General features: G+C 40.2%; 1 protein-coding gene across 4 annotated transcripts; it reads left to right on the top strand.

Moving 5' to 3' along the window:
- The first annotated feature begins 110,436 nt into the window (after positions 1 to 110,436).
- Positions 110,437 to 281,485, top strand: LOC126480754 (C-1-tetrahydrofolate synthase, cytoplasmic). 4 transcript variants are annotated; one of them, XM_050104037.1, is made up of 20 exons: positions 110,437 to 110,574; positions 162,217 to 162,284; positions 169,353 to 169,551; positions 180,699 to 180,835; positions 184,208 to 184,300; positions 199,961 to 200,102; positions 212,350 to 212,461; positions 212,595 to 212,820; positions 212,925 to 213,098; positions 213,188 to 213,324; positions 222,374 to 222,588; positions 224,708 to 224,825; positions 224,983 to 225,200; positions 225,562 to 225,772; positions 225,852 to 226,000; positions 229,223 to 229,326; positions 242,673 to 242,831; positions 257,098 to 257,224; positions 279,251 to 279,403; positions 280,753 to 281,485. In XM_050104037.1, the coding sequence occupies exons 2-20, from the start codon at positions 162,226 to 162,228 to the stop codon at positions 280,840 to 280,842; spliced, it is 2,823 nt and encodes a 940-aa protein (XP_049959994.1). In that variant the 5' UTR covers positions 110,437 to 110,574; positions 162,217 to 162,225; the 3' UTR covers positions 280,843 to 281,485. The 4 variants fall into 4 exon arrangements, with proteins under 4 accessions (XP_049959994.1, XP_049959997.1, XP_049959995.1 ...); XM_050104040.1 differs by lacking the exon at positions 110,437 to 110,574 and adding an exon at positions 143,491 to 143,678; XM_050104038.1 differs by lacking the exon at positions 110,437 to 110,574 and adding an exon at positions 143,798 to 143,941.
- The last annotated feature ends 6,873 nt before the right edge of the window (positions 281,486 to 288,358 follow it).

The raw sequence follows: 288,358 nt of genomic DNA, 5'->3' as shown, positions 1-288,358 counted from the left end.
TTTTATTCAAAGACTTACTATTATTGAGCCCTTCATTAGAATGAGCTTTAGGTTATTTTATTATTTACTTTTAATGTATAGGTCTATTGCTACAGTTGCTCTTTGACAGTTCTCATATGAATATTCTGTTAACCTTGGACAAAAACAAAAATAAAATAATGACAGCTATGATGCAGAGGGCCATCTATTTAATTTCCCCTGTTCTCAGTTAATGATGTTTTGGTTGGCTTATACACATTTGCTTGCTCCAGTCGTATTTCAGGTATTCGTCAATTTGAACTGCAAGCTCTACTGTTGGATTGTTATTCCACTCAAGAATCAAATCGGCCTTGGAAATGTATTCCTTATTACTTCGAGGAAGATCGGAATTTTGCAGAATTGTAGAATATTTCTGGCAACCCTGTGATAACCGAATTACTTCCTGGAGTGCCACAGAATTATCCTGCTAAATTCACTCGATATTTCTTCGTATTTCAGTTAAATATTCTGAACGATTTTGACTTATGGTGCGTCATCTAACTATCGAACGCGTCCTGCTAGTCCAGGAAAGCCACTGCTTGCAGAACCTACAACTAACTTCATGTTTTCATTGAAAATTATCTGTCACAGCCATCAGTAGAATAACGAGGGAGCAGTGAACGCTGCGCTTGCTTACTAGGTCTGTGGAAAAGTCATCATGGTGTAAAGTCAAAGCTTTGTTGATTCTAGCACCCAATTGTATGGGAAACAGGCATTTTATCTCTTATGTGACAGAGATATAGCCATTTAGCTACCTGAATGTGGCGAATAATTCATGTCAAAACGATCCTACATGAATTGAGAAAACTACTTTCTGAGGAGATTTATTCGATAGCACTCACCCCATACACAAGACAAATGTTTGAACGTTCTCCACTCCTTCACCTATGTATTAAATCTAAGAGAACGAAATGTCACAAATGTGAAGCTTTTTTCCTTTAAACTTTCTGTTTTCTAACCTGTATCCAAAGTTTAGGATGTCATTGTGTGAACAATAATACAACGTCAGACATAGAATCATGGACAAATACACTTAGAGCACCAGTGTACCAGTACTCAAAACCAAATCGCCATGGATTTAAGCACCAACTCCCTTCTATGAAGTAAATTTTGCCTGCAGTGGTAGATTACATACTTAGTATGCACACGCCATATGCTGTGTTGGCACTGTTTACAACAATGTTGTAATTGCATAGAGTACATTTGTTTTGCACCTTCCAACGCGATCGAGCACCTGTTCATAATGCACAGCCTGTGGCGGAGTGGTTACACGACAATAACATCCCTTTAATGGATTGGCCTGCACAGAGTCCTGACCTGAATGCTATAGAACACCTTTGGGATGTTTTGGAACGCCGACGTCGTGCCAGGCCTCACCGACCGACATCGATACCTCTCCTCAGTGCGGCACTCCGTGAAGAATGGGCTGCCATTCCCCAAGAAACATTCCAGCACCTGATTGAACGAATGCCTGCGAGAGTGGAAGCTGTCACAAGGCTAAGGGTGAGCCAACACCATATTGAATTCCAGCATTACCGATGGAGGGTGCCACGAAATTGTAAGTCATTTTCAGCCAGTTGTCCGGGTACCTTTGATCACATAATGTAGGACTTTACTGTGACAGTGCCAAATAAACAAGGGGCGTAAGCCCCCTCCATGAGAAACACGACCACACCATAACACCACCGCCTCCGAATTTTACTGTTGGCACTACACACGCTGGCAGTTGACGTTCACTGAGCATTCACCATAACCACACCCTGCCATCGGATCGCCACATTTTGTACGTGGTTCCTCACTCCACACAGCTTTTTTCCACTGTTCAGTCGTCCAATGTTTGCGCTTCTTACACCAAGCGAGGATTGTGAGCAACCGCTCGACCATGAAATCCAAATTTTCTCACCTACTACCTAACTGTCGTAGTACTCGCAGTCGATTCTGATGCAGTTTGGAATTCCTGTGTGATGGTCTGGATAGATGTGTGCATGTTACACTATACAACCCTCTTCAACTGTTGGAGGTCTCTGTCAGTCAACAGTTGAGGTCGGCTTGTACGCTTTTGTGGTGTACGTGACTCTTCACGTTTCCAATTCACTATCACATCAGCTTCAGTGGACCTAGGGATATTTAGGAGTGTGGAAACCTCGCGTAAAGATGTATGACACAAGGGGCACACAATCACCTGATCACGTTCGAAGTCCGTGAGTTGCGCAGAGCGCCCCATACTGCTGTCTCACGATGTCTTATGACTACTGAGGTCGCTGATGTGGAGTACCTGGCAGTTAGGAGGCAGTACATATCGTCCGCTCTCTTCTGCTGGCAGCTTCTCACCCGACTAGATGCTCTCCTCTCGTGCTCTCTTGGGCAGCAGCCCATTCAGTTTCAGCGGCTTCTCTAGGGCTGCCTTTTTTACTGCATTAAATTACCATGCTCGTATAAAACGTTTAACTTCTTCACCTCAACGGGTGCCCACTGCTTTCCCTTCCTCGCCAATCCTGACACTTGAACAACGACATAATCTTTTACTAAAATATCATCCATAAAATACTTGAAAATGGCCTAAGGCCGAAATTTTACTATCGTACAGGAAATAAAGAGAATGACAGCTGAAAGCTTCAAGAAATCATTCAAAAAATTCATCACAGCTGCGGACCCTATCGTATTGAAAATTATTGATATTAATATTTCATTTTGCCTGAAGACATCTTGTTTACTTGCAACCTGTAGCATACTTTAGAATTACATACATGAACACCAGCTTGCGAGTATTCTTTTCAGCATCGCTAAAATTGTCCTTACAGGGAGGGCATACAGAGTCAGTTTTTCTGCTGTAAGATTGTACATCCCTCATCGCATCCTTCAGTGAAACACCTTGACGTAAAGTATGAAATATATGTATATTTAATACTCTGTGCATTATCTTCAATATCCAAACGTTCTGGAGGACAGCATATCATACTAGATGAGCATTCTTAATGAGCCATGTCTTTCAAGTGGTTTTGTAGGATCAGTCATTATAATTAGCTTCACAGATAGCACTTTAGGTGTTGTAATACAACGGTCGATTCAGTATATGGTTACCAAAATACTGTATTTATTTGTTATTATCTTTTTTTCCTGAGGCAAACGGTACTTAAAAATGGTTTCATATGATGTTAGTGCATGCTTATTAAAGCCTGGGAAGGGCCACATGATACTTTAAGTTAGCGGAAAAGCCTTCCCTGCATCAAATACATATGGCAGCATGTGCAGAACTGCATTATGGGAAATTTTTCTTCGATGACTCCTACACAGTTTGAGAAATCACAATGTATTCGAAAATCATGGGTAATATGTAAACAAACATTGGTTGTTGGTTCATGAAGACTCCAGTGAGTTACCAGATTTGCTTTTGGGGACATCATCTAAGAAAACTTCACAGACTTCAGATAGGAGGAAACCCTACACGCTGATTTACTTAAGTAATCCAAGAAAGGATCAACTCAATTATCACAGTCTCTGATGGGAAGGCTTGACCGATATACAGGGTGAGTCAAAAAGAATACCACAACTTTAGGAATTTAAAACTCTACAACGACAAAAGGCAGAGCTAAGCACTATCTGTCGGCGAATTAAGGGAGCTATAAAGTTTCATTTAGTTGTACATTTGTTCGCTTGAGGCGCTGTTGACTAGGCGTCAGCGTCAGTTGATGCTAAGATGGTGACCGCTCAACAGAAAGCTTTTTGTGTTATTGAGTATGGCAGAAGTGAATCGACGACAGTTGTTCAGCGTGCATTTCGAACGAAGTATGGTGTTAAACCTCCTGATAGGTGGTGTATTAAACGTTGGTATAAACAGTTTACAGAGAATGGGTGTTTGTGCAAAGGGAAAAGTTCTGGACGGCCGAGAACAAGTGATGAAAATGTAGCACGCATCCAGCAAGCATTTGTTCGCAGCCCAGGAAAATCGAATCACAGAGCTAGCAGAAAGCTGCAAATTCCACAATCAACTGTATGAAGAGTCCTACGAAAAAGGTTAGTTATGAAACCTTATCGTCTGAAATTGGTTCAAGCACTGTCTGCAGCTGATAAGATTAAAAGAATCGATTTCTGTGATTTTATCCTTGCTCAAATGGAAACAGATGAATCTTTCGTTTCAAAGATTGTGTTTAGTGATGAAGCAACTTTCCACACTAACGGGAAAGTCAACCGTCACAATGTCTGTAGATGGGGCACCGAGAATCCACGGAAACAACTCAGTATGAACGTGACTCGCCTAAGGTGAACGTTTTCTGTGCCATTTCAGCCAATAAAGTTTTTGGTCCCTTTTTCTTCGAAGGTGCTACTGTAACTGGACTACAGTATCTGGAGATGTTAGAGAATTGGCTGTTCCCTCAGCTCGAACAAGAAGCACAACAATTTATATTTCAGCAGGATGGAGCGCCACACGTCAACTACCCGAGGCGATGGATCGGCCGCCAGGCAGCCCGTGACAGAGCACTTCATCACTGGCCGCCAAGAAGCCCTGATCTTACCCCCTGCAAGTTTTTCTTATGGGGGTATGTTAAGGATATGGTGTTTCGGCCACCTCTCCCAGCCACCATTGATGATTTGAAACGAGAAATAACAGCAGCTATCCAAACTGTTACGCCTGATATGCTACAGAGAGTGTGGAACGAGTTGGAGTATCGGGTTGATATTGCTCGAGTGTCTGGAGGGGGCCATATTGAACATCTCTGAACTTGTTTTTGAGTGAAAAAAAACCTTTTTAAATACTCTTTGTAATGATGTATAACAGAAGGTTATATTATGTTTCTTTCATTAAATATACATTTTTAAAGTTGTGGTATTCTTTTTGAATCACCCTGTACTTTACGTCATCTATACCACTTTCTATGAAATCGCGAATGCACTGAGAAACTTGTATGAAGGTTCAAATACGCGAAGAGAGTTTACACATGGCGTCTCTATGCTGGGGATAAACTTGTGTCAGAAAAGTTGTGTTGTGGATAGCGGTGCAAATGCTAGACATTGCACATGGACTATTCTGTTGAAAAATCTGTGTTGTGGAGACAAGATGTAATTTCAAATCAAGTACGGTGGAAGGAAAAGCAGGAAGTGAACAATCAAGCAATAGTGACTCAAACTGATAGCTTTTGGGTAGCAACAGCGAATTAAAATTGTGTGCGTCATTGAGAAAAAAGGGTGTCGTGAAACTGAATAAGTTCATAATTGTAAAAAGTTAATCCACACTCATGAATTATGAACATTTCGAGAGTGGAACATAATGAACTGGCATCAATAAGACATTGTGAGAAAGAAGAAACAAGACAACGGCAACAGCAGCAGCAGCAGGCGTGACGAGGCCAGCCAGATACAGGGTGTTACAAAAAGGTACGGCCAAACTTTCAGGAAACATTCCTCACACACAAAGAAAGAAAATATGTTATGTGGACATGTGTTCGGAAACGCTTACTTTCCATGTTAGAGCTCATTTTATTACTTCTCTTCAAATCACATTAGTCATGGAATGGAAACACACAGCAACAGAACGTACCAGCGTGACTTCAAACACTTTGTTACAGGAAATGCTCAAAATGTCCTCCGTTAGCGAGGATACATGCATCCACCCTCCGTCGCATGGAATCCCTGATGCACTGATGCAGCCCTGGAGAATGGCGTATTGTATCACAGCTGTCCACAATACGAGCACGAAGAGTCTCTACATTTGGTACCGGGGTTGCGTAGACAAGAGCTTTCAAATGCCCCCATAAATGAAAGTCAAGAGGGTTGAGGTCAGGCGAGCGTGGAGGCCATGGAATTGGTCCATCTCTACCAATCCATCGGTCACCGAATCTGTTGTTGAGAAGCGTACGAACACTTGGACTGAAATGTGCAGGAGCCCCATCGTGCATGAACCACATGTTGTGTCGTACTTGTAAAGGCACATGTTCTAGCAGCACAGGTAGAGTATCCCGTATGAAACCATGATAACGTGCTCCATTGAGCGTAGGTGGAAGAACGAAACTAAAATGAGCTCTAACATGGAAATTAAGCCTTTCCGGACACATGTCCACATAACATATTTTCTTTATTTGTGTGTGAGGAATGTTTCCTGAAAGTTTGGCCGTACCTTTTTGTAACACCCTGTATCTGGGGGAGACATCAAAGCGCGCGAAAAGCAGCAGAGAGGGGGTGTGGTGAAGGCACACACGCAGAAGTCCAGAGTTCGACACCTGGGCGCAGTGTCGAAAAATTCTTGACGCAGATACATTGTGTAGGGAACACAGAAACTTACCTAAAGTAAGTCGAATTTCACATTGATAACAAGAGGGTGAATAGAATAAGTTTGTAATGTAAGGGGTATGATACTTAGAAATGGTAGAATAAATAAAAAATCAGAATGACTACCTCAGTAAAATGCGCAGAGTTGAATTTGAATCAACAAAATGTAGATTCTGATGGAAGTATTAGTGACTTAAAACTCTATTGCAGAGTCTAGAGAAAATATGGAAAAGAGAATACTTGACTCAAAGGTAAAAGAGGAGCAGATAAAGGTGCAAGTGGCTGTGAGCCTAGAAGGCCAATATTCAGGAGATAATTAGTGAGAACATAGCCAAAGGAAATTAAAATGTGAATAATACAGGAAATATTGCTGAAGCAAATAGTCAGATTGCTAGTAAAGAGGAAGGAACTAATAAAAAGGAAATGGGGAACATATTTCAAGGGATATCCCTGCAAGATTTTACGATATTTTTGAGAGAAATGAATGAGACAATTAAAAAACCTATTAGGGACCAATCTGCTAAAATAAAATAAATGACTTAGGCAACTAATAAATCTATTAAGGAAACTAATAGTAAATTAGATGCAACCAACAACACAACAGAAAAATTCGTTACAGAAACTAATAAAAGTGATGGAATAAAGAAAACAATTAAGAAAATTAACAAAGAGACAAATGATAGATTAGATTCATATATTAAAGGTACTACCAAAAATTTTAAAAACTAGGTGAAAAATAGAGAAAACTTGGAGAAAAGGAGGAAGTAACCAATGAATTATCACGTAGAATAACTGCTGATGAGGTGGCAATAGTGTAACACAATAAATATATTAAGGGCCTCACTGACATAGTCAGAACATCGGATAGTGATTTTGGTAAAAAGACTGAATTACAGGATGCGGCAATCTTTGAGTTAAATAATAAAACAGGTGAAAATAAACATACATTGTCTAACAGAATGGATTCAATTCAAAAATTTTTAACAAATAATACGAAAGAGATATTTGATAAAGTAGCTACTATTCAGCAGGAGGTCAGTGATTTTACTGACAGAGTAGATAAGAAAGTAGATTTAAAAATAAAAAAAAATGATTACTGTGAGTAAAAATAATGGAAATTTTGGCAACAAAGCTCATTATTTAAAGGTATGTACTTTCCATAATTTCACTTCAAAGGGGAAATTACATTCCAAAGCTTTTGTAAAATAGTTTAACGGAGTATTACTAGAGTACTGGGATTACAGGAGAACGATAGGTTATATCACCAGTAGAATGGAAGAGGATGCTCTATCTTATGGGAATCAGAGCACTAGCCAACCACTGTGGCCGAGCGGTTCTAGGCGCTTCAGTCTGGAACCACGAGGCTGCTACGTTCGCAGGTCGAATCCTGCCTCGTGCATGGATGTGTGTGATGTCCTTGGGTTAGTTAGGTTTACGTAGTTCAAAGTCTAGGGGACTGATGATCTCAGGTGTTAAGTCCCATAGTGCTTACAGCCATTTTTTTGTATAAGAGCACGAGACTTCATGGAGGTAACTTTGCGTGACACTATCAGAGAACAGGCCTATACTGATGTTTTAAGCACCTTCTTGCTTCCCACTGTTGAAGAGCAATTCGGGAATGGCGACTGCATCTTTCAACACAATTGAGCACCTGTTTATAATGCACGGCCTGTTGCGGAATGGTTGTACGACAATAAAATCCCTGTAATGGACTAGCCTGCACAGATTCCTTACCTGAATCTCATAGAACATCTTTGTGATGTTTTGGAACGCCGACGTCGTGCCAGGCCTCACCGACCAACATCGATACCTCTCCTCAGTGCATCACTCCGTGAAGAGTGGGCTGCAATTCCCCAAGAAACCTTCCAGCACCTGATTGAACGAATGCCTGCGAGAGTGGAAGCTGGCATCAAGGCTAAGAGTGGGCCAACACCATACTGAATTCCAGCTTTACAGATGGAGGGCGGCACGAAATTGTAAGTCATTTTCAGCCAGGCGTCCGTATACCTTTGATCACATAGTGTATGTAATGCATCACTAACTCAAGGCATTTTCCCAGACAGGTTAAAATATGCCATTGTCAAGCCTCTCTACAAAAATGGGGACATCACTGATGACAATAATTACTGGCCTGTATCCTTGCTTACAGCATTCCCAAAAATCGTCGAGAAAGTAATGTACTCAAGAGTGGTTAGCCATCTCAACAATAATGGGATACTTAGTAAGTCATAGTTTGGATTTCATAAATGCTGTTCCTCTGAGACAGCAATATACAATTTCACTGCCAACATAATACAGTGTTTAAATTGTAAACTTTCACCAATAGGAACTGCATAATATATGCACGCACAATATACGTATGCATTTTGTGCCATTTAAGGGAATGGGATAGGTAATAGAAAACATTAAGCTTAAAAAGAAAACGAACCTTATTTCATATGGGCATTTCTTATGCACCTGACTTGTTCGATATCGTAACGGTTACTGTGAGATTGATCAACGGAACACGCCACTAACTAACTAAACATCTCATTTCGCTCGCTCGCCCAGTGAAAGATCTGCTTAATGTAACCTTCCACATCGTATTACCTCCAGCGGTTTTTCCAGGTACATGGCCTGCAAGATCACATGAACTGAATCTATGTGACTTTTGGCGCTGGGGATGTCTAAAAGAAAGCGTTAATCAGGGACACGTTCGGCCTCTACCTGACCTGAAGGCCAGTATGCAGAAACACATTGCCCAGATTGCAATAGAACTGCTGTGAGCTACTTTACTCACGTCATTTTACAGACGTCTCCAGTGCTTATATTGAACAACTTGTGGAAGCAGTGATTAATAGTAATATCAACGTTATCCCTTCCTCACTTGTCTGATCTTTTCTTCCCATGTCTCGTTCCTAATCCATTACATCTGGAAACATTTCTCCACGTCTTTCTTGCATTCACAACGCCAGATTTGCGTTTGGTGGCCGAAATTGGAACAATTTTTTTCTAGCGTAGATCGGTTCCGCATTAACGCATTAGGGTATCTACCAACTTTTCCTGCTTTATGGTAATTACAGGCCACATTGGACCTCTGCGGGTAGCTGCACTTTAATTATAACCGCACGGTAGATAAGAGCGTCAGTGGCGTTAGCAAAAAGCTGAAATCGTTAAATCTGAACAAAGCTCCAGGACCTGATAGTGCCCTGCCAGATTCTATAAAGAATTTGCAACTGAGATAGCTCCCATTTTAACCATAATATAATGTAGATATTTTGGCCTAAAAATTGTGTACGGAGATTGGAAAAAAGTACGGATTAAATCCGGGTACAAGAAGAATAACATAAGTGATCCACAAAACTACCGTCCAGCTTACTGACGTCCATCTGTTGTAGAATTCTGAGCTCAAATAAAATGAGACATCTCAAACAGAGTATCTCTTCTATGTCAAGCAGCACGAATTACGAAAACATCGATCATGTGAAACCCAACTCGCACTTTTCTCGCATGACATCCTGAACGGTTTGGATCGTGACAGTCGGATAGGTCCAATATTTCTCGATTTCCGAAAAGCATTTGACTTAGTTTCACACCTGTGCTCATTATTGAAAACATGATTGTATTGGGTATCAAGTGAAATTTGTACCTGAATTAAGGCTTTCTTGGTACGGAAGACGAAGCATGTTATCTTGGCTGGAGAATCATGGACGGATGGAGAAGTAACTTAGAGTGTTCTCCAGAAAAGTGTGTTGGGAGCATTGTTGTTCATGTTGAATATTAATGATTTTGCAGCCAACTTTTCGCTGAAGTGGCGTTCTAAATAATGAAGTACTGTATTAAAAAAAAAAAAAACTGGGCATTTATTCAGTCAGACATTGATAAAATTTCTTAGTTGTGCAATTATTGTCTACTTGCTTTAAATGTTGAAAAACGTAAAATTATACACTTCAAAAAATATATCAGTGAGTCACAACTGGAATTAGTCGCCAAATCACAAATACGAGGATGTAACAATTTTTAAGCGCATGAAATGGAATCATCACTAGTATCAGTCGTAGGTATGGCATCTGGCAATCTTTTTTGGTATGTAGAATGCTGGGGAAGTGCATATCAGTCTAAAATGGAGACCGCTCACAAAATACTTGTGCATCCCAGATTAGAATATCGCTCAAGTTTGTAGACCCATACCAGATAGCACTAACAGGAGATGCTGAACGTGTACAAAAAAGGAGCAGTTCGAACGGGCACAGGTTTGTTTGACTCATGGGAGAGCTTTATGAAAATGTTTAAAACCGTGTATCAGCAAGACTTCTGCAGATAGATGCAAATTATCCTGCGAAACCCTAGCTACAAGTTCTCCAGAACCGGTATTAAGTGAAGAATCTAAACATTTCTTCGTCCCCCTAGGCATCGTTCCCTTAGGCAGAGTGTGGATCGTGAAGCAAAACTGGACAGATTGCAGCACTCACAGTAGCATTTACATATTCGTTCTTCCCTCGATTTATGTGTTACTGAAGCGGGAAGAAACCCTAATGTAAAGGTTTCGATTTTAATAACCTCTACCAGTCACAAACTGGTAGCGGTAATTTAAAAAAAAAAAAGAACTTTACATATTTCTTGAGACAGTCAAGGTTGAAAAATAGTCAGAATGGCTTTAAGAAACTCTAATATGTGTTATCACAGTACGTACCCTCTGACGTGCACTTCACAATGGTTTGTGGGGCATGTATGTATACCCGGGCCGCTGAAACATTGCACTTGACGTTTGCGTATGAAGTTGGCAGCGTTAACAGAGTAACAAGTGAAGAACGATAGGCGCTAGGCGTTCAGCGTGGGGCGCCAGCCAATCACAGCGCAGTGAGCACTGCTGTTACTCACGTGCTGTGACGTCAAAGTTCCCGCGTTGCCGGCTTTGTTTAGTGAATGTGTATACAACGTGAATTGTATGTTATTTACCGCGTGTTTTCGTTGTACTGTGTGCTATATCGTTGTGACTTTTGTTACGTTGTGAGTGTACATACTTAAAAAATGCCACCGAAAAGACTTCGTTCACCTAGTGACAATCCTTTGCGTCGAGGGGTGCCGCTAAACAGCCAGGCACTGGAGTTACTACGCAGAACTCATGAGTTTTACGAGCAGGAGAAAAACTACTTAAGCATTCATGGACAGCCATCAATTCCTGCCGACAAAGTGGTGGAACGTACGTCGACAACTCTTGATATTAGAGCAAAAACCGTAGTAAGTAAGGGAGTATTACTACAAAACTTGGAAGATACTGAAGTGAGCCGTAATGATTCCGAGCTGTCTGGATCAAATAACACATTTTTATCAACCCCAGGAAAGAAGAAAAAGCGGCCTAGTCCTATCACAGATTCAGATTCTTTCCAGACATGCAATTCGTAGGCATGTTTATGCTTACTACAGCAGAAAAGAGTATCCGACTGTAGCTAAGTTATTAATCTCTTTAAAAGAAAGTGAACTCTTCAGGGGTGGTAAAACATCACTAAAAATTGTGCTAAAAACATGGGTTTCCGTTACAAAACGCTAGACGGACGCAAAGTACTGTTAGAGAGGGCACATATTGTTACCGCTCATAGCATTTTCTTGCACAAAATTGTGGGCAGAGACATTCATTCCATAATTTGGCTAGACGAAACGTGGGTTAATGTTGGGGAAGCTATCAGTAAATGTTGGACGGATAACACACCCATCAGTAGCGGCCATCAGCCGACGGGAAGAGGAGCATTTGTGGTCCATGCAGGCTACTCCAGTGGTTTTGTCCCTGACGCACTTTTAGTTTTTAGATCAAAAAAGACTGGTGATTACCATGAAGATATGGATCACACACGATTTGTTGAGTGGTTCAGGAACCTTTTAAAACAATTTCCTGTCCCTACAACAATTGTAATGGACAAAGCTCCATATCATTCGGTGATACAGAACAAAGCCCCAACCACAAATGATCGGAAAGAAGTTATGGTGCAGTGGTTACAGGCTCGAAATATTGCAGCGGATATGAGTATGACAAAGGTTCTGTTATATTCTCTTGTTAAAGAAAATAAGCCTACGGCACCTACATATGTGGTAGACGAAATTGCCAAGGAGCAGGGTCATACTGTAATAAGGCTGCCACCATATCACTGCCATTTCAACCCTATTGAGTTAATATGGAGTGATGTAAAAATGTATGTAAGGAACAACAAGTCCTTTACAATAACAGAGGTGGAAAAGCTGTTGCGTGAAGCTCTTGTGACTGTGGATGCAGCCTCATGGAGAAAAAAGTAGAGCACTTCGAGATGCTTATACGAGCAGCACAGACAGTAGAAGGCATTATCAGTGGCCATGAACAATTAATGATTTGTCTTGCTGATGACGATGATGAAGACGGTTTTGGCGATGAATCGGACAACAGTGACGATGGCGAGCTGGATGGAATTGCGCCATTATCGCTGTAAATTGGTGAGTGAAAATTACTAATATTGGTTATTTATTGCAATCTCGGTTATTATTTATTTTGTAAACTACGTACATTATTGATTTTAAAGTACCAGTCGTCAGATGCTTGTTTTTTGTATTTCTTTGCTCCGTTATCGAAAGGGTGCGCATTGTTATGCTTTTACACGCATTATTATACGGTTGTTTACTTCCTGTCATTGTAGTACAACTAAAAACGAGTTTTTATATACACTGTAATTGCTCAAATGGCTCTGAGCACTATGGGACTTAACATCTATGGTCATCAGTCCCCTAGAACTTAGAACTACTTAAACCTAACTAACCTAAGGACTTCACACACATCCATGCCCGAGGCAGGATTCGAACCTGCGACCGTAGCAGTCGCGCAGCTCCGGACTGAGCGCCTAGAACCGCTAGACCACCGCGGCCGGTTCTGTAATTGCTCAATCGCTTGCATTTACGAGACGGGACGAAACGCTGTATCGTCTGCTGTGTGTATAGAGGCTGCTGTTGCAACATCGCTATTACAGTGTAGCCAACCTAACTAGACAAAAAGCGAACTGTCAAGTGCAATGTTTCACCGGCGGGGGTATAGATGTAGTTGAAGAACGTTTTCCTTCTGACGCTGCTTCTCAACACAACAATGAGGTCCAGCAACTGTCGCAGTATGAGAAGCAACCATTAGTGCAAGCGCACATATGACACACTAGTTTACAATAACATCTAAATCCTCCAAATATAATCTTGACAGGAAATGCTCCGTTGATATACGATTCAGTGTGAGGAGGATGTCATATTGTACGGCATACACGTTGTAAGCAATTTGTTTCACAGGGAACATAGAAGTTAGCATAGTTTTAAATATAAGGATGTCGGTTCGTGCTACAGGGCGCAGTCAAATGAAAACGATACAGACAGAAAGAAAAGTGAGTCACCTATTTATTTTTTCAAAAGTCATCGCTATAACAGTTGACATACTCATTCCAGAGTGAGACAATACGGTCAGTCCTTCAAGGAAAAATATCTGTGGTTGCCTCTGGAACCATGGTTGTACCCAGACGTGCACCTATTCGTTCAAAGTAAATCGACGGCCACGGATATCTCTCTTAAGGGCTCCAAATATATGGAAATCGCATGAGGAGATATCGGGACTGTATGAAGGATGTGTAACAGCTTTTCGGGGAAACTTCTGCAGTGTAATCGAAACAACCTTGGCAACATATGCGCCCGCCCGATCTCTCCCCATGCTATTGTAATAGGGGGAGATTTCAACTTGTCAGCTATGGAATGGGAGAGTCATGCAACTGAAACTGGTTCCAGAGACTGGGGTTCGTGTGACATTGTTCTGAATAGCTTGTCTGAAAATTACTTTGAGCAGCCAGTTAAAGACCCACTGCGTACGGCAACGTTTTGGAACTATTAGTAACCATTAGATCTGAACTTCCTGAATCAATTAACGTAGAGGAGGAAATCAGTGATCACAACGGTGTGACAGCATCAATGACTATGGGTGTTAGAAGGAATAACTTATTAAGCATGGCAGGAAAATACACTCCTGGAAATTGAAATAAGAGCACCGTGAATTCATTGTCCCAGGAAGGGGAAACTTTATTGACACATTCCTGGGGTCAGATACATCACATGATCACACTGACAGAACCACAGGCACATAGACACAGGCAACAGAGCATGCACAATGTCGGCACTAGTACAGTGTATATCCACCTTTCGCAGCAATGCAGGCTGCTATTCTCCCATGGAGACGATCGTAGAGATGCTGGATGTAGTCCTGTGGAACGGCTTGCCATGCCATTTCCACCTGGCGCCTCAGTTGGACCAGCGTTCATGCTGGACGTGCAGACTGCGTGAGACGACGCTTCATCCAGTCTCAAACATGCTCAATGGGGGACAGATCTGGAGATCTTGCTGGCCAGGGTAGTTGACTTACACCTTCTAGAGCACGTTGGGTGGCACGGGATACATGCGGACGTGTATTGTCCTGTTGGAACAGCAAGTTCCCTTGCCGGTCTAGGAATGGTAGAACGATGGGTTCGATGACGGTTTGGATGTACCGTGCACTATTCAGTGTCCCCTCGACGATTACCAGTGGTGTACGGCCAGTGTAGGAGATCGCTCCTCACACCACGATGCCGGGTGTTGGCCCTGTGTGCCTCGGTCGTATGCAGTCCTGATTGTGGCGCTCACCTGCACGGCGCCAAACACGCATACGACCATCATTGGCACCAAGGCAGAAGCGACTCTCATCGCTGAAGACGACACGTCTCCATTCGTCCCTCCATTCACGCCTGTCGCGACACCACTGGAGGCGGGCTGCACGATGTTGGGGCGTGAGCGGAAGACAGCCTAACGGTGAGCGGGACCGTAGCCCAGCTTCATGGAGACGGTTGCGAATGGTCCTCGCCGATACCCCAGGAGCAACAGTGTCCCTAATTTGCTGGGAAGTGGCGGTGCGGTCCCCTACGGCACTGCGTAGGATCCTACGGTCTTGGCGTGCATCCGTGCGTCGCTGCGGTCCGGTCCCAGGTCGACGGGCACGTGCACCTTCCGCCGACCACTGGCGACAACATCGATGTACTGTGGAGACCTCACGCCCCATGTGTTGAGCAATTCGGCGGTACATCCACCCGGCCTCCCGCATGCCCACTATACGCCCTCGCTCAAAGTCCGTCAACTGCACATACGGTTCACGTCCACGCTGTCGCGGCATGCTACCAGTGTTAAAGTCTGCGATGGAGCTCCGTATGCCACGGCAAACTGGCTGACACTGACGGCGGCGGTGCACAAATGCTGCGCAGCTAGCGCCATTCGACGGCCAACACCGCGGTTCATGGTGTGTCCGCTGTGCCGTGCGTGTGATCATTGCTTGTACAGCTCTCTCGCAGTGTCCGGAGCAAGTATGGTGGGTCTGACACACCGGTGTCAATGTGTTCTTTTTTCCATTTCCAGGAGTGTAGTTTTGCTTAACGGTAGTTATGGGAAAGAACTTTCAGAATATCTGAGTAGTCAGTGTCTGATATTCATTTCTGAGAATGACTATGTGAAGTGAGAATGGATAGGCGCTACAGTCTGGAACCGCGCGACCGCTACGGTCGCAGGTTCGAATCCTTCCTCGGGCATGGATGTGTGTGATGTCCTTATGTTAGTTAGGTTTAAGTAGTTCTAAGTTCTAGGGGACTGTTGACCTCAGAAGTTAAGTCCTATAGTGCTGTGAGCCATTTGAACCATTTTGAAAATTGAAAAATATTGTGCCATATGCCGTCGACCAGGAAGTCGGTAATGAGGTGAGAGAAAGATCATTGTGGTCAAATATCAATGCTATGAAGTTCATAAGGAAGCAAAGAGAGCTACGTCATAGACTTAAAATAAATCTAAGCCTATAATGGAAAGGATGAGTTGTCCTTGAGGCTGTGCAGTGAACACATGAAAAAATTGCTCCTTATCTAGCAGCAGTTTATCGCAGGTCGCCGGAAAACGAAGCGCATCAAGCAATTGGTAAAAAGCTCATGTCATTTCCGTTTTCAAGAAGGGCTGTCGGATATATGTACGTAATTATAGCACGATACGAATGACGTCAATTTGTTTAGAATTATGAAACATATTCTGTTCTCATGCACTATTTCCTTTTTTGGAGAACAAAAAATACCTCTGTATAAATCAACATGGATTCTGTAAACAGAAGAGATCTTTCGAAACACAGATCGCTGTGTCTGCAAGTGAAATACGGAGCGCCTTAGATAAAGGGGCCCGGAATGTGTCATGTTCTTGACTTCTGGGACGCATTCCATTCCGTCCTTTACTGTCGTTTAGTGAACGAAATACAAGCTTACGTAGCGTTGAACCAGATTTGTGACTGGATTCAGGACTATCTGAGAGACAGAACACAGTACATTAATCTTAATGGGATGGAATCGACGGGTGTAAAGATAATTTCTGAAGTACCTGACGGAATGTTATAGGGCTGTTACTGTCTACAATACATATAAATAGTCTAATGAATAACAACCAAAGCTCCATGACGCTGTTCGAGCAGATTCTGTTGTTTATACAAATACCACAACAGCATTAAGACCATAGCGAATACCAGAAAGACCTGCAGGAAGTCGACGATTGATACTAACATAGGCGAAGAGATCCACTACTGTTCCAGTAGCTGTTAGTATAAATATCTATGGAGGGAGCGTTCAGATCCGCAGAACGAGAATTTTGTCCACAACAACGGCTGCGGCTTAAGTCACATGATTTTGAGACTGCGCATTTTAGCCCGTATGACGTTTAGCGTATTCTGTGTAGTATCGCTTCGCTGCTACAGACAAATCACCTTCAGAAGGACAGCGAAACATTATATAGGCGATCTACAGATAAGTTAACAATTTGATACCAGGACCTGAAATTGGCTCAAAGATGTGTAGAGCAATACTATTGTGCTTCTTTGCCACAGTATCATAGCTCAGATTCCAATTTATTTACGTTTTTTCGATAACGGGATAAGGAGTGACAACCAACAAATTTTATTTAAGTTTTCTATTCCACTTATTCATATTTTCGAATCTTTCTTTTGCTTGTGCCGTGTCCGCAGCTCGTGGTTGTGCGGTAGCATTCTCACTTCCCGCGCCCGGGTTCCCGGGTTCGATTCCCGGCGGGGTCAGGGATTTTCTCTGCCTCGTGATGACTGGGTGTTGTGTGACGTCCTTAGGTTAGTTAGGTTCTAGAGGACTGATGACAATAGCTGTTAAGTCCCATAGTGCTCAGAGCCATTTGAACCATTTTTTGCTTGTGCCATTTTTCCTGCAGATACGCAGGGTCGGCATGGTTAATTGGATGTGGCAATGTTAGTTGAAGGGGTGGCCGGATGCCCTTCCTGCCACCATCCTGTACCCTCATGGAAGGAATTAGTGTACCCCAACTGTTTGCGACTAGTGTAATCCATGGAATAGTGTGAAAGTGTTCAGATGTCTTTGAGCCGTGTAACTAAGGTGGGACGTGGGGACCAGCCCGATATTCACAGAGGGGGATGTGGAAAACCGCCTAAAAATCACATCTAGGCTGGTCGCACACCGGGCCTCGTCGTTAATCTGCCGGACGGATTCGATCCGGGGCTTGCGCGCCTACCCGAGTCCAGGAAGCAGCGCGTTAGCCTGCTCGGCTAACCTGGTGGGTCATTCATATTGTCGAATCTGTATTGTAATTAATGACTTTACACTGACACTTTCTATGGAAAATATCTAATACAGAAATACTTAGATACACAGAAGAGTTTGAGACCTTGCATAAAATGGAGGATATTAATCAGACTTTTGTATAGATTTTAGCTGCATGTGAACATGGCACCGATATGTATAGAGTGAATGGCCGTTTACTCAAACGAACTTGCAAATTTATCTAGCACTTGTCTCGTAAACACATGGCTATAACGTTATCTCTACATGACAAGACTTTATAATACTGTGTCTCGATATTTTTCAACATAAAAAGAGCCTCATATCACTGAGACATTTACAATTATACATTTGCTGTACGTACCTATGAAATATAACTGAGCCTCTTTTCACATACATCCATAGCATCAACGATACTGCACCATAACGGTTACTAACACGAACGTGCAGAAACGTATATAAAACAAGGCGAATTTGTGTAACGTTTAAGTTACGCTATTACCGCAAGTTGTAGACAAGCAGCGTCGTCCTAGAATCACTGATTATCACGGTTTGATGTTAAGAACATGCGCAGTAGGCTATGCTCACACCATTAAAACATACTCTGTGGTGAAACCTTCAAACACCTTAGAGTAATCTTCCAGAGTGACAAAGTTGAATCAACACACAAATCTGTGGGAAAAGCAGGTGCCACGATACGCTTCATTAGAAGAGTCTTACGGATACGTAATGTAGCTGCAAAAGAAGTGCTTTGCAAAAAAAAACTGTAAAACCGATTCTTTAGTACTGCTTATGAGCCTGGGACTCCCACCAGGCTGAGTTATTAGAAAAGACAGAGAAAATCAAGCGAAGAGCGGCACGTTTCTTCACGGGACTGTTTTTCCAAGCGTTACAGAGACATTAAATTAACGCTAGTGGCAAACGTTACAGGAGAGGCTAGCGCATCACAGGTAAATTTACCACGGAAGAAGTAACTTACATACCAGTTGTAACAGCGATTCCTCAGTATTGCTCATCAGTTTGGGACCCTTACTACGCTGGATTATTAGAAGAGAGAGAAAATCCTATTGTTACGATTCCCCTTGGCACTACAGCAGAGATACTGTTGTGCCTAACGCTAACACTGAACTTAAAGAGTAGCACCCACATCGTCTTTTTAGATGAATGCCTTTCCAACGTACAGCATGGTGATGGGCATGTCCATGTGTGGAGGCTTCGAAGGGAAGGAACGTTATCAAATTGCATTTATCATCGTCAAATGTACTCTACATCTGGAGTGATGGTACGGAGTACTATTTTGGATACAGAAGCGATCAACTCTGGTTCCAGTAGGTATAACACTGAACAACAGGTCGGCCGCTGTGTCCTGTTTCGAGGTATCCGTGATGTTACCTTTCTACTAGGAAATACGAGAGCGCATGGTACCCACTGTGTCCTAATCTACATCGACAGAAGGTTAGAAGAGTTGAAGCAGCATGGAATGACTTACACATATCCGACACCCAAACTCAGTTGAATCGATACCCTGTCCTGCACACCCTTAAATCCCCTACAAATTAAATCATTTTCCTACCACGTATACTATATAGACACAGCTGTAAAATTTGCTGTTTTGTATCCTTAATGATGTTGCAGTTTTAATCGCCAGCTGTACAGTTTGTTTTCGGTCTCGATCTCTTCAGTGATAGATTGCTTCCACCACAGTTGAAGAGGTCATTCTTCCCTTTATTGCTAGATTTGGTCCGCCCTGGGAATTTTGTTCACCCGGTACCCGCCACACTGAAAGGTGGCTACACTGAGCCACTGCGCCAGAGATTGCGCCAAAGAGTATTATTAAGCCGCCTCCACAGTGCTTGTTGAGAGCTCGTGGTAGGCAGTGCGTGGGCAGAGCTCGTAGAAGACAGTTCGTGTTGAGATGTGCTAGTGGGCAAGGCTTGTCGAGATGTTGTAGTAAGGAGTGTTTGTTCCATGTTTTATCCAGTTATTTGATGGGAGAGATAGCAGATGTTATTGTAATGATCAGAGTGCATTTCGTCAATATATATGAAGGTAAAAACCACAATGTTCTTTTATTATTTGTGTGTCTGAAATAATGCGTCATTACAGGTTCAGTCAACAAAGCATCTGGCTTGTGTTCTTGTATTAGAGTGAATTCTGGTTTTCTTGCGTAATTATAGTTTTTCTAATTTTCTTTTATCACGTCAGTATAATTGGTATTTAAAAATTCTTGTCTTGTTGGAGAAGAACCGTGCCAGATGTGTACGTTGAGTCACACTCCCACATACAGAACAGTTACTCTTGTGCTTATTGGTTTTGTAGGTTTTATAGTTGCTGGGGACTTAATTAATTAACTGTGTTTACGAAAATTTTCTTTCATTGTTTGTTGCAGTCAGATTGCGTAATAATTCTAGTCAGGGCCAACCGTTTACGAGAATAGCGTAATCGGACAGACAGCTACTAAAAACTAAAAAATATTTGCATCATATTTAATTAAGCCCCCATGCAACACCTAGCGAGCTTTTCCTTATCTGCCACCTGACGAGGCGCCCAATGGGAGACTAGCACACTTTATTTGATACATATACCAAACACAAACGTTTGCTGGTATAGACACGAATACAGAGGTAGAAACAAATAGAGAAACATTCATATATACAGGTGTACATGTAGGCACAAATACAGAGGCAGGGACAAATGCAGAGACGTATATATATACAGGTGCATATGCAGTGCAAATACAGAGGCACATACAAAAACAGAAACATGCATACATATAGGCGTGGTTACTTGTGCAGATGCAGATACAAATAGAGAAAAGCATACACAAGTGCACATACATACACAAATACAGACACAGACACAAATACAAAATGTTCAATGTCCTAAGGGACCAAACTGCTGAGGTCATCGGTCCCAAGACTTACACACTACTTTAACTTACGCTAAGAACAACACACACGCCCATGCCCGAGGAAGGACTCGAACCTCTGGCGGCAGGGCGATACAAATACAGAGACAAATAATACACAGTTGCAGATACGTAAACAAATACAGGTACGAATACATACATACATACACATGTGCAGATGCTTACACAAATACAATTGCAAATACGAATAGAGAAATACATGTAAATTTCTAGTTACATACACAAATACAGTGGCAGATAAAAGTACAGAAACACATACATGTCGAGATCAATACACAAATACTGATGGTAGTTTAAGTACAAAAACACAGATAAAGATATTAACATAAATACAGACGCAGATACAAATACAGAAACACATCCACAGCTGTAGATACTTAGTCAACTGTAGACATATACAGAAACACAAAGACAGGTGCAACTACTTTCGTAAATAGAAATGCAGTTCGAATACAGAAATCTATATACTGATGCAGATACATTCACAAGTACAGACACAGCTACAAATACAGGAAGACATATGCCGAAACACACACAGATACAGATGCAGATAGAAATTCAAAAACACATATACAGGTGCGCATAATTACACAAATGTAGACTGAGATACGAATACAGAAACACAAGTACACACACAAAGACAGATACACATACGAGGTGCATTCAAGTTCTAAGGCCTCCGATTTTTTTAAATTAACTACTCACCCGAAATCGATGATACTGGCGTTACTTCTCGACGTAATCGCCCTGCAGACGTACACATTTTTCACAATGCTGACGCCATGATTCCCCCCAGCGGCGAAGGCTTCTTTAGGAGTCTGTTTTGACCACTGGAAAATCGCTGAGGCAATAGCAGCACGGATGGTGAATGTGCGGCCACGGAGAGTGTCTTTCATTGTTAGAAAAAGCTAAAAGTCACTAGGAGCCAGGTCAGGTGAGTAGGGAGCATGAGGAATCACTTCAAAGTTGTTATCACGAAGAAACTGTTGCATAACGTTAGCTCGATGTGCGGGTGCATTGTCTTGGTGAAACAGCACACGTGCAGCCCTTCCCGGACGTTTTTGTTGCAGTGCAGGAAGGAATTTGTTCTTCAAAATATTTTCGTAGGATGCACATGTTACCGTAGTGCCCTTTGGAACGCAATGGGTAAGGATTACGCCCTCGCTGTCCCAGAACATGGACACCATCATTTTTTCAGCACTGGCGGTTACCCGAAATTTTTTTGGTGGCGGTGAATCTGTGTGCTTCCATTGAGCTGACTGGCGCTTTGTTTCTGGATTGAAAAATAGCATCCACATCTCATCCATTGTCACAACCGACGAAAAGAAAGTCCCACTCATGCTGTCGTTGCACGTCAACATTGCTTCGCAACATGCCACACGGGCAGCCATGTGGTCTTCCGTCAGCATTCGTGGCACCCACCTGGATGACACTTTTCGCATTTTCAGGTCGTCATGCAGGATTGTGTGCACAGAACCCACAGAAATACCAACTCTGGAGGCGATCTGTTCAACAGTCATTCGGCGATCCCCAAATACAATTCTCTCCATTTTCTCAATCATGTCGTCAGACCGGCTTGTGCGAGCCCGAGGTTGTTTCGGTTTGTTGTCACACGATGTTCTGTCTTCAATAAACTCTCGCACCCATGAACGCACTTTCGACACATCCATAATTCCATCACCACATGTCTCCTTCAGCTGTTGATGAATTTCAATTGGTTTCACACCACGCAAATTCAGAAAACGAATGATTGCACGCTGTTCAAGTAAGGAAAACGTCGCCATTTTAAGTATTTAAAACAGTTCTCATTCTCGCCGCTGGCGGTAAAATTCCATCTGCCGTACGGTGCTGCCATCTCTGGGACGTATTGACAATGAACGCGGACTCATTTTAAAACAATGCGCATGTTTCTATCTCTTTCCAGTCTGGAGAAAAAAAAATCGGAGGCCTTAGAGCTCGAATGCACCTCGTACATGTACAGTTATACACGAGCACATACTCACACAAGTATATACACAGACAGAAATACAGAAACACATTAATGCAGGTCCATATACAGTATGTGATCAAAAGTGTCCGGACACACCCGAAAACATACATGGTATTAGCATCTGTGACGTTTTGTTAGGCGGCGATGTCGTTGGATTCAGCACGAACTGATCTTGTCTTCTACCAGATCCTCACTTCTCATAACTGTGTCCCTCCGGAACTGTTGCCTGGAACACTGCAAAATGGCTCTGAGCACTGTGGGACTTAACTTCTGAGGTCATCAGTCCCCTAGAACTTAGAACTACTTAAACCTACCTAACCTAAGGACATCACACACATCCATGCCCGAGGCAGGATTCGAACCTGCGTCCGTAGCGGTCGCGCGGTTCCAGACTGTAGCGCCTAGAACCGCTCGGCCACCTAGGCCGGCGGAACACTGCAGACACCGATGATATAGCAGAGCATTTGTAGACGCTATATAACGCTAAGTGTGATTTCCATGGAAATGCCATCTGACGTCAGCAGTTCGATTATTGAATATCTTGTCATTGTGTACATTTTCGTACACAGCCAAGCATGAAAAGAAGCAAGAGGCAATGCGTGTCCACGCTTTACTTTCATCAAATATTCAGAGAACTCTAAGACTTTATTCTTCCTTTGCATTGCCCTAGTGTCCGTAGATCCTTTACAGTTGTTAAAAATACTTTAGCGGTTTACCTGTAATAACTGTAAAGTAATTAGTTTCCCCTATAGCCACGTAAAAGGATGTACTATCGGTTTTAGAAGATTCGTGCTCAATCTACATAAAACTGTTGAAATCATAAAATTTATTAAGTGCTGTGAAATTAACGATCTTACACCAAAGTACATACATGAAAAGATAAAAAATAATTCGAAGGCACTTAAAGTAGGCAGACAATCGGCTAAGAATTTTTTTACTAAGACACGAAACTAAAGTATTATATTAAAAGTATAATAAACCAGTAATTTATATGAAATACATCATCAGATAATACCAGATCCAAACGCCGCTTCTGTGATTGCTACAAACATGGAAAACGTTGAATGCTTCACGTACTAGGCAATATATAAAATACGACTAAACCACAACAAGGAAACTGCATAGTTAAAATACACCAAACAATATTGGTAATATTGATAATTGCAAGCAGGGATTTAAAATATCTTTAGACTTGATGTTCAATTTGCCAGATCGATTTCTTTTATTTATTGAACTCCCTCCTCCCCCGCCCCCCTCAAGAAAATACGCTACACCTTGGTTTTCAGATACATTTAGACCACGCACATCCCTATGTCTGCCGTTCTGAGATTTTAAACCGACATCTACACGGTGTTTCACAATGTTTTGACGATTTCAAATTTTAATAACGCACAAAATTGTCACGAAACTAAATTGAGCACTTTATGCAAGATAGAACATTTATTCAAGTTTACTTATGAAATACTACATCGGATAAATGACAACCATTTGCGGCTGCACAATACTCGAGGCGTTTCACACAGTTTTTGAACACATTTTTCGTTACTGCTCGAGGATTTTCTGTGAATTTCTTTGTCAATTCGATCTTTCAACTGTTGCAAGCTTTTCGGATTGTTATTGTACATTCTCGCCTTGGGATAACCCCATAGGTAAAAGTCTGGCACGGTTAAATCAGCGAGCGGGGCAGCCATTCGACACAGGCGCGTCTGGAAATTATGCGGTTACGAAACGCTTTACGGAGAACTTGCAAGGTCTTGCTGGATGTGTGGAATGTCGCGTCTTCTTGTTGGAATTAAGTGTGTATGCCGGACGACGAGGGCTTGCCTGTACACTGCTAAGCACACGTTCGGACGATTTTTCGAGGTCCGGTTGACTTTCGATTCGATGCACTGCCAGTTGCACGGGAGTTTCTTACCACTTCAATATTGTTCCACAAGTAGCAATTGGATATCGCGACTGAATCTGAAATACTTACGAAAGGCACGTTGCACACGCACGACAGATTTGCCGCACCGAAAATATGCACCATCGAGAACACACCATGTTGCTTCGACCAGTACGACATGATTACTGGCTTGTATATGGGAAGGAAATTGACAATTTGCACTACTAATAGATGGCGCCACCGTTGCTGTAACTTGCATATAGCGAGCGTTATTCAAATCTGAAATCGTCAAAAAATTGCGAAACACCCAGTAACAATTAAGTCACGTAATGGCTGGAATTAAGCCGAATTCAAGCCATTGTTTGCTGTGTGAAGTGAAACTGACAGTCATACTTATTCACATTTACAACTAAAATCAAGCATGGCTTTTTAATTACTGAACGACCTACTATAGTAGCATTATGCACGAATGTAAAATTAGAGAGATTCGAGCGCGTACGGAGGCTTTCAGACAGTCGTTCTTCCCGCGAACCATACGCAACTGGAACAGAAAAGGGAGGTAATGACCGTGGCATGTAAAGCGCCCTCCGCCACACACCGTTGGGTGGCTTGCGGAGTATAAATGTAGATTTAGATGTAGATGTATGTATCGTCCTTGAAGAAATGATCCTGCGTAATTGATTCTGTGTTGGTCTTTCACGAAAATGCAATAGTGTGTGCAGCCATGCACATTGTTATTTCTTTTTACGTATGTCTCCGTGTTCGAAAGTAGTTCTTCAGCCAAGGCTTCAATAGAGAGAAATGAACGGCGTTGCTCTTTTCAAAGAGAAAGATATCGTTGTTCACTTGAAAGTAGCGTATGAAAGTGATGACTCATTTTTGAGACTGCTCGCTGCCACCGCTGCACCAACTGACGATCCTCCACAACATTCTTCCTGCATTTCGCTAGAGTCTTCTGGTGCTGAAGCATTTGTATACGCAATAGCATCGTCCACGAACACCCCCACGAAGGTTCCAACGTTCCAGTTACATAGTACTTCATTCCTTTGTGGTTATGCGGAATTTATGCTGTTTCTGTCCAGTTTGATGTACACGATATTCTTTCAGATCCATTTTCGTTGTAAAGACTACAAAATGTATCACTCCGCCATAACAGCAGGAGCGCTGAGTCAAGTATGACAACTGATAGAAATCCGGAAATTCGGAAAACTCAGTCACGTGGTACTGTTTCCTAAAGGACAATATGTAGAACGAAACTACTGCAATAACTACGAAAATTGTTAGTATTAATCCACTAGTTATTGCTAGGAATATTAGCTTAAAAATTAGTTATGGGGCAATGGATGGCAAGAAATATAACAACATTGACAGTTTTTGTATACATACAGTAAACGTCTCATAATTTAAAATAGAAAGATATGAATAACGTATTGAAAGCAGTAAAAACAGTCCATTGAGGATGAATAAACACAAAACTTTTATAAAAACAAGACAGATATCCTTAATAGGCGCTCAGTACAACAAGAAGCGCAAATTCGGAACGTAATCCCGTAGAGGAGGAGATTAGTGTTTATCCTCCCGTCGACAACGAGGTCATTAGAGACAGAGCACAAGCTCGGATTAGGGAAGGATGGGGAAGGAAATCGGCCGTGCCCTTTCAAAGGAAACTTCCTGGCATTTGTCTGAGGAGACTTAGGGGAATCACGGAAAACCTAAATCAGAATGGCCGGAGACGGGTTTGAACTGTCTTCCTCCCGAATGCGAGTCCACTGCGCCACCTTGCTCGTTACATAATCCCGTGGGAGTGTGCCATTTCCCCAGTTATTTGTAATGTTTGGTAGAGGACGCACTTAACGAAATCAGAGAGCAGTTAAAGGCCCATGTAATAATATACGGTTATAGAACAGATGTGCTGAGATTTACGGATGGGATAGCTGTTTCACGTGAAAGCAAAAAGATAAAGATTATGAGAAAAGAATATAACATGGTTTCTGACAAACGGTAAGCCATACCAGACTCCCTCTATGTGACAATCTACTACCAAGAGTTACTGCTTACTTATTTGCTTGTTTAAGAAGCACGGTCACCAGGTATGGAGGAAGCAAAGTCGAAATAAGGGGCAGAATTGCCAGACGAAAAGATGCCATCAAGAAACAAAAGAAGATAGTAACCTCAGAAGATAAGAACCTGCAAATAAGGAAAAGGTTTTTGGAAGCATATGATTGTAGCGTGGCATTGTACGCCTGTGAGACTTGGGCTGTGGGGACCGAAGAAGAAAAACACTGAATTCTTCTGAAATGCGATATTACAGCAGCAACCCGAAAATCAGATGGACTGACAGGATCACAATTGATGATGACTTTTAAAGAGTGGGAGAGAAAAGAAGTTTATGGAACACTACTGTACAAAGAAGAGTTCGGACTAGTGGTCATCTGTTGAGAAATGAGGACTCCTGTTGACATTAAAAAGAGGATGTGTCAATGGAAAAGAAGCTATAAAATTATAAAAGACTAGCTTATCGCCCGCTGTTTCACTTGTGTAGATGTAAGTTCTCTACAGATTTTTTTGATTTTCTTTAATCGAATTCTTATGTTGTCCACAAACTGCAATATCTTCTAAACTTTTCAGGCTAATTAAGACCATAGGAGTATGGTTTCTCCGACTGTGCTTATGACCAAAACCGGATTCTGGTAGCCGGAGTCCATGGTTATTGTTAATCATGCCTTTTGCGTTCTTGCGGTGATGTTTCCGTACAAACTTTCGTCCCCTAATGCATATTTCTTTATATCTAACAGAGAAGTGAAATAACAGTTTTCATAGATTTAGTTTCAAAATTCTTTTAACACAGCGAAATATTTTCTTAAAAATTATCATCCCCTATTTCACACCATTAGGGCTTTAATCCCCAAAAAAAGTGAAACACGAATTTCTTTATTTCTAACAGATGAACCGAATACCAATATTCATCGATTTAGGTTTGAAAATGCTTTGGCAGTGAAACAGATCCATGAATTATTTAACCTCATATTTCACCCACTTAGGGATTGAATATCCAAAAACAGGTAAATTCGAATAATTTTTTATTTCTGACAGAGAGGTCAAATACCAATTTTCATAGATTTAGCCTAAAATGCTTGCATAATGAAATATTTTCATAAAAACTTCCATCCGCTATTTCACCCAATAGGTGTTGAATTTTCAAAAATAGTGAAACACATACTTTTACTTGCAATCGACAAGTCAAATAACAATTTTCATAGATGTAGTTTTCAAAATACTTTAGTAGTTCTTTAATAATGATTTTACTCAAAAAACTTTCATCCACTGTTTCACCCCCAATGGGTAAAATTTCCAAAAATACTGAAACACATATTTCTTTTATTTCTGACCGACAAATCAAATAGCAATTTTCGTACTTCTCGCTTAAAAATAACGTTAATATCAACGCATTTTCTAAAACTTTTCATCCCCTACTTCAGTCCGTAAGGGCTTGAATTTTCCAGAAAGCCGAAATTTATACACTCCTGGAAATGGAAAAAAGAACACATTGACACCGGTGTGTCAGACCCACCATACTTGCTCCGGACACTGCGAGAGGGCTGTACAAGCAATGATCACACGCACGGCACAGCGGACACACCAGGAACCGCGGTGTTGGCCGTCGAATGGCGCTAGCTGCGCAGCATTTGTGCACCGCCGCCGTCAGTGTCAGCCAGTTTGCCGTGGCATACGGAGCTCCATCGCAGTCTTTAACACTGGTAGCATGCCGCGACAGCGTGGACGTGAACCGTATGTGCAGTTGACGGACTTTGAGCGAGGGCGTATAGTGGGCATGCGGGAGGCTGGGTGGACGTACCGCCGAATTGCTCAACACGTGGGGCGTGAGGTCTCCACAGTACATCGATGTTGTCGCCAGTGGTCGGCGGAAGGTGCACGTGCCCGTCGACCTGGGACCGGACCGCAGCGACGGACGGATGCACGCCAAGACCGTAGGATCCTACGCAGTGCCATAGGGGACCGCACCGCCACTTCCCAGCAAATTAGGGACACTGTTGCTCCTGGGGTATCGGCGAGGACCATTCGCAACCGTCTCCATGAAGCTGGGCTACGATCCCGCACACCGTTAGGCCGTCTTCCGCTCCCGCCCCAACATCGTGCAGCCCGCCTCCAGTGGTGTCGCGACAGGCGTGAATGGAGGGACGAATGGAGACGTGTCGTCTTCAGCGATGAGAGTCGCTTCTGCCTTGGTGCCAATGATGGTCGTATGCGTGTTTGGCGCCGTGCAGGTGAGCGCCACAATCAGGACTGCATACGACCGAGGCACACAGGGCCAACACCCGGCATCATGGTGTGGGGAGCGATCTCCTACACTGGCCGTACACCACTGGTGATCGTCGAGGGGACACTGAATAGTGCACGGTACATCCAAACCGTCATCGAACCCATCGTTCTACCATTCCTAGACCGGCAAGGGAACTTGCTGTTCCAACAGGACAATGCACGTCCGCATGTATCCCGTGCCACCCAACGTGCTCTAGAAGGTGTAAGTCAACTACCCTGGCCAGCAAGATCTCCGGATCTGTCCCCCATTGAGCATGTTTGGGACTGGATGAAGCGTCGTCTCACGCGGTCTGCACGTCCAGCACGAACGCTGGTCCAACTGAGGCGCCAGGTGGAAATGGCATGGCAAGCCGTTCCACAGGACTACATCCAGCATCTCTACGATCGTCTCCATGGGAGAATAGCAGCCTGCATTGCTGCGAAAGGTGGATATACACTGTACTAGTGCCGACATTGTGCATGCTCTGTTGCCTGTGTCTATGTGCCTGTGGTTCTGTCAGTGTGATCATGTGATGTATCTGACCCCAGGAATGTGTCAATAAAGTTTCCCCTTCCTGGGACAATGAATTCACGGTATTCTTATTTCAATTTCCAGGAGTGTATATATATATATATATATATTGTTTCTGACCAAGGAATCAAATACCACTTTTCGAAGTTCCAGCTTCAAAATTGCCTTTACAGTGATGCATTTTCAGAAAGCCTTTCATCACTTATTTCAACCCCCTAGGGATGGAATACCGAGAATACTTTCTTAAACGACGCCGACGGTGTAAGATCAACACCCTCCGCAAATTCCAACTTGTTGTCCATAGTGATTTGGGCTAGCCAGTGATGAGCCAGTCAGTGAGTAAGTGGGTCAGTTCGAACATTGCCTTTATAAATAATGATATAACATGTAATTCCTACATAGAAATGAAGAAGAAGGCAGAAGGAAATGAAGACTGGAGGAACACATAATGGGTCTACCAGCCACATGCACGTTTCAAATGGACCCTGGGAACGATGTCCCAAGTGGATTTGGAGTAAAGTATTGATTTACGCCAAGTATAGCTCAAAAAGGTTATGGATCCTGGGAACGATGTTCCACATGGCTTTGGAGTAAAGTATTGATTTAGGCCAAGTATACTTCAAAAGGTCCCAAACTTCGTCGAGATGAAGTACACAATGATGTTAATAATTGAGTACAACTACCTGACATTGTCAACTGTATGGGAGGCGGTCAGTAGTTTATCTGTGGTGTACCCAGCCAGGAATCGAACCTGTGCCCAGAGGATTGACAATCCGTCACACTGACCATTCAACTACCGGGGGCGGACGCAATTAACCATTGGGCGACCCTCTAGAAAAATGGAAGTTAGAATTGTACTCCACAGTTCTCTCTTCCTGTGAGAATTCTCTCGATATTAACTGTGCAGTGTCTACCGTCAAACTGTCCAGACGAGCTCGAGCTCTATGCTTTAATGAAGCAGGCTTTGTACAGTGGATTTCATATGACAAAACTGTCGTTAACAGCAGTTTCTATGTTACGGAGTATCCTTGTTGTAAACAGCTTGGATGACGTTGCTGGGGTTACAAAACACTGCTTAACATGTTGCTCAGAAAACTGTCCTAAACTACTAACATTCATCTCAGAATGGGAGAGGTACTGTCTTTGGCTTCTTGGAAGTGAGTGAGTCTAACTGAATACACAGCTAAGCAATGACAAGGTTTCAGCTGAACCACTATTACAATAGCGCTTTTAATTGTAGAAATGGGAACCAAAACATATTTCTAATTAAAATGTTCTCTAACAACAGATGTTATACTTGGAGGAAGAACTCGGTCGCTTGGATTCTGCATAATAAGAGACCTTAACTATACACCAGTATTTAATATTAGCGCTGCTAGAAATAGACAGTGTGTTCTACAGGAGGTGCAGATGATAGAGAAGCAGGAATTATACAGTGAGTGCAAAATAAAATTGGCCTGGAAAATATTTCATGCACTTTAATATAAGTAACCCAGATTACACCATGCTTATCTGGGGTGGATTATGCAAGTTGTTTTGCCTATCTTAACATGCATGAAAAGTTTTCCAAGCCAATTTTACTTTTGCTCTTCGTGCATAAATAAAATCATCTTGTAAAAGTATACGCAATTAAATTCAATCCATTTGAAATGTAGAAACCCAAACGTATTACACTACTGAAGTTATTCAGTATTAAATAGAAATATTACTAAAATAAACAAATATTTCTTTCACTCATCCACGTTTGTTATAAAAATTTCTGAGCAACTTAAACACAGGATTTTTAATGAAGCATAATATGTTTATAACACTGGTTTTCCAAACTCGGTGCTATATACTGCGCATCACAATTAAAGAATCACTTTTTCGAAAGGTCCTGATTGCCTCTCATTGCGAAGCATAGTTTTGAGAATTTTCTCAACGTTGCCTACAGCCTTCCTCCGTAACGGTATGAAAGAGTAGCGCCCTGCGATGTCGCTCTTGGGCTTCAAACAGCAAGCTTTCGACACATGCGGAAAAAAACTCGAGCTCAGAAGTTCATGTGAGGTGTAACGCGGGTTACTGATGTCACATTAGCACCAAATTTCACCACTCTCCTTCCGACCGCCATCGCTAACATGTTACACAATGGGAATTTCGTCACACTCCCTCTTACACACATTATACCCCCTTGTGAACTGCAAATTACGGCTAAAGAGATAGCAAAAAGAAAGCAAATTAAGGAGATGGGACCAGCATAACGTAGTTGAGAGGTGAAGTAGTAAAGGCAGCAGACAACAAAAGTGGGAAACAACGGAGTAGAAATTTAGTAAATGAAGTAGGCCATAGGGAACACAATGCCTAAAAAGACATTGAAAAAAAGTGCAAAACGGCAAAGCAAGAATGCCTTGGGCTGTTGAAGAATACACGGGAAAGATGGATGCTACATATAGAAAAATTATATTTAAAAGAGGCTTTGGAAAAACGACAAGTAACTGTAAGAATATCACGAGCTGAGAGGGCAAGTCAAAACTAAGTAAAGAATGGAAGGCTGGAAAGTGGAAAAAATATGTAGAAGTGGGAGGGGGAGTAAAACAAACGAACTTGCACATACTGTTAGGTTCCTGTGAAGTAAATGTAGACTCGAGGCCATACTAATCCTTCCACTTATTTTAGAAAATAAACTGAAGAAAGGCAAACCTTCATTTATAGCATTTGTATACTTAGAGAAAGCTTTTAAAAGTCTTTACTGGAATACACTCTTTGCAACTGTGAAGGTACCAGGAACAAAACACAGAGGGACAAGATTATCTTCAACTGATATATAAATGAGACAGTAATGCAAGGACTGAAAGATTTGAAAGGAAAGCGGTAGCTGAGAAGGCAGAAGTAGAGAGATATAAAATGCAGCATGGCAATGACAAGAAAAGCGTTTTCCAGAAACAAATGGTTCAAATGGCTCTGAGCACTATGGGACTTCACTGCTGAGGTCATCAGTCCCCTAGAACTTAGAACTACTTAAACCTAACTAACGTAAGGACATAACACACATCCATGCCCGAGGCAGGATTCGAACCTGCGACCGTAGCAGTCACGCGGTTCCAGACTGTAGCGCCTAGAACCGCTCAGCCACTCCGGCCGGCTTCCAGAAACAAAATTTGTTGGTCTCAAGTAAAGTTTAAATGATAGGAAGTGTTTTATGAAGGTATTTATGTTCACTGTAACCTGCACGTAAGTGAAACGTGGACGAGTAACAGTTCTGTCAAGAACAGAGTGGAAGCTTTCAAAATGAAGTGCTACAGAAAAAGGCTGAAGACTAGACGGGTAGATAATGTAACTAATGAAGAAGAACTGAATCAAACAGGAGAGAAAAAGGAAGTTATGGCTCAACTTGACTAAAATAGAGGATTGATTTATAGGGCATATTCTAAGACATGAAGGAATCGTTAGTTTGGTAATGGAGGCTAAGTTGTAGAAGGAGAGCAAGGCTTGACAACAGCAAGCAGATTCAAATGGATGTAAGATACAGTAATTATGTGGAAATGAAGACACTTACACAGGATAGACTAGTGTGGAGCGCTGCATCACCCAGAACCAAAACATGAGATGAACTGTATTTCCGGTTAACGTAACCAAGCAGGAAGTATCAATACTTTTGCTTAGCTAGCTCTGTTAGATAGTTATTGCCAGAACATTTGTTTAATATAACGTCTAGCACATATCAGTTGCGATGGGATTGTGTATACATTTCTATTACTCACTACAAACAACTTATATTAGGAAAGAGTTACAACTTTTATTGCAATTTACTTATGGCAAATATCACCAAACGATAACGTGGAATTACTATGTTGGCCACTCTGCAATTTGTGGTGTTTTCCGTAAGAAAGCCCGCATCTCGTGGTTGTGCGGTAGCGTTCTCGCTTCCCACGCCCGGGTTTCCGGGTTCGACTCCCGGCGAGGTCAGGGATTTTCTCTGCCTCGTGATGGCTGGGTGTTGTGTGATGTCCTTAGGTTAGTTAGGTTTAAGTAGTTCTAAGTTCTAGGGGACTGATGACCATAGATGTTAGGTCCCATAGTGCTCAGAGCCATTTGAACCATTTTTGTACCGTAAGAAATCATCGTTTCTTTTATGAATCAAGAACCAATGATTGTTTTCGTACTATCCATCTGCACTTCTCAAACTGTATTGGAGTCGTCGATGGCAAACGTATCGTAGGACTGATGCGAGCATAGTATAATTTCTGAACCGTGATCGGATGCGCACAGTGGGCCCTATACACCTCTGGAAAACTATATTGTACATGTTTCACAAGTTATCGATGTTTTAAGGAAGTAGTTTCTCATTTTACAGCTTGCCATCATAGTTTATCGTAGGGAAACCTGCAAGGAGAAAGTATGCCATGCGCTGGAAATATATTTCTTACATTGGGATAGTAACAGCGACGCATTCGACATAGCTAATAGGTCGGAAACCGCAACGATCTGACATTATAGCATGTTTTAACTGTAGAACTGTTTAGCCTTAGGAGTGCATGTGCTTATGTTCTCTCTTACCAATACTTTCTTGATACTGACCTCAGTACTTGAACAATGCTTTAGAATTGATAGCTCAGTTGACTTACGTAAAATGCTTTAAACAGACGTCCGTCTGGAGCTCGATCATACGTAAAAACTACCCGTTTCTTGTTTTTAAGCGTCTATTATATCATAACAACAGTTTCATATCTACTATACACACAGATAAGGGGTGCTGACCTCCTCGACATTCGCGCATCTGGAGAAATCTTGTACTCTTGGATGGGTGCGGGACAGCAGTTACAGACTGCGTTCGAATTGTTCCTTCACGAAACGTGGACTGTAGCGATCTACTTCTGGTCAGCTGCTGATTAAATCGAGGCCACTGCTGCAGGAAGCGATGGTCAAAGACAATGCGAGGAGATCTTTCGGTCTCTAACTTTATCCTAAGAATGCGTGAATGCCCTGTGATACCCATTCACATAGAGAAAGATTTTAAATTACGCACTATGATCGAAGTGGTAGAGATACATAGATCGCTGTAAGGTTTACTTTGGTGTGTATGCTCGAGAATTAACAATGAGTGAACGTACTGCACAGTCTTCTATCCACAAGGTGCATTCAAGTTCTAAGGCCTCCGATTTTTTTTCTCCGGACTGGAAAGGAGATAGAAACATGCGCATTGTTTTAAAATGAGGCCGCGTTCATTATCAATACGTCCCAGAGATGGCAGCACCGTATGGCAGATGGAATTTTACCGCCAGCGACGAGAATGAGAACTGTTTTAAATACTTAAAATGGCGACGTTTTCCTTACTTGAACAGCGTGCAATCATTCGTTTTCTGAATTTGCATGGTGTGAGACCAATTGAAATTCATCAACAGTTGAAGGAGACGTGTGGTGATGGAGTTATGGATGTGTCGAAAGTGCGTTCATGGGTGCGAGAGTTTAATGAAGGCAGAACATCGTGTGACAACAAACCGAAACAACCTCGGGCTCGCACAAGCCGGTCTGACGACATGATTGAGAAAATGGAGAGAATTGTATTTGGGGATCGCCGAATGACTGTTGAACAGATCGCCTCCAGAGTTGGCATTTCTGTGGGTTCTGTGCACACAATCCTGCATGACGACCTGAAAATGCGAAAAGTGTCATCCAGGTGGGTGCCACGAATGCTGACGGAAGACCACATGGCTGCCCGTGTGGCATGTTGCGAAGCAATGTTGACGTGCAACGACAGCATGAGTGGGACTTTCTTTTCGTCGGTTGTGACAATGGATGAGATGTGGATGCTATTTTTCAATCCAGGAACAAAGCGCCAGTCAGCACACAGATTCACCGCCACCAAAAAACTTTCGGGTAACAGCCAGTGCTGAAAAAATGATGGTGTCCATGTTCTGGGACAGCGAGGGCGTAATCCTTACCCATTGCGTTCCAAAGGGCACTACGGTAACATGTGCATCCTACGAAAATGTTTTGAAGAACAAATTCCTTCCTGCACTGCAACAAAAACGTCCGGGAAGGGGTGCGCGTGTGCTGTTTCACCAAGACAATGCATCTGCACATCGAGCTAACGTTACACAACAATTTCTTCGTGATAACAACTTTGAAGTGATTCCTCATGCTCCCTACTCACCTGACCTGGCTCCTAGTGACTCTTGGCTTTTTCCAACAATGAAAGACACTCTCCGTGGCTGCACATTCACCAGCCATGCTGCTATTGCATCAGCGATTTTCCAGTGGTCAAAACAGACTCCTAAAGAAGCCTTCGCCGCTGCCATGGAATCATGGCGTCAGCGTTGTGAAAAATGTGTACGTCTGCAGGGCGATTACGTCGAGAAGTAACGCCAGTTTCATCGATTTCAGGTGAGTAGTTAATTAGAAAAAAAATCGGAGGCCTTAGAACTGTAGTGGAGGGACTGTTTGACACAGAAAGCGAGCAGCATTCTGCTTCGTCGCTTGTGGGCGTCGAAATTATGGTCAAAGTGCTAAAATTGATCGGACTGTCAACTGTGATGCCTATTATCATAGTACATCGACGGTGTCTTTTTCATCCCATCCACCCACTGGTACGCTGGTGATTACCACATAATAATTGACTGACATCGCTTGTTTTAGATGGAGAAAGAGTCTTGGTGGTGTGGCAATTCCTTCTGGTGATGGTTAGCACCGAAACAGTGATCGCGTAAATGACTGCAATATGAGGATTCAATCGAAGTGGAACACAGCGCCATCAGCTATTCCATCACTGTGAATGAGGAGTTTAAATGTAGAGGTCGTAAATTACCTTTGGATAGCAGTTTGGAAGCGCTCAAAAATGCCTCAAAACTCTTCCAGTTTTCTTGCGTTGTCGCTGTCTTTTATTTCTGTCACCCAATGTGTGTGTTGTGGGAGCAGCAGTAACAACATGATTTACACCATGCGATGACTAGTTTTCTGTGAGAGCCAGTGGATCAAGACGTGTTAATGTCATTTTAGAACCTGACACAGACCTCGAAGTTGTGGCGAAAAAACAAAATTCATGGCACTGTACAAAGCGTGTTACGGCAGAAAAAGCAGTGTATCAAACAACAAAACAGGGACCCTCTCTTGCGGCTGATAGTCTGTGGGATAAGGTCCTTGAACGGTACAGGCAATGAAACTTTATGCTGGTTTGTGCAAGCGACTTCGATCGCCCTTAATATTGATAGGATCGCTGCATATGATCGATGACGACACGCAGACTGTATTTGTTTTCGATATAAAGAGATGCGGTAAAAATATTAGCGGAGCTTTTATAGTTCGTAATTTTCTCTGTTGGATGGTATAGGATAATGATGATATAATGTTTGGGTGATAGATGTGAATGGACCCTAAGGGGCGCGGATCTGCTTTGGATGGACTGCAGTATTTGTGTGATGTTGAGTCTCCCTAATTTTCCTGATAAGAAACACTATCATAACTGTTTGTACAGTCGTTTATGCTACCTTGTGTTGCAGGAGCAGCCTTCGTTTTGTGCTGACCTTACACATCGTAAATGGTTGGCAGAGCTACGACAACATGTTCCCATTGTCACCGAGTGGTCAAAACGCGGTCCTGTCGCAATAACTCAGCTCACTCTGTTTCTATACAGGTTACAGAATGTGGTAGATATAGCTCCCTTTGACTTCTGCTCAGTTCCGACTCAAATTGGAACGATCACATGCGCAAAGCTGCAGGGACGGCGAGACAGAGTCTGAGGACCAGTTACAAGACCCATAGGGACTATCTAAACCCACATTGGAATTTTACTGTAACAGACAGGTTCGTAAAAGGTGACTCGTTTCGAGATATGAGACTGCCATGAATATGATTCACCAGTGGCTGTAATCATTAAAAGACTTCTCCATAGGATCCAGCGCAGGTATGTGCTTGAATGGAAAGACTGATTCCTAATCGCAGACAGCACTTCTACCAGAAAGTGTAATACTAGAGATCTGAAAAGCCAGTGTACATTTCTTATAACCTCAGTCAGCACACCATCTACTGTATGTGATCATTCTCAATCAACCATCACCTATGACCCAATGGATATATTGCAGAACCTGTGATGTGGCATCGAGAGAGAATGCGTTACAAATACTGGAGATAAATCTAGTGGCAGCATGAGCGAATTGCAAATACTCGCTTCATACCATGTTCCTTAGCCGAATCACTTTCTAAATTCGGTGATTTTATTACAAACTTACACTATCAGCGACATGTAACCACACTATCGGTCTGTTAATACTCACTCCGGCGATCACCGTCTATCTTCAGTGCTGCGGTATTTGTGTGGAAAAACCACTTCATTCGGAGATAATGTCATATATCGATTTATATGGCTTGTATAGATTTTAACATGGATATCGTTAGTGATACTTACGTGTACTTGTAGAACCAAGACCGCTTGTGACAGTAACATGGTCGTCGCGATTGAGTTTTTAACATCTGGCGGCTTGTAAGACGATTATGCCTCTCTTTGTACGACACAGTGGTACCATGCGCAAGGAAAATACTTATGAGGCATGTCCACCCATCTCTGACTTTCGCTCAGTATTGTTTTGTATTGCTGGCATTCAGTTGTTGGTGAAGTATTACACTTAGGACTAGGGGATGTGTGATAGATTCGCCTTGAGCAGCAGGCTTATAAAGTATGTGGGTTTTCTGACACGTGCAAAGAAAATGACTATATTCTGTCGTAAGAGAAGGTATGGATTTGATATGGAAAACTGCAATAGCCGTAAGGGGAATGAAAGATTATTTTTTTACACTACTTGTGAAGGAACAATACATGAGCCCTCACGTATGATTGATAGTTTGCTGTACATGGTCTTTCTCCAGTCATCATCATCAGTTATCTGCTATATTAGCAGGTCCTTTGCCTCTCCATTTTCTGTGATCCATTGCTTCCTTCTTAAGGCTGCTGTATGTTGTACCGTCCATCATGTCATCCAGTATCTGGAACCTCTTCCTTCCTCGCTTCCTTTTCCCTTCTACATAACCTTCTAAAACTGTTTTTATCAGTCCGTCATTCTTTCTTAATATATGCCCAATCCAATTTCTTTTTCTTCTCTTTATTACATCTAGTAACTGTCATTTCTCTCCCACTCTTCTCAGTACCTCTTCATTTTTTACTCTGTCCAACCAACTTATTCTTTCCATCTTCCGCCATGTCCAGATCTCAAAAGCCTCCAGCCTTTCTCTGTCTTTTTTCCTCATAGTCCATGTTTTAGCGCCATATAGAAGAACACTCCATACAAGACATTTTATGAGTCTCTTTCTGAGTTCTCTGTCCAGACCGCTGCAGAAGATTCTCCTTTTCTTATAAAACGCCTCTTTTTCCATTGCTATCCTTGTTTTAATTTCTGTGGTGCACTTACAGTCGATGTCTATCCTGCTTCCAAGATACTTAAAATTTTGCACCTGTTCTAGTGTTTCTCCATTCAGTATAATTTTTATTTCCTTATTTCCTTCTAGTGCCAATACTCTTGTTTTATTTGTGTTAATTTTTATTCCATATTTTTTTCCGTTACTTGCAATGGTGTCCACCAAATCCTGTAATTCTTTTTCTCCTGTGGCTAGAAGGACCATGTCATCAGAAAATCTCAAACATCCTACTCTTCTTCCTCCAATTTCTACTCCTTTGACATCTAATGAGCATTGGTCAATCATATTTTCCAAGTAGAGGTTGAAAAGAGTAGGTGATAAACAGCATCCTTGTCTTACTCCTTTTCCTAGTCTGATCCAGTTTGTACTTTCTCCTCTCACTTTAACTGAAACTTTCTGATTAAGATATAATGAGTTTATAAGTATTCTGCTTTTCCAGTCCACTCTCTTTTCCCTCATTATAGACGCCAGCTTGTCCCAAACCACATTGTCAAATACCTTTTCTAGATCGATGAAGCACATATATAGGTCTCTTCCTTTTTCAATAAACCTTTCTCCCAAGATTCGTAGGAGCCCTATTGCATCTCTGGTGCCCGTATTCCGTCTAAAGCCAAACTGCTCCTCGCCAAGATTCTCCTCCATTACTTTTTCAAGTCTTTTATTAATGATTCTTAACATCACTTTGGCTGCATGTGAAATGAGGCTGATTGTCCTGTGCTCGCTGCATTTTTTGGTTCCTAGTTTTTTCGGTACTGGAATCATTACTGTTGTCAGAAAGTCCTCAGGCCATTCACCATTGTCATATATTTTATTACATAACCTCAATATTTCTCTTATTCCATCGTGGTTCAAGCATTTTAGTATTTCTCCCGGTGTTGTATCTGTACCTACCGCTTTGCCATTTTTCATTGCAGCTATGGCAGACTTTACTTCTTCCATTATGATGGTCGGTCCTTTCTCGTCATCACTTACAGTGTTGTGTGATTCAAGTTCCAGAGTTACTGGTTTGCTATTTGTGTCATATAGCTCTTTTATATATTCTTCCCACCTCTGGAGGACATCGATCTTTGTACACTACCTCTTCGTCTTTACTCAAAATTTCCATAGTAGCACTTCCTGCTCTGTTTTGTTCCCATGTCATAGTCTTTACTCTATTGTATAGTAAGTCGTATCTTCCCTTCCTGTCCAGTTCTTCAATTTCATCACATTCCTCTTTTAGCCATTTTTTCCTAGCCTGCTCTGTTTCTCTTCGCAGTTCATTATTTAACCTTCGGTATATCTTTCTTGCATCTTCAGTGTTCTTGTTTTTCAATTTTCTTCTCTCCTCCATCTTGAAAATCATTTCTTGTGTGACCCATGGTTTTTTTGACATTTTCCCTTTTACATATCCTATATTTTGCTGTCCTACTTTAATGATTCCTTCTTTCAGCATATTCCAGTACTTGTTGGCATTATCAGGTGCTTCTTTGTCTCGTAATGTGTTTATAAAGTCGCAAGACAGCATTTCTGTAATTTATCTTTGTTGGATCTTATCTTCTCTAAATCCCACTTCATCATCATGGTCGCCTTCTTCAGTTTTTTCATTCTTATTTCTATTTCTGCCATAAGTAAGTTGTGGTCACTATTAATATCTGCACCTGGTTATGTGTGCATCTTCTTGATTCCATTTATGTATCTTTCTTCAACCAGTATAAAATCGATTTGGTTTCTGTATTTATCCCCTGGTGATTTCCAAGTGTAGAGCCTCCTCTTGTGGTTCCTGAACCATGTGTTTACCTCTATCAGCTTTCTCCAGTACAGATAACAAAATTTTGTACAGATCTGCGCAAAGGACTTCGAGAACTGACCTCCAGCTCCAATGGAGCCATATGTAATGTCTAATATACTCAATAACAACAAGCAGATGGTAATTGTTTTTCGATGTATTGGAAGAGAGAGACACGTTAAAGTCTTACAGGAATGCTATAACTGGTTAAAATTTGGATGCAGATGGTTCTCTCAAAACTACACCGATTTTGCTCATGAAACTAATAGAAACCGGCTTGTATCTATTCTTGTGGACTCATGACCTGTTTTATTATTATTGGCTCGATTGTTGTTGTTGTGGTCTTCAGTCCTGAGACTGGATTGATGCAGCTCTCCATGCTACTCTATCCTGTGCAAGCTTCTTCATATCCCAGTACTTACTGCAACCTACGTCCTTCTGAATCTGCTTAGTGTATTCATCTCTTGGTCTCCCTCTATGATTTGTACCATCCACACTCCCCTCCAATGCTAAATTTGTGATCCCTTGATGCCTCAGAACATGTCCTACCAACCGGTCCCTTCTTCTTGTCAAGTTGTGCCACAAACTCCTCTTCTCCCCAATTCTATTCAATACCTCCTCATTAGTTGTGTGATCTACCCATCTAATCTTCAGCATTCTTCTGTAGCACCACATTTCGAAAGCTTCTATTCTCTTCTTGTCCAAACTATTTATCGTCCATGTTTCACTTCCATACATGGCTATACTCCATACAAATACTTTCAGAAACGACTTCCTGACACTTAAATCTATACTCGATGTTAACAAATTTCTCTTCTAGAACGCTTTTCTTGCCATTGCCAGTCTACATTTTATATCCTCTCTACTTCGACCACCATCAGTTATTTTGCTCACCAAATAGCAAAACTCCTTTACTACTTTAAGTGTCTCATTTCCTAATCTAATTCCCTCAGCATCATCCGACTTATTGCGACTACATTCCATTATCCTCTTTTTGCTTTTGTTGATGTTCATCTTATATCCTCCTTTCAAGACACTGTCCATTCCATTCAACTGCTCTTCCAAGTCTGTTGCTGTGTCTGACAGAATTACAATGTCATCGGCGAACCTCAAAGCTTTTATTTCTTCTCCATTGATTTTAATACCTACTCCGAATTTTTCTTTTGTTTCCTTTACTGCTTGCTCAATATACAGATTGAAAAACATTGGGGAGAGGCTACAACCCTGTCTCACTCCCTTCCCAACAACTGCTTCCCTTTCATGTCCGTCGACTCTTACAACTGCCATCTGGTTTCTGTACAAATTGTAAATAGCCTTTCGCTCCCTGTATTTTACCCCTGCCACCTTTAGAATTTGAAACAGAGTATTCCAGTCAACATTGTCAAAAGCTTTCTCTAAGTCTACAAATGCTAGAAACGTAGGTTTGCCTTTCTTTAACCTTTCTTCTAAGATAAGTCGTCAGGTCAGTATTGCCTCACGTGTTCCAATATTTCTACGGAATCCAAACTGATCTTCCCCAAGGTTGGTTTCTACTAGTTTTTCCATTCGTCTGTAAAGAATTCGCGTTAGTATTTTGCAGTTGTGGCTTATTAAACTGATTGTTCGGTAGTTTTCACATGTGTCAACACCTGCTTACTTTGGAATTGGAATTATTATATTCTTCTTGAAGTCTGAGGGTATTTCGCCTGTCTCATACATCTTGCTTACCAGATGGTAGAGTTTTGTCAGGACTGGCTCTCCCAAGGCCGTCAGTAGTTCTAATGGAATGTTGTCTACTCCCGGGGCCTTGTTTCGACTCAGGTGTTTCAGTGCTCTGTCAAACTCTTCACGCAGTATTGTATCTCCCATTTCGTCTTCATCTACATTCTCTTCCATTTCCAGAATATTGTCCTCAAGTACGTCGCCCTTCTACAGACCCTCTATATACTCCTTCCACCTATCTGCTTTCCCTTCTTCGCTTAGAACTTGGTTTCCATCTGAGCTCTTGATATTCATGCAAGTAATTCTCTTTTCTCCAAAGGTCTCTTTAATTTTCCTGTAGGCAGTATGTATCTTACCCCTAGTGAGATAAGCCTCTACATCCTTACATTTGTCCTCTAGCCAACCCTGCTTAGCCATTTTGCACTTCGTGTCGATCTCATTTTTGAGACGTTTGTATTCCTTTTTGCCTGCTTCATTTACTGCATTTTTATATTTTCTCCTTTGATCAATTAAATTCAATATTTCTTCTGTTATCCAAGGATTTCTACTAGCCCTCGTCTTTTTACCTACTTGATCCTCTGCTGCCTTCACTACTTCATCCCTCAGAGCTACCCATTCTTCTTCTACTGTATTTCTTTCCCACATTTGTGACAATTGTTCCCTTATGCTCTCCCTGAAACTCTGTACAACCTCTGGTTTAATCAGCTTGTCCAAGTCCCATCTTCTTAAATTCCCACCTTTTTGCAGTTTCTTCAGTTTTAATCTACAGCTCATAACCAATAGATTGTGGGCAGAGTCTACATCTGCCCCTGGAAATGTCTTACAATTTAAAACCTGGTTCCTAAATCTCTGTCTTACCATTATATAATCTATCTGATACCTTCTAGTATTTCCAGGCTTCTTCCATGTATTCAACCTTCTTTTGCGATTCTTGAACCAAGTGTTAGCTCTGATTAAGTTATGCTCTGCGCAAAACTCTACCAGACGGCTTCCTCTTTCATTTCTTTCCCCCAATCCATATTCACCTATTATGTTTCCTTCTTTCCCTTTTCCTACTATCGAATTCCAGTCACCCATGACTATTAAAGTTTCGTCTCCCTTCACTATCTGAATAATTTCTTTTATCTCATCATACATTTCATCAATGTCTTCATCATCTGCAGAGCTAGTTGGCATATAGACTTGTACTACTGTAGTAGGTGTGGGCTTCGTGTCTATCTTGGCCACAATAATGCGTTCACTATGCTGTTTGTAGTAGCTTACCCGCATTCCTATTTTTTATTCATTATTAAACCTACCCCTGCATTACCGCTATTTGATTTTATATTTATAACCCTGTCTTCACTTGACTAAAAGTCTTGTTCCTCCTGCCACCGTACTTCACTAATTCCCACTATATCTAACTTTAACCTATCCATTTCCCTTTTTAAGTTTTCTAACCTACCTGCCCGATTAAGGGATCTGACATTCCACGCTCCGATCCGCAGAACGCCAGTTTTATTTCTCCTGATAACGACGTCCTCTTGAGCAGTCCCCGCCCGGAGATCTGAATGGGGGGCTATTTTACCTCCGGAATATTTTACCCAAGAGGACGCCATCATCATTTAACCATACAGTAAAGCTGCATGCTCTCGGGAAAAATTACGGCTGTAGTTTCCCCTTGCTTTCAGCCGTTCGCAGTACCAGCACAGCAAGGCCGTTTTGGTTAGTGTTACAAGGCCAGATCAGTCAATCATCCAGACTGTTGCCCTTGCAACTACTGAAACGGCTGCTGCCCCTCTTCAGGAACCACACGTTTGTCTGGCCTCTCAACAGATATCCCTCCGTTGTGGTTGCACCTATGGTACGGCCATCTGTATTGCTGAGGCACGCAAGCCTCCCCACCAACGGCATGGTCCATGGTTCATGGGGGGGATTTTGGCATGTGAGTAGATTGCGTGAGACAGGTAGTGATGGTCAAATTTCTTAGAAAACTAGAACGCAAGAATCCGCTGCTGTATGACAGAAACTTTACAGACATGTCGGAAGACGTGAGTTATGCATTAAAACGTCAAATGTAAGCACACAGATGGTAGTTAGTTTCAATGTAACGGGAGAGATAAACACGTGGTAAAATCTTATAGGAGGTTCTATTACAAAACAGACACTAAATATTTTTTCGTAAAGAATGCAAACTGTTTATTATTTCAAAACCAATGGCCTGTCATGGATGTCCTTCTTCAGGCCTCCAAAAACATGGAAATCGCATGCGGACAGATGAGGACTGTATGAAGGATGTTTAACGGCTTTTCAGCGAAACTTCTGCAGCGTAGTTGAAATACCATTGGTAACAAACGGGCCCTTCCGAACTCTTCCCATGCTATTGTCATAGAGGGAGATTTGAACTTAGCAGCTGTGGAATGGGAGAGACATACAATTTAAACTGGTTCCAGAGACTGAGATTCGTGAGACATTGTTTTGAATAGCTTGTCCGAAAATTACTTTGAGCAGACCGTTAAAGATCCACAGCTGTGTTTTAGATCTATTAGTATCCGTTAGATCTGAACTTTTTGAATAAATTAACGTACGGGAGCGCATCAGTGGTCATAACGCTTTGATGGCAGCAGTGACTATGGGTGTTAGAAGGAATAACTTATTAAGCATGACGAAAATATTTTTGCTTAACAGCAGTGATAGGAAAGAAAGTGCTGAGTCTGAGTTTTCAACACAAATATTCAGTCCTGCGAATGAATATGCAGAGTGAAAATGGATAAAATTGAAAAGCATGGTACCACACGCCGTCGACCCGTATGTCGGTAGCGAGGGGTGGGAAAGACCATTGGATGTCAAATAGCAGTGCTATGAAGTTCCTAAGAAAACAAAGAGAGCGTCATAGATTTAAACTAAATCGAAGCCTACTAATGAAAAAAAAAAAAAAACGGAAAGAAGCGAAAATGAGCATAAGAGAACAATACGAGAGGCGTTCAATGAATTCGAAAGTAAAGTTCTGCCAACTGAGCTGACTGAAAATCCCAAGAAGTTATACGGTCAGACATAAAGTCAGTAAGCGGGCCGAATTCATCCATTCAGTCGCTCACGGAAGTTATTGGTATCGGAACAGAAGATGACACAGAGAAGACCGAAATACTGAATTATGTCTTCCGAAATTATTTCATTGCGAAAGATGGTATATGATTCTGCTTCTCAACAAACGCACAAATACCAAAATGGCACATTTTGAGACAAGTATGAATGGAATAGAAAAGACAACTAAAATCGATCAGTAGCGGAATGGATGAGCTGCCCATGATACTGTACAGAGAACATTCGAAAAGCCTTCTCCTTATCTAACAGCATTTTATCGTAGGTCGCTGGAGCAACGAAGGGTATCAAGCGATTGGAAAAAGCGCATGTCATTTTCGTTTTCAACACAGGTTTTCGGACAGATGCACGTAATTCCAGGCCGATATGGATCATGTCAATCTGTTTTAGAATTATGAAGCCTGTTCTGCTCTCATGCGCTATTTCCGTTTTTGGATTCTGTAAACAGAGATCTTTCGAAACACAAATAGCTGTGTTTGTAAATCAAATACAGAGCGCCTTAGACAAAGCCGCCTAGTAATATACTGTGTTCTTGACTTCTGAGAGGCATTCCATGCCGTTCCATACTGTCGTTTGGTGAAAAAATACAAGCTTTCCGACCATCGAATCAGATTTGTGACTGGATTCAGGATTATGTAAGAGATAGAACTCAATATTATCATCTTAATTGGACAAAATCGACAGATGTAAAGGTAATCTTTGGAGTACGCTGACAGAGTGTTAGAATACATATAAATACAGTTTACAGTACATGTAGGTAGTCTAGTGAATAACATTCAGAGCTGCACGAGGCTGTTCGCAGCCGATGCTGTTATCTATACAAACCCGCAGCACCAACAGATGGTAATGGATTGCAGAAAGACCTGCAGGGGGTCGACGGTTGATGTTGCGACTGGTAGTTGACTCTGAATGTAAATAAATGTAGTTTACTGGGTAATATAGGCGAAAAGATCCACTACTGTTCTAGTACGCTAGTGGTGAATCTCATAGGGTATAAATATCTATGGAGTGAGCAATCGGATGCACAGAGCGAGAATTCTGTCCGTAACAACAGCTGCAGCTTAAGTCACGCGATTCTTAGTCCAAATGTTGGCGTATTTTGAGTGTTATAACTTCGATGCTACAGATAGATCACCTTCAGAAGTGTTGTATACGCGTTCAGTAGGTACATTAACAAAATACCAGAAACTGAAATTGGCTTAAAGATGTGAAGAGCAATGGTACTGCGCTTTTTCGGTACGGAACCATAGCTCAGATTCCATTTTTTATATATATATATATATATATAAGGATGAGGAGAGACAGCCAGCATGTTTTTTTACGTTTTCTATTGCACTTATTCATAATGTCGAATCTCTGTTCTAATTAATTACGTTACGCTGACACTGATTAGGAAAATATCTTATACAGAAATATTTAGATCCACAGAAGAGTTCGAGAACCTGCATAAACTGGAGGATAGTAATCAGACTGTTATGTATAAATTTTATTTAATTATGAAAATAGCGCCGATATGTATGGAGTGACTGGCCGTTTTCTCAAACACACTTGCATATTTACTGTATCTAGGACTTGTCTCGTAAAGACAAGGCGATAAAGTTATCTCTACAAGACAAGACTTCATAATACTGTATCTCGATATTTTTCGACAGATAAAGTGCCTCATATCACTGAGACATTTACAATTATACATTTGTTCCACATATCTATGCAATATAACTGGTCCTCCTTCCACATACTTCTCTCTGTATATCCATAGCAACGACAGTACTTCACCATAGCTGTTACTAACTGAAACGTCCAGAAAGGTATATAAAAGATGGCGAAAATGTGTAATGTTCAAGTTTCGCTATTACCCTAAGTGATAGACAACCAGCATCGTCCCAAAATCACTGACTACCACGGTTTGATGTTAGGAACATTCACTATACTCACTCCATATGCTGAAACCTAGCAGTAATCCTCCAGAGCGACATAAAGTTGAACACATAAATTTGTAGGGAAACCAGGTGCCATGATACGATTCATTAGAAGAACCTTACGGATATGTAGCTTAACCATAAAAGTAGGGCCTTGCGAAACACCTGGAACACAGATTCTTTAATGTTACACATGAATCTGGGACCCTCACCAGGTTGGACCATTAGAAAACAGAGAGAAAATCCAACGGAGAGCGGCACGTTTCGTCATCGTATTGCCTAGAAAATAAGCGGTGCAGAGATAATCACCTAATTCCAATGGCAAAAGCTGCAAGAGAAGCTTGTGTGTCATGAAAGAAGCAGCTTACGTGACATTTGTAATACCGATTCTTGAGTACTGTTCATTAGTTTGGGATCCTTAGCGTGCTGAAAGATTAGAAGAGACAGAAAAAAATCCTGTATTTGCGACTTTCCTTGGCATTGCACCAGAGAGATGCGTACTGACAGTGTTGCGCCCAACGACAACACTGAGATCAAGAGTAGCACCCCAAGTTTTGTTTTTAGTCGAGTGTCTTTCCTGTGTAAAGCATCATGATGGGCATATTCGTATGTGGATGCCTCGAGGGGAACGGACTAATTTTTGACTCCAGGTTGTCATGGCTGCCACACCTACGTGACTTGAAAGCCAGATCCCTGAAGGCACTCAACATCCTCAAGTGCCTCAGCCACAGGTCTTGGGGCGCGGACAGGGCGCGTCTCCTTCAGTTTTATCGGGCTTTTGTGCGTTCGCGGCTGGACTATGGGTGCACAGTATATGGGTCAGCGAGGCCGTCTTATTTGCGGATCCTTGACGCTGTCCACCATGCTGGGATTCGACTGGCCACGGGTGCTTATCGGACCAGTCCCATACCAAGTCTCTGTGCTGAGGCTGGCGAACCGCCACTTACCATCCGGCGGCAGCTCCTTCTGGTGCGCCAGGCTTGTAAGTTTCTTGCGGCTCCCAGCTCGCCTGCTCACCATCTTGTTGCCCATCCACCTCTGGACCGCCTTTTTTCCCGCCGTCCCCGGGCTACGATGCCATTTGGGATCCGTGTGCAACGTGTTCTAGAGTCGCTCGGTGTGGAGTCTGTACAACCCCAAATCCAGGGTTTTAACCACCTGCCACCCTGGTTACTGAAGAGGCCCAGAGTGATTTTAGATTTATTGCAGTACAAGAGGGGTTGCACTCCTGCCACCGTTTTTCATGCAGCATTTTCTGCTGTTTTATCTGAGCACCACGACTATGTAGCGGTTTTTACGGATGGGTCGCAACAAGGGGATTCCGTTGGCTGCTCCGTTGTTTTTCCGGATCGTGTCCTTAAGGTCCGACTGCCTCCGCCTTTCACGGTCTTTGATGCAGAATTGTCTGCGATCTTGCGGGCGCTGGAGGAGATGAGACATTCTTCCTCTCCTAAATTTCTTGTCTGTTCCGATTCCCTCAGTGCCCTTCAATCATTGCACCATTTGTATCCGGCAGTTACAGTAGTCCAGACCATCCAGGATGCCCTCCTCCGACTACAGCGACTGGGGAAGGTTGTAGCTTTCTGCTGGGTTCCGGGGCATGTTGGCATTGCTGGGAATGAAGGGGCAGATCTCGCAGCCAAGGAGGCGTGTCTCGCCCCACAAGTATCTCAGTGTGCTATCCCCTTGCACGCACTCACCTCGCTGTTGAGCTCACGGGTCATGCGTCGGTGGGAGGACGAGTGGCTGGACGTGACTGACAATAAGCTCCGTCTAGTCAAGCCCACAACGCGTGTGTGGTGTACTTCCTTTCAGCCCCATCGACGGGACGAGGTTCTCCTCACTCGGCTTCGAATAGGCCACAGCCCTATGACGCATGGCTTCCTGCTCCGGCGGGAGGACCCTCCACTGTGTGGTGCTTGCGGCGTCCAGGTCACTGTGCGCCACGTTTTATTGGATTGCGTTTTATTTTCTGACCAGCGGGCCGCGGCTGCCTTGCCAGCGGACCTGCCAACTCTTTTAGGCAACACTCGGACGAATGTGGTTAAAGTTTTAAAGTTCTGTGCCATGTCGAATGTTTTTACAAAGATTTTAGGGAGGGGATTTTAACTTGTTTCCTGTGTGACAAGCTCGCCCATATTTTATGTAAGTGGCCAGACACTGACGGTTTCCTATGTCATTCTTGTCGCTATGTTATCCCTTACCTTAGGTTTTACCTTCTCACGTCGTATTTTCCCTCTTTTCCTGCTTTGAGTGTGTTTTTCAGTTTTATTAGGTCTCTCCACATTCGTTCCTTTTACTGTGTGTCAGGGCGCTGATGACCTCGATGTTGAGCGCCCATAAACCCCAACACACACACACACACACACACGAACGTTATCAGATTACATTCGTCATCGTCATATGGGCCCTAAATCTAGCTGGTATGGACTGCCATTGGGAACAGAACAAGATCACCTTCAGTTCAAATAGCCAGGGATTTGGACAGCAGGCATTACACTTCTGAAGAGAAGGTCGGTCACTGTGCCCTGTCTTTGAGGTCTCCGTGATGTTTGCTTTCTACTAGATAACACGTGACCGCATTTTGCCCTTGGTATCCTGACCTGCGTCGACACAGAGGCTGTTCGACTGCTGTCCTGCCCAGCACATTCTGCAGGTGACTCATCCACTGAAAACATCGTATCACGAGTTGGAAAGAGACTGGGCAGGTCCCCACTCACCAGCCACTACGATTTATGAATTCTGGATTAGTTGATGCAGCTTGGAATGACGTACACATATGCGACATCCAAGCTCGGTTGACTCGGTACGCAGTCCTGTACACCTTCGACTCCACTACAAATTTTCTGCACACCCTCGAATCCCCTACAAGCTTAATCACTTTCCTACTATTCTGTACACTCACAACTTTAAAACTACGTATTTTATACAATTTTTGGTGTTGCATTTTTAATGGTCTGCTGTACAGTTTTTTTTTCGGTCTGGATCTCTAAACGATAAAATGCTCTACCACAGCCAAAGAGGTCTGTCTCCCCTTAACTGCTAGTTTTAGTCCGCCCCGGGAGTTTTGTTCACCCGGTACCCGCCACATTTAGCGGGTGTTCCCCTATCCGCCACCTGGGGAGGCGCCCGATGGGAGACTAGCAAACTCCACACTGGAATCTTTATTGACACAAGCAAGTTGCAGACATGAACACAAATACAGACAGAGATAGAAATATAGACGCATATGTACAGGTGCTGATAAACAAATACAAATTCAGATACGAATGCAAAAACACAGATGCAGATACATTAATAAATACAGATGCAGTTACAAATACAAGAAGACATATACAGATGCATACACATACAAAAATACAGATACAGGTACAAATACGAAAACACGCGTGAGCACAGATACTTATTCAAATGAAAATGCAGACACGAATACAGAAACACATATAAATGTCAAGATACATACACAAATATAATCACAGATACTGTTACAGAAATACACATGCATGTCCAGATACACAGACAGAGACGGCGATGCTAATAAAAAAACTCATATGCAGGTGAAGATATTAAGATAAATACAGATGCAGATACAAATTCAGACACAAATGTACACATGCAGATACTTACTTAAATACAGACACAGATACAGATATACATATACTGATGCAGGTACATGCAAAAATATAAATTTATAAATACAGGTGCAGATACTAACACAAATACAGAGACGGAGAAATACAGATGTATATACAAAAATGAAAGACAAATAGATAGTTCCATATGCACACACAAGTACAGATACAGATACAAATACAGAAACAAATACACATGTTAGATACACAACCAAAAATACAGTAACACATACAAACAGAACCAACATGCCTGATGGAAGAATAGCAAATGTCACACAGGAAACTTTAATACAAATACAAAAAACATGCACAGATGCAGATACAGGCACGAATACAAATACAGACACATGCATATATACAGACACTGTTACACAAATACAGATGCAGACATACATAGAAACACAACAAATGTGCAGATAAGTTCACAAACACAGACACAGATACAAATACAGAAACACACATATGTATCCAGATACACACACAAATACAGATATACATACAATCAGAAATACACATATACAGGCGCACATACTTACACAAATACAGATGTGGACAAAGATACAGAAATACAATATACTGGTGACACACATACACAAATACAGATACAGATGCAAATACAGAAACACATATACAGTTGCACATATATACGCAGATTTAGTCGCAGATGGTAATATTTTAGCAAACATAGACGAAATGCAAATGCGTATTGAAATATCTCAGCCCAAGGCGTTGGCTTCTCCCGTGGTAACGTCAGCGCTTCCTGCAGCGTTGGCGGTGTCTTCCTTAAACTTCGGTGATGCAACATCCAACAGGACCGTAGGAAGATGTGTTGCCAATAATCTCAAAGATGCAGTCTTCTACGCAATTCACACAGCTCGCCGACGTATCGTATTTTCTGCTCGTCATCTCACTTGCATGCGTGGCGATCGTAGTAATAGCATCTATGACTTTTTATTGGGCGGCGATGTCGTTGGACTCAGCACGAACAGTGCTGGTATTCTTCCGTATTCGCAGTTCGCATAACTTTGACCCTCTGGAACAGTTGCCTGGAACACTGCGCACTCTGATGATATGCCCTGACGTTTATAGATGCTCGATAATGCCAAGCATGATTTCCATGGAAATGTCATCTGACGTCACCACTTCAGTTATTGTAGATTTATTATAAATCCATCCTCGTATCTCGTCATTGTGCACGTTTTCGCAAATAGCCAAACATGAAAAGAGCAATGCGTCTCCAGGTTTTACATTAGCCATGAACACCAACTCCGCCTTATTTCACAGGGAATCCCGGAAACAATGAATGAAGGCCGATGGCTGCAGCATTTATTGACTTCCAAAAGGGATTCGACTCGCTACAACAGTAAAGATCATTTACGAAAGTACGATAATTTTGGTTATCGTACGAAATCGGTGACTAGGATGGGCATTTCCGCGTTGGGAGAACGCAGCATGTATCTTTGATGGAGAATCATCCACAAAGTAGAAGTAACTTTCGGTGGGTACCAGGGAATGTTTTGGGACATTTGCTGTTCATACTGTATATCAATGATCTGGAAGATAACATTAGTAGTAAGCTCAAACATTTCTCTAATATCCCAGGTATTTATAATTAACTACTGTTTGAAAAAAGGTGCACAAATATTCAGTCGAGTTTCGTATGATTTTAAAGTGGTGCAAAGATTGCGCTGTGGTCGAGCGATTCTAGGCGCTTCTGTCCGGAACCACGCGGCTGCTACGGTCGCAGGTTCGAATTCTGCCTCGGGCATGGATGTGTGTGATGTCCTTAGGTTAGTTCTAAGTCTAGGGGACTGATAACGTAAGATGTTAAGTCGCACAGTGCTTAGAGCCATTTGAACCATTTTGCAAAGATTGGAAACTTGCTTTCAGAAATGTTAAATTGTAAACTTCACAAAACGAAAAACATAGTATCCTACGACAACATACCAATGAGTCATCCATTAATTCATACAAATATCTGGGTGTAACAATATGCAGGGTTGTGAAATAAAACAATCACATGACGTCAGTCGCAGGGACCACGGGGACAAGACTAACTATGGCGCTCTATTGGCCGATGGAACGGGAAGAAATGCTAATAAGCGGCTCAACGGGAAGTACCCTCTGTCATGCACTTCACAGTGTCATGCTAAATACAGATGTAGACATAGTTTCGAACTCAGTTTACTAAATGGCCTTGTACGAGAATCTCATCAAGTTAGATGTACAGATTGAGTTATTATCTTACATCCATGTATTAAGTATTAGAACGCCTCTTACGCTGAAGCCAGATTAAAACTCTCTGGACGCAAAAGGGTTGCTTCCTGATAACCAAAAGATAAAAGGAGGGATAACAGTCGTAGTTAGTGGGAAACATAGAGAAAGTCACGTTTTATTGAAGATTTACATACATAAATAGAAAAAAATCTGTTTGAAATAGGATGCAAAGCACAGACTCCATTAAGTTACACACTATAACAGTATCCTTTGTAAAATATGTTGTTGTAGTGATAAATAGAAAAAATAATGAATAGATGTATATATTTATAAAACGATAAAACTACAGCATTAAAAATAAAAGCTAGTAAATAAGGTTAAATACTGTGGATCTGACAACACTACTATGTCGCATTCAAATGACTGTAATTAAACTACAAGATGTAAATCATATCCACGTTTTGATCATTATTCTGATGTAACGTATGTTACACAATAGTTAAAATTTCCTCTTCTGCATTAAGAGGCTAATATAACGTGGAATGTTGTGAATCTTAGACAAGGTAGTTTATTAGAAGGAAACAACTAAAGAAGAAAATTTTCTGTTCTGAATTACTGTAAATGTGGAGATAAGACTACAGAAAATTCGAAAACATTTCGTGGGTTAGTACCTCCGTCCTAACACTTGACGATGACTACTATGAAGTAAGACAAAATAAAAAACCAGTGTTTGGTGCTATGTTTTCGTCACAGATGCTCCCTTCTGGAAGAAATCTGGGCCATTATTTCCGAGTTCTGAAAAAGAAAGAAGGTAAGGATTAAACGTCCCGTTAAAACGAAATAATTGCAGAAGGAGCACAAGATCGAATATTGCAAGGATGGGGAAGGAAACTGATCGAGTCCTTTAAAAGGAACAATTCCGAAATTCGTCTTAAATCGATTTAGGAAAACAACAGGAATTAGCAATTCTGGATTTTTGGACGTGGATTTGAAGACCGACCAAGCCAAATACGAGTCCAGTGCCATTAACTATTACAGATTTTAGGCGCAAAGCTTTATGCATTGGGAGACTAATAGTTTAAAAACACAAGCAAAATGAAAAGCCCCACTGTCATAAACGATCCCAAATACGTCTCTGAATATGATGGTTTTATGGATAACCTAGCCTCCAATAGTCCAAAAAACTGCGTACAGATTACGAGTAGTTTCCAACTTGTTGCAAGTCTCACCTCTACCTAGTTGTTCGATAATAAAAGATACAGAGCGAATGTTGAAAATGATGTGTCCTTCAGTAGGTATATCCGTAAAATATTCATATACGGCACTAGCCGAAAGTTCATATGTAATAATGGCTGGCATCTGGTCCTATGCGTAGGAAGTTCAGATTCATATTCATAAATCACCGAAAACTCTGATAGCATTTGACGGCGTTATCGGTGTGATACCTATCGAATCAATCACGTCCGTCAAATATCTAGAAGCTAACACTCGAATCGAACAGGGGCGAATGCTCTCACAATTCACAGGGCAACCATGCATGAGACAGACAATGCTTCAAACGGTCAGTTGTTGGAAAGCAAATTTTACTCATGATAGAAGTCGTTTGTACAAATCTGGTGGAGTGAAATACGTTCGTAGGAGAGGCAGGAAATACCACATGATGGAAGACTGACCATTTCTAAGCGCCAAGAGACGAAAAGAATCTGGTGGAGTGAAATACGTTCGTAGGAGAGGCAGGAAATACCACATGATGGAAGACTGACCATTTCTAAGCGCCAAGAGACGAAAAGACCACAAGAAAGGCTCATACTATGCGTGAAGGAGATTGCTTAGGATTACAACTGTGAAAATGTTTCCTTACCATCATACTTATTTCTTGGGCTCCGTGGATATGATTACAACATTCCTTCCTTCGAACAAATCGGATACGAACACAAGACAAACGCTTTCAAAATACGAATGAGTGAATTCCGGCAATCTTATGTTACTTTATCATTGAGTTTTTAGTATCATCGAGTATTTAAACGGGGAACTTTGTGACTGTTTGGGCACAAAAAACCGTTTTCTTTACTCGCTCGCGAACGTGGTAAGAAGGGTGCTATTTACTGCCACTACTAGCGTAATACACCGTTAGGCCCAAGTCAATTCGTTCTTGGACACTGACTGAACTATCGTACATCGACTCTCTCCATTACAGTAGATCCTTGTGGCATTGTTATCCTTTATTTTTCGTGCACACATTCACATATTTTCTGATATTCAGAGAGGCTTCCGAAGAGTTATTGCCGCAGTTAAATGTAATTGTTTTTCCATCTTTGTCGTCGCTTAGATTTCATCGTACTGCTACTATGGGCTCGTTAGCATTGCAGCAATTTGAATGAAAAATATTATAGTTAAACATCAGTGTTTCATTTATTGAATTTGCCCCACGCATTACTTCTAAAGGTGTGTCAGGTTTTTGCAGGATAAAGCTGAATATATTGCGTGTAACACCATTTTCAGAGAATCCAACGTTAATTTTCACGAAAATTTTATCAGTACTGTCAAGCGTTCATGCGTTTCTCGTTCTGATGATGCTGTTTCATTGCTATACACTCTCTGTTTCTCATTGTCATACTTTGTATTCTATTAATTGGGTAGGATTAAAACTAAGCACCAGCAAGATTCCTGATTCCCTGGTATTTGAGCTTACGTGGGTAACGAGAAGAGCACGGTACAATATTTTTGACAGGTCACAAAAGTACCATTTTGAAGTACTTTGTAAATTAAAATTTTTTGTAATCTGATCCGTGAATTAAAACATGGAATGTTCTATGGAGGATTTCTTCTGAAATTCAAGCTGGACCCGACTAAGCATTGTATTTAACATATCTGTTGTATTGTTAATAAGATAGACATGTACGTTAAAACTAATTCTCTGACGGGTAGTAGTTAGTCTTCAAGGATGGTCCTGACGTTCAGGGTTATGAATAAAACTGCAAGTCCAGTGGGGGTCCACAGGTTAAAGAAGCTCATCCTGGGGTGCAAGAGTAGGTGATCATTCTGAGGCTAAGGTCTACCGGCGACTAGAGCACGAACTATAAAACATTCTCCGACTTCTTGCTGCATCAATTCAGGGTAAAACCTAAAGCTTTAGTCGATTATCTCCACCGTTTTCGTGAGGACAACTGACTTTCAAAAGTGCTTCTGTAGTGGCTTTTGATTGGTCGGTAATTACGTCACGCAGTCACAGGTGGTGTCAATGTTTGCGCTGGTGGCATGGAGGTAAGAATAAAGGGAGATGGCGCTACGTATCCCAGCCGTACTACGTTTTGAAGCCATGGGGGCGTGGCTCGCTGCCATGACACTCTGACCAAAACATTGCCAGTGTGCTATAGCGCTGCGTGTATTACGGTCGCTAATTGCACCATATACGCATGTAACTTCATCAGATTGTTTGTTTCGAAGTTTTTGTTTAAAATAAAATCTCGTAAAGGCGAAATTCCGCGTTTCTTCTGATTAAAAATAGTTTTTGATGTAATATTACAAATAGCTAGCCTTCAATGTAAACGATACAATTTTGTTAATTCAGTAATAAACGTGTATCAGAAACTAAATAATAGAAACTGAAAACTAAGTTAGCTATACCCTCCCTCCAAAGCCCCATAAATACATCTTGTTTGTAATACGTACTGGGACATTTCAGTTACGTTACACTACTGGGAAACACTGTTCATTACCACCAATATTTATTGAAATACGGTACACAGAATGGCAAATCTACACAGTGTCCTGTTTAGGCCTATACTTTACGCCAGTTAATGTAGTGTTAGCTTTTAATTTGGTACATGATGAAGACAAAGTGAGTTACTCAACACTCGGTTATCGACGATACGTACATATTATACTGAAACGTGAACTTGAAAACTAAGAATTTAATTCTTTGAATTAACATACCTTTTGCAAATGTTTTGGGTGTGTAGGGAAAACTGATGGTACAGCATTTTCTCGGAGCCTTACTGTTGATAGGGAAGTTCGGTCTATGTCCTCTTCTCGGAAATGCTGAGAACATATAGTGCTCCATTTAGACGCACGCCAATTCTTCCTCCTCGTGGCATTCTCCCACAGAGCTTTCCGACTTTTATTTTTAGGAAATCTAAAATCATACAGGAGAAAAACACGCTATAGTACAAGTACCGATGTAGCACACGTTCATTCACAATGAAGTTGTAAAATCACACTTAACGAGACAACTTACACATGAAATGTTGCTCCCTTCGATTTCGCATCACAATCAGAACGATTCGTACACCCGAACACCACACAAGTCACCATAATAGCGCAAAATCCTTCCAAAAGCGAGCGACAAGCCTATGCACACAAGCTTACAGCAGCAATGTTTTGGTCGGATTGAGATGGCTACCCTCGGCTTCACATAGCTTCACAGCTGTGACGTCACGGCGTCTCCGTCTATTCTTACCTCCATGGCTGGTGGCGCCATCGCTCCCGCCGTAGCGTAAACAGGGCGACGATTATCTCTGGCTATTCTCTGCATCGAGAGGGCGCTTCCAACGCATCGCTGAGATAGTATCGGCTGTCACGGGTGAAGATTTTCTCACACATTTTTATTTCTACAGCCTCTTTAATTAAAGAGTTCCATTATGTAGAAATCTGGGACAAAACTTTTGTTTCATCAAACAGTATTTTGTGTTTGTTTGTGAAGCTGTGCTCAGCAACTGCAGATGTCGTTGAAGCTCTGCACAGCGGTCGAAAACGATTCGGATGAAGTGACCGATGCAAATGTTTCCGCACTCACAAGGGATGTTGTAAATTCCACTAATCCTGAGGCCGAGGCTGTTCTTAAAAGGGCGTAGCATCTCCTTTGCCTTCTTGAGAGGACAGCATGACGTAAATATCGACTAATCAGAAACCGCCTTTGGGATATACACTGAAGAACAAAAAAAGAAACTGGTACACCTGTCTAATATCGTGTAGGGCCTCTGCGAGCACGCAGATGTGTCGCAACACTACATGCCATGGACTCGACTAATGTCTGAAGTGGTGCTGGAGGGAATTGACATCATGAATCCTGCAGGGCTGTCCATAAATCCGTAAGAGTATCAGAGAGTGAAGATCTGTTCTGAACAGTACGTTGCAAGGCATCCCAGATATGCTCAACAATGTTCATGTCTGGGGAGTTTGGTGGTAAGTGGAAATGTTTAAACTCACAAGAGTGTTCCTGGAGCCATTCTGTAGCAATTATGTACCTGAGGGGTGTCACATTCTCCTGCTGAAATTGCCCAAGTCCGTCGGAATGCTCAATGGACACGAATGCATTCAGGTGATCAGACAGGATGCTTGTGTATGTGTCACCTGTCAGAGACGTATCTAGCCATATCAGGGTCTCATATCACTCCAACTGCACACGCCCCACACCATTAGAGAGCTCCCACCACCTTGAACATTTCCTTTCTGACATGCAGGGTCCATGGATTATGAGGTTGTCTCCATACCTGTACACGTCCATCCACTCGACACAATTTGAAACGAGACTCGTCCAACCAGGCAACATGTTTCCAGTCATCAACAGTCCACTGTCAGTGTTGATGGGCTCAGGCAAGGCGTAAAGCTTTGTGTAGTGTGTCAAGGGTACAGGAGTGGGCCTTCGGCTCCGAAAACCCATATCGATGACGTTTCGCTGAATGGTTCGCAGGATGACACTTTTCGACGGTTCAGCATTGAAATCTACAGCAACTTGCGGAAGGGGTGCACTTCTGTCGCGTTGAACGATTCTGTTCAGTCGTCGTTGGTCCCGTTCTTGCAGGATCTTTTTCCAGCCGCAAGATGTCGGGGATTTGATGTTTTGCCGGTTTCCTGATATTCACGGTGCTCTCGGGAAATGGTCGTACGGGAAAATCCCCATTTCATTGTTACCTTGGAGGTGCTGTGTCCTGTCGCTCCTGCGCTGACTACAATAGCACGTAGAACTCACTTAAATCTTGATGACCTGCCATTGTAGCAGCAGTAACAGATCTAACAACTGCGCCAGACACTTGTTGTCTTATATAGGCGTTGCCGACCGCAGCGCCGTATTCTGCATGTTTACATAAGTCTGTGTCTGAATACGCATGTCTATACCAGTTTCTTTGGCGCTTCAGTGTATAAGGCCACCACAGCAGCACTTTTCATAGTCACTTGCTCCTCATGAAGAAGATGGAGTAATCGTCGAAAGCTTTGAGGTTTTACCCCGAACTGACGTGGCAAGAAGTTCGAGAATCTTTAATACAACAGTGCCTTCGCGAAAGATTTCGTTCTCAGAGAGGAAACTAACTAAAAATTTCCTCTCTTCCCAGCCGCCATGCATCCTTTGATTTGACCACCACTACATTCAGTAAGAGTATTTCTATTTCTCTAGAATATAATGTTTTTGTTGTTAAAGAACTAAAATTTTCTTCTTAATTCAGCTGTTAATTTCGCATAATTGTAAAAAAAAAAGGTTATGAACTTACTCAGTTTTCAGTTTCATGTTATATAGCTCATGATACTCCTTAACCGGAAGATGGTGAGTCCTAGAGCTAAACGCACCAATTGAAACTAGAAACAAGTGAACAAACAAATAAAAAACACACTATGTTGTGTGTTCAGAATTTTTTGCCCAACTGTTGTGGAAGTAGCTGGAATTGACCAAATATTAATGTACTTTTATTTTCGATACAGTATAACTTGCGAATGTGTCTTGATTTTTGGAAATACGATGGGTGCGTTCCAGTGGTAGCAAACATAGGAGGCAGTCAAATGGAAAGGATCAGTGAGGGGGCCTATCGTTGAAGATTTATTATCTCAAAAATAATGTCTATAACTGCTTAGATATCTGTCCCACTGCGAGACAAGACGTCCAGTCTCATCCCCGCACAATATTTTTTAGTCTGCTGATGGAATTAGGTAGCAGTAGCTATAGTGAAATCATTTGCAGGCTCTTGCTCAGTATGCCCTGTTGGTGGTGAAATTCGTAGCCTTCCAGTTTTTCCTTCCATTTGGTCAGGCTGTTGCTGCCTGTGATTGACAAGCAGCGATTACACCACACTCTTATAATGCTGTCCCGTTGTTACACAACCTGTGTTTCTTAATGCATTCTTTTAATGGAATAGGACTGAAACCAAGCATCAGAAAGATCTCTGATACACTCGTATTTGAGCTTACCTGAGAGAACGAAAAGTGCACAGTAAAATATTTTTGAATAGTCACAAAAATACTACTCTGGAATATTTTGTAATTTAAAATTTTTTTATAATCCGGTTCGTGAACCGAAATGTGTAATTCTCGGTCGGGTCGGAGATTTTCTCTGCTCGGGCACTGGGTGTTATGTTGTCATTACGTTCTTTTCATCATAATTACCATTATACTTTCGTGATGACTGTATGGGCACGACCCGAAAGCCAATGAATTTAAAAAAAGCTGTACTGACGGAAAAAATTCAAATACCAAGAAGAGGGTTTGCGAAATAAACGAAAGTTGAAAGGTGCGTTTCTACATCTGAAAGATGACGTCTATTCAAATTCAGCGCCAGTCGCATAAGAGTGGTGCTAGTAGCACCATTATGAGGATGAAAATCAGGTTTCCAGAATGAGATTTTCACTCTGCAGCGGAGTTTCAAAATCAGGTTTGCTTTAAATACGCGCTCTAACGGTCGTGAACGTTTAATTTTGAAACTGGACGTAGTGAGTTGATATTAGTCAAGAATGCCTTTAAGACGACGAAAACGCAGTTGTCGACAGCTCACTGAGCTTGAACGAGGTCATGTAACAGGACTAGCTACGAGAAGCTGGATGTTTCTTCAGCGATATTGCGGAAAGACTTGGCAGGAATGTAGCCACTGTACATTATTGCTAGCAGCGGTGGTCAAGAGGACGCACGGTCGCAAGATGACTGAGCTCCGGATGGCCACGCGACACTATCAAGAGGGAAGAACGTCGTGTTCGGCGTATGGCTGTGATGCATTGTACTGCATCTGCACCAGCAATTCGAGCAGCAGTTGGCACCTCAATGACACAACGAACTGGTACAAATCGGTTATTTCAAGGGCAGCTCCGAGCCAGACGCCATGTAATGTGCATTCCGCTGACCCACAACCATTTGTGACTTCAGTGGCGAGAGCATATTAGAGGGCGGAGAGGAGGTCTGTTGTGTTTTCTGATGAAACTTGGTTCTGAGTGGGCGCTAGTGATGACTGTGTGTTGGTTAGAAGGAGGTCAGGTGAGCGCCTGCTGCTAACTTGTTTATGTGCTAGATATGCGAGGTGCCGGGGCTAGCGGTGTGTTTAACACTAAATTCTTCTAGAATCTTCATGTGGAAATGAGGCTCTAAACCCCCCCCTTTTCTAACTCCGACTTTTGCACATGGATTAAGAAGGAACGCGAACTGACTCTAATCGACCCTGCAAGTGGAGTAGAAAAGAGTTTGGCACCTGCAATAATTTAATTTGATAGAAATTAATTTGATAAATAAGTTTCATTAACGTGGTGAGAAATGAAAGGGCTGCTCTACCGATCTACAGAATGAAAGTTCTGTCCAAAATAACAATTTGATTTATTATGACTAAACGCAAAATAATAAACACAACACATGAAACATTTACAGTACGTCATATCGGATACTGAAATAAATGCTGTGAAGGTGAAGTTGTCTGTAAACTAGCTTGTGACGTTTATGACCAAGTGGTATGTGGAGCCAATTTCTTGCAACTCAAATCTTAAGAGAAACACCCAGCCAACCCAACATTAATTGCTGCTACAGTAGTGAGAACTCAGGCAATGAACGCCCAAGACAGAACCACGTAAGAAAAGACGGGAACAGGCGCGCTCTGCTGAGCTCTGATTATCACATAGCAAAATTCCCTAATCTGTCGGTGCTGCGGACATGCATTACCAAGCTGTCTTCTTAACTGCAAGGAAACGATCTGGTGTACCGGAAGCGATGGCTGGTTGCTTCGACGTCCCGTCGTGGTGATGATAATGTCACGAGTATAGACCGAAACAAATTATCCTGGTCTGGTTGTTCCAGACTAAAGACTTCCTAGCAATACAAATGCGCCTCTGAGGGAGACGAAGAAGGCTCGCTACACAATCACTGACGGTACAGTGATTGATTTTAACAAACAAAGTCACACAGTATCTCCGATAAAGCCAACTTTAGCTAAAACTGCTCAAGACGGACAACATAGGCCGCTTGTACGCAGAACGCTCAATTGCCAACTGTACTCGCAAAGTTACGTTGAAGTCAAAACTCCAGCAACTTCGTCAAACAGTTACAATTAAATGAAAGTATATTAGACAGCCAACAGAAGGCAGGCTGTCCAGAGCAGCGAGAGCTCAGTCTTGTAACCTACTCCGACCGAAAGGCGAGAGCCGACTCCCTCAAGAGCACCCGTACAAGCCAAACACAGAACATCGCCGCCCCCACGACAGTGGCCATGGTTAAACGTTCCAATCAACAACTCGAAAACCGGCGGAAAATTCCACTCTATTGCCGAAGCACTATCATTCCACCAATGGAGATTCTTGGCGCCAATTTCTGTGTCGATTTTGCTACGTCACGGAGCTATGCCCTGAGCAAGCCAATCACAGTTACGATTTTGCAGAAAACGAAAAGGAAATCAAGGCTTCACCACAGTTAACAAGTTCAAGTCAATCTGGGTTGCAATAGCTATGCAGGGGTAAAGGGGTCTGCGCGGGATGGACTGACGTGGAGAGCTGAGTCAAATCAATTTTCGGACTGAAGAGCTCAACAACATCAGTACATTCCAACCATGCATTTATTTGGTGATCTTTGTTTTCTTCCAACGTAAACTGAAGAAAATATGTTGTCTCACTTTCATTTGGTAACTATAATTTTCAAACAATTCTAAGGGTATGTTATCGGAGACAGAAGTCATTCTACCTATATCTCAATAATGCTTCTAGTTCTTTCGTTTCGATAGTGTTCATGTCGCAGCATGTATTGTAATTTCACTCTCATTAATCTGCTTCAGCTACATTAATCTGCTTCATCTGTGTTGTATCGTACCTTTTCATAAAAGGAGAGCCATTTAGGTTCTAGTAATTATTTTGCGATATATATTCTTTCCCTAGATAACGTAAGTATTTAATTGTTTTACATGTAGACGATTGTCTGTCATGAGATCATATTTCAGGTGCGCAAAGAAAGTCACCCGTGTGTTAGAATAAACTTTTTGCACAACCGTTTTGACATTATCTTTTATTAAAATTCTGTAGAACTCATAAAAGGCCTATCTTTTGTTTTGAAGAAATCGTTAATAAGTATCTTTCTCTTTATTTATTGCTATTTCTAAATTTTCTCTGTTTGTTTCTTTATAATCTCATACCTAGTGCGTCTTCACATGCTCCCTATAGGATGCCTGTAATACTGAGCAGTTCTAGCTATACACCCCCACTACTTGCAGTTGTAATGACCTCCTGTCAGACTCTGCTTCATAAAGAAATATCTTCAAAGAAACTTGTGCTGAACATGTTATTGGGTTTGTGTGATGCATTTGCCTGACGTTTTATCACTCTTATTTTTTACACAAACAAATAATGATCGGAACATATTTCACTTACTCCGTAAACAAGAGCAATTATATAGTGAATGATCGTAGTCCTCTAGCATCCTAAGTATATTTGTTTATCCATTTGTTGCGAAAAAGAATGTTAGCAATTTTTAGTTTATTTAAAGATGTAAAGATGGTTAGTCGTTCTGTAGGTCAAATTCACGACAAACCTTATGATGTGGAACGTGTCAACAGAACGAACACAGAACACTTACACACAAACATATTTAAAAAAAATTATATTGCTGCATGCTGGCCATTAACATTTCATTCATTACTAATTACCTCTACTCAAGAATGCCTTTAGGGTATAGAAGGAATTGTTAAGGAGCAGTTCTTTAATCTATATCAGAAAACATTCCTGCTATCTGTTGGGCATTTTATTTCTGTGCATATAGTTTCAAAGAGTTTTGTAGCTGCATATTTCATCTCTTTCTGTGGGGAAGTTTCACTAAAGTGTTATGGATATATCTGTTACTCTGAAACTTAGGTGGGCTGTTGACAGCAAATTTCATCAGTGAATAACTGCGCAATTGCTTAAAGAGGTTACCTACTAGATGTATATGTGTAAACTTCACACATAATTCTCATTTCCAAACATTTTATATGAAAAGCCATAAGCCATAAAGCTTTTTAAAATAAAAGAAAACTTTTTTAACATTCCTATATCTTTATTTTTCATGTCTACATATTTATTTCTCAGTATACTCACCCTGACGACTAATACGTTTCTCCCAGTGAGAGACCAGTATGTTGATACCGTACTGCCGGCCGGAGTGGCCGAGCGGTTCGGGGTGACCGAGCGGTTCTAGGCGCTACAGTCTGGAACCGGGCGACCGCTACGGTCGCAGGTTCGAATCCTGCCTCGGGCATGGATGTGTGTGATGTCCTTAGGTTAGTTAGGTTTAGGTAGTTCTAAGTTCTAGGGGACTGATGACCTCAGCAGTTAAGTCCCATAGTGCTCAGAGCCATTTAAACAATTTTTTTGATACCGTAATGCGGAATGTTTTACTTCATTGGCAGGGCCGCAGCATCACCTTTCATCACTATCAACGTGAGGTCGTCGAAGGTGTTCTGTAAGTTTCAAAAGCAGATGAAAATCTAATGAGGCTAAATCGAGACAGTATGGAAGATGATCGACGGCAGTGAACCTAACACGTCGTATTGCTGCAGATGTCGCGATGCCCCTGTGTGGTCTGGCATTGTCATGCCGAGGGCGCACCATTTGTGCACGAACTCTTCGAATTCGTAATTTCAGTTTTCTGAGGTTTTCTCCGAGCTCTGTCACACACCTTGAAGTTAACACCACCGTCTCCCTCATTACTAACACGAACAACGCAACATCGCACATTACTGACGTTGATACAATTATCACCGTAGACAGCTTTCATTCTTCTATGGATTTCAATTGGAGGCACGTTTTCTGCCGTTGGAAACACGATTACACCACAATGTTTCTCACGCACCGTCATAGTTACGTCACACACCGCCATGTTACGTGCTACATTTCGAAGCATCAGCGAAGCGGGAAAGACGACAGAGAAATATGCCTGGTTGTCATTCCTAGGCCGACATTGAGAACAGAATAAGAGCTTAGGAAGCATTACTTTTCAGCCCGCCTTCGTAATACTTTCGTGTGCCTCAACGGCTTGTTGCAAATCTTTCAATTGGACGCCACTCGGCGACTTGAGTGTTTCTAGTCTACCTCAGTTATACAACTGGGGAAAGGAGACGTACAGTTTAACGTGGAATCTGAACCAAGTGCCGTTTCTGGCGACTCCTCACATCGTTAAGACAAGAAGACTAGGTTAAAACGTATACTGATAAATCCCTGATCCAGCTGGGATTATAGCCAAGACCATTCGGTTTCCAAGCACGATCTTTACCACCAGTCCAGATGACTGTGAACTGTGAGTCAACTTTTAAGTGCAAAAATTTTATTCATCAACCAAAGAAGTCAATTACGGCCAACCTTATTATACACATTTATGGCAACTGAGGCCAATGTTTGTCAATCCATTGATTCATGCTGCCTGGGATATATGACTGTCTGTACAGTTCTACCAAAGAGATTCGTAAAACGACAGCTATACTTTACTAATTACGTTTACTCCTGCATATAACCTGTTCCTCTTTATTTCTGGGTCTATTATTTTCCGCATTCAGTACACTCTATAATATTTTTATTTTGTTCTTCTTGATGTGTCTGGCTCCTTCTCTTAACGAAGAGACTTAGTTATATGGACCACTTTCCTCAATATTTACTGTGTATCTTATATTACACTACACCAGTGGCGTCAAAAATGTTCCAGAATGACAGATATGCAGTTCTCTATTCATTCTTTTCGACGTAGGCTTCAGTGAAATACGAACTATTTTCTGGAGGCAACGGGTTTCAAAATAGCTACGTTATAACTTGATTAATAAACGTAGTGTATTTTTCGTTTCCGCCGTGAGCAATAGAAACGCCTTTCCAGTTCACATATTGGATAATTCAACTTAAAACATCAATTTTTTACTTATTAACTATACTTCTGTACTGCCAGGTATTTAATAGATTTCAGTTTTAACACTTAGTGTATCAGGATCTAACAGTCGATTAATTCTTGGTTGTGATATATGATTTTAATCATTAGATCTGTCTATAAGTGTATTGTCAATAGTTATTTTATAGAATTTAGCTGAACTAGTTGTAAATTTTGTGGTATGAACTAAATTCAATAACAATGATGCGCAAGGTAAAAAATTACTTCTGGAAATACGTATTAGGAAAACCTATGCTTCTTTTCTAATTATTTGGGACAGAAATGGATCCAGATGAGTATAAGACTTTCTTGCCAGTATCTTCTATTCTTCCAGTAATATCTTCGTTCTTTCATTCTTATTTTTCCTTTGCTCATTAGTTAGTAAAACTTTGCCTGTGCTTCTTACCTGCTTCACCTGGAATGTCTTCATGTTTCCGACGCAGCTCCTGCGCTTCATTCCTGACATATATTATCTCCTCCATGTCCTTCTTCACGTCCTTTAGCTATTTGGTCGTCAGTCTCAATCCAACGATGTACTGTAAAATCTTTTTGGTTAGCCTGTTTCCGTCAAACCTGAAAAAAATCTGTGGGATTTCAGACTTCGTTTCCGCGTTTTCTGTAATTCTTTTAGTGTATTTATATAATAAAACCCGTCTTATTGTTATCGGCATTCACCATTTGAATTTTAACCTGCGTGTCAGTTAAATCGCTTTTTGCAGCCTTTTAAAGCGCGATCATATATTCTGAGAATTATTTCTCTTGTGAAATCACCAAAATTTTAAAAGTAGGGTTTCAAACGATACGCGGCGTCTTTGCAGAAGAAAGTCCCTTTGGGATGTATTACACTCGTATCGATCAGATGGACACGACACAGACCGTGTTGCTCTCCGTTCAAAATTCATCCTTTTATTAGTCGTATCAACTTTTTTACATCGTTGTTTTTTAAGACTTTGTTTTTGTTATGATTGGTCGATTATACATTTGCAAAAAATTTAAATTAGCTAATCCTAATCAAATTGCCTGCGCGAGTGAATTCGTGATTTCCTGTCAGAAAGTCCACCGTTCGGAGTAATTGACGGAAAGTCAGCGTGTAAAACAGAAGTAATATGGCGTTCCTTAGTGCAGTGTTATAGGCCCTTTGCTGTTCCTGATCTACGTAAACAATTTAGGAGACAGTCTGAGTAGTACTCTTAGGTTGGTTGCAGATGATGCTGTCATTTACCGCCTTATAAAGTCATCAGATGATCAAAGAAATTTATACAAGATATCTGCGTGATGCGAAAAGTGACAATTGACTCTCAATATTGAAAAGTGTGAAGTCATCCACATGAGTTACAAAAGGAATCCGCTAAATTTCGGTTACTCGATAAATCAAACAAATTTAAAGGCTACAAATTCAACTGAACACTTAGGGATTACAATTACGAATAACGTCAGTTGGAACGATTATATAGATAACGTTGTGGGTAAATCAAACCAAAGACTACGATTTATTGGCAGAACACTGGGAAGATGCAGCAGGTCTACTAAAGAGACTGCCTATACTACGCATGTACGTCCTCGTCTGGAGTACTGCTGTGCGATGTGGGATCCGCATCAGACAGGATAGGCGGAAAACATCAAGAAAGTTCAAAGACCGGCAGCTTACTATGTATCATCGCGAAACAGGGGAGAGAGCGCCACGGATGTGATATGTGCATTGGGGTCGCAATCATTAAAATGAAGGCGTTTCTCGTTGCACCAGTACCTTCACATGAAATTTCAATTACCAACTTTCTCGTCAGAGTGTGAAAATATTTTGTTGGCGTCCACCTACATAGAGAGGACTGATAATTATAATAAAATAAGAAAAATCAGAACTCGCACGGAAAGATTTCGTTTTTCCCGCGCACTGTTCGAGAGTGGAATGATAGAGAAACAGCTTGAGGATGGTTCGATGAACCCTGTGCCAGGCACTTCATTGCGAATTACAGAATAATGACGTAGATGTAAGTGAGATGTAGAAATAACACAGTTTAACACAAGTTAAAACAGCGATGCATTTAGAATTTTTTCGGGTGTGTGGCATGTGGACACAGGATTTTTATCTATCGCAAGCAAAGACTTTTCTCTATTTTCCCTTTTTTTATCTTCTTTTATTCTTGTGTAAGTAGGCTGTTTATGTTTTCTTATTGGCAACGTTACGTAGCGCTCAATATGAAAATCACTGGCTGTGCTGTGTGCAGTCTGTGGCTAGTTTGCATTGTTGTCTGCCATTGTAGTGTTAGGCAGCTGGCTGTGAACAGCGCGTAGCGTTGGGCAGTTGGAGGTGAGCCGCCAGCAGTGGTGGATGTGGGGAGAGAGATGGCGGAGTTTTGTAATTTGTCATGAACTGCTATATTTATATATGATGATATCAAGGTAAATACATTGTTTGTTCTCTATTAATATCTTTCATTTGCTAACTATCCCTATCAGTAGTTAGTGCCTTCCATAGTTTGAATCTTTTATTTAGCTGGCAGTAGTGGCGCTCGCTGTATTGCAGTAGCTTGAGCAGCGAAGATTTTTGTGAGGTAAGTGATTTGTGAAAGGTATAGTTTAATGTTAGTCAGGGCCATTCTATTGTAGGGAATTTTGAAAGTCAGATTGCGTTGCGCTAAAAATATTGTGTGTCAGTTTAAGCACAGTCATATATAAAATTGTTCAAAGGGGAAGTTTCATATGTCGACCCTTAGCCTAGGATACCTCACTGGAATCTTCTGATTTTTCTTGTAGTTTGTGTAATTAGTGTAGATTTTGTTTATTGCTAGCGCGTAACTGTAGAGAGAATCTCCTTTGTAGTTGCAGTCTTTCATTGTTGTACAGTAAAACAGTTGTGGCATGCATGTAGATTTGCACCAAGTATTTCGCAGCTGCAATTAACTAGATATTATTTTCAGTGCTATGTTAATGTGTTCTCTTATTTTTGATCTTCAAATTGTGTTTTTCTGTGTTGTCGTGTGAAATACTGTGACAATAATGGCGTGTGAAAAACGTAATACTAGGCTCCAAAGTAAACTGAGAAATGACAGTGAAAATGAAAGCAGTGTGTTAGCGCCGCAGAGTAATGAATTAACTAATGTTCAAAGTAGTAATTTGGTAATTGCGCATAGGGAAATGGAGCGGGCGGCAAACAATGGTGTAGACAGTGAAACAGGTAGTGAACAGGGAAGCGTTATCGATCGATTGGTCGGCAACAGCTCGCCTCAGGAATCGCGAATGACAGAACACAATATCGCAAATACTGTAGATTCAGGTTTTGGGTCATCACCGTTTTCTCAAATAAGTCAAGACACATTTTCTGCTTGTCAAAATGTGAATGTTGCCGGTGCAAATGCACTGCCGAAAAGCGTAGAGAAACAGATTCCAGACACTAATACATTATTATTGCAATTAATGCAACAAATGGAACAAAATCAGAGACAAATGGGACAAAATCTTAAAAAGTTAGACACAATGGAACAACACCAGAGACAAACACAGCAACAGTTAGACACAATGGAACAACACCAGAGACAAACACAGCAACAGTTAGACGCAATGGAACAAAATCTTCACACCACGCTTGAACAAACACGTGAAGATTTAACTACTGAGTTACATAACATTGAATCGAAATGTCAAAAAGTCTGTAATGACGTAAAAACACAAATTTGTGAGCATTTTCAACCTATTTTTTCGCGGCATGAAAATGTATTACAGAATCACGAAGCAGCCATAAAAGAACTGCAAACCATTGTTCATGAAAATCACGACACCTTGCAAGCTAAAATTGACTCAGTTGCATCTACCGATTCGGTTACGCAACTTGCAAAAACTCAGGAAAACTTAAAGGACACAGTAGATACTCTGAAACTTGGTTCAGAAAAACATACAGAGGAAATAATTTCACTATCGGATAAAGTAGCTGAACTTTCAGATCAGTTCACTAACTTATCTACAAAGGTAGATGATGATGTGAATGACACAAGACCTGTAGCCTTCACTGACACTGAAGAGTGCGAACAAATTAGGAAATTCAAACAAAATCAGAATCAGATTAATACGCAACACCAAAGAGAAATCCGGGAAGTACAAGATCAGCTGACACAGTTAATACAAGAATTACGTATTTCAGAGGATACTCGCGCCCCAATACGGGAAGAGGGACACAGAAATACGGAACAGCCACAAAATAATAACACAGGGCATTTCGGAAGTTATGAAAGAAATTGGCAATGTGCACCGAATTTTGAGATGGAACGGCCGACACGACCTAACAATGACCGATATGCGACTCGACGACATGATGATTTTGACTATAAGCTGTTCATTACTACACGTAAATTCAAAACATTTAAGAATTCTGGCAACGACATTCATCCACAAGCATGGCTCCATTAATTCTCTCATTGTTTTCCTCCCAACTGGTCATTGGAGCACAGATTAGAATTTATGTGTGGCTACTTAGAGAATGAACCAGCTGTAAGAATGCGATCGGTCATTCACGATTGCCACAGTGAAGGAGAATTTTACCATGCCTTCCTCTCAGCATATTGGTCTCAAGCCACACAAGACCGCGTAAAACATGGCATCATAATGATGAAACATTTCGAACAATCTGAATTCTCCAGTCTTGTGAAATATTTTGAAGACATGTTGCACAAGAATCAGTACCTGTGAAACCCATACAGCCCCTCAGAACTCATCCGCATTTGCTTAATCAAATTACCTGAACATTTACGACATATTATTTTGGCAGGACGTTGCAAAGACGACATTGAAGCTTTTCAGGGGCTGTTACAAGAACTGGAAAGTGACACTGACAATCGCGGAACACAGGAGCACAACAATTACAGATCACATCAGTCGCAATTCCGCGATGAAAGAAATAATAACTGGACGCGACAAGGCTATTCTCACAACACAAATCGTGACCGAAACAGACACCACCCGTATTACAACCGTTGGCAGAGTAGTAATAATTACAGGGAAAGATCACCTCTCCGCGGTAGTGACTATCACAGAGACAATCAGAGAAACAGACAATTTGGGAACCAAAATAATTATTATCAAGGGAGACAGAATAACTTTAGACGCAACGGTCCAACGCGCAGTTACGATTCAGGGAGAAATTCTCCACCACTTAACCGACAAGAAAGGAACTACAGGAACTACCGACATGACGACAGACGATGTGATCGTAACGACAGACCTGAATTGCATCAGAACTGGCGGGATTTAAACAGGGCAGAGGCCCTCTCGTCACGGTGAATTTCTAGAAGTTAGGTCTCCAAATCCCAATAACGACGCTCGCCAACAAAGAGACAATAGGCAATGACTCACACCGCTGGCAGCCACAAAACGTTCTTATGACACTAACGACGCAGCTGCCGTAGCTAGTAATTACGTAAAAATGGAAGACATTAGGGACATCTTACTCCAGGAACACGACATAAAACATAACAATATTGCATATCCTGTGATTCACATTACAGTAAATGATGTAAAATTTACGGCAGTACTTGACTCTGGCAGTCCCATTTCAGTAATTAGTGAAACAGCCTTTAGCAAATGCAACAAATCGAACGATTGTCCCACACTTCCGTTACGTAAGATTAAATTACAAGGTGCAATCTTTGGAAAAAGTGTATATGTACGCCAACAAACCAACTTAGAATTCTATTGTCAAAGCCACAGCTTCTCTATGAGCTTTCTCATTGTTCCATTATTGTCGACGGAAATTATATTGGGAGTAGACTTTTTGAATGAATACAAAGCAATCTTAAACTTTCACGATGCTGAAATAGGTTTAGAGAAGGAAGGTAAGTCAATAGCTTTGAAATTTGAAGATTGGCTCTCAAACCATGACGAAGAAATCAATCGGCTTTACCTTCTGTTAGACAACAGTTCGGAATTTTCTACGGAACTAGACACTAACAATCACTCTGCAAGTACTGACAGGGATGATGTCGACAGCGCATTTGACACTAATAAGTTAATTCAGAATAAAATTCAAACAATTGAGAATTGTAATGACACTGATAGGCAGGACCTTTTTGAGATTTTACAAGAACATTCCACAGTTTTTACTCATAAAACAGGAACAATCAAGGGATTTCAATACCAATTTCGTGTTCGTGAGCATACTAAATTTTGTGTTAGACCATATGTAATTCCAGCACATTATAGGGACCGTGTTAGAACAGAAATACAATCTATGCTCGACGAGGGCATTATTGAGCCTGCAGTAAGCTCATACAACAATCCATTACATGTTGTTGAGAAGAAAAATGGATCGATCAGGCTTGTCTTAGATTCGAGACAAATCAATACTATCATTATTCCTGAAACAGACAGGCCGCAGACGATGGAAGAACTTCTTCAAAATTTTAATGGTGTAAAAGTGTTGTCTTCCATTGATCTCAGATCCAGCTTTTATCAGATCGAACTTCATCCAGAATGTAGAAAATACACAGCTTTCCTTTGTTTCGGCGTTTGTTATCAGTTTCGGAAACTTCCTTTTGGTTTGAACATTTCTTCAGCAGCATTCATTCGCGGGCTAAATTCGATATTACCTGAGTTCTTAAAACGTCACATCACCTTATATGTGGACGATATTCTAATAGCAGAAGCTTCATGGGAACTACATAATCGCATCCTCAACAGTTTGTTACGTATTTTTGCAGAATCTGGAATTACAGTTAACTTGGAAAAGTCTGAATTCGGTAGGACAAGGTGAAGTTTTTGGGACATATTATTTCTTCTGAAGGCATTCAGCCGGATCCTGAAAAGTTAGAAGCAATCAGAGCCATTCCAGTTCCATCCACAAAAAGACAAGTCCGCAGTTTTCTAGGTCTCGTAAATTTTTACCGTCGTTTTCTGAATATGGAAATTCTTGTTACACCAAAACTTTGTTCTCTCACTGGAAAAAATACTGTTCGGAACTGGGACGAACAAGCACAGTTGGAATTCAATTCTTTGAAAGAAGCGTTACTTCACGCGCCAATCTTAGCTCATCCAGATCTGTCACAAGATTTCTGCCTTAGCACGGATTCTTCTAAAGTCGGTCTTGGTGCCCATTTATTTCAAGAAGCCATAGAAAATGACACTACCGTTCAGAAAACCATTGCTTTTGCTAGCCGAGTGCTAACAAAATCTGAAAAAAATTATTCCGTTACTGAATTAGAAGCTTTAGCTATCGTTTGGGCATTTAACAAATTCCGTTTCTTTCTTTCTGGTAAGCACGTAAAAGTATACAGTGATCATCGTGCATTACAATTTCTTATGTCTTCAAAATTAAATCATGACAGGTTAAAACGTTGGGCATTGTTTCTGCAAGAATTCCGCTTCACAATAGTCTACATTCCCGGCAAGGAGAACATTGTTGCGGACGCACTGTCACGCGCACCGGCTGGGCTTGAGAAAAGTAACAAAGAAGGCAACCTCGAGAAAAATTTCAGTATTCTTTACATTCAGAAAGTCGCCTTTGAAAACTTCATCACCACATCTTTAAAAGACATTGCTCATGAACAAGATAAAGATCCGATTTGGAGAGACATCAAAAGTAAATGGCATGAAAAGACACACACTCAGATTCGGCATTATTACCTGGTTAGAAACAACATACTCTTCAAACGCTGCACTGTTGATGACGAGCTATGGGTACTTTGCATTCCCGACGATTTTGTTAATAAGCTCATTTGGTACATTCATTTCAGCTACGCACATTTCGGCCCACGAAAATGTTATCATATTCTTCGAACGACTTGTTATTTTAACAATATGGAAAAGAGAATTCGAAGAGTCTTGTCTATTTGTAAACTTTGTCAAAAGGCGAAACCATCTACTATCTCCCATAGTGCTCCGCTGTTTCCTATCATTCCTTCTAAATTAAAAGAATTTATTGCTGTTGATCTCTTGGGACCGCTTGTCAGAACATCTAATGGATTTTCGTACGTTCTAGTCGCTGTTGAACTTACTTCAAAATTTGTTTCTTTCACACCGTTACGTAAAGCCACTGGACGGTCTGTATCCAACGCCTTTGTTAAAAATTTCTTACGTGAAGTTGGACACGTTAATAAAGTCATTTCAGATAACGGACCGCAATTCAGATCTGCTGTTTGGTCACGCATGCTTCGCAACCATAAAATCAAACCTGTTTTTATTTCATTGTACTCACCACATTGTAACCCGTCTGAACGGATTATGAAAGAAATCAATAAGCTTTGCAGACTTTATTGTCACAGAAAGCATCAGCATTGGGACAGATATTTACACTTATTTCAAAATGTGCTGAATGAAATGCCTCATGATTCCACTGCTTTACCACCTACTCTTGTACTAAAGAATGAAGAACCACCGAACAGAATCAGAGAGCTTGTACCTTTCCCAAATACACGTAAACTTCGACACAAAGACATAATTGATTTGGCTCTTAAAAATATAAAATCTGCAGCAGACAAAAGGAGAAAACTACACGGTAAAGCAAATGCAAAGAAATTGTATATTGGTCAGAAAGTTCTCATTAAAGCTCATTCATTGTCACATAAGAAGAAACACTTGAGTCACAAATTCTTTCTAGTTTACAATGGACCTTACAGAATCCGACGTATACCACATGATAATTGCGTTGAAGTTGAAACTCTGCGTACAAGGAAGAGTAAAGGTTTACACCACATTTCACATGTAAAACCGTTTATTGAAAGATAATCTGCTTTTTAACTTTGTCTTTGCCATCAAACTTTTCACTTCACATTTCTAGTATGCTTTGTCAGATTTAGAATCTGTTAACATGTAACAATGTTTGAAGTGAAATATCCAGTCAAGAACCAAGAGAACTTATTTAAACAGAAATTACGAATGCATTGTTATAATGAACAGACGACACAGTGTTAAAAATTGTACATTCTTGCTTGTTAGTTGCATGATTACGTAACGACTATCAGGCTTACGTACTTAGGACACATACTGGTACTGCTAATGAGATTTTAATGCAACTTTTGGTTTACTTGAAAATACATTCTGGGTTTAAAGTACTCTCTGTGAGATACCAGAGGACACAGTGGTTAGTTTATGTGATAGCTACACGATGTTATCACGACGCTACTAATGAGTGACAATTCACAATGTTGCTTTTGCAGTGTATCTGTTTTATATCTGCACAGTTTTCTGAATTCTTCTAGGAAGAAAAACATGTTTTAGTAGTAACTTTTGTGGTATAGCAACAATGAGACAGCCTTTTTCGTGGCATAACAATACGTTACTGTACAGTACTTTCTTCATTACAACAATAAGCGTAATAACTACGATATCTATACGCAAAGCATTTCACTTTTGTGTATTATGAGGTAAGTACATTGACTTATGCAGAACTTAGCTTTCGGAGGACGATAACTACGACACTTCCACACAGATTATGTTGCAACAAGACGCACATTTAGCGCTACAGTACACGTATTTGAGTGATTAATTTTGTACTTAAAACATTTATTTTTAAAGATTTTTGAATTACAAAGAAAGTTTTCCATGATACATTTCATTGCATTGCTGTAATCTGTAACACCTGAGGGTATAATTACATTAATCCTCAGGGGGGTACACGCTTGCTTTGTGTGCCATGTGTTTGGCAAGCACAAGGAGCCCTAGCTAATATGGTATTTGCTTATACAACTTTACACATCGGTACCATATTTCTCTAACACAGAATTACACAGCTATCTGATTATTTGACAGAGAAACAAACATTCTTTTTACTATGTCAGTGACACATGTTTACGGAATTACACAGTTGGATAACTACACACTTATGAAATTGTATTTTGTCTGTACTTTGTGAAATGCTCATATTTTTTCGGAACCATTGTGATACTATGAGATCTTTGAATGATGTATTTGGTACGGATTCATGATTTTTAAAGTACGTTTGAGGCAGATGACACTTTTGACATGAGCAGAGAATTTTTTAATTCTTGGAGGAAGCTACGACGATTTTGAGATTTGACTGAGGTGTTATGATGTTATTTTTTTACGACGACGATGTGTATTATGCTGCTGAGGTATGTTTATGATTAATAAGCTGGTGCTATATGAGGAATTTGGTTATGCTATGTATTTATTATGATGAAATATTGAAGTGTCGTCGCAAGGTTGACGTGTCGACGAATATAAATATGTGTAATAAGGTAAGGAGTAATGAATAGTGATTAGGGACTCTGACTTATGGAAAAGGATGTTGGAAACCAAGAATCGTACTTTAGAATTATGAAATGTGTGTACATGTGTGAATCATGTGTGAATGTATCACAATGCCACTGAAAATTTTTTTGGACACTGTTATATTCATAGGATTTTGTTTCTACACATTTGCAAAGTAAATTCTCGACCTGTGAAATTTTGTATATATGACTGTCACTGTAGCGGAAACTGCTGTCGTAAATATTTCCGTACGAAAGTTAAGTGACCACCTGCACATAATGCGTCGTGGGCACCCAGGTGTGTCAGACGCCTGGAGAACAAGCCATTAGTGTGAGTGCCTCGTCAGAAGCACAGGTAGAAAAAAAAGAAAGGGAAGGCCATTGTCCGCGCTACTGACATCTCCTTGTTGAAAGCATACTGTGGAGCTCGTAATTTATGATATTTACTGAAGTGCCTAATGAAACGATGAGAAACATTTCACAGCTATTGCCTTGCTAGTTAAGAAAAATGCCATATGGCTTGCTTTATGTATTTATTTACACATTTTGTTTAATATCAAGTTTCTAGCTGCACTGCAGCATTGGTTAAAATAAAATTTTATAGATGTACTAATATAAATATTTTCTGTCTACAGATCGAGTATATAATAATTTTTTTCAAAAAAATGAGGGAGCACAAAGCGACATTTACCTTCACAGGAACTGCATTCATAATTTTCTTTTCAAGTACTTGGTAATTTCTTTTGTAGAATAAATTGTGATGCATCACTCTAATGTTAAGATGTGACATAGGTATTAGACATGGCCATTTAAGTGTAATATTTTTTCTGCTTGCGCTATGTCATGTTTAGGTATAAGTTGCTGCTGTTTGCCAGGCATAGTGTTAGTGAATTCGACTTTTGCTAATTTATACTGTAGCTTGCTTTGCAATTTTCCATTTTTTTCATTGCTGTTTATAATAATTGTTTTACGTGCTGCTGCATTGCCTCGTCCCTTAGTTTAGCATCTGAGCTCAGTAGATTTAAGTTAGCTTAAGAGGGGGTAGACTATATGAGAAACTGACTATGGAGAATAGGTAAAGAATGCATTGCGAAGTTATATAAAAAGGATTTGGGCCCAAATGAGTATTGTACAATCAGAAATAATTATTTTGAAAGAAATATGAACAGAATACAGAAAGCATGCTTGGATAAGATTTTTTTGGTGGAAGCAAAGGTTGAAATAAGACGAAAGATCTATAGAATGAAGTTTTGGGATGGACTGCAGTACCAAATGTTACACTGAAAACGAACCCTGTCCTTTCCTTTTGTGTTATCCCAGTACGTGTTTGTGTACCCTTGTGTATTTGTTTTCTTCCTGTCTCTGTGTAGTTTCATAGAATTTTTTTCTCTTTTAATATTAAGCTACATTCACTATGATGAGGAATACTGTTATCCTCAAATATAATTGGCATTAATAATATGTTATTTACTTTGTAAAGATGTTAGACATTATTCATTCTGTTTAAATGCTCATGTGTGAAGTTGATGTTTCAATAATTATTCTGATCTTCTATGTATGTACTCATGTCATAATTCCTGTAACACTGACGTATATGTCTATTTCTATTCTTTTGTAAAGCCCCTATTACTACAAATGTTATCTATATTGTTATGTTTTTAATGATGTATTGTGTACCTTTGTTATTGTATTCTCATGTTATAAAATTGTAATTGTTACCAGTTCTTCAAATTAAGTAACATTTCACTGCACACGTTTCTGTTGGTCATAGTACATGGACAATATGTGAGAAGTAGGGACTGATAGTGTTTGCACGTGTGTTAATGATTCAGCAAGGGACTGGACAACAGCATTGCTGGATCTAAGGACAATTCCAAAAACTTTGTGATTGCACAAGTGGTGGTTTATGGACTTGCTATATTCTCCGCAAGACTCTTCAATGGTGAATGTGCACCTGCACAATCGCAACAGATGGCTGCTGGCCATCTCTACAAGGACTACAGTGGGTCTACATCTTTGATGATCCATCAGTACCATTATTTCTACAAGGACTGCAGTGGGTCTGCGCCTCTGGTGGCCCACCAATACCGTAATCTCTACCAGGACTACAGTGGGTCTGTTCTGTGATGACCTACCTACCAATATTCTTCAAAACGTCGAATGACTCTGCTGTGGGTTTGCTCTGTTGTGACCCAATACTTGTCTGCATGTCGAGAGTCAGCACTGTCTTTCCGTTGGAAGGACAACACTACTTCTTCAAGACTGCATGGAAATCCACTACTTCCGTGTGCATTTTCTTCTATTGCTCAGACTTTGAGAAAAACACTATATTTTACCGTAATGAATGATCAGGACTGTCTTTATAGACTGTGAGAAAATTTGAGCTTTTGACCAACATAATATCAATAAGTGTGTGCATTTGATTTCTTTGTTATTGTAATTATGAAAAATTTTATCAAATCATTATTGGCCACTGCCCAAAAAAAATTTGTAAAATGTTTTGTGCGGAGCATGGGGGCTATGTAAGTAGGCTGTTTATGTTTTCTTATTGGCAACGTTACGTAGCGCTCAATATGAAAATCACTGGCTGTGCTGTGTGCAGTCTGTGGCTAGTTTGCATTGTTGTCTGCCATTGTAGTGTTAGGCAGCTGGCTGTGAACAGCGCGTAGCGTTGGGCAGTTGGAGGTGAGCCGCCAGCAGTGGTGGATGTGGGGAGAGAGATGGCGGAGTTTTGTAATTTGTCATGAACTGCTATATTTATATATGATGATATCAAGGTAAATACATTGTTTGTTCTCTATTAATATCTTTCATTTGCTAACTATCCCTATCAGTAGTTAGTGCCTTCCATAGTTTGAATCTTTTATTTAGCTGGCAGTAGTGGCACTCGCTGTATTGCAGTAGCTTGAGCAGCGAAGATTTTTGTGAGGTAAGTGATTTGTGAAAGGTATAGTTTAATGTTAGTCAGGGCCATTCTTTTGTAGGGAATTTTGAAAGTCAGATTGCGTTGCGCTAAAAATATTGTGTGTCAGTTTAAGCACAGTCATATATAAAATTGTTCAAAGGGGAAGTTTCACTTGAATATCCCGAATGTCTTTCAATTTGATTTTGTATTTTGGACAACGTCGTAATCTTAGCTGTTGATGTGCATCAGAAAGCCTGTGATAAATAATTTGTTTATGTTTTTTAACTATAAAATGAACCGTATTTGCTTTTAATCGACTGACTTTGTTAGTTTAGGTGCGAGGATAAAGTTTCTGTTGATATTTACACCTTCTGTATCTGAATGTTGGATGTATTTGTTCTTCCCATTATCGCTAATGTATTTTGAGTCCATAACCAGTTACCAAATTTTCTCCACACACTTACTTCTATGCCAGGCTGTCTACCACGGTACGTGTTTGGGAGTGGTACTGGGCTTCAAACGTATTTCATTTGGCTTTTCGCTTGTAGCGCTTATCCAACCGGTTTTCTTGTGCCAAAAAGTCTTGAAACCACCGGTAAGGAATTTATACTGTACACTCTCCCAAATGCTATCGCAACTGAGATTTTGATATTTCTAGTTTTGGGACCTCAGAGTGACTAACAAGAGCTATGCAAGGATGGCCCAGGCGCCGTATAAGCGGTATCTTTTTTATAGACTCTACAACGAGCCAGTATTCTCTCGGTGCACCTCCATTCGAAATTTGCCTCTCCCACTATAAAATTCAATTTTCATATCTTGCCCGTTCAAATTGTCGATTTACAATATCTGAATGACGTCCTACAAATTTGCAGATTTATTGTTGATATCCCCCGATGAACCATGGACCTTGCCGTTGGTGGGGAGGCTTGCGTGCCTCAGCGATACAGATAGCCGTACCGTAGGTGCAACCACAACGGAGGGGTATCTGCTGAGAGGCCAGACAAACGTGTGGTTCCTGAAGAGGGGCAGCAGCCTTTTCAGTAGTTGCAAGGGCAACAGTCTGGATGATTGACTGATCTGGCCTTGTAACAATAACCAAAACGGCCTTGCTGTGCTGGTACTGCGAACGGCTGAAAGCAAGGGGAAACTACAGCCGTAATTTTTCCCGAGGGCATGCAGCTTTACTGTATGATTACATGATGATGGCGTCCTCTTGGGTAAAATATTCCGGAGGTAAAATAGTCCCCCATTCGGATCTCCGGGCGGGGACTACTCAAGAGGATGTCGTTATCAGGAGAAACAAAACTGGCGTTCTACGGATCGGAGCGTGGAATGTCAGATCCCTTAATCGGGCAGGTAGGTTAGAAAATTTAAAAAGGGAAATGGATAGGTTGAAGTTAGATATAGTGGGAATTAGTGAAGTTCGGTGGCAGGAGGAACAAGACTTCTGGTCAGGTAGTCACAAAATCAAATAGGGGTAATGCAGGAGTAGGTTTAATAATGAATAGGAAAATAGGAATGCGGGTAAGCTACTACAAACAGCATAGTGAACGCATTATTGTGGCCAAGATAGATACGAAGCCCACGCCTACTACAGTAGTACAAGTTTATATGCCAACTACCTCTGCAGATGACGAAGAAATTGAAGAAATGTATGATGAAATAAAAGAAATTATTCAGATTGTGAAGGGAGACGAAAATTTAATAGTCATGAGTGACTGGAATTCGAGTGTAGGAAAAGGGAGAGAAGGAAACATAGCAGGCGAATATGGATTGGGGGACAGAAATGAAAGAGGAAGCCGCCTGGTCGAATTTTGCACAGAGCACAACATAATCATAACTAACACTTGGTTTAAGAATCATGAAAGAAGGTTGTATACATGGAAGAACCCTGGAGATACTAAAAGGTATCAGATAGATTATATAATGGTAAGACAGAGATTTAGGAACCAGGTTTTAAATTGTAAGACATTTCCAGGGGCAGATGTGGACTCTGACCACAATCTATTGGTTATGACCTGTAGATTAAAACTGAAGAAACTGCAAAAAGGTGGGAATTTAAGGAGATGGGACCTGGATAAACTAAAAGAACCAGAGGTGGTACAGAGATTCAGGGAGAGCATAAGGGAGCAATTGACAGGAATGGGGGAAATAAATACAGTAGAAGAAGAATGGGTAGCTTTGAGGGATGAAGTAGTGAAGGCAGCAGAGGATCAAGTAGGTAAAAAGACAAGGGCTAGTAGAAATCCTTGGGTAACAGAAGAAATATTGAATTTAATTGATGAAAGGAGAAAATATAAAAATGCAGTAAGTGAAACAGGCAAAAAGGAATACAAACGTCTCAAAAATGAGATCGACAGGAAGTGCAAAATGGCTAAGCAGGGATGGCTAGAGGACAAATGTAAGGATGTAGAGGCCTATCTCACTAGGGGTAAGATAGATACCGCCTACAGGAAAATTAAAGAGACCTTTGGAGATAAGAGAACGACTTGTATGAATATCAAGAGCTCAGATGGAAACCCAGTTCTAAGCAAAGAAGGGAAAGCAGAAAGGTGGAAGGAGTATATAGAGGGTCTATACAAGGGCGATGTACTTGAGGACAATATTATGGAAATGGAAGAGGATGTAGATGAAGATGAAATGGGAGATATGATACTGCGTGAAGAGTTTGACAGAGCACTGAAAGACCTGAGTCGAAACAAGGCCCCCGGAGTAGACAATATTCCATTGGAACTACTGACGGCCGTGGGAGAGCCAGTCCTGACAAAACTCTACCATCTGGTGAGCAAGATGTATGAAACAGGCGAAATACCCTCAGACTTCAAGAAGAATATAATAATTCCAATCCCAAAGAAAGCAGGTGTTGACAGATGTGAAAATTACCGAATTATCAGCTTAATAAGTCACAGCTGCAAAATACTAACACGAATTCTTTACAGACGAATGGAAAAACTGGTAGAAGCCAACCTCGGGGAAGATCAGTTTGGATTCCGTAGAAACACTGGAACACGTGAGGCAATACTGACCTTACGACTTATCTTAGAAGAAAGATTAAGGAAAGGCAAACCTACGTTTCTAGCCTTTGTAGACTTAGAGAAAGCTTTTGACAATGTTGACTGGAATACTCTCTTTCAAATTCTAAAGGTGGCAGGGGTAAAATACAGGGAGCGAAAGGCTATTTACAATTTGTACAGAAACCAGATGGCAGTTATAAGAGTCGAGGGACATGAAAGGGAAGCAGTGGTTGGGAAGGGAGTAAGACAGGGTTGTAGCCTCTCCCCGATGTTGTTCAATCTGTATATTGAGCAAGCAGTAAAGGAAACAAAAGAAAAATTCGGAGTAGGTATTAAAATTCATGGAGAAGAAATAAAAACTTTGAGGTTCGCCGATGACATTGTAATTCTGTCAGAGACAGCAAAGGACTTGGAAGAGCAGTTGAATGGAATGGACAGTGTCTTGAAAGGAGGATATAAGATGAACATCAACAAAAGCAAAACAAGGATAATGGAATGTAGTCTAATTAAGTCGGGTGATGCTGAGGGAATTAGATTAGGAAATGAGGCACTTAAAGTAGTAAAGGAGTTTTGCTATTTGGTGAGCAAAATAACTGATGATGGTCGAAGTAGAGAGGATATAAAATGTAGGCTGGCAATGGCAAGGAAAGCGTTTCTGAAGAAGAGAAATTTGTTAACATCCAGTATTGATTTAAGTGTCAGGAAGTCATTTCTGAAAGTATTCGTATGGAGTGTAGCCATGTATGGAAGTGAAACATGGACGATAAATAGTTTGGACAAGAAGAGAATAGAAGCTTTCGAAATGTGGTGCTACAGAAGAATGGTGAAGATTAGATGGGTAGATCACATAACTAATGAGGAAGTATTGAATAGGATTGGGGTGAAGAGAAGTTTGTGGCAAAACTTGACCAGAAGAAGGGATCGGTTGATAGGACATGTTCTGAGGCATCAAGGGATCACCAATTTAGTATTGGAGGGCAGCGTGGAGGGTAAAAATCGTAGAGGGAGACCAAGAGATGATTACACTAAGCAGATTCAGAAGGATGTGGGTTGCAGTAGGTACTGGGAGATGAAAAGGCTTGCACAGGATAGAGTAGCATGGAGGGCTGCATCAAACCAGTCTCAGGACTGAAGACCACAACAACAACAACATCACAGGCAGAGTGTGCCTAGTAAAGCTTATTAAATCAAATTCACTTGACTGCCCCTAAGCAAATGGTGATTATTCGAATATTACCCCGAGTCTCACAATAGTTCTCACGAGCGATCAGCTCCATATTAACGACAACATCGTCTGCGAACTACCGTGGCGTTCTGCTGACGTGTTGTAGTAGTTGATTCATACAGGAGGAACGTGGACTAGCTGTGCGAGGTTCAGGTCTTTCCTTACAGGAAACGGAACAAAAATGTTCAGTTGAATGTGTGTCCAATAATACAAAGTTTTTATGGTAGATGGCACAATAATGCTACACCATACCATTTGCCATTGCAACGCTAACATATTCCCTTTTTCTGCCATCCGGTTACAGTCACATCAGAGCACACACCTTTATACCCCTCACTACTTGGAGGAAAATTTGGTAGGAAGACTAGAGTTTGAAATCCCGTCGACATAGTGGTCACTAGAGACAACAGCAGTTTAGCAGAACTTCGCGAAAAGTAAAGCAGAAAGGCCTGGCGATGTTTTGAACGCCATTCTACTCGGGTAGTTAAAGTGACATAGCCATCGACTGCAAATGTCAGCGGGAAATTTCAGCAGCGGACCCACTTTTAAGCCCATCTCCACTCTACTTAGGCAGCTCAATCGGCAACGTGCCAGCAGCAAAAGACAACTAACATTACAGCTGGGCGCACAACCTTCGATGTGTTACGAAGTTTCATCTCAGTGAACGCGATGCGGTAGAAATTGTTTGGCCTTGGCTGTGTTTACGACACTCTCCGTCATATCTAATGTCTCGCGTGTGCTAATGCCGTGAAGGTCACAAAAGCACGTGTATTGAATTCAGGATAGTAAGAGAGAGATAATGGCGGTTTTACATTTTTATCCGCTCCGTAAAGAGTAAGTGGCTAGAGCTATAGACGACATTACCCGCGAAAAATGAAGATGCAGGTTCCAGCGCAGGCTCAGGAGCTGTTGAAACGAGAGAATACTCGGCGAATTGACTGACCTGTCCGTTCCCCCGACTTAAATCCCGTCGACTACATGTGGGACGCTGCACCATCCACCAGTTATCAACCGTTCTAATGGAGGAGTGGAGCGCCCTACTATAAGAACAACTTACCAACATTGTAGCCAGTATGGGAGCACTTTCCAGACCATACATTGTCCTTCGGGGTGATCACACACCCTATTTTTTTAATCTTATTTTGTTCGTTTTCGTTCGTTGTATGTACTCGGGGCGGAGGTCGCAAGACACCCGTTTCAGTTCGTCGTTTTTCAGACTGTCGTCACTCAGAGTGCTACGTAATCGTGACTTAGCTAGTTTCATTATCAGAAAAAAAAACTTTCTCAAAAAAAGATGCGAGGTTGGCAGTGTCCTGAAAACGTTTTGAAAACTGTTTCTGTATTTCTTCCGGCACCGAAATATATTGTTCAGAATTCGCATTTTCTTTACCACCAGAGAGCTAAGGGAAATGGGGGGAGGGTTCTTTTTCAGAAGTTGTCCCTCCCACAATGTGATTTTTATTTTACGTGCATCCACCTTTCCCATTAAATCAGATATTAATTGCTTCTCACCTTGCAACATCTTGTTGAGACTGCTCAAGCGTGGGGCCAAGTCAACTAAATATGCGAGGTCTGCAATCCATTCCGGAATTCAAACGTTGGTTCCCGCTTTCCTTTTTCCTTCACAAATTAACAATTAACTCGAAAAATCGTTCGGAGACTCCCCCCCCCCCCCATCCGACTTAACCAATGCACGTCGCAGTAGTAAATCACGTCTTCATACTCATTCCTGCATTTCAATCTAAATCTGGTTAAACTGAAGATGTAATAATCCTTGTGACTTTAGATAATGTCCTATTCGAATCATCAGTTTCATGACGTGCTCCATCGCTGAAAATTTCTCACAAAGTACTTCTTGAATGAATTCCGTAGAAATCGGCTGTTGATCGTCGTAGTTTTTTGCGCAACAGTGCTACGAGCCCACTTTTTGTCCCTCGCATCGCTGGCGTTGTGACGGTGGTAACTGAGACAACATGTCGAAGTTCACGCCAACAGTTTCAGTTGCTTCTTCAACATTTTTCACCAAGTCGATCCCTCTCGTTGTATCTCTCATTGGCACCCTAACGGTTCTTCTCCCACATGCAGTGTCCTGTCGACTCCATGAACATAAATCGCAAGTGCCGTGTCCGAATGTCGATCGACATGTCCATAGCAATCGAGAATGCAGTGAACTTACTGGCATTGTCAATTAATTGCCTCTGGACGCCAGAGGCCATGACAGCTATGCAACGAGTTATTGTCTGTTGCGAAAGAGTAATTTCGGAAAACTTCTGTACCTCCAATGACGCCACGAGTTCCGCTGCCTCAACGATGCCCTCTTTAATGAACTCGCGATCACTGAAAGGTTTATTAGATCTGGCAGTTTTGAGCTCTATTTTGTAGCTTGCATTTAACGACGGGCTAAAAATAAGAAGCAGTAGAGCGAACTTTAAACATATTGGATTTCTACAAGAAAATGCGTACAAAGGCTCTGAGCACTATGGTCATCAGTCCCCTAGAACTTAGAACTACTTCAACCTAACTAACCTAAGGACAGCACACACAACACCCAGCCATCACGAGGCAGAGAAAATCCCTGACCCCGCCGGGAATCGAACCCGGGAACCCGGGCGTGGGAAGCGAGAACGCTACCGCACGACCACGAGATGCGGGCGAAAATGCGTACAAATACAAACAGCTCGAACGCAATGATTTGCACTTTGGGATCGGTTCGCTGTGCAGAACTGCACGATTTTAGGTCCGGCAACTTCTTTTCTCTTTCATCGCCAACTAAATCTTTAAATTCTTTGTGCATTGTGGTGTAATGCCGTTATATCTGCGGTGCCTGGCGATTATGTGACTGCACAGTAATTGAAAATTTTCATTCTTCTCTTCGAAAAAGTAGTGTGATTCGCATTTACACTTAAACAGTCGTGACGGTACGTAACTGGACTGACTCTTTTTAACTGGGCACGTGCCATCGCAACAACCACTGTTTATTTGGTTGATTCTGAAGATGGGACCAAACAGCGAGCTCATCGGTCTGTCGGATTAGGCAAGGATGGGAAGGGAAGTCGGAAGTGTCCTTTCACGCGAACCATCCCGGCATGTACGTGAAGCGATTTAGGAACATCTCGGAAAACCTAAATCAAGTTGGCCGGACGCGGGTTTGAACGGTCGTCCTCCTGAATGTGATTCCAGTGTGCTAAGCACTGGGACACCTCGCTCGGTACTGTTTGTTTAAATTACCTTTAAACCACGAGCAAATAGCAAGGAACACACAGCGATGGCGCCACGTGGCGGAAGAAACAGTGCCGTATTGCTGTACTACATGAATTGTCCAGTCGTACCGAGTACTTCCACGATGGACTGAACAAAGTGGAGACAGACCGAACCCTGGCCCGCACGTTGCGTACGCGTGCAGTTTGGCACGCCGTGGCAGACCCATATCTACGATCTACCCAGTAGATTCTACTGTATTGTTACGCAGCTCAGTATCTCCCTGATGCCAATTCGGTTTCGGCCGACCAGCATCTAACAAAATGTTCAAATGTGTGTGAATTCCTATGGGACCAAACTGCTGAGGTCATCGGTCCCTAGACCTACACACTACTTACTAACTTATGCTAAGAACAACATACCCACCCATACCCACCCATACCCAAGGGATGGATGACTCGAACCTCCGGCGGGAGAGACGGCGCAATCAGTGACATGGCGCCTCTAACCGCGTGGCCACTCCGCGCGGTAGCATCTAACACATATGCATACGGCAATCACTCCCAAACAGTGCATTCCGGCATGTCCTCTTCACCACAAGTACATTCACCACTAGCAGGGTTGTCTTTGTACAGTTCAATATCAATAATTCGTATAAAGCCATGGGCCATCAAGAAGTGTGTGATCCCAGATCAGAACAATGGTATGGTAGAAATAATTTTTGACTTGGTGTTCACGATCCACATTTTTATTAAACTTCTTTTAAATTCACATATACTTCTTCTTAATTGTCACATCATCAAGAAAGCAGTTTTGTATCAATCTTCATATATTTAATTTCCGCTTTAACGAAACACAAGACTTGACTGTTCTTTTACAAAGCGAAATAACAACTTAACTTCTGCAAAGTGAAACAAAGACTACTCTGTGCGCATTCGCGCCAAAAACGGTTACAAGTAAGTCAAAAGATTATGGCAGTTTTACTGAAATGAATACACACAAGAACCATATCACTGTAATATATCGCTACATCGGAGTACCTATACATTGATAAAACCAAATGTGAATATTGTCACAAAAATATGTCTGTTACTTCGCAGAAAAATAGTACGTTATTACTGGTATCGAGAACTGGGGTTGGAGTGCCGTAATGGTCACGTAAATAAAGAACCATTACAACCTCTCTTCATGATGCATAGCTTTAGTTTTTCGAATTTCAAAATATGACGTAATATGACACCAGTGGCGGATACAGAAAAATCTTAAGGAGAGGGTGCTAAAGATAGATTAGATTAGATTAGTACTTGTTGAGCTACCTTTCCTTTTACCGTAATAAAAAATAATCAAGTCACATGCAAATATTAAGAAAGTTTTATTTAAACTGATTATACACTGATACAAGACAATGCCATCTTACGATATAAAAAGTTACAATTGTGGTTCGCTTCCTTAAATGATGAATTCTATGCGCCTATTCTTCCTGGCAAATTGGTTAATTACATCGTCAATAGGACAATCATTGTCAGGGCGTGTTCCACAGAGCTAAGCCATTAAGTCGATTCTCCTTCATTGTCGACCTCAGCCAAGTCTTTGTATGCAGCCATGTTGAAAAACTTCTTTTTACTGTAGCAATAGATGCAGGTAGACAAGCAAATATTTTGTGCAGCGTGTGCAAAGTAGGATAGTCAGATCTAGGACAAAAAGACAACGCTTGCATAACAAAATCACGACCATTAAGGGCGTTTATGCCCGTTTGCTTGTATTGAAGAATCTCTCCCATTAGTCTCTTTTTAATCACAAAGAGTGATTCTTCTTCAATGAACGATAGTCCAATTATGGCTCAAATGGCTCTGAGCACTATGGGACTCAACTGCTGAGGTCATTAGTCCCCTAGAACTTAGAACTAGTTAAACCTAACTAACCTAAGGACATCACAAACATCCATGCCCGAGGCAGGATTCGAACCTGCGACCGTAGCGGTCTTGCGGTTCCAGACTGCAGCGCCTTTAACCGCACGGCCACTTCGGGCGGCTAGTCCAATTATGCATTGATTGAATGTATGTGCCAGATCATTACCGTCATGTTTCAATAGTTGTAAGGGCAAAAGTATGTTGAATTTTAAATGATAAATTGTTTTTATTCAGTCGAGGCGACTGACGAAGGTAATGAACGAATAGCGTGCTGGCTGACTGACGGGGACGGCGCGTGTGGCAATGCGGTCGGCCCCGCAACGGAGGGAGGCGCCCCCCATATGTATCCGCCAAATGACACCAACCCATGCGCAAGCCGGTCTGTGTTCCATGCGCAGTTGCTATACCATCTAAACGGCGTGTTTGCAGTTGCCCCCCAACCATTCCTACTCGAGACAGCATAATGGGATGGTGGGGGAAACATACACTGAGACGAGAGGAAGCAGATCGCGTGCCAAAAGACCGCCCGCGTGCCGCGTTTCTGACCGCCCCTGTCCTAGGTCGACGCCATTTCCAGAAAGGTGACACATTGTCATCAATCCCCGTCCGCTGGACTATAAGAGGTAATGGCGGAAGACCGAAAAGCAACACGGTGAATACAGTTGACGTCAACAGCCATGACAACCAGATAAGAGAGAAGCCCTCGGCGACTGTAAAATTAATGTCATCATAGCAGAATGACAGTTGTTGGCCTATCTTTCGCCATAGAAGGAGCCACGGAAGCATGCGGTTGCGCTCCATACCGGCAGCAACGGTGCTCCCCGGAACAGGGGGTCGCCCTACAATCACGAAGCCAACATACAGGTACATTGTCAGATGAAGATTATACCATTGTCAGATGAAGATTATACCACAACAACTTCTGCAGCGCCAAGGGAACGCTCAGGGTGCACCCGTGAACAAGAGAATGATGAGACCTTTGCAGAATATTGAAATTATTGTTTACAAATTGCTTTTCAGTTTGGTATTGTATACAGCTGTGAACCCCCTCCATGAACCATAGACCTTGCCGTTGGTGGGGAGGCTTGCGTGCCTCAGCGATACAGATAGCCGTACAGTAGGTGCAACCACAACGGAGGGGTATCTGTTGAAGAGGCCAGACAAACGTACAGTTTCTGAAGAGGGGCAGAAGCCTTTTCAGTAGTTGCAGGGACAACAATCTGGGTGACTGACTGATCTGGCCTTATAACACTAACCAAACCGGTCTTGCTTTGCCGGTACTGCGAACGGCTGAAAGCAAGGGGAAACTACGGGCGTAATTTTTCCCGAGGGTGTGCAGATTTACAGTATGGATAAATGATGATGGCGTCCTCTTGGGTAAAATGTTCCGGAGGTAAAATAGTCCTCCATTCGGATCTCCGGACGGAGACTACTTAAGAGGACTTCGTTATCAGGAGAAAGAAAACTGGCGTTCTACGGATCGGAGTGTGGAATGTCAGATCCCTTAATCGGACAGGTAGGTTAGAAAATTTAAAAAGGGAAATGGATAGGTTAAAGTTAGATACAGTGGTAATTAGCGAAGTTCGGTGGCAGGGGAGCAAGACTTCTGGTCATGTGAATACAGGGTTATAAATACAAAATCAAATAGGGGTAATACAGGAGTAGGTATAATAATGAATAAAAAAAATAGGAGTTCGGGTAAGCTACTACAAACAGCATAGTGAACGCATTATTTTGGCCAAGATAGACACGAAGCCCACGCCTACGACAGTAGTACAAGTCTATATGCCAACTAGCTCTGCAGATGATGAAGAAATTGAAGAAATGTATGATGAGATAAAAGAAATTATTCAGATAGTGAAGGGAGACCAAAATTTATTAGTTATGGTTGACTGGAATTCGATAGTAGGAAAAGGGAGAGAAGGAAACATAGTAGGTGAATATGGATTGGGGGTAAGAAATGAAAGAGGAAGCCGCCTGGTAGAATTTTGCACAGAGCACAACTTAATCATAGCTAACACTTGGTTCAAGAATCATAAAAGAAGGTTGTATACATGGAAGAAGCCTGGAGATACTGACAGGTTTCAGATAGATTATATAATGGTAAGACAGAGATTTAGGATCCAGGTTTTAAATTGTAAGACATTTCCAGGTGCAGATGTGGACTCTCACCACAATCTATTGGTTATGAACTGTAGATTGAAAATGAAGAAACTGCAAAAAGGTGGGAATTTAAGGAGATGGGACCTGGATAAACTGACTAACCAGAGGTTGTACAGAGTTTCAGGGAGAGCATAAGGGAGCAATTGAGAGGAATGGGGGAAAGAAATATAGTAGAAGAAGAATGGGTAGCTTTGAGGGATGAAGTAGTGAAGGGAGCAGAGGATCAAGTAGGTAAAAAGACGAGGGCTAGTAGAAATCCTTGGGTGGCAGAAGAAATATTGAATTTAATTGATGAAAGGAGAAACCATAAAAATGCAATAAATGAAGCAGGCAAAAAGGAATACAAACGTCTCAAAAATGAGATAGACAGGAAGTGCAAAATGGCTAAGCAGGGATGGCTAGAGGACAAATGTAAGGATGTAGAGGCTTATCACACTAGGGGTAAGATAGATACTGCTTACAGGAAAATTAAAGAGACCTTTGGAGAAAAGAGAACCACTTGTATGAATATCAAAAGCTCAGATGGAAACCCAGTTCTAAGAGAAGAAGGGAAAGCAGAAAGGTGGAAGGAGTATATAGAGGGACTATACAAGGGCGATGTACTTGAGGGCAATGTTATAGAAAGGGAAGAGGATGTAGATGATGATGAATTGGGAGATATGATACTGCGTGAAGAGTTTGATAGAGCACTGAAAGACCTGAGTCGAAACAAGGCCCCGGGGGTAGACAACATTCCATTAGAACTACTGACAGCCTTGGGAGAGCCAGTCCTGACAAAACTCTACCATCTGGTGAGCAAAATGTATGAGACAGGAGAAATACCCTCAGACTTCAAGAAGAATATAATTATTCCAATCCCAAAGAAAGCAGGTGTTGACAGATGTGAAAATTACCGAACTATCAGTTTAATAAGTCATGGCTGCAAAATACTAACTCGAATTCTTTACAGACATATGGAAAAACTGGTAGAAGCCGAACTCGGGGAAGATCGGTTTGGATTCCGTAGAAATATTGGAACACGTGAGGCAATACTGACCCTACGACTTATCTTAGAAGCTAGATTAAGAAAAGGCAAACCTACGTTTCTAGCATTTGTAGACTTAGAGAAAGCTTTTAATAATGTTGACTGGAATACTCTCATTCGAATTCTGAAGGTGGCAGGGGTAAAATACAGGCAGCGAAAGGCTATTTACAATTTGTACTGAAACCAGATGGCAGTATAAGAGTCGAGGGGCATGAAAGGGAGGCAGTGGTCGGGAAGGGAGTGAGGCAGGGTTGTAGCCTATTCCCGATGTTTTTCAATCTGTATATTGAGCTAGCAGTAAAGAAAACAAAAGAAAAATTCGGAGTAGGTATTATAATCCATGGAGAAGAAATAAAAACTTTGAGGTTTGCAGATGACATTGTAATTCTGTCAGAGACAGCAAAGGAATTGGAAGAGCAGTTGAACGAAATGGACAGTGTCTTGAAATGAGGCGATAAAATGAACATCAACAAAAGCAAAACGAGGATAATGGAATGTAGTCGAATTAAGTCGGGTGATGCTGAGGGAATTAGATTAGGAAATGAGACACTTAGAATAGTAAAGGAGTTTTGCTATTTGGGGACCAAGATAACTATTGATGGTCGAAGTAGAGAGGATATAAAATGTAGACTGGCAATGGCAAGGAAAGCGTTTCTGAAGAAGAGAAATTTGTTAACATCGAGTATAGATTTAAGTGCCAGGAAGTCGTTTCTGAAAGTATTTGTGAGGAGAGTAGCCATGTATGGAAGTGAAACATGGACGATAAATGGTTTAGACAAGAAGAGAATAGAAGCTTTCGAAATGTGGTGCTACAGAAGAATGGTGAAGATTAGATGGGTAGATCACATAACTAATGAGGAGGTATTGAATAGGATTCGGGAGAATTGAAGTTTGTGGCACAACTTGACTAGAAGAAGGAATCGGTTGGTAGGACATGTTCTGAGGCATCAAGGGATCACCAATTTAGTATTGGAGGGCAACGTGGAGGATAAAAATGGTAGAGGGAGACCAAGAGATGAATACACTGAACAGATTCAGAAGGATGTAGGTTGCAGTAAATACTAGGAGATGAAGAAGCTTGCACCGGGTAGAGTAGCATGGAGAGCTGCATCAAACCAGTCCGAGGACTGAAGACCACAACAACAACAACAACAGCTGTGAAATTGGTTGTGCTGCAATAGTAGAAGCAAACACACTGATGACCCAAAACGTTGTGACCACTGCCCATCGCGAGACTGGTGGCAACATGCACACCCAGCCGTGAGTGGAGAAAATCCACGACCCAGCCAGAAATCGAACCTGGTGCCCCATGATCCAGAATCAGCAGTTCTAACCACAGGACCATGAGCTGCTGGGGTAATCCACTGAAATAAGTGTCTTTGATCCATCACATAACTGAGATGTCGGAGGCTTGCCCTATCTGTAAAGCAGGATAGGTGATGATATGTGGGATATCTGGAGACCGAGTACAATACTGTTATAGGTGCAAGTGTTTCAAATCGCGCCGTTCAGTCTACATTTTTGAAAGTGGGGGTTCACACCAATCAACTCCTATGTGCGCCCAGGCTGATCCAAAGACATCGACAGCTGCAGTGAGCATGGTATCATCGAGACTGGATTGCAAATGAGTGGAAATGTGTCACCTCATTGGATGGTTCACATTTACTTTTATCTGAGGTCGATGGATGTTTTTGAATATGCTGTAATCCAAGTGAACAGCTGCTTAAAATATGCGTTGTGCCAAGGACGTACGCTTGTGGGAGCAGTGTTATACTTCTACCTGGGAGTCTACGGAAACTCTGATATAATTGAAGGCGCTAAGACAGCTGGGATCATGTGAACATTATTGCAGGCCACCTGCATCCCTTCATACTTGAAGTCTGGCCTGTTGCACCTTTCAGCAGGACATCTGTGTTACAAGGCCAGATTCATGCTACAGTGCTTCGAGATGAATGATAATGAGATCACATTGACGACTTTGACACCAAATCCGCCTGATTGAGCCCAATGGAACACATCTGGGATGCTATCGGGCGCCAGCTCTGCGCCCAAAAACCATCAAAATGGCTCTGAGCACTGTGGGACTTAACATCTGAGGTCATCAGTCCCAGAACTTAGAACTACTTAAATCTAACTAACCTAAGGACATCACACACATCCATGTCCGAGGCAGGATTCGAACCTGCGACCTTAGCGGTCACGCGGTTCCAGACTGAAGCGCCGAGAACCGCTCGTCCACAGTGGCCGGCCCACAAACCATCGACTCATAATTTAAGAGAACTGTGCGGCTTGTGCGTAGATATCTGGTGCTACATATTTTTTGGAAGCTATTAAGGACTTACCGAATCCATGTCACAGGAATCACTGATGTGTTGTGTTCCGAATGTGGACCAACACCCTATATGGTGTTTTTATCATCACTGTATTTAGCTGTGGTAGAGGGTATAATTTCAGCAATAGAAATAACTATGTTAATGACGAGTACTATTATTTAGCTGCAGTAGTAAATGTAGATTCGTGAGTTCCTGATGTCAGAAAATAGTTTTAACTATCGAAACTTCCTGGCAGATTAAAACTGTGTGCCGGACTGAGACTCGAACTCTGGACCTTTGCCTTTCACGGACAAGTGCTCTACCAACTGCGCTACCCAAGCACGACTCACGCCCCGTCCTCACAGCTTTACTTCTGCCAGTACCTCGTCTCCTACCTTCGAAACTTTACAGAAGTGCACTTGCCCGCGAAAGGCAAAGGTCCCGAGTTCGAGTCTCGGTCCGGCACACACTTTTAATCTGCCAAGAAGTTTCATATCAGCGCACACTCCGCTGCAGAGTGAAAATCTCATTCTGGAAATATCCCCCAGGCTTTGGCTAAGCCATGTCTCCGCAATATCCTTTCTTTCAGGAGTGCTAGTTCTGCAAGGTTCGCAGGAGCACTTCTGTAAAGTTTGGAAGGTAGGAGACGAGGTACTGGCAGAAGTAAAGCTGTGAGGACGGGGTGTGAGTCGTGCTTGGGTAGCTCAGTAGGTAGAGCACTTGCCCACAAAAGGCAAAGGTCCCGAGTTCGAGTCTCGGTGTGGCACACAGTTTTAATCTGCCAGGAAGTTTCATATCAGCACACACTCCGCTGCAGAGTGAAAATCTCATTCCAGTTTTAACTATTTATACCAGCAATCTAAATCGTGTTGAATGGAGCCTGTATTCAAGGGGGATGTAATGGATTTTGGTCCAAATATTTTCTTGATCTACACAATTTAATTTATGTTGTGTGTGAATTTTATCGTGATAGCAGCTTTAGAAATGTCTTTACATTGTTAAATTGATTTACTCTGCACTGGCGGCCACTACGACCTTCTCTGACATTTGGGAAACTGCTTGCTTCAGCGGAATTTTTGTCAGTGTGAAAGCTATTTTCTTTCGATATCTTTGGCTGACAGCTATATCTCTGGCTGACGTCTGTATCGCTGGCTGACATTATATCTTTGCGTGAAAGTTTCTTGCTTGTGGTTTGTTTACATTTTGATAATACTAATGGACGGTTGAATTCGCAAACCTTTACGTGGAAGTGAAGATTTATGCATAATGGGTGGGGGAAAAACTGTTTTTAAGAAACGGAAGTTTCATGGAAAGAGGAAGCAGTTCTAAATGAAAATCATAAGCTCTTATCTTCAGCATCGAAACTTGGGACAGGTGCATGAATGATGTTGATATGGATTCCACTGGATTCAGACTTACCGATTTAGAGCTTCTCTGCCAGACTCATGTTCGTGTGTTGGCTGTAAAAATGCGGATTGCATGATTGTTATTGAAGAAAGAAGAGTGGGAATAGCCTGTGACTTTAAATTAATTTGTAATTCGTGTGGCTATGAATTTTCACTATTCTCCTCCAAAAAAACTGACACTGGTACCTATGCAAGCAATTTTAAGTTAGCATATGCTCTGAGTTGCCTTGGACAGAGCAGGGAAGGAGGTAATTTATTATGTGATTTTCTGAACATGCCTCCGCCTTGTGCAAGGTTTGAAAAAATAAAATAATGTCTGATGCTGTATGCGATACTGCCAAAGTTTCTAAGAAGAAAGCAGTGGAGGAATTGGTGGAAACAAACCAAAAAGAAATAGATTCTGGGGTAGATATTCATGACAGTGAATCTCCAACAAATGTTACTGACCTGTGTGTGTCTGTAGATGGGACCTGGATGAAAAGGGGCCACACACCTCTCTATGGAGTTGCATTTGTTATTGGTATTGACTCAAGTAAAGATTTAGATGTAGAAATTATGTCTAAATGCTGTCACCAGTGGGCAACAAGGAAAATGTCCAACAATGAAGACAGTAAGAAACTGTGGCAACAAAGGCATGCAGTAGCATGCTCTAAAAATTATAGTAGTTCAAGTGGGGGCATGGAGGCTGGTGCAGTTGTGAGGATGTTCTCCAGATCTGAGGAGCAGTGTGGTGTTCGATATACTAAATACGTTGGTGGTTGGGACTCCTCTTAGTTCAAAGCTGTAACAGATAAAAATCTGTACAATACAACAATAGAAAAGTTGGAATGTGTTGGCCACATCCAAAAGAGGCTTGGCTGTAGGCTTTGTCGCTTGCTGAAAGAGAAGAAAGGTGAAGTACTTGACAATGGAAAACCACTAGGAGGAAAAGACAGGCTTACTCTGAAAGAAACTGATTCTCTTCAGTTGGTTTATGGGAGAGCTATCAGGAAAAACACACATGATTTCGAGGCAATGAGATGTGCTGTGTGGTCAATTTTTTTCCACAAACTATTCACTGACCAAACACCAATGCACAATCTGTGTCCGAAAGACGATTGGTGTAAGTTCAACAACAGAAATGAGACGTCTTCACATAAAAACACATTACCAGAACCTGTTATGAATGCAATTAAGCCCATATTCAGGTTTCTTGCAAAGCCTGAGGAAGTGTCTTCACGGAAAGACACAAAATGCAAATGAAAGCCTCAATAATTTGATCTGGATTAGGTGCTCAAAAAGAACATTCTGTGGACTTGAAGTTCTCAAAATAGGTGTCTATGACGCAGTTTTATGTTACAATAACGAAAATAATGGCAGAATCGAAGTGCTGAAGAAAGTTGATATAGATCCTGGTGTGTTTACAACAAAAGCATTTACACCATCGACGAGAGCACGGTCAAGAAAGCTAACAGATCAGTGTATTACCTGCAAATACAGGCCAGGCAGATACGAAGAGGAGAGAAGAAAAACCTGGAGGATGAAAGGTATCAGTATGGAAGATTTTAAAATTGAGATAAGCTTGTTACATGTAGAAGTATGAGAAGAAAATCTTTGAACATCATTTCCTCTGTTTTACATTTTTTACGTTATTAGAAGCCTTTTCTCAAAAATTATATGCACTAGCGCTATGGAATTTTCAGGAACTGTTCGCAATGTGTTTCTGCCTCCCTGGAACTAAAATATACTAGATCTTGAAATTACATTCTCATTTGTAGATGATTGTATAGAGAAAAAAACTTGATTTTGGATGTGCAAAATAAAAACGCTGTTAATGATGCAATTTGTACCATAAATTAATAACTGTAGTTCAGTGGCCTTATAACCTTCTCAGGACACTACAATAAAATTTTCAGATTAATTGCATGATTAGAATTTGAGTTATGGCTTTTTATAAAAATGACAATAAAAAAATTAAAAATTCAAATTTCTGGAAAAATATTAATCCTGCTTATTTTATTATATTTTTCCGTTAAAACACAGCTCTTTTGCTTTACACATGCAAAATTTTAGATTTGTACATTAATAAATACGATTTTTAAATAAATAATATTTTCCGTTACATCCCCCCTTAAAAATGTGTAACAGGTCAAACGCTACTGTAACGGCGTCGGCCGTATGGACACCACTGTAAGCTGGAATCTGCGGGAACTACGTGGGTTACAGGGTGCCAATAGGGGAATCTGGAGAGCTCATACGGTTTTATCATTCTTTTCTGTAAGACTTCCATACAGAATTTCGGTGTCCCGGTGGCGTCTGTGGTCAGCGATGCAGCAGGTGTTAACGTAACACCCACTGATGCGTGACTGTATGTACTAGGCAGTGGGCGCTGCCCCAGTGGAAAATTTGTGATTATCGAGGCAACTGTGCTGGCGCCAGGGTAATGTCCCTGACAACCAGCTTGATTTTGTGGTGGCGACAATGAACAGGAAGTATTGGACGCAAATGCTCTGTACCGAAGCCAGGAACCTCGGAGTTTCCCTCTTCTAGCTAGACAGGTTTCGTTCTTTGTAGTTTTTTCATTTGACGCTTATTTCGTGAGATATTTCGCCCGATCACAATCAATGGACCACCCTATATGTTGGTCCAATTTCTCACGAAATAAGCGTCAAATGAAAAAACTACAAAGACGAAACTTGTCTAGCTTGAAGGGGGAAACCAGATGGCGCTATGGTTGGCCCGTTAGATGGCGCTGCCATAGGTTCAAATGTTCAAATGTGTGTGAAATCTTATGAGACTTAACTGCGAAGGTCATCACACCCTAAGCTTACACACTACTTAACCTAAATTATCCTAAGGACAAACACACACACCCATGCCCGAGGGAGGACTCGAACCTCCGCCGGGATCAGCCGCACAGTCCCTGACTGCAGCGCCTAAGACCGTTCGGCTAAACCCGCGCGCTGCCATAGGTCAAACGGATATCAACTGCGTTATTTTTTTAAATAAGAACTCCCATTTTTATTACATATTCGTGTAGTACGTAAAGAAATATGAATGTTTTAGTTGGACCACTTTTTTCGCTTTGTGACAGATGGCGCTGTAATAGTCACAAACATATGGCTCAAAATTTTAGACGAACAGTTGGTAACAGGTAGGTTTTTTAAATTAAAATACAGAACGTAGGTACGTTTGAACATTTTATTTCGGTTGTACCAATGTGGTACATGTACCTTTGTGAACTTATCATTTCTGAGAACGTATGCTGTTACAGCGTGATTACCTGTAAATACCACATTAACGCAGTAAATGTTCAAAATGATGTCCGTCAGACTCAATGCATTTGGCAATACGTGTAACGACATTCCTCTCAACAGCGAGTAGTTCTCCTTCCGTAATGTTCGCACATACATTGACAATGCACTGACGCATGTTGTCAGGCGTTGTCGGTGGCTTACGATAGCAAATATCTTTCAACTTTCCCCACAGAAAGAAATCCGGGAACGTCAGATCGGTTGAACGTGCGGGCCATGGTATGGTGCTTCGACGACCAATCCACCTGTCATGAAATATGCTATTCAATACCGCTTCAACCGCACGCGAGCTATGTGCCGGACATCCATCATGTTGGAAGTACATCGGCATTCTATCATGCAGTGAAACATCTTGTAGTAACATCGGTAGAACATTACGTAGGAAATCAGCATACATTGCACCATTTAGATTGCCATAGATAAAATGGGGCCAATTATCCTTCCTCCCATAATGGCGTACCATACATTAACCCGCCAAGGTCGCTGAAGTTCCACTTGTCGCAGCATCGTGGATTTTCCGTTTCCCAGTAGTGCATATTATGCCGGTTTACGTTACCACTGTTGGTGAATGACGCTTCGTCGCTAAATAGAACGCGTACAAAAGTTCTGTCTTCGTCCTGTAATTTCTCTTATGCCCAGTGGCAGAAATGTACACGACGTTCTAAGTCGTCGCCATGCAGTTCTTGGTGCATAGAAATATGGTACGGGTGCTTTCGATGTTAATGTAGCGTTCTCAACACTGACGTTTTTGAGATTCCAAATTCTCGCGCAATTTGTCTGCTACTGATGTGCGGATTAGCCGCGACAGCAGCTAAAACACCTACTAGGGCATCATCATTTGTTGCAGGTCGTGACTGACGTTTCACATGTGGCTCAACACTTCCTGTTTCCTTAAATAACGCAACTATCCGGCGAACGGTCCAGACACTTGGGTGAGTCGTCCAGGATACTGAGCAGCATACATAGCATACGCCCGTTGGGCATTTTGATCACTACAGCCATACATCAACACGATATCGACATTTTTCCGCAATTGGTAAACGGTCCATTTTAACACGGGTAATGTATCACGAAGCAAATGCCGTCCGCACTGGCGGAATGCTACGTGACACGACGTACTTGTACGTTTATGACTATTACAGCGCCATCTATCAGAGCGAAAAAAATCGTCCAACTAAAACATTCATATTTCTTTACGTACTACACGAATATGTAATAAAAAACGGGGTTCCTATTTTTAAAAAACGCAGTTGATATCCGTTTGACCTATGGCAGCGCCATCTAGCGGTCCAACCATAGCGCCATCTGGTTTCCCCTTTCAAGCTAGACGAGTTTCGTTCTTTGTAGTTTTTTCGTTTGATGCTTATTTCGTGAGATATTTGGCCCGGTCACTATCAATGGACCACCCTATATATTAGTATCTTCGTAACGAAGAAAGTTACAAGAAGGGTAATAAGCTCTTGGAAATTAAAAAACATTTTCAAATAACTTACGGGAATGCAGCCTGGCGACTTCGTCGACAATCGCCGATATAACGACAGGTGCATCCCCTGTCATTCTCAAGGCAAAACTGCAGAAAGTAGGTGCTGTGCAAGGGAATTTAAAACATCGGTTTACAGAGTATATCCGGAAAGATAACAAACGCACACGGTATCACTAGCGCTACCCCACAACAAAAGATGCCCGACATCAGAAGCTAGCTATATCGAAAATTTGTAAGCAACACGTGAGGTAGCTTAAATTACGTCCCTCTGTTTTTTGGCAAGGGATAGAGCAGGATTCCACGCAGAATTTAAGAAAAAAACTCCATCTCTATTTATAAGATTACTTGGTAATTTAATTTCAACTGCTTCATTAATAACACTATCCCTACAGGTGTAAGGGTATGCCAGAATCTCCGTACTGTTATATTCCAAAGGATGACGGGCGCTCAGACAATGTTCTGCAAAAACACAGATGTTCGGCTGTTGTAAGTGTGTGTTACGTTTATGCTCAATATACTGTTCCTCCGCGGTCCCGATAATCTGACAAATATATGACATGCCACAACTGCAAGGAATACGGTAGACACCCGCCTTACGGAAACCAATATCATCCTTAAAGGAACCTGAAAGGTTCCTAGTCTTAGATGAAGCTCCGAAAACACATTTTCGCAAAATGCTACAAAACTTGTTGGTTCCTGCTTGAGGCAAAAAGGCCGTAGACTTTGGTACCAACTCGGTATTATCATCACTCACCCGGTGCACGGGTGGTCGGTAGGGCAAAGCACGTATCTGTCTTTCACTGTAACCATTCTGACGAAAGGTGACCTCAAGATGGGCGAACTCGACTGAGAAACTCTCAGCGTCTGAAATGACGTGGATCCCGTTAACGAAGCTACAAAGTACCCATTCATGCTGTGCCGGATGGTGACAAATGTCAGCCTATAGATACAAGTCAGTGTGAGGAGGCATCCTATAAACGGCGTATCCCAATAAAGCATGAACCTCCCTCCAGACCAACGCACCAAGGAAGCGAAAAAAGCCATGTTCTAAAAAGTCTTTCAGACTCTCACTGCCATGAGACCAAACAACAAAAGTCTCGTATTCATATCTAAAAAAATATTCAGGATTCAAAGCTGCCGAGTACCAGGCACGTTCCCCAAAATCGTGCATAAAGAAATTGTCAATAATAACTAACAACAGGCTTCCCACTGCAGCTCCAGCTCTCTATTCATAGTACAGGCCACTGAATAAAAAGTAAGTGGAAGTCAACAAATGTTGAAATAGATTTTTGAATTCAATACCAAACCTAAACTCAGTTAACCGTAACGATTCAGGCAGAGGAGTGTGAGTGATTCCCGTATGTTATGCATTCCCGTAAGTTATGTGAACATTATAAACACCGGGAGTAACTCTTGTAAACAACATGTGCTTATACAATGAAGGCTTTCACGACCGGATGGTACTGTTGTTGATAATTCTTCCGGGTTATACGGCCGTGGTCCATGGAATACTTATCAACAACAGTACCATTCGATCGTGAAAGCCTTCATTGCATGATTAGAAGACTTTACGGGGAGAATGTCTCGAAATCAGTTAGACTTCTGGAAGTTTCACGTAAGAAGAAAGCACATTTACTTTGCACTTTAACTTTTTTGTTACGTTGCAGAGACTCCTCTTCCATACCAAAATTTTTAAAATTTAGGAATAGAAGTATTTCATGGATCACGGCCATATAACCCGGAAGAATTATCAACAACAACATTTGCTTGATAGATTTTTTATTTTGCCTCTGGACTAAAAGTTATTTGGGGTTTTCAAGACAAATGGGACATCCTCTATAGGTAGGTGTCCACGCCATCGGTAAGAGCTGTGTTTTGATATCGGCGTGACGCGTTGTTTGTCGGCCTCAGACAGCCCAAATAAAAGCGAAAGATATGCACGCCGCGTGAGGCCTGCATCAGCTTGTTTCAGCCACGATCGCCTGCCTCTAGCAGTTACGCCACAGCAACTCTTATCACTAACCCCGCCTCCGAAGGCGAGGTCGTTAAACAGCGCTAATGTAGTGGTGTTCGGCCTGGAGGATGCTGGCTCGAATTTCGGAAGTTGTCACTAGGTTGGGGGACAGAGGAGGGTGAGGAGAGAATATGGAGTGGTGTTTGACTGAGGAGGGGAGGAGAAGTGGTGGCGGAAAGCTTCTGATCACCAGACTACAGACCTGTATCGTCAGTTAATCCCGAATCTCTCCGCAATGTCTCGTGCAGCGAGGGTACGTGTGTGTTATCGACGGTATCTACACGGTCAAGTCTCATTAATGTGACCACCTGTCAAAAGCTCGAATAACTGATTTTTTCAGCGCGAGAAAGAGAGTCAATAAGGTTCTTGAAGGTACCGACAGGGATTTGGAGCTGTGTCGGCTCCAGCGCCGTGGTCAGCTGTACTATGTTGCTCAGTTGAGGATCCTCGCGTGAAAGCCCAATCGAGGTGGCCCCACAGATTTTCTTTTGGGTTTAAATCCGCTGAGTCTGCTGGCCATGGAGTATGGCAAAATTATCCTGGTGCTCTTCAAACCAAGCCCACACACTACGAGTTGTGTGACACGTCACATTATCCTGTCGGTAGATGTCACCGTGCTGAGGCAAAAACAGAATGCATGTATCTACATCTACATCCATACTCCGCAAGCCACCTGGCGGTGTGTGGCGGAGGGTACCTTGAGTACCTCTATCGGTTCTCCCTTCTATTCCAGTCTCGTATTGTTCGTGGGATGAAAGATTGTCGGTATGCCTCTGTGTTGGCTGTAATCTCTCTGAATTTATTCTCATGGTCTCTTCGCGAGATATACGCAGGAGGGACCAATATACTGCTTGACTCCTCGGTGAAGATATGTTATCGAAACTTCAACAAAAGCCCGTACCGAGCTACTGAGCGTCTGTCTCGCAGTCTTCCACTGGATTTTATCTATCATCTCCGTAAAGTTTTCGCGATTGTTAAATGATCCTGTAAGGAAGCGCGCTGCTCTCCGTTGGATCTTCCCTATCTCTTCTACCAACCCTATCTGGTACGGATCCCACGCCGGTGAGCAGTATTCAAGCAGTGGGCGAACAAGTGTACTGTAACTTACTTCCTTTGTTTTCGGACTGCATTTCCTTAGGATTCTTCCAATGAATCTCAGTCTGGCATCTGCTTTACCGACGATTAATTTTATATGGTCGTTCCAGTTTAAATCACTCCTACCCAATGGAAAAATCGCAAACAAAAATGCAGTACTCCAGTACTTACTTCACTAATTATTGTTTTTATACGTTCCGTGCTGAAGTCGGTTCTGTAATCGGAAATGGACGGGCACGTGACGCAGAAACTTACAGTTCTTGCTTTGTCCCAATATCGGGCGCAAATATCAGATGTCCTGTGCGATGGAAATAACTTTATTTTGCACTTGCAAGACAATCTATTCGTCATACCATTGTGTATTACAAGTAAATGTAAATGACAGAAAGTAGTATAGTTTCTAACTCAACGATTTGTTTTTCATTCAGACAAAAACTTAAATCTGTTACACTTATTGCTGACTGCACATCCGTTCGTGGCGAAGAATTAAGAATATTTCTGCTAGCATTTTGCGTGCGAATACCGAATATATTCTTTGCTAAACACTTGTTCTTTAGGAGCTTTATGAATTCGAGAGGCAGTCGCATTTTATAAGATACGTGTAAACCCCAGCCCTCTAATTCCCGATTCGTTAATGAATCCGTCTCCCGTATTTAATCTTGGAGTAGGCATTAGGAGTGAAGAAATAAAAACTTTGAGGTTCGCCGATGATACTGTAATTCTGTCAGAGACAGCAAAGGACCTGGAAGAGCAGCTGAATGGAATGGACAGTGTCTTGAAAGGAGGATATAAGATGAACATCAACAAAAGAAAAACGAGAATAATGGAATGTAGTCGATTTAAATCGGGCGATGCTGGGTGAATTAGATTAGGAAATGAGACGCTTAAAGTAGTAGATGAGTTCTGCTATTTGGGGAGCAAAAAACTAATGATGGTCGAAGGAGAGAGGATATAAAATGTAGACTGGCAATGGCAAGGAAAGCGTTTCTGAGGAAGATAAATTTGTTAACATCGAGTATAGATTTAAGTGTCAGGAATTCGTTTCTGAAAGTATTTGTATGGTGTGTAGCCATGTATGGAAGTGAAACATGGACGATAAATAGTTTGGACAAGAAGAGAATAGAAGCTTTCGAAATGTGTTGCTACAGAAGAATGCTGAAGATTAGATGGGTAGATCACATAACTTAATGAGGAGGTATTGAATAGATTTGGGGAGAAGAGAAATTTGTGGCACAACTTGACTAGAAGACGGGATCGGTCGGTAGCTCATGTTCTGAGGCATCAAGGGATCACCACTTTAGTATTGGAGGGCAGCGTGGAGGGTAAAAATTGTAGAGGGAGACCAAGAGATGAATACAGTAAGCAGATTCAGAAGGATGTAGGTTGCAGTAGGTACTGGGAGATGAAGAAGCTTGCACAGGATAGAGTAGCATGGAGAGCTGCATCAAACCAGTCTCTGGGCCGAAGGCCACAACAACAACAATGCAGTGTCCAATGAATTGGGCGCAAGTGACACTACTGATGGTAAACCGTCTGTCGGATGGCGACGTAATGCCCAGGGGCCTGCTTGCTGAGCCGTAGACTGTGCTCCCTCTCCTTTCTCTCACCATTATGAACAGAAACGTGACACGACACTCTGGACGCACCCATTGACTCACCTACATTCAACAGACACACCCAAGACAGAATCCTCGTTGACCGCGTAGAAAGGGACAGTTGTGCAAAGAGAAACAAATTCGTTTCCTATTGGGCAGCTGCACAGGTCCTCAGAGTGTCTCTGTCAACAACACCGTAAGATTCTTTCTTTCTCATTTCTAAAACAACCGAGACTAGTGCCGAATACTTAATCTTCAGGGTCGTTAATCCGCCTGGTGACAGTCCAGACAACATTTAAGTCCAAGCTATGTTCCAATAGGACTGTAACGCCGTCGCTGATTTTGGGTGTTACTGCGAGAAAAGCAGCTCCATTGCAGCAATATGTGAGGCGAGCAGATCGGCTCAGAGTCTCCGGTACCCGGTTTCATAGACAAGACTTTTTGCTGCCACAAGCCGGCCAGGCCGAGCCGCGCAGTCCTCGCGGCACTGCAGGAAAAGTGCAGCTACGAGGATGTGCTGAAAACTAAAGCCTCAGAATTTTTAATTCTGTTCTCAATGTCGCTTGAGGCATTACATGTCATGCGTATTATTCAGTCGACTGCCCCACTTACCTGGGGCAAGTTACAATCGTCTGCCCTTGGAGGACTCCGAATTGTCGCGCGCAACATGGCGGTCTGTAACGTAACTGTGTCTGTGAGTGTGAAACAGCGTGCTGTAATCGGGTTGCGAATTCGAAGAGCTCGTTCACACACGCAGCACCCTCTCCTTTAGCATGACAATGCCAGAGCACACACGAGCGCTGCGACATCTGCAACGGTCCGACGTCTTGAGTTCACAGTCCATAGATCATCATCCATACAGTCACGACTTGGCCCCGTCCGATTTTCATCTGTTTCCAAAACACGAAGGACACCTTCGAGGACATCTCTCTCATAGTGATTAAGCGGTGCAAGCAGAGGTGACGTTGTCCCACCGTCAACAAAGTCAAATATTCTACAATGACTGTGACAGTATCAGTAAATTGGTCTCTGACATAACTATGTACTCTTCTGTTCCCGGTGTCATGATGATTAAAATTCTGAGTTTTGCACCGCGCAATCGTATAAAATACTTACCGTGAGGAAGGCCGTTGTAATTCGGCCGAAGTGTTGGTTCTGAGTTTGTAATTAAAGCATTTTATACAATGTCGCGGTACAACATCCAGAAGAATTGTAATCATCTAAACTGGACTCTCACTGGTAGAAATGTGTACGTCTCCAGGGTGACTATGTTGAGAAATTAATATACAGGGTGTCCCATTTATCTTGACCACCCTAAACAGCTGTTTGCCCAGATGCAAATAACAAAATGTTTCAAGCAAATGTTGTTCAGCCGTCAGGGGGACATCAATCAGCATGATTGCCTTCGTTGCAGCTTTGTTTTTTACAAATATATGAACAGCGGTATTACATTTTTTAAATAGCATCCTGTATTTTTTATTCGGTAATTCATTTCCTCTCCTAAAGATCTATTCAAAATGTATCACATTGTACCATTCACTGAAACACAACGTTATTAACTACACAACACTACAACGACGCTGACGCTTCCAGCGCTTAGTGCAGGTAGTCATGTTGACAGAGGACAAATGTAACCAAATAGAATGCACACCTGTCATGCCGTCAACCATCGTCAGTTGAAGAGTTGTGTAACTAGAATGTACACCAACGAAGAGCAGGTAGAAATGCTACTCATCTATGGGGAATGTAAGTTAGCAGAACAATAATTGCAAATGGTTCAAATGGCTCTGAGCACTATGGGACTTAACATCTGAGGTCATCAGTCCCCTAGAACTTACAACTACTTAAACCTAACCAACCTAAGGACATAACACATATTCATGCCCGAGGCAGGATTCGAACCTACCACCGTAGCGGTCGCGCGGTTCCAGACTGAAGCGCCTAGAACCGCTCGGCCACACCGGCCGGCTAACAGTAATTGCAATACTGTTTTCTTATGTACGGGGACATTTAGTACAGCAGTTTAGTCCTTTTAAATACTGTCGTGTAGAGTAGGCATACCGTAAAGGCTGTCCTTCCTACAAACTGCATCGACATAACGTTTCTTTTATTGTTGTTGTTATAGTTGTTGTTGCTGAAGATAGACGAAATGCTACGTAGCCAGCGGAACTGTGCAGAGAGCAATATCCTGACAAGAGCCCACCTTCTCGTCGGTTGTTTTCTCGTCTTGTTGCGATGCATCAGGAAACGGGAACGCAATCGTCGTAGCACTCGCACAGACGAAGCTGCCGAAGTTACTGTTCTCGCTTCCGTTGCTATGAATCCACATGTAAGCACACGACAGCTTGAACACGAGACTGGCATTTCTAAAACCAGTGTACATCGTATTCTTACACTTCACCGGTTCCATCCTTACCATGTACACCTACATCAAGAATTGCATGGGAATGATCAGAGTAGGGTTGAATCGCTCAGAGAGAGTTAGCAGTGCCAATGTCGTTAAGAACGTTGCTCTGTTTCTCATCACACTGCGAACTGCCGTTTTCGACCGCGAAACGTGTGGGAATCACTGCTCCAGGGAAAGAGATGGCTTCATTGACGCTTTTTATTCTACCTGCTGAGACTTTTTGTGTCGATTCTGAGCTGCTGTGTGTCTGTTTTCCTCGGCCGGCCATAAGGAAACCACGTGTGATTTCAACGCTGGGTGTCGCGGTTCTGATCTCCATCGCAGAAGATGAAATGTGGGTAAGAGAGGGTGACAATCCCACCGTGAGACATATTCACGATGGCGTTGTGCAGAATTGTCGTGAAATTTGATATCAATGTGACGTCATTAACTCACTCACATGAACTTCTCAGCTCTGGCCTTTTTTTTCGCATGTGTCGACACCTTGCTGTTTGAATCGCAAAAAAAAAAAAAAAAAAAAAAAAAAAAAAAAAAAAAAAAAAAAAAAAAAATTAAAAAAAGTTCAAATGTGTGTGAAACCTTATGGGACTTAACTGCTAATGTTATCAGTCCCTAAGCTTACACACTACGTAACCTAAATTATCCTAAGGATAAACACAAACACCCATGCCCGAGGGAGGACTCCAACCTCCGCCGGGATCAGTCGCGCAGTCCATGACTGCAAAGCCCTACACCGCTTTTTTTTTAAATCTCATTTTGTTCGTTTTCGTTCGTTGTATCTGCTCTGGGCGGACGTCGAAAGACACCCGTCTCAGTTCGTTGTTGATCCATTAACTCATTTTTTTTTTATTACAGAGGGCCGCTAGCCCTCTGACCAAACACGCTGAGCTACCGTGCCGGCGACCGCTCGGCTAATCCCGCGCGGCGTTTAAAGCGTCACCGCGTTTGAAAGTGACGTCGCAGGGCGCCACGCTTTTGCACCATTGCAGAGGAATGGTTGTAGGCACCTTTGAGCCAAAACTTCAAACTTACGTTTTGCAATGGGATACAGTTAAAGGGTTTAGAAAATGTTATACTTTTTGCGCAGTGTACGTCATCCGCGAAAATTCTGAGGTTGCTATTAATATTACCTGCAAAGTCATTAACATACAATAGGATCAGCAAAGACCTAAACACACTTCTCTGGGACACGCCGGAAGTTACTTCTCCTTCTGTGTATGACTCTCCATCCAAGACAACGTGCTGCGTCCTTCGTACCAAGAAATTCTCAATCCGACACAAATGTCACTTCTTGTCCCATATTACCGTACTTTCAATAACAAGGATAGACATGATACTGAATGAAGCTCATCGGTTATTCTTTCTACCTGACTGCCATAATCCATGGCTTTCAAAACGTCATGTGAGAAAAGCGCGAGTTCGTTTCGGAATCCATGCTGGTTGGCTTATAGGAGGTCATTCTGGTCGAGATATCGTGCATCATTATGCTTGAGCTCAGAATATGTTCTAAAATTGTTCAACAGAGGGTTGGAGAGGGATGAGAGGAAATTTCTTTTAGGTACACCGCAAGAAGAAACTCTGTAACCTGCTCAGCTGTTCATGCAACTCAATTTCTCTTCTGTTTCGGAAAAGAAACGTTGCCGAGGACGCATGTTAAGTTAATGTGGATTCGTTAGATCTGGTATATTAGTTATCTGAGCATGGAACACTACTTTCGTGGGCTGTAGCCTCTGCCTGTCGGCAGTATTATCCCCATATTTTTTTAAAAGCTGTTGTTCTTTTCGCCCCTTAAATATCTATCCCCTAAAGGAGTAGACTAGACTGTTTGTTATGTTCACTCAGCTGAACAGCAACGCAATTTCATTATATGTTAGGCTCTCTCGCTTTACAGTGAGCTGACTGGCATATGGGAGGTCACCTGAGTTCCGTCTTAGACGGGTGACGGGCGCAGTATTCCCTTAGGTTTATTGAGACAGCGCGACAGCAGATGCGGAGCATTCCAGAGCGCCATAACCTTGAGGCGACAGCAAATACGGACAACTTCTGCTTCTGCAGAGTACACGCGGACTCAGGGAGCTCTTCAGATGCATTTTACATAAATGAACTGGAATTCAGTAGAAACATAGAGCAAAACGGTAGAATGATCTCTAGGAATTAACCAAGAATAACTAACGGGGACGAAAAATTAGTGAATCTTTCTTTGTATGCAGCGACCATTCCCTCTCAGCCAGATGCTTTTAACAGAAGTACAGTTTACAACGGCTGTGAAGCCCTTAGTATCAGCATAATTTCGTTGTTAACCTACTGCAGCCAACCGATTTGTTAGATACCGGTGTATTAACCTGAATTTATCTATAAAAAAAGAATATGTGGGTGACAAGTGCAAACGTTGATGTAGCACTAAATTAACATTGTGCGGGCTTGTAAAAGTAAAGTCTTAAGTTAAGTCTGATATGCGCTAGAATTAGCGCGGAGTCCTGCCTCAACACCAGTTTTGGGTACCTGGGCCACTGAAACGACACGTTCGTACTGGGTATACGTGTCTTACAGTAAAGCCGGGCATTCAAATATCGCAGCTGATTTGTATGTTACTGTAATTGTGAAAGATACTAGTTTTTAAATTAGTCGTTAAACATTTTTGTTGCACTTGCTGCTACGATTACTTTTGTTCTCACAGTAGCGTGGCACTTGCTATTGCTGAAAGTAAGACTGTTACGTCATGAATTATGGGCGAGGGGATTCCTTTTTTGTTTTCGTGCCTCCCAAGTGGGTGTTTTATTAAGTTCATTGCCGGGGTTATCTAGGGATTACAGACTGAACAACATATCCGTTTGACGTGCTGTGATAAGATAGCTTTGCTACCACAGTCTGTATCCTACAATTGAAACAGTGTGTGTAGCTTTGCTACCTCAGTCTGTATCCTACAATTTAAACAGTGTGTGTACCCCTACGGAGACAGTCGCTCGCTTTTTAAGGTAAGAACCGTCCCTGTTTGCATTCACTGCGTGCACTGTACACATCATATAATCTATGCTTCGTTCACGCCTTTGATAGCGCTTCGGAATCGGGTTCCGAGTAGCAAGTGCATTAATTTATTCTTTTTCATTAATTGCATTTGATATACTGGAACAAAATTCGGTATTCTCTGTAGCCACCAAAATGTTGGAAGCATGGAAATATAGAAAATGTTTTCGTCGTAAGAGTCGCTAATACTCGTTGATGCATTTGCGCATCTCAGAAGAAACCATTTCGACTTAATTTTCATTAACAGAAAAAGGCCGATTGCAAAATGAGTAATATCAGGTTACCTTCCATTAGGAAAGTGGGTGCACTCCACGGCTGTTAACATAATTTATAAATTACAGAGAGCTGCAATCAGTCGTCCTTTTTTTTCCTGCAGGTTTTATTACGCAAATCAAGATTTCGGCTACTACCTAGCCATTATCAATGCACTATTTTTTAATCTCGATGCATGTTAGTTCACTGTCATTCAAAAATAGTGCACTGATAATGGCTAAGCACTAGTCAAAATCTCGATTTGCGTAATAAAACTTGCAAAAGAAAAAAAGGACCACTGTTTGTTGCGCTCTATAATTTATAAAACGAGTAATAGCCAAGTACAGTTCCTGATCTCTAGATGTGTTTAATTCACAAAGAACTCAACAATGTCTTAGGATTTGGGACGAGTATAGACACTGTTGAAAAACTACCAATTAGTCAGCCTGGGCTGTACCATCGGTGCATTTAGTAAGGAGTGGTTGGCTACTTGTGTATTCTATAGACCATATTCACAGTAAACGTTATGTTGTGGAATGTGCCACATGAACAACAAATGCAAGTATTTATTTAAAAATGCCCTTATACAGATACGTGCTGGCTACTTACAGGTATGTAATTGACACTTCTACCTAGGAGAAGTTGTTAAACAAAAACGATTTTAATTCCCTTTTAAGAAAGCCCCTGTTGTCTCTTTAACATTATATTTGTGTTGCTAGCATGTCAAAGAGATTTTTAGCTGCACAATTCGTTTCGTTCTGTGTGAAATTTAGCTTCACTACATGACTGGCAGGTGAAACATATCATTCCATTACTTCCAAATATCATTATTTCTTTCAAACCTGAATGGATTGTTGCTAATACATTTCATCATGAAATACATGCACTATGTTCTCAAATGCTGAAACAGATATTTACTAGAAACAGGAGTACACATGTTAACCTCATCATATTGTTAATTACATAGTTACGTGAGATACGTTTACCTAACCATATTATTATATTCTAAGTGTCTTGTAGAATATCAATGAATCAAGACATACAAAGTATGGAAGATGATGGATTGTTGTGCCATCGAAGTTGACAATCATTCTCAAGTGGGAAAGTAATGGAATTGATACTTCTAGCAAATATGTTATACTATTTTTCCAGTTTAAGTTTTCATCGGCATACACAACCAACCCCTTGCAATGTACCTAGTTTCTACCCCCTCCATATTACGATTCTCTCAAACAATACAGATGAAACTGCCATGTGAGATTACAGAGTGGTTGAAACACTGAACTCACACTAGGGAATCCAGTCATTCAGTTTTCCAGTGGATTTTGTTAATTTAGAGTAAATAGCATGTTGGTCCCTCAGGCATAGCCCTTTTCCTTCCCCATGATAATGCAACAAGAAGTTGTCACGCTGATTTAATAACTTTGTCATTGATATGACTTTAAACCTTAATCTAGTTTTCTTTGCACAATCACTTTGAACAAGCACTCACAACACTCTTCATGATATAGTCATAGACTTAAATCATTTTAAACAAGTCAGAGTAATTAGTACCAAACTCATCTATGACTTTGTATAGCAATTGTTGAGTGATTCTTTATTGTTCTAGAAGGCAATTATAAATTATGACTTTCAATAATAATGCATCCCTCCGTTTCAATGTGTTGTCAGTCATTTCTTCTTTGGTACTGTCACAATGTATTATGGACACTTGAAAATGTCATAATTAGTGCTGGTGTACCTTAATGATGATAAACTAGGTTTCATTTTCCTCTAGTTTCATAACTTATTGCAGTGTCTGTTCATCTAAACGTATATAGAGATTGAAAAAGAAATTATTTCTAAGTTCTATACCATTATTTTGCATTACAAATTAAGATAATTTTTAATAACTTGTTATTGCATATCATGAGAATTTTGAACAGAAACAAAAACAAAAGTGCTGAATTATATTGATATTTGTGCGTTTTCTGTTCTTTATTTCAAGCCTTATGGACGAAAAAGATTAAGCAGCAGTAATTTTTTTTTGTTCTTAAGTCGGATAGTAGAGTTTTTCAGTATTCTCGATTGATGGAGAAATATCTTCCTACTGTAAAGCATTTGACCATTTTTCATATACAGTGTATCACAATTTTTCCAATACATAGGTGTCATCTGATCACAGTATGTTACTTAGTAAATCAATAGTTTTTTAAATCAACATATAAAATCAGTGGCATTTTTCTCACCAAATGAATACCTGACATTGCCTATGAACTCTATCAGGCCTTCAGACACTTATTCACTTTTCCTCAATTCTGAACCACAATTTTTCAACCTTCACTGACCTTGAGAATTTACTATAAACATAATCTTCCCATTTCTCAATATTGAACTATGTAATTTACCGAAATAATTCTTGCATTGAAATTCAGTTATGGAATCTATTTTTCCCTCTGCACACTAAATGTTGCTCCCACTGTAATCGAACAGTTCAGGGGCCAGGTGCAGATCCAGAACTCAGTTCTGAGGGGGGGGGGGGGGATCATAGTTTGTTTTGGCCTCTGTCTCCTCTCCCCCAAAATAACCTGTCACAAATTTGTAAAATTTTAATAACGATTACAACAATGTATTTAAATGTTTTAATATATTGAAAGTAAATAGTTTAACGACCATGACATATATAGATGTTTTCTGTAATAATAATAAATTTTCCTATCATTGAATAATACATCACTTTAGCATAATATCCAAGAAATTGCAAATCAGAAAAATATAGACTTTGTTCTGCATACACCTCAAATATTTAGGGAGGGCATGTGTCTCAAAATTACTTAAGAACTATAATGCCAACACTTGCTCATCATTAAAAGTGGCAAAATTCATGCAGTGTAAAAGGAAAGCGTACATTCCTAATTATCAATATTTAACTTCATATTTTGACTGTGAACGCAGGTCTGCACACTAAGACTCTGCAAGTATGTAAATTAGTGGTGGAGGGTGGGGTGGATGCAGTTTCCTTATTCCCATCTACTTTCAGAAAGGCAGTTTATCGATCTTGCCTTAGTTAACTTCGTCGATTGTACGTGTGCACTCATGAACTATGTTGCATTCATTGTTGATAGTTTATAGCGACAGCTTGTGCACATCCACCTTCACCTGGATGGAATGTTCTCTGCAGGTAGCCAGGTCACAAGCCCATCCATCTGAGCAGGCCCTTACAGCCTCACACAAGCACCCTGTGTTAAACTTAGCTTGAAAATTCTACAGTTCCTTGTCAGTTTTGACACTTCAGTTTTAAGTTACTTTATACTCAAAAAGCTGTTATTAAATTTATAACTTGATAAACATTAAACTATGAATGCTTATACTAGTATGTTTTGGTGGGGTCATGGACCTCATGATCCCTTCCTTTGGATCCATGCTTGTCAGTGGCGATTTTCTCACTGTAAATACAGTTTGAAGTAGTTGCACTGAGAGGTATGGATTTTGTAACAAAAAAACACATTTCACCCTTCGTTTAGCAGAACTGAAATCAATTTCAGCGGTGCAATGTTAATGGTGAGCCTCATATCAAGTAGAAAAACTCCATATGCTGGAGCCTTGAGTCAGTGTATAATATGACCTGATTCCATGATGTATTAAATGATGCTGCTACCTCTCCCCACTCCAAGAAGCTAATGATATATTTTCTTTTTCTGGTAACTTTTAGAAAGTAGACATTGCCAGTTTCTGCTGAGAATGGCTATTAGAAAATCATGAACAGTGTGGTTTATTATCAAAATTATTGTTCATTTCAAACACTTTAAGTACACACAGCTTTATCAGTGCACTGAATGCTACCAGACAACACTTATAATTTCACACTAAGGCTTTATGATGGTCAGAATGCACCACGAATAATTATAGAGAAAGCATGGTAGTGAGCAATCTGAACTAAGCTTGCTCATACACACAGTCCATCCAGAACTCAACTCCCTGACCACCATGCCAAGCTACAACATTCACTACTCCAGAACACGTCGTCAGTGCGTGAATGCAGAATTCTACTAAACCAGCAGTATCAGCAGTAACATAAAGCTAGATTTCCTCATGCAACAAAAATGACGCCACTTGGCCCCTTGTGGAAACATCCAAATATCAGTGGTGCCAGTCCAGTGATGTCACTTTTAGCCATACCACAAAGGTTAAAAATGCTTTGACTTCTCCCATCACCAATTAGCGCCAGAAGGCAGCTACAGTTGAAGTTAACATGCCATAATTGGTGGTTTTCATATTTATACTTGTGTGTTACGAAAATATGTAATTTCAATGATACACTGAATTAAAGATCCCTCCAAAATGTGTTGTCTTGAGTATGGTTTATTATGCAGCAATGGTAGGATGTGCAATTTTTGTGTACAAAAGTTTTGCCACTGCAGTTGTTACTCATTATGGTTAATTTAGGGATGAAATAATATACTGTTTCTATTATATGATGCATGAAAAAATTTGTATCTACATCTACATCTATACTCCGCGAGCCACCTTACGGTGTGTGGCGGAGGGTACTTATTGTACCACTATCTGATCCCCCCTTCCCTGTTCCATTCACGAATTGTGCGTGGGAAGAACGACTGCTTGTAAGTCTCCGTATTTGCTCTAATTTCTCGGATCTTTTCGTTGTGATCATTACGCGAGATATATGTGGGCGGTAGTAATATGTTGCCCATCTCTTCCCGGAATGTGCTCTCTCGTAATTTCGATAATAAACCTCTCCGTATTGCGTAACGTCTTTCTTGAAGTGTCCGCCACTGGAGCTTGTTCAGCATCTCCGTAACGCTCTCGCGCTGACTAAATGTCCCCATGACGAATCGCGCTGCTTTTCGCTGGATCATGTCTATCTCTTCTATTAATCCAACCTGGTAAGGGTCCCATACTGATGAGCAATACTCAAGAATCGGACGAACAAGCGTTTTGTAAGCTACTTCTTTCGTCAATGAGTCACATTTTCTTAGAATTCTTCCTATGAATTTCAACCTGGCGCCTGCTTTTCCCACTATTTGTTTTATGTATCATTCCACTTCAGATCGCTCCGGATAGTAACTCCTAAGTATTTTACGGTCGTTACCGCTTCCAATGATTTACCACCTATGGCATAATCGTACTGGAATGGATTTCTGCCCCTATGTATGCGCATTATATTACATTTATCTACGTTTAGGGAAAGCTGCCAGCTGTCACACCATGCATTAATCCTCTGCAGGTCCTCCTGGAGTACGTACGAGTCTTCTGATGTTGCTACTTTCTTGTAGACAACCGTGTCATCTGCAAATAGCCTCACGGAGCTACCGATGTTGTCAACTAAGTCATTTATGTATATTGTAAACAATAAAGGTCCTATCACGCTTCCCTGCGGTACTCCCGAAATTACCTCTACATCTGCAGAATTTGAACCGTTAAGAATGACATGTTGTGTTCTTTCTTCTAGGAAATCCTGAATCCAATCACAAACCTGGTCCGATATTCCGTAAGCTCGTATTTTTTTCACTAAACGTAAGTGCGGAACCGTATCAAATGCCTTCCTGAAGTCCAGGAATACGGCATCAATCTGCTCGCCAGTGTCTACGGCACTGTGAATTTCTTGGGCAAATAGGGCGAACTGAGTTTCACATGATCTCTGTTTGCGGAATCCATGTTGGTTATGATGAAGGAGATTTGTATTATCTAAGAACGTCATAATACGAGAACACAAAACATGTTCCATTATTCTACAACAGATTGACATAAGCGAAATAGGCCTATAATTATTCGCATCTGATTTATGACCCTTCTTGAAAATGGGAACGACCTGCACTTTCTTCCAGTCGCTAGGTACTTTACGTTCTTCCAGCGATCTACGATAAATTGCTGATAGAAAGGGGGCAAGTTCTTTAGCATAATCACTGTAGAATCTTAAGGGTATCTCGTCTGGTCCGGATGCTTTTCCGCTACTAAGTGATAGCAGTTGTTTTTCAATTCCGATATCGTTTATTTCAATATTTTCCATTTTGGCGTCCGTGCGACGGCTGAAGTCAGGGACCGTGTTACGATTTTCCGCAGTGAAACAGTTTCGGAACACTGAATTCAGTATTTCTGCCTTTCTTCGGTCGTCCTCTGTTTCGGTGCCATCGTGGTCAACGAGTGACTGAATAGGGGATTTAGATCCGCTTACCGATTTTACATATGACCAAAACTTTTTAGGGTTCTTGTTTAGATTGTTTGCCAATGTTTTATGTTCGAATTCGTTGAATGCTTCTCTCATTGCTCTCTTTACGCTCTTTTTCGCTTCGTTCAGCTTTTCCTTATCAGCTATGATTCGACTACTCTTAAACCTATGATGAAGCTTTCTTTGTTTCCGTAGTACCTTTCGTACATGATTGTTATACCACGGTGGATCTTTCCCCTCGCTTTGGACCTTAGTCGGTACGAACTTATCTAAGGCATACTGGACGATGTTTCTGAATTTTTTCCATTTTTGTTCCACATCCTCTTCCTCAGAAATGAACGTTTGATGGTGGTCACTCAGATATTCTGCGATTTGTGCCCTATCACTCTTGTTAAGCAAATATATTTTCCTTCCTTTCTTGGCATTTCTTATTACACTTGTAGTCATTGATGCAACCACTGACTTATGATCACTGATACCCTCTTCTACATTCACGGAGTCGAAAAGTTCCGGTCTATTTGTTGCTATGAGGTCTAAAACGTTAGCTTCACGAGTTGGTTCTCTAACTATCTGCTCGAAGTAATTCTCGGACAAGGCAGTCAGGATAATGTCACAAGAGTCTCTGTCCCTGGCTCCAGTTCTGATTGTGTGACTATCCCATTCTATACCTGGTAGATTGAAGTCTCCCCCTATTACAATAGTATGATCACGAAACTTCTTCACGACGTTCTGCAGGTTCTCTCTGAGGCGCTCAACTACTACGGTTGCTGATGCAGGTGGTCTATAGAAGCATCCGACTATCATATCTGACCCACCTTTGATACTTAACTTAACCCAGATTATTTCACATTCGCATTCGCTAATAACTTCACTGGATATTATTGAATTCTTTACTGCTATAAATACTCCTCCACCATTGGCGTTTATCCTATCCTTGCGGTATATATTCCATTCTGTGTCTAGGATTTCGTTACTGTTCACTTCCGGTTTTAACCAACTTTCCGTTCCTAATACTATATGCGCACTATTTCCTTCAATAAGAGATACTAATTCAGGAACCTTGCCCTGGATACTCCTGCAGTTTACCAATATTACGTTAACTTTTCCTGTTTTTGGTCTCTGAGGACGGACGTTCTTTATCAACGATGATAATGTCCTCTCTGGTAAGCCGTCAGGTATTTTATCGTTTCGCCCAAGGGGGGGTCCCTCTAACCTAAAAAACCCCCGTGTGCACGCCACACGTACTCTGCTACCCTAGTAGCTGCTTCCGGTGTGTAGGGCACGCCTGACCTGTCTAGGGGGGCCCTACAGTTCTCCACCCAATAACGGAGGTCGATGAATTTGCAACCATTATAGTCGCAGAGTCGTCTGAGCCTCTGGTTTAGACCCTCCACACGGCTCTAAACCAGAGGACCGCGATCGACTCTGGGCACTATGCTGCAGATATTAAGCTCAGCTTGCACTCCGCGTGTGATGCTGGTTGTCTTCACCAAATCAGCCAGCCGCCGGAAGGAACCAAGGATGGCCTCAGAACCCAAGCGGCAGGCGTCATTCGTTCCGACATGTGCTACTATCTGCAGCCGGTCACACCCAGTGCGTTCAATAGCTGCCGGAAGGGCCTCCTCCACATTACGGACGAGACCCCCCGGCAAGCACACCGAGTGCACACTGGCATTCTTCCCCGACCTACCCGCTATTTTCCTGAGGGGCTCCATAACCCGCCTAACGTTGGAGCTCCCTATAACTAATAGGCCCGCCCTCTGTGACTGTCGGGACCTTGCCGGAGAATCGGCCACTGGCCCAACAGGCAAGGCATCCTGTGGTGGCTCGGAAACGATGTCATCACCACTAGGAAGCACCCCGTACCTGTCGGAAAGGGGTAAGGCAGCTGCCACGCGGCCAGATCCCACCTTCGCCTTTCGGCCAGGCACGTGCGAGCCCACCACTGTCCGCCATTCACCCTGGAGTGATGGCTGACCGGTAAGATGCTCACTGCCGGAAGACGCAGCGACATCAGGGGTTCCATGTGATTCCAAGGCCACCGAAGTAGGCGTAGGTCTCACCACAGTTGCCCCAACGCCACTACGAGCCGACGCCTGCGCCTCGAGCTCGATGAGCCTAACAGACAAAGCCTCCACCTGCCCCCGAAGAGTGGCCAATTCTCCTTGCGTCCGCTCACAACAACCACAGTCCCTACACATGACTATGTTTACCCTACTCTATACGGTGACAAATTCCCAAGATAATCTTCTGATGAGCTACTCTGATAATCAAGAAACACTCACTGAAATACGAGACGCGAAAACTACGCTAGGTTTTCCCAGAAAAACTATTTAAAAGCTAAGCGCAGCAAATAAGTACAAAAACGCTTTATACAAACAGTACTCGCTGCTGCTGGTGCTCTCGCTCTGGCTGTCACAAGACAACTGCTGATTCAAGTGACTAGTGGCTAACGGCCGCGAAACAAACAAAAGACGGTTTTAGGGCGCTTTCTGTTCTAAACGATCAAGAAAACACTAAGAAATCTAACACGAAAACTACGTAAAGTTTTATCAAGAACTGTTAGTTACTATGCAGAGCAGATAAACACAAATAGAATCCCTTCCTTAGTGGAAGGTCGTAAACAAAATGCAAAATAAACGCTTTATACAAACAGTACTCGCTGCTGCTGGTGCTCTCGCTCTGGCTGTCACAAGACAACTGCTGATTCAAGTGACTAGTGGCTAACGGCCGCGAAACAAACAAAAGACGGTTTTAGGGCGCTTTCTGTTCTAAACGATCAAGAAAACACTAAGAAATCTAACACGAAAACTACGTAAAGTTTTATCAAGAACTGTTAGTTACTATGCAGAGCAGATAAACACAAATAGAATCCCTTCCTTAGTGGAAGGTCGTAAACAAAATGCAAAATAAACGCTTTATACAAACAGTACTCGCTGCTGCTGGTGCTCTCGCTCTGGCTGTCACAAGACAATGTGTATAACCAGGTATTATGTAATAGGATAAAGGTGATCTGTGGTTTCACTACAGCTCATTTTATTCTAAAAATGATGAAAATTAATGCAATACTGGTAGTGTGTTCAGATAACCAGATTCCAATACTCAAAATTTCAATGCTCTGTAAACACTTGCCAAGTGGATTTGAGTAAGGAAGTAATGGGGTTTCTGGTGGCAGTATTATTCCAGATTTAATGTAGCTTTTAATAAAGGAAATCAACTATAGTACAGTGTCTTTTAGTGCACTTGCAGGAAACAGAGCTCCAAAATTCGGTGTAGAATAAATGTAATATTTCGTTGTATTTACCTGATGTGTGGTGTAAGAGTGAAAATATTAGCTTTTAAATCGGGCGTTAGAAAATCGTAAATAGAGTACAACATACCACACAAAAACTTTGAAAATGTACTTTTGAGAATGTCGTATAGGCCTAAATATTGGAAACATCACCAGATGTCAAATATTGAAGTGTCACTTCCAGTTTTACTTAGTCAGGACTGTGTCTTTAATGCGAGTATCGGATTTTTTAATAGAATTCAAATCACAGCTCTAAAAATACTTGAAAATGGCTTTCATTATCCAAATGTGTATTACATATGGTTCTTTGTTTACAAGTGTTATGTCCATTACTTTGTTTGATGCTACTGTGTTATTTGTGTGTAAATTCCACTTTTAAATCCAACATATGTGCCTTCATGACTTCATATTGGATTCTTCACTCCGTTCTAATACCATAGCCTGAATGAGAATACTAATGCCAGTGCGAATAATCATAACTGACACCTTATCGAAAACAGTGCAATGCCAATATCGACAGGAGTGCGTCGAGACAGCAGCAGATGGCGCCTTTGTCACGTTCATGAATGTGCATCACAGAGACAATCACCTTCAAATGTGGCACTTACTTGTCAGTGTTTGTACAACTCAATTAGTAGATACAATGAGCCAGCAATACAAAACTTTGATGGTATCCTAACACCTTTATGGCACTTCTACTTTTGTAGAACCATCTCATGCATATGTTAGTTAGCTGCCTGTGCTGTATATGAAAAGTGGAGGATAAATCAGTTCCTACGAAACTGATTATGACAAAGAACGTGATTCCACACTATCGAGTGTCAGGATTTTTTATATTTGTATTTTCCAGCAATTATCATTAAGATATGCAGTTTCGTTTACTGCTTGCTTTCATAGTATTGCAATGTACATTTGTAAGTACTGCTTCAGAAGAAATGTAAATGATTCAATGAATGAAAGTCAAGACTAACCTCATACAGCCAGGAGCCAACTTAAATTAAACGAAATTTGGGAAGCGAAATAACCGATGATTGTCGAAGTAGGGAGGATACAAATTGTAGACTGGCAAAGCTTTTCTGAAGAAGAGAAATTTGTTAACATAAAGTATAGATTTAAGTGTCAGAAAATCTTTTCTGAAAGTATTTGTATGGAGTGTAGCCATGTATGGAAGTGAAACATGGATTATAACTAGTTTAGACAAGAAGAGAATAGAAGCTTTTAAAATGTGGTGCTACAGAAGAATACTGAAGATTAGATGGGTAGATCGGAGGTTATGAACAGAATTAGGGAGAGGAGGAATTTGTGGCACAACTTGAGTAAAAGAAGGAATCTGTTGGTAGGACACGTTCTGATGCATCAAGGGATCACCACTTTAGTATTGGAGGGCAGCATGGAGGGTTAAAATCGCAGAGAGGGACCAAGAGATGAATACACTATACAAATTCAGAAGGATGTTGGTTGCAGTAGGTACATGGAGATGAAGAAGCTTGCACTGGATAGAACAGTATGGAGAGCTGCATCAAACCAGTCTCTGGACTGAAGACCAAAGCAACAACAAAATAAGAATCACTACAATGAATAAAATATTATTACTATCATAGAGTCATGATAGAACATGAGCAAATATACTGATTAAATCTTAGCGTCCAGTGTACAACATTTATTAATCCAAATGCCATGTAGAAAGATGTTACAGCTAATGTAAAGAGCAAATCACTCAAGTTAGTAAAATAACTATGTCATTATATTAGCTGAGACGAAAGGTTAATGAAAAAAATATTCTGATTGACTAGACCACTAAACAAAATAACTGAAAAATCAATACACACGTGACTAATACTGCACATAATATCATGCTGATGTGTGATATTTGAAATGAAAATCACGAGATATGTTAAATAACAAGGTGCTTGAAGCAGAGAACCTCATTAGCAATCACCTCAAAGTTCTTGATGTAAGCACATTACTGGAGTGACACAATTTTGCAAGACATGGACCTCACATGGCAAAAATAGGAAAAATGAAACTCTGTATGAATCTAATGAATGTGCTTAACGTTCACAGGCAAAAACCAATACCATCAAATTTTGGATAAACAGCTTTATTGCGAACTAACAGCAAACAGGGAGTTCAATCAGACAAAACAATTTAAACAGCTGGTCAGTAGTATCTATAGCAAAATCACCAATAATAAAAGAAGTGGAACCTCAGGCAGTAGCCTCAAGAAATTCAGTAATTACAGAAAAAAATTAATAACAGTAATTACTGAATCATTGCCTTTATCCTGTGGTGACGTGCTATCAGGTGATTAAAATCAGCTGCAAGTGAATCAAATAAGCCTACTGTGTGTGTTTCAAAGAGACTAAAAATAATCCACAGAGAAGTGACGATTTTTATGACCTACAACAAGGAAGTCCAATCCTTAAAATGAGATAACTGTTATTGGATACTGTGTGGAGACCTTTCTTATTTATTTAGATGATAATGTGGACAGACTTCCTAGTTCACAAGAAGCAAGGGTGAATGTAGACATGCCAAAATTTGGGTAAAGAACAATCTATCCTAGGTTTGTAGCAGTTGTTAGCATACAACTCAGATGATGAACATCATTTAGCTCCAATATGATAGAGGTAGAGGGATTATGGGCAAAGTTTAAGTTCACTCTTAATCACGTTCTGAAGACATATGTGCCAAGTGAGCTAGAGAAATATGTGCCAAGCTGAAAAGGACCTTCCATGGTTTAATGATCAAATTCGTAAAAATGTTGAGGAAACAGAAAATGTTACACTCTTCATTCAAACAACAGCATGCAAATGCGACAGATCAAAGTTATCAGAAATTTGTGCAAATGTTAGAAGACTGATGCTTGACACATACAACATCCACTGTCTTACATTAGCGAAAGATTTTGACGTATACCTTAGAAAGTTCTTGTTGTATGTAAAAGGACTTAGTGGGTCAAAGACTTCTATCCAATCACTTTTCTATTAGTCTGGGGTGGCAACAGAAGACAGCAAAAGGAAAGCTGGGGTTTCAAATTTCGCTTTTAAAAAGTAATGCATGCAGGAGGCTCATACAAACAAACTGTCGTTTGACTGTCGTACGGACTTTCGTGTGGACGACATAGAAATTGGCATTCATGGCGTAAAAAAGTAACTGAAAGAGATGAAAATAAGCAGTCACCAGATCCAGATGGAATCCCAATTCCGTTTTAGAGAGAGTACTCCATGGCATTGCCCCACTGCTTAGCCTGCATTTATCGTGAACTCTCACCTAATGAAAAGTTCCAAGTGAATGGAAAAAAGCACAGGTGGGTCATGTATATAAGAAAGATAAAAGAACTGATCCACATAATTATAGACCAATATCCTTAACATTGGTTTGCTGTAGAAGTCTTTAACACATTCTGAACTCGAATATAATTAAATTTCCTTGAGACAGAAGAGCTTCTGTCAGCAAATCAGCATTGATTCAGAAAATATCGCTTGAGCAAAACACAGGCTGCCCTTTTCTCACATGATATCCTACAAAACAAGAATGGAGAGCAACAAACAGATTCTATATTCCTAGAGTTCTGGAAAGCATTTGACATGGTGCTCCAATGTCTGAGCATACAGTTTAGGTTCCCACACATTTTAGGTGATAGAAAACAGTACATAGTATTTGACGGCGGGTATTTATCAGAGACAAGAGTGCCCCAGGGAAGTGTGACAGGAGTGCTTTTATTATCTGTATACATAAATGACATGATGGACAGTGTGAGGAGCAATTATTGGATGATGATGCTGTGGTGTATGGGAATGTGCCACCATTGAGTGAATTTAAAAAATACAAAATGACTTAGGCAAAACTTCTAGTTGGTGTGATGAATGGCAACTTGGTGTAATGAAGATGAGTAGGAAAAAAGTCCAGTAACATTCGAATAAAACATTAGTAGGATGCAGCTTGACAGACTCACTTCAATTAAATATCTAATAGTAACAATGCAGAATGATATAAAAACAAAGAGCACATCAGGTTTAAGTTGAGATGGCGAATGCTCGACTTCGTTTTATTGGGAAAATTTTGGGAAAGTGCAGCCCATCTGTAAAGGAGACAGCATATAGAACTCTAGAGAGACAAATTCTAGAGTTGTTGTTGTTGTGGTCTTCAGTCCAGAGACTGGTTTGATGTAGCTCTCCATGCTACTCTATCCTGTGCAAGCTTCTTCATCTCCCAGTACTTACTGCAGCCTACATCCTTCTGAATCTGCTTAGTGTATTCATCTCTAGTTCGCCCTCTACGATTTTCACCCGCCACGCTGCCCTCCAATACTAAATGGGTGATCCCTCGATGTCTCAGAACATGTCCTACTAACTGATCCCTTCTTCTAGTCAAGTTATGCCACAAGCTCCTCTTCTCCCCAATTCTATTCAATACCTCCTCATTAGTTATGAGATCTGATCATCAAATCTTCAGCATTCTTCTGTAGAACCACATTTCGAAAGCTTCTATTCTCTTCTTGTCTATACTATTTATCGTCCACGTTTCACTTCCATACATGGCTACACTCCATACAAATATTTTCAGAAACGACTTCCTGACATTTAAATCTATACTCGATGTTAACAAATTTTTCTTCTTCCAAAACGCTTTCCTTGCCATTGCCAGTCTACATTTTAAATCCTCTCTACTTCGACCATCATCAGTTATTTTGCTCCCCAAATAGCAAAACTCCTTTACTACTTTAAGCGTCTCATTTCCTAATCTAATTCCCTCAGCATCACTTGACTTAATTCGACTACATTCAATTATCCTCGTTTTGCTTTTGTTGATGTTCATCTTATACCCTCCTTTCAAGACACTGTCCATTCCGTTCAGCTGCTCTTCCAAGTCTTTTGCTGTCTCTGACAGAATTACAATGTCATCGGTGAACCTCAAAGTTTTAATTTCTTCTCCATGGATTTTAATACCTACTCTGAACTTTTCTTTTGTTTCCTTCACTACTTGCTCAATATACAGATTGAATAACATTGGGGATAGGCTACAACCCTGCCTCGCTCCCTTCCCAACCACTGCTCCCTTTCATGCCCCTCGACTCTTATAACTGCCATCTGGTTTCTGTACAAATTGTAAATAGCCTTTTGCTCCCTGTATTTTACCCCTGCCACCTTCAGAATTTGAAAGAGAGTATTCCAATCAACATTTCAAAAGCTTTCTTTAAGTCTACAAATGCTAGAAACGAAGATTTGCCTTTCCTTAATATTTGTTCTAAGATAAGTGATAAGGTCAGTATTGCCTCACGTGTTCCAACATTTCTACAGAATCCAAACTGATCTTCTCCGAGGTCAGATTCTATCAGTTTTTCCATTCGTCTGTAAAGAATTCGCGTTAGTATTTTGCAGCTGTGACTTATGAAACTGATAGTTCAGTATATTTCACATCTGTCAACACCTGCTTTCTTTGGGATTGGAATTATTATATTCTTCTTGAAGTCTGAGGGTACTTCACCTGTCTCATACATCTTGCTCACCAGATGGTACAGTTTTGTCAGGACTGGCTCTCCCAAGGCTGTCAGTAGTTCTAATGGAATGTTGTCTACTCCGGGGGCCTTGTTTCGACTCAGGTCTTTCAGTGCTCTGTCAAACTCTTCACGCAGTATCATATCTCCCATTTCATCTTCATCTACATCCTCTTCCATTTCCATAATATTGTCCTCAAGTACATCGCTCTTGTACAGACCCTCTATATACTCCTTCCACCTTTCTGGTTTCCCTTCTTTGCTTAGAACTGGGTTTCCATCTGAGCTCTTGATATTCATGCAAGTGGTTCTCCTTTCTCCAAAGGTCTCTATCGTACCCCTAGTGAGATAAGCCTCTACATCCTTACAACATTTCGCGTAAGGAGCAAGAAATTAGGGCTCCTATGGAGCCTTTAGACAGTCATCTTTCCTTCGCTTTATTTGCGAGTGGAATAGGAAAGGAAATGACTAGTAGTGGTACAAGGTACCCTCCGCCATGCTCCGTGTGCCGTTTGCTGTGTGTATCTGTAGATGTACTGGATGTAGTCCAATCACTGAGAAACTCCCGAATTGAAGAAATATAGTTTCTCTAATTCCATCACAAAGAAATTATAGATGCTGCATGTATTCCATTGTTTTGCCTCATCAAAGTAATTTTTACAGAGGAACCATTTCTATACTACTTGAAATAATTTGTCTTGCTCACACATATAACACGTGACAGGTATTTGCCCCAAAATTACAGACCTATAGCAACAACAACAATCATATCGAAAATATTGCCACTTTAGTGAAAGACCAACTTAATTACTTTTTTAGTGTACCTCCCTACTTAACAAGGTAGAATTTGTGTTCTGAAGTGGGCTGTCAACAATTAAGGCAGTTGAAGAAGTTGTATTATCAGTACTATTCCATTTTGAAAACAGTTAGCACACTTAAACCACTCTACTAGATCTAACCAAGGCCTTTGACACTATATTCCACAGCATTTCAATTAAGAATTTTTAAAGATCTGGAATAACTAAAACAGAACTATCACTACTGGCATAGTATTTAACAAATGGAAACCAAATGGTTATTGCTAACTGAAAAAGAGCTAACCCTAGAGAAAAATATGAAGTCTCACAAGGATTTGTGCTGGGACCTATCTTATTAATTATCTAAGAGTATCAATTGTGTAAAATTTTATCAGATAAATTCATGAGATGCATTGGTAGAACTTTCAACACTTCACTTCATCACATTAATGTTTTTGAACAAATGAACAATTCTGTTTTTCCAGCAAAATAGGTTGCACTAAATAACCACAAAACTGAACACATCCTCTTTTCTCTTAGAAATGTTAATAATGAATTCAAGCACTCTGTATAACTGTTAGGCATCTACCTCAGTAGTAAATTATGCTTCAATGCCCACTTAGAAACACTCTGCAGTAAGGTGGCAACAGCCTTATATCTCCTAAAATATTTAATCATTGTGTGAATTAAAAGCTCCTAATTATAGCATACTATGCCTGTTTTCATATAGACTTACACTAAAGAATACAGAATCAGATGAATTGTTAGCTTAACCAACACAACTTTTTGCAGATAATACTTTGTTGAGCACAACATACTTTTACTGCTCAGCCTATACACATTGAAAATACTTATGTATGCCAAACAGAATATCCACATGTACAAAATTAGATCAGATGCGAATTCATATGGAAGCAGAAACAAGAACTTACAGGACATTCCTTGGACTCGATTAGCCGACCGGGGTGGCTGGGCAGTTCTAGGCGCTAGTCTGGAACCGCGCGACCGTTACGGTCGCAAGTTCGAATCCTGCCTCGGGCATGGATGTGTGTGATGTCCTTAGGTTAGTTAGGTTTAACTAGTTCCAAGTTCTAGGGGACTGATGATCTCAGAAGTTAAGTCCCATAGTGCTCAGAGCCATTTTTTTGGACTCAATTAAATAAATTCAAAAATAATTTTTTAGATGTTGGCAAAAACAAGGGAATGACACAAAAATAAGTTTAAAATGGTGATAGAGACATTGTTGAAAGAAAGAAAAAGTGTTCTATAAGAAAAATGATTTTATAGATAGTATAAAAGATGATCTTTTTGTTATAATGTGACCGTGAACAAACCAAGTTCTGGCTTTGGACATATAAATTCCTTTGCAGTTTATTTAATTTGCGTAACAATATTAATTATGTGACGAGTATAAGATAAATATCTACATAGTAACATTTACACTTGCAAACCAGTTGTATAATTATACATGTACTGGTGATATCATGTACAACAACATAGTCATTTGCAGGCAAACAGATCAAGTTGAATTCGAATTTGTAGGACATCAGTATTTAATGCAAGGTGATAACAAAATGCTTCAGAACACAATTAGTGTCTATAACACAGGTAGTTCAAGGTACTACAAAATTTGTATATGCTCTGAAATCAGTAATGCTGGGAAGAAGAGTGATACAAATTTCTTATAAGTTAATAAATGTGTTAATCATACCACAAAATGATTAGTTTTTCATTGTCTTGGTAATATCGGGACTGGAATGTATGAAAATACACCCTAAGAAAAAATAAAGGAAACAACGTGCCACAAAGGATGGTAGATGTGATTTACATGTACAGACAAAGAAATGATTAAAATTTGAGAAAAACTGGATGATTTATTCAACAGAAAGAGCTTCACACATCGAGCAAGACAGCAATGCATCAGTCCACCTCTGGGTTCTATATAAGCAATTATTCGCCTTGGCATTGATTGACAGATTTATTGTATGTCCTCCTGACGAATATCGTCCTGAATTCTGTCCAATTGGCATGTTAGATTGCCAAAATCCCGAGCTGGTTAGAAGTCCCTGCTCTTAATACTCCTAATGTTCTCATTTGTGGGGAGATATAGCGACCTAGTTGGCCAGGGTGAGATTTAGCAAGCACTAAGACAAGCAGTAGAAACTCTCGCCATGTGCAGATGAGCATTATCTTGTTGAAATGTAAGCCCAGGATAACTTGCCATGAAGAGCATCAAAACGGGGTGTAGTATATTCTCGACATACTTCTGTGCTGTAAGGGTGCCACAGATGACAACCAAAGGTGTCCTGCTACGAAAAGAAATTGCACCCCAGATCATCCCTCCAGATTATCAGGCAATGTGGCGAACGACAGTCGGGTTGGTATTCCACTGCTGTCCAGGGAATCTCCAGACACGTCTTTGCTGGTCATCCGAGCTCAGTTCGAAGCAGGACTTATCGCTGAAGACAGTTCTAATCCAATCATTGAGTTTCGAGACCGAAACGTGTCTGCAGACGCCCCAGATAGCAATGGAATACCAACCCGAGTGTCGCCTGCCACAGAGCCTGACAACCAAGGAGTAATGGTCTGGTGTGCCATTTCATTTCATAGCAGGACTCCTTTGGTTGTCATCTGTGGCATCCTTACAGCACAGAAATGCGTTGAGGATATTCTACAACTCGTTTTGTTCCCCTTCATGAGAGCCATCCTGGGCTTACATTTCAGTAGGTTAATTCCCATCTGCCAAATCCTATCTTGGCCAGCAAGATCGTTGGATTTCTCTGCAGCCGAGAACATTTGAAGCTTTATGATCTGACGATCTAACGCTCCACCTGGACAGAAATTGCCCTGATATCCCTTAGGAGGACACCCAACAACTCTATCAAACAATGCCAAGTCGAATAACTGCTTCTATGAGAGCAGGAAATGAACCAACACGTTATTCACTTGCTCAATTTGTGAAAGTCTTTCTCTTGAATCAATCATCCAATTTTCCTGAAATTGTTATAATTTGTTTGTCTGTATATGTACATCACATCTACTGATTTCCGTTGTATATGACTTTCTATGCTTCCTCCAGAAGTAAGGGTTGACGCTGCATGGAGTGTTATCCAGTACTATGTGAATTGAAAATATTCTTGGAAGTATGCAAACATGAAGCATGTTCTGAATTCTTTTTGTGACCTGATGGTAAAGTGTATCCAAGGTCATGGAGCCACATCTTAGTGGTTCTCATTTAGATTTACATCTATTTTGTTGATATGCCTGCACCTACATCATAGTGGTTCACAATAATCGGCAGTTAAGTATACTGGAAATTACGAGTAGCATATCTACTTACAATCTCCATGCTCTTCCCACAAATCTCCTTATTATTTTGTTTCTAGTCCTTAGTTTTTTCCCAGTCAGCTACAAGTGTTTTTTATATGTCAGGAAATGTAATGAAACGTATTTGCTATGATACATTTGTTTCTTTGAAAGTGAAACATCCTTGTGGTTTCTGAGGTGGGATACACTAATTTCTGTTTTAGATGGATTCTAGCATGATAGCCATTTCTTATAATATTCATTCAGATGTTCCAAATACGCTGCCAAGTTGCATTCTCCTTCATCTCAGGAATAGCTGGGATGGTTACGGCCATGCCATTAGCACAGCAGAATTTCTGTGAAGCCATTACTAGTAATGATGGGAAAAACCGAATGAAAACAATCGGTTCATTCGGTTGTTGGAAAAAAATCAACTCATTCAGTTGCAGTTATATGTATCAATTGAATTATTCATTAGTACTTTTGAATGAAACTCGCCTGTGGGAGCAACTGAATGAAAACAATCGATTCAATTGGTTGGACTACCCATTCACTGTTTCAAGGCAAACCTGTCTGTGGGAGCAACCGAATGAAAACAATCGCTCAGTTGGTCAGACTATTCATTCATTCTTTTGAATAAAACTAGTACGGGGGAGAAACTGAACGAAAACAGTTGTGTGAGTTGGTTATAGTGATACCTGTCAGTCTGATTATTATTCATTTATTTTTTTCCAGTGGGAGCAATCGAATGAAAAGATTCGACGCCATAGTAGTTTCTCATATTGACTGAATTATTCAGTCTTTCTTTTCAAGTGAAAACAATCAGTAGTTTTCCTGTCACTTGAACAATGTAATCATTCTTTTAACTGAAACAGCTCTTCAGTGTTTTTGCTAACCAAGATATCCATTCATTCTTCTGAATGAAGCCAGCCTGCCATACTTTAGCTGAGCTAAAGCAGTGCTATATTATAGTGACAGAGGGTGGTCGTGAGTGAAGACATATCTCAGGAGTATGCCAAAGTTAACATAAGCAGTATCTATATTCATTTAATTATGAACTGAATGGAGTAATTTTTCTTTTCATCATTTAAAACTGATTCATATACGATTGTGGACTAAATTGTTCTAGATGCCATAAGCACATAGCTAATTAACCTGACATATCATTGGGATAGCTCTGCCACCACTTAAATTGCCAACCACAGACAAAAACTTCGTGAACTGGGCATATGAGTCAAATCGGATTACTTATCCAGTCTTAGACTGACTGTAGACAATAACCTGGCTGATGACCATGATGTTCCGTGGAGAACAAGGACATGAGAGGAGAAATGTTTCCTTGCTTGTGTTTCAGTGCTAACAGTGCCAGCCAGCACATGCCTCCTACCGATCAGCAGATGCAAATTACACATGAGAGTAACAAGGATTTGTGAAAGTGCATTATAGAGACATTCATATTCAGACGTAGTACTAATTTGCAGTAAGGAAAATGAAATCAGTTTTATACAGCTCAATGAGTAGAAGGCAAACGTCATTTAAGACATTCAATTGCTTGGTGGGTGGTGCAGCGTCACAGTGTATGTGATCACCTATTGCCAGTGGCTTCTCACTGTCTCAATAAAGAAGTATGGAAACTACAGAGTGTTCCAAAATTGTCTTTACAACTCCGATCAAACGTATGTAAGAGATGGGATAGGTAGAAAAGCATGGTTTGTGGTATAATATCCATATACATCTATGGTTCTAGTAGCCACTTAACAGTGTTCAGGGTGTTAAGGTGACCATATCTTCTAGAGTCCCTGGGACACATTAAAAAAGTTAATATTATAAAAAAAGTTTGAATTGAACATAATAAATGTAAACTATCACTTTAATTTCTTACAAAGAGTATATTAATTTATATTTTGTTAGTCCCTTCTAAGATGAAGGTTTGTGAGCAGACATACAACGTTTCTCAGTGCTGTAAATTTTCTGTAGCATTTCTGTATTTACAACAACCTTATGAAAACATTCAGCTCACATTTCATAATAATTCATTTAGCCAATAACATTGCTTTTGCAGTTTCTACAACTGACTGTGTTTTGTCACTGCTCCATACATTACTCATTTGGGAAAATACCCTTTCAGTAACAGCATACCGATACAGTTGAAATGAGCATAAAATTTTGGATAATTCATTTGATAATTGTTAAATCTGGGAGAAATTGGGGGTCCCAAATTACTTTTGAAAAAATCTTGACCTGTAGCACATGTGTTATCTAAGCAATATTCCAGTTCCATATCCAGCCTAGATATCCTCATTAAAGTGTGCTATTGCTGCTCTCATGCAAACTCACAGTTTGTACGAGTACTGCCTGAAGAAAAAAATGTTATGGGCTTCCCAGGACCTAGGTGTCAGATCTGGTCTGTACAAAACATTCCAAACACTGCACCAACTGCTGGAGGATGGTCATTCACTAATTAACACAGGGAAATGAGGAGAAAAACCAGTTCTAGATCTATGAGAACATTATGTCACAAACCAGGCCTTTCTACCTATTCCCATTCCTAAAATATACTTGATCAAAGCTGTAAAGGCAATTTTGGAACATACTGTATGTGCATAGCAAGGCAGCTAAGCATGCTTGCTGCTACGTTTTTAATAGACTAAAATGGAGAAACTATCTACAGTTAGGCCTCCTTTAATGAATTTTAACTAAGGTTTATTACAATTTATTTCCAGTCAGTCGAATTTTCACAGGGACGAAAAAAGATCCAAGTTTACCCTGGCCAATTGTATAGGAATCCCTCCAGCATGCCTCTGTATGCCCCCAAAGCTAGGGCCAATCCAGGTAAATCTGGATGTACTGCAGCCCTAGTCAGGGGTGCAAAGGTGAGCACAATGGTTCCCTTCAGGATATATAAAGAACAAAAGAGCATCACCTTGTTTAAGTGACATTTTTCATTTCATTTTATAGGCGAAGCGTGATGACGTCCACAAATCCAAAATCGTTTGAATATTCAGGCATTTATTAGTGTGGAAGGTCAATATTTTGTACAGAAAACTATGTCACCAGCTACATACATATGCCCTATGTTTTCAGTTTTACAGGTGGTGTCATAGCTATTAAAAATTTACAAGCACAAATTTTCAGGACTACCTATAAGGCGTTAGGAATCTGTATGGTGCTATCATAGGTTATTTAATATTTATTAGTCCATATTAAAACAGTGCTATATTAAAAAATTTTCCTATTTAAATAGTTATTTTCTGATTTTTAGTCTTCTGTGTGAAATTTTTCAGTTGATTTCAAATATTTTGATGAGATTACAGCAGGAAATGTGATAAACTTCAGGTTTATTTCAGTTTCTCTTCGAATCAGTCAACCAATATATTGCTTCCTCATAGACATCTCACCTGAGAAGACCGCGAATTTAAAAGCTAGAGAGAATTGAGCTGACAGGGAAGCTCAGAAGCAATCGTTCTTAAGTGCGAAACATTCGCGACTGTAACGCGAAAACAGGGAAATAGCAATGTTACACCAAGTACTTACTTTCTGTCACACATCAGACAAGGAAGCGAGTTAATATTGCATTGTCATCCTGTTATGAGCTAAGCTGGAAGTGGCAAGTCTATAGCTTAATGGGAAGTTAGTTTAAAATCAATTGCAAAATTTGTATCAAACAAACAGAGACAGACAGACCAAAAAACAAAGTACCCTCAGCCACACACCAGACTCGAAAGCGATAAATATTACAGTATCATCCAGTTCTGAGCTATGTTGAAAGTTTCGAGACTCTAGCTTATAGAGAAACCAGTTTAAAATCATTGCAAAACTTATACCCTCCCCACTCCACCCCCCAAAAAAACAGACTAGAAAACGCTCTAATAAAAATGTATTAAAATTGTTTGTTCATTTATTATTAATGAATTTACAGTGCAGCACCAGATATTAAACTTTTAAAACCAACCAAAAATTGGCATTTAATGCCAAAATTCCTATTTCAATAAGTAATTATGAGTAGTACATACATTTTGAATGTACTTTATTTTTATAAACACACATTTTATGCACATCTCTTTCAAATAAGATATTTTATTTGTCTCTAAAAAAAGTTGTCAAGTCATGTTTCATGTACAACCGAAAAGGCTGAAAAAGAATGTCAATAAAATCACTCAAAACTGAAAGATAAGGTCAAGTATTGTGGTATGAGTGGGTCAGTGCACAAATGGTTTAATTCATATTTAATTGGAAGAGTGCAGAAGGTTGAAATTAATAGTACAGGTAGTCTGCAAAAATCAGCAGTCTTCTAACTGTGGAGGCATTAAGAATGGTGTCCCACAGGGTTCAGTCTTGGGTCCCTTATTGTTCTTAATATATATTAATGACTTGCGACTCTATATTCATGAAGATGCAAAGTTAGTTCTTTTTGCTAATGATACAAGTACAGTAATTGCACCCAACAAACAAGAATCAGCGGAGGAAATGAATTGGTTCTCTGCAAATGAACTCTCACTGAATTTTGAGAAAAAACAGTTTAAACAATTCTGTATAGTAAATTGCATTACACTATTGATAAATATAGACTATGTACAGAAGTCTGTTGCTAAGGCAAAATATTCTAAATTTCTGGTTGTGTGCATTGATGAGAAATTGAAATGGAAGAAACACATCGATGATCTGCTGAAATGGTTAGGTTCAGCTACTGATGCTATTAGGGTTATGCCAAATTTTGGTGATAAACACACCAGTAAAATAACATTTTCATTCACTGTTTTCATACGGCATCGTATTTTTGGGCAATTCGTCATTAAGAGAGAAAGTATACATTGCCCAAAAGTGTGTAATCAGAATAACAGCTGGAGTCCACCCAATATCACCTTGCGGACATTTATTTAAGAAACTTGGGATAGTCACAGTACCTTCACAATACATATATTCACTTATGAAATTTTTTATTAATAATCCACCCAATTCAAGAGTAACAGCGAAATGCATAGCTACAACACTATAAGAAAGGATGATCTTCACTATTCTGGATTAAATCTCAGTTTGGCACAGGGCTGAATTATGCTGTTACAAAAATGTTTGGTCATTTGTCAAATAGCATTAAAAGTCTGACAGATAGCCAACCAACATTTAAAGGCAAATTAGTAGAATTTTTGAAAGACAACTCCTCCTACTCAATAGATGAATTTTTAGATATGAAGTAGTAACTGTAAAATATATATACAGGCTGTTTGATGAGGAAAGGTCAATATTTTACACAGTGATAACATAAGTAATTCTGAACAAAAATGTTACATGAAGATGCATATGCAATTTAACTGGAACGTAACGTGATTTTCTTGCAAACAATGCATGGGTACATGGCATATTTACGCTCTTCAACCTACCATGTACTATGGTCATGTGACTTGCGTAGTATGTAATACAATTACCCTTTGTATGCACAGTTGTGCCGTGTAAGACGCATTGTGTAGTTACCAGCGACGTATTGGTTAGCTGTGAAGTGTATGGTGTTAACTGAGTTTGTACAAGTGCTGCTAACAATGCTACACGCCTACAGTAATGGGGAATACGCAGATATGGTGTATGTTTATGGGTTATGCAATGGTAGTGCTACCGCTGCAGGAGAAGAATACGACAGGCGCTTTCTGACTCGAGGATTACATGATCGCAGGGTGTTTACCACTTTTCGTGCAACAGGCTCTCATCCAAGTAGACATTTTTCGTCCGAGCGTGCACGTCAACAAACTTTGCAAAAACAGGCAGAAATTATCACAAGTACTGAACCAAGTCCTAGTACGAGCATACAAAGAATGTCCCTGCATATGAATGTCCCGCAGACGTGTGTGGGAAACATTAACTGTGGAAAACCTGTATCCAATTCACATACAGCATGTCCAAAATCTCCACGTTGGCGACAATGTGCAATGACTTCAGTTATGTCACTGGGTAACTGAGAATAGTCATTTACTTCCACACACACTATTCACTGACGAAGCCCAGTTTTCACGACATGGAATAAACAACACATGCAATAATCATCGATGGTCACAGAAAAATATACGCACTTCAGTGGATAGCAATTTCCAAGCCATAAATGTATGGTGCAGCATGATCGGTAACCTTTTGATAGGTCCATTTATTATCAATCAGCGATTGACGTGATAGAGGTACCTGCACTTTTTGGAAAATTCATTTGTGGAACTATTGGAAGACATTCCTTTAGCCAAGCGAACTGGAATGTACTTTCAACATGACAGTGCCCCTCCACATGTTAGCTTATACAGGGTGTTACAGAAAGGTACTGCCAAACTTTCAGGAAACATTCCTCACACACAAATAAAAAAAAGATGTTATGTGGACATGTGTCCGGAAACGCTTAATTTGCATGTTAGAGCTCATTTTAGTTTCGTCAGTATGTACTGGACTTCCTCGATTCACCGCCAGTTGGCCCAATTGAAGGAAGGTAATGCTGACTTTGGTTGTGTTGTGTTGACATGCGACTCATTGCTCTACAGTACTAGCATCAAGCACATCAGTACGTAGCATCAACAGGTTACTGTTCATCATGGCCTCCACGCTCTCCTGACCTCAACCCTCTTGACTTTCATTTATAGGGGCATTTGAAAGCTCTTGTCTACGCAACCCCGGTACCAAATGTAGAGACTCTTCGAGCTTGTATTGTGGATGGCTGTGATACAATACGCCATTCTCAAGGGCTGCATCAGTGCATCAGGGATTCCATGCGATGGAGGGTGGATGCATGTATCCTCGCTAATGGAGACATTTTGAACATTTCCTGTAACAAAGTGTTTGAAGTCACGCTGGTATGTTCTGTTGCTGTGTGTTTCCATTCCATGATTAATGTGATTTGAAGAGAAGTAATAAAATGAGCTCTAACATGGAAAGTAAGCATTTCCGGACACATGTCCACATAACATATTTTATTTCTTTGTGTGTGAGGAATGCTTCGTGAAAGTTTGGCTGTACCTTTTTGTAACACCCTGTATGTGAGGGACCATCTCAACTGCACCTACCCTCTTCGCTGGATTGGCCGTGGCGGTGCTATTGACTGGCGTGCAAGATTACCTGACCTTGCACCTTTAGATTTCTGTTTATGGGGTTGTATGATATCAGAAGTGCACAAAGTGAAGGTAAATACGCGAGATGAACTGCTTCGTCGCGTCACGGACGCTGCTGAATTGATTAGGAACCAGTCACAGGCAACTGAACAAGCAACACAACATGTTATCGCTAGAGCGCAAAAGTGCGAAGTTTATGGCGGGATATTCGAACCTGTTCTGTGAACTGTGCAACATCTGTACGACAAGTGTTAAAGCCGTTTTTAAAGGACATAGTACGTCTTTTTCAACTGAATACATGTAATGTGCATGTTGTAAGGCATTATGTACTAAATGAAAAGTAAATAAACATTATGTAACAACGTGTAACATAACTACAAGGTGGTCCATTGATAGTGAGTGGGCCAAATATCTGACGAAATAAGCATCAAACGAAAAAACTACAAAGAACGAAACTCATCTAGCTTGAAGGGGGAAACCAGATGGCGCTATGGTTGGCCCGCTAGATGGCGCTGCCATAGGTCAAACGGATATCAACTGCGTTTTTTTTTTTTAGATAGGAATCCCCGTTTTTCATTACATATTCGTGTAGTACGTAAAGAAATATGAATGTTTTAGTTGGACCACTTCTTTCGCTTTGTGATGGATGGCGCTGTAATAGTCACCAACTTATAAATTAGTGGTATCACGTAACATTACGCCAGTGCGGACGGTATTTGTTGCTTCCTGATACATTATCCGTGATAAAATGAACCGTTTACCAATTGCGAAAAAGGTCGATGTCGTGTTGATGTATGGCTATTGCGATCAAAAAGCCCCGTGTGCTATGTATGCTGCTCGGTATCCTGGACGACATCATCCAAGTATCCAGACCGTTCGCCTGATAGTTACGTTATTTAAGGAAACAGAAAGTGTTCAGCCACATGTGAAACGTCAACCACGAACTGCAACAAATGATGATGCCCAAGTAGGTGTTTTAGCTGCTGTCGCAGCTAATCCGCACATCAGTAGCAGACAAATTGCGCGAGAATGGGAAATCTCAAAAGCATCGGTGTTGAGAATGCTACATCAACAGCGATTGCACCCGTACCATATTTCTATGCACCAGGAATTGCATGGCGACGACTTTGAACGTTGTGTGCAGTTCTGCCACTGGCCACAAGAGAAATTACGGGACGATGAAAGATTTTTTGCACGCGTTCTATTTTGCGACGAGGCGACATTCACCAACAGCATTAACGTAAACCGGCGTAATATGCACTACTGGGCAACGGAAAATCCACGATGGCTGCGAGAAGTGGAACATCAGCGACCTTGGTGGGTTAATGTATGGTGCGGCCTTATGAGAGGAAAGATAATTGGCCCCCATTTTATCGATGGCAATCTAAATGTTGCAGTGTATGCTGATTTCCTACGTAATGTTCTAACGATGTTACTACAAGATGTTTCACTGCGTGACAAAATGACGATGTACTTCCAACATGATGGATGTCCAGCACATAGCTTGCCTGTGATTGAAGCGGTATTGAATAGCATATTTCATGACATGTGGATTGGTCGTCGAAGCACCATACCATGGCCCGCACGTTCACCGGATCTGACGTCCCAGGATTTCTTTCTGTGAGGAAAGTTGAAGGATATTTGCTATCGTGATCCATCGACAACGCCTGACAACATGCGTCAGCGCATTGTCAATGCATGTGCGAACATTACGGAAGGCAAACTACTCGCTGTTGAGAGGAATGTCGTTACACGTATTGCCAAATGAATTGAGGTTGACGGACATCATTTTGAGCATTTATTGCATTAATGTGTATTTACAGGTAATCACGCTGTAACAGCATGCATTCTCAGAAATGATAATTTCACAAAGGTACATGTATTACATTGGAACAACTGATGGAAGGGTATCAAAGAAAACGTAAATACTGGGATCTGTGCTTAAAGCACATACAGAATCAACAATTAACTCGGGCTACTAGTACCTGGAACTAGTGGTAATAATTCTGTTTGGCTTTGGATCTTAAGTTACACTGATATGAGATGTGTCATATGACACAAATTTCTCATTAAAAAGTTTAAGTGAGAAACCACATTTTAGAGACATAAAGCTGACAAAATTTCTGACTGTTAAGAAACATTGCTTTGACATGAAAATCTGCGAGTGCTAACCATGAAACATATGTAATCCAAGACACAATCATGAAGAAAAATTTTGTGTAAACTAAGGTGCAGTGTTACTAACAGATACGAACTAATACACAGCACACCTTTTTTTCTTGTAAAACCTTATGTTCTCCAATCATTCTCTTGACTGGCAGCACTAGTCAAGTCACTGAAGGAAAATCAGGGGAAAAATCGGCGGGTTGCAAATTTTTACACTGTGATAGAAGGAACAACATACTAAAAATTCTGATCGGTGGGGTGTGAGCGTTGGGGTGCTAGGGGAGAGGGTGCATTTAAAAGTAACTTTTTTCCTTTTTCTCGAAGAACACGAAAATCGCGGATCCTACAGAATATGTTTCACAGTAGAGAATTAAACCACATTTAATTTCCTACAGAAATGATTTATTCATTTTCCTCTAGGAGTAATAGTTTCTGCATTACAAGGGATGGAAAAATCTCAGATTAATAAAAATATAGGTTTTAAGTATAAATTAATGTTTGATTTGAAATAAAGTGAGTTAAAAAGAAATGTTAAATGTATGTACCATATGTAAGTGCATTAGAGCTGTACGAAGGGATAAATCGTGTTCTGGAGGTTTGGCAGGGTGGAGGTATAAAATGTGTGGTACAGAAGTGTGAGGGAAAGTAGGTTGCTGGATTGTGCTCATGCTCCTTGTCTCTTTCGTCTGTTTGCAAACTAAAGAATGAGCAGCTAATTCCACACTCTATTCACCACAATACGACACAAGAAGCAACTATAAGATGTTTCACAATGTTAGTTGACCCTGCACAGTGTGCCTTATGAATCACTAGAGACATAATGCAGAGACATGCATGGAGAATATTTATTTTGCACAAAATTATGCCTTAACACTACATGGAGTGCAGATATGAGTTACTAACAATGCTAACATTAGTAATGCATATGGACAGAATCGACGTAAATCTCTGCATACTGTTCTAGACTGCTAGAGGGGAAATTGATTCTTGGTCATGCTGAGCAGTAGCTGTAGTGTTCTCCCGAGAAAGACAAATTCCATGTCATGAACACTACTCATGTTTCAGTTTACAGACAGACTATACCACCCCAGAATTTACTGTCTAGTTCTCTTATGTGAGTCGACAAAATAACTTCACTGGGCTTATGTATATATACTGGAGTTATTTTAAGTTTATTGATTACTTATTTGCTATTACGTATGAAAGCTTAACAGCTGGAGTTGTCAACTATCTAACACACTGAAGAAGATATTCCAGGGGTGACATGCTGTCAATATGCATTCAACAATCTCGATTTCATTGTCTCGACTATCACTATCTGGGATATTTTTGACAACTTGACATATCAAATATGTCACCCAGCCTCAGCCCTCGCAAAACGTGAAGAGGGCCAGAGGCTTATACTGTCTCCATTTGCAAACAGAAATTGGTCATCTAGATGCTATAGAATTTTAGATATTTCAGCCTAAGTCAAGTAACGCATTACAGCAGATTACTTTTCTAGACTTAGATATGATTAGTCCAATTCCATGAGACATATTCACACCCTTTTTGGAAGATAAAATACAATGTGGGTGTGTGGCAAGTGCAGCCCACTCTCCAAGTGCCAGCAGTTTCTGAATGGAAAAGGTTTGTGCAGTCTACCAGTAACACAGCTGGTGCTGAGAGAAGTCAGTTAATTCATTCATTAATTCACAAGCAAGTGACTGAATCACAATTACATGGCTTTACACTTAGCTGTAAACGATCAACAGCAGAAAACTGCCACATCTATCCACTCCCTTTCCCGCCATCACTATATAGGCCACTGACGACTTCGTATTTTACATTAAAGCTCAGTTAATAATTGAAAATAAGTAGTCATTCAATACACTTTAAATAACTCCACTACATAAACTTGTGTTCAGTGAAGTTAATTTGTCTATTCACATATGACAACCGGACAGGAAATGTGGGGAGGTATAGTCTCTCTGTAAAATGAAGTTGGGGTGAAGGAAGTCACCTTTCCCTGAACACTACACTTGCCATACAGGATGATCAAAAGTCAATCAGTGTTGTCAACTCTGAAGACAGTTTCCCAGTGTATCACATTTGAACTAAATTTTGTGCTTGTGTATGTGAGTGTATTTGTTAACCATTTAAATAATCTGTAACACTTGAGATGACACAACTGTCAATTGCAAGTCTTTTAGAAAACAAAATGATCTGCCTCAGTGTTTAAACCGTTACAAAGAACTTGCAGTGGCATGAAGTTCTTGCAAGTAGAATGTAATTTTGACTTTGCACTTGAGTGTGAACTGATATGAAACTTCCTGTCAGATTAAAGCTGTGTACCACACCAAGACTAAAACTGGGGATCTTGCCTTTCGCTGGCAAGTGCTCTACCAACTGATCCACCCAAGTACAGCGCATGATCCATCCTCACAACTTAACTTCAAAAAACATATGGAATGTAATACTTTTGAGTAGGACATACGCTCAATCTCCCAAGAGTTTTTAGGCCACTTCATTAAAGAAAAACATAAATTTTATACTGTTAGAACAATGGTTTTAATAAAATGCTATTTTTCCATCACCTGAAATGCATAAATTATTAGTCATAGAGAAAAAATAAATGGAAACTTTTCTGTAGGAAATTTAATGTAGGTCAATTATGTCCTGGAAAACCTTTTCGCTAGGAACCACTGTTTCCGAGTTATTTGAGAAAAATATATATATAAAAAAGTTACCTTTAAACTCCCTTCCCGTCACAACGAACTGGTCAGGATTTGTAGTGTGTTTTTCCAGACACTCTTCCCACTGAGTAAAAATTTTTGACACCACGATTTTCCCCCGAATATGCCTTATTTGTTCTCCTTTGATTGAGCTAAACTGTCGATTTCTGCAGGTACTTAACACAAAAAAGAGTATTTTGAAGCAGAAATGTAAATTAATATTTATACTGAATCATGGCTGGAAAATTTTTTAAATTTAAATTGGATATTTCTGAAGTCTTGCTTGAAGCTATTCTTAAGTACTAAATGCACTTAATGTATCTAAATAACATTTAAATTTATTTCTTAAGCCTGGTCCACACGCAACGATCTGTCTGCGCAGACATCGGCGCAGATGTCTGTACGTGCAAAAGATCGCTGCAAATGTGGTGTGTTCACACGACACAAACCCCAATCTACTACTCGCCCGCCATCTGTCGGTATAGAAAAGAAATATCAGTGGCAAGCGACTACGCTCCCCGTGAACGTCAAAAATTTAATTCAGTTATTTTGAAATATAGAAACGGAGGAAGTTCTGTTGTGGTCTGTGTTCGCAACTTATGTTGCAAGAAACATCCAGACCAACCGCAGGAAACAGAGAAAGTGGTCAAAATGGTGTAGACAGTGGCTGCTAAAGCGAAAGCAGTTTTCTCACGTAAATTTACTGCGGGAGTTGCAGAGCGAACCTAGCGACTGGCGAAATTATTTGCGGATGGATGTCGAAACTTATAATTATCTCTTAAAGCTTGTAACCCCTCATATTATGAGAAAAAATACTTGTATAGAGAAGGGCAATTTCTCCTCATGAACGGCTGGCGGTAACATTAAGATTCCTAGCAACAGGAAGGAGCTACAAGGATTTGGAATTTTCAACTGCAATATCGAAACAAGAGTAGAGTGAAATAATACCCGCAATTTTTCAATTAGAGCACTGTATGCTGCTGTCTTTTTGCCTGTGTCACTATATTCTTTACTTTAATCTTCCACAAACATGGGTGGTTTCTATATATTTCAATGAATTCACTTACAAACTCTCGAGAACACTGACGAGTATCAGCCATTTTAATGCCCTGTACGCACAAATACAAACACTAGACTAAGCAAACAGCTGTTTCGCGCCAGATTTGCGGCGATCTCCTGTTCACACGCTCCAACTTGTCTGCGCAGATGTGATTTGAACGCACAGATTTGAGAGGTTTCGCTCAAACCTCCAACTTTCAGGTTTGCACACATCTCAGGTTGGTGCAAATCTTCTGTCCACACGCAACGATCTGTCTGCGCAGATGTTATGTGCGCAGACATTTGCGCAGACAGATCGTTGCGTGTGGACGGGCTTTTACGGCATTTCTTCGTCATTTCGCAACAAATCAAGTATTTGATGATCTTTGCGCATTCGCTGCACCTACGCCGCAAAGTACGGAAGTACAGAAATGTGATGTAGCTTTAAAATCATGCATAATGATGGATGAGAGCTTAAAAATAAATAAATCTACCTCCCAAGTAATAATACCCGAGTGCTTAGGGGAGGCTATTTATAAATTAATTTTTGGCACAAACGTAAACATCAGGGTGGTTTCAAGACACATTTCTCCGTAATACATACAACCAAAATATATATCAAAAACTACAGACGCCGAAGACTTTTTATACTACAACTAAAATTTTTATAAAAAAACTGCAGACGCCGAAGACTTGTTATACGGATCAAGGGGCCAAAGGATTTGGTGAAATAAAAATCTGCTCGTTGCATGTGAGTGTTGGTTGAGTTAGGATTCCATGTTATTTGAAGGGTTATCAAAAGGTCAGACAAGATGTAGATTTGCCCTCGTGCCCTACCTGATAAGAGAGATTTTTCGAATGTGGTGGATATTCAAATCATAGTAGAGCCTACTCAGCAACACTGACATTACAGAACCACCTGTTGCTGTAGCGGCTTATTTTGAATGGAATTGTTGTTTACTAAGAACTGAGCTGAGTAAAGTAACGCTAAAAAGTAACACGATCCGCACTAAGGTATGTACTCTTGTTAATCTCACTACGACATCTGTTGTTATGAGTATTACATAACTGTAATTATGCGTTCGACATCTCCCATTCGTCAGGACGCCGAGGGAAAGCTTGCCGGTTTGCGTGACAAACATTAGCGCGTCCTGCAGGTATTTCCAGATCTTTTTATTTCGATTACTGAAAATGCCGTATGATGAGATGGGTTTTTATTAATTTGTGGTATTACGCCCAGTACTAGAGGCGAAGGACATACCCGTTAACTTGCACTAGAAGTGTGTATCCATATATGGTACGATTTATTTAGGACCCCGTAGCAGTGCACTGATATATGAAAATAATTGCTACAAAGAAGAAGTGTTGCAAATACTATAGTAGTCATGAACAAAATGGGACGTAAATACCAAGTTATCAGTATTTATTATATTATTTCTATTTCTTTTAAAATATTTAATTTCGTGTGTGTTTTCGTACACATTGCTCGTAAGTCGCCTAGATTTTGTGATCATTAGTATTTTGTTATCGTGTTAAAAGGTTTTAGGTATTGTTAATTCGTATTATAACTTGGGCCACTACACGGTATTCAAATGATAATGTGGTAGGCTCTGTCATACTGTTTAAAGGAGCAGAAATTTTGTTAAAGACTGGAAAAATCTTTGCTCAAAGATTGGAGCATTTGTTGGGTGTGGGTGTACCTGACCTGATATTTACAATGAAGAAAAATCGACATTAGACGCCATGGTGGTAGTAATTATAGTTATTTAATAGTGCTACTTGGTACATCACTTCAGGTTTAAATATCTTATGTTCTTTCATAGTCACTTCAACCCTGCCATCCCAATAACTACGTGTTTGTGGTGCAATACATGTAATTGCATTTGGTACGTCTGTTTTATTTGGTGTGTTGCTACCAACACCACATGGGTTATAACCAATCTATGTGAGTCTGCCCCTGGTAGCTGAGTGTTCAGTGCGACGGAATGTCATACCTAAAGGCCCGGGTTTGATTCCTGGCTGGGTCGGAGATTTTCTGTGCTCAGGCACTGGGTGTTGTGTTGTCCTTATCATCATTTCATCCCCATCGGCATGAAAGTCGCCGAAGTGGCGTCAACTCGAAAGACTTGCAACAGGCAAACGGTCTACCCAACGGGAGGCCCTAGCCACACGGCATTTACATTTAGTGTGTGTGAAACACTTTACCATTTTTAGACTATGACTGCCTATTCATGTTAAAAGGAACTACAAGCAGCTCCAAAATATTATCAGATCTGTGTATTCACTTAGTAGAATGTAGGTGTGTGTGTGTGTGTGTGTGTGTGTGTGTGTGTGTGTGTGTGTGTGTGTGTTTGTGTGTGTGTCAAAACACAACAGTTGAAATTCTGTACAAAGAATGTAATTGTACGTTAAAAGTTTCAGTTAATATTAAATTGAGTTGGAGAGATTTTGTGACATATGATGAGATAGAAGTGCACTGAGTGGAGTCAGTAGGCTAATCACAGGGGAAAACGAGTAAGGGTCACTAGTATAATGTGGCCAGTATTGGCATGGTATCTACAATCCAGAGTAATGCAGTTATATAGTAACAACTACAAACATCTGTAAGTAATTCAAATATTAGTGATAAGTAATAGTAACCAACATTTTTAGAAGTCTTACATACCTCTTAAAACAAGTGTCACCCATACAGAACTCATTGGAAAACAAATGATGTAGCACAGCACTTTGGACTCGAGAACTAATTCCTTCAGTAGAGTCACTGGAACTTCCATTGAATTGTGATAGTGGCATTCATTTGATGAGTAGACCTTGCACTGAAAATTAATATGGACATGTAGCAGGGGCCAAAGCAGTTTTGCAGAGATTACCTGCTGCATGCAGTCTGCCCTCATGTCGTCATTCCTCTCCTTACTCTTTGCTGCTGATGTGTACTATCTCCGAAGAGGAAAAATGGTAACAAGCCATCTAACTTATTGATTTGTTTTCAAGGGATCCAAGTGTACCACTGTGATGTAGAATGTGTCATAATAGTTATAACAGTGATCACATGAACAAATTATAGCACTTACATTCTGACTCATATGAAAAGCATTCTGTCAACAAGTGATACACCAGTGCTATATAGCAATTCACATACGAATTCTTAAAATTAAATACATTTCACAAAGTATTACACACTGTCAAAAAATTCCTGTAAAGAATAGAAAGAGCTACCCAAAAGAAAAAGTTTTAGTTATTTTTTGAATTTAGTTATATCTCCAATACTTGATTCAACATTAACTGGAAACTTATTACATACTTTTACACTTGAATAATGTACTTCTTTGTGTACCATACTGCGTTTTTTTTATATGTGTGAAGGCCATGTTTACTTTTATCATGATCATGATATGCATTATTTCATAAATTGTACGATTTTTATTCACAAAACACATTAGTGAAAAGAATGTACTGGCATGGCATGTTGAGGACCTCCAGTTGTTTGAATAAATTTCTAAGTGCTTCTATGGTGCTTTCTACTCATAATTCTGATGACCCTCTTCTGTGCCATAAGTGTTTTATTTGCTTGTGACTGATTTCTCTAGAATATGATGCTCTAACAAGGTATGCTGCCTTGATTGTTTCCAGTGCACAAACAGATGCAATTGAGTTTGGCAAATGCTGCTGAATTCAGTCTTTTACATGGGTCAATGATGTGAACTGATTGGCTTAGTTTCTTGTTAATATGTAATCCTAAGAATTTCGAAGGCTCAACTCTAAGTATTTCTTTCTCACCAAATTTTGTTTCAACATTTTCCTGTTGCGTGTCAGCTGAGTGAAACTGAATGAAGTTAGACTTGTTAACATTGACGGACAGACCATTTGAAGTGAACCAAGCTGGAGTTTCTTTGAATATAATGGTCACAGTGGTCTCTAGACTGCAGTTGGGTTCTTTGTCAGTCATAATAGTTCTGTCATCTGAAAAACGAGTGAAGTGTGATTTTTTTTTTTTGTCATACACCATGACAGGTCACTGATAAAGATTAGGAAAATTAAAGGACCAAGCACCGAGGCCTCTGGTACTGCACATTGTACTGTCCCTCAGTCAGAGCAGGCAGGCATCATTGCGGAATTATTCAATACTATCTACTGCTTTCTATCACGTTGATATGACTTGAACCAGAGTACAACAAAGAAAGTGTTTTTATCCATGTTAGTAATAAAGGTATAAAGTGGCCTCCTTCATCCAGAAGGGTTGAACGGGAAGGAAGAAGGGTGAAGGCAACGGACTGGATAGGTCTAGGAAAAGTGGTAGATTTTGGGAAAGTGACCCAGAACCATGGATCAGGGGAGACTTATGGGATGAGAAGGAAAGACTGACTCAGTCTTTCCTTCTCATCCTGTACGGTAAGTCTCCCCAGACTCACAGTTCTGGGTGCCTTTCCAATAAATCTACCCCTTTTCCTAGACTTCTCCAGTCCTTTTCAAGTGTTCTTTCCCTGGCAGACAGTCTCCCCTCCAGAATCTGAACCAGCTAGTTCAGGGGTTGGGCATTACCACATAACCACTGTTTAGTGAACTTAACCAGGGGTCAGTAAAAGTCTTAACACCTGCCACTTATTTCCGAAATAAAATTTCTCTCAGAATTGTTCTATGCTAGTTATGAAGTCATTCCTCCAGGTATTATGAGAAAATATGTCTCTTGTGCAGCAAGTTTATCTTTTACTTCAGCAGTTAGACATCCCTTAATAGCATCCAAAACTAGCATGACTCTCTTAGCAAGCAGTGCTCTAGGTCTATGATTCCAAACAGCAGACAACTGGTCAACCTTCAGCTGCACCGTCATTCAGCACGTTTCTTGGTAGCAAATGGCTAAGCCCATAGGAAAGTTTTCTTTGGCCGTGGTTTCTCTCTTCAGAATAATGTAAGGGCATAACTTCCCCCATTGACTGTAACAGCTCATTTGCCCTTAATGAGATACTTTTTTCCCTTTTATGTCTACTATTGTACTGCTCTGGATATGAAAAAATACTGGCATTTCGTCAGCATTACCAGTCTGATGAAGAGGGGATTAGTGACACTTTCATAATTGGATGTTGATGCTATGTTTTGATTTGTATTGCCGACTGTCAGATGTTGAATAACAGAAACCAAAACACAGCATCAAAACAAGTGTTCAGTTCCTAGCGCTGTGAAGTGTGGAAAACAGAAACGCAAATGGCAGTTATAAGAACAACAACACTGCCAAAAATGAAACAATAACACAACACGAAGATCATCATCCATGGAACCTTCCATTGAAGATGCCTTGCAAAGAATAAAGGCAAAACATGTATGGCACAAAAATTGTGTTTCATTCAGTTGTAGTTGGACAGTCCAAAAGTAAAAATTATCAACATACCATAATCTGAGGCCTTGAGTTGGGTAATTTCTCTTAAGACAGGCATCCCATCTTTCCTCTTATCTTACATATAGGTGAGAACTTTAGCTTCAAGTTCCAGATACTTGTCACATTTAGGTCCTCTGAATGATTTTCTCATTGAAACTGCCTTCTTTGATTTTTCTTCTGAACCAAACCAATGTTGCACATTACATTCAACCAGTTCATACTTTCTTCCGGCTTCTCTGTTGGTTGGGGTTTTGACATGATGGGCAACTGTAAGTTTGAATATTGCATTGTAACTACACCAAATTCCTTGGCTTGAAGATGCTTTTTGCTCTAAATGGTTGTTCATATTGTCATAAATTAGGCTTTCTTACCAATACCCAAATGAAACAGAATATAAGCTAAGGAAACAGTACTGGTAGACCTACACACAGAATTATAATCTAAGGAAGCAGTACTGGTTAACCTACACAATTTTAATGCCAATAAAACACCAATAAAAGTTGGCATCATTGCCTAATAAAATGCTTTGTCGCCAGTATCAGCTGCAGATGGTAGTTAGTTGTATTGTTGCACAGCAATTGTTTGTAAAAATGCAAGGTAGTGGATATAAGTAACACCCTAACTTTTCAAGGGTGAAATATGTATAAAAAGTGCAGTTTATGTTCTGGTCAATACAGTATGTTCATCATCTCCTGTGCTAATAATTACTTCTGGCTTTGTTATGGTCATGTTAAGTCTTAATGCTACAAAGACTTATATTTTGGAATTTCAAACAAACAAAAACTTACTTTCTCGCACAAGAAGCAAACATTAATAGTGATACACTAAACAAAATACTGTGTGCTCATTGGGTTCTGACTGGATAACAAGTTAAAAGGGGACCAACTTATACACTACTGGCCATTCAAATTGTATCATTCAGATGACATGCTACAAATGTCAAATGGGTCTGAAGTGTCCTTTGTGCTTTGTTAATCAAATGTGTAGCATTTCAGCACAAGTCCAAAATGTAGGTAGGAGTAAAGACATCTGTGTTCTATATATAAGGAAAGATTACATAGATTGCTACTCACCATATAGTGGACATGCTGTGTTGCAGACAGGTGCAACAAAAGGACTGCTTACAAGTTAAGCTTTTGGTCAAAAGCTCTTTTTCTGCATTAGATAGCATACACATACACATTCACGCAAATCAAGCTCTCGCTCACATTATTGTCAGTATCCTGTCCTGAATTTTCCATTGTTTGAAAGATTTCATAGCAAATTTCTCACTCAGAAAACATATGTGAAAGATGTCAGTCTTTTTTGTTGTGCCCATGTGCCACTCAGCATCTCTGCTATATGGTGAGTAGCAACTGTTCTTTTCATAATATTGGTATGTGAAAGATGTTTATTTGTGAGAAGATCATGTAAAAAGGAGAAACATCTTCCAGCATTTGCTGGAATTTGACAATGGCAGGGGCATGACTCGTGAAAAACACAGTTAAGCTGCTTCCTGTGAATATCTGATCAGTGGGCTTAGGATACCCACACACAATGCTGTGTAAGATCTCAGTGGCCATACACCACCCGTACCTGAAAGGACAGATACATTATTCACTTGGCCGTGTAGGATTGTACATTTGTGTCATGTACTTTGAGTCAGAAAATGAGTGTGTTACACCAAACAAATATTAACACAGACAGTTCGATGACATCAGAAGTATAAGGCCTGTCAGAACAGTGACCTTTGTTCTGCTACCCTTGATGTGTCAGCAGAGAGAGATTCTTACACTTACGTGCCAATAATTAGATTTCCTAATGATATTTGCATTTAATAACAAGAATGAATGTAGGATGAAGTCAGCAATTCTTAACCACGGTACTAGAAGTGGAAATAATTTCTTTATGGTGGCTCAGTGGTACAGATCCAAAGAATTTGGTTCAATCCCCGGTTAATCCTAGAATTTTTATCTGTCACTTACCACTTCTTTCACCCCTGGCAGTCTTTATTGATGTGAAAAAAGCCGAGTTGCTCCATGGTTCGGAATCCACATTAAACTGTATGTCCCCCAAAGGTGAGAGGAAAGTAGTGGCATACCACTTCCAACAGGACCATGCCTAGTAAAGCAGTGTGGTGTTCAAAATAATCTTAGGTTTGATGACTAGTCATCTCTTTCTAGGGTTCATAATGGAGTTTTATATTCTGGTGTAAAAGTGCACAGTTCGCCAGTGGATATCAAGCAGATAATTGAAAATCCCTAAATATTCAAAAAACAAAGTAAAAGAATACCTCATTATCCCCCTCCTACAATTTATTGGAATACTTGGAGTCAAGAATGTAAATCTCACATAATTGTAATATTTGTATTAGATGGATCCGGTCGTTTTCAAAATATAGATTGCTGATTGTGGTCTGTGCTAAGTTACATGTTGATGTAAATACCATAGCTATCAGTTTGAGTAGACTGAGACTTTGAACATGGTCAGGTGATTGGGTGTCACTTGTCATACATCTGTGCATGACATTTCCACACTCCTAAACATCCCTAGGTCCATTGTTTCCGATGTAATAGTGAAGTGGAAATGTGAAGGGACACGTACAGCACAAAAGCGCACGGGTCGACCTCGTTTGTTGACTGACAGAGACCACTGGCAGTTGAAGAGGGTCATAATGTGTAATAAGCAGACATCTATCCAGACCATCAGCCAGGAATTCCAAACTGCATAAGGATCCACTGCAAGTACTATGACAGTTAGGCGGGAGGTGAGAAAACTTGGATTTCATGGTCAAGCGGCTGCTCATAAGCCCCACATCACGCCGGTAAATGCCAAACGACACCTCGCTTGGTGTAAGGAGCGTAAACAGTGGACGATTGAACAATGTAATTATTTTACATGGCACTGTCACAGCACAGGCCTATATTGATGGTTTAAGCACCTTCTTGCTTCCCACTGTTGAACAGAAATTCGGGGATGGCGATTGCATCTTTCAAAATGATCGAGCACCTGTTCATAATGCAAGGCCTATGGTGGAGTGGTTACATGACAATAACATCGCTGTAATGGACTGGCCTGCACGAAGTCCTGATTTGAGTCATATAGAATGCCTCTGGGATGTTTTGCAATGCCGACTTGTGCAGCACTTTTTGAAAAATGGGCTGCCATTCCCCAAGAAATCTTCCAGCACCTGATTGAACATATGCATGCGAGAGTAGAAGCTGTCATCAAGGCTAAGGGTGGGTCAACACCATATTGAATTCCAGCATTACCGATGGAGGGCACCACGAACTTGTAAGTCATTTTCAGTCAGGTGTCCGGATACTTTTGAGCACATAGTGTATATGTGATCTACTTTATAGATGAGCCACACTGTCCTAAAATTCTCCCAATAAACCAAAGTCAACCATTTGCCTTCCCTTTTACCCTCCTTACATGCTTCTTCCATTTCATGTCATTTTGCAACATTCCACCAAGATATTTAACTGATCTGACTGTGACAAGAAGCACTTAACTGGTATTGTATTTGAACATTATAGGTCCAGTTCTTCTGCTCATCTGCTTTAACTTAAATTTTTCTACAGTCAGAACAAGCTACCAATCATCATATCAAATAGAAATTATATCTAAGTCATTCTGTATCCTTCTACAGTCACTCAGTGACAATACTTTCCAATATACTACAGTCTCATTATCCAGCAGATGCAGATTGCTGATCACCATGTCTGTCAGACTGTTTATGTATGCCGAGAGTAAGAGCAGTCTTGAGGTACTCCTGATGATACCTTTATTGCTAATGAACACTCACTGTTGAAGTCAACATACTGGATTCATAGAAATGAAATGAGTGCTTTTGATGTTTTGTCAAGCTGGAAAACCTTGTCTCGGTTGAGCAGGTTGTCTACTAATTGTATTTACACAGCTTCCTAGACCAATGAATCACAGTAGTCTGAGACTGCAGGTAGTATTGTGACTTTTCCATAGTCCGTGGAATGGCTCGTGGGACAGTCTCTAACAAAGTAATATATCCTTTTTGAGAGAGCTGTGTTTTGTAATTTGAAGAGCATTCCCAGGTGGTGATTCTTCTTTCAGACAGAGGTAAAGGCACTGTTTTGCTGCCAAGTGATGTCTTCATAAATATGATGTAAAATTTACTTGAGGACGCAGTATACTGTAAGACTGACAGGGACCCTCACAGCTCTTGATCAAAGGAAACTGCTTCACATGTGAACTCTAGCTCTTTACCCAAGAAGGTTATCAATAGACTGAAAGGCTGCAGCACTGTCTCTCCTGATTACACAACCTCTCCATGGTGCACAAAGTTACACAGAAGAAAAAGGGGTTCAGAAGAGTATGGAAGTTATAAACCCTACTTGGAGCAGACACTGAAAGTTTTGACTTTAGACCAGCAGTGAATGATGAGGACCTATCTGTGTATCAGCCTCGTTGCTGAGGTGTTTTGTAGGTAATGTCAACATCGTGTCTGTAATTCAGCAGATCTTATAAGCTGATAAAAAAAAATCTTTGAAACTTGACCAGTCTGATTTGCTAGTTATCTTTGATATCATCTCCTTCTTTATTAAAGTGGCTTTTGTTGTTCTCAATCATTGATTAGCTACAAGTTTGAGGAAGACTTAACTGCATAATTTAAGCACACACTAACCTCCACTTATTTTTTATTTGATAACCAACACATTGAACAGATTAACAGTGTCACCAAGGGTAGGCCTCTCTCACCATGGCAACAAATTTTATTTATGAAGTATTTAGTAGAAAAAGCACTCAACCCTGCGGTTTTAAAACTGACACTGTTCTTGAAATATGTCGATGAGACATTCAGTGTGTGGCTCCGTGATGATGGCATATTGATAGAATTTCTTGAGCATCTAAATTCCGTTCATGAAAATACCAGATTTACCTTGGAAACAGAAATGCATGACTGTTTACTGTTTCTGGATGTATTAGTTCAACATAAGGAGAATGGGTTTTCAGGCCATTGCATGTACGGTAAATCCAAACCACACCGATTTATGATTGCAGATGTTTAACTACCATCATTCTTCACAAACTATGAGCCTACTTAAAATTGTAGTACGTGGGGCCCATGTAGTGCCTAAAACTAATAGCTTATGAGAGCAACAGGTGCACTTTCATAAGGTATTCAATAAAAATGGATATTCATAATATCAGATTAAGAGAGCTTTGTGAGCAAAAATGCTAGACCAACCAAAGAAAGAACAAGAAGAACGAGATATAAAGTCTGTGATTTTTCTAATGTTGTTTTTGTTGGAGGCCTCACCTTAAGACCTCACCTTTAACCATGGTGGCAAACACCCACTCTCCTTTTCCTGATTCATGCAATGCATGAATATGCAATGCATTCTGCCATGCATCCCTCTAACCACAGCCAAATCCCAACATTGAACCCTGCCTCACCCAGTTGATATCACCATCCAACCATGATCCTCCCCCTCCCCCCTCCCAACTAACCATCCCCTGGTGACCTTCCAGGAATTCCTTATTCCAATTTTGCCTCACTATCTTTCCCCAGGCCCCTTCCCAACAACATTACTCTTTCAGCAGAAGAAAGAACAGCCAAACACAACCTCAAAACAAATCCTTACCTAATCATCCCACCTGTGGACAAATGTTCCACTAGTGTCATTGATAATAGTAGTGACTTTGCCAATTATCTGACTCCTCCACCTATAAACTCTGGCAGAGTGTTCCCATCCCAGAAGTCTTACATAACATCGAACTCCTGCTTAAAGCCTTAGACCTTTCCAGAGCTTCTCCCTTGAATACATTGTCACCCCTATAAAACCACTTGCACCAACCTTCTACAAGTTCCTCCAAAATCTACAAACCTAACTATCCTGTACACCCAATTGTCACTAGTAATTGTGTCCCCACTGAAAGAATTTTGGCTCTCACTGACCAACACCTCCAATCAATTGCCCATAATCTTGCCTCCAACATCAAAGATACCAATCACTTTCTTCACTGGCTCTCCACCATCCCCACCCCCTTTACCTCATGGATCCCTACTTGACACTGTTGACACCACATCCCTGTAACTAACATCCCTTGTGCCCATGTTCTAGCTGTTATTGAACACTAACTTTCCCAACAGACTCCACTACCTTTCCCAATAGACTCCAAACTCATTACTCATTCCACATACACATTACTAACATCACCCTAACTCACAAATACTTCTCCTTTGAAGGGAAGGTATATAAACAAATGCATAGCACAGCCACAGGCACCCCCATGGCACTGTCATGGCGCCCTCCATTGCCAACGTGTTTATGGATCATGTAGAGGAGACCTTCCCAGCCTGTCAAAATGTCCAACTCCTAATCTGGTTCAGGTCTATTGATGGTACCTTCAGGATCTGGATTCAGGGCTGAGGCACTCTGTCACCATTCCTTCACATTCTCAACAACTTCGTGTCAGCTGGTCCTCCTCAACCCAGCATGCACCTTCCTGGATGTTGACATCCACCTCTTTGATTGCTTGATCCACATCTCTATGCATGTTAAACCCACTGATCACCAACAGTACTTGCACACCATTCCACAACAAAAACTCCCTCCATACAGTCTGCCCACCCAGGGACAGCATATGTGCAGTGATGAGAACTTTCTTGCTCATTGTTCTGGAGGTCTTACCAAGGCCTTCACAGACAGACACTACCTGCCAGACCTAGTCCGCAAACAGATCTCCTGTGCCATTTCCTCATACAGCCTCAATCCTCCCACCACCCCCAAGAACTAGCTACAAAGGAGCACCCCCTTCATCACCTAGTACCATCCTGGACTAGAACAACTGAACCACATCCTTCATCAAAGCTTGGATTACTGATTATCAGGGCTTGGATTACCAATTATCATGCCCTGAAATGAAGGACATCCAGCCCAAGATCCTTCCCACACCTCCTTCCTTAAAGTGGTGTTCTGGTGCCCACCTAACTTCCACAATATCCTAGCCTATCCCTATGCCACTCCCAACCCCAATCGCTTGCCAGAGGGATCGTATTTCCATTGGAGACTCATGTGCAAGATCTACCCAACCAACCCACCCAGGCAGCACTTACTATTTCATTCCTGTCACAGGCTTATCCTACCTCATCAGAAGCTGAGCCACCGGTGAAAGCAGCCACGTCATGTACCAGCTCTGCTGCCATCATTGCACAGGTTCTTGTATTGATATGATTACCGACCAACTGTCCACCAGAATGACCACCCACCACCAAACTGTGGCCAGGAGCAAAATAGACCATCCTCTGGCACAACATACAGCAGAACATAAAATGCTTGATTTCACAACCTGGGCCATCTAGGTCCTCCCCTCTACCACCAGCTTTTCTGAACTGCGCTGATGGGAGTTATCCTAGCAACACGTTCTCCACTTCCGAAATTATTCCAGAATCAACCTACAATAACCCACTATCCCCACAACATCCATCCAGCAGTTTCTGCCCCTCCCCCTTGTGCTATCACCTCCTCCCTATTCATGACCCCTAACTCTCATCGTGTGCCACCCTGTGCCAACACACCTACCCATCTTTCCCCTTCCCTGGTCTTTTCCATTTCCATGTCTTGCTCTTCCCCTCTCCCCTCCTTACCCCCATGCTGCCTCCTGACACTGCGGCTGGTGGCAATTTTGTCACGCCTCCATCAAATCCCTGCTCACTCCTCTGGACAGAGTTCTTCTCTGCCCCCACTAGTACCCTGCTACCCCTGCCCCACCCCTCCAGATTGCTGCTTATGTTCAACATGACAACTGCGTTCCAGTCCATTCCTTTTGTTGTTGTTGTTGTTTTGTTGTTGTTGTTGTGGTCTTCAGTCCAGAGACTGGTTTCATGCAGCTCTCTATGCTACTCTATCCTGTGCAAGCTTCTTCGTTTCCTAGTAGCTACTGCAACCTACATCCTTCTGAATCTGCTTAGTGTATTCATCTCTTGGTCTCCCTCTACGATTTCTACCCTCCACACTGCCCTCTAAAACTAAATTGGTGATCCCTTGGTGCCCCAGAATATGTCCTACCAACCGATCCCTTCTTCTAGTCAAGCTGCGCCACAAATTTCTCTTTTCCCCAATTCTCTTCAATACCTCCTCATCAGTTATGTGATCTACTCATCTAATCTTCAGCATTCTTCTGTAGCACCACGTTTCGAAAGCTTCTATTCTCTTCTTGTCCAAACTATTTATCGTCCATGCTTCACTTCCATACATGGCTACACTCCATACAAATACTTTCAGAAACGACTTCCTAACACTTAAATCTATACTCGATGTTAACAAATGTCTCTTCTTCAGAAACGATTTCCTTGCCATTGCCAGTCTACATTTTATATCCGCTATATTTCGACCATCATCAGTTATTTTGCTCCCCAAATAGCAAAACTCCTTTACTACTTTAAGTTTCTCATTTCCTAATCTAATTCCCGCAGCATCACCCGACTTAATTCGACTACATTCCACTATCCTGATTTTGCTTTTGTTGATGTTCCTCTTATATCCTCCTTTCAAGACACTGTCCGTTCCATTCAGCTGCTCTTCCAAGTCCTTTGCTGTCTCTGACATAATTACAATGTCATCGGTGAACCTCAAAGTTTTAATTTCTTCTCCATGGATTTTAATACCTACTCTGAACTTTTCTTTTGTTTCCTTTACTACTTGCTCAATATACAGATTGAATAGCATCGGGGAGAGGCTACAACCCTGTCTCACTCCCTTCCCAACCACTGCTTCCCTTTCATGCCCCTCAACTCTTATAACTGCCATCTGGTTTCTGTACAAATTGTAAATAGCCTTCCGCTCCCTGTATTTTACCCTGCCACCTTCAGAATTTGAAAGAGAGTATTCCAGTCAACATTGTCAAAAGCTTTCTCTAAGTCTACAAATGCTAGAAACGTAGGTTTGCCTTTCCTTAATCTTTCTTCTAAGATAAGTCGTAGGGTGAGTACTGCCTCACATGTTCCAACATTTCTACGGAATCCAAACTGATCTTCCCCAAGGTCGGCTTCTACCAGTTTTTCCATTCATCTGTAAAGATTTTGCGTTAGTGTTTTGCAGCTGTGACTTATTAAACTGATAGTTCAGTAATTTTCACACCTGCTTTCTTTGGGATTGGAATTATTATATTCTTCTTGAAGTCTGAGGGAATTTCACCTGTCTCATACATGTTGCTCACCAGATGGTAGAGTTTTGTCAGGACTGGCTCTCCCAAGGCTGTCAGTAGTTCTAATGGAATGTTGTCTACTCCCGGGACCTTGTTTCGACTCAGGTCTTTCAGTGCTCTGTCAAACTCTTCACGCAGTATCATATCTCCCATTTCATCTTCATCTACATCCTCTTCCATTTCCATGATATTGTCTTCAAGAACATTACTCCTGTATAGACCCTCTATATACTCCTTCCACCATTCTGCTTTCCCTTCTTTGCTTAGAACTGGGTTTCCATCTGAGCTCTTGATATTCATGCAAGTGGTTCTCTTTTCTCCAAAGGTCTCTTTAATTTTCCTGTAGGCAGTATCTATCGTACCCCTAGTGAGATAAGCCTCTACATCCTTACATTTGTCCTCTAGCCATCCCTCCTTAGCCATTTTGCACTTCCTGTCGATCTCATTTTTGAGACGTTTGTATTCCTTTTTGCCTGCTTCACTTACTGCATTTTTGTATTTTCTACTTTCATCAATTAAATTCTGTATCTCTTCTGTTACCCAAGGATTTCTACTAGCTCTCGTCTTTTTACCTACTTGATCCTCTGCTGCCTTCACTATTTCATTCCTCAAAGCTACCCATTCTTCTTCTGCTGTATTTCTTTCCCCCATTCCTTTCAATTGTTCCCTTATGCTCTCCCTGAAACTCTGTACAACCTCTTGTTCTTTCAGTTTATCCAGGTCCCATCTCCTTAAATTCCCGCTTTTTTGCAGTTTCTTCAGTTTTAATCTACAGTTCATAACCAATAGATTGTGGTCAGAGTCCACATCTGCCCCTGGAAATGTCTTACAATTTAAAACCTGCTTTCTAAATCTCTGTTTTACCATTATATAATCAATCTGAAACCTTTTAGTATCTCCAGGGTTCTTCCATGTATACAACCTTCTTTCTTGATTCGTGAACCAAGTGTTAGCTATGATTAAGTTGTGCTCTGTGCAAAATTCTACCAGGCGGCGTCCTCTTTCATTTCTTACCCCCAATCCATATTCACCTACTATGTTTCCTTCTCTTCCTTTTCCTACTGTCGAATTCCAATCACCCATGACTATTAAATTTTCGTCTCCCTTCACTATCTGAATAATTTCTTTTATTTCATCATACATTTCTTCGTCATCTGCAGAGCTAGTTGGCATATAAACTTGTACTACTGTAGTATGCGTGGGCTTCGTGCCTATCTTGGCCACAATAATGCGTTCACTATGCTGTTTGTAGTATCTTACCCCTATTTGATTTTGTATTTATAACCCTGTATTCACATGACCAGAAGTCTCGTTCCTCCTGCCACTGAACTTCACTAATTCCCACTATATCGAACTTTAACTTATCCATTTCCCTTTTTAAATTTTCTAGCCTACCTGCCCGATTAAGGGATCTGACATTCCACGCTCTGATCCATAGAACGCCAGATTTCTTTCTCCTGATAACGACGTCCTCCTGAGTAGTCCCCGCCCAGAGATCCGAATGGGGGACTATTTTACCTCCGGAATATTTTACCCAGGAGGACGCCATCCTCATTTAATCATACAGTAAAGCTACATGCCCTCGGGAAAAATTGCAGCTGTAGTTTCCCCTTGCTTTCAGCCGTTCCCAGTACCAGCACAGCAAGGCCGTTTTGATTAGTGTTACAAGGCCAGATCAGTCAACCATCCAGACTGTTGCCCCTGCAACTACTGAAAAGGCCGCTGCCCCTATTCAGGAACCACACATTTGTCTGGCCTCTCAACAGATACCCCTCCATTGTGGTTGCACCTACGGTACGGCTATCTGCGTCATTGAGGCACGCAAGCCTCCCCACCAATGGCAAGGTCCATGGTTCGTGGGGGGGGGGCTTTCTTTTTATAAAGCGAAATGTGTAACAGTCTTTTCGTTATGAATGTCTGCAACTCAGTGTCTCATTTTATGGAGAGTAGCAATTGATCCTTTTCTTTATGTTGTCAATATTATTTTTGCTCATTTGATAATTACTTACTTTATTTTAACTGCAGTGCAGAACATAATTCCATAATCAGTAGAGTGCAAAAAATATAAATAAACTAGTACTCTGGTCTTGAAGTCATCACAATGAGATACACTTCAACATACAAAACATGCTACATTTTTAATCTTGCAGGAAGGTGGAAGTTTCATAGCACTGCACACTTCACTGTACACTGGACAGTTCTGTTTGGAAACAACCCCAAAGACGATATTGTTTGCCCAAAAATACATGTCCAGAGAAGTATGCAGGAGAGCTTTTATGAGGTTTGGGAAATGGTAAATAGCACTGACAAAACTGTAGCTCATAGTTTTGTTCAGATAGTTCAGTTGGTAAGATCATTATACATTAAAAGCACGGATCTGAATTTTAAGTCCCAGTCCAGCATACAGTGTTAATGTGTTGGGAACAGTCACATTCTACTGGAGAAGTATTCATTCTGCATGCCAAACCAAGCTTATGGATTAGTTTATCTGGCTGTTGACTTCATTTTACCTTATTATTCAGAAGGATGGCAAGGAATTCTGCAGACGGCGTTTCATTTAATCCCTAGTTATTAATTTGTATTTCTGCATCCAGCAAGTCATTTTTGCTTGTTTGAAACTGTGTAATATGTATATGTGAGATCAAAACTTAAACTTTTCACTGTGAAACAGTTAAGGCCTGTGCAATAATCATTTTCCTGTGTCTTGAGTGGTTGTGTTTGGAATGTTGGATACCATGTTTGTGAAACCAGCAAATATTACAGTTTTTGAACAAAACTTTAAAATAATTGGAAGGTCAGTTGTGTACATTAGAAGAGGAGTGAATATAAAAGTAAACTTTGTGGTACTGCATTTTTTAATTTCTCTTGTCTGTCTGTCCAACTGTTAAAAAGCCTTTTCTCATAAATGACTAGAAGTATCATGTTGAAATGTATGCCACATCCTAAAGTCTGTGGTTCCTTAGCAGTGTAAAATGTTGAAGCTTCTAAATCAGTGCAATCAAAAGATAACATGCATGTCACATATTTTGTTACATGCAAACTCACTCATCACAACCTGTTCCTCCTGTTGACCTAGATCATGAAATGTAGCAAGAACCACTTTCCCACTTCAAACTTATAATTAAACATGCTCAAAAGTCTTGGGATTCTTGGGACCACTATCTTACCAGTTTGTGTCAGCGTCAATTATTGCCAAAAATGATGAAGATTCTCAATTCCCCAGGTGGATGAATGTCTGTATGCATAATTAAGTTTGTGCATAACCCTCAGAGTATGAGCCCTACTTGCACCAGGGCAATTATTTTTAGGCTGGTTTTACTCTTATGTTATTGCTCGTGTGACTTCTCTTCTTCACACAACAAACTGTCTGTCAGGGCTATCAAAAATATTTTTGTAATCTGCTTAGGGGTTGAGATTTTGAAATGAATGTTTGTCATTCGTGAATACAGTTTCTGTTGGAGCAAATATAATGCATTTGCATCTAGCAGTCTGTAGACATTGTAGCTTACAATGTTTGCTGATTGTTAATATGTAATCATTGAATTTTGGGGTTAATGAATTAAGCGTGTCGGTGTTTCTGCCACAGCTACTGTCTGGCCTCATTGGTTTTGTTTCTAGATGAATAATTGTTTTGTTCTTCTGATGGTTTACATTTGTGTGTAGGACACATTTCATTCTTTGTATAAGAGACTTGACAGTACTGGTGATGAAGGATTTCCATCTATTGATTGCAGTTTGACTTCTGAATTAGACCACTGTAACCTAATGATTTATAAACCATTTTTCATTTTATCTGCATCCTATTAAACGGAAATGGCATTCAAAATGATGGTACATGTGTAAGAAAGAGTTAAAACTATGTACTTTGTAAATCATGCCATGATGTTCTTCTCATAAGCTTATTTAAATAATGTGATAGAAATCATTTCAGTGAAAATAAAGTATATTATTATTTATTAAATAAAGGTTACAGTTTTGTTGGTAACAATTGCATGCTGAAAAGTAATGCCTCAGAACTTTTTATGTGAAAACTCTTAAAATATTTTAAATGAAACAAACTTTATTAACATTCTTCATGTCTGCATATTTATTTTGCTATGTAATCAGCCTGGTGATAGACACATTTCTCTCAATTTTATTGATACCATCACTCTAGAATGTTTGACTTTATTGACAGTGTCACATCACCACCTCCGTTTGCACTACTGCTTCAGCACTATCAAAGTTAAGCCCTTGAAGATGTTCTTTAAATTTCGGAAACAGATGAAATCAAAATCAGGTAGGGTCAAGTCAGATCTGTGTGATGGAAGATCCATGACAGTGAACCCAAGGCATCGGTTTGTTGCAGATTACACTACTGATGTCAATACAATCTTCAACATATACACCTTTCATTCTCTATGGATTTCAATTGGAGAAGTGTGTTCTGCAGTTAGAAACTTGATTAAAACACACTGCTTCTCATGCACCGACATACTTATGTTACACACTGCCATGTTACACGCTACAGTACAGAACCCTCTGATGGCAGAGGTTGCAGCTTGCATTAGTGAAGTAGGAAAATCAAGTGAGTAATATGCATTATTTGTAATACCTCAACTGATATTAAGAACAGAATAATAATTTTTGAGGCATTACTTTTCAGCACGCCCTTATGTGTTTTCAACTCTTGTGAACTTAAATTGTGATATTTTGGAAAGGTTATTCTTACAGAGGTATGTATTGTGAAGCCACTAATCTATAATTTCAGATTTCAGCAATGACTTCAGCAGGTGGAGATAGTTATGGAAATCTTCTCTCAGGGACACAGGTGGCAAAGTAAGTATATTAAGTTTTATTTTTCATGTTTCAGTATCTGTCAGCAGTACAACTTTTTTGTTTTGGAATTATTTTAGTAACCTGAAGCTTAGTTTTATGAGACAGTGTAAAGAATGTACACAGGAATTAAATTTTTGTGGATAGCAATAAGGTTTAAAATAAGAAATCTCCAAGTCTGAAGACAGTTTGATAAGTCAGATGAATTTTCGTGAAAAATGAGAAGTTTTGTTAAACTGTGTCAGTGCTGATAAGCACAATTCTTACAATGCTTTTGTTGGAAGTTTCAAATTTCTGTGACATATATTTTAGCAGCTCTGATTGTTGTTGTTGTTGTTGTTGTTGTTCTTGTTCTTGTCGCCTTCAGTCCTGAGATTGGTTTGATGCAACTCTCCATGCTACTCTATCCTGTGCAAGCTTCTTCATCTCCCAGTACTTACTGCAACCTACATCCTTCTGAATCTGCTTAGTGTATTCATCTCTTGGTCTCCCTCTATGATTTTTACCCTCCACGCTGCCCTCCAATGCCAAATTTGTGATCCCTTGATGCCTCAGAACATGTCCTACCAACCGGTCCCTTCTTCTTGTCAAGTTGTGCCACAAACTTCTCTTCTCCCCAATTCTATTCAATACCTCCTCATTAGTTATGTGATCTAAGCATATAATCTTCAGCATTCTTCTGTAGCACCACATTTCGAAAGCTTCTATTCTCTTCTTGTCCAAACTATTTATCGTCCATGTTTCACTTCCATGCACGGCTATAAGTGGTTAGATTCCTGTGTGTTCTGTAAAGCAAAGAAGAATGTGAGTTTTATGTTGTTCCTAATGGTTTCATTTGGAGTATTTTCAGTTGTGCAGATGAGAATTATTTTGGAAGGACTTCACATTGACTCTGCTTTGTCATTGAAAACTATTAGGACCATTTATTTTTGACTAATAAGTTTAACTGTGTTCATAAACATACAGAAGAAAAATATGTTATGGCCTTGCAGTTGAAATTGTCGCACAAGAAACCACTGAAAAAATCAATGATACTGTGACAGTGCCTTACATAATGGAAACACATGAGTTAGTTGGTATTGTAGTTATTTTATATGAATAAGCAACTGTATGCAATTGTAAAACTGGACATGAAATGGATTTATGATTGAATAACCACTTGACTCAAGGTTCTGGGAATCAGATATCTGGATAAGATTCATAGGAGGAATTATAAGAAAATGTAACATACCTGTGGAAGAGGTTGTATACAAAAAAAAATTATCTTGGCACTTTTTAATACTGTTCTTCTGTATGGAATTCATGCTACAAGAGATTTACAGAGAAATATGGTACAACCAGTTATGAATCACTATCATAGTAATGAAATCATGAAGACAAGATTAGACTAAGTAAAGTGTGTGCAAAGGCGCTTAAGCAGTCATTTTTCCTGTGTCTCATTTACAAATGGAATGAGATCTCTATACATGGCACTGTGGGAAGTACACTCTGCCATGCACTTATATATTTGCTTCTGCATATATACCCTGCAAGTCAATGTATGGTGCATGACAGAGGATACCACATGCTGCTACTTTTCGTTTCCTTTTCAGTTCCAATCACAAATAGACTGAGGGAAAAACAACTGTCTAAAAGCCTCCAAATGAGCCCTAATTTCTTGCATCATGTCTTCACGGTCCTTATGTGAAATGTATGTTGGTGGCAATAGAATCATTCTGCACTCAGCCTCAAATGCCAGTTCTCCAAATTCCTGCAATAGCACCTCACGAAAAGAGTGTTGCCTTCCCCCCACGGATTCCCATTTGAGTTCCTGATCATCTCCGTAATACTTGGGTGTTGTTTGAACGTACCACTAGTAAATCTAACAGCCTACCTCTGAACTGCTTTGATGTCTTCCTTTAATCCAACCTGGTGCAGATCCCAAAAATTTAGTAAGTTGCCATTCTTTGAAATCATATGGTGATAAGAACTGAATTTTTGTAAAACTTTTTTCAAATAGTAATTTATTATAGCCAGAAAAATTGCTGAAACATAGGCTAGAGTTCCTGCCCTTGGTGCGGAACTAGGGACCATGAAATTTGAGTAATGGCAGTTCAGGAAGGGAAAAGAAACTTGGACATGTGAAAATGTAACAGGTAATGGGCAAAGAGTGTTTAGTTTGCAGAGCTCATTCAGTCCTTGATTGGACAATAAAAAATATGACCTGTTCTCTAAGGTAGGATGAAAACTGGGTGAAAGAGACAGACATGAAACAGACTTGAGTGAGATTATATAACATCGCTACCCTATCAAAATTTATTCAGAATTAACAACAATATATAAAATAATTTAAATAGCACACACCAGTGATGGAGATAGCTGTACTAAAGGTATACTTACCTTTGGTAGTGAGATGAGTTGGTCCATGGTAAATTTAAAAGGTAAAAATATGCTGTTTCATACAATAAATATTACAAGTTCTTGTAGAATGTAAATCCCCGAAGTCGTCAAAGACTAAATCCGAAAGCTAGCAAGTTTTCTTTCTTTTGTATGTGCCAACCCAACACTATTGCTTTTCAGTGAGTGGTCTCCTTTAATCTATAAGTGTTTCATACAATAGCTGTTTTAATACACAAGGAAAAATTTGTACAGTGTCACCCAGCTTTGTCTGAAGCAATAAGAAAGAACTAACAACCAAGACAAGGACAGCCCTTGTGGCCTCTTCCAGTGATGTATTTATAGTGTCTAAACAATAATGATTTCTCACTTATTCATAAGAACTACACAGACAATTTTTTTTTGTGGTAAATTATTTAATATTTTTGTTTAAAATCATTATAATTATAATATTTATCAACATTTCTTTTTGTCAGCGTAAATACATGTTCTTCCCCTTTATAGCTTCTATCAGTTTCACTGTTATTTACTTTAAATTTCTTTAAAGGCTTTGACATTTGTCCACTTAATTACAGTAATTTGATGTTGTTTTATAAATAAGTCAAAATTGACCATAAAATTTTAGAATTTCAATTTTGTAAGCTATGAAGTGCTCCATACCTGCATATTTTTATCTGACATCATTAATTGCACCAAAAATTGCAGTATAGTTACAAAATAAGCAGAATCATCTGATCAACAACCAAAAGTACCTATTATCTACTCAAAACCATATGATAATACCAAAATATGAAAAAGAGAAGCTATAGATTGTGTAATGGGTGTTGGTATTGGTGAGCAGCTTTGTGCTGGAGGTGAGTGGAGGTGCAAATGATGTAACCATATGGAAATACCAAAAAAAGAAAAAGAGAAGCTGTAGATTGTGTAACAGGTGTCTGTATTGGTGAGCAGCTCTCTGCTGGATGTGAGTGAAGGTGCAAATGATGTAGCCAACCAATCCATTGCTCAGGTTCTGTATTTTCACACATAAGTAAACGTAGAGCAGTATGTCTGCAGCAGGCCAACAACAGACAGCATGTGTTGACCATCGGACTTGAGCACTCAGACGTGGATGTTCTGACCCAGGTGTTTCCTGTGGAGGCAAATGGTTCCATACAGCTTTGCTACCTCTACATTGGGCTGGACTGCTGTTGCTTGATTCGGACTGTGGGACAGTGACTTGGAGACTGGTCAGTGGGGCTAGGCAGGCCTGCCTGGCAGAAGTGGCCACAGTGATGAACGTGGAACACAGGCTGGAGAGTGGCAGTGAACCCCCACAGTGCAGAGCAGGTTGGTTCTCACTTCGTGCCTCGGACTGTGAAGTGTAGCAGAGTGCTGGCTGCCAGGGGCATGGATGATCAGGCAGTGGTCGACGGTTTGTGGTGTGAACATGACGGTGGTGGCTGAGCACCGTAGCATGACCCAGCTATCCTGATGCTGATCAGCTGGCTGCAACATTTAACTACAGGTGTCTGGAGATGATCATGTGGAAGACACACTTCTGCTGAATCCCTTTCTGTTGACTAACCCTCTGGCTAGTATGGAAGTTTTGCAAAAGTTTGTCAGCATCCCAGACACAATCATGGCCTTGCGGAGGGGGCAGTGCAGTAGCAGCTGCTTTTACTGGGGTTGCTGTGTCAGCAGGTCATTGAGTCCAGCTGGTGGTAGAGGCTTCAGCTATGGCTCTGGGCACTGACTGTGGTCAGTGCTGTTGCAATGAACACATACATATGTACAGAGTTCTTTACTAAACCTAAGATTGATCACATCATTATAACCAGATTGAGACAGTTACTTTTTAATTGGAAAAACAACAAGCTTTGTTGCCAGGTAGCAGTTATAGGAGGGGGACTGTAGGCCAACATCTGCAGGAAAATTTAGAATCAGGGCTCCAATTAACAATGCTTGTGAAATTAAGTGCAAATTTTGGCTTGTTCATAAAGGACATTAAGGCATTAACTAGGGATTTAGAGGAGGGGGATCAGGTTCTGAGCAGGGAACAGCTCATATGTGAGATTAGCATTAGGAGTGACGTAGCCACACTAAAAGCAGCAAATATGAACACAAATGTGAGTCTTGCCAAGTTTATTTGGCAGAGTGATCAGCCTTGGCTTTACAAACTTGCACAGTGAGTTACCTGAGAACTGAGATGATTGCTTCAGTGAGCTCAAATTAGTGATGTAGGGGAAGTGATGATGCACGAAGCATGACCTGCAAGTTAATAGGAAGGGGAAAGACAGCTTAGCAGGTTTGTTAGCTAAGGAAAAGAAAGGAGGGAAAGGGATAGAAATTTTATTTGAGACTTACAGTACAGCCTCAATTGTAAACTTTCCCAACAGAATTGTGCAGTTCATTAGCACCTTAACAGACAACATTTTTGTCTGTGAGGTCATAGTTCAGAAAGTTAGTTCTCATCCACTTTTAAATGGCATGTGAGATCATGATGGCTTATTAGTTATAATAGGGGACAGAAAAAGCATTGCAGTAATATGTGAAAATCAATATCACAAGCATTCAGTCAATGTGAGGTGACTCTGACCTCTTCCACGGAAATTAAGAAAATAAATAACTTCTTGAAAGTAGAAATTTTCATGAGGTTGAACATTTCAAGCAAATATTAAAAGCAAGTTCTTCCAGTATACCTACTGTACTCAGCCTTTTCCATTGTTGGACTCCCCTTTACAAAACACTAGATCATATATTGATAACTATTGACCCATTTTACTATTAACATCCTTTTTGAAAGTTTTGGTAAAGGGTAATCCATTTAAAAGTGGTTAAGCATATCTGAAAATGTAAGATTCCGAGTCAGTCACAATTTGATTTGCAGAATGGCCTCTTCACTGAGCATTAGATCTACTATTTCTTTGACCATGTATGAAAATATCTGAATGACAAGATTTCATCATTTCATTTTGAGGTTTGTTGAAGTTTTTTGACTGTGTAAATCACAATGTGCTGATTGAGAAACTTACGGTTTACTGCTTTGAATATAGACTGAGCAAGTGGTTCACTTCATATTTAGTTGATAGGAAGCAAATGGTTGCTGGACAGCTTGTGCAGCTCTGAGGGGGTAGGGGGGAGGGGGGAGGGCGGGGGAGTTACTACTGGTTTTCCACAGGGTTCAATTCTAAGACCACCCCTGTTCTTGCTATATGACTTGTCTTTCACTGATAAAGCAGACATAGTGCTCTTTGCTGATGATGCAAACACCATAATAAAGCCCAGTGAAGTTAAAAGAGTGAAAGGCCTAACAAATGAAACATTGAAAGGTATGATTCAATTCTGTTCTAGGTAAGATATGTAGCTGTTGTAGTCTTCAGTCTGAAGACTGGTTTGATGCAGCTGTCCATGGAACGTGCAGTGAACTGAACTGGACAGTCGAATCATCTTCAAATTGTCTGGAAGTCACTACTAGTATTGTCTACCAGATCAATAATATGCACAAAGAGAAAATATCCCAACTGGAGCACATCAGAAGCTCTTTCAGCGTCTGTCACTGACTATCCCTCCAAGATAAAGTGGTGCTTTCTCCGTACCAAGAAATTCTCAACTCGGTCTCAAATTTCATGTGATATCCCATATTATTCATACAAAAATGTTGATGCTAGAAACTTTGTTCCCAAACTTTCTCCAATGTCTTCATCAGGAAAAGCAACTGTCTATACTGTACTTAAGTAAGAACACTTTTAAAGCCAAAAACAAACTTCCAATTTTTTAGCTTACATTATTGTAATGTGACAGGGATTGTGGGATCCACATGGGTGGTTCTTACCATCCATATAGACTCATGTTGGTGATAGTTGACCTGTTAGAAGTAGGTTTTAGGCTTTAGAGCTCCCAAGTGCACTTTTGCCAATCAGTTGCTTTTTCCAGCATAGCAATAGACAGACAACTCAGAAGTTCAGAATTTTTATCCAATTTTGATGTGGAATGTAATCAGTGACCTGTTTAATCAAGAATTCAGTTGCAAAAAATCTTCTTTATTAAAATGCCTCCTGGTCTACTTAAGTACATATGGACCTTTCAGATCAATGTTACAGTTTTTTTTAACTATACAGTTTCGTTGCTCTTACAACTGCATTAACTTTTAATGTCCTCGGAGCTAGGTCTTTTCCTAAATCTATTAATGCAAATTTCAGGATGGTTTGTCTACCCTGTCCTTCCCTATGTCCAAGCTTGTGCTCTCTCTCTATGACCTGGTTGTTGTGGGCTATTAAGCTCTAATCTTCCTTCTTATGTCCTATAACAATCAATAGATTTGGAATGGGGAGGTTTGCTAACTGGTTGCCAGAGAAACTACTTAGAATAGTTTTTTAAGAAATTATATTGTGTGCACCATGTTCAAATAGTTCATGCAAATACTCCATGTTGAGAGAGATGGATAGAGAACACTATCATGAAAATGGACTGTCCGTGCTAAAAGCTCAAGTGGTCTTTATTTGAATGATGATAAGTATATTTTTGTCAACACTGTACGATTTCTTGTTGAAACTCATTAACTGTCCATAATGTTGAAAGTTCTGCATTTGCATTTACATTGTTGATGTCTTATCAAAAATTTTGTCAAAGTAACTAATAAAAGTGATAGAATAACATGTTATTTTATTCCATCCTTTATTTTCTATTCGCTTAAGTAAATTTATGTTTTTACAGAGAAATACGAGAGTCATTGGCAAAAGATGTAGCAAATATAAAGAAGGAATTACCACATTTCAAACCAGGACTTGCCATTGTTCAAGTTGGGGGCCGTGAAGATTCAAATGTTTACATTCGAATGAAAATCAAAGCTGCCACAGAAATTGGAATAGAAGCTACTCATATCAAGCTGCCAAAGAGTATAACAGAGATAGAGGTATGAAACTCTCAGCTGCTACATCATAATCATTTAAATGTATGAAATTGTTTAATGTTCTTCTGAATAACTATATTTTAATCACATGCAATTTCACAGAAAATTTTGAATTTTGTTCCTAATTTATGGCTATCAGCTAAACATGGGAAATAAAACTTCTGATAGTAACGTCACTCCATATTTCAAAATAGTAGAGTCTTTACTCCATATGGTTGTATTGATGCTGGAAATTCTGTTTACAATACAAATATTAGAATTAGTGAACAATATTACAAAAAGGATAGATTGCTAATCACCATAAAGACGATATGCTGAGTTGCAGACAGGCACAATGAGAAGATGGTTACACATTGAGCTTTTGGCCAAAGCCTTCTACAGAAATGAAAACATTTACACGTTCACATGAGTAAGGACATCTTGGACACACATGACCGCTATCTCTGGTCATCCCAGCCAGAATGCAACTATCATGTTGTACAAAAGCAACAGTCCAGGGAGGGGGGGGGGGGGGGATGTCAGTAAGGAGAGGGTGACAGCAGGGTACAGGTGGACAGGTGGGGGAGAGAAGTCAGTGCTGTCTGGTGGAGCAGGACTAGATGGCAGCAGGACAAGGCTTGCCAGGTGCCGCATTGGGAGGCTGTGTGGGAGAGATAGGGGCTGGGCAAATGGGGAGCAGAGAAAGAGAAAAGATCAGTGGGTGTGTTGGCAGAGAGCAACACACAATGAAGGTGAGTGGACATGAACTGGAAGGATGTGATGCAACAGAGGGGGCAGAAACTGATGGTTGGAGGGAGTGGGGATGGTAGGTTACTGTAGATAGAGGCCAGGATAATTTTGGAACTGGAAAATATATTGTAATGATAACTTCCATCTGTGGAGTTCAGAAAAGTTGTGGAGAATCCAGATGGCCTCCCCTCCACCACCCTCATTTCTAAACTGCACAGATGGGAATTATCATTACAACAAGATATTATCTGATCCTGAAATTATCCTGGCCTCAGTCTATAGTAACCTACCATCCCTACTCCCTCTACCGACCAATTTCTGCCCCCTCTGTTGTATCATCACCTCCCAGTTCATGTCCACTCACCCTTACTATGTGCAACTCTGCACCACCACACTCACTGGTCTTTTATCTTTTTGCCCCCCCCCCCTCCCCTCCTTCACAGCCTCCTGTTACTGTGCCTGGCAGCCTTGTCTTGCCACCATTTAGTCCCTGCACGCTCTGCCAGACAGTGCTGACTTCCCTGCCCTCACTCGTATCCTGGTACCCCTCCCCCTTCCCTGCTCCACTCTGGGTTACCACATTTGTACAATGCCACAGTTGCTTTCTGGTCAGAAGGGCTGGAGATAGCAGTCATGTGTGCATGAGGAGCACTTGCTTGTTTGAATGTGTATGTGTTTTCTTTTCTGAAGAAGGCTTTGGCCAAAAGCTCAGTGTAAAAGAATCTTTCCGTTATGCCTGTCCACAATTAAACATGCCATCTTTAGGGTGAGTAGTAATCTGTTCTTTTCTTATTGTTGATACTCCAACCTGGACATTCCATTATTAGGACTGGCGAAAATAATTAATGACTATTTAGTGGAGAAGTGGCTTAGCTTATGAGCCTTTTTTCAGAGTGCACATATAATGTTTGGGACCTATACTGGATAGGACTAACAGGGGTGTTTAATGTGTACAGAGATGGGCAGCATGAATGACCAAAGGTTTGTTTGACCAATGGGAAAGTGTCACAGAGATGCTGTAGAAACTGAACTGGCAGAATCTTGAAGATAGATGCAACCAATCCCAAGAAAGCCTACTTATAGTTTTAAGAACTGGCTTTAAATGATGATTCAAGGAATATACAATAGGCCCCTACATATCAGTCCTGTGGGGATTGTGAAGACAAATTAGGCTAGTTACAGTGTGCACAGGAGCATTCTTCCTGTGCTCTGTGTGTGAATGGAATAAAAACTGTAATAACTGGTACAATAGGATATACCCACTGCCATGCACTTCACAGTGCTTTGTAGATTGTAGGTTTAGATGTGTGCTCTGAAGAAGAACATATAATTTTCTAAACTGAGTTTTCAAATTACTAATTTTATTGTGTGTCCTGTCTACCAGTGTCTCCACTGTGAGGTGAGTGGGTATCTTTACTTTCTCCATTGTGGTCATGAATACTGTATTATTCACATACGGATATAAATATGTAGTGGCATAAGACCTTTTAAATTCTTATTTTTATCTTGTTGAAACAGTTTCCACAAGAGGTTAAAAAAATAGAAAAATTCATTTGGTTTACATTAAAAATACCTCTAAATGTCTTCAGTATTTGTTGTTGTTGTGGTCTTCAGTCCAGAGACTGGTTTGATGCAGCTCTCCATACTACTCTATTCTCTCTATCCTGTGCAAGCTTCTTCATTTCCTAGTACCTACTGCAACCTACATCCTTCTGAATCTGCTTAGTGTATTCATCTCTTGGTCTCCCTCTACGATTTCTGCCCTCCATGCTGCCCTCCAAAACTAAATAGGTGATCCCTTGGTGCCCCAGAATATGTCCTACCAACCGATCCCTTCTTCTAGTCAAGCTGTGCCACAAATTTCTCTTCTCCCCAATTCTCTTCAATACCTCCTCATCAGTTATGTGATCTACTCATCTAATCTTCAGCATTTTTCTGTAGCACCACCTTTTGAAAGCTTCTATTCTCTTCTTGTCTAAACTATTTATTGTCCATGTTTCACTTCCATACATGGCTACACTTCATACAAATACTTTCAGAAACGACTTCCTAACACTTAAATCTATACTCGATGTTAACAAATGTCTCTTCTTCAGAAATGCTTTCCTTGCCATTGCCAGTCTACATTTTATATTCGCTATATTTCGACCATCATCAATTATTTTGCTCCCCAAATAGCAAAACTCCTTTACTACTTTAAGTTTCTCATTTCCTAATCTAATTCCCGCAGCATCACCCGACTTAATTCGACTACATTCCATTATCCTGATTTTGCTTTTGTTGATGTTCATCTTATATCCTCCTTTCAAGACACTGTCCGTTCCGTTCAGCTGCTCTTCCATATCCTTTGCTGTCTCTGACATAATTACAATGTCATCGGTGAACCTCAAAGTTTTTATTTCTTCTCAATGGAGTTAAATTCCTACTCTGAATTTCTTTAGTATTTACGTAATTTATTTCAAATATACGCGTTACTGTTACATGTGAGCATTACATGTGATCGTGACAAGTTATTTAGTGAATTTTTATTCCATTTGTTGTGAGTTGTCATCGTTGATGGTGGCGGTAAGAGACAAATTATACCTAAGCCAGCAACATACGTAACTTGCAGGCAACATGCAGTCTTCAAGCACAAAACATGTGTATACATGTACCGCAACTGTTGCTTCAAATTGGCAACACTGCAGACAGTGCCTTTGCCTCAGGCTCGCCACTGTTCATGAATTGGACTATAGTGAACTCTGGATAAATGCTATTAACAGCTTTTGCCTATAGCTATCGATTGTCTCTTTGATCTTATCTGAATGGAATGGTCCAGAGAATCTGGGGGATTGTCCAGCTGAATGTTTTATTTCAATCTTTTTAAAAAAGTGTGTTATAGAGGTCCTATGCCAGACCCGCACCCATGGTTTAGGGGTAGCATCTTAGATAAGTAATCAAACCTTCCTCACTTCCAGGCTTGAACCCTATTGCTGTTTATGTTTTGAGTAAAAAATCATCAGCAGTGGCGACCGATGGCATAAGAAGTCGCCCCATTCAACCAATGGCCATGTCAAAGAGGTCGGAGGAGTGGACAGAGGTTCAGAGTACTCGCTTGTCCGTGGGTTGGGAAACTGCCCCTAAAGGCAAAAGAATCAGCAATGATCAATGGCTTGAGGATGCAGGAGGCAATGCAAACCACTACATTAAAGACACACAATGTTTATCTGCAAGACATGTGTTCTGTAATTGGAAAAGTGTTGTGATGATCTCTCCACTGGAAAAAGACTCCAGACTAGTCCTCCAGTCAGATCTCTGGGGGGTGCCTGCCAAGTGGGAGGTGACCATGAGAAGGAGATTCAATAACCAATGAAAGGATAATTGTCTATGAGTCGGGACATGGAATGTCAGAAGTTTGAACATGGTAAAGGGATATGATACAGCTCAATCTAGATATAGTAAGGGTCAATGAAGTGAAATGGAAAGACGATAAGGACTTATAGTTAGATGAGTACAGGGCAATATCAACAGCAGCAGAAAATGGTTTAACGGGAGTAGGATTTGTTCTGAATAGGAAGGTAGCACAGAGAATGAGCTATTGTGAACAGTTCAGTGCTAGGGCTGTTCTCATCAGAATCAGCAGCAAACTGACAACAACTATTGTTCAGATATACACTCCTGGAAATTGAAATAAGAACACCGTGAATTCATTGTCCCAGGAAGGGTAAACTTTATTGACACATTTCTGGGGTCAGATACATCACATGATCACACTGACAGAACCACAGGCACATAGACACAGGCAACAGAGCATGCACAATGTCGGCACTAGTACAGTGTATATCCACCTTTCGCAGCAATGCAGGCTGCTACTCTCCCATGGAGACGATCGTAGAGATGCTGGATGTAGTCCTGTGGAACGGCTTGCCATGCCATTTCCACCTGGCGCCTCAGTTGGACCAGCGTTCGTGCTGGACGTGCAGACCGCGTGAGACGACGCTTCATCCAGTCCCAAACATGCTCAATGGGGGACAGATCCGGAGATCTTGCTGGCCAGGGTAGTTGACTTACACCTTCTAGAGCATGTTGGGTGGCACGGGATACATGCGGACGTGCATTGTCCTGTTGGAACAGCAAGTTCCCTTGCCGGTCTAGGAATGGTAGAACGATGGGTTCGATGACGGTTTGGATGTACCGTGCATCACCAGTGGTGTACGGCCAGTGTAGGAGATCGCTCCCCACACCATGATGCCGGGTGTTGGCCCTGTGTGCCTCGGTCGTATGCAGTCCTGATTGTGGCGCTCACCTGCACGGCGCCAAACATGCATACGACCATCATTGGCACCAAGGCAGTAGCGACTCTCATCGCTGAAGACGACACGTCTCCATTCGTCCCTCCATTCACGCCTGTCGCGACACCACTGCAGGCGGGCTGCACGATGTTGGGGCGTGAGCGGAAGACGGCCTAACGGTGTGCGGGACCATAGCCCAGCTTCATGGAGACGGTTGCGAATGGTCCTCGCCGATACCCCAGGAGCAACAGTGTCCCTAATTTGCTGGGAAGTGGCGGTGCGGTCCCCTACGGCACTGCGTAGGATCCTACGGTCTTGGTGTGCATCCGTGCGTCGCTGCGGTCCGGTCCCAGGTCGACGGGCACGTGCACCTTCCGCCGACCACTGGCGACAACATCGATGTACTGTGAAGACCTCACGCCCCACGTGTTGAGCAATTCGGCGGTACGTCCACCCGGCCTCCCGCATGCCCACTATACGCCCTCGCTCAAAGTCCGTCAACTGCACATACGGTTCACGTCCACGCTGTCGCGGCATGCTACCAGTGTTAAAGACTGCGATGGAGCTCCATATGCCACGGCAAACTGGCTGACACTGACGGCGGCGGTGCACAAATGCTGCGCAGCTAGCGCCATTCGACGGCCAACACCGCGGTTCCTGGTGTGTCCGCTGTGCCGTGCGTGTGATCATTGCTTGTACAGCCCTCTCGCAGTGTCCGGAGCAAGTATGGTGGGTCTGACACACCGGTGTCAATGTGTTCTTTTTTCCATTTCCAGGAGTGTACATGCTGATGTTGCAAGCTGAAGATGAAGAGATAGAAAAAGTATATGAGCACATTGAACAAGAAATTTAATATGTAAAGGGAGATGAAAATCTAATGGTTATGGGAGACTGGAGTGCAGCTGTAAGGAGTAGATGGAAGGGTTGCAGGAGAATATGAGCTTGGTACTTGGAACGAGAGAGGAGAAAGATTTCCAAAAACCATTTGACTCAATACCAAGCCTATGCTTATTGTCAAAAGTATGATCATTTGGGGTATCAAGTGAAATTTGTGACTGGATTGAGGGCTTTATGGTAGGGAGAATGCGGCATGTTATTGTGGATGGAGAATCATCACCAGATGTGCCACAGGGAAGTGTGTTGTGACCCTTGCTGTTTCTGTTGTATATTAATGACTATGCAGACAATGTTAATAGTAACCTCAGACTTTTTGCAGATGTTGCATTTATCTGTAATTTAATACTGTCTGAAATAAGCTGTATAAATATTCAGTCAGATCTTGATAAGATTCAAAGTGGTGCAAAGACTGGTAACTTGCTTTAAATGTTCAAAAATGTAAAATTGCACACTTAACAAAATAAAAAAATAAAAAAATGTATTCTATGACTATAATATCAATGAGTCACTCTTGGAATTGGCCAACTCACACAAATTCCTGGGTGTAGCATTTGTAGGGATATGAAATGGAATGATCATATAGGGTCAGTCATGGGTAAAGCAAGTGGTACACTTCCATTTATTGGCAGAATGCTGGGAAGTGCAATCAGTCTGCAAAGGAGATTTCTTACAAATCACTTGTGTAACCAGTGTGTGGGACACACTAAATAGGACTAACAGGGGAGGGGATATTGAATATATACAGAGAATTGCAGCACGTATGGTCACAAGTTTGTTTGATCTGTGGAAGAGTGTTGCAGAGATACTGAAGAAACTGCGCTGGCAGACACTTGAAGATGAATGTAAGTATCACCAGAAGGTCTGCTAATGAAGTTTCAAGAACTGGCTTTAAATGATGACTCTCATAATATACTACTCGTACAAGCTCTAACATATCGCTCACATAGGGACTGTGAGGATAAGATGAGAATAATTACAGCATGCATAGAGGCATTCAGACAATCATTCTTCCCCACTTTGTATGCGAGTGGAATGGAAAGAAACCCTAACAACTGTTACAGTGGGATGTACCCTCTACCATAGTTTGCCCAGTATAGATTTAAGTGTCAGGAAGTTATTTCTGAAAGTATTTGTATGGAGTGTAGCCATGTATGGAAGTGAAACATGGACGGTAAATAGTTTGGACAAGAAGAGAATAGAAGCTTTTGAAATGTGGTGCTACAGAAGAATGCTGAAGATTAGATGGGTAGATCACATAACTAATGATGAAGTATTGAATAGGATTGGGGAGAAGAGAAGTTTGTGGCACAACTTGACCAGAAGAAGGGATCGGTTGGTAGGACATGTTCTGAGGCATCAAGGGATCACCAATTTAGTATTGGAGGGCAGCGTGGAGGGTAAAAATCATAGGGGGAGACCAAGAGATGAATACACTAAGCAGATTCAGAAGGATGTAGGTTGCAGTAGGTACTGGGAGATGAAGAAGCTTGCACAGGATAGAGTAGCATGGAGAGCTGCATCAAACCAGTCTCAGGACTGAAGACCACAACAACAACAACAGATGTGGATGTAGACGTAGAATGTGGGCTTTGTACTAGGAGTGGGAGATGAGAATAACTAATTGAATTCTACAGCAAATTTCAGCTAGTAATAGGGAATACCTTATTCAAGAATCACAAGAGCAGGCGGTATACTTGTAAAAGGCTGGGAGAAACGCGAAGATTTCAGTTAGATTTCATCATGGTCAGGCAGAGATGCTGAAATCAGGCACTGGATTGTAAGGCATACCCAGGAGCAGATATAGATTCAGATTACAATTTAGTAGTGATGAAGAACAGTTTGAAGTTTAAGAGGCTAGTCAGGAAGAGTCAGTGTGCAGACAAGTGGGATACGTAAGTACTAAGGAATGCAGAGATCTGCTTAAATTTCTCTGATGCTATAGACACCGTGATAAGGAATAGCTCAGTAAGCAGATCAGTTGAAGAGGAGTGGAGATCTGTAAAACATGTAATCTCAGGAGCTGGAAAGGAAAACATAGATACAAAGGAGGTAACTTCAAAGAATTCTTGGGTAACAGGAAAAATACTTCAGTTGATTGATGAGAGAAGGAAGTACAAAAACATTCAGGGAAATAGGAATATAGAAATACAAGTCACATAGGAATGAAATAAATAGGAAATGCTGGGAAGCTACGGCAAAATGGCTACATGAAAAAGGTGAAGAAATCAAAAAGGACAGATTCAGCATACTGGAAAGTCAAAACAAACCTTCAATGAAATTAAAAGCAAGGATGGTAATATTAAGAGTGCAATGGGAGTTCCACTGTTAAACGCAGATAGGAATGCAGATAGGTACTTTGAAGGCCTCTGTGAGGAGGAAGACATGCCTGACAACATTATAGAAGAAGAAGCAGGAGTAGATATAGAAGAGATAGGGGATTCAGTATTAGATTCAGAATTTAAAAGAGCTTTGGCAGACTTAAGATCAAATTAGACAGAGGGAATAGATAACATTCCATCAGAATTTCTAAATCATTGGGGGGGGGGGGGGGAGTGGCAACAAGTGACTACTCATGTTGACGTGTAGTGTGTATGAGTTTGCTGATATACCATCTGACTTTTGGAAAAACATCGTCCACACAATTCCGAAGATTGTAAGAGCTGGCAAGAATTATCACACAATCAGCTTAACAGCTAGTGTATCCAAACTGTTGACAAGAATAATATACAGAAGAATGGAAAAGAAAATTGAGGACCTGTTAGATTATGATCAGTTTGGCTTTAGGAAAGGTAAAGGCACCAGAGGGCAAATCTGATGTGGTTGATAATGGAAGCAAGACTAAAGAAGTATCAAGACACATTCATAGGATTTGTCAACCTGCAATAAGCATTTGACAATGTCAAATGGTACAAGATGTTCAGATTTATGAGAAAAATAGGGGTAAACTATAGGGAAAGTTGAGTAATACACAATATATATATAAAAGCCAAAAGGAAACAATAAGAGTGAAAGACTAAGAACGAAGTGCTCAGATGAAAAAGGGTGTAACACAATGATGCAGTCATTTGTCCCTACTGTTCAATCTATACATTCAAGAAGCAAGGATGGAAATCAAAGAAAGATTCAAGAGTGGAATTAAAATTCAGGAGTATCAATGATAAGATTCGCAGATACAAATTGCTATCCTCAGTGAAAGTGAAAAGAATTTTTGGGCTTGCTGAATAGAATAAACAGTGTAATGAGTACAGAATGTGGATTGAGAGTAGATTGAAGAACAAAGAAAGTAATGAGAAGTAGCAGAAGTAAAAACAACAAGAAACTTAACATCAGAATTGATGATCATGAAGTAGATGGAATTAAGGGATTGTGCTCTGTAGGCAGCCAAATAACCTGTGACAGTCAGAGCAAGGAAGACATAGAAAGCAGACTAGTGCTGGCAGATAGGGTATTCCTGGACAAGAGAAGTCTACTAGTATCAAACATGGGCCTTAATATGAGGAAGAAGTTTCTGAGAATGTTCATTTGGAGGAAAGCATTGTATGATAGTGAAACATGAACTGCGGGAAAACCAGAAAAGAAGATAAAGCATTTGAGATGTGCTACCAGAAGAATGTTGAAAATTAGGTGGACTGATAAGGTAATAAATGAGGAGGTCCTGGAGAGAATCAGTGAGGAAAGGAATACAAGAAAAACACTGACAAGAAGGAGAAACAGGATGGTAGGACATCTGTTAAGATATCGCACAATAACTTACATGGCCCTAGAGGGAGCTGTAGAGGGTAAAAACTGTTGAAGAAAACAAGAGTTTGGAATACAGCTAGCAAATAACAGAGGATATAAGATGCAAGTGCTATTCTGAGAGGAAGAGGTTGGCACAAGAGAGAAATTCATGGCAGGGCAGATTAAACCAGTCAGAAGATTGATGACACAAAAATTTCAGGCTGAAGTGGACTGATACTTGTTTGGGATGTAATCATGTTTTTTCACTTGTACAGTTTTCTGTTTGAGATACAGAGTAGTTTGTGATTCCGTATTTCCTTACCATACCTTTTCTAGTTCTCCCCTCGCCCCCCCCCCCCCCCCAACCCCCCCCCTGCCCCCCCCTGCTGCCTCCCACCCCAGCAAAGTAGCAAATCGTGAATTTCAGTTGCTGGGTCTTTCAATTTTTTGAGCAACCTTTCATTCTCATCGTATCTCTTTAACATAGATAACTGTGTGTGCCCCAGTAAATAGGATAATGGGGTGCTTCTTCTGTGTGACACTGTGGAAACATAAAACTCATGCAAAATATGTAAATGTTCTGTACATTTTGTAAAATAAAATTATGTTCACGTTTTATTTTTCTGTGTGTAAAATCACAATGTTATATGAGGGCTATCCACAAAGTACATTACGTTTTGGAATTAAAAATAAATAAAGTATTGGAATTTTTTTTTAATTATATACAGATGAAAGCCACACTTAAATACTACTTTTCTACATAGTTGCCATTTAAATTAAGGCACTTATCGTAGCGATGGACGAGCTTGGAAATCCCTTTGTTGTAAAATTCGGCCACCTGCACCTTCAACCACGTGGTTACCTCTTTTGAGACAGAAAAGGTGTGAGTTTTGTGGATTTCCTGGAAAGAGGCACTACAATAAACTCTCAAAGGTATTGCCAATCTCTGCACAACCTCAGAAGCGCAATACAAAACAAGTGCAGGGGAAAGTTGGGCTCAAATATCTTGCTGATTCACGACAACGCCCGGGCCCACACGGCAAATGCCACTCATGAAGTTCTCGAATCTTTTAAGTGGGAGTTGTTTCCTCATCCGCTGTACAGTCCTGACCTGGCACCGAGCGACTTCCACTTATTCCCAGCAATGAAGGAGTGGTTGGCTATGCAGCGTTTTGATGACGACACACAGCTTCAAGAAGAGGTAACCACGTGGTTGAAGGCGCAGGTGGCCGAATTTTACGACAAAGGAATTTCCAAGCTCATCCATCGCTACGATAAGTGTCTTAATTTAAATGGCAACTATGTAGAAAAGTAGTATTTAAGTGTGGCTTTCATCTGTATATAATAAAATTTTTTTTCCAATACTTTATTTATTTTTAATTCCAAAACATAATGTACTTTGTGGATAGCCCTCGTATCTGTCGTTGATTGGAAAAGAGAAAATGTAATCATTTATGACTGCACAATGAGGTGAGAAAGTCAGAAATGAAAGTTGTGACACATGTATCTAAATAGGATGATAATTTTTTTCAGCTTCTCAATAAAATATCAAAACTGAATAATGATCCAAATATACATGGTATCATAGTCCAGATGCCATTGGATTCCGATAATCCTATTGACTCACACCGTGTAACTGATGCTGTCTCTCCTGACAAGGATGTTGATGGGTAAGCCAAGATTTTTCATATTTAACATTCACTTTAGAGCCATTCAGGAAGTTTCAAAAATATGAATACATATATAGCACTGAATTATCTGAAGACTTGATAAATATTATAACTCTCGGTGAAAAACCTGTAAGGAGATTTGCAATGATATTGCTACTAGATGGTAAAAAATTTTCCTTGAGTGCCAAAATAATTTTATTTTTTGTATGATGAAGAATTTTAGGAGAACAGTATCATTAGATCAGTGGCATAAAAGATAGGATATAAAGCAAGACATTATAAGGAGTACATTTTAGCAACTTTGTAACAGCAGAAAACTACAGAGTGTCTTGTCACTTTCTGCTCCATAACACTGTCAGTGCCCAACTGCCATGATGCTGTCAGTGAAAATAATGCAGTGCCGTCAGGTATAATAATTATATGACAAATGTGTATTAAAAGCAAAATAAAATATATGTTTGTTTGGATGGCTGTCTTCTGTAGCTGCTGTTATAATTAGTTATTGTTGTTATTATTATTATTAAGATGGAAAAACAAATAACAATGAAAAGTATATCATTTAGGTTGTATTTTATAAGAAAAAATTGTTAATTAACGGGATCAAATTTTCACCAACAAAGCCATAGCTGCAGTGCTCCAAAGCTGGAATTCAAACATAGAATGGCAGCACATATCAAAATTACAATGACTAATTATCTCAATTATTTGCAGTTTAACAGCAGTGACTGGTGATATCAGTGTTATAAGAGTAACTTGCTGCTAGGCCATAAATGTCAGTGGTTCTTGTTAATAATAGTATTTGTTCTTGCATCCTTCATGAGAAGCTGCCCACTGATGGTGTTATGTAATAGTAAGTGACAAGGCACACTGCAATGATTCTGATAGGTACATCCTCTGCTGCAGTGTATTCCTTTTAATATCTCATCCTATACCCAATGTTTTATGCCACAGATCTGATGATACGGGCTAAGGATGGGAGGGAGAGGGGGAGGGGGGGGGGGAGGGGTGAATGTATCATGATCAGAAATAAAATTATTTTGACAGTCAAGACACATGTTTTACCATTTAGTGACTACATTAATGACTCATAATCCACTTATTTGGGCTGATGTATGATAATACTGGTTATCTAGCTACTGGAATCCAAGGGAACTAAAAATGAAACCAGCAAAAATTTATTTGTTGTTCAGAAGTGTGTAGAAAAACAATGTTTTGTGCAATGAGTATAGTAAAATATGGATCTTGGCCAGCCCCATATTATTTCAGTTTACGTTACTCTTTGGATATACCTGATATCATGCCAAAACTAAATTCTACAGAGTCAATTTTTTCAATGTTTCTTTGTTAACCTGTAAGAAAGTGATTGTGAAAGGTGAAAAAAAGACATGCTTTACTGGCTTGGAGACCCTATCTGGGGTCTTTGTACTTGACATCACTTTAGCAACTTGCATGTTTTTGTAAAGAGGATGAGATGTAATAATTAGTACAACACAAACACTCAGTCCATGAGATCTGGGCAGGAGCAGAACCCAGGTCCTTGTGATCTAGAGGCAGTGATGCTAACCACTAGATCACGAGCTGGGGACAGCTGTGATAATTAATGTACAACATGAGTAGTGTGTGTTCCAACACACTTCCCTGTAATATACCTGAAGTGACTTCTACTCTTGTCATGTACTCTCAATCCAAGGTAAAGTGCTCTACCAAGAAATGCTAATGTCAGTCAAATTTCATTTGGTACCCCATGTCGTCATAGTTTTGTTAATAAATGGTGATTTGATTCTGAATCAGAAGCTTTTCAAGTGTCAAGAAATAATGCATCTAACCTGGCTGCTTTGATCCATGGTTTTCAGGAATTCATGTGAGGAAAGCATGAGCTGGGTTTAGCGTGACCAAAATTTTCAGAATCAATGCTGGTTAGCATGGCAGAGGTTGCTCTGTTCAAGATACCTTATTGTGTTTAAGCACAGAATATGTTTTAAGATTCTACAACAGATGGAGGTTAATGATATTGGATGTTTTGTTTATCACGTCTGTTACCATTCTTGTAGACAGGTGTGACATGTGCTTTCTCCCAACTATTAGTCATAGTTTTCTGTTGCTTGAGGGACTGACAGAAAATTATGGTTAAAAGAGATGCTAACTCAACTGTACATTCTGTATAAAATCTGATAGGGACTTCATTGGGCCCTGGGGCCTTGTTCAGTCCTAGTGATTTCAGTGTTTGCTTAACACCACTGACACTAATACTTTACCATTCATCTTTGCAGGTATGTGAGAATTAAAAATGGGGGGGGGGGGGGGGCTACTTCTGTACATTCCTTAATAAAGGAACATTTGAAGACAGCTTCAGCATATCTGCTTGTGCTTTGCTACCCTCAGTTCCTGTGCTGTTTATGAGGGTCTGGACACTAACTTTGGTGCTGCTGATAGCCTTTGTGCATGATCAGAATTTCTTTGGGTTCTATGAGAAATCTCTCAGTATGATCCTGCTGTGGTAGTCATTTAAAACTACACACATTGCCCTTCTTACAGCCAAACACTTTTCATTTAATATTGATTTCTCTAGCACTATATTTTATCTTCCTCCTATTATGCAGTAGTCTCTCTTTCTTTAGGAGTTTCTTTATGGAGACTCAGTATCATGGATGATCCTTCCCATTGTGAACTGTTTTACTAGATAATTATTTATTCAGTGCTTGGTCAACTATGTTTGGAAGTTGAGCCACAGTTGCTCTGCTTCTGATTTGCGGAAATATAGTGGCTGCTTTGCTTTAGTGATTGTTCTTGAATCTTGTTTTTAATGGTAAATCTAAATAATGTTGTACTAGTACAAATGCCTTGCTTGGGGTTTTCTATCAATGTAATGTAGACAAAAAGCACAAGACTATCAGTGAGGACTCAAGAAAAAATCATGCTCCAGAGTGATGGGGATGCAGTATTAATAATAACTACCTCTGCTGATAAAAAACAGTAGGAACTAGTGTGTGTTTTCATAAGTTTGGTGATATTAGAAATGTGCCAAGGAGTATGTGAACTTCCTTTCTTCAGCATAAAAGAGGAGATATTTTGACACTCTGAAAGATTGTTGTTTGGAATTAGGCAGTCAACTCTTTGTGTGCTCTGTCTCTTTTGTCACTCAGATGAGTTGCAGAGTAATGAAAAATCACAGGAGGACTCAATGTTTAGGCCTATTCTGATAGATTGAATTGACATGCTGAAAGAATGTCTCTACTTCATGAGCAACAAAAATAGTTTCAGTTGATATTTATGTTAAAAAAAAATGTCCAAGGGTATCACTTTTTGTAGTGATACAATGTTATACTGTTCACATGTTTTCAATATTTTAGTGAAGTATTTATTTTCTTACAGGTTGAACACAGTTAATGAAGGAAAAGTAGCAGTTGGTGATCTGACAGGTTTCCTGCCATGCACTCCAAATGGTGTCATGGAATTAATAAAAAGGTATGTAGTAGTTTTAAGGTGCACTTGAAATACCAAGTGAAAAGAGTAAAAATAAGGTCATTGGACTAGAGTAAGAAATAGAAGTAGTAATGTATAATCAGTAGTAACTGTGCTGAGGAATGTGGAGAAATTCTACTATCTGACTTGTGGTCCTGATGGCACTGTAAGCTATAGGTTGATCATAAACGGAATTAGAAGTTGCTGCTATGTTGGAGACTGAATACCACCATCTCCTAAATGAAGGTGTTGGCTACTACATCACACAAAAAATTAGTACCCCAAGGAGACATCACTGTTAATACTGTTAAACACTACTAATAGTGTTAAACACTATTTCTGGCCTTGATGATTGTCTGAATGCAGTGATGAAGGGAGTTCCCAAGTTTCTTCAGGTATGGCCTATTCAACTGAAACCACTTGTTGATGATTAGATCCCATAGAGCTTCTGATGTTCTTGACAGACCCAGACGTTTTCTGTGGGATTAAGATCAGGTGATATACCTGGCTAGTCAAGGTGTGACAGGATGGCTGAGAAGTCATCAAACCCAGAACATAAGTGTGCTGCTCTATGAACATGGATGTTGCCATCTTGGAAAGTGGGAGTGCCCTCAGCATACTCATCCTGGAGATGTAGATGAGTGGGTAACACTTGGTCACCTAGTGGGGGGGGGGAACCATCCTGGTCCATGTTCAGTGTAACCTAATTGAGGTGGTGCAAGTCATGGCACAAAAAACATCAGAACATCACAAAACAACCTCTGGCCTGAACTAATCCTTCAGATGCTAGAGATTAAAGCCATTATTGGGTTGTTGATGCACAGGACATAGTGCGCCAAGGAAAAAGGCAAAACTGCAACTTATTGGACAACACTACTTGCTTCCAGTTAGCTATCATCCAGTTTCTGTGTTGTATGGCTCATTGAATATGAGAATCTTTATGTACAATGCGATCAATGGCCTTTTGCAGGTTAATCAATTCCAGATGTTCACTGCATTCAGTTCTCTTCACAATGTTCACTGAGAAATTGTCCCTGCTGGTTAGGATATTTTTATGACCATTGTTCTTATGCTGTGTTACATGGCTGCGAGTGATCACCATTCCTCGTAAACTTGTTGGGCAGTGTACATTGACTTTTATTTTTTATTATTTCTTTTATTTTACACGTTTAGTCCCCTAGGACCAAATTGAGGAGAAAAATCTCCAAGGTCATGGAACGAGTCGGTACATGAAATCACAACATAAAGGTAATAGCAGATAAAATAAAATGTTTAGGAGCAAAAAAAAAAAAAAAAAAAAAAAAAAAAAAAAAAAAAAAGAGAGAGAGAGACAAGCAATAAGTTTATGTGTGACCTATGAGGAAACTCTTCAGTTTCAACTTGAAACCATATGGATGACTGCTAAGATTTTTGAATTCTTGTGATAGCGTACTGAAAATGGATGCAGCATTATACTGCATGCCTTTCTGCACAAAAGTAAAGGAAGTGTGATCCAAATGCAGATTGGATATCTGCCTGGTATTAACTGACTGAAAGGTGCTAATTCTTGGGAATAAGCTGATATTGTTAAGAAGAAATGACAGTAAAGAATATGTATATTGAGAGACCATTGTCAGAATAGCCAGACTAATGAACAGGGTTGGACAAGAGTTTTGCAAACTTACACCACTTATTGCCTGAACTGCCCATTTCTGAGCCAAAAATATCCTTTGAGAATGGGAAGAGTTACTCCAAAGTAAAGTACTAAACATAATAAGTGAATGAAAATAAGCAAAGTAGACCACTTTTCATATCGAACACTCACTTACTTCAGATACTGTTTGAATAGTAAAAATGGCAGCATTAAGGCTGAACAAGATCCTGAATGTAGCCTTTCCACAATGCTTTACTATATGTATGAACACTTAGAAATTTGAACTGCTCAGTTTCACTAATCATATGCCCATTCTGTGAAATTAAAAGTAAGGTTTTGTTAAATTGTGTGTCATAAACTGTAAAAACTGAGTCTTACTGTGATTTAGCATTAGTTTATTTTCTACAAACCATGAACTTATGTCTTGAATTGCACTATTTGGAACAGTCCCAACATTGCACACAGCATCCTTTATTATCAAGCTAGTGTCATCAGCAAAAAGAAATATTTTAGAATCATCTGTAATACTAGAAGGCATATTATTGATATAAATAAGGAACAGGAGTGGCCCCAGCACTTGATCCCTGGGTCATCCTCCATTTAACTATGCCCCACTCAGACCTCACATCATAATCATTCTCAGAACAGTGGAGAATGATCGTTTGTTGTCTGTTTTTAAAGAAGATGTGAACCAATTATGAGCTACTCCCCATATTCCATAATGGTCCAACTTCTGGAGCAAATTTTGTGATAAACACTATCAAATGCCTTAGTTAAGTCAAAGGAGATGCATAGTATTCAAAACCTTTTGTTTAATCCATCCAGTACCTACAAGAGAAAAGAGAATATAGCATTTTCATTTGTCAAACCATTTCTAAAGCCGAACAGTACATTTGATAGCAATTTATGTGAAATAAAATGATCATTTATACTTACATACACAGCTTTTCCAATAACTTTAGCAAATACTGCTGGCATAGAAATAGGCCTAAATTGTCTACATTATCCCTTTCTCCCTTTTTATAAAATGGCTTTACTACTGAGTACTTTAATCATTCAGGAAACCCACTATTCTTACAGAAAAAATACAAATCTGGCCGAGTATAGGGCTAATATGTGCAGCACAGTACTTTAATATTCTGCTAGGTACTCCATCATATCCATGAGAGTCCTTAGGCTTCAGTGATTTATTTAGTGACTTAATCTCCAACTTCGTAGTATCACAGTGGCATATTTCAGACATCAGTCTCGGAAAGGCGTTTTTCAAAAGAGTTATATGATTCCCTGTAGAAACTGTGATAAACCACCAGATCAGGTGACTTCATTCACGGGATGAACATGGGCACATCCAGACATGATAGTTTCTTTCTGCCATTCTGTCACATCTCCATTTTGATGAATCTTATTGTGTTGATGCCATACATCTGACTGGCACTTATACAGCCCTTCTCAGCCGTGACTTGTGTCAGGGCTGGAGGATCACATGATCACATGGTACTGCTGTACCCTATCTACAGAAAGTGATCAGTGTGCTCTTTTAAGGGGAAGACTGTGTTTTGTTTGGCAAACTTATTTTGTTAGGGCTACAATGTTGGACATTGTATTGGCTTTGGGACAATCGCAAGACTGCAGTATGTTTGATGATGGCAAACTCATATAAGTTCTGAGACTTTCATCAGCTACCATGTACAAGTTTCACAATAAATACTGTGATCTGAATAAAAACTTTCATTAAAGAGTAATGGAAATAGTCAACAGTGTGAAGATAGCAGCGTTACTAACTTGGATTGTGATAGGAGAGGGGTCACACTGTAATAGGTAACTCAGTGCTTGATCGCAACCTTTGAGCAACTGCACCATCCATTATCAACAGGTTTCAGAGGCAATGATTGTGCTCCTTCTCGCAATTTAATATAAAGTAACAAAGATGTAAGGATGGGCATTGAAATGCTGCATCATTTCTCACTGTACAGGGTGATTCAAAAAGAATACCACAACTTTAGGAATTTAAAACTCTGCAACGACAAAAGGCAGAGCTAAGCACTATCTGTCGGCGAATTAAGGGAGCTATAAAGTTTCATTTAGTTGTACATTTGTTCGCTTGAGGCGCTGTTGACTAGGCGTCAGCGTCAGTTGATGCTAAGATGGCGACCGCTCAACAAAAAGCTTTTTGTGTTATTGAGTACGGCAGAAATGAATTGATGACAGTTGTTCAGCGTGCATTTCGAACGAAGTATTGTGTTAAACCTCCTGATAGGTGGTGTATTAAATGTTGGTATAAACAGTTTACAGAGAATAGGTGTTTGTGCAAAGGGAAAAGTTCTGGACGGCCGAGAACGAGTGATGAAAATGTAGCACGCATCCAGCAAGCATTTGTTCGCAGCCCAGGAAAATCGACTCGCAGAGCTAGCAGAGAGCTGCAAATTCCACAATCAACTGTATGGAGAGTCCTACGAAAAAGGTTAGTTATGAAACCTTATCGTCTGAAATTGGTTCAAGCACTGTCTGCAGCTGATAAGATTAAAAGAATCGATTTCTGTGATTTTATCCTTGCTCAAATGGAAACAGGTGAATCTTTCATTTCAAAGATTGTGTTTAGTGATGAAGCAACTTTCCACACTAACGGGAAAGTCAACCGTCACAATGTCTGTGTATGGGGCACTGAGAATCCGCGGGAAACAACTCAGTATGAACGTGACTCGCCTAAGGTGAACGTTTTCTGTGCCATTTCAGCCAATAAAGTTTTTGGTCCCTTTTTCTTCGAAGGTGCTACTGTAACTGGACTACAGTATCTGGAGATGTTAGAGAATTGGCTGTTCCCTCAGCTCGAACAAGAAGCACAACAATTCATATTTCAGCAGGATGGAGCGCCACCACATTGGCACTTATCTGTCCGTAACTACCTGAACGTCAACTACCCGAGGCGATGGATCGGCCGCCAGGCAGCCCGTGACGGAGCACTTCATCACTGGCCTCCAAGAAGCCCTGATCTTACCCCCTGCAATTTTTTCTTATGGGGGTATGTTAAGGATATGGTGTTTCGGCCACCTCTCCCAGCCACCATTGATGATTTGAAACGAGAAATAACAGCAGCTATCCAAACTGTTACGCCTGATATGCTACAGAGAGTGTGGAACGAGTTGGAGTATTGGGTTGATATTGCTCGTGTCTCTGGAGGGGGTCATATTGAACATCTCTGAACTTGTTTTTGAGTGAAAAAAAACCTTTTTAAATACTCTTTGTAATGATGTACAACAGAAGGTTATATTATGTTTCTTTCATTAAATACACATTTTTAAAGTTGTGGTATTCTTTTTGAATCACCCTGTATATTGGGAGCACTTCAGCAACCTGTATGTTGTACTGACCAGCTTCCATGTGACTGATGTCAAAGCAGGAAGCCTAAACTCACATTGGAAAACTACTGAGAATCTAATCCTTGATGAGCATATTGGGATTTTTAACTTCTCGAAAGGGATCCAAATGTATCAGGAAGTAACGGTCAAAAGCCCATCTACGTAATACTGACAAAAGACTATTCACATTATTAATAAACTATTTGTTGGACTGTCTTTTTGCTTTGGACTGTGTCCCTCTCCTGTAGCAAATTTCATCAAAACAATGAGGTAATTAGTAGTCGACAGGCAGTTTACAACAAACCTTTTCCTGTGCTCTGCCGGAAAACATCATATGTAAAGTGTGACACTTCAGTTATTAACAGTTGCCTTCAAAGTAGAATCCATTTGTGACCACACACAACGGCATTCATTCCTTCTACTCCTCAAAACATTTTTGCATGTTGTCTTCCACAAGCCTGCACTGCTGATCCAATGTTTTTGCCTTCTGACAGAGGGCAAGAACATGTTTCTAGCCAATTAGTCATCTACTACCATCTTCTTTGCCAATTGTAATGAAACTCATTACAGCATGACACAATTCAAGCTGTAAAAGAAGTTTCACACAAGTACACCATGACAAATAGATTCTTACTACAGAGTGACAAAAATTGAATTCCCACTCGTGATGTTTCACATCAACATTTACCCTGCAGCCCTGGTCTAGCTTCTGGTGCTGTTTTCCCATTACTAGTGTGTATGAGTGAGAGTGTGCAGAGTGTAGTGTCACCCTGCACGTGTGTTTAAATAAACTGCCAACTGTATCAGTGCAGGCTGGTCACTAAATGCCACTTGTGGGAAGCTTGCACACAGCTTGGTCAGTACCGCTGTATCTATTGGTGACTTGCGTCTACATACACACGGAGCAGTGCTGACTCACCGTCACCATGTACTTTTAGTTTGTACCATTCACATCAGCTGCTCTGAGTATCACTTATGTTGCACCTTCTGTATGATTCTTTTTCCTTGTCACATGTGGAGTCATGAGAGTCTTATTTCTGTTATTGTTCAGAGGTTTATGAATAAATCCATGTTTGTGTTACTTGGATCAGTTCCATGTATTACTTCGCTACTACATGATTAGCAACAAGTTTGGAACGGTTTCCGCATGTGCAGCTCTTAAGTGCAGTTTCATCAGGTTTAGTCATTATGGATGCTGTGCTACCAGCCCTGACCACTTTGTCAGCTTCCATAAACAGACAGGATACTGCTACATTGGTCTATCCAGCTACTTTTCACTCATATGATGGATTCAGACTAACGTTCCCTGGCAGCACACACACTATTAATAAAATGAAATGACATTTAATTGTACTATAGACGCCGCTATGAAGCAATTCGTATGTACTGTAATTGTTTAACAAAAAAAATATTATTTAATTTTGTATAAAGGACATTCGTTATTATTGTAATATTTTCTGTAATAATATTCTCGATGTATTTATGATTGCAATATTTCTATACTCATAATGTAATTATGAAATATGTTAAGATCTGCGATAAAAAAAATGTAAAATACAGCCACAGAGGAAAATAATGTAGGATTACAAAGAGATGTTAATGGTCAGCAATAATATAAATAGCACCGCATGGTGTGCGTTCTTTGTCGTCTTCCTCGAGAGCTGAGAGAGAGAGAGAGCAGCCTGTGACGTAGCATTTTATGAATGAGTAGACTTCTCTTGTCTGTATCTGTCTTTAGCCGCCATTAGAGGAGAAATTACAAAGTAGTGTAAGTTTAATTATTGTTGTGGTCTAAATACATTATAATTTATCAAAATTGTGTATTACTAATGTAAATTAGCTTGCCCAGGTCATCTATAATATTTCTTTAAAGAATTTTCAGCATTTTTAGTGATTATCGTTGGTGTTGCTGGGCTGTGCCACGACCGAACGATTTGCAGCGGCGGCACATTTAAAAAAATTAATTAACCAAACCTGTAAATTGGGAGCAGATAAAATTAGCAGTGAATTACGAAATATTTTTCTTTTACAGCGATCCTGAGGCTGACGGAATTTATTACTGGTTTTATATTTGTGCATTCATAGGCGGATAATTAACGTTGAAGTTGTTAATCTGTTGGTTCTTTCAATTTCTAAAGCAAATGACTTAAACGTATAGTGAAGTGTGTTTTGTCAGGTCGGCTTGGCAATATTTAACAATTTTATGCTAACAGAGACAGTCTTGCTAACGCCGGGAAAGAATTCAGTAAATATTAAAAAAAAAAACACTGCATTTAGAAAATGCCAAGGCCGAAATGCATAAAAAAATTTAATTTATAAAATTTTCAAATAAATGTTATTAATCAGTTAGTATGAATTTATCAGCATGAGAGGGTTGCTAAGGTTCACGTAATTTTAAATGTGCTTAATTCTGTGTAAATGAATTTTTATTACCACACGTAAATAAGGGGTTCTACAACAAAATTCGTACTGAAAGAGCAAATAACAAAAATATTTAAAGCAACATTTCTTCCCCATATTTTCATTTCCATTCATATATTTTTTTTATTTCATCAAAAGACTCAGACAGAATTTTTTGGCTTTTGTTGTGACAGACTCAAATTTGTGCAAAGCCTTATTCCTATCACGGATTCCACCTAAGGTGTATCAATTACTATGTTAGCTTGCCTCTTTGCAAGAACTGGCAGTTCTTAGTTTTGATCACATGTGCAGTTTTTGTCCAACTACCATTGCAAACAAATGCATGTCATAGTGGCACAAGTTGAATTTTACCGATAGTGCAAGAAACCAAACCAGTCACGTAGTGCCTGGGCAGCCAAACTTCACAGCCTTTGCCATAAGTATCAATTCATTACTGATGCCCTTAATTACAGTTATGAAGACTATGATGTGCAATGCAGTTATCTGTCTAGTTCCAGACAAGGAAGTGCACCATATGGTTTTACTTTGTGGAAACCCCTTTTCGTAGAAGTTTTGCAAATAGCACAATTTTTTGGAGCTTCTCAGACAGCAGGTGACCAAATTCAAGCATGGAGTGGTGTGATAGCAGTGTCACAAGGTGTGCCCGCTAGGACAGCAGATAGCTTGCACAATGAACTGACAGTGGTGGCAATAAACATGCGTGGCCAGACTGAGGCAGGCCCAAGCAGCCATGACTGGCCTTTTCACTTTAGTTGGTGAGCCTTTTAAAGAAAATCCATGCACATGACTGTTGTCTCCTCTCTGGGGCATACAGAGCCATAATTTGTCATTATTTATGATATTTAACATCAGTTTCAAAGAAAATTGGAAGTTGTCATCATATATTGGTGGTATTGCAGTAGCTGATATTGTTGCTCCAAGTTAACACTGGAAAAATTTACTACTTATAATTGTTACAATGTATAGATCTTTAATGGTTTGAAATATTGATACCTTCAAAAGGGAAGGATTTCTGCCATGCAAACATATTAATGTAATTTTCTTACAGCAATGACAATATTATGAAAAGATTGCTACTTACCATGTAGCAGATATGTTGAATTGCAGAGAGGCACAGCAAAAAAGACTGTTAAGAAGTAAGCTTATGGCCAAAAGGCTGTCTTCTGAATTAGACAACATATACTCACATATTCATGTATCTATTCCACACGTGACCACTGTCTCTGGCTGCTAAGGCAGTGGTCACGTGTGTGTGAGATGTGTTTGAGTGACTGTGTGTCTGTATGTTGTCTAATTCGGAAGAAAGCTTACTTGTTTAGCAATTTTTTTTTTATTGTACCTGTCTGTGACTCAACATCTTCACTATAGAGTGGGTAGTAATCTATTTTTTTCACAACATTGTCACTATCCCATCCTGGATTTTCATTTGTCTGAACTTTTTTCTTACAGAAATGTGACATGGAAAGTGATGTAGATATGCTGTTATGCTTATAATTTAGTATCAGACTTATTTCTTTATTTGAATTGCTCAAGCAGACCACAGTGGCCGACCAGTTCTAGGCGCTTCAGTCCGGAACCACGCGGCTCCTGCGGTTGCAGATTCGAATCCTGCCTTGGGCGTAGATGTGTGTGATGTCCTTAGGTTAGTTAGGTTTAAGTAGTTCTAAGTCTAGGGGACTGATGACCTCAGATGTTAAGTCCCATAGTGCTTAGAGCCATTTTCAATTGCTCAAGATAACAGTGTGATAGGCAAATGTTCTTACAAAACAAACATACTCAAGTTAAACAAACAGATTGTCAGATGATGACGACAATGATGATGACAACGATGATGATGAAGATGAAGTGTATTTAGTTGCATAATATAATTTGGCTTCAAATTCAACTGTTGCAGACCATAAATTATAGCAAGTCTGCATATACAGGGTGAACATTAATAAAACCAACAAACTGCAGGAACAGATTTCTGACTGGAAATGGAGGAAAAAAGGTCCTATGAACATGAGTCTGGAAATGCATTGTTGTCACAGTAGATTGCACTGAAGAATGAATGTTTCTCTGACCATGTGCTGTATTTGTAGTCCGCAGATGATGATTATGCAGATTGATGATGCCAGTTCTGCTTCATTGGTAAAGAGGACTGATGACAGAAATCCCACAATTGTGATGTTCTAGTGCAAAACCATGAACAAAATCATTCCCGTAGAGCAAAATCTGCTGCCGATAATCCTTGGACCCATTTCAGGTGATTGTGATAGTAGCAGTTGTCATGCAGGACACACACAATTGTTCTTTGGCTTACACTATGTTGGCGGGCCACTTGCCTGGAGCTTGTACTAGGGTTCATTTCAATGTTCTGTAGGACCCAATTCTTCATATCTGGTTTATGCACAGCTCACCACCTCCTTGCATGTTCATCTGTCTGAAAGGACTTATGATCAAACAAACGTCCAAAAAAGGCTTGAATGTGTGATGTGTTGGTGTCTGTGAGGGTACTTGTCTTGATGTAGCTGTGCTACCTCTTGACCGTTTCCATTTGTTTTGCATTACACAAACTCCATCTCAGCTTGTTCCTGACTGGAATACAGGACCATTCAGCTGCTTACAATATGCTGTGTCAATCACACAGCCTACAACACAGAAGGAAAACATGTCACGTGGTCAGAAGAACTTCGATTCGTCTATGCCAGCTACTGTGGCAACGGCGCATTTCCGGACACAGGTGTTCGTAGCACTATTTTTCTTCCATTTACAGTCAGGAATCCATCCCGCAGTTTGTTGATTTTATTAATGTTCACCCCGTGTATCCATACTCTGCAAACAATTTTGAGGTATGTGGCAGAGAGTACTTCTCACTGTAACAGTTATAAGGGCTTCTTCTCATTCCAGCTTAATGTGGAGTGTGGAAAGAATGACTACTTAAATGTCTTTATGTGTGCTGTAATTAGTCTAATCTTGTCTTCACAGTTCTTTTGGAAATGATAAATAGGAGGCTGTAGTTCATTCCTTGTTTTGTCACTTAATACTTGTTCCTGAAACGTTACAAGTTGACTTTTGTGTGTTTGTTGGCACCCACTTATATTCAAGTGACTATCAGTTCAAGTTTTTAATATTTCTGTGACACTCTCTCATGTGTCAAACAAAACTGTGACCATTCATGATGCCCATCTTTGTATATGTTCAGTTTCACCTGTTAGTCATATTTTGTATGGCCCCCACACATGACCAATATCATCGGATGGATTGCACAAGTATCATCAGCAGCCTCTTTTGTAAACTGAATGCATTTCCCCAGTAGTCTGTCAATGAAATGAAGTATGCCATGACCTTTTATCTATGACTGAGCGTATGTGATCATTCAATTTCCTATCCCTATAAACTGATACACCCAGGCATTCGTACAAATTCAGTGAGTCCAGTTATGAGTCAGTGATAACATAATCACAGTCTTTTTCGGAAGTGCATGATTTTATAAATCTCTGGACATTCAAAGCAAGCTGCTAATCTTTTCATCTCTTTGAAGCCTTACCAAAATCTGAATGGGTATTTGTATAGACTTTTTTCATATAGTTCTTTGTTATAGATAACATCTGCAATGAGTTTGAGGTTACTATTACTATTGTCAGCCAGGTTACTAACAGTAAAGGTCCCAACACACCTCCCTGGGACATGCTTTCTACATCTGCCAATGACTCTCCATCCGAGATAATATACTGCATCCTCCCTGCCAAGAAATTCCTAATCCAGTCACAAAAATTTATTTCATAGAACAAATGGTCATACCATCATTAATAAACATTGGTGTGGTACTGAGTCAAATGCCTTTCAGAAGTCAAGAAATACTGCAGGCACTCGATTGACTTGGTCTGTGGCTTTAAAGAAGTTGTCTGAGAAAAGTGGAGTTGTGTTTCAGATGACTGATGTTTTTGGAATTCATACTGATTGGTATGGAGGAGAGAATGGCATTTGGCATTCCTCATTATGTTTGAGCTCTTCTACACCTCAAATTTGACATGCCAACCTTTTTTATTTATTTATTTATTTTTTCCATTGCTGACATCATACCAACATTTGGAACTCTGTGTTTTTCGTCATAAGTAGCCGCTTTCTTCTGGTTAATGAATTGTTCACTTTCCAAAATCAGATTACTGATTTTTGACTGCATACTGTAACTTCCATTTCATTTTGCAGTTACCTTGACCTAGGATGCTAAGTAACTGTCACTTTACCATCGCCCAAGTGTTTATCATTCTGTCCCATTAAATTTATTTTTTCACAGTTACCATCTGTTCTTTAAGAACTTAACAGTCTGTATTCAGTAGGTTCGGTTTCTATTGGTTCACTTCTAATTTTTGTCCAACAAATTGAGCTATTTTGTCCATAAAAGTACTGTTTTACAGTTTACATCCTGCATTTTCCATTGTTTGACTGTTTTACAGTTTGTAATAATTCAGTTTCATTGTTACTAATATAGTAGCAAAGGCTGTTACCTTTACTCTTAAATTATTTACATTCTGCCACAGCTGTTCATACTATTTTGTTGTCATACAGATGTTTCTGTATTAATCTTTAAGTGGGTATTTTTTGTGTGTGTTCCTCTGCTTCAGTAGGTAATTTCCCCTAGCACTGATCATGGCAGCCACGTCACCTGCCTTGCTGACTCATAAAAATGTCTTGTTGTTGATTTTAGTTTACAGACCAAAACTAAAGTAGTTCAGGATTGAATAGAATGCATTAAAGTGAACAATGAAATTTTATTGTCATACAATTACGAGTCATTCTCTGTGTGAAATATTTTAAAACATGATGCTTAAAGAGGAGAATGGCACTTACAGAGAACAATGAAATTTTATTTTCTTATAATTACAAGTCATTCGATGTGTGAAATATTTTAAAACTTAGTACTGCACATGAGGTACTTCACATTCTGTACACCAGTAAAATATCTCTTCTGGTACATACTCCACACTTCCTTATTGGTCTTTTCTTTGTTGTGGTTGACAAAAATTATGGAAAATGTGAGCCACTTTTGGGATTTGAGTTGAACATCCAATTCATGCCCCAAGTTCTGGAGACGACACAGCCAACTGTTCGCAGAGACTAATTATGAATTTCTGTCTTTTTTTAAAATTTCTCTGTTTTATTATTTTTTGTTGCCTTGCTTGTTTACAGAACACATGCATTGGAGCATGCAGTGTTCAGAAAGTGACAAAAAATATTATGATAATACTTTTTCAGTCTGTTCCCGGCCATTTGGTAGTTTTGCAGCTGTGAATCCATCGTATCAATGCCCATTTGATTCTTGTTGTAATCCATGACAACCCTTGGATTTTGCACATTGACATTCTTCAAATTTACTTCTTGAAATGTGAATGGCCATTATGATGTTGCTCTTGTCCTTCCATTTCAACATTTTCTTGTTTCTGTACAGTGTTACATATTCACCCTTCTTCATTTTGCCATTTTTCATGAAATCAGGAAAGTCCTATCTGTTTTGCCACACTGTGCCAAAATGGTGGTGATCTTATTCATTAGTTCGTCAGCTAGATCTGAACTAGTGAACCAGATGCCAGGGTAAACACCATAACCCATTCTGAGCCACTCATGAGCAAGCTCCAAAAAATTATAGAAATGTTTCCATTGAGATAATAACAGCCATAATACGAGGTGCGGCTAGAAAAAAACCGGACTGTTGCTGGAAAAAACATTTATTTACAATTATTTACAATTTCATGTTATCTCCTTCAATGTACTCTCCTCCTCGGTCTCTACACCGCTCCATACGAATTTTCCACTGTTCATAGCAATGCTGCAGATCATTTTCGGTAAGTCCATACATTACTTCCGTCGCTTTTTCTTTTACTGCTTCAACAGTCTCAAATCTAGTTCCTTTCAAAGCTGACTTGACTTTAGGGAAAAGAAAAAAGTCACAGGGGGCCAAATCAGGTGAGTAGGGTGGATGATCTAAGATGGGAATGTTGTGTTATGCCAAAAACGTCTTCACTGACAACGCACTGTGAGCTGGGGCATTGTCTTGGTGAAGGATCCATGACTTTTTTCTCCACAAATCGTTCCGTTTTCTCCGTACTCGTTCACGTAGGGTAGCCAGGACGCTAATGTAGTAATGCTGATTCACTGTTTGTCCCTCTGGTACCCAATCGATGTGCACAATCCCTTTGATGTCAAAAAAAACAATCATCATTGCCTTGAATTTCGATTTTGACATTTGTGCTTTTTTTTGTCGTGGAGAACCAGGAGTTTTCCAATGCATCGATTGGCGTTTAGTTTCGGGATCGTTAGTAAAAAACCACGATTCATCGCAAGTAATAACATTTTGTAAGAAGGTGGGATCACTTTCAATGTTTTCCAGGATGTCAGAACAAATCATTCTTCGGCGTTCCTTCTGTTCAATTGTGAGACACTTTGGAACCATTTTTGAACACACTTTGTTCATGTTGAAACTTTCATGAAGAATCTGCCTAACACTTTCCTTGTCAACTCCTGTTAACTCAGACACTGCTCTGATTGTTAAACGGCGATCTTGTCGAACAAGTTTACCGATTTTTTCAATGTTTGCATCAGTTTTTGCTGACAATGGTCTGCCAGTGCGAGTGTCATCACTGGTGTCTTCACGGCCATCTTTAAATCGTTTAAACCACTCAAACACTTGTGTTCGCGATAAACAATCATCGCTGTACACTTGTTGTAACATTACAAACGTTTCACTTGCAGAGTTTCCTAGTTTGAAACAAAATTTGATGTTAACACGCTGTTCTTTCTGTACACTCAACATTTTCCGATGCACAGACAAAACGTCAACTACTTAAAACAGATGCCACGGGCAGACTGAGTGCAGGAGGCAGATGAAACTCGAGCAGTAGGCGGAGCGAGAGTCACGTTACAGGCCACGCGACTTTTAGCCTTATTGCATTCATTTTATTGTTTCACCAGTACTAGTCCGGTTTTTTTCTAGCCACACCTCATATGTGTCCTTACCACTATACACAATGAAGTCTCATATATATCCAGAGCAGCTGTGATGCAATTCATAAAATCTGAAACTAAATCTACTTCACTGTGAAGGAATAAATTGCATCCATCTGGGATGTCCTTTTTAGAGTAATGGAGATTCATCAACAGTAATACCCCTTTGTGGTATATAAAGAGATCTGAATTTGCTTCTCAAATGTTTCATTATCCACTAAACTTTGAACAGCTTTCTGCTCACAGCTGCTAAGGGATCATACGATATATTGTGTGCAAAGCCGAGAGATTTGAACGAAAGATCAAAATTTTTCTTTCATAAGTTTCCTAAAGAATGGTGCGTCAAGTGACTGCTTTGTGGAAAGTAAAGTTTGTGTTCTGGCTTGTGCAAAATTCCCTGAAGAATAAATATTCCATACAGTATCTTCACTTCATCACGCGTTGTCTTTCAGCAGTGAAACCTAGGTCTTGTTCTTAAAATGAGACGAGAAGCTATATACTGGTGTGTGTGTGTGTGTGTGTGTGTGTGTGTGTGTGTGTGTGTGTGTAAGTTTATTTGGCCAGCTACTGTTTTGCACAAAGAGTCCTCTATGAAAAGCTGAAAATAATTACTCATATCATTCTGTATAAGGGGAACATTTATACCACTTTCACTGGTAAACAAAATGTGCTGTTGAGGTGATCTGACTTGCCCAAAAGCATTTTATGGCATCTGTTGCAATGCTGCGTCATCATGAGATGATGCTGAATCCATGCCACTTTCATTTTCTTCACTGATGTCTTGCCAACTATCAGAGTTGTCATTCAAATTATCATCGCTTTCTAAAAGCAGCTGTTTAATGTCTGAATCTGACAAATAGCTCCTTTTTGCTACTGTGAAAGGTTACCATCAAGTAAACACAATGCTAACAGCACAAAAAGTGCTGCTTTTGACTGTCACTTAACACATAAAGCACACTCGTGAGATGAATATTATAAGTGACTGAGAGTACATTATATTGAGTGTTGAGAGTTACATTGTAGTGGAGGAAACAGTAACAAATAGTATTATAACACTTGCCAGTCTGAAGCTCAAGGCCATGGAGTTCTGTGGATGGGTGTATTTGTTGAACCCCTTGAGAATGACCAAACCATGGATGGATCTATCCATTGTTCATAGTCAAAGGGTTGGAATCTTTTTTGTTTGGAGTTGTATTTAATTATTGTCTTCTATAACTTTACAAACAGAGACAATTTCATTACATTTGCTGCAACTATGTTTCTTTTTAGGAGTGGTGTTACCATTGCTGGAAGCAATGCTGTGGTGTTGGGTAGGAGTAAAATTGTAGGTACCCCAGTGTCGGAGTTACTAAAATGGCACCATGCAACAGTAACAGTGTGTCATTCAAAAACAAAAAGTCTTGATAAGCTGGTGAGTGTGTGGTGGTGACTGCCATTATTCAGTTAGTTTCATAATTTCTTAAAAATTTTGTTATGTTGCATGTCTAAAGATTTGTGAAAGAAAAAAGAAAACATGTATTTGTAGTAATCATATTAATTTCTGTTTAAGTAGTGAGGTTATTGTACAAAATATACCGCATTTTCTGTGAAAAAATGTAATTGCAATAATGAGCCTGAACATCTGTTCAAACATCCCATGCAAGTCCAGTGAGAGATACAATGTGTGTGGATCATTTAGCTAGAATTGCAGTTAGTTTGAGCATTAGATATGTTTAATATGTCTAAGCTTATGTGTTCTATCTACATTTTGAAGCTAAGCTCACATGAGTCAGCAATTATTACCCAATATATGGAGTAAATAGTACAGGCTGGTGAGTCACTTGAAAGAACTTATACTCACTCCACTTTAGCACTGCATTACCTGTTTGTTTTTTAGGAACCTGTGAAACTACATACAAAAACAAAAGCTATAGTTTTCCTTTGGGTTTTCAAGACTATTGTCACACGGTTTTTATTTCTTTATTTTGGAAATCTATGTTCCAGACTTAACTATCATGTAAAGCATTTCGTAGTTTTATTATTATTATTGGTAGATTTTGAATTATGCGGAAGTCAGCTGTTGAACTACTAATGAGAATCTGTTGTAGACTGGGTTAGAAGCTGTGACTTCAGTTTCCCAATACACAGACAATAATATGAGGCCTGCAGTTGTTGCTTTATCCTCTCTCCTGATAACTGCACATTGTATGATTAGGAAAACTGTTGCAGGTAATAATTCAGATGTCAGGTTTGATTGATACATTGTAATAATTTCAGGCTCATGTGAGCTTAGCTTCAAAAGGTCTGCAGAATATCAGGAGATACGTTTTGCCTCTCACTATTATATAGAAACGTAGAGGTACTGTAAAAAGTCTGTTCTCTCTGCCACTCGAAGGTGCTAGTGGTGACATTCTTAATGCCTGAAAACTACAAACTGTAAGTATGTTAATTTAAAGTGTGCATGTTTACCACTGCAGGAGGAGCACTTTGCCCAAAAACTTTGATATGTTATCAGTCTTTTTCATTGTAACTGTCTGCGACTCAATGCCTCCTCTATATGGTGGATAGGAGTCTATCCTTTTCATATTATTGTTAGTCCATTGTTTAAGGAAATAAGAGTCAGTCTGAATAACTGGATGTCAAAGATAAATAAATTGTTGCAGATTGTTGTAATGAAAGCTGTTTGGTTTGCATGAGGTAGATGTTGGCTGAACATTACATTGCTCTCTTTAACATATTTTTTAATCTGAAAGGAAGTTTTCCCCCATGAACCATGGACCTTGCCGTCGGTGGGGAGGCTTGCGATACAGATAGCCGTACCGTAGGTGCAACCACAATGGAGGGGTATCTGTTGAGAGGGCAGACAAACACGTGGTTCCTGAAGAGGGGCAGCAGCCTTTTCAGTAGTTGCAGGGGCAACAGTCTGGATGATTGACTGATCTGGCCTTGTAACACTAACCAAAATGGCCTTGCTGTGCTGGTATTGCGAACAGTTGAAAGCAAGGGGAAACTACAGCCATAATTTCTCCCGAGGGCATGCAGCTTTACTGTATGGTTAAAGATGATGGCGTCCTCTTGGGTAAGATATTCCGGAGGTAAAATAGTCCCCCATTCAGATCTCCGGGCGGGGACTACTCAAGAGGACGTTGTTATCAGGAGAAAAAAAACTGGTGTTCTACGGATCGGAGCGTGGAATGTCAGATCCCTTAATCGGGCAGATAGGTTAGAAAATTTAAAAAGGGAAATGGATAGGTTAAAGTTCGATATAGTGGGAATTAGTGAAGTTTGGTGGCAGGAGGAACAAGACTTTTGGTCAGGCGAATACAGGGTTATAAATACAAAGTCAAATAGGGGTAATGCAGGAATAGGTTTAATAATGAATAAAAAAATAGGAATGCGGGTAAGCTACTACAAACAGCATAGTGAACGCATTATTTTGGCCAAGATAGACACGAAGCCCACGCCTACTACAGTCACTTGGTTCAAGAATCATAAAAGGAGGTTGTATACATGGAAGAAGCCTGGAGATACTGACAGATTTAAGATAGATTATATAATGGTAAGACAGATATTTAGGAAGCAGGTTTTAAATTGTAAGACATTTCCAGGGGCAGATGTGGAGTCTGACCACAATCTATTGGTTATGAACTGTAGATTAAAACTGAAGAAACTGCTAAAAGGTGGGAATTTAAGGAGATGGGACCTGGATAAACTGACTAAATCAGAGGTTGTACAGATTTTCAGGGAGAGCGTAAGGGAACAAATGGCTGGAATGGGAGAAAGAAATACTGTAGAAGAAGAATGGGTAGCTTTGGGGGATGAAGTAGTGAAGGCAGCAGAGGACCAAGTAGGTAAAAAGATGAGGGCTAGTAGAAACCCTTGGGAAACAGAAGAAATATTGAATTTAATTGATGAAAGGAGAAAATATAAAAATGCAGTAAATGAAGCAAGCAAAAAGGAATACAAATGTCTCAAAAATGAGATCGACAGGAAGTGCAAAATGGCTAAGCAGGGATGGCTGGAGGATAAATGTAAGGATGTAGAGGCTTATCTCATTAGGGGTAAGATAGATACTGCCTACAGGAAAATTAAAGAGACCTTTGGAGAAAAGAGAACCACTTGCACGAATATCAAGAGCTCAGATGGAAACCCAGTTCTAAGAAAAGAAGGGAAAGCAGAATGGTGGAAGGAGTATATAGAGGGTCTATACAGGAGTGATGTTCTTGAGGACAATATCATGGAAATGGGAGAGGATGTAGATGAAGATGAAATGGGAGATATGATACTGTGTGAAGAGTTCGACAGAGCACTGAAAGACCTGAGTCGAAACAAGGCCCCGGGAGTAGACAACATTCCATTAGAACTACTGACAGCCTTGGGAGAGCCAGTCCTGACAAAAATCTACCATCTGGTGAGCAAGATGTATGTGACAGGTGAAATACCCTCAGACTTCAAGAAGAATATAATAATTCCAATCCCAAAGAAAGCAGGTGTTGACAGATGTGAACATTACTGAACTATCAGTTTAATAAGTCGGGCTGCAAAACACTAACACGAATTCTTTATAGACGAATGGAAAAACTAGTAGAAGCCGACCTTTGGGGAAGATCAGTTTGGATTCCGTAGAAATATTGGAACACGTGAGGCAATACTGACCCTATGGCTTGTCTTAGAAGCTAGATTAAGGAAAGGCAAACCTACGTTTCTAGCGTTTGTAGACTTAGAGAAAGCTTTTGAGAATGTTGACTGGAATACTCTCTTCCAAATTCTGCAGGTGGCAGGGGTAAAATATAGGAAGCGAAAGGCTATTTACAATTTGTATAGAAACCAGATGGCAGTTATAAGAGTTGAGGGGCATGAAAGGGAAGCACTGGTTGGGAAGGGAGTGAGACAGGGTTGTAGCCTCTCCCCGATGTTATTCAATCTGTATATTGAACAAGCAGTGAAGAAAACAGAAGAAAAGTTCGGCATAGGTATTAAAATCCATGGAGAAGAAATAAAAACTTTGAGGTTCGCCGATGACATTGTAATTCTGTCAGAGACAGAAAAGGACTTGGAAGAGCAGTTGAACGGAATGGATAGTGTCTTGAAGGTAGGATATAAGATGAACATCAACAAAAGCAAAACAAGGATAATGGAATGTAGTCGAATTAAGTCTGGTGATGTTGATGGTATTAGATTAGGAAATGAGACACTTAAAGTAGTAAAGGAGTTTTGCTATTTGGTGAGCAAAATAACTGATGATGGTCGAAGTAGAGAGGATAAAAAATGTAGACTGGCAATGGGAAGGAAAGCGTTTCTGAAGAAGAGAAATTTGTTAACATCGAGTATTGATTTAAGTGTCAGGAAGTTGTTTCTGAAAGTATTTGTATGGAGTGTAGCCATGTATGGAAGTGAAACATGGACAATAAATAGTTTAGACAAGAAGAGAATAGAAGCTTTCAAAATGTGGTGCTACAGAAAAATGCTGAAGATTAGATGGGTAGATCACATAACTAATGAGAAGGTGTTGAATAGGATTGGGGAGAAGAGAAGTTTGTGGCAAAACTTGACTAGAAGAAGGGATCGGTTGGTAGGACATGTTCTGAGGCATCAAGGGATCACCAATTTAGTATTGGAGGGCAGCGTGGAGGGTAAAAATCGTAGAGGAAGACCAAGAGATGAATACACCAAGCAGATTCAGAAGGATGTAGGTTGCAGTAGGTACTGGTAGATGAAGAAGCTTGCACAGGATAGAGTAGCATGGAGAGCTGCATCAAACCAGTCTCAGGACTTAAGACCACAACAACAACAACAACAACAACAAAGGAAGTTTAACCCTTGACTCATGAAATGACTTTCCTGTAATGTAGGAGGCGGGGTTTCTGGAACCTCTACGTTTAAACTCAGACTTAAGGCACAAATCTTTGGGAGTTTTTAATTTAAGTTATGTAACATTTAATCTTACGATTATGTAATTGTTGTTTAAATACTTCTAAATAGAGCTTGCAGTATATTACATTTTATAACACAAAATAACATACTTTTGTGTGTTTTTTTAAATAGTACACATAAAAGTACTGTTAGAGACCTGAATTTTACATTCTGAAAAGTTGTTTTATCTCTATATCAAATAAATTTGCACTTTAAAGTAAATTCCAGGGTTTAAATTTGCACTTAAAAATTGTCCTCTGTAGGTAATGCAAAATAGACACTCATTGTTGTGATCTACATTTTTCTACATCACCAATCAGAACACGTTGCTTTTAACTAACACTTTAAGTATTTTGTATTTTATTGGGGAAACAGGAAGATTCCTGTCATAATTGTCCTGAAGTTATTCCTCCAAATGAAGTTCCACAAGCAAAACCGTGATCACTGCCTATTGTAAAATACCTCTTGATCTCATATATCACTGAAATATTTCTGCAGCCATTGACTAACAATTCCATCAGACTTAGGATCATTAAAACTGACATATTCCTATTAACACATTTTTTGTTATACTGATGAAAACAGGTACGGAATACACCGGACACCCTCAGGGGGCTCAGCATTTAGTTGCTGGGTACGGGCTTGGCGACCCCAGGGTCCCTGAGCTGGGGACTGGGGAAGTGCCACCAGTTCTCAATACCGTAAGCTCTGAGCGTGCTTCAACGACCACCATAAGGCGCGACGGTGGAACGTTGTACGGTACAGAGCCCGGGGATCTTGGCTTAACTACCTGGGTTACAAGGATGGTGTAAACCTCTATAAAAAAAAGCCTCAATCTCAAGGTGTGCTGCGCGCCGAGGACACGCATGCCTGTTGAGGTAGAACAGTTGCTAGCGGGCGACCTCTGGGGAACCTGCCACCCCCTGGTTGTATTAGGCTTACCCAGGCAAGCAGGGCTCTGTCTGGGTGGTGGACATTACTTTCCCTAGCTGATCATGGGACCACCATGAAAAGAAACATGAATAGTGCGCAAGCACGAGTCTCTAAGAAAGGAAAGTTCAATGCTTTACAGTATGACCCCCAATCGTTCCCTTCCCTGCCCACACCAGGGGAGGAACGGCGGTCTAAATTACCTGGTGAGATGTATTCTCCTCGATTTCTGGTTTGCAGCCGAACAGATGGGGACCCATTTCTGACCACAAAGCTTCAGTTTTTTGTGGAAAATTTAGAGGACGAGTTTGGAGATGTTGAGGGCATGTCTAAAATGAGGTCTGGAGCAGTCCTCATACAGACAGCATCACCAGCACAGTCATGGGCATTGCTTGCTTGTGACAAGCTCGGTGTTGTTGCAGTCTCCATTACGCCTCATAAGAGCCTCAATATGGTTCAGGGCCTTATTTTTCATCGTGACCTGTTGTTGAACTCTGACAACGAGCGGTGTCCCCTTTGCACGACGTGTCTTCAGGGGACCTAAAGATAGTAGGGTGCCACCGGAACCTTCATCTTGGCTTTCAAGGGAGACACCCTGCCCGAGAAGATCAAGGTGGTGATATATCGATGTGATATTGAACCTTACGTCCCTCCTCCCATGCGCTGCTTTAAGTGCTGGAGGTTTGGGCATATGTCATCGAGATGTGACGCCAACCCTACCTGTCGGGATTGTGGACGTGCCTCCCACCCCAACGTACTGTGTTCGCCGCTCCCTATTTGTGTCAACTGTGGACGAAAACATTCACCTTGCTCGTCAGACTGTGCAGTTTATCAAAAAGAATGGAAGGTTATGGAGTATAAGACCTTGGACAGGCTCACTTACACAGAGGCTAAATGCAAGTACGACCGACTTCACCCTGTGCGCATTTCATCGACGTTTGCTGCAGCAGCTTCGATGTCGCCACCCCTGGCGACGAACCCCCAAGCTCAGCCGCTTTTTGTGGGCCCTCCAGCCTGGCCGTCTATTCCTGCCCCCCCCGGGTAGTTGGGAGAACACCCTCTTCCGTTGCTCCCCTGTTATCAACATCGGGAGTAACAACCCCTCCTTCTTTGGGGCCTTCAGTCCCCACCTCTGAGCCGGAGAAGAGCCGGCCTCCTCTGGCTCCCTTCGCACGGAAGGGATCACTTGGTGCCCTCCCTTCCACAGTTACTGCCCCTCCAGATGTCAGCCAGGGGCTGAAAAACCTACCACCTGAGGGCTGTAGGGCTTCCAGGTCTTCCTCGGTCCATGAGACTGGGTCAGAAAAGCCCACCCAGCCTGATAAACCGAGGGACAAACGGGACCCTACCAAAAAGAAGAAAAAGCAAAAGGAGAAGGACATAAAGACAGAAAAGGAGTTCACCACTGCACCTGAAGACGATCTGGAGCATCTAGCGTCCACTCGGGAGCTAGATGTTGCTCGACCGCAGCTCCTATGGAAGTTGATCAGGCTACTTCGCAATCGGTGGCGGCGAGCGCTTCTAATGCGTAACCTATCCCCCCCCCCCCTCCCCCCCCCCCCTCTCCCACAGGTTCTTTCATGTCTTCACAGTCGGATACCATTATCCTTCAATGGAATTGCCGTGGTTTTTTCCACCACCTTGCAGAGTTGAAACAGCTTTTGTGCCGCTTCCCTGCCACTTGTCTGGCCCTACAGGAAACCTGGTTTCCTGTTTGGCGGACACCCTCCCTCTGTGGCTACCGGGGTTACTATAAGAACCGCGTAGAATACGACAGGGTGTCTGGCGGTGTCTGTGTTTATGTTCTTGCCACTGTTCCTAGTGCCCCAGTGCCACTTCACACGGCTCTCGAGGCTGTGGCTGTTAGAATTCGGGCAGGAATGGAGCTTACCATCTGTTCCCTCTACCCTCCTCCGGATGAGGTTGTCCTTCTTGCCAACCTAGCTGCCTTGTTCGCCCAGCTCCCCCTGCCATTCCTCCTTTTTGGGAACTTTAATGCCCACTATCCTTTATGGGGTGGGGCCCAGATCTCGGGCCAGGGTAGGAACATTGAGGCTCTCTTGGCACAGCAGGACATTTGCCTCCTTAACACTGGTGCTCCCACATATTTTAGCTTGACTTATGGCACATACTTGGCCGTTGACATCTCTCTTAGTAGCCCAGGTCTTCTTCCATACCTCAGTTGGAGGGTCCACGACGACCTCTGTGGTAATGACCGCTTTCCTATCCTGGTTTCTCTTCTTCAATCCCAACCCCCTGACCAGATGCCACGATGGTCTCTTCTGGAGCTGATTGGGCAGCCTACACCTCAGCTACTATGACCATTGCCCTGCTTCCTGGTGACATTGATTTGGCAGTGGACGAGGTCACTATGGCCATTGTTTCTGCTGCCGAAGAGGCAACTTGCCTCTGCTCTTCAAGTACCCTAAGGCGGTAAGTCAGTCCCTTGGTGGACACCAGAGATTGCAGAAGCTATCCGCGACCCCGGTGAGCCCTACGACGACACCGGCGTCATCCTTCACTAGAGAATCTGGTTAGCTTTAAATGGCTGTGGGCCCGGGATCAGCGGTTAATTCAGCGGAGCAAACAGGACTGCTGGGAACGATATGTTGCCACCATAGGTTCTCGCACCTCCCCATCTCAGGTGTGGTCGCCGGTTTGGTGCATTTTTGGCTTTCACCCTCATGCGTCTGTCCCTTGCCTTTCTCTTTGGGGTACACTTTGTACTGACCCAGTCGCCATCACCAAACATCTGGCAGAGTACTTCACTCGTATTTCTGCGACAGCAGGCTGCAGCGTAGAATTCTGTGCCATTAAAGAGCAGGCTGAGCATACGCAGTTGTCGTTTCGCACGCACCATTGGGAACGATACAACTCCCTGTTTAGTCAATGGAAGTTCCAAAGTGCCTTTACAGCTTGCCGCAATACCTCTCCAGGTCCAGACCGAATTCACAACCAGTTTCTTCACCATCTCTCAGCGCACTGTCAGGGTGAATTACTCGCCCTTTTAACTGCATCTGGACGGAGGGCATTTTCCCAACTCGTTGGCAGGATAATGTTACCATCCTGTTGCTGAAACCTAGTGCAGATCCACTGGTGGTTGATAGCTATCACCCTATCAGCCTTACCAACGTTATGTGCAAACTCCTGGAACGGATGGTGAGTCGGCGGCTCATGTGGCTCCTTGAAGCTCGGGGCCTCCGAGCCCAGCAACGCTCAGCGATCGACAATTTAGTCTCGCTGGAGTTGGCTATTCGTACAGCTTTTACCTAGCGAGAACATCTAGTTGCTGTTTTCTTTGATCTTCAGAAGGCGTACGATACCACCTGGTGCCATCATATCCTTGCTACGCTGCATGAATGGGTCCACTTCCGATTTTTCTACGGAATTTTCTCTCCAATCACTCCTTTCGGGTTTGAGTTGGCACTTATTTTAGCTCTGCTCATATTCAGGAGAACGGTGTTCCATAGGGCTTGTTTCTCAGTGTTCCCCTCTTTTCGGTGGCGATTAATGGCCTTGCGGCTGTGGTGGGCTCATCGGTCTGTTCCTCTCTATATGCCAATGACTTTTGTCTTTATTACAGTTCCCCAAGCATCAGTGTCACTGAACGGCGGCTACAGGGAGCTATCCGAAGGCACATTTTTGGGCATCCAACCTTGGTTTTCAGTTCTCAGCCTCTAAGATCCGAGTGATGCATTTCTGTTGTCGTTGAACGATCCAGCTCCATCCAGAGCTCTACTTTGCCAATGAACTCCTTCGTATTGGAGAGACGCATCGCTTTCTTGGCATGCTGTTTGATGTTCAGCTCACTTGGACACCTCATCTTCGCGAGCTTAAACAACGGTGCTGGCAGCAGCTCAGCATCCTTCGCTGCCTCAGCCACACCGTTTGGGGGGCTGCACGAACAACCCTCCTACAGCTCTATAAGGCCTTAGTCCAGTCCCATCTCGACTACGGGAGCGTGGTGTAAGACTCAGCAGCACCTTCAACGTTGCACATCCTCGACCCGATTCTCCATTATGGCGTCAGACTGGCAACAGGTGCCTTCCGCACTAGTCCGGTGACTAGCCTTCTTGTAGAAGCTGGAATCCCTCCCCTACGATTCTGCTGACAACAGTTGCTTGCATCATATGTCGCCCGTCCATGCCTCGCCCGACCACTCAAACCGCAGGCTCCTTTTTCCATCTCCTGCACTCCCCTCCCCACGATGGCGGCCTAGGTCGGGTCTCCCGATCGCGGTCCGCGTTCGTTCCCTTCTCTCATCACTCGAGTCCTTTCCCCTTCCTCCATCCTTCCAGCCCTCTTCTTCTACCCCTCCTTGGTCCCTCCCTTGCTTGTGCCTTTGCTTGGATTTGTCCTGTGACCCCAAGTCCTCCATTCCACCTTGCCAGTCTTCGTCAACAATTCCTGGCTCTTCTTGCCTCATTTCGCGATGCGGATGTAGTCTACACCGATAGTTCTGTGGTCGATGGATGCACTGGGTTTGCTTTCATCCATGGCGACTACGTTGAGCAGCGTTCCCTGCCTTGTGGGAGCAGTGTTTTCACTGTGGAGCTGGTTGCTCTTTATCATGCACTTGCTCACCTTTCCTCCTGCCCTGGGGAGTCATTTGTCATATGCAGTGACTCCCTGAGTGGATTGCGAGTATGGTCGTTCAGCGACATTTGTGTGGACCCCGGGCCACATCGGCATTTCAGGAAACGAATGTGTCGATCGGTTGGCCAAGCAGGCCACACTTCGCCACCCCTGGAGCTTGGTCTCGTGGAAAGAGACCTCCGGTCAGCCCTAGATCGCAAGGTCCACGATGTCTGGAGCTCTGAATGGTCTGTCTTGAACACGCCAAATAAGCTCCGCATGGTAAAGTCGTCAACGGCTGTATGGAACTCATCCTTGAGGAGCACGCGTAGGGACTCAGTTGTTCTCTGCTGTCTCTGAATTGGACATACGCGGTTGACTCACAGCTATCTCCTTCGCTGTGAGAACCCACCCAAGTGTCGCTGTGATGCAGGGCTGACAGTGGTCCATCTTCTGATGGACTGCCCCCTTGTAGCCCCCTTACGGCAGTCCTTTAGTTTACCAGCTGCATTTCCTCTAATTCTAGGTGACGATGCCTCTATAGCTGACTCAGTTTTATGTTTTATCCGTGCAGCTGGGTTTTATCACTAACTCTAGTGTGGGTGCTCTCGCCTGATTTCTCAGGCTACACCCACTCCAGCGACCTTTAATTGTGACGTGGATACCAAAATAGTGTCTTTTATGGTAACAAGTTGTCTTGGTACCTCTATCAACTCTTTCCAGCTGGAGGTTCTTCGTTTGTGGTTGGGTGGTTGACCTTTTACCTGATCCACCAACCACTGTAGTCTGTTTTGCTCTAGTCAACCACTTGCTCTGCTCCTTTTAAGTGTCCTCTATTTTGTGTTATTGCGGTGTTCATTTTAGCTCTGTACCGCTTGGTGTTCCCTCCCTCTGGGCACAGTGGTTATGCTTTGACTGTAAAGGCCTTTTACATGTATGTCTGTTTGGAAAAGGGGACTGATGACCTCGATGTTTAGCTCCCACCAGACCCCAAAACCAACCAACCAATACACCGGACGAGGTCTAGAGGAGACCCCATCACATGTCAACAACAAACAAAGAAGGCAACCAACAGCAAAACACTGCAGTGGTGGCGATTTAAGGAGACTGGGGTGGGGGGTGGAGGGGCAGGGGTGCTGTATACAAACATTACATATGCCAAAACTTACATTTACTTTCAATGAGAAGGTTGCTTGATTTTTATTGCTGTAAATCTGTGCTCAAACTCTTATTCTTTGTTTGTACCTCTTTGCCACCATCACCTTTCGAAAACTGGTACATCTTTTTCTGCTGTGGGTTCGTTCAGGAAATCAACTGCCTTTTATTCTGGCATGCCAGTAAATTATTTTCCCATAAAATTCTCATATTTCTGTCATGTGTGGCTGCGATATTTAGTTGCAAATGTTATGCTTATGTTCACATGATTATATTGATTCACTGTATATGACAGGGGAGGCAACTACAAAACATGAGTAACACATTTGTAAAGGACTTTCTTTTTGAAGCTGCCTTTAATCATAATTATAAGAACATTACATTAATTTATTATAAGGGTACTTCAAAAAGTAAGTTACACATTATTATGGTAGGCCAAATAACTTTTATTGAATGCTGCACCACTCCTCAGAGTGACACAGATCCATGGCATTGTTTTTCAACATAATCACCAGGTCTTTGTAATCAATAGTCAAAATGTTCCACCAATCATTCAGTTCCTCAACAACTGAAATTTGTTCCTTGGTCACTAAATGATTCGAGAACTGCTTTGTAAATGTCCTCATTGTTGGAAAATCTCTTTCCCTTCACACATTTTTTCAGGTTGCCATAAAGATTGTCTGGCCTTTGTCATTTGTGGTCGATGTCTATGGCCTTCCTTCCTGATCAGCATCATTCATGTCTGTCCTGGCTTGGTCAAACTGTTGGCGCCATTTCACTGCATGTAAACATGACATTGCATTTGGCCCTTATACCACCAGAATTTCATGGTGAATCTATGTGCAATTTAGATGTTTTGCGCACAAGAATTGCACTGTCACACATATTTCAACCTTGGAGTATGTTTCCAGTTTCTGCATCATTTCACTTGCACACTGTGATGTCCTAGTTATCCGTACTACAGGAAACCCGGAACGTGTATTCTCTTCGGACACAGCACCATTCTTGTCATGCAATGGTCTTATCTTTGGACGACATGTGTAACTTGCTTTCTGAGATCCCTACATATCTGTATTGAGAATTATTCCCAGACTCTCTAATTTCAGACTGCCAATGCTGATATTCTAGTGGTAGCTATTGGTAGAGCTGAAATGGTGAAAGGAAGTTGGATTAAACGAGGAGCTGTTGTCATTGATTGTGGTATAAATGCAATTCCAGGTAAGTGAATACTCTGAGTGGAACAACCTAGTCTACATTTTTTTAAATGCTGAAATGATATATGCCTAAAATAGAAGTAGCATTAATATTGTTATATTTATGTTATCCTAATAACTGGACTCGTATCATTCAGATCCCACAAAGAAAAACAATCAGAGACTTGTTGGTGATGTAGCTTTTGAGGAAGCTAAGCTAGTGGCTTCATACATAACTCCAGTTCCTGGAGGTGTCGGGCCAATGACTGTTGCAATGCTAATGAAAAACACTGTCCTTTCTGCACAGAAAGCTGCCAACAAAATTCTAAATGTCCAATGGAATCTAAGTATTTTGCCTCTTACATTAAAGAGACCTGTCCCAAGGTAAGTTAAACAAGTTGTAGTGTGGCATAGTATACATTATGTTTTTCACTGAGTCAGTTATTTGTACAATATTATTGATTTTATATTCTGTATTCTTGTGAAAGTGACATAGAGGTTGCAAGATCCCAGGAGCCAAAAGATATTAGCGACCTAGCAAGAGAAATAGGTCTGCACCCATCAGAAGTGGAGCAGTATGGCCACAAAAAGGCAAAAATAACACTAGATGTTTTAAAACGTCTGCAGCATCAGAAAGATGGGAAATACATTGTGGTTGCTGGGTAACTACAGATTATTTTTAGACAAGTCATATTGTGATTAACATTACTAACAAAGCATTTTGAACTTTGCTGTTTCACTCTATTTCCAGTATCACTCCAACTCCTCTTGGGGAAGGAAAGAGTACAACGACAATAGGTCTTGTCCAAGCTCTTTCTGGTCATAAAAAGAAAAATGCTTTTGCCTGTGTACGGCAGCCTTCACAGGGACCAACATTTGGAATTAAAGGTTTGAAAAAAATTGTCATATTTCTTGGTCTTGTAGCTGTGTGTAATTTTTAATAATTGTGGATAAGTCATAGGTAGTAACACAACTTTGAGCAAAGTTGTGATGAGATGTGAAATGAAATGAGGGGTTGAGCAACTTGGAGCTAAGAAACTGGTAGAGTTTGTTCATTGTGAGATACCAGAAAGTTGTAGTTCATGGTGGGAGGAAATTACTTACAAAACATGTTTTACCTGTGCTGCATTATTGTTAGGTTCTATCAAAAGATATAAGTTCCACAGAAACACTGAATGATGTAATTTGGCAAGCCATAGAAGAAATTAGGATTGTTCAGTGCACTAGTGAGCAATTGAATCAGACACACATACTTTGTAGTTTGTCTCGCCCCTTTCACTCTCATAATGTCATGTCAGGGGAGACAGAAAATTTTTTGGTGCGATTTTGTTTGATAACCACTAAAACTACCACCCGCAGCTCAAAGAAATTGGTTGCAGTTAGATTTTAGGTGCACGAATCTCATTGCATGGTTTCTCAAGGATGTTCAATACGATTGAGACCAGGTGACGTGGCCATACAAGCACCCTCATATCTGTAGTTTGTTTCTAAAACCATGCTGATGCATTTTGGGGATGAACTGGAGGTGTATTTATCAGAAGACACAGGTTACCTGCAGGATGTCAGAGGTGAACGATCTTGCCTTGAATGGTTCTCTGTTGCAAGGATGCTGCGTCACCTCAAGTGAGTTCCAACATACACATTAACATCAGCATGTAACATGACTCATCAGTCTAGTTGACCTGTTTCTTCTTTAGCACTACAAATACTTTCATTTTTTTATTTATATCTTTGAAAAGGGGTGAGTGAATTTTAAAATTTGGGAGCACTTTTACTGTAGCATTTGATGCTCTAAAACATTCATGCGTAACACTTTTCATTTGGACTAGCTGTTTTTGAGTTAGGGGTGTTGGCACAAAATCATAACTCACTTTTCCACCAAATTGGTATAATAATTTTCTTGAAGCAACAGTGTACAGCTATCAAGTATTTGAAATAATACATTGCAAATGATCAGTTGTACCAACACAACTTGCTTTGTCTACTGATTAACTGGCTTTGTACCGATATGTAAGTGTAAATCACTGATGTTCAGCTTTTCCTCCAGTGATGATGGTTTTATGGACCAAAACTGGTGGAGAAACAAAGTTGTGTTACTCATAGTATTGTTGGTGGCTTGTAACACATTACTTCAAATTGGTAAAAATTCCCAATCTCTGACAATCGTTTGTGACTACATGGCTGAGCTGATTCTAACTCTTAAGAGGTCATTCTATGCAAAATTTTATGCTCTTTCATTCTGGTATTTTTGAAATTTTTTGTAAGAAGAATTGTTTTCAAGTTTTTTGGCCCACAAAAGTTTAGCACAAGCCAGAAATCATCATATACTCATTTAAATCTTATTTGGGATGCCTAACATTGATTAAAATTACTTCCAGCTTGTGCATATTTATTGGCCAGCAAAAGGCTACTATAAGAAACCATCTAATTCATATTCACCCATTTATTCATATGCAGACTATTTCTAAAACAAATAAGATCATTGAAACACAAACATTCTGCTTTGCATGTAGTTACCTTTGTTGGTTCAATTGTGCAGTTCGCACTCTTTTGACGTTGATGACTCCTACATTGTCTTGCACTTTTCACCTCATGAATTGTTTCAGAATATTTTGAGTGTTCTTACATCTTACTAATGATGATCTAACAAGAGCGTACTACTACAGCTACTAATCTAGTAGTAAAACAGTGTCTGAAAATGAAAGGTAATTAAGTGGGACAATATGTATTATTGTCCAACAAACACATAGCAAATTATTGTTTTATCTTGTAGAATGTGATGTGATTGCCAAACAGTAGACACATGAGGGTGTAAAAGCTATTAAATTTAACTTTTAAATTTTATGTTTTAAGTTTCAACCATGCAATAAAAAACAAATATTAGTTGACTTTTGTGGAATCTTGAAAAATGATATGTCGAGTTTCCTGAAACTTTTCTATATTCAAGCCTGAAAATTTTCTATATTCAAGCACATTTTACAATGGCAAATATTCAGTTTTGTCATATTTTCATTGAGCGATACTCTAATTACAAATCAGAATTTTTCGAAAAAAAAAGGCATTTGTTGAGTTTTATTAAAATGATCCTCGATTTTAGGCATAAAGTAAACATGGCTGCAGTGTGATGGCTGATATCAATCCCTCATTCCCACAAAGAAGCAGCACCCTCTCCTCAGTGCACACCTCAGACATTTGTCTTGGAGAATGGGGAAAATTTTGAAATTTGAAGATTAAAAAGATCTTCTCTCCATTATTATATACTATTCAGTGCAACACAGAGCAACATGCAGCTATAGAGTTACGAATTCTTCAGTCCATTTGGCATGGCTGCTCAATAATATGTCAAACTGGGAGACAAGGACCACCTTGATCAGTCCTAGGTTTCTGAGAGTGAATTGTGGTTTATTAGTCTCATAACGTACATAATCTAAATCATTTGATTCCGGGTACTGGAGACAAGTCAAAATTTTGGTAAAGTTTTACCATATACATACAACACCTGATTTTAACAAATGGTACCATAACAATAATACAATATAAAAATACACATACAATAAAAAACTAACAATTAATTACAACAACTGATTTTAAACAAATGGTATCATAATAATAATACAATTTTGTTACACATACAATAAAAGACTAACAATTAATTACCCCTTGCTCAAATTATCATGTCATCCTCTATGAATTCTTCTATTGAATAGTAGCATTTATCCCACAGAATCTGCTGTAGCCTTATTTTTAGACTCTCTGGCTTCATATTAAATATATTTTTGCCCATTAGCTTGTTATATATTGTCATCCCCATATACTGTGGAGTTCGAGCATATAATTTCAAATGGTGTGTGGGTAACATAAAATTATTTTTATTTCTTGTGTTGTATGTGTGGTTAAAATTATTTTCCTCAAATAATTTTTGTCTGCTGTGTACAAAGATTATAATTTCATAAATGTATATGGAGGGAAGTGTTAGGATTTGCAGGTTCCGAAATAATGGGCGACAAGATTCTGTTTGTTGTGCACTACACATGTATCTTATAATTTTGTTTTGCAGTTTCAGTATTCGAGATACACTACTTGAATTTCCCCAAAAAATGACAACATACCTAATGACAGATTCAAAATAACTATGGTATGCTATTTTTTGTGTACTCATGTCAGTAGAGTTTGCTAGTATTTGCATTGCAAATGCAAAGCTGCTTAGTTTATTTGATAGGAACTCAATATGTGTACTCCAGTTTAAGTTTTGTCCACATTTAGTCCTAGGAATTTGACTGTGTTAACTTCTTTCATAGGATGATTGTGATGATGTATTTTAAGATCCACACATTTCAAATGTTTGATATTGAAATATACCATATTGGTTTTTGTAATGTTCAGTTTCAAGCCATTTAACTGTAACCAGTTTTATAGAATACCCATCGTGCTCACAATGGAGCTCTGAATTTTTTCTGCATCATCTACAATTAAAACAGAAGTGTCATCCACAAACAGAACTGACGGGGAATTTATATTTATGGACAAGTCATTTACATAGAATAGGAGCAAGGTTGGCCCCAAAATGGAGTCTTGAGGCACACCTTGTGATACTGTACTCCATTTAGAATAATGATTCACTGCATTTGATGTGACACTTACCCTTTGCTTTCTGTTGTGCAAGTATGATGTGAGCCATTTCAGAGCTTTGTCCTTAATCCCATATTGTTTAATTTGTAGATAAGCAAGTCATGGTTCACCGAGTCAAATGCTTTTGAAAGATCTAAATGATTAATGGAAAATCTCATATAAGATGTGAAACAAATACTAACAAAGAGATAGAGGGGCTGGCCAGTACTTACCTCAGCTCAGTACAGCCGATAGATACACATAAAACAGAACTGAAAATTTCCTCTGACAACCATGCCTCCATCCTTGCTACCCTCCCTGTTTACCTTTCCCTGTTGCTTCATAACCTGGGTTGTGAGTAACTGAATCCACTTTCCCTTCTTCCCTTTTTTCCCCTCTCTCCTCCCTGATGAAGGAACAAAGTTCCGAAAGCTAGGAATGTAAATTTTCAGTTCTGTTTTATGTGTATCTATCGGCTGTACTGAGCTGAGGTAAGTGCTGGCCAGCCCCTCTATCTCTTTGTTAGCTTTTGAAAGATCGCAGAAGATACCTGCGACTTTACTCCTCTGATCCAATGATTTGCATATCTTCTCAATAAAGTTATTTACTGCATCCAGTGTGTTTTTTCCTTGTTGGAATCCAAATTGGTTACTTACAATAATATCATTTTTTACGATAAAATTTTTGATCTGATATGCAGCTACACTCTCTAACAATTTTGACAGGATTGGGAGAATAGAAATAGGGCGATAGTTTCCCATATCTTTCCTCGACCCTTTCTTGAACAGAGGTCTCACTTCGGCATATTTTAACACATCAGGAAAGCACCCCTGTTTAAAAGATTGGTTGATTATTTTAGCTAGCAGGGGTGCTATTATGTCATATACTGCTTTAATCACTTTACTTGGTGTCCCATCGCACCCAGCAGAATTTTTATTTTTTAATGACAATATAACATTTTTCACATCCTTTATTGTGACTTTTTTAAAATCTGTGAGATACTCAGCTTCTTGGTCGAGTCACAAGGGATTTACTTTACTCTGATATCCTGCTACATCAACTTCTGACTTTGCTACATTTATGAAGAATTCATTTAAACACTCTGATATTTGAGCTGGGTTTACAACAACATTATCATCTACTTTAATCTTAGTTATTTCATTACTACTGACTTTAACACCTAACTCTGGTTTGACAACAGACCACACTGCCTTTGTCTTACTATTATGTTGTAAAATAAACTTATTGTTTGCCATTTGTTTTGCTGCCTTTACAACTTTTTTGAATATGGCTTTATAATGTTTCACATACACAGCAAAATGTCTGTTTTTGTTATATTTCAGTTCATTAAGTAGTTGCCTCTTTCTGGCACTAGAAATTTTTATGCCCTGAGTTATCCATTTAATCTTCCTAGTCGTTTTGTTACATTTGGCTTTAAGTGGAAAAGTTTCATTAAATATTTCAAGAAAGCTACCAAGAAAGTTGTTAAAGTTAGTACTACTTGAGATACAGCTATTATAAGGCCATTCAACCTCTCTTAACTTATTGCTAAATATAGTTAGGTTTTTTTCATTGAAGTTCCTTTTCATGTGGCTTTTGTTACATGAAATTTCTTTATAGAGTTTTGGTAGTTCAATGAATAATGCGGAGTGGTCAGAGATTCCTAAATCTAAGCAAAATTTATTAACATCTTCAAAGACATAATTTGTTAAAATATTATCAATACAGGTCACTGACTGTGCATTTATTCTAGTGGGTTGCATGAAGTTTGCTTTGAAGCCAAAGTTTTTTATTAAGTCATTGAATTTGGACACATCGTTGCTGTCAGCTATGCTATTAATATTGAAATCAGCAGCTATTATAATATTTTTCCTTTTTCTTTCTTAAGATTTTCAAGAAGGCACTTAAATTTCAGCAGGAAAGCTTCAATTGTAGTTTTGTCTGGTACTCTGTAAATACACTCCTGGAAATGGAAAAAAGAACACATTGACACCGGTGTGTCAGACCCGCCATACTTGCTCCGGACACTGCGAGAGGGCTGTACAAGCAATGATCACACGCACGGCACAGCGGACACACCAGGAACCGCGGTGTTGGCCGTCGAATGGCGCTAGCTGCGCAGCTTTTGTGCACCGCCGCCGTCAGTGTCAGCCAGTTTGCCGTGGCATACGGAGCTCCATCGCAGTCTTTAACACTGGTAGCATGCCGCGACAGCGTGGACGTGAACCGTATGTGCAGTTGATGGACTTTGAGCGAGGGCGTATAGTGGGCATGCGGGAGGCCGGGTGGACGTACCGCCGAATTGCTCAACACGTGGGGCATGAGGTCTCCACAGTACATCGATGTTGTCGCCAGTGGTCGGCGGAAGGTGCACGAGCCCGTCGACCTGGGACCGGACCGCAGCGACGCACGGATGCACGCCAAGACCGTAGGATCCTACGCAGTGCCGTAGGGGACCGCACCGCCACTTCCCAGCAAATTAGGGATACTGTTGCTCCTGGGGTATCGGCGAGGACCATTCGCAACCGTCTCCATGAAGCTGGGCTACGGTCCCGCACACCGTTAGGCCGTCTTCCGCTCACGCCCCAACATCGTGCAGCCCGCCTCCAGTGGTGTCGCGACAGGCGTGAACGGAGGGACGAATGGAGACGTGTCGTCTTCAGCGATGAGAGTCGCTTCTGCCTTGGTGCCAATGATGGTCGTATGCGTGTTTGGCGCCGTGCAGGTGAGCGCCACAATCAGGACTGCATACGACCGAGGCACACAGGGCCAACACCCGGCATCATGGTGTGGGGAGCGATCTCCTACACTGGCCGTACACCACTGGTGATCGTCGAGGGGACACTGAATAGTGCACGGTACATCCAAACCGTCATCGAACCCATCGTTCTACCATTCCTAGACCGGCAAGGGAACTTGCTGTTCCAACAGGACAATGCACGTCCGCATGTATCCCGTGCCACCCAACGTGCTCTAGAAGGTGTAAGTCAACTACCCTGGCCAGCAAGATATCCGGATCTGTCCCCCATTGATCATGTTTGGGACTGGATGAAGCGTCGTCTCACGCGGTCTGCATGTCCAGCACGAACGCTGGTCCAACTGAGGCGCCAGGTGGAAATGGCATGGCAAGCCGTTCCACAGGACTACATCCAGCATCTCTACGATCGTCTCCATGGGAGAATAGCAGCCTGCATTGCTGCGAAAGGTGGATGTACACTGTACTAGTGCCGACATTGTGCATGCTCTGTTGCCTGTGTCTATGTGCCTGTGGTTCTGTCAGTGTAATCATGTGATGTATCTGACCCCAGGAATGTGTCAATAAAGTTTCCCCTTCCTGGGACAATGAATTCACGGTGTTCTTATTTCAATTTCCAGGACTGTAGAAACTACTAAGACATTTAGGTCCCTTAACTCGATACAACAGCTTTCAAATATAGATTCTTCATTAAAATGATTAAAATCGTTCCTTACTTCATATTTCATGTCAGAATGAGTAAGTATGCAAGAACCTCTCACGTGATTTCTCTTGTCAACAAAAACTGTTAGCTAATTCGAAATTTTCGATTTTATTAAGAATTTTAATATTACCGCATGTAAGCCAATGTTCATTGAGACAGATATCTTTAATATTTTTAAATTCTGAAAGAATAATTTGTAAGTCGTCAAGTTTATGATTTTTGTTGGAAAGTCGGCACTGAGACCGTTTATATTCAAGTGCATTATATGTGGACACTCTTTTTTATTTATGGGTTCAGGCATAGGCCTACTCTTTCTTGGGTACTGTTTCGGTCTCGCCGTTTTGATCATGTAATTTGAAGGTTCTTTTGGGAGGTTCAAATCTAGCTATGGGTTACGCTTTATCAAATTAACCTTCAAAAATTAGCTCTCAGACCACATTCTGTTTAACTTTGATTATGCCAATTAACATTAGAAAAATAGATAACATGAAAATAACATAATAAATTCCTTAACATCATCTGATGAGTAGTTTGGTAAATCAAGCAGTATTATAGATGCCATCGAAGTTGAATAAACTTAAAAAAAAATTATATAATGTTTCCCCACTTAGAGGATTATTAATCAGTGTTATTTTTGATGGTTCTTCTTGTTGATATCTGGAAAGGTTTCCTCAATCAGACAGGTAATGTTACTCTTCTGTTCCAAATTTCCAATGTTCTGTGTGAACCTAACATCATTGTTACATGATTGGAAATATCTTTAGTGAATATTTTCAAGCTTTATTTCTCTACTCACTGGATGTACTGGATTTAATAACACATGTAATACCAGACTATTAAATGAGAAAGGTAGTACTATATTCATAGCATTAATATAAAAAGCTCTACTCTGCATATGCTAATGAAGTAAGTTTTCCTTTCTTTTGTCAAAAGTAGTCTATCTTTCAAAAAATATACTGAGTGAATAATTATGAATGATTTGAGATAAAATGAAATTTGTATATACAGGGTGAGTCAGGAGGAAAGGTACATGCTTTGAGATGCGATAATATTAGTGATTCTGAACAAAAAACTTCATAGGGGCATATGCCCTATTGTGAATGGTTTCCAAGATAGAACACGTTTAATATCACTTTTGTACGTTTTTCATTAATAACTCAAAAATCGCACACTCCAATGAAAACATGTCTCAGTACACAATTAAACTAAATTAAATTTGCTACAGAGAGAGGTCCTATTTATTTTTTGTTTAGGACTAACAGTTTCCACAGAGAGATCGCAAGAATGTTGAAACGTGCATACGCTGTAGCTTAGGTACTTTTTGTAAGCCAGTTTGAGATCGTTTTCTGACTTGATAGACCACAACCGTCCTGTATCAAAATGTTTGTCTCAACTTTCTCTATATTACTGTGGTACATTGTAAACAGTGACAATGAATAATAGAGAAAATAATAGAAATGGACATTAAAAGTGTTCTATCTCAGAAACTATTCGGAATAAGGCATATGTCCACATCAAGTTGTTTTGTTCAGAATCAGTAATGCTATCACCCGTCAAAACACGTACCTTTCCTCCTGACTCACCCTGTATATCCTGTCAAATTTCATTCTTGGAGTGTGACACATTCTCAAACTCAGTGAATGACTCATTTACAAAATGGCAACATTATAAACTTGCCTCCACTTCAGTAAATTTCTGTGGGGGGCCTATGGTTGTAATGATACTTATTCATTAATAAGTATTTATTACCATGTACTTACCAATAACTTGTCTATTATAGATAAAATGCTGCTGTGGAATATGTTTTTATCACACTACTGAGTGGTTTGTGTCATGGAACACACTGACTTAAGTTTTCAAATATTATTCAGGTGGTGCTGCAGGTGGTGGATATTCTCAAGTTATTCCCATGGAAGAATTTAATCTCCATCTGACAGGTGACATTCATGCTGTCACTGCAGCTAATAATCTTTTGGCAGCTCAATTGGATGCGAGAATGTTTCATGAGGCAACGCAGAAGGATGACTCTTTGTACATTCGGCTGGTTCCACGAGTTAAAGGATCACGTGCATTTTCAGAAATTCAGGTACAATTATAGTAATCAGCATACACATAGAAAAAAGCTTACTTTCTAAGTGTCTGTTTTTTTTTTCTTTTCAGTATAAATTTTTATACAACATACTCTGCAGCACCTGACACCATTAGCTATATTTACACCATGTTTAGATTTTGTGTGGCAAAATCTACATAAATTCCATACCCATCTTCCAGGGTGACAATTATTGAACTAAAAAATAAATAAATAAATAAATGTAAATTTGCTACAAGCTACAATGTGCACACACATTATTCAACATGTAAATGTCACTGCAGATATTTGGATTTAGCTTATGACATGTTCGATACGCATCTTGCATGAACCACATTTTGTCAAAATTATGGTCACTTTGGATAATGGGGATGAAATAATCTTCCAAAACCTTCACATAACATTCGGTAGTCAGTGTACCATCAAGGAATATCGCACCGATTATTCTGTGACTGGACATTGCACACCACAGTCATCCATTGTGGCTAAAGAAACTTCTCGATCGCAAAATGTGGATTCTCAGTTCTCCAAATGTGCCAATTTTGCTTATTGACGAATCCATCCATCATTGACGATGATGTGGTGCAGATGAATAATGAAATTCTGCATGACTTGCTGAAGTGTTGGAACATTGATGATGTCAGTGAACTTCTGAATGGCTGTTTTCAGCTCAGCAATAGTTTTGGGGTTATTGCTGTACACCTTGTCTTTAATATAGTCCCACAAAATGGAGTCACATGTGTTCAGATCCAGAGAATATTGCGGCCAATTGAGACCAGTGGCCTCTGGGCAACCCAGAGCCAGAAAGCGGTCCCCAAAGTGTTCCTCCAGGACATCGAAGACACTCCTGCTTTGATGTGTCGAGCTCCATCTTGCATGAACCACATCTTGTCAAAATTACGGTCACTTTGGATAATAGGGATGAAATAACCTTCAAAACCTTCACGTACCATTCGATAGTCAGCATACCATCAAGGAATATCTCACCGTTATTCTGTGACTGGACATTGCACACCACACAGTCATCCATTGAGGCTAAAGAGACTTCTCGATCAAAAAATGTGGATTCTCAGTCCTCCAAACGTGCCAATTTTGCTTAGTGACGAACCCATCCAAATGAAAGTGGGCTTCGTCAATAAACCATGCGTGCATGCACATACTAATCCCCATCATGCCCCACAACTAACCGTGCAGTTTGAACGTCCTTATGCAAACTGTTCAGAAGTTATGGAGAGTTTATTTCAGATAGTTCAATAATTGTCACCCTGTATTTAATATGTGGATAGCGGATGCAAAAAAATGTTATCTAATATCAGATTTCTCTGATTTTGCCATCTTGGTTGTTAAAAGAAAGAAAAAGTAATATTTTTCTTAAGTTGTCATGGAATGTTCACCATTGAAATTGTAATACACAATCCTTCATATGATGTATTGTGTGTCTTATTTCCTGCAGTACGTACCACTGGATATTGTTGAGCTTTCTCATAACTCCTTACAATGGTAAAGTGCACAATTGTTTGTTATGTTGTTCCTCTATCTCTTCCAGTAGTCCAGCTTGGTGAGTGGCCAGTCAGTATACAAGAACATGTTGAACAACCATTTTGAGTTACTCTTCCTTAGTGTTCTTTTAATGAATCTCACTCTGGCTTTAGACTTCTCCACAACTACCTTAGATTTGGTTCCAAGTAAAATCACTCAGGCTGGATCTACCTAGATATTTGAAATTTGTTACCAATTCAATTAGTTGCTCAGCAGTTACACCATCTTGGGTCCTTCTGTGTATTTACAGATATAGTATTATACAGAGTGATTCAGCTAAGCTGTTCACCTCAAATATTTCTGCAATCATTTAGGAATAGTAGTTCTATTTTCACACAGATTAATTGTAAAAAAATCATCACCAAGTGACTTATAATCTTTTGCTGCAGCTATATTCATTACGAGATATTGGCATCAACTTTTTGTTTCCTGCTGGAACTGTAGTAATTTCTGCTGGCGGTATCGTAGATCTCAAAAGAGATGAAAAACCAACAGACCGTTACTGTAATTGTAATTAATATTTATTATTAGTTGGAAAAAATATAAATTAATTAATATGCTGATTTATTTATTGCAGCTGAGAAGGCTGCAGAGACTGGGAATTTCAAAGACTGACCCCGATTCCTTAACACCGGAAGAAATAAGGAAATTTGTTCGGCTGGATATAGATCCTGAGACAGTAACGTGGACTAGAGGTTTGTAATATTTTTGCGAAATACATATTGCTTAAGATAATGTATAAAATGGTGATATATATTTTGCTGTTAATATTGCTCTCAAGATTGATTTGAAATTATGAGAAGATATTTCACCAATTCCATTATTTATAACTTGTTTTTTATTGTGTTCCAGTTATTGACACAAATGACAGATTCCTGAGAAAAATTACAGTAGGTCAAGCACCAACAGAAAAGGGGCACACTCGGCAGACCGGTTTCTGCATATCTGTAGCGAGTGAAATAATGGCTATACTTGCTCTTGCCACTGATTTGGAGGATATGAAGCAAAGAATAAGTAGAATTGTTGTTGGTCTTGACAAACAAGGGAATCCTGTGACTGCTGATGATCTGGTATTGAAATTTTTTTGTGTGTTTCAGTACTCAGTTTTGTAACATACATTTATAATTAGTCTTGTGGAATTGTGCTGAGAAAAATTGATTATTTGCTGCTTGCAAACTGTATTTAAAGACTAAAAAAAGGTTACTTTCTAGGTTTTTAGTCTATTAATGGTATTTAATTTGATCATTATTTTAATAACTGGTGCAGCAAATTGTAATATTGGATGTTTTCACTGAAGAATTTGCAGAAGATAGCTTAGACAGTAGTTGTAATAAACTGACTGTGTACATCATTGTAGTACAAGTACAAATAAAATATATATCTCATAATCAATCAATGTAATTTATAGTTGACTGACGTATATAATTGTAGGGAGCAACTGGTGCGATGACAATTCTTATGAAAGATGCCATACATCCAACACTCATGCAGACACTCGAAGGAACACCTGTATTAGTTCATGCTGGCCCATTTGCTAATATTGCACATGGCTGTTCTTCAGTAGTAGCTGATAAAATAGCTCTCAAGCTTGTAGGTCCTAATGGCTATGTTGTTACTGAAGCAGGCTTTGGGTCAGATATTGGTAAGGGCAGTACAAAAATATTGTTTTTATGAAATACCATAATTTGTTGTCATATTAATGTGTCAACTGAATACCTCAGGTATGGAAAAATTCTTCAACATAAAATGCAGATCGTCCAGAGATGTTCCTAATGCAGCTGTGCTAGTCACATCAGTAAGAGCTCTCAAGATGCATGGAGGAGGACCAACTGTAACCCCTGGAATACCACTTGACAAAGTTTATGTTGAGGTAAGTACTGTGGCAGTAAATTACCTTCTTACCTATGACCTTAGATATTGACATTCTGCACTTGTGTGGAGAAAATAAAAATGATAAAAGTCCAAAAAATTATTTATGCAGCTTGCGTGCTAATGATTTACTACTGGTCAAAATTCAGTTTATGACAACTCACATCCTGTTTTTACAACCACTTAAAAAAGAGGAGGTCAGTGTGAATAGTATTTAGCTCAAATGAATCCCCATTCATACCATAGTTTAGTAGCAGACAGAGTTCATGTATGATTGAAAAACCCTGTAATAATTTAATGGAACATTGGACATGTGAGCCAGTTGATGCACCCTTCCTTCTTTTGATTATAAATACTGAATCAAGTAAGTAAAAAGTATAATACTGTAAATTACTAGACCCTCCCACACATGATTAGTACATTTGGCACAAATAATATTGATGCATTGGATGTTGCAATTAAAATCTTTAGTGATTTTTGGCTAGAAAGAATTTTAGATATCAAATTTTAAAATGTATCCATATGAAGTCAAACGCTGTTATAGAAACAGTCCACTTAATTATATTATATAATATTATATGTGATATATATTTATATGGAGACATAAATTATAATTTTGAATGCCTCTCAAAAGACTGACAAGACTGAAATATATCTAATAAACCCGTGAAACCTTTAATTTGTGTACCACATAAATAAATTGTAATACACAGGTAAAATTTAGTTTCTTTTCTTTAATCGATAGTGAATTTATACCAGTTTCATTTCATTTTATCATACACATTATGTTATGTTGAAGATTTTTATTTATGTATGTACAACATTTGTACAGAAATGGATTGTGATGGAATGCCCTTGTGTGTTAAAAAATCTGCAGTAGAGACTCAGGAGGGCAGATCTTTATGAAATAGCAGTAACTAACTAAATAAAGAAAAAATATGGAGAGCTTTGATTGCAAGTGATTTCAAAAGCCTTGTTGGGAAATATTGCAGAGCCTTATTATACGTTTTTTTAGTGAATCGCTCTTCAGAATAGTATTTATTATTCATTCTAGTTTCTGTGCTACAAGTAAATCCATACTTCTCAGTTGTTGGTTTCATGGACAGTACATCACTTTGTTGTTATTGGCTGGATTTTTCGGTCCTATTGTTTTACATCTCTGTGTATAAATATATATTTCCTTCAAAAAAGGTATTGGAACAGATGATGTTCATTTTCATTTGATAAAGTTTGTTGGAGAGACAGAGATAGAGAGAGAGAGAGAGAGAGAGAGAGAGAGAGAGAGAGAGAGAGAGAGAGCGCAGTTAATCCGTCCATCCAAACATCTCCTTTAATAATGATGACCTGGAAATGTAGCATCCATTGTTGGAAAGATTCACATCTATTTTTGGCGAAATTCAAACCTATTTTTTGTTTTGTTTTGGAAATGATTTAAGCATACAAATTTAAGAGATTGTGAAGTTAGGTGCCTGAAGGTGAAGCCTACAAGCTTCAAAACTGGCTATCAAAAAAAATGTGGCAATTGGAGAGCTTTTTAGCTTGTTTTCTTTTGCATATTTTTGATTTTTGCTTGTTTTCTTCTTCTGTCTTTATTTGATCTTTCAACAAATGATTTTTTTCTATTTAGAAGTAGCATCTTTTTTCCACTGGTGAAGGAGAGTGCTTCTCTGATTTAAGATGTTTTTTGATGTTATTTTTCTTTTTGCACACAATTATTTGATTACAAAATATGCAGAATATTGATTTCAAACTTTTGTGGGCATTCATAGCCATGTGGCACATCTTTGGCAACATTACAGATAGAATTGACAAGGTACTTCATGGATAAGTAAAACAAAAAAAGAAGCAATAAAAGAACTCTTTCTTCACACATTAGGCAAAAAGTTTTGTTTGGTCAAAATTTGTTGAATAGGTTTTACCCATCTCCCTCTCACAGGGCAGCCAGCATGCACACGTGCTCTGCATTTCTGTGAGAATAGAACTGATACATGGTCACAGGCTTCACTAATCCCTTCAGGTGTTGTGAGGGTCATAACTGAACTCCAAGATGGGTAAGTCTCTTCACTCATTCAAATGAAGAAGGGGAAACAATTAGCAATGAACTACACAAAGCATTTGGTAATGGTTACTATTTGGTAATGGCCACCAATTGGTGGCTGACATTGGTTGTGTTGGAAATGAGGTAGTTCAGCCCTGACCTGTACTTATATTTGATGCAACCACAGTTCAGAAATACCCGTCACCATCATGTCTTGAACTTCTTAACTTTATCTAGCAGACAAAGACATGCATTTCTTTGTTCTAAGGTACTGTGTGTGTATTGTGTATATTGAACTGGGGACCTAGAAATGATGGAGAGGCTTCATCCTGCCTTAGCCCTCAGTGGTTCACAACCCCACAACAGGCTATAGCAGTCCACCCACTCCACTGCCACCCCACACCAAACCCAGGGTTATTGTGCGGTTCGGCCCCCAGTGGACACCCTCCCCCCCTCCTCCCCTGGGAACGTCTCATACCAGATGAGTGCAATCCCAAATGTTTGCATGGTAGAGTAATTATGGTGTACGCTTACGTGGAGGCATCCTGTATATGCAGAAAATAAAGCTATTCCAAACTATGATAAAATAGTTCATCCAGATACAATTTGCTTTGAAATAGCCTTTATTAAGTAATTTCATGGTGGATATTAGAGATTGAATAAAGTAGCATGCTGTGATGACATTTAAATTCTTTCATGTGTAAATCTCTTGAATTTTAGTAGGGCGCAACAACCACTATTTATCCTGTGGGTAAAAACAGAGTTCTCTATACTATATGTACGAGTACAGGCCTTTGATAAAGCATGTGTATTATGGTAAACACTGGTCTGCTGATTTTTAAGTCAAAACAGAGCATGTAGAAGTAGGAGTAGACTGTACAGGATTTCACTAACTGCATGATCTCTCCCATCTACTTTTAAAAATGGTATGCAAATTATTTACTTCACATTTCATAAACAAGTTTGTAGAAATAGTCATGGACTATGTTTCCAAAGCCAGTTTAGAAAATGTGAAGATTTTCAAGCCTATAAAATGTTGAAAAGCAACCTGCACCACAATGTAATGTCCCACCAAAACAGCTGTAGCTGAAGTGAAAGTGAGAAATCAATGCTTACAATGTTTTAATACAGATCTTGTAGTATTTTTGAAGAAAGTGGTATTATAAGTTAATCACTACATTTCAGGAAAATCTTGACTTGCTGAGAAAAGGTCTGCCAAATCTGCAGAAGCACATTAGTAATGGTCGTAAACATGGTGTTCCAGTTGTCGTTGCAATAAACACTTTTGCGTGAGTATTTTTGTGTGTTATATAAATTATTATTATGATTTTTTAAAATGTAGGTGTAGAATATATGTGTCTGTACTACTTCGAATTTGCTTTCCAAGTCATGTCTGCATTACGCATAAACATAAATCATACATATATGCTAAATGTATTTTTTCATTGATTCTTTGAAAGATTTCTATTGAAATGGCGTGAAACAAGTCAATTTACGGGCCATGTAAGCACAATTTTTATGTGTGAATATGTATAGGTTATTTATAGAACAATAAATACTAATGTGCCTTAAATTTTTTTAAAAAATGAGCATACTAGTCTTCATCACTACTCATTACTTGTGAAACAAAAATGTAACAACAAAGTAAGCATATTTTTGTACTGTTCTAACTGTTTTCAAATATTAAACTGTGGAGTATAAGGATTGCCCAGGAAAAAAGATTTTAGACTAGATTTAAAATTTGCTTTGCTATCTGTGAGAATTTAATGGTACTGAGCAAATTATCAAAAACTTTTCTGGACACACATTGAACTCTACATCGATAGCTATACTCCTCAGGTCACAATAAGGTGCTTGCGGAGGGTAACCTGTACTACTACTTGTCACTTCTCCTCCATTTATTGAATGGTATATCGATACGCCAGGTGGGATTACAACCATTTGCAGCTCAGTGACAAGGAAGTGCAATTAGAAAAGTAACCTATGCTCACAAGTATAGCAAGCGAAAAATGACTGTACGCCTCCGTGTGAGCCCTAATTTCTTGTATCTTTTCTTTCCTTATGCACGATGTTTGTTGGCAGCATCAGAATAGTTCAGCAGTCAGCTTCAAATATTGGTTCTCTAAATTCTCTCAGTAGTGTTTCCCAAAAAGAACACTGCCTTCCCTCTAGGGATTCTCATTTAAGTTCCTGAAGCATCTCTGTAACACTTAAGTTTTGTTCGAACCTACTGGTGACAAATCTAGCAGCTCTCCTCTGAATTGCTTCGATGTCTTTCTTTAATCTGACCGAGTACAGATCCCTAACACTCAAGCAGTACTCAAGAGCAGGTCACACCAATGTCCTATATGCAGTCTCCTTTACAGGTGAACTACTCTTTCCTAAAATTCTCCCAATTTCCTAAAATTCTCCCAATAAACCAAAGTTGACCATTTGCCTTCCCTACCACAGTTTTCACATGCTTATTCCACCTCATACTGCTTTGCAATGTTACACCAAGATATTTAAATGACTTGACTGTGTCTAGCTGGACACTAGTAACACTGTATCTGAACATTACAGGTTTGTTATTCCTACTCATCCGCACTTACATTTTTCCACATTTAGGGCAAGCTGCCATTCATTACACCAACTGGAAATTTTGCCTAAGTCATCCTGTATCTTCTTACAGTCACTCAACTTTGACACCTTACCAGATATCACAGCATCATCAGCAAACAATTGCAGACTGCTGCCTACCCTGACCACCAAATAATTTATGTATATAGAGAACAACAGCAGTCCTATCACTCTCCCCTGGGGCACTCCTGAAGGTACCCTTGTCTCTGATGAACACTCGCTGTTGAGGACAACATACTGGGTTCTATTATTTAAGAAGCTCTGAGATGTTGTTGTTGTTGTGGTCTTCAGTCCTGAGACTGGTTTGATGCAGCTCTCCATGCTACTCTATCCTGTGCAAGCTTTTTCATCTCCCAGTACCTACTGCAACGTACATCCTTCTGAATCTCCTTAGTGTATTCATCTCTACGATTTTTACCCTCCACACTGCCCTCCAATACTAAATTGGTGATCCCTTGATGCCTCAGAACATGTCCTACCAACCGATCCCTTCTTCTGGTCAAGTTGTGCCACAAACTTCTCTTCTCCCCAATCCTATTCAATACTTCCTCATTAGTTATATGATCTACCCATCTAATCTTCAGCATTCTTCTGTAGCACCACGTTTCGAAAGCTTCTATTCTCTTCTTGTCCATGTTTCACTTCCATACATGGCTACACTCCATACGAATACTTTCAGAAATGACTTCCTGACACTTAAATCAATACTGGATGTTAACAAATTTCTCTTCTTCAGAAACGCTTTCCTTGCCATTGCCAGCCTACATTTTATATCCTCTCTACTTCGACCATCATCAGTTATTTTGCTCCCCAAATAGCAAAACTCCTTTACTACTTTAAGTGCCTCATTTCCTAATCTAATTCCCTCAGCATCACCCGACTTAATTAGACTACATTCCATTATCGTTGTTTTGCTTTTGTTGATGTTCATCTTATATCCTCCTTTCAAGACACTGTCCATTCCATTCAACTGCTCTTCCAAGTCCTTTTCTGTCTCTGACAGAATTACAATGTCATCGGCGAACCTCAAAGTTTTTATTTCTTCTCCATGAATTTTAATACCTACTCCGAATTTTTCTTTTGTTTCCTTTACTGCGTGCTCAATATACAGATTGAACAACATCGGGGAGAGGCTACAACCCTGTCTTACTCCCTTCCCAACCACTGCTTCCCTTTCATGTCCCTCGACTCTTATAACTGCCATCTGGTTTCTGTACAGATTGTAAATAGCCTTTCGCTCCCTGTATTTTACCCCTGCCACCTTTAGAATTTGAAAGAGAGTATTCCAGTCAACATTGTCAAAAGCTTTCTCTAAGTCTACAAATGCTAGAAATGTAGGTTTGCCTGTCCTTAATCTTTCTTCTAAGATAAGTCGTAAGGTCAGTATTGCCTCACGTGTTCCAGTGTTTCTACGGAATCCAAACTGATCTTCCCCGAGGTTGGCTTCTATTAGTTTTTCCATTCGTCTGTAAAGAATTCGTGTTAGTATTTTGCAGCTGTGACTTATTAAACTGATAGTTCGGTAATTTTCACATCTGTCAACACCTGCTTTCTTTGGGATTGGAATTATTATATTCTTCTTGAAGTCTGAGGGTATTTCGCCTGTTTCATACATCTTGCTCACCAGATGGTAGAGTTTTGTCAGGACTGGCTCTCCCACGGCCGTCAGTAGTTCCAATGGAATATTGTCTACTCCGGGGGCCTTGTTTCGACTCAGGTCTTTCAGTGCTCTGTCAAACTCTTCACGCAGTATAATATCTCCCATTTCATCTTCATCTACATCCTCTTCCATTTCCATAATATTGTTCTCAAGAACATTACTCCTGTATAGACCCTCTATATACTCCTTCCACCTTTCTGCTTTCCCTTCTTTGCTTAGAACTGGGTTTCCATCTGAGCTCTTGATATTCTTACAAGTCGTTCTCTTATCTCCAAAGGTCTCTTTAATTTTCCTGTAGGCGGTATCTATCTTACCCCTAGTGAGATAGGCCTCTACATCCTTACATTTGTCCTCTAGCCATCCCTGCTTAGCCATTTTGCACTTCCTGTCGATTTCATTTTTGAGACGTTTGTATTCCTTTTTGCCTGCTTCACTTACTGCATTTTTATATTTTCTCCTTTCATCAATTAAATTCAATATTTCTTCTGTTACCCAAGGATTTCTACTAGCCCTTGTCTTTTTACCTACTTGATCCTCTGCTGCCTTCACTACTTCATCCCTCAAAGCTACCCATTCTTCTTCTACTGATAGAGATATTAACTCTGAGTTATAGACAGATTAAGTAATGAGTAACATTTTTTTGTTTGTTCTTCTCACACTATAAGTATGGGCATTATTAGTCTTCTCAAACTGGATTATAATTCTTAAATCGTTATTGTTAAATATTTAGAATCTGGGAAGGAACGTTGCAATAATAGAGTACATAAAGATCGGCAAATTAAACAATAAAATGAGAAAAAGAAATATTTCCATTGTAGGTCTATATTTTCAACAAACAGAAACAGAAATTATGTACAGAGTAATCACAGGAGTAGTAGTTACTGACTCTTCTGGAAATACACAAAACAAAAAACATCAGGGGGTGGAACCAGTTGGTTAATACAGTATTCTGGGAGTTTGTTGAATGACTCACACTTTAGTTCAGGAGAACACTGTTTGCAGTTTTGACTAGGAATCCCTCAAATATGAATCAGACACTCTGTGTATCATGCTGTTAGTTTGTTCATTGAAAGCACAATGGTCAATTGAGTGGTGGGCAAACACAGTACTTTAGGCAGATGGGAAAGTCCATGAGCTAGCCAAGTATTGATGGAAGGTAGCAGCAAAGTTCAAATCACAGTCCAGCAGGAAACCACATAGCACAGGGTCATCATCAGTAGATATCATGGAGAGCTTGCTGTTAATAGTAGCTGGTTGAGAAGTGAAACTGTGGCAGCCCTAAAATTTGCCACAGGTGTTTTTCTGGATGACCTGGCACGTGGATGTATCCGTCTGTGCCACGCTTAGTGGACTCACCAGACATGCGTAATTTTATTGAATGGTATATCGATACGCCAGGTGGGATTACAACCATTTGCAGCTCAGTGACAAGGAAGTGCAGTTAGAAAAGTAACCTATGCTCACGTTGGATCTCTGCAAGTACTAAGAGTGCTAGGAACTTTTGATTAAAATCAAATGGACAAAAATTCAGGACACTTCTCAACATGCAGTAAACTAAAACTAACCTAAGACTTTTTCCTGGAAATAAAATATCCATAAATAGATATAGAGTTCAACAGGACAAAGGCCATTTAAAATCATTTTGTCATAAAAAGATTAATGTTCAGAACATTGTTCAAGATGCATATGCTTATAGAGGACGTGCCGTATGTTTCAACCACTGTCTACTAGTGTTTACTGTTATGTTACTGGGCAGATAGAAAAAAAATAATAATAAAATAAACAGTTCATCAGTAGCTCAGGGAGTATTAATTGAAGACAATATTATTGCACCTGGGAGTGAGGGCACTTTGGTCAGCTTATCGAGAGTTTTTATCGTGGTGTTTCACGGGAACATGCTGAGCCGCTTGATATTATATACACAACTGTCCTGAAAGCAATACCAATGTGATGGGTTTTCCTTTGTCATCGCTGTACTTGTTTACTGTAATGTCACAGCCTGTTTCTGATAATGGCCACAGTTGGCAAAGTGCAATAATATCATGGTTGGGTAGTATGTAAGATACACCTTCTCCAAGATGATGTTGTAAAATCACTGTACCAGAACAGATTAACTCGACATCTATTACAACTAACAATGAACAATATTTGTGAAGAGAATAAAGAGAACCAATATAGTAAATAAACAATGGAGAAAAGAAAAAAAAAGAACTTGGAACAAAAGAAAATTAAGATTATCAAGTGCATATTTGGGAACAGCTATGGAGGAGAAGCAAAAAGTATGTGAAGACCTATTGCAGAAGAATGTACAAATGGCAGGAAACCAGCATGAACAAAACCTAAAACAATGCTAGGAGGCTTGTATGATAGGCTTATGAGAAATCTTTGGACAAATTTGTCCGCATCATTGAACATGATGTACACAGAAAACAATTATTGGTATTTCAGATAAGGAGACATACAAACCAACTGGAAAAAGATATAGGTAAAGTGAAAATAATTAAAGATGATAAATGGGTTAGACATTATCAAGAGTTTGGGTGCAAAAATTGTGATGCTGAGTTTTGATGAAGGAAAAAACCTGTAAATGTTGATATCATAATAAATGATAAACTACAGAGAAACAAAAAATGAAAGAAAAAATAAATAGGAAAGCTGCAGAAATAGGTGGAATAAATGTACAGTGGGGAAAAAAAATGTGCAGGCACTTCCTTTCATCTAGGATTTTTATACCTTATCAAGTTCTGCTTTAGTATGAGATCCCAAACTTAAGGAACATGGTGGAAGCTAACTTTCTATCTATAAAGAACAATTGGCTGTTGAGTGTTGTGCACAAAATCTAGTCAAAAAACTTCAACAGTAGATTAACATTTGTTACTATCACACTACATCAAAATGATCCAAGTGGATTTAGAAAAGGGAGTATATGTAGTGACAATATTATTGCAATAAAAAATACAGAGAAAGACAAAGAGAATTTTACTTTAAAATGCACATTGCTATTATAAATTTTGAGAAAGACTTTGATCAAAATAAATTATGGACAATAACAGTGACAGTCGCTGCTCATCACACTTCATATGAACAGTCAGAAGTTTATAAAGTGAAACAAAAATAGCAATAAATGCATCAGAAAAAAGGAGAGGGGGAATAAAAATCACTCAAGCTCTGAGAGAGTGATGTTTTCTATGACCCACTTTTAAAAATATTATATCAACAATTTTCATAAAAACTGGAAATCAGAGAGTTAGCAAGGAATTAGATTAAAGTGTCCATTTAATTTAAGTGCATTACTACCTGCAGGTAACAAATTAATAATATAAGGAAGTGAAGATTATCTTTAGCTAGCAATACATTGTCTAAACCAAATACACTCCTGGAAATTGAAATAAGAACACTGTGAATTCATTGTCCCAGGAAGGGGAAACTTTATTGACAGATTCCTGGGGTCAGATACATCACATGATTACACTGACAGAACCACACGCACATAGACACAGGCAACAGAGCATGCACAATGTCGGCACTAGTACAGTGTATATCCACCTTTTGCAGCAATGCAGGCTGCTATTCTCCCATGGAGACGATCGTAGAGATGCTGGATGTAGTCCTGTGGAACGGCTTGCCATGCCATTTCCACCTGGCGCCTCAGTTGGACCAGCGTTCGTGCTGGACGTGCAGACCGCGTGAGACGACGCTTCATCCAGTCCCAAACATCCTCAATGGGGGACAGATTCGGAGATCTTGCTGGCCAGGGTAGTTGATTTACACCTTCTAGAGCACGTTGGGTGGCATGGGATACATGCGGACGTGCATTGTCCTGTTGGAACAGCAAGTTCCCTTGCCGGTCTAGGAATGGTAGAACGATGGGTTCGATGACGGTTTGGATGTACCGTGCACTATTCAATGTCCCCTCGACGATCACCAGTGGTGTACGGCCAGTGTAGGAGATCGCTCCCCACACCATGATGCCGGGTGTTGGCCCTGTGTGCCTCGGTCGTATGCAGTCCTGATTGTGGCGCTCACCTGCACGGCGCCAAACACGCATACGACCATCATTGGCACCAAGGCAGAAGCGACTCTCATCGCTGAAGACGACACGTCTCCATTCGTCCCTCCATTCACGCCTGTCGCGACACCACTGGAGGCGGGCTGCACGATGTTGGGGCGTGAGCGGAAGACGGCCTAACGGTGTGCGGGACCGTAGCCCAGCTTCATGGAGACGGTTGCGAATGGTCCTCGCTGATACCCCAGGAGCAACAGTGTCCCTAATTTGCTGGGAAGTGGCGGTGCGGTCCCCTACGGCACTGCGTAGGATCCTACGGTCTTGGCGTGCATCCGTGCGTCGCTGCGGTCCGGTCCCAGGTCGACGGACACGTGCACCTTCCGCCGACCACTGGCGACAACATCGATGTACTGTGGAGACCTCACGCCCCATGTGTTGAGCAATTCGGCGGTACGTCCACCCGGCCTCCCGCATGCCCACTATACGCCCTCGCTCAAAGTCCGTCAACTGCACATACGGTTCACGTCCACGCTGTCGCGGCATGCTACCAGTGTTAAAGACTGCGATGGAGCTCCGTATGCCACGGCAAACTGGCTGACACTGACGGCGGCGGTGCACAATTGCTGCGCAGCTATCGCCATTTGACGGCCAACACCGCGGTTCCTGGTGTGTCCGCTGTGCCGTGCGTGTGATCATTGCTTGTACGGCCCTCTCGCAGTGTCCGGAGCAAGTATGGTGGGTCTGACACACCGGTGTCAATGTGTTCTTTTTTCCATTTCCAGGAGTGTATGTACAGTAACAGTCTAAAAATTTCATTACATAAGATGAAGGAATGGCCTAGCAACTAAATAATTGAAAAGGTGGTACATGTCACATTTTAACTATCTGAACTGTGACTCTGTTTACTATTATGGTAATGATATAGATGGAAAAACTGCCTAAATTTCAAGCAATCTGTGGAACACCAAACAGGAAAAGAAACAAATTGAATTTTAGCAATGGCAGCAGGTGGAAATAACATATGAGTAGGAAAGATTAAAGAAACCTAAGAAAATCCTGAACTACAACCCATAAGAAAGGTGAGATAGACAGTAAAATGCCACCCTTAAATGTGTGAGAGGAGGGAAGCATTTTAATTAGCACTGAGCTGAATGAGAAGAAATATGCACTTTCTCTAGTTCTGTCTATAGTTGGACAGTGGTAATAGTGAATTCTCAATCATACCATTGGAGCAACTTAATAGTTTGGTCTTCCACCATTCACAAGTATGAAGACGAGTGAAAACTAGAAAATTTCAGTCACAGTTAATGAAAGTTCACATAATAACTTAGCTGCTCCATATAATGAGATACTCAATTTTGATATCCTCAGGGGTTGTTGCTTCAGGAAGTCCCAGAATTCGGTGTTGCTGTTGTACTAATTTTCAAATAAAACTCAGTATAACACTTTTCTTGTCCTGTATTGTGACTGATTATCATGTACATTGGTGGAATAAACATTTGGCCATCTGACAGCCTCTGAAACACTCTCGCACAAACAGCTTCTGAAAGACAATAATGCAGACTGACTTCATGGCTTGTAGTCACTTCCTTTTACAAAAGACTAAACAATGAAATACATTGTTAAACGTGTAATTTACAAAATAACAATTGCATGTCATTAGATGATTTTAGTTACTTATATAAAAATGTGAGCCACATATTGTGCTACCTGTTCTGATATTCAATTTGTTACTTAATTTCATATAAAATTTCAATGAACTTTAGAGTACAACTTTTTAAATTACATCTTAGTTAATTATAAACAAATCACTTTGAATAAAATATTGTTAACAGTATTTTGGTTTGCTCTCAAGTAGAACTATCATTTTAAATAATCATAATGAATAAACATTGTAGCTTTTCAGAAATAGGGGAGAAGTAAATTTTCAAGAATATGTGGTGCAACATGACTGCACAGTTCACATCACAAAATTTCAAAAATGGTTTATTAACAAATGGCTTACTCCCCTTAGGTGCTAATATAAATTGGGTAACACATTAATGTGAAATTTAATCTGAGATAGTGAACTCATTAGTACTAATTTCTTAAAGGGCAGTTTACTACTGTAACTGGGTAGAAACATAACAGTATAAACTCAATAAAGTGAAAAATTCAAGCTGACATGAGGAAGAAATTTCAGATAAGGATGGGAAGGTAGCCCCATTTCAACAGCTCGACCAAGGGAACAATGAACATAAATTTTGGGAAGACAGAAGAAGCAGATGCATAATTTATTTAGTGTGTGGCTTACAGATTTATGTTTTACAAGTACATACAAATAAGTTGATACGAGATAAGATAAAATGATATGAATCAGTATGTGTGTGCAATTTTTATACTTTTAATGGTGGCTTTTATTCTTACTACAAATGTGTGCATAGTCTACAGACAATAGCAGAATGTTCCATACATACAGGTGTGGTGCACGTGTAACATGTAATTTGACTTATTCTATCTTTCTTCTGTACACAATATGCACATCTTCTCCTTTTCTTAGCTGGTGGTTTCAGTGCCCTTCCTTGAACTGGTGCTAATAATGAATTCACTGACTTCTTTACTCCTGCTGTTGCTTTCCCAGATTTATGATGAAAGTCCAATGTCTCATTTTTTATTGGTAGCCAGCATCATCCAAATTATGAATGCATTCATTACACTTAAATTGATCATATTGAAGAAAACCACCAATGGCCAGTACCTTTGTTTTCTCTTCATACTGTGGCATTGTGTCTTCTGGTCCACGGTATCAACACCACTCTTTGCGGCATTGTATTTTATTATAACTTCAGGCTCCTTTACTTGTGACACTGACACCATTGGTTGGCCTTGAAGAAAGCTAAGGATGGTAACTGTGGTGTCACCGCCAGACACCACACTTGCTAGGTGGTAGTTTTAAATCGGCCGCGGTCCATTAGTACATATCGGACCCGCGTGTCGCCACTGTGTGATCGCAGACCGAGCGCCACCACAAGGCAGGTCTCGAGATACGGACTAGCACTCGCCCCAGTTGTACGGACGACTTTGCTAGCGACTACATGGACGAAGCATTGCTCATTAGCCGAGCCAATAGTTAGAATAGCCTTCAGCTAAGTCAATGGCTACGACCTAGCAAGGTGCCATTAGTAACATTGCATGTATCTAAAGAGTCTCACTTGTATCGCCACAATCTCCAGATGTACCAAAAGGATGGATTAAAGTTAAGTATTCCAGAAGCTATGTACTTTTCTTTATAGCATTCATTACGTATCCTGTTTCAGACCTCACACCATCCCGCTTTAGCTTAGCGCGTGCCTTTCAGCTTCCTCTCATTGTGTCTAGGCTGTCTTGTCTAGACACAACAGTAACAACTTTTTTTCTCTTAGGAATTTAAGAGGCTATCATCACATCTGATTGAAAACCAAATAATGTTTACTTCATGTGCCTTATGGTGTAATAAAATCGGCTAGCAGTTCACCTTTGTTTTTTTGGATAGTACTATCTAGCTTCAGATCTTCTGACAACAAATAACGAGCTAAATTGAGATGGAAAAACATTAACACAGATGATATTATGTCCAGACTTTTGAAGTTCAACCACCAAGGTTTTTGCGACATTCTCTCCAAGTCACATAGCTCTGGTTTCTTCCTTCTCTCTCAAATACTCTTTCATCTTCCAGCAGTAGCTTTTTGCACTGTTACAAATTGCCCAGAACTTTGTTCCATATCTACCAGGTCTTGGTGGGATGTATTGTCAAAATGGACAGCAACTTCAAAATGTGACCAACTGTTCATCCATGACCATGCACCATCCTGGAATGTAGGCATCCCAAAAGGTAATTTCCCACATCTCGGAAACTTCTCTGATTGGTTCCAAATTGTCACTTGTCCTGTATTCACATCAGGCTGCTGCATTGTCAAAATGCAACTCCCTCAGAATAGCGTGGAAGTGGTTGTGAGGTGTAATTTCATTGAACAGTGGTTGGCCATTCTCAACACTCCGAAGCTGACTGATTTCTTCATTTCTTGACTTGTAAACACCAACGAGGATCAGAACACCAAGAAAATTTTTGAATTCATGCATATCTATATCCACCCAGTCCTCTTAAACGATTTGACTGTCCTTGTTGGTCCACATACATACTTTGTCAATGAAACAACAACACAAAACAAGATTTTTCATTATCACAGTTTCTAATTGAATAACTTGTAGGTTTCTGGTCTTCTTTCAGTACACCCTTCTTGCTGCACCTACCAGAAATTCCAGCTTGAGGAATATTTCATTCCTATTACAAGAAAAGAATAATTCACACTTGACAGAATTTGCACTAATTTGTTTTATCCATCTTTGTAAAGGAATTCTTCATGATCCTCATCTTTGTGTAATTATGAGTTTTCAGTGACATCTACCTCATTATCACCTATCCAACAATTCCCTTATCTCCTCATCTGTCTCCTCATCTAATAGTCCTCTTCTCCGTAACATTTTCAGTTTGTAGAACAGGCAGCTGTTATAAAATACTGCACCAAAATAAACATGTGCTTTTCACAAGGAGGAATGTTGAACACTAAAAGAATAACAGCACGAGTCAAAAATGGAAAATGACATAACAGATGCTGTGCAGACAGACATCTGGTTGTGTGAAAACTGCTTCTAACCGCATGGACCTGTGAGGCCTGTACAGGAGGAAAAGTGCACCAACACTTTAACACAAAGCCATAAGTAAATTTTTATAATTTTTTCCAGAATTATGACTAACTTGACAAATTAGGAAAAGTCATAAATGCAAGCTTTGGGAGCCAGTTGCTCCTTCTTCTGCCAGAAGGACTGAAGGTGGAGGAAGGGGGGGGGGGGGAAGAAAAGGACTGGAGAGGTTTAGGGAAAGGAGTAGAGTTCAGAATAGTCACCCAGAACCATGGATCTTGGAAGGCTTACTGGATGGGAGATATATACTGCTACTCAGTTTTAGCTTCTGTCCTGTTACTTCTAGGTATTTCCTAAATGTCAGGGATCTGTTGAAATTCAAACTCAAAATATTTCGGGTGTCAACAGTGCATAATCATTGTATGCAAAACAATGTCAATGACTTTAGTGAAAAGATTTGATTGTGTTTGTATTTCAATAATTTCGTTCTGCAAAATTGAAGTTCTTGATAGCAAATGGAAGAAATAATTCATTTCAGTCTTTTAGGTAGGTTACTATGGCTTCTTTTCCATGTGATAAAATTGCTGCAGGTGATAGTGATACCAAAAGTGCTTGAAGCTTATGTTTCCTTTCAGGAATGAGATTGCAATTTGCAGAGGATATGAAGTGAATTTTAAATAAGACACAAAATTCTAAGTGTTATGTGAAAATGGATAAAAAAATAACAAACATAAGTTATTTGATAAGAAATAGTAATGGTAGGAAATATACTTAAGAGAACACCGTATTTGCCTCAGAACACAATTGTGAGGATTAATTTACAGATATGTCCTTTCCAATCCTTTTGATACTAGAGAAGAGGAATGCTTTCACATAATGGGCACCTGCTTCATTTTGAATGTGTAGTGGCATCCCCAGGTCCATCACCAGTGGCCTGCTGCCATGAGTGGTCAAGACACATAGCATTTTTGGTTCTTTGGCATCAATCGGATATTGAATTCTGAAGCATGCAGTTTCCTGTACTCCGTATTGTACACTGAAGTTTGTAGATGAATCCTAGAGTTGTTTTTGCACCTACCAGTCTCCTAGAATGGAGACACAATCTGCAGCAAAGAATGCACCCCATATCTAGATGATGTAGTAGTTTTTACAATCTTCTCCATCCATTTTGAACTGCTACCTACCTACTTCCAGTTTCCTAAAACATTAAACTGGAAGCAGGAAAGTGATGTGTGGTGCCTTTTTGTCTGTTCTTACACTTATGTTTAAGAGCATGTATTGGACTAGCTTTCTGTCTGAAAACATTTTACTTACTTAGTGACAATATTTAGCACAGAGAAACCACATGTTATGTGAAAGGAAGAAAAGAAACATGAATTTGAAAAAAAACCAACAGTAACCTGAAAATTATGAAAGACATGGACTTGATTGAAACATCATAGTTATTTATGTTGAGAAATTTTTTAAATGGTGTTGATATGAAATTTCTGGTATTGCATTAGTTGACTATATATTTATTTACATTCCACTAATTGGTATTTTATGCAGAGTGACATTTCCATTATTTATAAGTAAAGACAAATGTTGTAAAGTGGAGATTGTAGCGGGGAATTTTCTTAGTATTGGTAGCCATATGATTGAATTGATGATTTATGTTTCAACTTTTCACTAACAATAACTGTATTCTACAGAACGGATTCTGATGCTGAACTCCAACTGCTGAAGGAAGCTAGTTTGGCAAGCGGAGCTTTCAGAGCTGTAGTGTGTAACCACTGGGCCCTTGGTGGTCTGGGAGCACTGGATTTGGCTGATGCTGTTGTTGAAGCTTGTGACCAGCCTTCCAGTTTCAGGTATTTAATAATGTTTTGTTTTCTATCTATAAATGAAACTGTAAAATAATGTTACAGAGCTGAAAAATATTAAATTGTCATAACATACATTTTGAACTTTAACAAATATTTAATTTCTCTTTCCTTCACATCACTATGATAACATTGACACATACAGAATGTGACTGAACATTTTACTTTACGAGTTTAATACTTGGAGGGAAGGGGGCACAGCATAATCTATTAATTGAATTTCATTCTCCATTTCTGTTATCTCTGACTGATATGTAGTTTTTTGCCTGACATTTAGTCTCAGTGCTTTTCAGCTGAGTCATATATTGGTGACATGTTTCAAATTTCAAATCACAATAGGTTGTGAATATAGCTGATAGAAATATAGTGCCTTGCAATATGGTTCATTTAAAAGGGATCAGTTTTAAAATTTTTCTATCGGGCACCTACTCCCACTGAGCATAGTATAGTAAAAGTCAATAATTACAGGAATGGCATCAGAAGTCAAGATAAAGAAACAAGAAGTAAAGTCATTTTTCAGAGGTAGAAAAATTAATGATTTCATTTCACACTTTTGTAGTGAATTGCAAAAATATAGGTTAAACATATAAACAATTTTTATCAAATAAATCACATTAGTGTTTTCTAATATAAAACACAAAACATTAGCAGTCAGTCATGCATTTATTGTTGCTTATTGACTTATTGCTGAAGCAATGTGGTTGTCCACTGCTAAAATTCAATTTTTTTATAGTAATCTCACTGGCTCCATTCAGCAAAAAGGGTTTGCTAACATGAAATTAAACATTATTTTGTAGTATAGGTAAACCAATCAGAATACTGGTAATGATATGGGAGCCAGTGCAAAAAATGTCATTGCAGTTAACATTCAACACTGCCAGACATACAACATTGAAAACTACCAATGTTTGAAAATATAGTATGGATACATAAAAAGTTTACTCACCAAGTAGTAGCGGGAGAAAATACATTATGAAAGGCATGGAAATCTGTAAACTTTTGAAGGCAGTGGCTCCTTCTTCTGGCAGAAGACTGGTAGAGCAAAGAAGAGAGATGAAAGAAAGAGCTGGTGAGGTTTTAGTAAATGAGTAGAGTTATAGAAAAGTTGCCCAGAACCCTGGGCCAGGAGAGACTTACTGATGAGATGAGAAGGAAAGACTCTGAACTGTATATCGTTTTCATAATTTTTCATTGGTTTCCTTTACTGCTTGCTGTGTGTACAGACTGAATGACTCACTCTCTTCTTCACGAGTGTCTTCCTTTTGACTCTTACAACTGCAGTCTGGCTTCAATAGAAGTTGCAGGTAACCTTTTTCCCAATGTATTTTATCCCTGATAACTTCAGAATTATAAAGAGTGTATCCAGTCAACCATATTAATCTTTTTTTTTCCCTAAATCAACAAATGTTATAGTGGGTTTGCCTTTCTTCAGTCTACCATCAAAGCCTATTTGTAAGGTCTGTATCATTTCACATGTTCTTACACTTCACCAGAACCCAAACTGATCTTCCAGATCAGCTTCAGCCATCTTTCCAGCTGGTCATAGGCTGTGTTCCGAAAATGAACAGCACAGAGACAGAAGTGATGACACTTTCTGCAGGACCTGGCCATCATTTTGCAGGACAGTGCTCAAGCACGTACAGCACAAGCTGTTACTGATTTGTTTGACTGATGGGGCTGCTAAGTGCTATACCACCTATTGCACTCCCCTGACTTAAGCCCTCGTGAGTTCAACTCAATTTCTAAACTGAAAGAAACACTTCACGGCATTCGCTTCAGAACTGCTACAAATTCGCCGAGCAATAGACCACGCCATTTGAACTGTCAACACAACTGGCACTGTTAAGAGTATCCTATGACTTCCACATCGCTGGCAGTGGGTTATACACAATGCTGGTGACTACTTTGAAGGTCAGTAAAACTTGGAAACATGTATCTATTTTGTACGAGCTGTAAATAAATAGTTACCGCTGTTAAAGTTCCAACTCTTGTAATTCGGGCCCAATCTTCTTTGCACTGCCTCTACTCCATCTATAAAATACTCGTGCTTGGGAGTCCCAGAGTTCTATATCCCATCGCTGTGATTGAAAACTTTAGCCTTAGAGCAAGTATGCCACCTTAAAAAAAAAATCTGTTCAACTCATACTCAACCTTGGAATACCACTAGTCATCACCACATCAAGAGCCTTTACCTTCAGAAACTATATGTCGTCATCCTAGAATCCAGAACTTAAGCAGAAACAGACACAACAACACAGTTGTGAACCTGCCCTCCAAAAGCCTCAGTCCCACAGATGTATGACCTTTCCAAAGGTCTCACTTTTTACCCCACTCCCTAGTTCAGTCTTGTTGAGCTTGTTAGACGTCTTCTCTCCTTCTAGTTTCTTAAGTGGAGGCACTTTCTGCCACAAATCCTATGAATCAGACTCATTCCAAAGCTAATACTGAACTCTACCTCACTAAATTTTCTCCTCCCTCTAACAGTGATTCACCCCAAGTCCTCCAGACTCATTCCCTGATGAGTTTTCCATAATTTCCTAACCTCTTTGCCTCATAAGCATTCTCCAAATCCCTCACTATGGAAACCAGCATCATATTAGCAGAAAGAATCAAAATCCTCTACCTAAAAACTTATCCCAATTTTATAATCCTACTTGCTGGAAAAGGCTCCACCACTGTTGTTATGAACTGCAGGGTTTGCACGACTGAGAGCATCTACCAGCTAGCAGCTATGTCCATCTACAAGTTCTGCCACATTAACCCTATTCCAATAGTCTAGCAGGATCTCCAGTCTCTTGTCAGATCCCTAGATCCATCTCAGAACCTCTCTCTGACTATCTCTCTCTTCACATTGACCACTCCCAGAACTCTGCCTTTTACATGCTTCTTAAAATACATGAATGCAACCAGTCAGAAAGCCCCATTGTAGCTGGATATTGTGTCCCCACAGAGAGCATCTACAATCTTGTTGACCAAGACCATTAGCCTATTTCCTGTAATGTACCCTCCTACATAAAACACACTAACTAATTACTCTACCAACTATCCACATTTCCTGTCCTTGTACCATCCGATGCTGTGCTTGTCACTGTCAGTGCCACCTCTCTTTGCACTAACATCCATAATGCCCATGGCCTTACTGTCATTGAACGCTACCTTTTGCTGTGCCTGACTGCCTCCATGACTCTAAACCCACACCCTCCTTTGCAGTCATCATGAAAAATCCACACCCATAATTGATTGTCCTTTGAAGTCATTACCTGCAAACAAATCCATAGTTCGGCTGTAGGTAGCTGCATGGCACTATCCTATGCCAACCTGTTTGTGGACAGTCTGGAGGAATGCCTCCTAGTCACCCAGAATCCCAAAACTTCACGTGGTTCAGATTCATTGATGACATCAGAACCGACAGGGAGGACACTCTATGCATATTCCTCCAGAACCTCAACACCTTCTTCCCCATTTTTTTCACCTAGTCCTCTTCAGCCCAGCAAGCCACACACCTCATTGTTGACTTCCACCGAATGGATGGCTCCAATGGTACCTCCATTCACATCAAACCTGCCAATCACCAGTAATACCTCCATTTTGACAGCTATCAGCCTTTCCACACCAAGAAGTCCATTTCACACAGCCTAGCCACCTGTATTGTCACAAGCAGTCCCTATCTAAATGCTCTCAGGGTATGGCAGAGATGTTTGCAAACCAAAGTTATTGTCCTCACATTGTCTAGCAACAGATCTCCTGCGCCCTTTCTCCCCAGTCACCTACCATTCCTCAATACCACTGATTGGCCACAAATGAGTGCCCTCCTTGTGACTTAGTATCACCCTAGACTGGAGTGGCTAAATCATGTTCACCGCCAGGTTTTTGACTATTTGTTGCCATTCCCTGAAATTAGAAATATCCTCTCCACTATCCTCCCCACCTCTCCTACTGTGGTATTCTGCCATCCGCCCAGCCTGTTACACCTATCCTATACCTGCTTCCAACTCTTTGCCCTTTGGCTTATAACCCTATAAAAGACCTAAATGCAAAGTGTGTCCCATACATCCTATGACTACCATCTACTCCAGCTCTGCAACAGGCATTTCCACTGCATCAAATGTGGGCCATATAGCCTACCAACTTAGTTTCAATCACTGTGTGGACACAACCACTAATAGGCTAATAGGCTGTTTTTCCACATGATTGGCCACTGCCAAACTGTGGACAAGAGACAGCTGGACCACCCAACTGCTGAGCATGCCATGCAACACAGTGTGCTAGACTTCAATGGCTGCATCATAACTGCTTTCACATCATCGCCAGATTTTTCTGAGTTGCGCATGCAGTAACTTTCCCTGAAACACATCCTTCATTACCTTCACACCACCCTCCTCTCCCACTCCCCCCTCCCCATGATGTCAACCTTTGTTAGTCACTGCCATGTGCCTCTTACCCTTCCCTGTTCCCACTCCAACCTCACACACACTTTCTATGATCCCCGCTACCCTCTCCCGCACAGCTCCATCGATGCTGCACCTACCACGCACTATCCTGTCTAGTAATGGGATCAACCAAATGAAAACAATCAATTCAGTCAGTTGTTGGAAGACAGTCGACTCATTCAGTTGTCATTGTATGTATCAGTTGAATTATTCACTCATTCTTTGACTCAGTCTGTGGGAGCAACCAAATGAAAGCACCCAACACAATCCATTCTAGTTTTTTATGTTGACTGAATTATTCATTCTTTCTTTTCAAGTGAAAGCAATCTTTAGTTTGTCTGTTGGTTGAGCTGTGCAGTCATTTGTTCAACTGAAACCACTCTTTAGTGTTTCAACTGCCTGAGCGATCCTTCATTCTTTTGAGTGCAAAACTAATTTGCTGTACTTTCATTAATTGAACTGAAGCAATGGCATATAATCAAGGTACACACACTCCCAGAAGGTAGCCTTATACTGACAGGGTAAGTAAATACATCTTAACTAAGTACTAAAAGGAGTTATTTTCTTTTTGTCATTTAAGACTGATTCATATATTTCAGTGTATTGTAGAAACTCAAAGAAACAGGACAACATAAAGCATAGGCACAGCTTAGTTCTTAACAGTGTGGCACATGTATTTAGGGCAACAGCAAAAGATATTGCATACAGAGATATGCTACATAGCAAAGAGATTAATATAAACATTTCACTTCAACACTTCCCTTGAATGTTAATATTTCTAAGTACAGCACTTAACATATTTCAGTTTGATTTTAAATATTCAAGCCAGGTATATGGTATTGGTTTCATGAGAATATCTGCAGCTTGATTATTATCGGTACATGCTTGATAGCTGACTGGCCTTCTCGAGTTTTCTCATTGATTTAGCACATATGAATATCAGTGTGCATTAATCTCTGATGAAATTCAGGATTTTTGACCAGTTGCATTATCAACAAGAAGAATGAGAACACTCTCCACTAGCGAAATTTCTTTGTAGAGTTTGTATAGTCATATTGCTTCTCTTGCCCCTTCACTGGCAGCCAAATATTCCAACTCCATTGTTGACAATGATATGCATTGTTTCTGCTTTCTTGCCCAGGTAAAACTGCTCCCCACAAAATCTTGTAACATCTCTGATAGTGAGTGTCAAGCTACAGGATCACTAGAATAATCAGCATTAGTATATATCTCGGGTCTTTCATTTGCAGGACTAGCTACATACTTAATACCCAGTGACATTGAACCTTTGATAATTGTATGCTTTAAAATTCTTCTTAGCAAAAACCAGTGATTTTCCTGATGATTCTCTAAAAATTTTGTCACACAGCTCACTTCACATGCTATATCAAGCCTTGTACCAAAAGCTAAATACATTAGACAGCAACTACTTCTCCATGTGAAGCATTTGTTATTTTATCATTAGCCAATTCATCTGGTTGTAGATATTGGTCAATTGGAGTTGACATAGGATTTGCCCCTGTCATATTAACTATCAAAGCATGTCTTTAGCACAATTTTCTTGATTAATCTCTATTGAAACATTCTTTCACATATAATGTTAACATTTAAGAAATACTGTACTGGCTCTAAAGTAATAATAGTCCTGAATTCAATGTCCTTCATCATTGACATACAGAAATAAGATCAATTTTATCATTGCAGTCTTCTTGATAGAAGAGATCTGCCTCACTTTCCTTAAACCCAAGATTCACTGGGAAATCCTTGAAAGATCGATTCCAGTGCTTCAGAGATTCTTTTAGTCCATATAAATTTTTATGAAGTTTGCACACCCAAACATTCCCATCAGTAAATCACTCAGGCTGCTGCATATGTATTTCTTCTTGTAGGAATCCACTCAGAAGAGCAGGTTTTACATTGAACTGCAGCAAATGACAATGTTCGCCAACAGCAATCCTTAAAATTGCTCAAATTGTATCATATTTAGCAACACGACTAATTGTTTAATTATAGTCAATAACGTCTTGTTGACTAAATCCTTGGACAGAGAACCTTGCTTTAAAAATGTTATCATTAGATTTACAGTTACTTTTGTAAACCCAACAGTTTCTAATGAACTTTTTATTTGGTGGCAGAGGTTCCAAAGTCCATATAGCATTACCCTCCGGTGAAGCAATTTCTTCCCCCCATTGCTTTTATCCAATGTTCATGGTCTACATATTTAACAGCCTCTGTATAATTTTCAGGCTCATTTACTCAATTAGATAATCTTATTACTTCAGCCATTGCTATTTTTCAATTCTCTGTCACTAGAACTTGCTTCTGCTGTTTCTTTAAACACACTTGCATCATCTTCATGGTGAATTTCGAATTCTTAGCATCTGTATCAGTTAGGACTAATGCTATTCTCTCTCCAGTTTTCTCAGGTTCAAAGACAATATTCTTATTCTGAATAACTCATTTTTCCGATTCAATCCACACTTGAAAGCCTTCAGTGTGATGAGAATAACCAACAAAAATTCTTAGTTTTCCTTTTAGATCCCATTTCTTGTACCTATTCTTTGGAATATGAACAAAATACTTTGTCACAAAAATATGAAGCTTACTCAGCTGTACTGTGTAATCTTACCCTCCTTCACATCACCTCTTGATTTTCACTCATTTCCTAATTAATTTTTTTAATAGCTTTGAGAGGAGTAAGATTTACAAATAAACTTTTTTACTTATCTTCTTTTCTTGTAGTTGGCACCAGTTCGTCATGTCTAGGGATTGGTTCTTGAGGCTGAAATTTTTGACATTGTAGGTTCCAAATGACATGATAATGTTTAAGTAATGTTTATTGTGTCACATTTTTCTATATCACACCATCTTTATAATTTCCATTTCATTTTCAAAAATTACGTTGTTATTGCTAAACATAAACATATCCAATCAAACAAGGGGCATGCCCACTACTTCATTCTGCAGTACTAACTGTATTCCAGAGAGTTTACAAATTTTATTGACAAATGAATATCCACCAATTTATGTCATTGTTTTATAAATGAATCCAGAAATAAATTTAATGAATATCATCAGATTGGACAATTATAATAATAGGAATTTGAAGTATGCTAGACATTTCATAATTTCCAAACGTTTCTAAAAGAAAAGTAATTTTAACTGTACATATAGAGCTATTAGGTATTGATTGTGTCTTTTTATACATTTTAGCCTGAAATATACCACATCGTGTACAAAATCATATGAAAATATTTTAGAAAAACAGATGAGTTAATATTAACCTATACAAGATTTGAAACTATTTTTGGTATCGATTACTTCTGTTGAATAAAGGTAATGTTAGAGGATGGTGTCCCTTCACTACTGTCTTTCCAGTTCATGCCTCGGAGGGTTCCAGGTACCACTTCTATTCAACAAATAAACAGCGAACAGATGCGTTTATTGCTTCTGCACACAAAAGCTTAGGCAGACCCTCAGCTAGCAACATGCTTACAGTGAATTTCACAGTAGTTCAGTTAGTATGCTCAGCACATCTGTTCTGCTCTGGAAAATACATATTTATGATGAAGAGTTGAGCACCACTTAATTTCAACAAATCTTGAACTCCAGTATTCTCAAATTCCCTTCTGCCATGACACTGAAATGCTTTTGGTGATTGACCACAGAAATTCTTCACAATGGTCAGCATTTCCACAATCTTCTCTTCAGTCTCGGACTTCTGCTTGAGAAAATATACCATGTGTAGTCTTAAAAAATCACAGGTAGAACATGCAAAATATTCAGCTCCTCCCAGAGATTTACACTCTATAGGTCCACACACCTCAGTGTGAATCACTTCTTTAGGTTGGATAGCACGCTGCTATCATGACTGAAAACTGGTCCAGTGCTGCTTCACCTTAACAAAGGCCTCGCAAAATTCTTCGCCAAAGTCTTCAAATTCAAGAATTATTAGACCTGATGTTTGCTTTGCTGAACCAAGTGTTCATGCAAAATTTGCAGAGGTTCCTTTCATGCAAGATTTACCTTAGGATAACACAGTTGCATTCATTTTGTCACTCGAATCAGTGTCTTCAATGAACTGGCCCTGTGTATCCCACATGCTTTAATGATGCCATAGATTTGAAACTCACACTTGCCTTTCAGAGAATTAAAGTCTAATCCATTGTCCACAGAATATGACACAGAAAAGATATTTCTTCGCCCTTCTGTAATATACAAAAGATTATCCATGTGGCGTAACTTCCACTGTCCATGGACAAAAGCTTCAAAATCATTATTCCCTTTTCCTAGTGTGTTTATAGTCAAATCATTGCCCATACATATCTGCAGTAGGTTTACAAACTTAGTAAGTGATTTGTACCACTTGATTTTCTTAACTGTGTGGTTCATTGCTCCACAATCAGCGATCCATGAGTCCTCATCTGATTTCACACTAATTACTTCACCAAGGAAAGTCTGGTCTGGCAGTTCACTTTCATTTTTTTATGGACACTTTTTTGTTTTTGTTTGACACTTGGACACAGTCTTTTAATATGACCAAATACACTACAATCAAAACTTTTAGGCTTCATTTTGTTTGTCAAATTTTTGTACTTATTTTATGAAGTAACATTCCTGAAAGTGACACTGTCTGCATTTCTTATTTCTTTAACATTTGCTTTGGTAGCAAACAGTGCAACTAATTCATCGCATTTCTCCCTCTGATAAGCACAATGATTTTCATCAAATGTCAACAAATCCATCGAATATTTTAGTGCCTTTTGATCTTCAGATCTTGCCCATCACGACTGTCACAGACTTTGATAAATTCAGGCAGTGTGTCAAGTAATCACACTATTAATTGGGTTTCATGCTGAATTGCTGCATACAAAGAACCAAGTTTTTGAAAAGAGCGAGATCTGTCACCATGTCATCACTTTAAATCATATAAAAATTGAAAAATTCTGACTGAATAGGATGTGCAGCTTGCTTTGTTTTCTGTTCGAACATGGCATATAGCCTATCTCACATACCTCATACACTCTCACATGCAACCAACAACAGCATGAATTTTTCTTCAACATTTCTAATAATAATCTGTCTTGCTGGACAATCAGCTTTGCCCCACGTTTTTAGCAAAGCATTGAACACATTTATTTGGGATTTTGTAGCATCTCCTGGGAAAGCCGTCAGTTCTTGTACATTGCCAATACACATCTTGTATGCATCGTCTGATGCACGTAATATTTCTCATACCCCAAACTTCCATATCATGTAATTTTCAGTGCAACACAGTTTCTCAGTGCCATGGAAATCCATTGTAGCCCATAAAACAGTTCAGATTTAAAGCTGCAAAAATTATGCACAAACATACTGCAAAATTGCTCGCATATAATACCAACTGTGCAATTCACCCAACACATGCAAATGCATGAAAGATGTCATGATATGCACTAAAACAGTACCCAATTTCTTTCTTCAACTACAGACTGGGCCTGTAGCCTTTTGCATAAACTCAAAGAGAAGGGGACAACATAAAGCACATAAATGGTGTAGTTATCACAGCATGACACATACATTTAGGACAATAACAAAAGATATTGCATACAGTGATATGCTACATAGTAAAGAGGTTAATATAAACATTTCACTTCCAAACAGGGAACCGAGTTGTTCCAGCTGCAATCAGCATGTAACTGATTAAGCTTATGTATCATTGGCAGTAGGCCTGCCATCTCTTAAATTGGGATAAAATCTTCAAAAACCCCAAACATTTCAGTCAAATTTGGTTATTTTCCCAAACATATACAATCTGTTGAAGGCCAGTTGGCCAGTGGCCACAGTACCATGTGGGACTGGGGACCTTTGATGACATCAACATGCACACACCTTGTACTGATCAGTAGCTATGGTCCATACTATGCATGAAAAGTAAGAAGGATTTTTGAAATCAGATTACAGAGATGTTCGTGTTCAAAGATAGTACTTATTTGTACACTACTGACCATTAAAATTGCTACACCACGAAGATGACGTGCTACAGGCGCAAAATTTAACCGACAGGAAGAAGGTGCTGTGATAAGCAAATGATTAGCTTTTCAGAGCATTCACACAAGGTTGGCGCCAGTGGCGACACCTACAACGTCCTGAAATGAGGAAAGTTTCCAACCGATTTCTCACACACAAACTGCAGTTGACTGGCATTGCCTGGTGAAACGTTGTTGTGATGCCTGGTGTAAGGAGGAGAAATGCGTACCATCACGGTTCCGACTTTGATAAAGGTCGGATTGTAGCCTATCGCGATTGCGGTTTATCGCATTGGTCAGGAACCAATGACTGTTAGCAGAATATGGAATCGGTGGGTTCAGGAGGGTAATACGGAACGCCGTGCTGGATCCCAACGGCCTTGTATCACTAGCAGTCGAGATGACAGGCATATTATCTGCATGGCTGTAACGGATCGTGCAGCCACGTCTCGATCCCTTAGTCAACAGATGGGGACGTTCGCAAGATAACAACCATCTGCACAAACAGTTCAATGACGTTTGCAGCAGCATGGACTATCAGCTCGAAGACCATGGCTGCGGTTACCCGTGATGCTGCATCACAGACAGGAGCGCTTGCGATAGTGTACTCAACGACGAACCTGGGTGCACGAATGGTAAAACATATTTTTTTCGGATGAATCAAGGTTCTGTTTACAGCACCATGATGGTCGCGTCCATGTTTGGTGACATCGCGGTGAATGCACATTGGAAGCATGTATTCGTCATCGCCATACTGGCTATCACCCGGTGTGATGGTATGGGGTGCCATTGGTTACACGTCTTGGTCACCTCTTGTTTGCATTGACGGCACTTTGAACAGTGGACGTTGCATTTCAGATGTGTTACAACCCGTGGCTCTACCCTCCATTCGATCCCTGCAAAACCCTACATTTCAGCAGGATAATGCACGACCGCATGTTGCAGGTCCTGTACAGGCCTTTCTGGATACAGAAAATGTTTGACTGCTGCCCTGGCCACCACATTCTCCAGATCTGTCACCAATTGAAAACGTCTGGTTAATGGTGGCCGAGCAACTGGCTCATCACAATACGCCAGTCACTACTCTTGATGAACTGTGGTATCGTGTTGAAGCTGCATGGGCAGCTGTATCTGTACACGCCATCCAAGCTCTGTTTGACTCAATGCCCAGGCTCATCCAGGCCATTACGGCCAGAGGTGGTTGTTATGGGTACTGATTTCTCAGGATCTATGCACCCAAATTGCGTGAAAATGTAATCACATGTCAGTTCTAGTATAATAATTTGTCCAATGAATACCTGTTTATCATCTGCATTTCTTCTTGGCGTAGCAATTTTAATGGCCAGTAGTGTAGTAATGAATATGAACTTAAATTAAGTCAGTTGTAACACAACTCAGTGAGTAGGAGACAAGTGAATAGGAGACATACAACATTTAAAACATTCAATTATCTGGTGGGTGGGGTGGTGGCACAGTGCATGCAATCATTGATTGTTGGTGGCTTCTCGTTGCTCTCAATAAACAAGTATGTAAAATACAGAGTATTCCAAAATGATCTTTTCAACTTTGATCACACACATTTCAGAAATGAGGACAGGTAGAAAGGTTGGGTTTGCTGCATAATATTCACTCACACCTAAAGTTTTAGTACCATTTAACTGAGTTCAAATTGTAGTAAATCGTGTGTCTAAGCAATGTTCCAGTTCCTCCCATTTCTGGCCTAGCTTGTTGTCATTAATGTGTGCAATTGCTGCTCTGACGTGAGCTTGCAGTTCCTGCACTGGAGTCTGAAAAAAGAGGTAAATAAATAAATAAGTAAATAAAAATAAAATAAAATAAAAATCTAATTGGATTTCTGATGGACCTGTGTGTTATATTAAGGCTCCATCAACCTTTCCACACACTATGCCATCTGTTGGGGGGAGGTAGCCATTTTAATGATTCACTAAGCTGGAAGAGTGGGATGGCGAGGAACTTTTAAGTTTGTGTGAACATTGTGCCACAACACAAACTGCACCTTTCTACCTATCCCCATATAGTGATCAACATTGTAAAAATAATTTTGGAACACCCTCTAATTGTATAGGAGAGGATCTAAGCATGCTTGTCACTTTTTTTTGTTAAATATAAAAAGAATGAAACTACCTACGATCCAGTCCTCTTTTAGTGAACTTTAAGTAAGATTTGTTAAAATCTATTTATTTTCAATCAGTTAAATTGTTCCAGACATATAAAAGGTCCAGGTTTACCCCCGACAGTAGTATACCCCCCCCCTCCTCTCTCCAGAATGCCTCCACACACACACACACAAAACATTATTAGACCTAATACTGCATTACTGATGTGTGATTTTGTGTTGACAATCCTGTACTCAACTGGCTAGAAATCGTGTTCTTCCTGCCACCACACTTAACTATCTCCCACTTTATCTAACTTCAGCCTCTCCATTTCCCTTTTTGTGATCTACACTTTGATCAGAATAGCAAAGTGACTGACAGTTAGTTGTTTACTGGAGAGCTATCATAGCAACGACACCCAGAGTATGGGTTTGGTCAGACCTTCTGTCCTACATAGAGTTGTCATATCGCTCTGTTACCTCAGCTGTCAGTTACAAGCCAGCTGTGCACAACAGTGGGGTCTAACATAACTGTTGTGATTTGTTTTTCTATGCTTTGCTTCTCTCTGTAAAACTGCTTAGGAAAGTGGTAAGACTATTATGGTCCTGCAAGGTGAACTCTTTATGTATGAAGGTACTTGGGACAGAATTTGGACAGCTGCTGCTACCAGAGCCATACTATCTTTGCACAAAACAGTAAACCAATGATTCCTCCCCTTCCATGCTCAACTGTCTGTCACTTTGTTACTCTGATCCAGATATACCTACATAATTGAGGAACATAAAATTCAGTGATTCAATTCATGAAATGCAAAATTTATTGTTTCTAACAATTACTTCCTGAGTTGTTCCCCACCCGGAAGATCTGAATGTGATACTGTTTATCCTAGAAAGATGCCAGGATCATTAAACCATACAATAGAACTTCATGTCCTCACGAAATTTAATAGCCATAGTTTCCTGTTGTTTTCAGCCATCTGCAATATTAATGTAGCAGGTCCATGTTGGCTAATGTTAGAAGCACAAGTCAGTCATCCATACTGTCATCCCTATAAGTGCTGAAAAGTAAAAAGGCTGCTGTTCCTTTTCAGGAATTTTATGTTAGCCTGGCTTCTCCATAGATACCCATTCAGTGTGGTGGCACATATCGTATGGCTATTGTTATTATTGAGGCATGCAAACCGACCCACTGTGGCATGGTCCATGGTTTTTGAGGGTCCCTTTTAGCGTGGAACTTTAATTAATGAGTTAATTTATTTCATCTATATCCTATGCCTACTTTCTATTTTCATTGTCGTGTGCCTAATTTGACTTTGTTTGCCAGTAATTCCATTGCACAATGTGTAAAGTATGTCCTAAGACTAAAATTTTAATGGATTGTAGATATGTTTTGATCCTGGAAATAGTGAAGTAACAATTATTATTGCAATCTTATATTGCTACTCACCACAAAGTGGTGGTGAGAATAGCAGTCACATTTAATAGTAGACTCAGCTATGTGGTGAGTAGCAATCTATTCTAATATCCGTATTGTTATTTCATCCTAGAATTTTCATTGTTTTACTGTAATCCCAAGTATTCATTGTAATCACAATTTCGGTAGCAGTGATGGCATTGAATTGCTATATCAAGTTGTGTGTGTGTGTGTGTGTAAAATTATTAAATCTCAATATAAATAATGAGTCTTTTCCTCATTTCAGATTTCTCTATGAACTGGATATCCCACTGGAGGACAAAATTAATACCATTGCTAGGGAAATGTATGGTGCTGGATCGGTAGAGCTGACTCCTGAAGTAAAGGCAATTCTGGAAAAATATGCTAAACAGGTAAATAAAGCTTCTCCCTGTGGAAGTTTATTAGTTTAACTGCAGCTGTGATTTACAGATATGTACACATACATTACCGAGGAGTATTGTTCATATTGATGCTGTTGTCTGGTGCTTGTAGTTTCCTTTTACCTGATGACTTTGATTTGATTCTCAATAGCAGCCTTCCTCTTTCATGTCGTAATAAACTGAATTACAGCGTGATATTAGACTTTTCTGGTATGCATCTGTATATGCACAAAATGTATTAGACATTTATGACATGTATGACAATTATACCTATAGTAAATTAACACAAGGACCCCAGATTAAAAACTCAATCAATCAATTCAATATTTAAATTATTACACTGTCAATATAATCACAAAACAAGTATTAACATTGTGCTGTGTGCATTCTACTGCTAACTAAAACATGTCATTACAATGACTAGCACAAAGTAAAATTTGTTTTATGACTGATATCAGTTCTGTAATGATTTAATTTTCATTGTCCATTTATGGGTGCTCCATCGCCAAACATGTCAGCAGAGTTTTTAATCAACTTAATGCTTCCTGCACACATGAACACCTTTGTCCTATGGCCCCTCATATTGGCAGTTATTTAAGGCTTTACTACTTTCTTAATCATCAACTTTTAATGGTTATTTAGGATTTTGATTTTTTCTTCACTTACAGTATATAACTTGACTCCTTAAATTATACTAGGATGCTATAATAATTTAAGTATCTGAGTAATTTGTGTCTTAGTAATAAAAAATAACATTAATGAGAGGCCAGTCAAATGTATATGTTGTTTAGTAAGCTGCCAAAACAAACAGAAGCTACTGACAGCATACAACAGCAAAGTTTTTGAAATAACACACGGAGTTGGTTGAAACATATATTAATATCATGCCCATACATCATGCAAATGCGCACACCCCTACATTCTCAAAACACAGCACCTGCTGTCTGAGGGACTGTTAGCATCACACTGAAGCCACTTAGTCTTATAATGTATAATCAGTTCCAGTTGTCAGAGAGCTGCACTCACCAGGTATATCGCACTGGTGGCGATTTATACAACTACAAAGAAGCAGACAAGAGTTGAAAAACTTGAAATAATTATTAATATTTCTTGTTTTTGGAGGGGGGGGGATGGGGGTGGGGGGGGGGGGGGAGGAGGAGGTACAGGACTGGAAAGATGGAAAGATAAGATACAAGTGATGTAGATTTGTTCTTTCCAGATGAAAATGTGAGTTGTGATTTGGATTGTTTTCCATAGGAAAGAACACCCCTTCACAGTGAAGTGGAAGCCAAATCAAGATTTTTATTCTCTTTCCAGAAAATGTAAGTTTACTAGCACAACAGTTTTATTGAAGACTGTTTGTAGAGCAGCAGTATAAGCCATAAAGCCACACATCTTCATTAATGTAATGGCCAGACACCACATGTAATGGTGTCACATTTGTACCAATCACTACACTGGACCACTTGTGCCTGCAGAATGGCATCTGTGGAAGACTGTGGAAATAGGATCGTCCAGTATTGCAGTGAGTGCGAACTCAAGAATGCTGACTGAGTAAAACATTCTTTATTATTCATCATTTCTCATATAGTATGTAGATGGCAGTGCCCATAAACTGACTGTGTCCTGTGGCAGTGGGTGGGTCTGCAGTAGCAGTAGAATGCAGAGATGGTGTAAACTGGAACTGGCAGCGGTATGGCTTTTCTGATACAAGCAAAACCTCTGTAGTATAGAGAGCTTATGGCAGTCCTGTACACTGTCAATGGCTCAAAGTGAGTGGCAGGGACAAGAAGACGACGCCCCAAGTTGAGCTGGGGACTCTCAAAAGCTGCCTGGGGTGTCAGATAATGGTGTCTGATGGGTGGCTTCACCTATGAGGATGGTTTGATAAGTTTGGTAAAAAAGCAAGAAAAAATGTTTGTTTTGTAAACAACTCACATTAATTCTCAACATAGTCTCCTTTAAGGGTTATACACTTCATCCAGTGATACTACAGCTTTTCCGTGCTGTCAGAAAAATAGGTTCTGTCAAACTCTGGAAAATACTTGTTGAGTGCAACTACCAATTCCGCATATGATGACAGTTTCTTCCGAGCATGCCAAAGTTTTAAGTTAGGGAACAGGAAGAAGTGACTTTGGGCTAATTATGATGAATAGAGTGAATGAGGAACCGATTCAAATCCCAGTTCACCCACTTTTGCCATTATTATCACTGATGTGTGGCATGGTGCATTATCCTGATACGAGTCCTTTTCTGCCTGCAAGCCCTGATCTTTTTTTCAGTCAAAGCATGTTTCAAACAACCCAACAATGAATTGTAATAAGGTCCAGTTATGGTTCTGCTTTTTTTTTTTTTTTTTTCAAGTAATTTATGAGGATTATTCCTTGACAATCCCAAAAGACAGTAGTCATCACCTTACCAGCTGATAAAATGGTCTTTGCCTTCTTCAGTGTACTTTCACCAGACTTTTGCCATTATTTTGAGTGTTTTTTGACCCTGGTGTGTAATGATGGGTCCAGGTTTCATCTGCAGTCTCAAATCGGTGCAGAAAGTCTTGTGGTTTACTATTAAACATCACCAGCCGTTGTGTTTAAATGTTGTGCCCAGATGCGCTTTTGGTTTACTGTGAACAGTCACAGATCCCATCTCATGCACAGCTTCTGCATAGCCAGTTCCCCAAGCAACATATTATGCGCTCACTCAGTTGAGGTACCTACAGTCTCAGAAATCTCATGAATTTTAATTTGATGTTTTGTATTACCATCTCATGGGTTTTGCCAATGGTTTTCCTTATTGTGACCTCAATTGGATGGCTGGAGAATGCTTTGTCTTCGGTGCTTGTCTGACCATGTTTAACTTCTTTAATCCAAAAGTAAATGGTCTTCAATGATGTTGCAGAGTCCATGTGAACTTCATCCAATTCTGTTTTGATTTGTGCATCAGTTTAATCCTTCACATGAAAATGTTTAGTAACATTTTTCTTGTTTTTTGGTTGCAGTTGACACATTGACCAATTCAGATCGTTGTCAACAATGAACTGTATTCTGTACATTGTTGAGATTAATTATATGATCCTTGGAGTAATCAAGCTTACCAGCCATAAAGGCGCAATAGAAATGTGCCATTATTTCATGGATATTTACCAGACTTACCAGACCACCTTCGTAGGCAGATGCAGTTCGAAGCCCGGAATCATCAGTGCTGTCTGTTATGATGCATAGACCAGTGGCTTCACCTAGCAGATGGTGTTGCTCGATGAAGCTGTAGCTGCTTCGTTGCACCCACAACTGATGACTAGCACAGAGACTACTCTGGGAAAATGCAATGTGCAAAGGAACTGCTGCTACGATCTTCGCTGGGAGTATTTGTATAAGGAGCATTCAAAAAGAAATGAGCTGGAGGCAAAATTACAGAAACCAGTACCTGTATGTTAGAAGTATTGACTCTGGCTGTTGAGAAACTTGTCCCACTGTGACACAAGGTGGTGAATGGCCGTTTCATAAGATTCACGGGGCTGCGATGTTAATCAGTTCCGCACGTACAGCTGGATGTTGTCATCCAAGGTGAATGATTTGCCCCTATGCTGATGTTCTTGGCCCCCTTGTGATTCACTTCCTGCAGCATGAGACAACAGTGAAAGCCCAGCATTACTCGCTAACCTTGACCACCCTTCAAATCAAAATGACCAGGCAATATCACCGATGGGCTCATTCTGCCCCACAACAATGCAAAGCCTCATAATGCCAACACAGTCGCGGCACTCCTGCAGAAATTCAAATGGGAGATTCTCGTTCGCCCTCCATACAGTCCAGACCTATCTCTCTGTGGTTTTGCCATTTTTGGTCCCCTTAAAAAGTCTCTGAGGGGGCAAACAGTTCACCTTGGATGACGACGTCCAGCTGTACGTGAGGAACTGGTTAACATCGCAGCCCCGGGGAATTTTTGAAACAGCCATTCACCACCTTGTGTCACAGTGGGACCGGTGTCTCAAGAGCCAGGGTCAATACTTCTAACACACAGGTAGTGGTTTCTGTAACTATGCCTCCAGCTTGTTTCTTTTTGAAAGCCCTTTATACATGCTTGGCCACGGTGTGGTGACAGGAGCTCACACATCTCTCATACCTAGCTGTGAAACATTGTTTTAGGCTAGAACTTGTAGCAATTTAGTATATACTGATACAGTAGACAGCTGTGTTGCAGAATGATATACTAGCATTATAGCAGTACCCAGCTGCAAACTCATGCCGATGTTTGGGTGATGTGGTCTGCCTTAGACCGATGCCACAACATTGACTACAGTAAGAACAAAACTGGCTTTGACAGAGCAGATCAGTGTATAGCTATTACTCATTTGCCCAAAAGACTTTGAAGCTATTTTTCCTCTCATTTATTATATTAACAGTCACTAGTTTCATCTTATACAAAGAATAGTAGGTGGAATGTATCTTTAGTAGACTATGTGAAGAGAGTAGGGAAGAAACTGCATGAAAAGGGAGGAAATATTTTTCAGTTTTGTTTCTTAGGTCCTCCAATGTAATCTGTAGCTCATCCATATCTTCCTTGATTTCTGTAATACACTTGATGTTGCATCTGTGAAAAGTCTGAGGTTACTATTAATATAGTATTAATCCACATGCAAGATTAAGTGGAATAATACTATATTAATAGTAACTTGAGACTTTTCACAGATGATGGAATTATCTCTAAGGCCAAATGTACATGTGAGAGTATTTCACTCTCAAAGAGCTTTTGTGAGTAATATGTATCATGTGAACAGCAACCAAAGTCAGCTCATCTGTAGGATCCAAGAATGAGTCAAGATATCAGGGCTGGGATACATGTGAGAGTTTTTTGCTCTCCGACAGTTTGGTACTCTTGAACAGTGCTCAAAGAATTGTTTACACCAGGGGTAAATTTTAGCTGATAGTGACTGTCTTATAATTCCTTGAAAATACTTTCCGTGTGTGTCTGAGGGTCTTGTGAGTGCAGATGTTGGAAGTGTTTACACATAGCAGGGTGGGAGTGACTGTGAGAGCTGATAGATCACTCTCCATGAGATTTCCCTGTCATAGTTCTGTACATGAAGGAAGAGTCTGTAATGGAAGTGTGTCAGGCTGCAGCTGAACTTTTGATACTTTTAATGGCAAAGAAAAAGTGTGAACGACCATGTTCTTGATGGATAAGAGAGTGGCTTAGGTAGTGGGAAGGAACGAATACTCTGTAATAGGATCCAAAATTGCAATCTAGATACTGTTATGCATGAATCCATTAGTGTTAAAAACAGACTGCCTGTGACATTAATATTTGTAGCATCAGCTATGTTTATGCTAAGAACAGATACCATCCGAAAGAACAGATACCATTGGTGACCATGCTATGTGGGTTTCGTGGGAGGCGTGCCAGAGATAAATCCGTGCAGTCGCGCTATCCTCTGTGTCCTCAGTGGCTCAGATGGATAGAGTGTCTGTCATGTAAGCAGGAGATCCCGGGTTCGAGTCCTGGTCGGGGCACACATTTTCATCTGTCCCCGTTGATGTATGTCAATGCCTGTAAGCAGCTAAGGGTGTTCATTTCATTGTAATTTCAGCTATGTTTATTCACTTTAATATTTTGTAAAGTAACCATTATGATGCAATGCCATTACACAAATTTCATCTTGATACTACAGACATTCAAAAGCCAAATATGGCAAATATCTAATAAATGAAACATTTCTGGACACAAAATTATTTGAATGTCTTTCCTTGTATGGCTTAGGGAACCACTTGTATATTCCTGAAGGTCTTTTCTTCAACACTTGATATAATAATATAATCAATAAATACCATGTCTCATAAAATTGTACATACAGCTGTATTGCTTGAAGTTAAATGAAATTTTTGTGAGTTCCACAATGATTACCGGTGCTGTCAAACATCATTTCTTTCTCTATGTTAATTAATCCATGCTGTAAAACCAATTGCCATGATTCTGTGAATTGTGGATAGTCTGGTAAATTTCTTCTTTGGGGGCGTTAAAAAACTGTAGAAATTTCAGCCAACAATCTTTGCTTCTTGTCTCAGTTACTGTCGTCCAGTAACTGTACATTCTATAATGCTGGTCTTTCCTCTTATAAGCTAATTAAATACACAACTTCATCCTGAGTCCACTTCCTGGCGACTTTCTTCATTATATTTTTTTGTGACGCATCACTGACATTCACTCACAGCGGCCTCAACTGTACTGAAAAAACCAGTGTACATTGATACTGTGATCTGTTGATATGGTGCAGTGCGTAGCACATATGGGAACTGAGTATCATCAGTGATTTTTGTTTTTTAATTTGCATTTGTTGATCGTATGTAATACGTCTATGATGTTTTTATAAGTTATTTGCTGTGAAGTATTGTTTAAGTCTAGAACTTTTGAAATAGGCTAACTGCTTGTGATGTTAATTTAGGAGGTAAAACGGGTGATTTCTGCACTCAGAAGCGTGCTACAGCCACATATTATAGCTGAAGACAAGCAGTTTCAGGGGTACTTTTATTTAATGAATACACTAGTGTGGTAAATTATATTACCAAGGTTTAATACTTTGAAATGTGGCACAATTTAGGGATGCAATATGGCTGCTCAGTACTCTCAAAGGACTTTCAGCTCTTCCAATAATGCCAATATAGTTTTCCTTGTCTGAGAGCTTTTATGAGCAGCTCACGAAAGACAGAGGTTGCCACCTACATGAGAGAGCAGGACTATCAGAAACCTTGCCCCACTCTCTGACACTGCTGGTCAGCTGACTCATGGTGCAGTTTGCGCAACACATATTTACTCACAAAAGCTCTCTGAGAGTGAAAGTCTTCTGCATGGACACCTTGCTTCACATAGCCATGCTCTGTGGTTTAGACCTCTCCTGTACATGGCAACCTCCATCTCTCGAGAGCTGCTCACCGAAGTTGTCAGAGAAGAAAAACCATACTGTCTTTGTTGGGAGATCTAAGAGTATTCGTAGAGTGCTGAGTGGCCTTATTGCATCCCAGATTTTTACCATATTTCACAGTTTGTACACTACCACATGTTAATAATATATTTTGCCATACTCATGCATACATCGAATCGAATTACCTGCAAAAACTGCTTGTTTTGAGCCATAATATATGGCTGTTGCAAATTTCTGAGTGATAAAATTGCTCATTTTACCTCGTAAATGAATAATCTGTACTTAAACAATACTACACAGAAAATAACATGTAAAAATGCCATGACCTTATTATTAACAAATGAAAATAAAAAAAAAAAAATCACTGAAGAGACTCAATCCCATGTTAATATGGAAATATGAATGAGAGACTATCATGCTACACACTGCACCACATCAACACTAAAATAAGCCACTTTATGAATGTGTACTAGCATTATTGTGACAGTTGAGTGTACTGTCACGATGGATATGCACTATGAGTGAATGTCAGCTATGTGTTGGGAAAAAAAGCAATGAAGAAAGCTGTCAGGAATTGGACTCAGGGATGAAGTTGTGCATTTAATTAGTTTGTTCATTAGTTTGTACAAAGAAAGGCCAGCATCTTGCAATGTTCAGTTACTGGACTACAAGAACTGAGATCAGAAGCAAAGTTTGTTGGCTGAAATGGCTACAATTTTTAATCTCTACAGAAGAAATTTACTGGAATACCCACAATTCAAGAAATAAGGCAAAGTAGTTTTACGGTTTTATAACAGAGATTAATTAACATAGAGAAAAAAGTGAAGTTATGTTTGAAAATAACTTTAAGCAATAATTTTTCATGACATGGTATTTATTGATTATACGAGGGCGGTTCAGAAAGTAACCTCCGATTTGTCACAGTGCGGGTTGTGGGGGGAGTAGCGACGCCATCTGTGCGTTCACGCACTCAACAGGTCAGTCGGCATCAAGCCGTGGTCGAGTGAACGTCGTACCTGCGCTAGTTTAGTTTTTGTGGCAGTTTGAAATGTGTGCTGCAATAGAAAACCCCGCCAAATGTGAAGTGCGTGCTGTCATAAGGTTTTTTACAGCCAAAGGATATTCAGCAGCAGCTATTCATCGTGAGCTTTGTGCCGTGTACGGACCAAGAGTTATGAGTGAAGGAGTTGTCCGTGAATGGGTACGTTTATTTAAAAGTGGACGAGAAAACGTTCATGATGAAGAGAGGAGTGGTAGACCATCATTGGTGACTGACGAACTCGTTCAGACAGTTGATGCAAAAGTTCGTGAAAATCGACGTTTCCCAATGTCGGAGTTGTCTACTGGTTTTCCACAGATTTCTAAGACTCTCTTGTACGAGATAGTGACAGCAAGATTGGGTTACCGTAAGTTCTGTGCACGATGTGTGCCCAAAATTCTTACCGACCACCACAAAACTCAAAGAATGGCCTCTGCATTAGACTTTCTGTCACGTTATGGGGACGAAGGAGAACCATTGTTAAACAGAATCGTGACCGGTGACGAAACCTGGATTAAGTACATGAACCTTGAGACAAAAGAACAATCAAAGATGTGGGCACATTCAAATTCGCCTACCAAACCAAGAAAAGCCTCGCAAGATTTTTCTGCCAGAAAACTGATGGCAACGGTGTTTTGGGATGCCAAAGGGGTGTTGTTGGTTGAATTCATGGAACGTGGTACGACCATTAATCAAGACGTGTACTGTGAAACAATAAAAAAGTTACGACGGGCTATACAGAACAAACACCGTGGTATGCTGACTTCCAGTATCGTTTTTTTGCACGATAACGCCCGTCCTCACTCTGCTCGCAGAACAACGGCCCTTCTTGAGTCCTTCAAGTGGGATGTTATCAACCATCCACCTTACAGCCCAGACCTGGCGCCAAGTGATTATCACCTCTTCATGCATTTGAAGAAATGGCTTGGGTCACAGTGGTTTGATGACGACGAAGAGCTCAAAGATGCGGTCACAGGCTGGCTCCAGGCACAAGCGGGTGATTTTTATGCAGAAGGAATTTCAAAGCTTGTGAAGAGATACGATAAGTGCCTCAATCGCTATGGAGACTATGTAGAAAAATAGTGCAAAGATGTAGTTGTAAGATGTATATATTAAAATATTTTTATTTAACGTGGTGTATTTTTTTAAATCAACCGGAGGTTACTTTCTGAACGGCCTCGTATTATTATACTGGCTGTTGAAGAACAGACCTTAGGAATTCATGAGTGGTTCCTTAAGTCAGTTCAAATAAAAAAGGTTCAAATAAATGTATATCTAGGAATGTTTCATTTATCAGATGTTCACCCTATTTGATTTTTGAACATCTATAGATATCAAGATGAATTTAGCATAATGTTATTTCATCATAATTGTTTCTCTGCCAAATATTAAAGAGAATAAATGTAGCTGATGCTATAAATATTTGCGTCGCAACAGTCTGTCTCTAACAGTAATGGATTTATGCATTATAGAGTGTAAATTGACGATTTTGGTTACAATTACAAAAGGTATTTCTTCCATCTCCACTGCTGTTCTCATGAATTTCAAAATTTTTGTGGATTTTTTATCACAAGCTCTACAGTGAGATTCCTGCATGCTCAAAAAAATCGTCCCATTGCCTGAGCCACTCTCTTATCCAACATGAATATGGTTGTTTATGTTTTCTTGCTATTAAAAGTGCAGCTGCAGCCCGACACACTTCCATTGCAACCTCTCCCTTCACATATGGAACCAGGACAGAAAAACCTCAGCTCTCACGGGCACACTCACGCTGCTGTTTGTAGACACTTCTGACAACTGCTATCACAAGACTCTCATATATTTACAGAAAGTTCTCACAAATAAACTATCATAAACTGAGAACAAAAAACTCAGGTAAATCCAAGCCCTGAAGACATGTCATAAAAGCTGCACAAATATTCAGTGTCATCTTGATAACATTTCAAAGTGTCGCAAAGGCTACCAACTCAATTTAAACATTCAGAAATGTAAAATTGTGCACAATAAATAAATAAATAAATTACACAGTCTTTCATGACTACATTATCAATGAGTCATTACTGGAATCGTGCAACTACTACAAATACATGGGTGTAACAGTTTGTAGGAATGTAGGAATGGAACAGTCACCTATGCTCAATTCTAGGTAAAGCAGATCAATTTTTGAAAATATACACTATGTGATCAAAAGTATCCGGGCACTTGGCTGAAAATGACTTTTGGTGACAGCTTCCACTCTTGCAGACATATTTTCAATCAGATGCGGGGAAGGTTTCTTGGGGAATCGCAGCCCATTCTTCACGGAGTGCTGCACTGAGGAGAGGTATCGATGTCAGTTGGTGAGGCCTGGCACGAATTCAGCATTCCAAACCATCCCAAAGGTGTTTTATAGGATTCAGGTCAGGACTCTGTGCAGGCCAGCCCATTACAGGGGTGTTATTGTTGTGTAACCACTCTGCCACAGCCCGTGCATTATGAACAGGTGATCGATCGTGTTGAAAGATGCAATCGCCATCCTCGAATTGATCTTCAACAGCTGGAAGCAACAAAGTGATTAAAACATCAGTGTAGGCCTGTGCTGTGATAGTGCCATGCAAAACAACAAGGGGTGAAACCCCCTCCATGAAAAACACGACCACACCATAACACCACTGCCTCCAAATTTTACTGTTGGCACTATACACGCTGGCATTTGCCATACCTATGCCCTGCCATCAGATGGCCACATTATGTACCATGACTCATTACTCCACACAATGTTTTTCCACTGTTCAATCATCCAATGTTTACGATCCTTACACCAAGCGAGGTGTCATTTGGCATTTACCGGCTTGATGTGTGGCTTATAAGCAGCTGCTCAACCATGAAATCAGAGTTTTCCCACCTCCTGCCTAACTGTTATAGTACTTGCAGTGGATCCTGATGCAGTTTGGAATTCCTGTTTAATGGTCTGGATAGATATCTGCCTATTACACATTACGACCCTCTTCAATGCCAGCGGTCTCTGTCAGTCAACGGACGATGTCGGCCTGTATGCTTTTGTGCTGCACATATCCCTTCACATTTACACTTCTCTATCACATCAGAAACAGTGGACCTAGGGATGTTTAGGATTGTGGAAATCTCACGTACAGACATATGACCAAATGACACCCAATCACCTGACCACAATTGAAGTCCGTGAGTTCTGTGGAGCACCCCATTCTGCTCTCTCACAATGTCTAATAACTACTGAGGTTGCTGATTTGGAATACCTGGCAGGAGGTGGCAACACAATGCACCTAATATGAAAAATGTATGTTTTGGGGGGTGTCCGGATACTTTTGATCAAATAGTGTAGCATAATTAGATAGAGAAAATTTACTCACAAAGCAGTGGCAAGAGAAAACAGACATAAAAGTTATGAAAATGTGCAAGCTTTTGGAGCCAGTGGCACCTTATTTTGGAGGAAGGGCTGAAGGGAAAGGAAGAAGGATGACAGAAAATAACTGGAGAGGTTTAGGAAATAGGGAAAGTCGTTCAGAGCCCTAGGTCAGGGGAGACTTACTGGACGGGATGAGAAGGAAAGACTGATTGTTGGGGACTGCATCGAATGATATTTGAAAATCTGAGAATTTAAAGGATGACAATGAGGTGGTAAGCAAGACACAGCTTATTGACAAAATGTCACACAAGAGTTAATAAGAGGGGAAAGCTAAGTGCATGATACATGGTAGACAGGTGGAGCGAGGAGGGCAGGTGAGGAAAAATAGACAGATAAGAAAATAAGATATAGAAAAGTGAAAGGGAGCAAATGAAAGGAATAGCTACTGGAAATAAATGCCGAGAACAAGGAAATTAATATAAGTTTAGGTCAGGTAGGTGGCAATAACCAAGGACATGTAACGCCAGTTCCCACCTGTGGAGTTCTGAGAAACTGATATCAGCAGGGAGAATTCTGTTGGCATGTGTGGTGAAACAGGCACTGAGGTCACAAACACCTTGTTGTGAAGCATGCTCTGCAACAAGATATTTTGTGTTGACAGTACACATTCTCTGTGCCAGTTGGTCCTAACTTTGTAGCTTGGTGGGTACCACCAAGTTATCGATTAGGTTGAATGGGTAAAGACCAAAAGTGTATACGGGCAACACACAGTATTCTGTTGCATAGCATGTTCTACAGTAGTACAGTCATGACATCAGTGCCTGTTTTGCCACACTTGCCATCTGAATTCTCCCCCCTGATATTAATTTCTCGTAACTATCCAGATGGGAACTGGCACTACATGTCCTTGGTTCTCGCCACCCACCTAGCATAAATGTACATTACTTTCTTCTGTCTCAGCAATTCTTTTCAGTAACTATTTCATTTCTCACCCCTTTTAGTTCTCGATATCTTTTATTTTGTGACCTTTCTATTCTTGTCCCCTTCACCTGTCTACCATGTATAGTGCACTTAACTTTCCCAGTGCACTTAACTTTCCCCTCTTATTAACTCTTGTGTGATGTTTTGTCAGTAATCATGTGTTTCTTATGATCCTAAATTCTATCCTTAAGCTTTTAGGTCTTCAAATCTCATCCCATGGAGTTCCTAAGTCCGTCTTTTCATCTCATCTCGTATCACAAGTCTCCCCTGACCCAGGGATCAGAATAATTGTTCCAATCTCTCCCCATATCCTAAACCTCACCAGTTCTTTTTCTTTCACTCCTTTTCCTTTCCCTTCAACTTATGGACTATAAGAAAGGGCCACTGGCTCCAAAAACTTGCATATTTCAGTACCTTTACTTGAGTGTTCTCCTGTGGCCACTTGTTGAGTAATTTTTTATCTATACGATTACATTATATTTTCAAAAATTGATTATTTTTGTTTATTTTTAAGTTCTATTTGTATTATATATAATTTCAAAACTATTAATGTACAAATTACACATTGTTTTGTGATCCGCATGGAAATGTCACAAAAATGAGAGACCACTGCATAACTAGATGTAGCATTTCTTAGCATGCATTTTTGTTTAAGTTACAGGAAGGATGACTAATACTTACCTTAATGGGCTGCATTCCTAGCTATAAGACTAAAGTGCACATCATTTACGATGGCGGCCGAGTTTAGGTTCATTCTGCGCATCTGACATCACAAAACATAGTCAGCCAATGAACAGAGAACGACGTTGCCAGAGCTCGACTGCAGTGCAGAGCATGGATGAGTGTCTTCAGTTTTAGAAACGTTCAGTCATAAATAAAGTAATTGAACAAAAGCAATGTCTTGATAGCAGACTTTCTTTTATAGAAAGTTTGGAAAAAGCATTCTTTATACCATTTGCTTCATATTCTATTAATTAATTAAACCAAATAAGCAATAAGCCCCCTAATTCAGGTGATAGCAAGGAAAGGTGTTTATATCATTCACACTAACTGCTTTTTCGCAATAAAGAACAGCCGTGATTGTTTATTTCCTATTGTACTTCGACGAAACATGAGTAATTCGTAGTCATACCAACAGTGTTTGTCGGTATTTTGCGTGATATTTTAAAGTCCTCTGGGAGATCTATTGAATGATGAGCTGCGTTAGCCTAATGGTTGAAGCATATGGTTGCTAAGCGAAAGGTTCTGAGTTCAAACCTTGTTCGGTGCTTAATATTTTCTTTATTTAAAAACAATATCGAAGTGTCTTACTTCATAAATTTTATTCGTTTGAATGTAATTTTTTGAAATTTCTAGTGGCAACTAAAATCGACCATACAGAAAGTATACACTATGGACTTTTACCTCTGCAAACTCTTCAAAATTTCGTGCAATGGTTTACTACATCTAATGCTGCACAATAACTGCATTAACATCGAAACAAAATTAAGTCATTTATGGGGAGAAGGTATCAGTCAAGAAGATGTGTAAAAATCAAATTTTTGGACCAAATAGTTTTCGTGAAATCGAATGATGAAGTGTGTCAAAGCAGTCGAAACACCATGTGTCTGCACAGGCGAGCAGTGCAGTGATGACATAATCGCACACAGCGCGGAATGCGGGGAGCATGTCTCTGTAGCAGCGAAAGGGTTAATGCGGCCGTGGTGGCTTTACTTCATAAACTGCGTGCTCCCCCCTAAATGTAAGTTTGCGAACTATACTATTGCGCTGCATCTCTTGGCGTATACAACTGGCAACGCAGCAATCTCGCGCGTCTGGGCGGGCATGCGCGAACCACCAAGATAAAAGATTGAACTGTAGTACTCCTAGCTTTTTAAAAGCATTTGTTGCTGGTTGCAGTCTCTGCCTCAAGAGACTTTAATGTTCTGAGCTTTAAGAACTACGCTACTCTTTGTAAAAAGTAAAACACTCAATAGCAGTGGTCTGCAACATGCTGCAATAAGAGAACATATATAACAGTGGAACCATAATGAGTGATTCAGATGGCAGAGATGTAACATGCACATAGGCCCAACAGCACCCTCTTTTATGTGGCCAGGAAGGTCAGTGTTATGCAATGCTCAGTGAGTGCAGAGCTGTCATATGAAGTGGAAATGTGCAACCAAGTGGCACTATGCCTTGCTGACATGACAGGGTGGAACACAGGCATGTGATTGTGTTCGAATGGGGCAGAATGATTGGTCTCTTGTGGTGGGTCTGTCATTCCATGATATTGCAGCTTATACAGGGCACACTGCTTGAAAAGTGAGGCATATGTGGAACCCATGGAGAGAAGAGGGCCATACACAGCAGTGACTGGATGACACAATGTGCCCAGAACACTGAGATGACCACCATCTTGTCTGCTTGGCCATAACAGAGAAACAGCTTTGTTCACAGTGTTGGCATGGCACTGGAGCATTGCAACGAGCGTGGACATGACTGTGTTGATAGATTGATGCCATCTTCTGTGGGCTAAACTGGTGGCATGCACGATGCGTCGGCTTCCATTGACCAGAAACTACAAAAACCACAGACTGCAATGGGCATGGGAATGCTGACACTGGGGTACTGAGTGGCAAAATGTAGTGTTTTTGGATAAGTCCCACTTCAACTTGCCCTACAGTGATGGTTGCATGTGCATTGGACGCCGTCATGGTGAACACAATCGGGCAGACTATATTGTTGAGTGGCATAGCGAACAAATATCAAGTGTGATGGTTTGGGGCACCATTGCCTATAACATGCAATCTGGCCTCCTATGTCTTGAGGCAATCTGAACATCAGGGAGGTTTTACAGCCTGAGGCACTGCTCCTCCTGCAGGCTGTTCCATGTGCCATATTTCAGCAGGACAATACCCTGCCGCATGTGGTGAGGAATGTGCTAGCCTTCTTTGAAGAGTGATGGGTACCACTGTTTCCCTGGCCTGCCTGTTTGCCTGACATGTTGCCCATCAAACATGTTTAGGACATGGTTGGCCGGCAACTTATTCATTCAGCTGCAATCGCTGCATCACAGTTGATACCTCGTGGATGCATCTACAAACTGGGTGGCAGAGTATTTTCCAGCAGCATATTCAGGGGCTCTTTGATTCCATGCCACAAGATCTCACAATTATGATTGCAACATTTGTTGATATTGAACTTCCACTGTCACAGTGCATATACAGGTTTGTAATGCTAATCATTTATGTAGTGTCATGTTCCTAACTGATGGAATAAATTTCTTTGTCATCACAAATCTTGGTCTTGGTGTTTCACTTTTTCCAAACAGTAGAGTACATATTTTTTCTTCAGAGAGGAAACAGTTATTGAGAGAGGTTGGGAAGGGGAATGGAGGCAGTTTACTCAGGCCATGACACAGCGCTCCAAGATTAACAGTTAGCTGGATAGCTCTTGTTTGTATATGAGTATTTTACTGTGCAAGCTGGCTTTGAAAACGTCTCTCTTTGAAAACCCCATTTACAGACTGACAGCACTCACTCTAAATCTTTTAAATGCCGTGTGTGTGTGTGTGTGTGTGTGTGTGTGTTTTTTTTTTTTTTTTTTTTTTTTTTTTTTTTTTTTTTTTATATAGCTTTCTGCTGAATTTGTGAATTTTTGTTTACTTGTCTCATAATGTACATAATCTGACTTACCGAACAAAAGCGCTGGCAGGTCGATAGACACACAAACAAACACAAACATACACACAAAATTCAAGCTTTCGCAACAAACTGTTGCCTCATCAGGAAAGAGGGAAGGAGAGGGGAAGACGAAAGGAAGTGGGTTTTAAGGGAGAGGGTAAGGAGTCATTCCAATCCCGGGAGCGGAAAGACTTACCTTAGGGTAAGTCCTTACCCTCTCCCTTAAAACCCACTTCCTTTCGTCTTCCCCTCTCCTTCCCTCTTTCCTGATGAGGCAACAGTTTGTTGCGAAAGCTTGAATTTTGTGTGTATGTTTGTGTTTGTTTGTGTGTCTATCGACCTGCCAGCGCTTTTGTTCGGTAAGTCACCTCATCTTTGTTTTTATATATAATTTTTCCCACGTGGAATGTTTCCTTCCATTATAATGTACATAATCTAAATCACTTGATTCAGGTACAGGAGACATGTCAAAATAATGGCAATATTTCACCATAAACAAAGAACAGCTGATGTTAACAAACAGCATAATAATAATAATAAAATTTTGTTATATTTACATCCAATAAAATCTAACACTTAATTACTCCTTACCCAAATTATCATTTCATCCTCTGCGAATTCTTCTATTGAATAGTAGTATTTCTCCCACAGAATCTGCTTTAACCTCATTTTTAAAATTTCTGGGTTCATATTAAATATGTTTTGACCCATTAATTTGTTGTATATTGTCATCCCTATGTACTGTGGAGTCCATGCACATAATTCCAACTGGTGTGTGGCTAGCATAAAATTAATTTTATTTCTCTTATTATATATGTGGTTAAAATGATTCTCCTCAAATAATATTTGTCTGCTGTGTAGGAAGATTATACTTTCATTTGTATATTGAGGGAACAGGTTGGATTTGTAGTTTCTGAAATAATGGGTGACAAGACTCTGTTCGCTGTGCAGTACACATGTATCTGACAAATTTCTTTTGCAGTTTCAGTATTTGAGATACATTACTTCCACTTGAACTTCCCCAAAAAAATTATCCCATATCTAATAACAAATTCAAAATAACTATGATAAGCAATTTTTCGTGTACTCAAATCGGTGAAATTCATTGCATTGCATTGCACTGCAGATGCAAAACTGCGTAGTTTATTTGATAGGAAGTCAATATGTGTGTTTGTACACATTTAGTCCCAGGAAGTTGACCATGTCAACTTCTTTTATAAGTTGATTGTTATGTTGCATCTTAAGTTCCATCTATTTTGAATGTTTAGTTTTGAAATGTACCATATGGGTTTTTGCAATGTTCAGTTTCAACTGATTTAACTGGAACCAGTTTTATAAGGTATCCAGTCCACTTATGATGGAGCTTGGAATTTTTTCTGTAGCATCATCTTCAATCAAAACAGAAGTATCATCAGCAAACAGAACTGATGGGGTAAGTCATTTACATAGAATAGGAACAGGATTGGCCCCAAAATGGAGCCTTGAGGCACACCTTGTGATACTGTGCTCCATTTAGAATAATAAATCACTGCTTTTGAGGTGATAGTTACCCTTGGTTATCTGTTGTGTAAGTACGATGTGAATCAATTTACAGTATTGTCCTTAATCCCGCATTTGTTTAATTTGTAGATAAGCAAGTCATGGCTCGCGGAGTCAAATGCTTTTGTGAGATCACAGAAGGTACCTATAACTTTACTCCTCCGATCAAATGATTTGCATATCTTTTCAGTAAAGTTATTCACTAGATCCAGAGTGTTTTTTCATGGTTGAAATCCAAATTGGTTACTTATAAATGTATCATTTTTTACCATAAATGACAGGACTGGAAGAATAGAAATAGGGCGATAGTTTCCCAAGTCTTCCCTCGATCCTTTCTTGAACGGACGTCTGACTTTAGCACACTTCAAAACATCAGGAAAGCATCTCTGTTCAAAAGATTGGTTGAATATTTTATTTAAGGGGGGTGCTATTATGTCGCACACTGTTTTAATAACTTTAGTAGGCATCCCATCGTATCTAGCAGAGGTTTTTATTTTTTTTAATGATAATATAACATTTTCCACATCCATTATTGTGAATTATTTAAAATCTGTAAGATACTCAGCTTCTTGATAGAGTCCCAAGAGATTTACTTTACTGCGATGCTCTGCTACATTAACATCTGACTTTGTCACATTTATGAAGAATTCATTTAAAAACTCTGACATTTGAGCTGGGTTTACAATAAAGCTATCATCTACTTTAAACCTAGATATTTCATTATTACCAACTCTAACACCTAACTCTGATTTGAGAACAGATCATACTGCTTTGTATGTCTCATGAATAAATGGCATACATGGGTTCAGAATGTGAAGATCTTCTTTATAAACCAACCAAATATTCTATTAATCTGTTGCAAGTGGAAGACAGCCAGTGTTACCATTGTCAAAAATAAAATATTTGCCATACATCATATATACATTATTTAACACCAAGCTTTCATTTCAATCAGCTGTTGTAGAAGAGCAGTGGCAGCTGCTGTGCAAGAGCACAAGAGCGTGTGAACAATCTAACTTCTGATACATTGCAGATTTTTTGGTTATTTTCCTTTGAATGCTGTTAAATGTAGTGTAAATGTGGTAATCTCAAATACACAGCACTAAATCAATGTGCGATGCTACATTGCTACTTCTCTAGACTTCATGGAACTTGGCAGCAGGGTTGTGAGCACACTTTCAGTTGTGCACATTTTAAGGAGCTTTTGCACATGTGCAACTGGTGTGATGCAATTGCCTTATGGGCCAAATACGTACGGATTTGATAAACAACGTGCACCGTTCATGGCATGCACAGCTAGCCCTTACTACTCAACTTCATGTTTATCTCCATGCCACCAGGTGATAGCACTTTGCAGCAGACTTTTATCCCCATTCGCATGGCATAAATACCACTAGACAACAGCACACTACTCAGATACACCAATTCACTCACTATATAGTAAAATTAGATCAGATGTCCATATACATTACAATTATACTGACAGAAAAACCTATTTTGTGGCTTTCTGAATGAGTTGTAGTATATTAAGTATTGAATTTTACCATACAGTAATCCATTTGAGGCATTGATTCTGGGATTGTAGCATTTATTCCTGCTTCTGAAATCTGTTGGTCTTATGGCGAGTCAGGTTTATCTGTGATGTACCAGTTTTTTGGCTCTTCAGTGTGGAGCTACACCTGCCTACTATTGTGGAGGGCCATTGGGAGGATGCACAAGTGCCGCAACATGATGTGGCATGGACTCGACTATGTCTGAAGTAGTGTAGGAGGGAATTGACACCATGAATCCTGCAGGGATGTCCATAAATCCGTAGGAGTATAAGTGGGTGATCTCTTCCGAACAGCGTGTTGCAAGGCATACCAGACATGCTCAAAATGTTCATGTCCGGGGAGTTTGGTGGCCAGCGGAAGTGTTTAAACTCAGCTGGATGTGTGGTGTGTAACATTGTCCTGCTGGAATTGCCCAAACCCGTCGGAATGCACAGTGAACATGAATGGATGCAGGTGATCAGCCACGAGGCTTATGTACGTTTGACCTGTCAGAGTTGTATCTGCACGTGCCCACACCATTACAGAGCCTCCACCAGCTTGAACAGTCTGCTGCTGACATGCAGGGTCCATTGGATTCATGAGGTTGTCTCCCTACCCGTACATGTCTATCCACTCGATACAATTTGAAATGAGACTTGTCCGACCAGGCAACATGTTTCCAGTCATCAACAGTCCAATGTCAGTGTTGACGGGCCCAGGCGTTGCATGAAGCTTTGTGTCATGCAGTCATCAAGGGTACACAAGTGGGCATTTGGCTCTGAAAGCCCATATTGATGATGTTTTGTTGAATGCTTCACATGCTGACACTTGTTGATGGCCCAGCATTGAAATCTGCAGCAATTTATGGAGGGGTTGCATTTCTGTCACATTGAACGATTCTCTTCAGTTGTCATTTGTCTTTTTTTTGCAGGTCCCCCCCCCCCCCCCCCCCCCCACAGTGATGTCAGAGATTTGATGTTTTACCAGATTCCTGATAATTCACAGTACACTTGTGAAAAGGTCATACGGGAAAATCTGCACTCAGTTTCTTTGGTACTGCAGTGTATGTAAATATTCACAAAAAGCTATCTTACTGTTTTGTCTGATATTCACTTAAAATATGGAACCAACGATGGTGTGCTTTGGGTCCTTATGGTTCACAGTGCCTCATTTGTATTGTACTCAAGTGACCATGCTGGTAGACATTACTACCCGAATTTAATCATTTCCACAACTAACAGTTTGGAGTTGGTTGTTTACTGTGCTGCAATCTACTTTCGTTTGCTGTGTCAGCATGAACTCTGTTGGATCTGTTTGTGCTAACAGAAAGAAGAATTACCCGAATAAGTTAGTCACAAAGGAACTAAAGCCTCCCAGACCAGATCCGTTGACTCAGAAAGCAATTAAATCAAATAACCGTGCTTACAAGTGAACATTTAGGAAGAAGTATATAACAAGCGTAAGTTGTTGTGTAGGTGCAATATAAGAATGTCCCGGAAGTTAATTCGTGGATTAATACATATGTTAAAGATATTGTACATATGTCCAAAAAAATAAAAATGCACAAAAACTCCCCTTACACAAAAATATAAAATGGGGAGTAGCAAAAGCTTAAATATTATTTCATTCTTGCCCTAAATTGTACTTAATTATGTACAAAACAACAAAATTCCACAAAACAGTTCTTTCTTTGTAAGAAAAGTTATGCATATTATTATTATTATTATTATTATTATTATTATTGGCAGTGGCAGTAGTTGTATAAACTTATTGATAAGCATAACTGTTAGACAGCAGATGCTATTAATTTCACACTCACAAATTTATCTGGATCTAAAAATTTGTAAAAACCCAGAATGTATTATCTTAAGCTGCCACTGGCTTTCAGGTATAGTGGAAGATTGTTACGTCCCTATGTACAACACCTATAAAACTCATAGGCAACAAGATATAAAAATAAAATTATTTTGCAAATGGAACACTGCACTATGGTGTGATGTGTCCAATACGGGCAGACAACACTGTATGCAATCTGCTTAATACACATTTCATGGAAGTGCCAACGAGTTCTTGTGCATCATTGTGCCACTAGTCTACAAGGTCAATGTCAGACAGTAGGTTGTGAAAGGTTTTGGCATATCTACAGCATGTCCGTTAGGCTTGGTAAATGTCTGTGGTATTGACTTAAAACAATGTGGTGGGCACCCATGCAATCACGGATTTCAAACAGATTGTCATCGGCTATCTCTAAAGAACTGTATTTCTGTAAAAGGAATTTGAAGACACATGATTGTGATGAGAATTTGTGTTTTAAGTGTTACATTTAAAGGCAAGTAGTTGCTTTCCATGGAAGAGTGTAGGCATCCATAGTTGTTGTCATCTTCAATAAAACTTTTCTGGGTATAAGAATGTGTCATCGTGTTGTGTATATCAACAGTTCAGCCACTTGTAACAGAGGCCAGAGTGCTGGTCTACATATCAACATGACCACCCAGCCACATATCAGGAATAAATTGTTTTATTTAAGACTTGCATTTTAGTTTATTCTGTATGTGTTTTACTCAGTGAAGAATGACTGTACTATTCCATTTGTTCTATGAGAGGCCTTGATGTTTTGCAAATGGATGATTCAGTGCACTGGTTGAAAAATGAAACATCAATTGTATTATTTATGAAAAACTGACAGATTTATTTACAATATTTTAGAAATAACTATTTCATCAATTGAAGATCATGATTGAAATTATGAAGAGAGAGAAAATAGCTAAAAATTATAGAATGAAGAATGTTGAGTGATTGTGTGGAAAAAAATGAGTTGAGTTATAATATAAAGAATAAGGTAGTTACTCTACACTCTTATTCAGGATCTGAGAACAAGGTCTCTCTGAAGTTGTTATATATATTGTTGTCAATATATGAGCCTTTCAGCAAAACTTTCTGAAAAAAAGCACTACATGTTTATTATATTTAAAAATTTTCAGGGCTACGATAAACTGCCATTGTGCATGGCCAAAACATCGTTGTCTTTGACTGGAGATCCAACTGTCAAAGGTGCACCTACTGGCTTTGTTCTTCCTGTAACAGATGTGTTTGCATCAGCTGGAGCAGGATTTGTTGTCCCTGTTGTTGGAGAGGTAAGAAAAACTTAGAAATTACTTACCATGTCTAGAATTATGCTTTTAAAATTCACATATTCTTTTAACTGCTGGAATATCTTTTAACCACTATTGTGTGGTGACTGTTGTTTCAATCAACTATTGTAGAAGAGTAAGCTTTCAGATACCTCATTGTGAAACCAGATAGAAAACAAAAGCAAATATTAAAATTATTTGTTAACTGTGACTTGTGGATTAGAGACCTCATTGTGAATGTATTCAGACTGGAATCACATGGCTGTTGCTGCCATAGCGATAGTGAGCATTTAAGTGACAGTGAACTGACAGCATTGCTGTCTTCCACCCTTAACAGGGTTTGCTGTTAATCACTTTGTTATTTTGATACAGATATTGCTTTTACCTAGCTATCACCCTTTCTTTGATCTAAATACAAGGACAGTCCCAAAAATAATGTCTACAAAGTGCTGGGATAGGAGGTAAATTATTCATGTAACAGAGGTCCCATTTGCCACTATCTCTAGCTATTAAGCTAGTGCAGCCACTTTTTTTTTATGATTGTATAATTTCAAAGGCATTAAGCCTATCAAAATTCACCAAAAACTGAAAGAAATGTATTAACATTTATGCACTATTGTCAACAACCCTGACTAATGGTATAGGAAGTTTACAGCTGGTCATACTGAAATTAACAACAAAGAAAGACATGGGAGTGAGTCATAGGACTTTGACAAAAAAGCATATCAGAGGCTGCGCACAAGATGGGTCTCTCAAATGCTCATAACCAACAGCAATGTATTGACTCTTCTCACAAAAATGCCTTTGACACTACACAGATGTAAAGGAAAACATTTTAGATTCAGTTGTTATTGGTGGTGAAAGTTGGGTGTTCCCATTCACACTTGAAATGAAACTCCAATCACATGAGTGGTGGCATTCCTCTTTGTCCAAGTTATGAAACTTTAAACAAACATGTTCTCCTGGCTGCGTAGACACATTATTGTGAGATGAAAAGGGTCTGTTGTTGATAGACTTCTTAGCTCCTGGGACCACAACCAATGCCAAAAGGTATTACAAGGCACTTAAACAGACGCAGGCATTTCAGAATTGGAAAAGAGGAATGTTGGGCAAGGACATGGGCCTTCTTTGTGACAATACTTACTACCGCATCACCTGTCAAACCATCTCTATTCGACCTATACTCCTCCTCTGTACCCAATAATGGCACTTGTTTCGTAGGTTGAAAGAACATTTGACCCACAGTATCACAAGAGATAGCTTGCTTCCAACATTGTATCATCAGATTATAAAATCTCAGATGGAATCATTCTGTTGCAGCTAATGAAATCTGTGTTACTGCTTCTTTGCAGATATCAAAAATGCCAGGATTGGGAACGAGACCAAACATATATGATATGGACCTAAACACTGAGACAGGAGAAATTAAAGGACTGTTTTAAATGGAGGTGTCAAACTGAAACATTAAAACATTGTATTGCATTTATTTTTAGTGACATCTAAAACTTATGTTGCATAATTATTATAAATTTTTAAGACAATAACCCTGTAAAAGTGAACTATTAAACTTTTATAAGTGGTGAATGAAATGTGCCATATGAATTTTGTGATGTCAGTGCAGCTGTTGTTCTTAACCAGTGCATTTATTATCTCTTGAGAGTCATTTTTATAAAATATAGGCATGTTATACAATTGCTCATTAATGATAAAAATCACTGAAACATATTTTAAAGTTTTTCTGCGTTTAAACCAATAACATTAAATATCTTTCAGTTCTTATGGCAGCCACCTAAGTATCCTGTGAATGATAATTTAACTGTTTTGATGCATCTGTAACAAAGTGTAAGCATCTACCTGTGTGTACTAGAGCAGAGTAAGTGTGGGAAACTTCAAATAAATGAAACAGGACGGAGGTTATTAATTTTACTTTCCATGCTCACGTTTCTGTAACTGTTACATCTGAGTGCTCAATGTTGTTATGATTTTGTAATACAAGCTATAATTAAGTTACAAAAATATTTGCTTTAATGTTTTAGAATTTATGGTGCACTACAAAACAGAAAATAAATATTGATTGTTTTTTAATATTCCTGGCAAATTGAAGGAAGAGTACTGAAACTTAACTATAGACTGATTTTATGTTACCTATTTTTAGCCAGAGTTGTCTGTATTATGAAATAGTACAATGTGGGATTAAAGAAGTTTGGATATCAAAGAAAAAGTATTATCTGCATATAACATACTGTAAAAACAAAATTTGCTAACCATTACAGTTACTGCTATGAAGTGATTTCTTTTTCTTTGTGATTGGAAGATTTGTGTGTGTGTGTGTGTGTGTGTGTGTGTGTGTGTGTGTGTGTGTGGTGGGTTCAAGATTTCAGTGTGTTGGTTCAAACCTAAGTTGGCGTACAGTGGAAACACAAAGTGAAACTTGGGGACCAAAATAGTTTCCATAAGGAGAGGCAGAAAAATTACACACACACACACACACACACACACACACACACAAAATGGAATTCAGATCAGGAAACTGAGCTGGCCACTTCACACAGTGAATTTTTTGCTGTTAAAAGTAGTTATGACACAAGTCGTGTATGGGTGAGCATTTTATCATGTAAGAAGAAATTGTGCATTACCTTTTGGTCTGTGGTAAAGGCTTTAGGAGCATTTATCATTGTAGAGTTGCACAGTCACAGTTCCACATGAAAAGGCATGGAGTTCTGTTATACACCCTAAGATATAATGCATCACACACAGAGATTAATTTGGCTGAAGTCATGCACCTTTCATGAATGTTGGCTACATGACGAAGGGTAATGAGACTCATTTGTAAAAAGGACAGTCTACTGTACACAGCCCCAATTATGATGAACAGTACATTTATAGCTGATTGCTTTGCATACTGTAGATAAGGCTCCCATGTTCACAGTATTTGATAACAGCAGCTTTCCAGTAGCTGCAGCAAGGGCAGACCATAGTTTAGACAGCATCGTGTATATACACAGGGTGTCCTGTGATGAATGCTCAATATTCAGGAATGTGACAGGAACAGTTATTCAAAGCAAAAAAGTCTAGTAAGCAAGGGCTCTAAAATTGATACTATTCTCCAGTAGTAGAGATGTGTTTCATAGTAGCAAAGATGAACAAGTGCTCATAACTTTTACAGTATGCATTCTACAGTCCATGTTTACTTGACTGATTTGCTCTGAATGATCATTCCTCTCCTGTCACTGAATACTTACAATTCCTCCTGGGACACCCTGTACATCCGAGTGGAGAATACATAATCTTAATGGTTAGTATGTATCATAACTCCTGGCTTAATCTTTTATGTGTCAAATCTTCCTATTCTTCTTAGCGTTAATCCCGTCTGGTAAGTGGCCCACTGTACTCATCCTGCTGCCATTGTTGTCAGTTACCTAAGAGAGGGAAGCATGTGCGTGGCCTGACTATGGATTGTATAACCTTTGTTCTGCGTCTCATCATATTTTTACCATTTGTGTACTGCACCTTCTGAGACAGAACTTGGGATTAGCCCAGCATTTGCCTAAGCAAGGATGGGACAGTGTCTAAAATCACTCAGGCTCTCTGGTGTACCAACCATGCTCATTAGTCTGCCAAGCAGATTCAATGTGAGTATGACCACCCACCTGTGTAAAAAGCTAGTTCACTGCATGTTATGAGCTGGTCTTTAGTGTGCAAAAATCTGTAGTTATAAATTTTCACCACAGTCTACATCTGCACCTGAACTTCAAAGCCACCTTTCAGTGTGTGGCAGAGGGCACTTCTGGTACTACATCTTTTTTCCCCCCTTTTGTGTTTCATTACAGATGGTGCGTGGGAGGAATGAATATCAATAAAGTTCTAGATGAGTTCTAATTTATCTGATTTTCTTGTCTTGGTTAGAAATGGGCACCTCATTTCATGAAACATATGTGGGAGGAAGTCTTGCTACCTGACTCTTCCTCAGAGGTGCACTCTCAGGATATTAGTAGTAAACCTGTTATGATGGACAATGCCCCTCTTGCAGCATCTGTCACTGGGATTTTTTGAGCATCTCCATAGCACTCTTGCGCCGAGCAGCGAGTCCTGTGGTGAAACGCTTAGCTCCTTTTTTGTATCTTTTCTACTTATTATGTTAAGCATACTTATTATGTTAAGCACGCTTGGTGAGAGGCCCAGAGTGAAGAACAGTACTCGGGAATCACTCAAATGAGTGTTTTGTAAGCACTTATTTCATGGATGCATAACATTTCCTTGAGATATTCTGAATGGATCTCAGCCTGGGATCTGCTTTTCCTACTACGATATTTGTTTTGTTTTATGTGGTCATTCCACTTTAGGTCAAATGGCTCTGAGCACTATGGGACTTAACTTCTAAGGTCATCAGTCCCCTAGAACTTAGAACTACTTAAACCTTACTAACCTAAGGACATCACACACATCCATGCCCGAGGCAGGATTCGAACCTGTGACCGCAGCAGTCGCGCGGTTCCAGACTGCAGCGCCTAGAACCGCCCGGCCACTTTATGTCACTCACAATGCTTACACATAGGTATTTTGTGGTAGTTACTGTTTCCTGCAAATTGTTACCAACAGCATAATTGAACAGTAATGGATCTCTCTGCCTATTCATGGGCAATACATTAGATTTATTTATATTCATGGTCAACTGCCAGTCCATGAACCATCAGTCGGTCCTCTGCATGTCTTCCTGCATTTCATTACAGTCTTTTTGTGTTGCAGCCTTCTTATACACAACAGCATTGTCCATGAATAGCCTTCATGAGCACCCGATGTTACCCACAATCACTCATATAAACTGGAATGACCCAGTAACACTCCCTTGACAGAACAATGTGTTGAGTTCTATCCGCAAGGAATGCAGTCATAAATCTGGTTTGATATGAGTAAGCTCATATTTTGCTCACTAAAGGCTCAGAGCACAGGCTAGGTGCACCAATCTAGTGGTTGAATGACGTTCCATTGGCACTGAGTTAGCTGCTGTGCAAAAAACTTAAGCACATGACTGTGAAGAATGTTATTATATAATAACAATAGAAAATTATAAGGTGATGGAGAAATTTTACAACCTATGCAAGGGACTGTGGCCTTGTGAAGTCTATTTCTTCAGTTATTTTGTATATCTCATGAACAATTCCGGTTGGAGCTACTAGTGCTAGCGCTCGTGTGCACGATGTATGCTTTTGTGTGTGTGTTTTCTTTTTTTTTTCTTTGCAGAAGAAGGCTTTGGCCCAAAAGCTTTCCACTGTGCCTGTCTGCAATTCAGTGGGTCATCTCTGCTGTGCGTAGCAAGCTATTCTTTTCCTAATATTGTTGATTTTCCAACCTGAAGTTTCCATTGTTTGTACATTTCAAAATGTTACATAAGCTCATTAAATTGGAAAGCTGGACTAACACCAGTTATGTGTTGTTTTAGATTTCCAGGAATTTAACTAAAGATTCTCCAGAATAATAATGCATTGCTACTATGTACAGGCCCAGTATCTGCATAGTAATAATTATGATACAGGACTGTTGGTGCTCTATTCTACACAATAATATGTATGATGATACAATAGCAGCAAAAGCAGGACTCCATATCTTCTTCGATAAAGCTTGAATATATTACAAACATGAAATCATCACCCAGAGTGCTACAGGTAGAAGAAGGGGAAATCAAATGTATGGAGAAGTTTAAATATCTAGGAGAGTGGTTAGAACCAAACACCTCTTAGGAACAAGCCTTAGTGTCACAGACCAGAAAATTGGGAAGAGCGTATTAGCTAACCCAAAGTGTCTACAAGAAGAAATCAATAACAACTAATGTCATGATACGACAGAGGCAGACCGTGAGGAAAATACCAGGCCCAATTAAGGAAAGTGGTAAATTCAAGAGAGAGAACCATGAAATCCACACACAGGTAGGAAAGATCACAGATACCACTTGAAGGAGGAGGGTTATTTTTTGTGACCACATTGTCTGTATGAACCTACGGGATTGAGTAGTTGTTTCTTTCATTACATATGGAGGCACAGTCTACCAAAACAGAAAAAGACCAGCAAGAAGTAGGGATAACAGTGGAAGGCAACCATATCCACTCAAGAAGAAAGTCCAAGAGCTCTTTAATCCCAGGGCAAGCCAAAAGAAAAAACTGGGAAAACATAGGCTGAACCAAGGAAGGGACAACATACAGGATACAATATGGGAATACTGGGCTAAAGTTAAGGCCCAGGCACATGGAAAAAGAAAAGTGCGGTTGGTCCGGAGGTTGCAAACATGAAAAGCAGCAGCAGTTTGTATCGTGTCACTCTCGCTGATCAAAAATATTTTCCTAGCTTTCTTAGCATTCCCTGTGATATCCTTAGTCATAAACACTATCATGTTTTTATGATCACTGATACCTTCCTTGATGTTAACCCGTAACTGGTGAGGTGATATTTTTGTAACACAACTGGTGAGGTTGGGTTATAGATACCCAATGATTTCCATGGCCCTCATACTTCAATGGTGAAGGAGAAATGAAAAGATTCTACATACATTGCAAAAGTAACTTTTATTGACATACCTGAACAACTTTTGGCAGCAGAAAATTATTTACAGTGAACAGAATAGACAATTTTTCAAATATATGTAAGTCCATAACAAATTTTGCAACATGTCATGAAATACATATATCTGCAAATTTTTTATAAACAGATAAATAAAATTTGAGTATTACAGTATAAAGCAACAATGAACATATATAAAAGCACATTATTTTTGGACAAGTTATTACACACAGAAGAATTGGCAAGCCATTACTCTACGCAATCTCCTCATACAGGAATCGTGCAGGCTCTGCAAATCGATACGTTGCAGCTGTTGCAGACCTTTTTCGTTTTTCTGTCAGAGCCTGGTGGGCACTTCTTACACCTCACTTGTTTGCCCAAGTCTCGTCTGGTTTCACATGGAATTGCTATCTTGAGAATTCTGCTGATGTTTAGCCATAATTCGTGGGGGCAAATGGTCGTTTTGAGGTTGACGATTGAGATGAGGGTCTACGAGTTCCTTGGCAAGATTTTTGATGTATTCCAATGTGGTTAGCTCTGGATTCCCTGGAAATCCACAGTAGATAACATAGGCATTCACTAGGCTAATGTTCATTAGAGTGAAAAATATGGCTAATGGCCATCGCCTTGTGTGTCTGGGATTCTGGATCAGTTGACTGGGTATGGTGCATTGAGGATACAAGTAGAATGGCCTTGCCTTTCTTTGGTACATAAGAGAGTAGTGTTGTCTCCTTTGTGAAACCATAGAGAGCTTCTCCTACTTCTCTTTCCTTGGCAGGTAAAAATTCTTTCGGTATTTCTTGTTTATTTTTTCACAGTGTTCCTACATATGTCAAGCCCCCTTTTACGTAGTTCCTGTACGAGGGCAATGGGCGAAAACCAATTATCTGCTGTGATATTGCGGCTACTTCCGATAATGGGTTTGGTCAATTGCAACACTGCTTGAGTTGGCTTGGAAAATTTCTTCTCCTCATCAGTGAGTGTTCTGCCATCACTATCCTTTCCGGAGTAAATGTAGGTGTTTAGCAAGTAGTGGGTTTTTGCATCTGCCAAAGCCATTATTTTGAGTCCATATTTTCTAGGTTTGCTGGGTATATACATTTTAAAGCGGCATTGACCGTGAAAGCCCACCAACATTTCGTCAATGCAAATGTACATTCCAATTGAGTAACTAGCCATACAGTTTTTCATAAACTCTTGGAAAACCCATTTTATAGGAGCTGTTGCACCACATTTTTTTCCTCACATCTCTGTCTGAGGCGTCATCAAAATGCATACTGAGCAGTAACACCAAAACCCTCTTCAGTGATATTGTACAATGAAAAATATCATGACCAGTACCGTCGGTTGCAAACATAGCTTGAAGATCTTCATTATTAGATTTGAAGATGGCTGTGAACATGAGAATCCCCAAAAAAAGCCTTGAACTCGATCAGATCCAAGTCTTTGTCGTCAGTTCTTGTATCATCAGACAACTTTTCCCTCATGAGAGCCAATTTTTTATTGGTTTGCAGAATTATTTCATTCAGTATTCTGTCAATAAAATGTAGCGTCCAAGCAGTCTGGGGTCTACAAATCTGACCAAGAGCTTTAGCAGGGCCTATTATTCCCAGTAAATGTGAAACGATATTATGTTTCCTTGAGCGAATATTTGAAGCTGGAGTTTTTTTGGACCATAAGAAACGGTTCTTCCCATAATACTTCTTTCCCTCGTATTGACAATTCTGCCTTTTTGAAAGGGGTTTGTTTTCATCTGATGACGATGTGTCAGTTTCAAAGGAATGTGGTGGTTGTAGTGAACTTGGTGATGATCCAGGAAATGTAGCATTAGGTATACCATGCTCTTCATTCTCAGCTTCACATACTTCTTGCTCTGATTCGGTTTCATGGGCACTCTCGAAAACTTGTTCTATAACATTTTCATCCCCACTACATTCACTCTCAGACTCATCCAGTATAGATCTCACCCAGTCACCAAATCCAGGATCACTAGGTTTCAAAGACCACCTTCTAGATGGCATGTCAGCTGAAAATCGGAAAACGAGAAAATCTCAGGGTAACTAACATGGTTATCAATAAGCAGAGTTTCTAGTAATAACGAATGAAATAAACTCACTGCTTTAATGAGAACTGCATCCAGGGTTATTAGTTACCACAGGAAACGTACTAGATGCCATACTGCCTATAAAATAGAATACAAGAATATTCCAAGAAAAGTTCCGCAACTGGTGAGGTTGGGTTAAAAATACCCAGTAACTTAAAAAAATCGCATATAAAATCAAACAACTCACCGCTCTGTTGAGTACCATGCTTCAGGCCGGCTTGCAACAAACTGACTTGAAGGTACATCTACATCTACATTTATTCTCCACAAGCCACCCAACGGTGTGTGGCGGAGGGCACTTT

Source organism: Schistocerca serialis, chromosome 5 (genome assembly GCF_023864345.2).
Source record: "Schistocerca serialis cubense isolate TAMUIC-IGC-003099 chromosome 5, iqSchSeri2.2, whole genome shotgun sequence".
Lineage (NCBI taxonomy): Eukaryota > Metazoa > Arthropoda > Insecta > Orthoptera > Acrididae > Schistocerca > Schistocerca serialis.
This window is presented reverse-complemented; position numbering and strand designations above follow the sequence as displayed.

Excerpts from the sequence above, each read along its gene's own strand:
- LOC126480754 (XM_050104037.1), top strand. The coding sequence starts at position 162,226 with ATGACTTCAGCAGGTGGAGATAGTTATGGAAATCTTCTCTCAGGGACA. Across the intron at positions 212,462-212,594 it reads TGGTATAAATGCAATTCCAG|ATCCCACAAAGAAAAACAAT; the intron begins GTAAGTGAATAC and ends CGTATCATTCAG. Across the intron at positions 213,099-213,187 it reads AAATACATTGTGGTTGCTGG|TATCACTCCAACTCCTCTTG; the intron begins GTAACTACAGAT and ends CTCTATTTCCAG.